This window comes from Labrus bergylta, chromosome 9 (genome assembly GCF_963930695.1).
Source record: "Labrus bergylta chromosome 9, fLabBer1.1, whole genome shotgun sequence".
NCBI classification, from domain to species: domain Eukaryota; kingdom Metazoa; phylum Chordata; class Actinopteri; order Labriformes; family Labridae; genus Labrus; species Labrus bergylta.
The window spans coordinates 8,864,826-9,129,628 of record NC_089203.1 but is presented as its reverse complement, the minus strand read 5'-3'; the positions used below and the strand labels follow the sequence as shown (position 1 = coordinate 9,129,628).

The 264,803-nt window shown below is 40.4% G+C and overlaps 8 protein-coding genes, 1 long non-coding RNA gene and 4 other non-coding genes across 22 annotated transcripts; 11 read left to right on the top strand and 2 right to left on the bottom strand.

Moving 5' to 3' along the window:
* Positions 1–2,337: 2,337 nt before the first annotated feature.
* Positions 2,338–21,049, bottom strand: LOC109984295 (plastin-3). The gene is made up of 16 exons (XM_020634390.3): positions 20,929–21,049; positions 13,622–13,690; positions 12,525–12,676; positions 12,038–12,167; positions 11,811–11,943; positions 11,530–11,611; positions 9,952–10,117; positions 9,675–9,814; positions 9,179–9,274; positions 8,634–8,820; positions 8,438–8,516; positions 7,779–7,893; positions 7,470–7,603; positions 6,350–6,467; positions 4,970–5,094; positions 2,338–4,303 (listed from the first exon to the last, which is right to left on the bottom strand). Exons 2-16 carry the CDS (start codon positions 13,680–13,682, stop codon positions 4,171–4,173), a joined length of 1,851 nt encoding a protein of 616 aa, XP_020490046.2. The 5' UTR covers positions 13,683–13,690; positions 20,929–21,049; the 3' UTR covers positions 2,338–4,170.
* A 5,416-nt stretch (positions 21,050–26,465) lies between these two features.
* Positions 26,466–37,220, bottom strand: ptcd3 (pentatricopeptide repeat domain 3). The gene is made up of 23 exons (XM_020634381.3): positions 37,117–37,220; positions 36,627–36,679; positions 35,213–35,252; positions 35,047–35,092; positions 34,884–34,952; positions 34,398–34,502; positions 34,144–34,267; positions 33,940–34,043; positions 33,673–33,834; positions 33,494–33,554; positions 32,323–32,405; positions 31,607–31,751; positions 31,431–31,481; positions 31,241–31,327; positions 30,519–30,547; positions 30,297–30,400; positions 30,017–30,095; positions 28,849–28,939; positions 28,548–28,633; positions 28,275–28,420; positions 28,087–28,128; positions 27,463–27,621; positions 26,466–26,620 (listed from the first exon to the last, which is right to left on the bottom strand). The coding sequence occupies exons 1-23, from the start codon at positions 37,203–37,205 to the stop codon at positions 26,575–26,577; spliced, it is 2,001 nt and encodes a 666-aa protein (XP_020490037.2). The 5' UTR covers positions 37,206–37,220; the 3' UTR covers positions 26,466–26,574.
* A 245-nt stretch (positions 37,221–37,465) lies between these two features.
* On the top strand, positions 37,466–66,517 carry polr1a (RNA polymerase I subunit A). The gene is made up of 37 exons (XM_020634382.3): positions 37,466–37,642; positions 40,499–40,607; positions 40,759–40,854; positions 41,696–41,845; positions 42,354–42,464; positions 42,926–43,011; positions 43,293–43,381; positions 43,563–43,643; positions 44,682–44,799; positions 44,993–45,134; positions 45,232–45,393; positions 45,499–45,621; positions 45,721–45,948; positions 46,067–46,174; positions 46,296–46,442; positions 46,646–46,837; positions 46,995–47,144; positions 49,335–49,518; positions 49,656–49,738; positions 50,891–51,049; positions 51,421–51,519; positions 52,893–53,045; positions 53,138–53,220; positions 54,044–54,209; positions 55,722–55,845; positions 55,991–56,091; positions 56,177–56,376; positions 57,467–57,634; positions 59,399–59,534; positions 60,314–60,468; positions 60,579–60,708; positions 60,857–60,958; positions 61,693–61,971; positions 63,818–64,018; positions 64,888–65,005; positions 65,115–65,279; positions 66,054–66,517. Exons 1-37 carry the CDS (start codon positions 37,566–37,568, stop codon positions 66,152–66,154), a joined length of 5,076 nt encoding a protein of 1,691 aa, XP_020490038.2. The 5' UTR covers positions 37,466–37,565; the 3' UTR covers positions 66,155–66,517.
* LOC114920331 (small nucleolar RNA SNORA5) lies at positions 47,981–48,117 on the top strand. The gene has a single exon (XR_003808656.2). It is a non-coding gene; the product is annotated as a small nucleolar RNA SNORA5 (small nucleolar RNA).
* On the top strand, positions 51,789–51,925 carry LOC114920329 (small nucleolar RNA SNORA5). Its single transcript, XR_003808654.2, has one exon. It is a non-coding gene; the product is annotated as a small nucleolar RNA SNORA5 (small nucleolar RNA).
* Positions 55,255–55,391, top strand: LOC114920332 (small nucleolar RNA SNORA5). The gene has a single exon (XR_003808657.2). It is a non-coding gene; the product is annotated as a small nucleolar RNA SNORA5 (small nucleolar RNA).
* Positions 58,613–58,749, top strand: LOC114920330 (small nucleolar RNA SNORA5). The gene has a single exon (XR_003808655.2). It is a non-coding gene; the product is annotated as a small nucleolar RNA SNORA5 (small nucleolar RNA).
* A 355-nt stretch (positions 66,518–66,872) lies between the features above and the next one.
* st3gal5 (ST3 beta-galactoside alpha-2,3-sialyltransferase 5) lies at positions 66,873–82,516 on the top strand. Of its 4 annotated transcripts, none has more exons than XM_020634368.3 (9): positions 66,874–67,017; positions 69,260–69,503; positions 69,766–69,882; positions 72,629–72,749; positions 74,696–74,905; positions 75,718–75,854; positions 76,695–76,881; positions 79,724–79,882; positions 80,609–82,516. In XM_020634368.3, the coding sequence occupies exons 3-9, from the start codon at positions 69,851–69,853 to the stop codon at positions 80,864–80,866; spliced, it is 1,104 nt and encodes a 367-aa protein (XP_020490024.2). In that variant the 5' UTR covers positions 66,874–67,017; positions 69,260–69,503; positions 69,766–69,850; the 3' UTR covers positions 80,867–82,516. The 4 variants fall into 4 exon arrangements, with proteins under 4 accessions (XP_020490023.2, XP_020490024.2, XP_020490025.2 ...); XM_020634369.3 differs by having other exon boundaries at positions 66,888–67,017; positions 69,264–69,503; XM_020634367.3 differs by lacking the exon at positions 69,260–69,503 and having other exon boundaries at positions 66,873–67,017.
* A 932-nt stretch (positions 82,517–83,448) lies between these two features.
* On the top strand, positions 83,449–100,573 carry LOC109984291 (long-chain-fatty-acid--CoA ligase 1). Of its 4 annotated transcripts, none has more exons than XM_020634385.3 (21): positions 83,449–83,543; positions 90,650–91,028; positions 91,627–91,741; positions 92,429–92,493; positions 94,316–94,417; positions 94,722–94,821; positions 95,551–95,726; positions 95,898–95,930; positions 96,044–96,095; positions 96,224–96,297; positions 97,051–97,128; positions 97,278–97,412; positions 97,632–97,766; positions 97,877–97,972; positions 98,235–98,307; positions 98,544–98,632; positions 98,720–98,836; positions 98,992–99,135; positions 99,313–99,417; positions 99,693–99,764; positions 99,880–100,573. In XM_020634385.3, exons 2-21 carry the CDS (start codon positions 90,834–90,836, stop codon positions 100,018–100,020), a joined length of 2,097 nt encoding a protein of 698 aa, XP_020490041.2. In that variant the 5' UTR covers positions 83,449–83,543; positions 90,650–90,833; the 3' UTR covers positions 100,021–100,573. The 4 variants fall into 4 exon arrangements, with proteins under 4 accessions (XP_020490041.2, XP_020490042.2, XP_029133291.2 ...); XM_020634386.3 differs by having other exon boundaries at positions 83,513–83,536; XM_029277458.2 differs by having other exon boundaries at positions 83,520–83,539.
* Positions 100,574–102,226: 1,653 nt separating this feature from the next.
* cenpu (centromere protein U) lies at positions 102,227–111,389 on the top strand. Of its 2 annotated transcripts, none has more exons than XM_065958394.1 (14): positions 102,227–102,327; positions 102,872–102,920; positions 103,142–103,229; positions 104,936–105,140; positions 105,261–105,464; positions 106,451–106,532; positions 106,634–106,717; positions 106,826–106,910; positions 108,219–108,345; positions 108,488–108,566; positions 109,242–109,289; positions 110,339–110,400; positions 110,680–110,836; positions 110,940–111,389. In XM_065958394.1, exons 1-14 carry the CDS (start codon positions 102,323–102,325, stop codon positions 111,051–111,053), a joined length of 1,389 nt encoding a protein of 462 aa, XP_065814466.1. In that variant the 5' UTR covers positions 102,227–102,322; the 3' UTR covers positions 111,054–111,389. The 2 variants fall into 2 exon arrangements, with proteins under 2 accessions (XP_065814466.1, XP_020490049.2); XM_020634393.3 differs by having other exon boundaries at positions 106,631–106,717.
* Positions 111,390–112,074: 685 nt separating this feature from the next.
* LOC109984305 (caspase-3) lies at positions 112,075–120,580 on the top strand. Its single transcript, XM_020634401.3, has 7 exons — positions 112,075–112,230; positions 114,857–114,937; positions 116,727–116,890; positions 117,485–117,613; positions 117,921–118,096; positions 119,252–119,372; positions 119,502–120,580. The coding sequence occupies exons 2-7, from the start codon at positions 114,861–114,863 to the stop codon at positions 119,729–119,731; spliced, it is 897 nt and encodes a 298-aa protein (XP_020490057.2). The 5' UTR covers positions 112,075–112,230; positions 114,857–114,860; the 3' UTR covers positions 119,732–120,580.
* A 732-nt stretch (positions 120,581–121,312) lies between these two features.
* Positions 121,313–139,977, top strand: irf2b (interferon regulatory factor 2b). 3 transcript variants are annotated; one of them, XM_020634370.3, is made up of 9 exons: positions 121,313–121,484; positions 128,010–128,102; positions 128,196–128,295; positions 128,852–129,028; positions 129,158–129,204; positions 130,661–130,775; positions 131,820–131,972; positions 134,234–134,271; positions 135,978–139,977. In XM_020634370.3, exons 1-9 carry the CDS (start codon positions 121,458–121,460, stop codon positions 136,236–136,238), a joined length of 1,011 nt encoding a protein of 336 aa, XP_020490026.1. In that variant the 5' UTR covers positions 121,313–121,457; the 3' UTR covers positions 136,239–139,977. The 3 variants fall into 3 exon arrangements, with proteins under 3 accessions (XP_020490026.1, XP_020490027.1, XP_020490028.1); XM_020634371.3 differs by lacking the exon at positions 121,313–121,484 and adding an exon at positions 123,851–124,066; XM_020634372.3 differs by lacking the exon at positions 121,313–121,484 and adding an exon at positions 124,122–124,156.
* Positions 139,978–143,801: 3,824 nt separating this feature from the next.
* Positions 143,802–243,693, top strand: LOC114920325 (uncharacterized). The gene is made up of 4 exons (XR_003808651.2): positions 143,802–144,108; positions 144,184–144,956; positions 220,993–221,110; positions 243,335–243,693. It is a non-coding gene; the product is annotated as an uncharacterized lncRNA (long non-coding RNA).
* The last annotated feature ends 21,110 nt before the right edge of the window (positions 243,694–264,803 follow it).

Sequence of the window (264,803 nt, the reverse complement as noted above, 5' to 3'; positions counted from 1 at the left end):
CATTTCTCAGGAGGCCAGGGACAAGCCTTTAAATAAATGCTAATAAATAAATAAAATAAAATAAGTTTCTCTGGTGGATGTACGGGCATCATTAGCTAATGTGACAATATATTGACTTCACAAGTTGGTCAACTGGTTAGAAGAAGATTTACTTCATTGAAATTTCAGTTTTTACACTCTGTAGTCATGAACACACACATAGGCTGAAGTATATATATACAGACATGCACACAAACAGGATCCTATGAACATGCACTAAGGGAGAAATGTCAGAGTGATGGAGTGGCCCACAGTGGGCGCTCCTGAGCTGATGGTGGGGAGGTGTTTTTTTGTGCCTTGCTCAAGGGCACCTTGGCAGTGCTCAGGAGGTGATCTGGCACCTCTCCAGCTACCAGATCAACTTCCATGCTTGGTCTGTACTGGGACTTGAACTGGTGACCCCTCTAGTTCCCAACCCAAGTCCCTACAGACTGAGCTACTGCCGCCCCAGTAGCTTTGGGTTACCGTTGCGTTCACAGTTTTGCCCTCTAATAACTACTAAATTATGACAACAACTTCTGGGCATTTTAATTCGCAGTGGTGAGAGTTGAGCTGAGCCAGCCTGTGAGCTGTGACTCGACGTAGACGGAGCAAACTATGAGCCTAAATCCTCAAAGAGAAGATGTTCTGGGGTGGATTGTTAAGCAGAATCCATTTTGCTCAGGTGAGACATACAGGTGAATTTTTGTAACATCACCTTTACAAATCTGAGGTTAATTGAGGTCCTTTTTTTTTCGCTTAATCATATTTTTGTATTCCTTTTGGATTTTTCTATTTAAAGTTGATTTCATATTTTCAGATTTAATCTTCTCTCTGATTGTTAACGCTTTGTTTTAGAGATTTTTTTAAATCTTCTATTTAAATGTTTCTTTTTCTCTTCATTTTGATAATTTTGATGTGTGTGAACCACTTTGAATTGCCTTGTTGCTGAAATGTGCGACGCAAATAAACTTGACTTGACTCATATAAGGTTCATGGGAAATGCATTGACCATGAATAGTTCATCACAGTTGTAGTTGTCTTGATCATTTCCCTTCTGTCGCTATATTAGCCTGATGTGAACATATCTGCTACTTTGCCTGTCACAGGAAAAATGAAAATATATAAATGAAAGTTTAAGGAATCTTCTTTCCTATCCATATTTTGTGAAAAGTGTTTCTCCTGTCATGTAATGATGATGATTAATATTTCAAACATGGCTGAAGATGGAACAACACTGATGAGAAAAATAAGAGAAGTTCATAGTTAGTGATTCTCCTTTACATACATCATGTGTCTTCTTTTATATGCTTCTATGTTGTTGTTTTATGTTGTTTGTTTCTGTTGGTTGAATGTTAGGATTGTCATGTTTTACATTTTGTGTGTTTGTTGTATGTGGACTCCAGGAAGAGTAGCTGCTGTTTGTCCCTGTAATCAAAAATATTTTCTTCTACTGTAGTGTATATATTTGTTTCTTACATAAAATATTTACAATAATATACAATATTTATAAACAATATATTCTGCACTCTCGCTAGATACTTTTTTTTACTGTGCAATACACATATGTATTACCTGCTGTAAATATTACACACATTGCACATTTCACCTGAATTCAAGTTGTTTGTAGCTGTGGATGCCTGAATGTGTGCACCTTAAGGTGCGTTTTAATGATTTAGTTGTACAATTGTTTAATGACAAGATTGGCATTCTATTCTATTCTATCCTGTTGGATAGGACAACTGAAGAGAGAAAGGAGGAGAGCGTGCAGGATGACATGCATCCAAGTGTCATATGCTAAGCCATCCTGCCCCCCACCATTTAATTTTTCAAGCACAGAAAAAGAGCGAAAACCAGCAATAAAAATCTCGTCAAATAGATGGAAAAATTATTTTTATTGAACATTACTGATGTGATTGTACATATCATTGAGTTTGCTGTCAATTAAAACAATCCCTTTTCCTCACAGTGGACTTCAAATGTTCTTAGCAGGGAAACATCAGGGGGTGAAAACATAAAATGTGCAGTATTAAGACTTTAAAAAGAATTCAGCTGAATTAGCTATGGCTGTTTCTATCAGGTTAACCATCTTTTTCAAGTTTGGTGTGTTCAGCTTTCAATGAAACCATATCGAAAAGATACCGCTGCAGAAACTTTTAAAGTGTAATCATCATCATTGTTCTTTAAATGGAAGCTTTGACTTCAGATCACTTTAGGGTGCGTTAAGGATTTCTTTTGATTCAAATTCTGTACAAATGAAGTTGACTTGACATTAGTGGTCTGAAATATTTCCAGGTGTTAAAATAAATGAGACACGGAGAGATTTTTATGCGGTTTATTTAAGTGTCTAATACCAGAGAGTTGAGTTATGATAGTTGACAGGGACATGCTTCAGGTTTTCTGCACAAATCAAGTCTTTCTTAGGAGTAAAAGAAATCCTCAGAAAGGGGGAAAAAACATTTTGTGATTAAAAGACCTTTGAAATGAAACTGCACATCTGATCGATTAATGGATAAATAGGAATCTCTCAGATATGAATGGATTCATGTCAGATTTATGGAGTACATGCATGATTTAAGACAATGAAGAATTACCAGTTTTATGAGCTAATGTTAATAATAAGACATTTCCATTTGATGGTGTTGATGCTGCTGAGTCAGTTTTACGGGATGTTTGCCACCTTGAAAGTCCTTCGAGATGATCCACTACATATACTCAAACATATCCCTTATGTTATATCCTCAATAATTTTCCTCATAATAGTCCCTTAACATCTCATTATGATTCCTTTCTGATGAGCACAAATGCACAAGTTAATCAACTAAAAAGATTGGAAAATTAAGGTATTTAGTTAAATGGTTTCAAGTACAAAGCCATAAAATGCCTTTGACGTAGCACAGCTTTGGTCATATATTTAAGAAAGGCGTAAAGGTATTCGTGAAGATAATCGTTTTATTGCTTAAGGGAAATAAGCACTCATACAGTACACAGGTGGGCACAGGTAGGATAGAGCAGACATGAGTGTATCATCAGGAAGAGAGCTTTAGGGAAGCCTGAGGGGATAATGTGAGAACACAGAGGCAAGACTTCAGAAATATTGGACCAAATACTAGAAAAAATAACTTAAATGTTTGTAAAGAACTGTAAATGTCACCACGTAAAGGTTTTGTTTGATATTAAAGGTCACATACATTCTCCTTTTTCAACGAGTTTAAATAAGTCTCAGAGCTCCCCCACAACATGTCTGTGAAGTTTCTTGTTATAGATCAACTCTGATGCTGTATTTGATTTTGTCTATAAACCCCTCCATTTTAGCCCTGCTCAGAACAGTCTGTTTCTGTGCCTGTAGCTTTAAATGTAAATGAGCTGTGTTTGACCACGCCCCTCTCTGGACAGGCTTGGGCTTTTCGCACCATGTCCTTTGGTTTACACTAAAAAGGCAGACTCAGAGGGCAAGAACAAACACCCAGTTGTGTCACCCACCTGGGGGAGGGGTTACTGCCCTTTGTGATGTCATGAAGGTAAAATCGACAAACGGCCTGTTTGAACACATTTTCCACACAAGTAAGAGAAGGCAAAACATTAAATGTCATAATTAGAGGGGTTTGTAGAAAAGCTAAATAACACATTTGAGTGTTACATAGCCATTGTAAAGTGTATTTTGCACAATATGTGACCTTTAAGGGGGCATTATTAAGTTTCTCCATTCAAAATAAACAGAATACACTTAGGGTCACAGGCAGGAAGAAGTCAATCCCAGAATGCACTGGGCAGACCCTGGACTATCTCTTAACCAGTATGGAGAGCTGAGGCTTTGTTGTTGTGACACTGTCATTCACTCAAGCTCAGAAGTTTCCTGATGTAAAACTGTAAAACCAAAAACCCCTGAGGTAAGACTTATGTCCCACTTCAATGCTAACTGTCTAATCGTCTGCAAAACACAAGCTCCATGAACTAAAGCTTGTGTATGTACCAACAAATGTTTATTGCCGTTTCTAAAAGTTAAATGTGTTATAGATGCAATAAAGCGACACTTCTGTGTATCCCGAACCAGAAAAGCTGCAACACAACTATGTTGTACAGCTATGTTCACTCTCTTCATGTGTCATCCAATCAAACGGGCAGGGGGAGAGGGGGGTGGGGGTGGGGGGGTTACGCTCGCTTCATGCCTCTCCCCATCAAGCAGGCGAAGATGGTCATCACCATTTTCTGGTTGATCTCCACCAAGTCTTCAGGGAGAGCGTAGACTTTTGCCCCAATCTTCCTCGCCATGGAAACAGCGTACCTGGAGAAGAACAGGGTCATCATTAGGGTGCCATTTAAAAGACACAAGAAATACCCCTTATCTTCTTCCTCCATTTGTCTGGTTTCCCTCCACTTTTGATTGGCCTCACCAGTTTCCCCTGTATCTTGTTTGTTACACCTGTTTTCAATCCCTCCTAGTCTATTTAGTGCCTGTGTGCTTTCTCGTCATATGTTAAACGTCCCTCGTGTTCAGTACTTTTTTAGGTTAAAGTTTTGTTAGACATTTAAGGATTCTTTTTTAGACTCCTGAACAAGTGAGCTTTTTTTTGCCTTTAGTTTCATTAAACCTTTTTTGAGTTCTGTATTTGAGATCTTTTCCTTTGTTGAAATATTCAGAACTTTGCCAGTAATAGCTGTAACCAATGTCAATATTAGAGCCCGACCATTATGTGATTTTTAAGACCAAAAACAGATACTGGGAGTGACTCTGGGAGGGAGGTGGTTATGTATATGGGGGCTAATTTTCAAAAATTTAAGCTTGAATTAAAAAATAATTTAGAAAAACGAATGATAATTAAAATAATATTATCAGCAGTTAAACTTTAAGTTAAAGTTTGCTATGAGACATTTTGAAACATCTAAATATATCTTTCAGTTTATTATCATCTTTGAGCATGTAGTAAGAGAGAAGTTTGTAGGTGATTACTTGGCATTGTCCAGTTTGTCTTCGTCTGACAGATTTTCTGTTTTAACCAGCTCGAAGTTCACACTCTTTGGCTGAATGGCATCGATCAAGTCGAGCACAGGCATGCTGGTACCGATGGATTTGTCCTGAGAGGAGACACAGACACAAACATTATACATGTATACAATGAGGCTGTTAACATTTTTAATACTTTAAATACTTTGACACTCAGTTTTAAATGATACAATCTCTGTTGTTCTTCTTAAAAGATAGAATCTAAAAGTAACACAGCTTTAAATTAAATTATAAATGTAGTCGATTTTCAACTCAAAACAAGATGTACATGTATTTGTCCAATTTCAATAAAGGCATAAAAAGCCCAAAAACAAACCTTAAAAAAGTTTATTAGTTTTTAAGGCACTACATGGCCTTCCACCATGTGCACCACATCTCAGAGATGCTTTTAGTTTATGAACCAGACAGCCCCTCAGATCCTCCTTACTATGTGATGTGCATCCTAGAATATCTTGGTTATGTATTTACTGTCTTGTTTATTACTGATGTCCTTAAACTGTGTTTCTCATCTTGCCCTCTTAGTGTCATTACTCAATGAGACCACACGAGGGTGTCAGCGTGCCAGCGCTCATCTTTGTCATGTACTGAATGGTTTTGTGGTCTCTGACATCCTCCGTCTGTTGATTGTAAATGTTTGTATGGTCTGGGTGGGATGAATCAAGTCTAACTACTCTTTGTGCAGTCTGAGGTAAATGAGCAAAAACTTGACTTGGATTAAGACATAATTAAAAATCATTTCAGTATTTCATCAAAATGTTCTTCTTTTAATACTCAAGTGTATCAATACTTTCAGAAGACCCCTGATAGACGTCAAACATTTATGACGGAGGATGGAATTTATTTTGATATAAGGAAAGGCTGACAATTTATAAAAGTATGATACAGCACTTGTGTTGTTGTACTCAAGATTGATCTGAAGGTCTGGATCTCGTCTTGGAAACGAAAGCATTTTTACTCTGTCTTGTCTCGGTCCCAGACTGGGTGGACTCCGGATTTTAAATACAGACCGGTCAAGACCACCACTGAGAGGCTATCCACAGCATTACTGTGAAAAGAAGGAAAGCATCCCTTTCTAAAACAACGTATAACTTTAATTCAATTGGACTTTTATCGCCTGGTTTCGTCCACAACCTTCCCGATGTTACAGTCATAGTGAGTGACACGCCCGCTGCACACAAGATGATGATTTTCAGTGACATTTATGGTCTTGGTCTTGTCTCGGAGCACTCTGGTCTCGGGTATGTCTTGGCCTCGGTTAGGGTGGTCTTCACCACAACACTGTATAGCACAAAGGAAGTGTTGTGTTTTGAACTCTATTAAACTCACCTTAAAGCTTCTGATTGAGGAACTCTTGCCGCTCTCAGACAGAGTTTTGTTGACCCAGGAAATGATCAGATCATCTCCTGCAGCATCTCCCAGGTCTTCAAGAATATTTAGAGTGTACCTGCATGCAGATTATAAGACAAGCATTAGGAATATAACCAATTCAATCTTTTGTATAAACAGTATGTATACATTAAACAGCCTATACTTCTTGTGAAAGTGACTTCAGCTTGAAATTCCTCTGGACACGACAATGTGTAGCTTTTTATCTAACATTTGGGAACAGCGCCCTCTTTCTGCAATCTGCTGTACACTAACTCAACTTTAAAGGACTGTGGCTAGATGCTGGGTGGATTCAAATTGTCCCTCCTATTCCCTTTCACTATCCACTTTACCTTAACCCCAGGGAAAACATCATGAGGTTAAGGAAAGATGTTAAGAGAATTCCTAAAGGACACTAGGCGACGTAATTATGAGACGGCGGAGGTTAATGACGTGGGTCTGACGCGGTGAAACTACAATGTTCTGAAAATGGACTACTAAAAGCCCATGTAACAAACATTCCCCTGTGCCTGCTTACCGGTGAAATAATCCTAATTACCACAATGAATTAAAATAAAAGGAATAAAGGTTACCAGGCTACTTCACTTTGATCGTTTTACAACATCAGCATTACGTTCACAGTTCACCTATTGGTTTAACATTGCTGAAAGTTGTTCAAGGTATATTATTGAGATGGTAACTTGCATGATCTGCGTCCCTTTTCGGTCATTGTTAGTTTTCTTTTTTATTAACAAAGTTTTATATGACAATTTCTCGAAGGAATCAACATCAAATAACAGCAAGGCATCTACACTAAACATACAAGAATATTTAAAAGCAATGTTCAGCTTCTTTACTAACACAAAATAAAAATAAAGAAAATAAATACAAAGGCAGTAACAAATTATAAAGTTAAAGTCGAATCAATAAATAAACCAAATGCAGATTGTCTCCGCGTTGCTCCTCCAACAGATCTCAGTCCGTACTGAAATATTTACAGTCTGTGGTCCTTACATGGTCATCGCTAGTTTTCGTGAACGATCTAATCAAGGTAATTTTTCTAATTTAGGGCCTACATTACCTCCTCATCAGCTGCCACACCAGCGCCAAAGTTAGAGTTGCATTTCCATCATAGAGATCCTGTCCAGCTATTCCCACCAGCGAGAAACCAGCCTCTTCCTTACCCAGCTTCACGGCATAGTTACAGTTCTCTATCTGTTGTGCACACAAACAGACAAAGTTAGAAGACTACACAGTGGGAAAAGTCAGGTTTTTTTTTTTTTTTTTTTTTAAACACACTGATAGCAGAGGTTTCTATCAGTCGAGTCCATCAGAAGTAACTAATCCCATTCATACACATTCAAATGTTAATGTTTTCTTTTTATTCTACCTTTTTTAAATGCCCCACTACAGGTTTGAATGGAGGTTGGTTGACTGCCTCCCAGTTCACTGGCACCTTGATCCTTTCATACAGCTGGAGAATAACCATGGCATCCTGCAGATCACTACAAAAACACACAAATTCAGACAGGTTTTTTCAAACAGAGAATCATGCACCAGTAAACATAACGACACTATTAGAGCTTTCACACTTAAAAGTAAACTGCTAAAAAAAGTCCTGATATTCCCAGGAGGAGCTGATTTTTTCCCTCGGGCTTCACTCAGACTTTCTCCTGACAGGGCCCAAGATTTCTTTCTGCAGCAAGTGCGAGTGAGCCAATGTGAGAACGCAGCAGGATATTCACCTTGAGCAACTGGGAAGGGAGAGTGACGTTTATTAACTGTGAGTGGAGTGCATAGAGCGTCTGCATGTGACCGCTATGGCCTCCAAACACGTAATGAATCAGCTGCATCATGTTTCCTGTATTACTGTATGTTTGCCTCCGCTCTTTTGCTGATATTGTGATTCCATTGACAGGGATAGTCTCCCACTGTGAGGAGCATGTGTGAACAGCCAGGTCGGGAGAATCTCTGGAGCGGTCCTCCTGAAATTATCTAGAGGTTTTCAGGAGTGCATATGTGAAAACCACTTTTGTGAGAGATACTGACCCGTAGATACGGTGAACAAATGGATTGACTCCAAGAGAGTTCATCCAGTTCCTGAAGGTTCTCTCCTCCCGGGTCTCACCTTCACAAAACAACACAATAACAGAGATTTAACCACTTAAGAAAAACATATTTCTTCACATATTATGGATGTAGTTTAAGTACGTCTAAAAAAGGGGGGAAATTCCTCTGTTCTTACTCTCCAGATTCCAGTCTTGGTTCTCTGGTTTGGTGAGAGCTGGGTGTTTGTTGAAGAGTGTGGCTACAAAGGCCATGTTCAGCTTCGAGTTTCCACCCACTACATCAGTAGCAGTTACGAACTGGCGGCAGCCGAGGCGGTCAGCCTGCTTGAGCATGCACTCTGCTCTCTTTGAGAGATCCTTCTCCTGATGGCACACAGGGACAAAAAATAAATAAAAAAAACATGTTGGTAGAAAAACAGGCTCTGCTGTGTTGGATAATACATTCTCTGACAACAACAAAAATATCCCTCATTGATTTCAGTGGAACTACTCGTGTGAAAAGTGTTATAACCAAAGTTGAAGAGCCTAAGTATTTTAAACACTTGTATCATTAGTGGGACCAACAGCTGGTTTAAATACAAAACATATCTACGGTGTAATGTCTTTCTAAGAGAATTCTAATGAAATAGAAAATTAAAAAGACCAGAGGAATCAAGCAAGTGCATGAAACTAAAATGTATAGCTGCATATTACAGGTGTAACTATTGATAAATCAACATACGTAAAGACCAGTCATGTCGATCTCAACCCGTGGAGCATCCTCTTTGCTTCCATCTGGTGCAATCTGCTCGAGCAGGTGGAAGTACGCCTTGGAGTCCTGCACAGACAGAGAGAGAGAGAGAGAGAGAGAGAGAGAGAGAGAGAGAGAGAGAGAGAGAGAGAGAGAGAGAGAGAGAGAGAGAGAGAGAGAGAGAGAGAGAGAGAGAGAGAGAGAGAGAGAGAGAGAGAGAGAGACCACAATGATGACTACACTGCATCAGAAATGTCAAGTTCATTCTCCAACAGATTGATTTAAAGCTATTACATCAGGGGTTAAATATGTAGTTAATAAATCATACTGAATACAGTAGATACTGTAAATGACACTTCAAATGAACAAGCAAAGAGCACTCTGCTAACTAACAGAGACATGATCTTTTAATCCAAGTAAGGGGTTAGAAGTGAATTTGTTTCGCAGTGGTTTTAGAGTGAAAGGCATCACACTCCCATTTTCTCACCTTAACATCTCCAGAAAAGTTTGTTAAGGTCATGCCCACTTTCTTCAGATGGAAATTTGCCCAACGCAGCAGCAGCTCCTCAGGACTGAGCTTCATCAAGTCCTCCAGAGTCTCCCCTTCCTCCAACAACGCTGCTAAAGCTGAAGACAGAAGCACGAGCCAGAGTCCAGTTTGTGAGCACAGAACTGAGATTTCTTCTGTCATGTGTTTGATGAAACCACCTAACATGCTATGGTTTTCTGCTCTGTGTGTCAGGTGAGATTCGGTTGGTTCATACCTTCATTACGGCTCAGCTCGATATCCGCAAACAGTCCGATCTTAATGATCTGCCAGAGGAGGCCGAGCACCAGGTGAGGTTTTCCCTCCTTCAGATCTTGAGCTCCAATATTAACAACTTGGCAGCCGATGGCCGAAGCTGAATTCAGGGCCAAGTTCAGATTCTCCTGTTGAGGGACAATAAGGTAGGACGTGCAAGAAGAAATCATTAAGTTAAGTTTTCAAATTCTTGACAAAGGCTAATATGGCCAAATTCATGCACTATAATGGTTATATGTATCTGAGATCAGGGCTTCTTCATGTTTACATTTCTTTTCAGACTAATTGTGAGACACTTCAGACTATATTTTACATCAGAGAACAACAGGCGAGTAGTTGTTCAAAATCTGTAAACATGTGGGTCCAATTTGACCTTTGTTAGATGCTAAAGCTAACCGAGCTTTATATTTGAAGCAAGCCTTGAACACTTGCACCCAGCTTTTGTGGGTGTTAAGTCCATGCTCCTAACAGAAAGCTGTACTATGTTCTACATCTGTGATTATGTCAACTCACACTAGAGGAAAAAACAACAGGACATGGGGAGTGACAAAACACATGTAAATACATATGACATAAAATAAATAAATATGTGACAATTTTTGCTTTTAAATGGACTATCACAAGATGAGACAGCAGGCCCCTAGGATATGATTTAAATCAATGTCTACACATTCAATCAGTACTGTTAGCGCTAGCCTCCTGGCTAACAGGAGCTTCTGTCAGCCTTTGGAGCCGACTGAAATAAGTTTGTTAACATAATCTTGTTGGGGTCAAATGTCCTGCTCCCTCTTTTTTTCCCCCGCTTTCTCTTCCGGCATCCTCACTGTGCAGCTCCTGGAGTGGCTACACTGATTCCCACATAACTGGCGTAACGGTTCACGTCGGAAACATTTAAAAAAAAAAAAAAAGAGGCTCATATCACTTTAAGAGGAGGGGGTTTACACTTTGAAAAAGGCTACATTTTAGTGACGCAACAATACGCAAATAAAATGTGCTTTTGAGGTTGTCGTGAGTATTTAGGTGTAAAATTAAATATGTGGTCATCGTCGCTTGAACCGCCAATGGCCCTCAACACCCTCTCTTGTGCAGCAGCTTCTTCTCACGCTGATCGTTACATCATCACGTGAAGAGCCTTAATTAGTGATTGGATGCGCCTGGGGAGGTCACCACATGTAGAGAAACTGAACATGCATGTCTCACTTTGCACTGAATAATGTCAGAGATGGATTGAAATGTCAGCATAACTAGTTTTTTTTCTCTTCAGCCTGACTATTATTCAGTAATATTCTTCATGTAGTGTTTGTGGAACAATTTTCTCCTCAGTGTTACACCTTAGGAGATCTCATAAGGGCTAAGACTCTTTGTGAATAACTTTCACCGTCACTAGATCAAGGATCTAGTCCTAACTTTGAGGGGAAATTCTTAATTCCACTATATTTCACTGGGGAAATGTTAAATCACTCTACTCATGGCATATTGAACTGTTTTACTAGTTCACTTCCTCTCAACTACCTGCTAATTTAACCAGCAGCTTTCTAACCTGAGTGGTGAAAGCCGTGAGTTTCTTCTTATTGATGGTTCTCTCGTCGATGGTGTCAGGAACTGAGAGGTTGATGAGTTTGCTGCAAAAAACATGAGACAAATATATCAGCACAATAAATGAATTCAAGGCTTTAAAAACAGACCGAAACAATCGAGCTGAAGACGAAAGTATAGATGTATAAAGAATATATGAATGATACATTAACTGGTAAAAATACTTCTTATACACTTTGCTGTTACGTTGAAGAGCTTCTTCTGATTTGTGCTGTAAGCGTTTACCAAAGTACGATGCCGTCGGCCACTGCTGTGAACAGAGCTTTAGTGTTGGGGTCGATAGGCAGGATGTTTTGACAGTCTGGATCCTTCTCCAGAGAAGAGCTGATGTAGTTTGCGAAGGCATAGCGCTCCTGCTCTGAAGAACAGAGTCGAGTCACATCGTCAGATTCCTTCGGTCATGAATATAACCACAGCTGATCCTGATTTAGTGCCAGTAGAGCTTTACTAACCAGATATTGAATGTTGGGTTCCTTCACTGGAGATCTCACTTGTGCCCCCGATGGCGACAATGCCTTCTTTCTTGTTGAGAGCTTTTCTGAATTCCTTGGCCTTGGAGTCGTTCTTCAAATCCTTGAAGATCTGAAAGTGCATAAAGTTAATTGTAAATTTGTAAATTGAGCTATTACATTTTTTGGTTTAACAGGTCATAGGTTAGGTTAGGCGTCAGCACAGCACAGGGCAAATGGGCCTAGTGTGAGTGCACCCTTACTCACCAAATGAGTTAGTTTAAAAATCAAGAAGTTTCACTGATGGTACACTAACATTCAATTATTCTTAATAACCTAGTCAGTGAGTAAACCAGCTAATTTGGACATTGAACATCAGTCAGCAATTAAGTTGTGACAGTACTCAGAACACATTAAATGGATAGTAAGTAAACTGTTAGTAAAGTTGTGAACTAGTGAAGTTGTTAGTTAGTCAGTTAGTGTTACCTACAGTCGTGAACTCTTCAAGGTCGATGTGGCTGTCGTTGTTTTTGTCCAGCTTCTGGATGAGTTCTCGGATCTGGTATCCGGGCATAGAACAGCCCACCTCACTGAACAGATTTCCGAGTTCAGAGGCGCAGATGTACCCATTACCATCCAAATCTAGAGATGTGTTGTGGAAGCGAGCGAGAGAGGGGGAGAAGGGTTAGCTGAAAGGTCAAATTAAAGCAATGATATAGCCCCCCCCTAGAAATCGGATTGGCTAACCCTGGTGCTATCCAAGAAATCCTAAACTGTGATTGGCTATTTACCCTGTCACAAGAAGGACTGATGTTAAAACAAAGGTATTTTTTGTAGTTTTCTTAACACATCAATGTAGCATTTTTTGGTACTTTAAATTGTAAGTGTGCAGGAGTTTGCATGCTAATTTTTAAGCACTTCAAATTGTGACTTTAACAGAAATCTTCTTTATGTGTCATGAATGTAAGCTAATGTTGCCATTATCTTGTTCTATAAAAGTAGATATGATTGGTGACGTAAGAAAGGATAAATGATATTTATTTGCGTTTGTGCCGCACCTCACACTTCAGGCCACCTCTGAATAACTCAGTGCCCCAGTTGGGCCAACCCAGTCAAAAAAGCCTAGACCCGCACCTGTTTATAGGAATAACTTTGCTCATATTGGGCTCAGCTTTGTCAAGTCTGCAAAAATTAAATCAAAAGTCAAGTTGCTTCAGGTTGTCCAATAAATTTACTAGGAGGAGTTCCTGCAACAACATTGTGGGAAGTCTAGGATCTAGTATTTTTGCTTATTTTCCAATACTGCCATCAGATCAGCAACAAGACCATTGAGCATGATTTTCAATTATCTCTGAGCAATAGCTGAAATACTGGATTTATCAAAGGCTTCATTTATTTCATAGATCACAAGAAAAACATCTGTCTGTCAGATGGTTCACACACGTACACTCTCTCACACACACACACACTGTAGCAGTCACCGTGCATATGAACATGTGTCGGTCAGCTGCTTCGCTGCACTTCAAACATGACGTTCATTTATAATTTTCTGAAATGTGTCTTAAATCTCAGCTCATTCTTACTCACCCACTTTCTGGAATCCCTCCCTGATCTCCTCCATCTCCTCGGCGCTGACGATCGTTGACATTCTGAATTCTATGAGACACAACAAAAGGAAACAAATGAAAATGCTGCTTTAAAAGGTACTGTTAAGCAATTACAGAAATCAGATATCTTTCTATTTTTAATGTTTAGGTGACTTCACAATTACTTAAATTATTAGAAGTGATCAAGTTTTTAAAAGTACTACATGTATCATTTTTAACAATGATAATGAACCATCAAATAACCTTTACCACAATTGATGGTAATAAATGGTAAATGGACTTGAGCTTGCATAACACTTTTCTAATCTGAGACCACTCAAGGCACTTTTACACCGCATGTCACATCTACACATTCACACACTGATGGTGGAGGTTTCTATATAAAGTGACCATCTGAAATAACTAATCCCATTCATACATATTCATACACCGCAGATGAAGCAGAAGGAGCAACTTCGGGTTGCGTGTCTTACCCATGGACACATATGACATGTGGCTGCAGGAGCTGGGGATTGAACCCCAAGCCTTCCGATTGAGAGATAACAGACTCTACCACACATAGCCACAGATAAAAGGCTTTAACTTTATAAAGTAAGTAAAACTTGTAATATTTAATATTTTTTTAAACACAAGTTACGCATCGCTTTCCCTACAAAATACTGCATAAACACCAAGCACAAAACAACAAACACAGAAGGTTTACACACCTACAGGACTAAAAAATATGTGCACATTTTAAAAGGACTAAGGAATGAGCCCTGAGGTACTTCATATAAATGTGATGGACACAGCCACACAATAAAAGGTTGCACAACTCAGCACAATACTCACATGTTTTTATTTGCATTTAAAAGAATAACACAGGCTAGTTGTTTGGTTTGGCATTTGTTTATTATAACTTTAAGTACACACAGTGGATTAATTTTGTCATTGTTTGTTTACTAAGTAAAGTAATAATAATTAATTGATCTTTTCTTTTGAGTTACCTGGCTCATGTGCTCTATTTCCTGGTTTGAAAAAGGGTGAGGCTGAGGGTGGAGCTTGGCTTTGTGGAAGAGGATCATACCAAGTGCTCAGACAGCATGGGGAGATCTGGGTTCCTTGGTGTTAACTTTTAGTTATTATGAGTGTAGGCCTCCCCTGTGTGTTGGTTTTGGTTTGGTCAGCTGGTTTAAATATCCCCCTCAGTTCTCGTTTTGTTAGGTCTGTTAGTTGAGTTCAAATCCTGTTCAGTAACAACAAATTGTCACAGTGATGCTATTTTGACCACTTTTGTGTCATGAAGTTACACTATTTAGTGGAAACTGTGTTTATTTCTAACATTTCTAACTATTTACCAAACATAACTCCACCTTAAATTGCCCTTCTGTGCTGTAATTGGCTTGTATATGCATGCTTTGATTTTCTGGTACCTGTTGCCAGATGGTTTCCTGTATTTATCCAAAGTGCAAATATCTGACAACATTAACCATGTAATGGTGAAGTTAACAACAATTTTCTACAATTCGTTTAGCAGAAGCTTTTATCCAAATCGATGAAAATCAGCACAGACGAGAAGTCTGGTTATAGTCTTAGGACCCTGTTGTGAAGGTCGGATCAGACAACTTTCATTGTCAGAGCGTACTGGGCAGGAAGGAGTATAGACCTGGATGACATAGGGAAGGAGGAGCTGTTCTTTATCGCTGTTTGTTAAGCGAGCAGCAGAGTTTTAAAGTTGATATTGAGAAGTAACTGGGAGCCAGTGTAAGGAGATAAACAGCAGAGTGACATTCTCTTTTTGGGGAGGTTGAAGACCAGTTTGATCATCAGGTTCAGGCACCAAAACAACTTGCTTAAGTTGAATAAGATTGTGAATTACGTTAATATATTAAGGAAGCATTGACTTCTGGTTTCACATTTTACATGATGAGAGATCTTCAGGTTGGAGGTCTTGTATTTGACCTGCTTGCTTTCCTAATCACTCAAACCAAAATATTACAAACAAATCACATAGCAGGAGTGTTGAATTTAGTGGGGCTCCATTAAAGAAAAACGACACATGCAACAAAAAAAGGTTTGTTACCTTAAGCTAACATTATCCAACATCAAAACCCCATATTAAACTGAGAAGTGTCTTACTGCCTACAAAAGTATGTATTCATTCATCCATGTAAAAACTTTAAAAGTATCTGTGACATTTTAGACATATACATAATTTCTTGAAAGTTTCTAGTTTAGTTTGAAAATCTTTTTTTTAAGTTCAGCACCCGTCTTACCACAGCAAAGCTGCACATATTTTGATCCTTATTCATAACTTCAGCATCTACGTGTTCGACACAGATTTGTAACATTGTATGGCCTGAGGCTCTTAAAGCCTGGTCCATGAGATACAAAAGTACAGGATGTTCAGTAATTCTCTGTTAAATGTCTGGTCAGCCTGGAGCCAATCTAAAATGTTCTGTCAGCACAGCTCAGTTCACTGACGCAGGAAACTAAATATCTTGATCTAAATGGTAAATGGACTGAGCTTGTATAGCACTTTTCTAGTCTTCTGACTACTCAAAGCACTTTTACACCGTAGGTCACACCTACACATTCACACCCTGATGGTGGAGACTGCTATGTAACGTGACCTTGTCTTGCCCAAGGACGTATCGAACATGTGGCTGCAGGAGCTGGACATCAAACCTGGTTGAGAGACGACCGACTCCACTAACAGAGCCACAGCCGCCTTGTGATGATAGCAACAATCTATCACAGAGCCTTTTAGTCTGACAACAAACAAGCCTGGAGACCCTTACATAACATCTCCAATGTTTTTGTGTATTTCCCTCTGGTACTATATGATAATGGGTTTTTGTTTTTGGCTGTTTATATCATTCACTTGCATAAACAATATAAATCATCCATCCATTATCAATACTGTTTTACCTGTCCAGGGTTGCGGGGGGGCTGGAGCCGATCCCAGCTGTCATTGGTCGAGAGGAAGGGTACACCCTGGACTTTTTGCCAGTCAGTCACATGGGCTGACATAAAGAGACAACCACCAATTTAGAGTCACCAATTACCCACGAGGAGAACATGCAAACTCCACACAGAGAGGCTCCTGTCCGATGGGGATTGAAACCAGGAACCTCCTCACTGTGAGGCAACAGCGCTATAACCACTGCACCAAAGTTCTGTACAGCCCAATAAAGATTCAACATTGCAAAACATTTGATCTGGTCTTTAGTTTGAAATATACAGCAGGGCAAACTATTCATACAGATGTATTACTGTCTTCTTGACCCTCAGGGCTTCCATAGACATCTCTCTAAATAGTCAGTGATTTTCTGCTTTAGTATTTTCACGACATTGGTCTCATCTTTCTACACTTTAGGTCAATTTTGGTTTGTCAGATTGACTGAAGACATTCTGTATTTTAGAAAAAAATTGGATTTAGGGAAAGCTTATTGTTTAAATCCACCAAATACTTGAATGAGGAAGTCATCGGTTTTAGCATGCAGATCAGTTTAATGACAGATAAATCCTCTTATGTCTGGAGTTAGGATGATGCTTTTAGGCGCAAACAGCAGAACGCTAAGCTAGGCAGCTTAATGTATCACACCAGATAACGTTATAGAAAATATTGGCCTAGATACACAGTTCCAGTAATAAGAGGTTGAGAGGATTCGTCTGTGCTGTGCATGATTTAGTCCGGAAGCTTTCTGAGAGCTCTAACGTCTCAAGATATGGCAACTTGATGTATTATACCAACAGATAATTGATCCTATTCTAGGAAGCTGAAGCCATTCGGACTAATCTTAGCTCTTACCATCATATAGAAAGAGAGAGCTCCTGTCTTGGCCGCTGAAACTGACAAAATCCCCTTTTTCCCCTAATAAGCCATCTAGTAAAATCAGATTCAATCAGGAGAACCAAATTCTCATCAAATCAGATCCAAGGAGATTAAAGATGCTTTTCATTCTTTAACCTGTGACCCGTTTTAACTCTCAGCTGTGCCATGATCGAGTTACAGCATAGTCATAAACAAATAGGCTACTCTTTGGCACCAGCATGCAAACAAACAGGTAGCACGAACAGCCAGACACGGATATACAGGTACATGAAGACAACCACAGGGACACTAATGGATCCAAACAGACACATTTGTTTGAGAAAATGAGGCATGACATACTGATCTGTTTTATGTGTTTCTATTGAGACGCCTTTCTTATAACACAAAACAGACTTAAATACACAGTTAAGACATTATCATCCTCATGATTACCACTTATAAAGGTACAAACCCCCCAAAATCTTTAGTTTTCAGGAAACTACAGGGCCCGACCGGTATGAATATGCTGCTTATTAGTCGTTATTGATTGCTCATTAGTACCTTAGTCACTTGACTTATGACTTCCGGGGCGCGGCCTGCTGCTCTCCATTTGTTTGTCTGTTTGAATTGTTTCTTAACTTTCCATCTTCCTGTCAGGTACATTCACCTGAGCTGAGGATTTACAAATAAACTCTCTAATATTGTGTCATCAGCAGGCAAAATAGTGGTCAAACCACAAAAACCTCTGTCTGACCTATTTACTGATAAGACGATAAAGAATCTTACAACATGACAACCATGGAATGAACTTTTTTACTACTTTTTTACTTCTACCTCATAAGGGTCACACTCAGCAAAGCATTTTAAGATCATCATTTATGTTCAACAACTTCCTTGTCTGAAACTTACTTTCAATTAGCAGTAATTAGGAGGGAAAACTCCTCTCAGTTAATCGCCTAATAATGACTAATAAGTAGCCAGCATGCTACTGATTAGCATGCTAACAAGCGACATGGTGAATATTGCGACCTTAATTTAAAGTGTTACCAAATATTTTTTATACCACCGTCAATTTCATAGGCACGTGGAGGAAGCTTTTTGTCAATGACATAAAGAAATGATAAAAAAGAACGTGCTTCTGAACGGCATTGGAATTTTTAAAAAGCTTTTAAAACAGCAACAGGAGTATATTCATATAGAACAGGAATTACACATCGATAGAAGAATTCAATGGTTGAACATAGACATGTGTGTGTGTGTGTGTGTGTGTGTGTGTGTGTGTGTGTGTGTGTGTGTCTGTTTGTGTTTCTTGATAAAGGCAGACTGACACAGGAGGAGTGATGGAGGGCAGACGGACTTATTCATTTACCCGGGATGGTGTTCATATCTTTTATAGATAAAGTATTTACAGTCAAAGGGCCATGACATTGTTGCAGGGGCGTCCAAAATTCTTGTGGGGCTAAGTTAGAGGGGGGTCTAGTTGTCCTTTAGCTGAATGATTATCATTCATGATCATTATTTCTCGACCAGTCCGGTAGTCTGAGGAAACCTCAGTTTGATTGTGAAATATTCCTAATTGCTGATTTTTTCCGATCTCTTCCATACTTAACATATTATTTATCATTGCTACATATATACAATAATATTTTTTTAATACTAAGATATGAGAAAAATCCTGTTCGATGAGGCCCCCCCACCCCTCCCAGTTTGAATGGGTGTGACGCCTCTGAGTCATGTTTTCATCATGTTAAGATCGCTATACTCTGGACAGGTGTATGGTCACTGATGAATGACGTCAGAAAAATGAATCAGTGTCAAAATGAAAGAGTTATTCTTTCTGTAGCCTAACTAATGAATTAATCAAATGAACACTGCCCTATTTTCTTTTGTGAATTTTGAATTTGAATATGAATTTTATTATTGTGTCATGCATTAGCATGCCCAGCCCACAAGGGCTTACAAGACACCAATATAAACACACAAACAGACAAATAGATGCCAAACAATACTAACAATATAAACCATCCTGGCGTTTCCTCCAGGCTTTAGTGACAAAAGAGGCCAACTTATAAACATTGAAAGTAAACATTCCATCCTGACATCGTCATTACTCCAAAACACTTGAGGGTCTCGAGCAAACATTTCATCAAAAAGAGGTACTCTCAGGTCCTCATAAAAGGGACAATACAAAAGAAAATGAGATTCACTCTCCACTTCTCCTAAATCACAAAGTTCACAAATTCTCTGTTCCTCTGGGATATTTTTAAATCTGCCAACTTCAAGTGCCAAGGGAAGGATTCCTGTCCTTAATTGAGCAACCAAAGATCTTTGATTTCTTGGTAAGTTTGCTTTAACATATAATTCGGTTCATAATTATGCTTTATTTGGACATATGTTTGTAATTTAGGTTTTAACAATATTTCATTTAACCATTTTTTATTGAATAAAACAAGTATGTGTTAAGACATGATTGCAAATACATTGTTTAATAACTATATTTTTACAGAACTGTTGGATAAAGGAAAGAAAAGTATTTTACTGCCACCAGGTGTCACTGCTCAAAGGAGAATAGACCTTGATTTTGATTTTGAGGGTTTTTACTTTGGTGTGTCCATTTTACAAATCTCTTTCAGGAGAGGTTGAGTCAAAGTCTGTTTAAGCCTTCATAATGAATATTAAACAATAGCAGAAAAAAACGTCATAAAATTATGTCTTTATTGCATTACAATAAATTTGTCAGTTAAGGAAATGCAAGGTTAAAAATGAACAAATATTGTTTATCCTCTCGCCAATCAGGGTTAGCTTTAGGGGTCAACCCAATTCAACCCTAACATCCAATTGAAACGCAGTCCCTCCTGCCTGGAATGGCTGGATACTGACAATAACACTGACTTTGTCTGAATGCCTTTGTTCTCCAGATTTAGATTCTGAGGATTCATTCATACAGCAATTCACGTGCAGAAAACTGAAGAGGTGTGTCCAGAACCTGGACCCCCGCGCGCACGCATACACGCGCGCGTGACGAGGCAATTAATTGTACCATTCATCCCGACACACACATGGCTGCTGTTCCCCTTTCATCACCATTGTTATTAAATGTGTCTGTCCATTGAGAAACAAAGCCAGCCCTCATACATGTGCTTGTATCGAACATTAAACGTAAACGAGACTTGATTTAGAACAGAGTGAGAATATAAGATACTTTATACTGTAGACTAATATGAAAAATAAATCTATTGTCTAATGGTACAAACAATCACTAAAAACTGTGCTCTCAATGCCCAAATCCAGAGTAAATGCCACTGTTTGCATAATTTTGTTGACCCATTTCTCTACAAATACCCTTAGTAGGGCTGTATAAATGTTTTATTTGCTGTATGGAGGAACAGCAGATGTGCCGCAGTGAATAATAAATTTCTTTTCTTTGGTTCAGTTTAACGCATGTCTGTCTCCCCTGAGAAAACGCCCCATACACTCCTTCTTCCTCTTACCTGAAGTCCGCTGGTGCAATTCAGTAAAATCTCCCGGGGAAAATAAATGAACCCCTGTGTCGGCCTCTCACTACACCTCTGTCCCGTTTTCTTCAGCAGACACCGCCCGGTAAGAAGAACCACCCCGCCCCTCTGCGCCACCCCTTCCCTAAACCAACCCTCCTCCGTCTTCCTCCCATCAGCAGCAGTCATGTCTGACTCACTGACCACTTAAGCTGGCAAGATAACATGAACATAATGAACAATACATGCTGCACAAATAAAGCGAGTGATTTAAAACATTTACTACAAATGCTCTTGTTTGAGCCTATTGTTATGATAATGATAACCAATCAGAATGCAGAAAAATATTCTATCCAAATAGCTTCATTTTATTGTTTGCAAATGTTGAGACAATTAGAAAATGGAGAATTTCAACAGAAAATGTCATATGACTTTACTATTTTTTGCAATCAAAAAATAGGGGGGGGGGTGTACCTGAATAAAACAAATGTCTATATTTTCATCCAGCCTATATGGCTACTTCCTGGCCAAGGTCCTGCCCTTTGCATAGCCTAAATAAAAAAGAGGGGATGCAGTTTGAAGACACATGACTCCGTTTTTTTTTAAACAATTGAGGTATTAGTACGGGATAAATATAGAACAATCATGGCAAATAAGCAGTTCAGCACATAGTTGTAGGCCTAGATCACATAAATGATCAGATGTGAGAAGTCAACCTCGACATGATCTGCTGACATACTGTGTACGCTTTAGTGACTCAATTCTATATATCAGCTTTTCCAAATCTTTGTATACCAAAGCCCCCTAAATTTCCCAGAATTAGACCACAGACAGACTCTCATTTTGACAGTATTTAATCCCAGTATCCTCCATTTGGTCTTTACATTAGATTAGATGACAGAACATCTGAATACATGACATACTCCTTCATCTGTCATATTCTTACTTATGGATGGACTGAAGCCAAAATACACTTCTGATGATCTAACTATGGAAACCATCCGTCTATATAACCTGTTAATTTGAAAATGTTTACTATTGTGAAAACGTGCTTCATCAGTGAGTGTGACTGTGCATGAGCTGTCAGAGCTCTGATACCAGTCTCTACATGCAGGAATTCCTCCTGTGTCCCTCCTCCTCGTCTCATTCCTCCTCTTCTCAGACTTTTCCTTCCCATTCCTACCCCCTTTTACTCACTCCTCTCTTTTACATATCCCTCTTTCTCTAGGGTGATGTGCTGAATCTTGTCCGGATAAATTCCTTCTCTGTGGCAGAAACCCAGGAAACAAATCTTTCCAGAAGGCCTTGACTTCTCTGTTTGACACCCACTTTTTCAGACACACAGCACCAGGTTTCTTATTTAGCGGTTGTGTCTTGCACCAACTTGTTCAATGTCTTCTGATTTTTTGTTACTTTTCACAATACTGAAATTGTAACATTAGTCATCAGCCGTGATGTTTCTGGGAATAAAAGAGTGTTATCATTACATATAAGGAGCATAAATAGAAACATGTAACCTACACTTATGACCAAATCAACGTTTCTTAAAAGGCCTTGTAATAATTGTAACACACTGAGCCACAGTGGTCGGTCGTCTCTCAACCGGAAGCTCAGGAGTTCAATCCCTAGCACCTGCAGCCACAAGTCCAATGTCTCCTTGGAAAAGACACTTAAGCCCAAATTGCATCATCCCAGATGATACAGCAAAAGGCAACCAGTCACGCTTACATTCACACCTACGGTCAATTAAGAGTCAACAGTTAACCTAACCAGCATGTCTTTGGACCTTGGGATGAAGCTGGAGTACCCGGAGAGAACCCATGCATGCGAAGGGAGAACAAGCATGCTAACTACTGTCAGATGGGGATTCAAACCAAGAACCTTCTCACTATGAAGCAACAGCCCTAACCACTGCACCACTGTGCAGCCCATGCCTATCTTATATTCAAGACAAAAGGGTATCAGTATATTCAAGTTCTGTGAGTACAAGTTTCAAGATATCACAAACAAATAGTTGAATAACTAAGTCAAATGAAGTCCAATGTAAAAGTGAAAAAAAAAGCTTTAGTTGATGATTTGTGATCCCATGTGAACACAGAAACAGAAGGACCTTGGATTTAGTGGTTAACCATGCAGGCCTGGAAGCTGACTGGCTCATGTGATAACACTGATGTGTCAACAAGCCCAATAAACTCCTCAGTGACTTCAATTCACCATTGTTGGCTCCCCTCTCTCCTTCTCAGTAATGTGTGTGTGTGTGTGTGTGTGTGTGTGTGTGTGTGTGAGAGAGAGAAAGAGAGAGAGAGAGAGAGAGAGAGAGAGAGAGAGAGAGAGAGAGAGACATGGACAGGACAGACTGAGAGAGTGAGACCGACACACAGTGAAAGACTGACCATTGTGCGTTTAGCAGGATGCGGTGAATGTTTTAAACACATGTTTATATGACTCACACACACACAGACACATACACACACACACACACACAAACAGAACAGAGCACTGACACAGTTTATAATTCTTTGGAACAGCATAAGTGTTTGAAATGGGTTAATTATTCAGAAACATCACACAATAATTAGTCTTTTATGATCCATGATGAAAATTTCCAAATTGTATTTACTCCAAATGACACGACTCCACTTCCACAGGAGGTTTGTGGCAGCAGACCTGAGAGTGCCAGTGGGAGTGTTCCGGTGGTGGAGTTGAGACAGGTAGGAGGAAGCCAGGTTGTGGAGGGCTTTGTAGTTGATAATAAGGACTTTAAAGTGGATATGCTAGGGAATGGGGAGCCAGTGGAGACTCTCCACTGGGGGTGATCTCGGGTGAGGGAGTGTGTGAGAAGACGAACAGCAGAATTCTGGATATATTGTAGTTTCTTGGGTGTTTTGGATGATGAACTGTAGATAAGACTGTTGCAGTAGTCCACCAGGGGGCACTGACTTATGCAATGGTGGCATGATGTTTGTGGAAATGCAAATTAACTTTCTATCCTACTAGAATGTACTAGTATGTAACACAATTAGGATACAAATCTTCTTAGCTTGATTTTTTAGGGACTCAAAAACAAAGATGTCCAAGGTCAACATTTAAAATACTTGTAAACATGCAAACAGTAACATGCAAACTCTTGTGAGCTGTCTTACATGCAGAAATACATTTATTGGCATTTAAATCCATTGCAAGTTAGACAGTGTTTTTTTATGGAAAGAGCAAAGTATTTGTTTACAACTGAAAGAATTACCATTAGCCTGTTCAAAACAACCAGAATAGTTGATATGTACTTAAGTTCCGCCTCTTATTAGGAAATTTGCTCATCATAGATTTGGATTTTGGGGTGGCAAATCAGATTTCAAGGGGGGCCCATACCACCTCTGGCTGCCCTTCTGTACACGCCCCTGCTTACTGACTATGTTTTTGAAAGCGGTTAGTTGGACTGAAAGCTCCAGTTTGAAATTATGAGTGACTTGACCCAAAGCACAAGAATTTGATCTTTCCAGTGTGTGGGATTGGCAGTGCTGACTGCGATAGCTAGCTGTCCATCACCCTGAACTATAGCTGTGGATAGATATCCTCTGCTTGTCCTGGGTTATCTTTTTGTCCTCAGAGACCTCTGTTGAAATTGTGAGAGCTAAGCAGTTCTAAAGTTAACAGTTTCATTAATGCCCCACATTCCTCCCACCTCCTACCACTGGCACTTGTTTATCGTCTTACCTCATCCTCCCTCCATTTCCTCTGGAGGAAGTCGTTTTTTCACTGCAGAGAGAAAAATATCTAACCATAAAAATCCAGCATACAAACCTTATGCCAAATAAGACATTGAAAGAAACGAGTCAGAACTATTAAAGGCGTTCGAGGATGTACCATCACATCCTGTGTTTGTGAACAGGTTTGACCTCCACTCTGGTACAGCACATTCATGTTGGAGAGAGGAGTGGGAGAAATGGAATGCTTGTCCTCCACTGTTGATGTTTTTTTGCAATCTTTCAGAACACAAGTGACGTCTTTGCCTTTCATCCAGGCAAATCAAGCTCCCTCATTGTTATAGATCACCTCACACTCCTCACATAACTCTACATTCCGGGGCGTTTTGAAATCCTGAACAGTATCTGTGGCATTTATCATCAGAGGGAAGGCTGCATATCATCTCCCAAATCACACTGTCTATTAGAAAGCCATGACTTTGTTTATAAAAAATCTGAGTACTACAACAGATTTAGATAATATCATCCTTATTAGAAAAGAATGACATTCATGAAGTTCATAAAAAACCCTTACTTTCTCAGTTGCTGCATGTAATGGGTCTATGGGTGTATGAGGAAAGGTGTGCAAAGGCTTAAAGCTCAGCAGTAAGTGTGTGCATTAAGTAAGAAAGGCAACACGTTTGTATAACTTTGTGTGTCGGTGTGAGTGTCCTCAGGCAGGTCCTTCAGAAAACAATGCACTCCCTCTATAGACCACACCCATCTAAAAGCCCCCCCCCCAACCCTGCGCACGTTGGCCCATTTGACCTTATTTGGTCGTGTCTGCAGCTCAGCTGATGATTGGTTGAGGAGCAGAAACATGGTGATGTAGACACTCACCTGTGCAGGTTTGCACCATCTCACAAGGGCGCAGCCGATGAAAACAACAGACAGGAAATAGGAACAAAAAGTTACAACCATAGATGTTGGAGATCAATCATATTTCTACAGATTTAACTGTTTGTTAGAATGATGTTGAAATATAGAGATAGCTTACCACTGTAATATTCATACACTGTGTGTGACAAAATACAAATCAGAAACAATTAGAAGAAAGTGGACCATGGTCATTTGGCTGGACCTTCATAAGAACTCTAATTATAAACACATTTCCTCTTTATGCATTGACCTAAGTGGGACTTTTGTATAAAAATGTCATTAGAATTGATGCAATGCCTCATTATGTATCCTAATGAAACATTTTTCCAGATCTCAGGCACCCAACTTTGACCAGACATGCTGACCATAAAATCCCAGTTCTGCAAAAGCACACATAATATAAGAACAAATAACACCATGTGTGTACCTGTGTTTCTTCTGTAGCTAGGTCTGTAAACAATACAAAACTAATGACTCAAGACAATTTAAAAGGGAAATACATGCAGGAAGTAGCTTATCAGTCATTTGAGGAAGTCAGACCGTATCACCTAGAAAAACATGTATTTGCGTCTTCTCCGCCTAAGCCACAAGCTTTATGGTCATGCAGACAATACTTCATGACCATAAACACCTCAGTGGTTATAATGGTACATTTCATTCATGCAGCAATTATCACATTTTTTTATGGGTTTTATGATGCACTTCTCTTTTTCGTGTGGTTTTGGGCTTCATTGTGGTTATGAACAGCTTGGTTTCCACAAAAGGAGATCTGACATAATCATGTGGTGTATAAATAGAAGAAAGCAAACATTAACTTTTGACATATCGTAGTATAATTAGTGCTCAATTGAACTATTCCAACAACACAGAGAAAGAGCACCCTCTGGCTTACACACAACACAAAGCATGAGAAGGTGAGGTTAAGATTTTATTTATGTGACAAATATGTTTATTACACAGACACAGTACACTTTCTACTCATGCATCATGGATTGGTATCACAGCGGTTTAACTATCTCCTCCTTCACTCTAAGGACTCTCCTGCTGACTCCAGGTCCAAAAGTATGGCTCTACAAGGAACAGAAAAACAAGAGTAAGAGGTTAATATACCTGACACATTGCCTTAAACAAACGTCACACTTGAACCTTTCCTCAGATCTCAGCAGGGTAAATTGACTAAAAACTAAACATCCTAATCACTTGAGTCTTTTCTCTGTGTTTAAAAAGGACAGGACACTACAAGGAGCTGTAATAAAACTTGTTTTCAAGCTCCAAATAAAACGGCTCACTTTCATTTTCTTTTCTCCTTTGGTAAACTGTTAATCTGTTATCTCCAAAAATGGGATTCTGGTGAGTCCTGAGGAGTGCCTCAGAGCTTTTTGCAGTGTGCTTACACTGCACCAAGGCTTAAGGGTCAGTTCTTTTGTTTGTCCTTTTCATGCCCAGAATAAAAGTTTTTTTTACTGAATGCCGGTCAATCCCTCCCATTTTCACTACCATCAATTTTCACGTGCCACACCAAACAGTAAGTTGCAAACAACATGTTGCTTTGTCTTTCTGAGGATGATTTGTTGTTCATTTGGTGCATAAAGGGATGGAAAGTACGATCGTGAGTCTGTGTACTGTGTTTTATTTTGAAATTGACAGGACGCTCTGTGCGTTTCCTTGTCTGACTTCTTGTCCAGTTTGTTCTTTTCTGTCCAGCTTGACGCATGCTGGCACTGATGGAGTATGTGGAAATTGGGGGTATAGTTTATATGTTTCCTGTCTTTTCTTAATGATGATGTTCTATCAATGTTCTAGTCCATTGGGTCTGGGTCGGAGGTTTTTCTCCAAGACGACATGATGGTAAATGATTGTCCCACCTCAAAACATGTCCCATGCTCTCCTTAGATCATTCTCAGCTGCTCACCTTTGTTCCTCCGTCAGATCAAACTCAGACAGTGTTCGCTTTGCGAGTGTGGGTGTTGCAGACAGACAGAAGGCTGCAGACAGCTGAACCAGCGCCACGGCCCTATTCGTGGAGCCCTCACTGTGACACGCTGACAGGAATTCCTCCAACAGGCCCGTTCTGAAGAATCAAACATCAGGAAACACACAGTTACAGGCAGCTTGATTAAAATGAGCATTCATGCTGAATTTAAGATTCATTCTGCTGCAACTATAGCATCAAGAGGCACCGTCCCATTTGTGAAAATGTGACCGAATGTGCTTTTATTTTCTAGCACCAGGGACATGATAACTGTTAAGTTTTGAAGACTCTTGTCAGGACAGGTTGGAGTAGCTGGAGCCAAAAAAAACATCAACAATTTAACTTTTACTACTTGTAATAACCAGTTAGAGAATCTAGGTCATGGGATATTCCTCCAGATGGTGTCCACTTTAAGTGATATTTGGATTCCTTTGTGTGTTAAATTGTTAACATGTCAAAAAGCAGAGCTCCTTAGTCACTTTAAGTCCTATAATGTGATAAATGTTAAATATTTAATCCAGGAAACTGATCAATTTCTTTTGTTTGTAGGTTGGGCAGACTTACGCTGGAACTCTGTTCTTGGATTTGAAGAGCTGCAGCATCTCCCTGCAGAACAAAACAGAGAGGAGGAGAATTCAGATGCATTACATTTAAACGTCATTTGGCAGTGAGCACTCGTGGAGTCGGACTGCAGTAAAAGCTCTCCTGTTAATGGACTGGCAGACACACAGATGTAGGACTGTCTCTCGTACCAGGCCTGTTGGGTCTTGTTGGCTCGCAGCAGCAGGGAGGTGATGTTTGAGAGAGAGGAGGGGCTCCACTCCAGGCTTTTGTTTCCTCTATCTCCAGCAAACACACTTTTTACATCCAGAGCACACGCTGCATAAGACTCCTGAACCTGCAGACGCACACAAACGCACACATACTGTAAACTCCATCTATGCTTTACCATCTCCAAATGGCAGTGAGCTGATTAAATTCCCTGAGGATTGTGATAGCAAGCATCATGCACAGTCTTTACTGACCTCAGGACTGTGTGTGTCTCTGGCCATCAGGTTGAGCAGCTCCTCCACAAGATCAGATTTATTATCATGACCCAGAGAGCGGATATCTGCAAAAACAGAGGGGGGGGGAGTACAACACTCTTCAGTGTCTGTGTTTGAGGAAAAAGCTCTGACATTTTCCCAGTGTGATCATTATGAGATATACTGTAGCTTATGTTGCATTTGTTTTCAGAGTTGATCTACATTTTGTATTGATTGTGATTCACCACACAGGACATGTACTGCTGTCATTAGATTCTTATCACACTATCTATAAACTCACCTTTCCATATAACAGGCAGCAAGTCCAGACGGCTGTCAGTGTCCAGAGCCTGCATCAAGTCCCTAAATCCCTGAGTGTTCGGGTAATACACCTACAAACACAGGACGTAAAAGGAAAGTGAATTTTTTTTTTTTCAGAAATTTAAAGTTCACCATCATTTGGGGAGAATTATTGACTGAAAAATCTAAAATGTTAGAGCAAGATTGTGCAATCTATTGCAAGGGAACTAAGAGAATCATTGTGAAAAATCATTACAGTCCAAGAGATAACTTATATATATATATATATATATATATATATATTTTTTTTTTTTTTTTAAAGAGCTAAATGAAAGGAGCAATATGTAACTCTGACACCTAGTGTTTAAAATGGGTACTGCAGTCCAAGTTCACTGCAACACCTGTTGGCTTGCCCTGATAACTGGTCTTGTATCTGGAAAACCGAGGGGTGTCCAAAACGGCCATGTGGGGTTGCCTCAAAACTCTTACTTCTCCCATTGGCTCGAGGTGAATTCTCTGGATAATATCCTGCTGAGTTCTCACATCAGCTCACTCAGACTTGCTGCGTAAAAAATACTAGGGGGCTGACAGGAGAAACTCCGGGTGACGTCCAGGTGAAAGATTTGGCTGTTTGCGTTCACACATACTGCTCCAATCAGGACTTTTTCAGGAGTTTTCTGCAAGTGTGAAAGCCCTTTAAGGGAATATCTGTCTACCAGAAAATGACCCTCGATGAAGTGTTCTTTATTACAGCATGATGTTACTGAGAGTAAAGCAAAGGTATGCTTGAGGGCGTAACTTCCGTGTGATGGAAAGGTCTCCACCATGGTGACCTGAAAAATACCTTGTTTAGTGTTGAGAGCTGTACGGAAAGACACTTTTTGATGATGACTCTTTTAGGTATGCACTTTGCTGATCAAGCTAGCCCTCACTCCCCTCCATCTCTATCACATGCTTGTTTAAAAGATTTGTTGCTCCATAGAGAAAAAACAAAACAAGAAGTCGATGGCCATTAAGCCAAACTTTAACAGTAAGAGGTTGCTATGTTCACTTCTTATATGCAGTCGATGAATAGACGCTCCACTTTTCTACAATGTCTGTTATTGCTTCATTATTAGAAGATGTCTCAGTACTAGCTTTATTGATTTATGATATCAGACAGCACTGACCGAGGGAACGAGCTGTCTGTACCACTTCATCACCACGTCGACGTGCTCCATCATACACAGCAGACTGAAGAAGCTACCACTGTGGAGGAGAGCAAATAACTCCAGTTAAAAAGAGCAAAACATGTTGTATTTCATCCACATAATCAAATCAAAGCACCAGATTTCAGAAGTCAGTTCAAGTTGAGGCTCATCAACAAAACGCTCAACATTCCCCCATGATTTCAGAATTGTTTTCAGCCACCTCGCATGTGTTTTTAGCTTGCGTTATGTCTGTACTTACTAGAAATAACTTCTGTAGGGATCTCGCAAGAGCCTCCAGTTATCACCCACTTCCAGCAGACTCTGGACCTTATAAGCCAGCTCCAGATCTTTGATTTCCACACACTGTAACAGGAAGAGAGAAAAACACATGTAAACCTGCTCCAAATTCACTATGAAACATTCTAAATACAATTATCCTGTGATAAATATTTATAGCAAACAAGTCTCTTAAAACACTTACTATTCTCATTGCATTTGAGAAGAAATGAGCTAGAAGGGGAAAAAAAAGACGAAGTCAGTGTTAAAAGCCAAATCTCATTGGATCACTTTGTTATTCTGAAAATAATAATACTGATTTAGTGAAAAGTGTCTTTTTATTGATTGGCAGGTTATACAATGAATTAAAAAAGACCCTTTTAAAAAGACTAATGTGGATGGTACCCTGCTCAAGCACGTTAGCGCCCCAAAGTCCAGCTTGTATGACTATGTGAGTGTTTCCTTGGCCATTGCCATTTGGAAGAGGTTTGCTTCGGCACGATACAGTTGCTCATTCACGAGCACAAGCAGGGGAATGCAACCAGGACATTACGTATAATCGATCCCTGTTTTGCATAGTCAAGAAATCCATATTTTCAAAAAAATAAGAGGGTCGTCTCTGACAAAATGACTAAAAATAAGCCACGAAGTTAATAAAGTTGCAGTCATGTTCTCTGCGTTGTTTGTACGTGGTTAGAGAAAACAATCAGGGGCACATTGTGCTGCAGCAATTTACAGGATAACTGGACCTAGTGTGAAAGCGCCCTAAGAGCTTTCTAAAAGTTTTCTAAAAGTTGTAGTGGGAGCCAAACAATGAGATAACAGCATTGCTACATCACACCACGCACTGTTTTCTGCTTGACTTGTTCAGTTTTCATATCAGCAAACATATTCGTGGCACCGTAAAACACATAAAGCACAACATACTGTCATCAGGGTCCCGGCAGGTGAAGCTGGTCCCTGCCAGCTCTGACATCACTTCCTGGAAAATGTCACTGTTGGCCGGGCGAGAGGCTAGAGCGAAAAGAAAACCACTTAACACAGCTCCGAATACAAACAGCAGCAAACACCACACCTGTACTGATCTAATGTGATATGACACTAAAAGGCTGTGTACCTCCTTTGAAAAAGACTGCAAGGATGTGGTCAAAGGAGGCCAGGCTGGGGGCTGAAGACACAAAAACACACCCAGGGGTTTTAAACAGAACAATATCATCATCCACAAACTTGACAGTCGTGTCAGTCAATGTCAACAGTCATGTGCGTGTGAAGATGTGTGTGTGTGTGTTTCACCTATGCCCAAAGCTTTCATCTCATTTAGAGTGTGTATTGATTGTGTTTTGGCCAAAAAGCCACATCGTCTCAGAGCTTTGAGAACACTGTTGAAGGTCAGCAGGTTGGGCTGAACTTTCTGTTGACTCATCTGGTTCAAGAGCTCCTGCAGAAGAAGAAAGAACCACAGTCAACCAACCAACATTTATGAAAAACTATTTTCCTCTGTCGCCCCCCAGCGGTGGAAGGAACTATCAAACTCTGTTCGAGTCCCTTTGCGCCTTTAAGAAAAAGCTAAAGACGCAGCTGTGACCTTCATGATATTAAGGTTTTATTAAATCAATTATTTTGATTTATATATTCAAGCAAATAAAAAAGTAACGATCATTCATAATGCTGTCCTCATGGCTTATCAGCCATCTTTTTCACATTTGTTACCAATGTAGATAAAACCCCAAAGTGTTCTACAATAATCAAATCATTTCTTTAACAGTCTGTTCAGTTCTCTATTCATTGTGTGATTAAATCTTCTATTTTATTTTGTGCATATTGGGGCCCATAAACATGAAAAGAAGGATACTGAAGTTAAAATATGACATTTTAAAATCAAACATTGTACAGCATCGATAACTCATTCCTGAAAACATGAAAAGGTTTCTTTTTATGATTAAATGAATCACTACGTTCTTCAGAACTGATCTAAAGTACAATGAGCGAAACATTGAAAGCGGGCTTACAATGATGACATCCCATCTCTCGTTGTATTTATCTCGGACCTCTGGAGCTGCTGAGATCAGGGCGTTGAAGATGTGGACGTCGGCTGCAGAGAGAAAGAGGGCTGATAAGTCATTGGCTCCCACTACACTCACACACATATCAACAAGAATGCTTAAAGAGCCAGTTGTATAAAGATGGGTTGTTACACTCTGGCAACCTCTTGTGATAATATAAAGTTAACAATGAGTTTGAGAGCAACATAAAAGTTAAATCACAAAAGGCACAATGTTAATAAAATGTAAAATACAATGATTTACTGCTCTGCTTTGTCACAGCATCAGTCTCTCTGTCTTTTGATTCTGTACCGCACAATCTTTGTGACTTAAAATTAATTTTGAATCCTGATCAAATGAAGCTCATGATGATTACTAAATCAAAGGAAAAGCCACTAATCCTGCCTTCTAGTATCCCGTCTCAGGTTGATGTGATTGAGTTTCATATTCAGCAACTTGTACAGAAGTTAAAGCTGCAGTTGGGTGCTTATTTTAAAAATAAGTCTTGTATGTGCATAATAATCTTCTTAATGCCTTAAAGGTCACATATTATGCAAAATGCACTTTACCAATGGTTTTTTAACACTAATGTGTCCCTAGTCTGTCTACAAACCCCCCAATTATGAGAAAAGTCCATCCTCGCCGTCTTTAGCCTGCTCCACTTTTCAGAAAATGTGTGCTCAAACAGGCCGTTTGGAGATTTTCCTTTCATGACATCACAAAGGGGCAGTGACCCCTCCCCCAGGTGGGTGACACTCCCACAGCTAGGTGTTTGTTCTGCCCTCTGAGTCTGCCTTTCCAACATAAACAATTGAGCATGGAGCAAGAAAGCCCAAGTCGCATACTTTTTCAGAGAGGGGGCGTGGTCAGACACAGCTCATTTACATTTAAAGGTACAGACACAGAAACAGCCTGAAATAGAGGGGTGTATAGGATTGATCAAATACGGGATCAGAGTAGATTTATAAGAAGAAACTTCACAGACATGTTTTGGGGAGATCTGAGACTTAGGAGCCAAAGACATTAATAATGATCACATTCATTATTATTCTTTATTATTACTATAACTTGTGAAATAGGGTCTGCATCCTATAACTAATGAGCTATTTATTTTTCCCAGTTGTGTGTTTGACCTCACCTGTGAGTCTGTTGTTCAGCATGTCTGTGTATGCACTGAAGGCCTTTGTGTAGGCTCCATGCTGAGGAGAGACAAACAAAGGTGTGAATAAATGGTCAAACGAAGGACACGTCTTTTTTTTAACTGCAATTCATAAACAATGCAAGAAGCATCCAGCTGTTGTGCTGCGTCATTCGTACCTTCACCATGCCTCTGATCAGAGCAGAGTAACACTGTGTGTCTCTCTCTGGCAGAAGGTTAAAGAGTCTCTCTGCATTGTTGTTTTCTCTCCAGATTGACTTCAGGATGTTTGACGCTCGACGGGCCCCGGCTTTATTTCTCTTAGCGTCCTCTGCCCCCTCCTAAAAAAAACACACAAAGACATAAAAAGTTAAAAAAACACACGGCATATGTTAAAGCTGATAGATGATGAAGGTCTACCTGCGGCCCTCTTTTGTGTGACTCACCACGTCCTCCGTCTCTGGTCCTTCGTCCTCGACAGGATCTTTGTCACAGTAAAGACAGATCAGGTCTAACAGGTCATGGGTCGTTTCCATGGACACCGACACGCCTGAATAAAATTTAACAAAAAAGAGACTCGACTGATGAAGCAGGATCAGAGAAAAGTCCTGAACTACGATCCTTGTGCTTGTTTGTGAGTGAGCTCTCACCAGCTTGCAGGATTTGATCGTACATGTCCACAGCAGCCTTAACTTTCCTCAGGTTGATTCGTTCCTTTAGAGCTTCCTCACTCACTTCCTCCAGACGCAGTGACACAGTCTCTGGCATCAGACACTACAATCACGTGCAATGAAAAGTTTGGTTTGCAAGAAGAGTAAAGCTGCAATTGATTTCAACGTGACTGTATATTCTCCAGATTCCTGTACAGCCTTGCTCAGTATATTTTGTGTGTGGGTTTTCTTACTGGTATGTGTGGTTCTGCAAAGTCTTTGGTGAAGAACTTGGGATTACTGTTGACAAAGTATTTGGCTGCAGATCTGCCGGACTCCTGAGCGAGAGTGTACAGCCTCTGAAATATGGGAGAAACAATAATGTGTCAGTTATGAGTTATCCCACAGAGAAGCAAACACTAACATAACTATAAATTAACACTGTTTTGAACAATACAAAACAAAGGGCCACACAAAGCACACAACTCTTTGCCATCAGCAAACAGAGTGAGCATAAATTAAAACATCTTCAAATCAGCGGTGTCATGTTGGCAGAAATATTCCTTGGAACAACTGAATTTGAGCCTTTTATTGGCTGATACTGACTACATGCACACATGACATGTGCATCCTTTGACATGCTGAATAACAGGCATGTTTAGTTTCAGGGTAGAAATAGTGAACAGAATGAATGAATAGATAAGCAGCTAAGGGTTATGTTTTAATTGTTGTCTTCTTACAAGCTCTGGGGCGGTCCTGGGAGTGAGGTAAGGATCATCCTGGAACTGATAGGAGTAGGCTGTTGGATCCTGGAATGAGAAAAGAAAAGATGGAGGCACATCCGCATCGACAAATCCAAATGTAAACTGATGATGAGATGAAAAGATGTGAAGAAGCTCTCACCCTGCTGACAGTTGCAGCCAGAGCCTCCAGAACTGCCTCCTTGCTCCTGTTCAATAGGAAATCATTTTACTGTCTCTTTTATGCAAACTTCATCAACTTAATCAAAGTTTTACATGCACTGCATGCAACTTCAGGACTCATTGTTACAGTGCTAATGTACACCTACCATGTTTTCTTCCTGGGGATGACAATAGTGTCTGTGGATTCTATAAAATTTAGAGAAAGAAAGTGTGAATATAAGATTAAAGGTAACATATTATGCAAAATACACTTTACCATGTGTTTCTAACATTAATATGTGTCCCTAATCCGCCTACAAACCCCCCAATTATGAGAAAAGTCCATCCTCTCCGTCTTTTGCCTGCTCCACTTTTCAGAAAATGTGTGCTCAAACAGGCCGTTTGGAGATTTTCCCTTCATGACATCACAAAGGGCAGTAACTCCTCCCCCAGGTGGGTGACACCCCCACAGCAAGGTGTTTCTTCTACCCTCTGAGTCTGCCTTCTCACCATAAACAATAGGACATGGAGCGAGAAAGACCAAGTACACCCGAGTCCTTCCAGAGAGGGGGCGTGGTCAGACACAGCTCATTTACATTTAAAGCTACAGAAACAGCCTGTTCTGAGCAGGGCTGAGATAGAGGGGTTTATAGACATGATCAAATACAGAATCAGAGTGGGTTTATAACAAGAGACCAAACAGACATGTTTTGGGGAGCAGAATATTTGACCTTTAACACTCACATACTGTACATTTGAGATGACATGTTGCATCTGATGTCAAACACATCTGCAGCTTTAAGTATCTAACAGCAGGGGTATAGTTTTCCCCAAAAAGTAATCAGATTTCCAAAGACGCCAAAATAAATCAAATCATCTGAAGCAGTGGTTCTCAAGTGGTGGGTCGGGACCCAAAAGTGTGCCGTGGACTGGTATTAGTAGGTTGTTAATGTGTGCCTTGAAGAAAATGGTGACAAGAAGTTAATAAGGGGCTTATAAAACTGTTTCTTTGTTGTGTCACATGTTTTGTAATGTCTGAGGTCCAAACTGCACAATTTCTAATTAAATTACTCTGATTTGTTGAAAATGATCAGAAATGGTAATTGGACTTGAGTTTATATAGCACTTTGCGAGTCTTCTGACTACTCAAAGCGCTTTTACACCACATGTCACACCTACATGTTCACACACTGATGGTGGTGAGCGTTATGTAGTATCATTCATCAGAAGTAACTAATCCATTCATACACTGCCACTGAAGCAGCGGGAGCAGTGCAGGGTTAAGTGTCTTGCCCAAGGACACATCGGACATGTTGCCCAGCTGGGGATTGAACCCTTGACCTTCCGGTTGAGAGGCGACAACTCTACCAACTGAGCCACAGCCGCCCGAAATGTGGGTTTCAGTTATTGATAAAGGATCTAGTTATTTATGCTAAGAAATACAACTTTAAATCTGCTTGTCAATCTTTCATTTTTGTCAAACACTTTTATTTTAAAGGCGAAGAAGGTTCAAATTTCTTCTTTGAACATCTGGATACTGTTAGGCTTCCCTCCTACTTAAAGTGTCTACTCCATAATTACCTGTAATAGTTTCTGCAGCGTGTTGTCGCAGAGCTGAAGTCCAACCAAAAGTCCTGGAAATAAAGATGTTATGTGATTAGCACAGCTCAATTTAACCCAACAGAATAGCTTTACTGTCTGCAACTTACTGCTGCCAATTTTCGTTTAGTATCTTTTAGCCTCAAGTGTGCGATTTCCTCTTTTTTGTCCTAGAAATGTAATTTGATTTCTAGTTATTGCTGCAGCTTCAACAACACATGGTGGTATTCTGCTGTGTTATTCTGTGTCTATACAGGCATATTTATGAGTTCAGATGTTTTTAGTCTGTCTCAGTATCACACATTGTATCACATTACAGCCTAACATTGTGTGGATAACTTTGGGTTTACATGACCTCCTGTCAAATGATGCTCCCTGCAGCTCTGAGACTCATGCCTGTATAAAAACAACATAAAAGCGAACATAATAACACGCAGGTGTAAAAAACACACGTGTCTTAAACATGTCTTACCTGTTAACCCACAGCTGGTCCAGGTTATTGAGCAAAAATCGGCTGTTTCTTTGGATATAATGCCCTACATGCCTACCGGGGGTCGCCATGTTGTTGAACACTGAGGCTCATGGGAGGGAGAAACCATTAGCGCACAGAAAACAGGGGGAGAATATAATTCTTTCTTTTGCTTTTTTAAGAAATACAACACTTTAATCACACTTTGCAGCATAAACATCTCACATTCAAAAACATTTATTTTAAATATATGACATTCATGTAGATTTTGTTTTTAAAATATCTACCCATCGTTATTTCGCCCCCCCCCCCCCACTTCCCCTGTAATCCTGAACATGATTTGATGGTCCCACGTGTGACACAGGAGCAACTTCGGTGTGCATGTGGTTCAACTTTAACGCCATGAATTTATTAAGATAAACATCGTAAACAAGCCTTCGTAATCCTCCAACATGTTGTTTGGAAAAGATGTGCCATGGCGGCATTTGGAGGGCATGTCGTTTGGCATGTACTCTGCCGAGGAGATAAGGTGAGAGAGAAATGTCTCGTTAGCTTTCGCCTCAAATGCTAAGCACGAGTTATAAACAAGCTGCCTACCACTGCTGTTTACTGTAACTAACTCCTTATAGTTTTACTCAGAGTGTCTGTACATAATAATATCTCTTATGTGTTGCTGAACCGTGATTGACTTGTAGCAGCAGTCTGTTTATTCTAGTCAAGCTTTACAATCCAAAGAGGTAACTTGGCAAAACAAAGAGACATATCCTGAGATATAATCAAAAGTATTTCACTCAGGATCTAGGATGCTCACTTGTCTGACACCAGAGACATAAAGATAACATTTGCATAATTTAAAATACTGTACAAAATACTGTACAAAATACTGTACTCTCATGATGTAAATCTACGAGCAATTCGCTTCACTTGATATATGTAAAAATTACTACTTAAATATTGACTAGTCTGTATTGACTAGTCTGCAATGACTAGCCTGTATTGACTAGTCTGTATTGACTAGTCTGTATTGACTAGTCTGCAATGACTAGCCTGTATTGACTAGCCTGTATTGACTAGTCTGTATTGACTAGTCTGCAATGACTAGCCTGTATTGACTAGTCTGTATTGACTAGTCTGTATTGACTAGTCTGTATTGACTAGTCTGCAATGACTAGCCTGTATTGACTAGCCTGTATTGACTAGTCTGTATTGACTAGTCTGTATTGACTAGTCTGCAATGACTAGCCTGTATTGACTAGTCTGTATTGACTAGTCTGTATTGACTAGTCTGTATTGACTAGTCTGCAATGACTAGCCTGTATTGACTAGTCTGCAATGACTAGCCTGTATTGACTAGTCTGTATTGACTAGTCTGTATTGACTAGTCTGTATTGACTAGTCTGCAATGACTAGCCTGTATTGACTAGCCTGTATTGACTAGTCTGTATTGACTAGTCTGCAATGACTAGTCTGTATTGACTAGTTTGTATTGACTAGTATGTATTGACTAGTCTGTATTGACTAGTTTGTATTGACTAGTCTGCAATGACTAGTCTGTATTGACTAGTTTGTATTGACTAGTCTGCAATGACTAGTTTGTATTGACTAGCCTGTATTGACTAGTCTGTATTGACTAGTCTGCAATGACTAGCCTGTATTGACTAGTCTGTATTGACTAGTCTGTATTGACTAGTCTGCAATGACTAGCCTGTATTGACTAGTTTGTATTGACTAGTCTGTATTGACTAGTCTGCAATGACTAGTCTGTATTGACTAGTTTGTATTGACTAGTCTGCAATGACTAGTCTGTATTGACTAGTCTGTATTGACTAGTCTGCAATGACTAGTCTGTATTGACTAGTTTGTATTGACTAGTCTGCAATGACTAGTCTGTATTGACTAGTCTGTATTGACTAGTCTGTATTGACTAGTCTGCAATGACTAGCCTGTATTGACTAGTCTGTATTGACTAGTCTGTATTGACTAGTCTGCAGTGACTAGTCTGTATTGACTAGTTTGTATTGACTAGTCTGCAATGACTAGTATGTATTGACTAGTCTGTATTGACTAGTCTGTATTGACTAGTCTGCAATGACTAGTATGTATTGACTAGTCTGTATTGACTAGTCTGTATTGACTAGTTTGTATTGACTAGTCTGCAATGACTAGTATGTATTGACTAGTCTGTATTGACTAGTCTGCAATGACTAGCCTGTATTGACTAGCCTGTATTGACTAGTCTGTATTGACTAGTTTGTATTGACTAGTCTGCAATGACTAGTCTGTATTGACTAGTTTGTATTGACTAGTCTGTATTGACTAGTCTGTATTGACTAGTTTGTATTGACTAGTCTGCAATGACTAGTCTGTATTGACTAGTCTGTATTGACTAGTTTGTATTGACTAGTCTGTATTGACTAGTTTGTATTGACTAGTCTGCAATGACTAGTATGTATTGACTAGTCTGCAATGACTAGTCTGTATTGACTAGTCTGTATTGACTAGTTTGTATTGACTAGTCTGTATTGACTAGTTTGTATTGACTAGTCTGCAATGACTAGTATGTATTGACTAGTCTGCAATGACTAGTTTGTATTGACTAGTTTGTATTGACTAGTCTGCAATGACTAGTATGTATTGACTAGTCTGCAATGACTAGTCTGTATTGACTAGTTTGTATTGACTAGTCTGCAATGACTAGTATGTATTGACTAGCCTGCATTGACTAGTCACATTTTAGAAGCAGTTAAATCCTAATCACAATTATTTTTGAATGATACTGAAAACATCAATCATGATTACTCATTGATTTTAAACCACCTGCACCAAATGCATTCATCAAACTTACACATGCTGAACACTGAATAATGAAAATGATATACAACAACAAACACTTTGAACCAATTACCTCAAACGATAAAAACCTACGGACAGAACGAGTGCAACATTGCAGCACAATAGTCGTTTATTCTCTATAAAATAACTTTTTAAGATAATTGTTTTTGTTGTGTCACATGTTTTGTACCGTCTGCACAGTTTTTCATTGTTTTTAAAATGAAGAGGTTGATGGTGGGTTTTGAGAATCACTGTCGATGCTGCTCGTCGATCTTTCAAAACTTTCAACTGGGTCAAATACTTTTATTTTAAAGGCGAATAACGTACAAATTTCTTCATCGAATAACTGCATACTGATCATTTAATCTCTGCTCTCGAGCTCAACCGTTAAGATTTCCTCCTACTTAAAGTGTATACTACATAATTACCTGACATTTACAACAATTATAATTACCTCTTGGAAACCAAAATACGTAATTGGAATTGAAACTTAATTAATAGCCCGTCCCTAGTTAGTATGCTAATCCTTTTTTCCTCCTCATCTCTTGTCCAGGAAGTTGAGCGTGAAGACGATCACTAGTTCCAGGTTCCTGGATGCTGTGGGGAACGTGGCCCCTAACAGCCTGTACGATCTGGCCCTCGGCCCAGTAGACAGCAAAGAGGTACATCTGAGATAACATTACATATAATCTTTGTGATCTAAAGTAGAGTAAGGATACATCTAAAATGATTCTGTTCTCGACTTGTAACTGTACATTTTACTCAGTATTTGCTGAGTTGTACTTATTTCCTTTTTGTGATTGTATTCATCAGGTGTGTTCAACATGCTGCCAGGACTTCAACAACTGTCCAGGACACTTCGGACATGTCGAGCTACCTCTTCCTGTGTACAACCCGCTGTTGTTTGATGTAAGCATGGCCACAAATACACCACATTATGTCAGTTTATTTTAGGGCTGGGAGGGTTGAAGGGGGAGGGGCTAGCCAGTTAGGGCACGATCACACTAGCGAAGTTTTCCCGTACAGTGCTTCAGCACGATTGTCCCCCCTCCCCATTCCCCCGCTGGCCTGCTCCCACACTGCTCCAGGACTAACCGGGCCTGAGGACGGCTACCTCTTGTACATAACATCATAATACAAAACATGCATGGCTTTACAGAATTATGAAGCATGCTCAGTTAACAGGATGGGTGGACTGGAAAATAAAAAAGATGTGCGGTCGAGTCCGCGTCCTCACATCGGAGAACAACACAGAGAACATGACAGCTATTTTATTGACTTTATGGCTTTTTTTGAGTCATTTTAGTCAGATATACAGCCATAAAACTCCAAGTTTTCTGGATAATGAAGGCTGTCAACAATGTGTACCTGTGATTGTGCTCATGCATGAGCTGTACCATGTTGAAGCACACTTCTTCCAAGCATGCCAGGGCCAAAGAAGTGTACCGATCAGAGCACTCACACTAGTCAAACAAACTGGACTTTAGGGGTGAAGCGTGCTTGGGCATGGTACGGATTGCCTCGTGTGAGTGCTCCCTTAGTGGCTAAGTTGAACACATACATTTTGCCCATTATCACAGTTTTTTTTTGTTGTTGCTATAATTATTATAAGTGATAATTACCTATGTGACGTGGATTTGAGGGGTTGTCACGGATACGACAAAGTCTTGCAAATCGTCACTGACTGAATCTTTCTGCTTGAATCCATTTTGATGTGTATTTATCAGTTTCCCTTCATCTCCTTCACTAGAAACTCTACCTGTTGATTCGTGGTTCCTGTCTCTCGTGTCACATGTTGACCTGCACCCGAGCTGCCATCCACCTGCTGCTGCAGCAGCTCAAGTTGTTGGACCATGGAGCCATGCAGGAGGTCTACCGAATAGAACAAGTTCTCAACCAGGTGGGTTCACACTCTCTGTGGTAACAAGAGTAAGATAGAGCATGTGTTTTTACAAAGTGAACTACTACACCTGCTCCATCTGAAAAGGGTCATTGCATAAAAAAAAATTGGGGGGGGGGGCGGGGTTGTGAATTTGGTTGATAGATTTATATTTAGTGTGACTATATTATTGAGTCTGACCCATTTGTAGTTTACTCTTCTCAATATGTCAGCTCCATGGTGGGTTTGTAACAACTTTAGATGTTTAATGTAGACAGTTTAATGTTTAATCATGTTTATTTACGTGTGTGTGTGTGTGTGTGTGTGTGTGTGTGTGTGTGTGTGTGTGTGTGTGTGTGTGTGTGTGTGTGTGTGTGTGTGTGTGTGTGTGTGTGTGTGTGTGTGTGTGTGTGTGTGTGTGTGTGTGTGTGTGTGTGTGTGTGTGTGTGTGTGTGTGTGTGTGTGTGTGTGTGTGTGTGTGTGTGTGTGTGTGTGTGTGTGTGTGTGTGTGTGTGTGTGTGTGTGTTAGCATCTGGAGGAGAATCCGAAGGCAACTGGAGACGAGATTGAGCAGGTACTCAGAGATTTTACGGACAAGATCGTTGGAGGCTCTGCTGGAGGCTCCAATAACTTAAAACCGGTGAGTACAAAGAGATGGAAGTCAACTATGAACATGAACACACACACACACACAAAATTCACTCCAACGTCTCATGCAATATTTTCACATCACAAGATTTTCCATAAACTACGACCTCATGACCTGATACTATGTGTAATAATATATGGAACCTAATTTGTGAAATATTATGTTCTACTGTATGTTCACTGTGTGTGCATGATTTTTTTGAATGTTCAGACTACATTTGTAACAACTGCAGCTCTGTTTTTGGCTACTCGTCTATTTTGATTGATATTGATTTATTTATTGTCCACTGTGTGCTCTTTGCTGCTGTAAAAACGTACATTTCTCCATTGTGGGATGATTAGAGGTTTCATCTCATCTTGAAATATAGAAACCATGTCGTGATGCATGCTATTTTCATCTGGACCTTGTTTTAGGCAAACTAACCTGATTTTGTGTTTGTGTGTTTTTTTCAGATTAAACATCTTGTTGAAAAGAAGAGCAGTCTGATAAATGACTTCTGGAGGGTCCATATGAAAACCAGGAAGTGCCCTTACTGCAGGTAACAGGATACAAATGATATTGCAGTGTATATTTATAGTATGGGGTTTTAAAGCAGGCACACAGGAGAACATGTGCAATTTTCCACTCCATTCATGTCATAATATACTGAAAAAGAAATTAACCCTACTGATGCAAACCGTTATGAACCAATAAAAATCAGAGCAGGAGGTAAACTAGTGATGAAATGTAGGAGGTATAAATATTTAGTTCTTGATTGCTCAGTGGGTGATTTAAAAAGCCTCTTTAAATGCCTTGATGATGTTCCCCATGTGTGTGTAGGACTGGAAAGTTTACCTTGCGGCGGGAACACAACAGTAAGCTGATTGTTACAATGCCATCAGGACCAAAGACCGCTGGCAAAACTGACGGTAAGTGTTATTTATATTTCAAAATCAGCATTCTGTTGACCTCTAAATGACGTGTGTATTAATGTAGGTGGAAGTGGTGAGAATCCCCTAACCCTGTATTTACATGATTCCTGGTTGTGCATTCTGCTTGTCATACACAGCAAACAGGTGATACCTGCTCTTTCTCTTTGTCTCTGTGCAGAGGATCTAATGGCTGGGAAGAGAGTCTACCTGACGGCTAGTACTGCGAGAGAACACACCAACAAACTGTGGGAGAAAGAAGGTAGGGACATTAAAAACAACCTCCCGCTACCATGTGCCTCCGGGCCATCCATCCCTCGCTCACGGCTCAAGCTCAAAGGTGAGCGTGCCTTTGCAGTCAAAGCGCCTACACTGTGGGAAAGTTGAAAATGGCGCTGGCGTTGTCAGCCCTTGGTCTTTTAGTGGAAAAAGAAAAGAAGAGGCGACAAATAAGGAGAAACCACACTAATGGGTAAAAGCATGGATACTACAGCGGCATGCTCAAGGGGCTTTCCTGAACCTGTGTCGAGAGCTGGAGATAAATCAAGCCTCTGAACAGCCAATCAGAGAGCGTCCTCTCACCGACCGCCAGTTCAACATGCTGAATCAGCCGAAAAAAGGCAGACAGGTAGTGACGGAGCCGGACACACCGCAAAAACTAGGTAGATGACCGCTCACAGACGATCCAACTAGGGCCGACGTCCGGGGATCTCCTTGGTGTGTCAGGGACTTAAGTTAGCGTTTGAGTCCTCTGGTCTTGAATAGACCGTTTTTGTCAGGTTTCCTTGATCGCAGGACCCAAAGTTTCTCCTGCCAGACCCCTAGTATTTTTTATCCACAGCAGCAGATTATTATCCACATCAGTCACCTCGGAGAGCCAGTAGGAGAGGGTGGTGACATTTATATACTGTGACTGCTGCACGGTGCATAGAGTGTATACACGCAACCACTACGATCTCCTTGCACGTAATTAAACGGCTGCTGATATATTGTGTCAATATCAAAAGTGCCAATTTCAAGAGACATTGAGATTTTTATGTCGTGGTGAAAGGCCTTGTGTTTTCATGTAGTCCCTCCCTCTTTCCTATGAAGATGACTTCACAGGGACAAGCTTGGAGGAACGCTTGGAGGGAATTCCTCCACAATTTGTTTCAATTATCCAATCAAGCTCAAAGATGGAACGGAAAAGTTGTTGATGTTCAAAGGTCAAAGTTTTTGTAAAAATCACCTCCCGCCCACTCTTTAAACATGTAAATGTAATCTAAAAGTCCTTCTTCACCATCTCTCCTCTGCCTTACAGGTTACTTCTTGAAGTGTCTCTTCTCTGGGCTGGAGGAGGGGATGGTATCTCAGGAGGGGGGGCAAACTTCCTATACAGACCTCTTCTTTCTCGAGCTACTGGTAGTCCCACCAGCCAGGTAACGCGTGAACAAACACTCTTACATAGAACACCTGTGTGCAACTCACAGAGTGCCCCGCAGCAGCATAAAGCCTGCAAATATACAAAGTTTATATTGCAGCCATTGTTTTGTATGATGATGACGCCTCATAGCAGACGTACTGATGTCAGCAGAAGTTTTTAGACCGTAACGCTCCTCCTCTCTCTCTCAGGTACCGTCCCATCAATCGGCTGGGCGACCAGATGTTTACAAACGGTCAGACGGTCAACATGCAGGCCACCATGAAGGACTGCGAGATCATAAGGAAACTTCTGGCTCTCATAGCACAGGAGACAACTACTCAGGAGGAAGAGGTACGAAGCAGAGCACTCCAAAGGTTTATATTTCTGTGCTGCACTCAGCCATGTGGTGATTGTGACCGAGCGTGCACACTTTTCGTTTTTTTTAAAGGCTCCAGAACAAACAGACCAGACGTTTCTGACTGGTATTCCCGGAGTGACGTTAACAGATAAACTCTACAACATCTGGATCCGCCTACAGACCCACGTCAACATCGTGTTCGACAGCGACATGGACAAAATGATAACAGAGAAATACCCCGGAATCAGACAGGTATCCTGTACACACATGATCAGGAAACGTAATAAGAATGTATTTCTTTTGGTTCACTTGTGAAGACATAAGTGCTGATTTATTGACCCTTCCTCTTCCTGCCAGATCTTGGAAAAGAAGGATGGGTTGTTCCGGAAACACATGATGGGAAAACGAGTGGACTTCGCTGCTCGTTCGGTCATCTGTCCAGACATGTACATAGGGACGAATGAAATCGGAATACCGATGGTACATCTGACTGGTTGTTGTTGAACAATCTTTATTAAACTTACACCTGATGTTTAAGTTTGGTCTCAAAGGACTCCTCTTCTCCTGATGTTTGTCCAGGTGTTTGCCACCAAGCTGACCTACCCTCAGCCTGTCACCCCATGGAACGTGAAGGAGCTCCGTCAGGCCATTATCAACGGGCCTAACGTCCACCCCGGTGCTTGCATGGTGATAAATGAGGATGGCAGAAGAACAATCCTATCAGCCAGCAGTCTTGCACAGAGGGAGGCTGTTGCTAAGCAACTGCTGACACCCTGCCCTGGTCCCCAAAAGATGCCCATGAAGATTGTAAGTCAGATTTTGATGTTGTTATTGTATTAATTTAAAGACTTGGACGTTTGTACACTGTGCAGTATGGATGCACACGTCACTGCCACACAACTTTTCTTGTCCTTACTTTGTCCAGGTGAATCGTCACATAAAGAACGGAGATGTTCTTTTGTTAAACAGACAACCGACTCTGCACAGACCCTCCATTCAAGCCCACTGTGCACGCATCTTACCGGGAGAAAAGGTCAGATCTTATTGGTCCAGGCTATACTGATCAATTACAGAAGCAAGTTTTAAAAAAAACGTGCAACAAAAATGAATCCCATATAACACAAACTGTTCGTGATATGAATCTGATGTTACAGGTACTACGGCTCCACTATGCCAACTGTAAGGCGTACAACGCTGACTTTGATGGAGATGAAATGAACGCACACTTCCCTCAGAGCGAGCTGGGCCGAGCCGAGGCCTACACCTTAGTCAGCACTGACCAGCAGTACCTCGTCCCCAAGGTGAGCACTCGCATGCCGCTTATACTCAGAAGAATATACATCAGTCCTGAACTATAAGTCCGTTATAAAGCTACAAAACCCTGTTTGCGTGTTGTTGTTTTGAATTAATGGAAACAGTAAGGGGGGAGCGGGGGGAGGATCACATGTACTCATTCTTATAAACACACCCAGAGCAGCACTAAAGTTTATTTTTCTGTCATAAGGATGGAAAACCTTTAGCGGGGCTGATCCAGGACCACATGGTATCAGGTACAAGGATGACAATCCGAGGCTGCTTCTTCACCAGAGTCCAGTACACTGAGCTGGTGTACAGAGGACTGACTGACAAACCAGGCAGAGTCAAACTGCTGCCTCCGGCCATCCTCAAACCACAGCCGCTGTGGACGGGGAAGCAGGTAATTGACTATGTGACCTCCATTCCCGCTTTGCACTTTTACATATTTAAAGCTGATATAAACATCAAAAGCAATGATGAGTCATGTTTAGTAATTCGTTTGAGTGACTCTGCAACCTCAGTTGAGTCATTTTGTGCACATTTTGTGTTTCTTGCAGGTTGTGTCTACGCTGCTGTTGAACGTCATCCCACAGAATGCCGTGCCTCTCAATCTGGTCGGCAAATCCAAAATCCCCAGCAAAGCCTGGATTCAAGTCCCACCCCGAGCCGCCCCAGGATACAAACCTGACAGCATGTGTGACTCACAGGTACACACACACACACACACACACACACACACACACACACACACACACACACACACACACACACACACACACACACACACACACACACACACACACACACACACGCAGGGGAAATCTTGTTAATGCAAATCAAATAATTTTACTTTGTCAAACTGGAACATGTCTATGGATCAGCAGGGGTGTGATGCTTTCTGATTCATTCTGAATTCTGGATTTTCAGACATGAAGGTCAATCTCAGATCTGTAAAGACACATATTAAAACATATAATATGAAACATAATATGTTGTCCAATGCCATTCACATCGCTGGCACAGGGTTTAAAGGTCACATATTCAGCAAAATACACTTTACCCTGTGTTTCTAACACTCATGTGTCCCTAGTCTGTCTACAAACCCCCCAATTCTGATGAAAGTCCATCCTCTCCGCCTTTTGCCTGCTCCACTTTTCAGAAAATGTGTGCTCAAACAGGCTGTTTAAAAATGTTCCATTCATGATATCACAAAGGGCAGTAACCCCTCCCCCAGGTGGGTGACACTCCCACAGCTAGGTGTTTGTTCTGCCCTCTGAGTCTGTCTTTTTAGTGTTAACAAAAGAGCGTAGTGCAAGAATACCCAAACCACCCAAGCCCTTCCAGAGAGGGGGCGTGGTCAGACACAGCTCATTTACATTTAAAGCTACAGACACAGAAACAGCCTGTTCTGAGCAGGGCTGAAATAGAGGGGTTTATAGACATGATCAAATACAACTTTAAACAGCGGTTAAGATCGTGACAGAGCCTCAGCTACATGACGACTAGTTCACAGTCTACAGTAGATTAGTGTTTAGAAACAAACTGCAGCCTTGTCAAATTCAGTGCTTCCTCTTCAGTGGATGCCACTGGCCAAAACGGCTGCCACAGTGAAGGTGTAGTTCATGGGCCCCGTGGTGCTCTAACATCGCCACAGGGGATAAAAATGTACTACACACAAGCATTAGCAGGAGAGCTGAACTAGTGAACAGAAGTGATATCCTGCAGCTGCTGAGACTTGAACACAAATGTTTCAGCAGCGGTTGTTTGAGTTACAGCTCGCCCCGTTGTTTATTTGAATGTGTCAGTAATAAATCTAATAAATAACACTTTCATATGATCCCACTTTGGCAGATGAAGATATTGATAACATTTCTACAGCATGTGTTAGTGACATACACATAGTACTGAATCTCTGAGCCTATCATTTGAACCATGCAGTAGCCTACATTTCCTCTCAACAGTAACCACCGTGGTGTTTTCATGAAGCACGTATACCACGTACACGAGATCAAACCGTGACTCTGGGTTTCCGTGTTTTGTTAACACTAAAATTTAAATAAAAATAAAATAAAAATGTTTTTAAAGATTTATTTATGGGAGTTTTGTGCCTTTAATGGAGAGATAGGACAGTGGATAGAGTTAGAAATCAAGGAGAGAGAGTGGGGAATGACATGCGGGAAAGGAGCCACAGGCCGGACTCGAACCCGGGCCGCCCGCACAGAAGACCACATCCCGAGGAGCAGAGTGGATTTTTAACAACAAACTTCAAAGACATGTTTTGGGGAGCTCTGAGACTTATTTAAAGAGCCCATATTTTGCCCTTTTTCCGGTTCATATATTTAATCTATGTACCTACTTTTGTACGTTCACAATAGCTAAAGTTTGAAAACAGTGTCTGTTTTCATGTGCTGCTCCTCCTTGCTCCCTCTACGCTCTGAGTCCGTCAGCTGCACTCTGTTGAGCCCACACTGTTAGACCCCACGTGGGCCAAGTCTGCTCTGATTGGTCTGCCGATCCGCTCTGTCGTTATTGGTCAGTTGCTCAGCACGCGTCTCTGAAATTTCAACATGAGCTGCAGGGCTTGCCACAGCGAGCCAATGTGCTTAGATCAGTGATCTCACACTGACAAGACGTCACACTGACAATTTTTTATCGAGGGGGGCTAGAACCGAGCATTTCATGCAGCTAATGCTACAGCTAACAGGAGGACGTAGGAGAAGCCGCGTTTCCGCAGACTTTGAATTTCTGCACATAGATGTGCCTAAACATGCACAGGACACTTGGAAAACACACCAGAAAAAAACAGAAAAAGCATAATATGGGACCTTTAAATTCGCCTTTATAACAGAGACCAATTTTTCGATTTTATTAAACTTGACTTTGTCTTTGTTTTCCAGGTGGTGATCCGTCACGGGGAGCTGCTGGTGGGGGTCCTGGACAAAGCTCACTACGGCTCCTCAGCCTACGGCCTGGTGCACTGCTGTTACGAGCTGTACGGAGGACAGACCAGCGGCAAACTGCTCAGCTGCCTGGCTCGACTCTTCACCGCCTACCTGCAGCTTTACAGAGGCTTCACTCTGGGTAAGAACATCACGTACAGTAGAGAAAACGCAAAGACTTTTATTTTGACATCTGACAAACAGACATTAGTTTATATTGTTTTGGGGGGTTTTTTGTGAGTGGGATGTCTCAAACCTTGTTTTGATGTTTGTGTGAAGGTGTTGAAGACATTTTAGTGAAGCCAGGTGCCAACAAGAAGAGGACGAAAATCATCCAAGAATCGCTGAAGATCGGCACCAAAGTAAGTAACCTGTCCGATCATGTTTTTATCATTGATGTGGTCTGTTTAATAAATCAAATAGTTAATATATTTATCAAGTGTAATCTATGAGGAGAAGGTTGCTCTAACCATTGATTGCTATGTGCCACAGTGTTTTTATTGAAACTGCCACTGGGGGGCGCCAGAGGCTGACCTATTTTTGGATAGCACCGAAAACTGATCATAACTGATATTTTTGCCACATGGGGAGAACTAGAAACAATTCTAGGAAACATCATGGAAAAATTATCAACTGACCATTTGAAGTCACAAACAGAATCTTATTTTCACATCAAGTCATAACAAAGACACAATAATAATAATAATAATAATGATAATAATAATGATAATAATGATAATAATGATAATAATAATAATAATAATGATAATAATAATAATATGGTTCATCATCCAAAACGCTCAAGAAACTGCAAGATATCCAGAGTTCTGCTGCTCGTCTTCTCACACACTCCCTCATCCGTGATCAGAACTGACCCGGCTTTCAGAACCTCCACTGGCTCTCCTAGCCCAGCTTATCTACTTTAAACTCCTCATTATCACCTACAAAGCTCTCCATAACCTGGCTCCCCCCTACCTGTCTGAGCTCACATGTGAGAACAGCTTTAGTTTGACACCTACCCTCTGGCTGAGGCTAAAAGCATTAAATCTGGGCTGCTTTTACTTACCCACATGTCAGTATGGATGCACACGTCACTGCCACACAACATGCGTTTACATTTATTCCAACATAGGCTAAGTGTCTTTAATTTATTATATTAAATTAATTATTTGGAGGCAACAGGGAAATCTAGATCAAATGAAACATTAAACACCCCCATATAGCTGGAAGGGATTGATCGTCGACTGGCAGGCGACTGAGGCTCTTTCAAACCAACGGGCTCACCCCTAAAATGACTCTATAGAAATGATGAATCTTATCTCTGATGGACTTGTTTGCTTTTCCAGGTCATAAAAAGTCATCAGTTTTCATTTCAGTATGTTTCATATCCAGCTACAAACCTTCTCACTGCAGCCTCAACTATGACTCATAACTGTCTGTATATATCAACCTGGTGAAAAGGGTTAGATGTGTTCTCATGTGTTCAACTAAATGTTTTCCTTCCTGTCTCTTAGGCCCTACAGGCAGCCTTCAACCTGCCGCCAAATGTGGATCAAGCTGAGGCTCGGAGCCGCTGGCAGGATGCTCACCTCAACCCAGACCAGAGAGACTTCAGCATGGCTGATCACAAGTTCAAGGAAGTGGCTAACCAAGTGAACAACGACATAAACAAGGTATCCTACCACAACCGCAGGAGGTAACACAATTAGTGGCACTACTGAAAGCTGGTTCAACAAACAATGATGAACGTGGTCTCTGAAGAAACCTTCATATACATTTCTTCTGCAACATGCAATAAAGACTGTGTTGGTTTTATATGTGTTACACTGCAACACAGTAAGTCATATACACACCTACTGTGTGTACATTTTGACTTAGGGTTGGACTTCATGGTTTCTGAGGAGCTAAAGTCACTGTTCTTTACCCAGAAATGTAACCGAGTGCTTTTGTAATATACTTACAAAGAAGGATATTATGCCAGTCATTATTTTTTTTTATGATAACAGTGATCATGAGGATGAAAATGTTTCTTTTGTGTCCACAGGTGTGCATGCCCATCGGACTCCACACTTCTTTCCCAGACAACAACCTACAGCTGATGGTCCAATCAGGAGCCAAGGGGTCTACTGTAAACACCATGCAGGTAACACACACATGCACATTTTAAAGACTGCTCACTAATACGCTACGGCAACTTGGATGCATATCATGAGCAGAATTTCTAAACAAGACATTAACGGGAAAACCATGACAGTTTCAACCAAAGTACAGTGTTGAGTAAAAGAAGACATGCTGTTTGTTTCAGATACAGAAACCTGACTTCACCTTAAACAGGAGTTAAGATCGTGACAGAGCCTCTGCTACATGACGACTAGTTCACAGTCTACAGTAGATTAGTGTTTAGAAACAAACTGCAGCCTTGTCAAATTCAGTGCTTCCTCCTCAGTGGATGCCACTGGCCAAAACGGCTGCCACAGTGAAGGTGTAGTTCATGGGCCCCGTGGTGCTCTAACATCGCCACAGGGGATAAAAATGTACTACACACAAGCATTAGCAGGAGAGCTGAACTAGTGAACAGAAGTGATATCCTGCAGCTGCTGAGACTTGAACACAAATGTTTGAGCAGCTTTTTTGCCTTTAAGTATCTTCTGTTGTTGATCACGGAGTCTTTGAAGGGTTTGAGGTTCACATAAATACACGATTGATTTCATTTTGTTATTGTGTCATGCATAAACAATATGCCCAGCCCAAAACAGGCTTACAAGACACCATTATTAATACAAAAAGACCAAAGACCAAGGGAGCACAAGGCAGTCTGTGTCAGGCACACTTCACCACTAAAGTCCAGTTCGTTTGACTAGTGTGAGTGCTCCGGTCCATGCTCAAGCACGGTACACTTCCTTGGCCCTGGCATGCTTAGAGGTGTGCTTCAGCACGGTACACTTTATGCACGGGCACAAGCACGGGTACTAAAAGTGGACAGCCTTCATTATGGAGAAATCCCGCTTTATTGTCATTAAGTTGTACATACAACAGTAGTGCAAGCAAAATCGTTAGGGACCCTTCCACAAGCTGTCTGACTAAAATGACTTAAAATAAGCCTCTGAGTTACTAAAGTAGCTGCCCTGTTCTCCCTGTTGTTCTCCCATGAGAGGATGCAGACTCGAGCGCGTGTCCCTTAGCACGCATCGTGATGACGTAAAGCCATTTGTGTTGTATTACTTATTATGTATAAGAGGTAACCGCGCTCAGGCCCGGTTAGTCCTGGAGCAGTGTGAGTGCAGGCCAGCGGGGGAATGGGGCCTAGTGTGAGTGTACCCCATAAGCAGACACTTTGTAATAATGAAACTAACCAAACAAACCGTCCTGACGCGTCTTCCAGACTTTAGAGACAAAAGTAGACGACTTGGAAACATTGAACTCAAACAACCTCTCCATCCTGTCAAAGGTGGTCTTAACTCATCATAAGAAGGACAATACAAAATGAAATGAGATGTGTGTGTGTGTGTGTTTTAGATTTCATGTCTACTGGGGCAGATTGAGTTGGAGGGTCGTAGGCCTCCACTGATGCCCTCTGGGAAGTCCTTGCCATGCTTCCAGCCATATGACCCTTCACCTGGTGCAGGGGGCTTCGTTTCTGGAAGGTTCCTCACGGGCATCAAACCACAGGTACTTTGAGAAAACTCTGCTTGTGTTGAAACTATTACAATAATTAAATCAGAAATTCTCATTTGTATATTTTTTTTCTCCTCTGTTTTCAGGAGTTTTTCTTCCATTGTATGGCCGGCAGAGAGGGTCTGGTCGACACAGCTGTGAAAACCTCCAGATCAGGATACTTGCAGAGGTAACGTAAAGCTCCCGTTTCAGTGGCTCAGGCAAGGCGGCGTTCTTTAAATAGTCGTGTTTGGCAGAAGCACACCATAGTCCAAACTGAAGATAGGACTCTGAAAACGTCACAGACAGTGGGACTCGGGTGTTACACCCATTGTAGACAGTCATGACTCACAGAGTTATTTTCAGAGGATATATTTGATTTCTATTATATTTAAGTGTGAAAAATCACATATAAAGCCTTTAAGGTGAAAGTTATGAAGTTAGCATACAGACCCACAGCCAGCGAGTCGTTCTGCCCACCTTATATATACACCATTGTTTTCTTCAGATGCAAGATTATGGAGGGAGAAAAGATGTTAAAAAGTAACATTCTGGTCTGTGTTGCTATGTATCCCAGCACAGCTTGCACTACGCAATGAATGGTCATGAATTTCCAATCGCGTCATGTGTCTTGCAGTGGGTGATGGTGGCGGCTGCACTCGTGGTAATGAAGGCATGTTTGTCAGCATTTTATACTTGCATATTGGTCGCACTTGTATATAAGACGCAGCTCACTTTTTAGATCAAAATATAAGTATTAAAAGTGAGTCTTATACTCTGGAATTTACAGTAAATAAAAAAGAGGGAAATGGAAAGGTAGGGATGCAACGATTATGGATTTTGAAATCCTGATTATAGTCTGAGAATAATCCAGACTATTTTGCATTAATTTCACAACATTACTATAAAATGGTATAAAATGACATGAACATTCTTACTTAATTGTGTGCTGAGCGCATTTTCAGCTCCTTCCACTTATCCTGCCCCTCTTCTTCTCACACTCTCCTCTGCAGATGTGTCATAAAGCATCTGGAGGGTTTGGTAGTGCAGTATGATCTGACGGTCAGGGACAGTGATGGATCTGTGGTCCAGTTCCTGTACGGTGAAGACGGCTTGGACATCCCCAAGACTCCGTTCCTGCAGCCGAAACAGTTCCCGTTCCTAGAGGACAACTATGAGGTGAAGCTGAGCACAAGACCAGCACAGTGCTGCTCTCATAAATAATGAAATGTGCAAATCTAAAGCTGATTGAAATAACACAATAATAATACAATAATTCAAATAACAAACAGAAAATCAGATGTTCTCAAAACATCACTTAAACCATGTTAAGTGGAGAACTTATTGATTTGATAAGTGCTCCTAAATTCTTTTTCTCTTAGCATCTAACAAGTGTAGCTTACCAAACAGGAATTTAAACAAAGGTTAAACGTTCACCTGCATGCTATATTGGAGCGGATCCAAGGCTGAGCAAACACAGACTGAACTGCTCTGCATCTTGTTCACACATCCTGAAACAAATGCAATAGTGTGTTTTCAGTTTAGGTAGCACAATCCAGAGCTTTAGCGAGCTTTTACTCTTCAGTTAACCCGAAATATGTTTGAATGAACCAATCCCTTCTTCATCTAGTGTCTCACACAATACACACAGTGAAGCGGCGTTGATATACAATTCTTCAGTTCAGCTCAACAGCGTAATGAAAGCTACCCCCTGCCCTCACTATGCTCGCCCGTCCTTTGAAGTTTGACATCATGGAGGCCTAAAAGTTGAGCTCTTCATCTATATATTTGAATGCTGAATGATCCTGGCTCCTGAACTGAAGAACAGGTGTTTTCTGTCTCTGCAGAAACATGCCAAGGCTGAGGTCTTAAACACACAGTGTGTAAAGATGCTAAAGGAAACCAAGTGACAAAGTGTTATTGTACATCAATTTCTTTTGAATTACTATTTCATATATTCATTAAGATAAGTTTATTAAATCAGTTTTAAGGTGTACCAGCCCTGATGTGTGATGAAGTTACCTTTAAAGGTCATAAGTAAATGAAGGTTCCTGTTTGCATGATACCCATGACTGTACACACAATTGTCCCTTGATAACTTTTATACTAGAAAGCGGTGTCTAAAGCAGAACTAAATTTTAAACAGCGGTTAAGATCGTGACAGAGCCTCAGCTACATGACGACTAGTTCACAGTCTACAGTAGATTAGTGTTTAGAAACAAACTGCAGCCTTGTCAAATTCAGTGCTTCCTCCTCAGTGGATGCCACTGGCCAAAACGGCTGCCACAGTGAAGGTGTAGTTCATGGGCCCCGTGGTGCTCTAACATCGCCACAGGGGATAAAAATGTACTACACACAAGCATTAGCAGGAGAGCTGAACTAGTGAACAGAAGTGATATCCTGTGTGAAGCACAGTGTCTGTATTGATTTTCTTTTCTCGATCTTCACACATCAAGTCTAATGCCAAAATGCCATTGAACAAATCATCTCTGTGACATCTCTGTCACTTATGTGACTCTTTTATGTGTCACTTCCTGGTTTGAACACAGTTCGCTCTCTTCCTTAGAAACATAACAAGGCCGATCTTTCTGCGTTATTCAATGTCCATGTCTGGTGAGATGGAAAATGTTTAAAACAGCTGTCACCACACATCTTCCTTCAACAAGTCTTTCTTTCTTTACTTCCTGTTAGGTCATCAACGGGTCACAGGGCCTGGACAGTGTGTTGGCTCGTTTGGATCCTCAGACTGCCAGTCAGCACTTTGCAGCCATCCAGCGCTGGAAAGCAAAGAGAGAGACGGCATGTCCACGGAGAGGTAGATAACAAAGTCTGACATGGTAGATAAATAATCCTACGTCATAGCTGCCCACTGACTGTTGTCTGTTGTACGTCGTGCATGTGAAAGTCTGTCATTGCAGTGTTTATGGATCTTTATGTTTCTTTTTTTTTGTTTGTTTCAGGAGCATTCTTGCTGTTTTCACAGAAGAAGTTGGCCAAAGTGAAAGAGGCCGAGCCGACAGCAGAGCCAGATGTTAACGGCAGAAAAGCGACCACACAGCAGGTATTCCTCCTGCAAATAAGAGCTGAGAGTCTTTGAAGTGAACATGCCAAACCAAACATTAATTGAAACCCTGACCCTCATGCAGCTCATACAGCAGTGGAACTCTCTGGATGAATCCAGCAGATCCAAGTACAGCAGGAGGACCTCCCGCTGCCCCGAGCCCTCCCTGGGCGTGTTAAGGCCAGACGTCAGCTTCGGATCGGTATCTGAAAACTTTCACAACATCACGGACAAATACATGCAGAACAGAGACGGAGCAAGACAAGACAGCCTGGATGCCAACAGGTACTGAACAGAAAAAGAAATACAAATGCATGACATTCAAATATGTTAAAAATATACATTTTCTTCAGCTTTTAATCCACCTCTGTTGTGCTCCTGGTAAATGTATTCATATTCAACACACGTCAGTATTAATACCATCGAATGCTCTGAGCTAATTTTCCCCATTTGCTCTGCTTCCCTCTGATCGGGAAACAAACGATTTAAAATATAAAACATACAGTAAAAAGTAACGGAGCAGTGTCTGTCATACAGCGGCTGTTGTCGACAGAATGTTGTCATGGAGACAGGACGGGTTTGCAGCACTCTGTGGCTCGTGTGGTCTGATCAAACACAAGAGCCACTGTTGCTCAAATTGCTGAAAAAGTTCATGCAGTCAATCCTCGGCCCCTTGCTGCATGTCATCACTCACACTCTCCTACCAGCAGTTCCTGACTCTCTTCAGACGTGCTATCCAATAAAGGCAAAAAGGTCCAAAAAGAACTTAAAAAAAAAGAAAGGTGTCAAAATGAAGTGCCCACTGCCCATGCTGAGCCCTGCAGGTTTTTTTGTTTTTTGTTCCTACTTCAGCATTGATGTTGGATCACAGTGTGGTCATACCACTGAGTTCACAGTAAAAAGCATTTCTATAACAATAAAGAAAGCCAAGAAAAAATCAAGGGTAAGCGTTATTTATCAAGACAAAAGTACTAAAGCCACCCCCTTAAACACATGAATGCACACTGGCTCAGGTACGTCAGAGAGAAGTGCAGTCTTTAACTGGAAACCAGAGGTAACAGATGTCTATTCTTCTACTTTCACACAATTTGATTCATTGATTGCATTTAGGATCTGAACAGAATTACAACACGTTAAACACAGAATGTTCCTAAAATGAAATGCCGACTCTAGCTTTGCTCTGAATCTGTGTATTCACAAACAGCAACCAAATCCAAAGGACTGTGAAAGAAAAATGAAAATGAACTGTAGTTAAAAAGAAACGCTTCTTTCTTGTGTCTTTCTGTGTGTGTGTGTGTGTGTGTGTGTGTGTGTGTGTGTGTGTGTGTGTGTGTGTGTGCGTGGTGTGTGTGCGTGGTGTGTGTGGTGTCTGTAGCCTTCGCCAGCTGTTGTACTATAAGTGGCAGCGATCGCTGTGTGATCCCGGGGAAGCAGTGGGTCTGCTGGCAGCTCAGTCCATAGGCGAGCCCTCCACACAGATGACCCTCAACACCTTCCACTTTGCTGGCAGAGGAGAGATGAACGTCACTTTGGGAATACCTCGGTAATGTCATCTTACACTTAGCTCAGTACACACAAACACATGGTGGGATCACCCAGAACTACCATATGCGCTATTTCATGTTTTTCAGTACCAGAAAATGCAGAGAAACGACTGCACACTGTCTAAACTGCACAACTACAGTGGCAACATCTCAGTATTAAAATTATGACAAAACATAACGCCAGAGGCCTAGTGGTTACTTTTTGTGTCGCATGTTCAGAGGCTGTAGTTCTCGAGCCGGGTGGACCAGTTTTAGAATTTTGCATTTCTTTCCTTCTTCTTTCCTGCATGTGCTTCCCCTCTCTCTCTAGCTGATTTCTGACTCTATCCACTGTCCTGTCTCTCCAATAAAAAGCCCAAAAAAGACATCCTAAAAAAATGTTCAATTGAGACAGTGCTCTGTGTTTCTCATAGCAACTTTTAGTAAAAAAAAAAGACTGAAAATCTGCAGTCTCTTACAAGCTTCAAAACTTTTTTCATATATTTTGCAAAATACACATTGGCATGTTTTTTTGAACACCCAATTAGCGTGTTTGTAGACAGTCACCTTGCTTGTCCACAAACACCCCCCCCCCCAATTATGAGAAAAGACCACCCTTTCCACTTTTCAGGAAAAAAAAGTGGAGCATGAAGTTTCTCTTCATGACATCACAAAGGGCAGTAACTCCTGTGGGTGACACTCCCACAGCTAGGTGTTTGTTCTGTCCTCTGGGTCTGCCTTCTAAGAATCAACAATAGGTCATAGTGCAAGAATACCTAAACCATCAAAGCCCTTCCAGAGAGGGGGCGTGGTCAGACTCGGCTCATTTACATTTAAAGCTACAGACACAGAAACAGCCTGTTCTGAGCAGGGCTGAAATAGAGGGGTTTATAGACATGATCAAATACAACTTTTAACAGCGGTTAAGATCGTGACAGAGCCTCAGCTACATGACGACTATTTCACAGTCTACAGTAGATTAGTGTTTAGAAACAAACTGCAGCCTTGTCAAATTCAGTGCTTCCTCCTCAGTGGATGCCACTGGCCAAAACGGCTGCCACAGTGAAGGTGTAGTTCATGGGCCCCGTGGTGCTCTAACATCGCCACAGGGGATAAAAATGTACTACACACAAGCATTAGCAGGAGAGCTGAACTAGTGAACAGAAGTGATATCCTGCAGCTGCTGAGACTTGAACACAAATGTTTCAGCAGCGGTTGTTTGAGTTACAGCTCGCCCCGTTGTTGATTTGAATGTGTCAATAATAAATCTAATAAATAACACTTTCATATGATCCCACTTTGGCAGATGAAGATATTGATAACATTTCTACAGCATGTGTTAGTGACATACACATAGTACTGAATCTCTGAGCCTATCATTTGAACCATGCAGTAGCCTACATTTCCTCTCAACAGTAACCACCGTGGTGTTTTCATGAAGCACGTATACCAAGTAATAAGACACACTTATAAAGCATCAGGACACCCTGTGATCTCAACTAGCGAAGGTCGGGGGTTTGATCCCCAGCTCCTGCATGCTATGTTAAGAATCCATCTGTATTGACAAATCTCATTCATAGACGTCCACACGCCCCTGACGCAGCAGCGGGAGCAACTCAGGGTTAAGAGTCTTGCCCTAGCACACATGACATGTGGCTGCAGGAGCTGGGGATCGAACCCCCAACACTCAGGTTGAGAGACCACTGAGCCACAGTCCTCCAAGCCTTTCTCCCTTCTTTTCCTCCATGTCTCACTCTCTCTTCATTGGTCTGTTTGGTCTGCAGATTGAGAGAGATCCTGATGGTGGCCAGCTCCAACATTAAAACTCCCATGATGAGCGTTCCAGTGCTGAACAACAAGAAAGCCTTGAAGAGGGCCAAGACGCTACGAAAGCAGCTCACCAGAGTCTGTCTGTCTGAGGTAAACTCTATGTCCTCCATTATCTCTACTGGCTTGATTCTGCTCCCTCCTGCCTCTAACCCTTTCTGTGTGGCTTGTCGGTTGTTTCGTTCCTTGTTTCATCATGCTCGTACTTGTTTCCATCGTCCTGGTTTGAGCTATTCTTTTATTTCCTTATTAATGTTTGATGTAGCATTCCCCATGCTGACCTGGCTCTCAAGCTGATGTTTCAGACTTTTATTTGTTCCTTACTTTATGTTTTTAATGGAAACACTGTAAGAACTAAAAGAGAGTAATAAAGAAAATATTACTAAAGTGTATACCTACACAGTATATCAAATTAAACCTTTAAATGTTCTTATGTGTAAAATGATGACCTTAATATTGTTATTTAAAACCTAATGAGTGAATATGAAATAACCTTATTTATGCACACACACATACACACACATACATGTTAACATGACCGAATTGCGGTTCCAAGATGCAGCATCCTTGCTAGCCCACACACATTGTAAAACTTAACAAACTACAAAATGTGCCTTTTAAGTAACTTCTTTTTAATGTGCAGGTGAAACAAAATAAATGCCTCAAACACCGGGGTGCTTAATAAAAGACATTACCTTAATATTTAACGTTGTACTGCGTCCCTAGTCCTTTCAAAATTAGAGCGTCTGTCTTTCCGAGGTAACTAACAGGAAGTTATCACAAAACCTTAAGAAATACATTTCAAATTCAAATACACACTAACAACAGACTACTGGGTCATTTACATTTGACTTTGTCTGATGTGTGTGCAGGTGCTGCAGAAGGTGGATGTGGTCGAGACTCTGCAGATTGAGAACCATTTCAAATCGCGAAAGTTTAAAGTCACTTTCCACTTTCTGCCTCCTGAGCGTTACAGTGAAGATAAGCTGCTGTCCCCTGAACAAATTCTGCACTACATGGAAACCAGGTGCGTGTGTGCGTGTGTTAGTGTGTGTAAGTGTGTGCTGCTTCCTCCTCTTTTGCCAGAGTCCAATAAAATATATGTCCAGCTTCTAACTTACTTTTCTCCTTTTGTAGGTTTTTCCGTCTCCTCCTTGAAGCCATTAAGAAGCGTAGTGCCAAGCTGGCTTCCATCGCCGTGGAAACAAGGAAGGCCACCCTCAGAGATAAGGACCAGGATGGTGATGCAACAGCTGACACAGCAGGGGTCTGTTGTTGTTTTATTTATTGACCTAATCTCACTATAGAGTCCCTTACAGGACATGTTATTATCAGAGTTGTCACTCATCTTGGTGAACATTTGATCTACCATTAAAAAAAGACTGAACTTTCTTTATCGTGGGGACATTCTTTAGTTGGATGACGCGGAAGAGGAGAGAGAGATCGTGGATGACCAGGGGAACGAGGGAGATGCTGATGCTTCAGATGCCAAGAGAAAAGACAAACAGGAAGAGGAGGTAGGAAAATGAACAAAGCATTTTTTTTATTGAACACGTCGGAGGTTCGATCCCCAGGGTGTAACCCCGCCTCCTGCCCAGTGACTGCTGGGATTGGCTCCAAACGGGAAAAAGCAGTATAGGTAATGGATGATTGGATAAAGCAAGGCAGTGTGCAGGAGCCTTTCTCTTCGCCTTAGGGTTTATTTTGATGCCAGATTTGAAAAAATTGTAAAAAAAAAAAAAAAAAAAAAGGAGTTTCAATGTTTATAATACAATTCTAAGGCAAGGGCAACAGAAAAAAAACCCTCATGCTTAACTGCTCCAGACCTCTCCACAGATGTCGATGACGAGGTTGAATATGTTGTTGAATATGTTTTCTATACAAAATGTGAGATTGAATCATCCTCAGAATGTTTCATAAATGTACTCATTTGGAATATCTTGCATTTCTGTTTTCATGCATTATATTTCATTTGCTCATGCAATCACTGTTTGGTCTCACCCAAGATCGACAGAAAAGTAATCAGCTCATTGAACACTTGAATCCAAGAATGGAAGTTCTCTCTCTCTCTCTCTCTCTCTCTCTCTCTCTGTCTCTTTATCTCTCTCTCTCTCTCTCTCTCTCTCTCTCTCTCTCTCTCTCTCTCTCTCTCTCTCTCTCTAAACCATTTTAGTAAGACTCAACATGTAAAGGACAGGGCAGCTTTACAAATATAGATCCACTGATGTCGGTCTCTGCTTTCCGTCTGCAGGTAGACTACGACAGTGAGGAGGAGGTTGGAGGCGATGAAGGCGAGGATAAAGACGAACAGGAGGAGGACGAGAAGGAGGAGGAGAATGAAGAGAACACTCCTGAGGAGTCCCAGCCTCAGTCCGCAGGGGGGAGAGTGACGAGGAAGAAGAAGCGATCAAAAAGAGCAGAAGGAGAGGCAGAGGACAGTTTGAATGAGATGAGAGTGAACTCTGTGCTGCAGTCCAACCCAGCGATAGAGAGATACTGTTATGATATCCGGCATGAACTCTGGTGTGAGGTGAGAGGGCTTTGAGGTTTTACACCATCAGATTACAAAGATTTTCACGCATTGTGAAAGCTCTTGAGCTTTCATGTTTAGATTTCTGATGACACTTGGCTTGGCCGTGCTCTGTCGGGCTTCTGCAACGCCGCGAGGCCATTCAAATTCACAGACTGGGGCACAAACATATGTAATTTTGCAAAATCATTATGAATGTGGTAAACCCTAATGACAGCGGCGCTGTAGCGGAATCACACTAAAAAATGAAGTTGAGATTATCATGTACAAGCCTGCTCGATTAATCCCTTGGCTGATAAAGCCAATAGAGGCCTTTTTAATGCGCCCAGCCACCACCATCGGACTGTGTCGTCCCCACAACCACCGCCGTTCACGGCCTGCTCTTACCTCCACCAACATGACCTCAAAACATAGTTTATTTATTTATTATTATAATATCCATCCATTCATTTTATTCCACTCATCTGAGGAAGGGTCGTCGGGGCAGCAAGGACGGCAGTAATTCAACCCAGTCTTCCCTTTCCCCCCCAAGCATTTTCCAGCTCCACCTGGGGGATTCCACGGCATTCCCAGGCCAGACGAGGATATATAATCCCTCCAGCGAACTCTGGTTCTACCCCGGGATCTCCTTATATATTTTTTTTTTCATGTATTTCCTCTTTCCAGAGTCTCCAGAACATTAATGTGCTAAGAGGTTCAAGTATCATATTAATCGTGATTAGGATTTTTGCCATAATGGAGCAGCCTTACTCCATTGTTAACTATACTGTCATCACCGTTTGCAGAACACACAGCAGCAATTCACAGCTGAGCAGATAGAGGTCCCAGCAGTTCATCAATAATTACAATGAAAATATATTCCTCTGTAAATATATTTGTTCAAGTAAGCAGCCTAATGAGTGCCGGCACACAGTCAGATGCAGTGCTCAGATGTATATGGAGAAGTTAAATCCTTATGAAGGCTCTGCGCTCAGCGTCGTATCACGTATTAGGTGAACTGTGTTATTGTTTGCTCACGCCTCACATGGTCTCTGTATTCATTCACTCTATTGGTGCGACTCTCTTTGTTCATTCATTAACTGATGAAACCTGATATATGATGCTGTTTCTCAGGAGTTGTACAGCGATTTATGCACTTTGAACCTCAAAGCATAACTGCAAGCATAACTGCAGATCACGTGACACCAACAGACACCTCTCTTTGAACCCGAGAGATATAAAAAAGTGGATAGCATGAAGTTGCATCCTCATTTAGTAGAATATCAAGATTGTGTTTCCAGCGGAGAATCACTTTGGACTCTACATCGACGTAATTTAAAGCTTGTTCTCAGTTTATTTATATTTTTTATATAGTTTTGACCACCTGTCCACCCTGCAGCATGACTCTTTCATGTGAATGTAGACGTTTTAGCCCGCTTGAACTGCAGTTATTAGGTGTCTTTAAAGTATAAAGATAAAGATGAACTTTATTGATCCCCCATGGGGGAATTTTTTTTGTTACAACAGCTCCAGTAACAGGAATATAATTATCAAAAATAACAAAAAGTTAAAAATCAAACATATGTACATCAGTTAAATCAAGGGAGAAAAACATACAATAATAGAATAATACAAGATATGTACACTTCCACTTGTGCAAAGAGTGTGTAGCATTATAGATATGAGTCATGAGGTGGTGATGTTGTTAAACAGTCTGACTACAGATGGAATGAACGACCTGTGGTAGTCTTTCTCTGTCTCTGTCTTGCAGGGTGGGTGTCTCAGTCTGCTGCTCTATTTGAGTTTTTGTGAGGTTATCGTTTAGCCCTTTAAGACCTTCACTCAGCCTTTGTCTCTCTGTTCATAGGTTGACCTGGTGTTGCCAGTGAGCAAGGTGCACTTCGACCTGACCTCGGTCCTCTCAGCGCTGGCCCAGAACGCAGTCATTATGGAGACCAAAGGCCTGACGCGCTGCCTCCTGAGCGAAGTCACAACAAAGACGGGAGAGAAAGAGACGGTTCTCAACACGGAGGGCATCAACATGCACGAGTTGTTCAGGCACAGTGATGTATGTAGGCCAGACGTCTCGACTTCTGCTTCACGCTTTTAAACACGAGACTACAACATGGTCCAAGGGTCAAGGGAAAACTGCACACAGCACTCCCAAGAAATTCAAAACATTTAGCTAAATAATGGTGCAATTCAGGACAACTCAGAAGTAGAACTAATGAACATGGAAGAGAGTTGTATTGATATGTAAATCTAACAGCCAAACAGATACACCACTTCATTTAGTACTCCTTTATAGTAGCTGCATCCACAAAATTCATCAACATACATTGTGAGAAAAACCTCCTTCAAGAAATCATAAATAATAACGTGTTACCTTTGTTTCACAGAGTCGATGCTGTATAGAAACACAACATTTTCTTTATCCAGACCACACACAGAACTGACAGCTAGCCCACTATGAGGAGCTGTGAGGCTGAAATTAAGCCAAAAAAAAGTGTCACACATCCAGTCTTTGATAGGAGAATGATTGAAGCCTTGTTCACAACAAGCTGAAGTTTTCAGATTGAACAGCATGTGTGAACGCAGACAACCAAGCACAGACTGTATGCACGCGACCATTGTGATCTCTTTGCATGTATTTAACTGTTGAATGTTTTGTGTTTGTCAGTATGTTCTTGATATAGCATTGTATAGCGGACTCTGTTGTCTGTCGTTCTTTTAACATCACATCTTGCCCCGTCCCCGATAACATTTGACACAGATGATCTCCCTCTGAGGGATCGTTATAGATTATAATTAGACAGTTTGATTGCTGAAAAAGTGCCATGACTTCAAAGAGTTTGTTTTAATTTCTCAAATAATGTTCTTGTTTAAGAGCTTGCGTTGCATTCAACACAAATACTGAGACTGTTTTTTCGTCTTTAGATCTTAGACATCAACAGATTGTACTCCAACGAGGTCCATGCCATGGCTAAGACCTATGGGATAGAAGTGGCTCTGAAGGTCATCGAGAAGGAGATCAAAGATGTCTTCGCTGTCTACGGTACGCAAAAAAAAAAAAATCACAACCCCCCCCCCTTTAAAAAGAAAAAAAGCACCAAAAGGCTGTCAAGATTACTAATTCTATTCCGTGTCTGTATTTCTGTCTGTAGGTATCGAAGTGGACCCCAGACATTTGTCACTGGTCGCAGACTACATGTGTTTTGAAGGTGTCTACAAGCCATTAAACAGGCACGCCATTCAGTCCAACTCCTCCCCTCTGCAGCAGATGACCTTTGAGACCAGCTACAAATTCCTCAAACAGGCAACAATGTTGGGTGAGAAATGGATGATAGAAATGCTCTAAAACAAAATACACTATGCGAAGCGACATCTGTATTAAAGATGACTTTCTAGTTATTGTCTGCATGGCTTTTAAGCAGAGAGAAAGTCACTCTGAATGTACTTTATTGAAAATATTCCTTTTCAAGATTAATTTCAATAACATTACAAGACAATAGAAACAACCGTTTCTTTTTAGCAGAATGTTAAACTTAAAGCTAAACTTTTGAGGGACAAAAAATGACTAGTATAAATAAATAAATAAATGTTAGGAGAAATGCATACAATAATGTATAAATAGTTAAATAAATGCATCAATATAATATATAAATAAATATATTCATATATTTATTTATGTATTTCTGTGTCCATGTTGTACAAGGAAAAGTAAATATGTAAATTAGGATGTGTAAATGTAAAAATACTGAAATAAATTAATAGATCAATTAATGTGGGAATTATGCATTGATAAATATATAACTGTAGAAATACGCTAATAAATGAATAAATACATGTAAAAATATATAAATAGCCTTTTTCATTAACAAAATGTATTTATTATTTATTCATTGATGTATTGTTTTCAGCATTTATATATTTATTTTTATTGATGCATTTATTTAAATATTTATACATTATTGTATGCATTTGTCTCAACATTTATTCATTTATACTTTAGTCATTGTTTGTCCCTCATAAAACCTAGAGACACTCCTGTCTTTATCTTTCTGTCTTGGCTCATGGCTCCTTTTTCTCACTTCATTTTTCAGGCTCACATGACCAGCTGGTGTCCCCCTCAGCCTGTCTTGTGGTTGGAAAGGTCGTCAAAGGTGGAACTGGAATTTTTGAACTGAAGCAACCTCTCCAGTAGTCAGCTGTAATTACTGGTTGCTTTCCATCCTTAGAGTTTGGATATATGACATGGACTAATATAATGACGGAGCAGGAGTGTGACACACTTTCAACTTAATCCTGTGGATATGAAATTCTTTAAAACAGTAGTGGAATATATTTTGCTCCTGAATTTAAAAACTTTACAATTATTTTGACCGAATCTGTGTAAAATAAAGTTCACCCCACTTGAGATGAATGCAATCACCAAAGCAGTCATTGTATTACTTTATGAAGACTGTGGGAGTTTACAACACAAAGAATTATAGCAGCATAAAGCCTGGTAAACAACAAACACTGTTTGTCTTGTTTGTATTTTATAATAAAGTTAAAATTATGTTTACATATTTAATCTCTCTTTTTGTTCTGTCGAGTCTTTTTTTTTTAACCTAAAATCATGTTCTTTCAGTTTTAACATAGTTAAATAATGAATATTAAAAAATATAAATATAGACAAAAATAGATGTATATCTTTGATGTGATATATTATATATACTTTTTGTGGGAAACTGCTTAAAAGCTAAACCTATACCCGAACACATGCTGTTATATCTATGCTTCGCGTTTTCATGCTATATTATATTATTATCATTATGATATTTGTATATTTTCTGTGGTTTGCACACGGGTTGTTAATCTTTGGGGAAGGGGCTTTTATTACGAAAGAGCGGAAACGATGGGGGGGTTACTTCCGGCTACAGACTAACTGGTCATCATTTGGAGGCTGACATCGTGAAGACGTGAAGCTGGGATGAAGACCTACTGGATAAATACTTGATCTTCAAACATGTCTGCGGGACAGGCCATGACAAAGCTGTGGGAGCAGTGGAAGGGTAGATAAATGTGAGTAAATAAATACATTACGTGAAGTGTTGTGAGGGATGTAGTTTGGTGCAGAATGGCGTAAACGCGATCATTGATGTGGTCAACGTAGCCGCTAACTGTTTACGTTAACCACCTTGTCAGATGTAACCTTAAAGACAAACGGAAATACCCGGTAAATACCCGGTAAAGCTGTGTTTGTAATCACCGTAATGTTGTTCTTTTCTTAATGTTAATGTTGTTCTTTTGTGGCGGTCTGCTCGGGTAACGTTACTCCTCTAACAGACGTTAAAATGCGCATTTCTGAAGCTGTTTTATTATTATTATTATTATCTGTTTTATTATTATTGTTATTATTATCTGTTTTATTATTATTGTTATTATTATTATCTGTTTTATTATTATTATTATCTGTTTTATTATTATTATTATTATTATCTGTTTTTGTATTATTTATTATCTGTTTTATTTTAGAGTTTTCAGCAAACGATACAGTAATTATTTCGTAGACAAAACTTCAGCAAAGTGATCATTTTTGTTGGAAACTGATTAAAAGCTAAACCTATACCCACTACGACATTGAACGAACACATGTTGTTATATCTATGCTTATATCTATATATATAAGATATAAGAATATATCTATGCTTCGCGTTTTTATGCAACAATAATACAAATATTCTAAAAATGTAAATAAATGTCAATCACTAAACAGATATTTTTAGAAATTAGTATTTTTACATTTTAAACGTTTATTATATTTTACTATTTTGATTTGTTGACAGTTTTTCACTAGTAACATTTTAAATACCGGCATTAATATTTATAATAATAATAATAATTATTATTATTTAAAAGAAAAGTGCACTCATTAAAACAAAATTTACGGAGCCCCTGAAGTCCCAAAACGTTAGTTAGTTATCTTAGTTAGTTGTTCCCCAAGTGTGGGAGTCAAGATGCCTTTGATTTGTTTTTAAATTATTTTCCCCATTTTCATCAATATACAGAAAATAGTCAAATGCAAAATAAAACCACATCATAAAGTGAAGTGATATGTTAAAAATATTAAAAATGAAAGTAATGACAGTAATGTATGGTGTCTGCTGCTCTTTACACATGAACACACCTGTGTGTGTATTTATTAAGTTCTGTTTGTCCACTCAGTGCTAAAGTCTATACATGGACATTTTTTATATTCTGCTTCTAGTCAAATTCAAATGAACTTTACGGGAAAGTAGTTTGGGTTATGCTGTGACTTACGGAGATGTGAGCGTGTACCCTAAAGCATAAGCTGTAACGTGTTGTTGTTCCTGAAATATGTTCCTGTAAACTGCCAACTTAATGAGCTCAAAAGTAGTGTTCATGAAGTATATAAGAACCCACGACATGCCGTCGTATAAGAGAAATAACATAAGGCTATTTAGTCTGTTTAATAAAGGGATGAGGTATAGACCTGTTCTATTGGAAAGGTATCCTTATGACTTCTGTTGTGATCTGGCGAAATCTGTGAAAATAAAGTTTTGGTGCATTTATAAACATTATACAGGGAAATAAGTGTGGTTGAACTGGTCAGTAACTTGAAAATAAGAATCATGATAAAATCCTGATCATGATTTTGCCATAAAGAAATCGTGATATGATAGTTTTTTCGTATCGCCCACCATTCAGGCCGTTGTTTTCTTTTGTGTTCTTTCTTTAGTAGTAGCAGTGCTTCGATAAGCCTATTAGTGCGTGTGTGTGGCTGTGTGCTAAGTTTTATGCCATAACCAGCGTCAGAGACCGCTGGGTCCACGGTCTCTGGCAGCCTTACTTTGAGGGACGTGAGCTGAAAAGTTTGGGAACCCCTGATCTAAAGTCAATTTAGTAAGATGCTTTTAGCAATAACCAAATGACTTAAACGTACAATATGTACAATTTTTAAACTAAAATATCTGAATTTATAATAAATTGCCTCACCCTATGTTATAACTGTTTGAGTACTTACATTACCTCAAATATTTTATATTTTAACAGTTTTCAAAGCTAGAGAAATCCTTCATTTTTATAGTTCTAACGGGATGTGTCTTGTCATGGCAGCCGCCATGACAGATATGACATGTTTATTCGTTACCATGGAAACGCAGGATGTTACGTTAAAGACCGCTGCATTAGGAAGCTGGAATTACTACTGAAAACTGCCGTCCTGTTGCTGTATGTGCTGCTGTGTTAAAAACGTCATTTAAAATATAGTTTACATCGTCGGTAAACATATTCTCTTCCTCAGGAAGTTTTCCCCCGTTCATCTTCCCTATGGCAAACCTGGAGGGTTTTTTTCACCGGAAGGTGGTGTAGCAGAGAAAACTCCCATGATTCCTCGCCAGCCTCAACATCATCTTCTCTCATTGTATTGATTGAGAGCCCCCTGGTGGCAGAATCTACATTCTGTGCCTTTAACAAGTACACTTCAGTAATGTTCAATATGATCCCCATAACAGTTTGTCCTACCAGCAGTACTGCCAGCATAAAAGGTAATTAATGATGTCTGTGTGTATTTAAACTCGAAAATCTTCAAGAGCATTGCCCTCATTTACAATGACGTCAAGCAGATAAAAAAGATAAACAATGAAACCCCCCCCCCCCCCCCCCCCCAAAAAAAAACATGAAACATCTATTAGTTTCAACAACAATGTGTAATATTTGAACAAAATCTGAAACTAAGTACTATAATTCTGCTGTTTATGTAGTATGTAGAAGCCATCTTGTATTGTAAATGTATCTCTCTGTGTCTAGGACACCGTCCCTGAGAGCCAAGAGGTTTCACGCTTCAGCTGAGAAACTGCAGAAGTTTCCAGAATCCAGTGTGCATGAGAACAACATGAGACCTCTTAAACGCTGGGGCGCACATAGGTGATTTACATACACAGACACACACACACACACACACACACACACACACACACACACACACAAACCACAAAGACTCGTATCTGTTTTCCTTGAACCATGGTCGGTAAATAGGGAAATCTGACTTTCTCTGAGGGACTATTAACTTGCAAATTAACTTGCTCTTCAAGGGCAGTATCAACAAGTCGTCTGAAAGTACAACAGAGTAGAATGTTCACCCTCTGTCTGATCAAGGATATCAAAATCTAACATGTCAAAATCTAATCTAGCTTGTGGAGGTTGCACTCCGATGAGCAGGCTGTTTCCTCAAACAATAGGAAGAATGAGGACAGGCAGCCTGTGAATCACAAAGGGAGACTGTGTGGCTCACATTTCCTAAAGCATTGCCCCTAAAGATCTGCAACTGTATTCAAAATGTACTCGCTTTCTTAACCAGTCCGCCTTTTTTCATTTCAGGTGGGCAAAAACCTCTTTCCTTTTTTACTTCTTTAAACTTTGTGAGGTTATATTTTGAACACAACCTTCTGACTTTTGTGCGGCATGAAAAGATGTAGTGGTCCGCTCAGAAAAGTCCATACATGTACCCCACTCCGTCCTTTTCTTTTCCACTTTTCATTCACTTTGAGGAAAAACACCACGTAGTCAAAGAGAGGAGTTAATACAAGGATAGGAAAAGACAACCCCGGAATAACACTTGCAGTGTTTGCATATGTCTGGGTGGCTTTTAGCGTGTCGGTTGGTTTACACAATCCTCTTCAGAAAAGTGGATCCATTTTTATTGCACAAATACAACAACAATTATCTCATTACAATTTACATGATACTAAAAAGTCTTCACTGAACTTTCTGTTCAGTTAATGAAAGATACTGAACTTGAGTCCACCATGAACATGCGCTTGGCAACAGGAGCAAGATAAAGCTGGTCTTTCCTGTCTTATGATGAAGCTCGTTGCCACAGTTTGTAGATTCCATAGCTCTACATTCATCTTTCACACGGCTGATGTGCTTCGTCTCTTTCTCTTTGTAATGTCATAACCCGGCTCGTGGGTTGTGACAAAAACTGAAGGTGTCGGGTTTTACAAAAGAAAATGATTATTTTATTACAAAAAAACCCAAATTAAATCAACCCATAACAAGACAGATGAGGTGTGTTAAATCAGTATAATCAGTGGTGAATGTTTGGATGTGTGTAAAAGCATTATGATGTATGTGGTGTTGAAGAGTGCACTAACATAATACCTAAACTAAATGAATAATGGTGTCAGCTCAAAGCTTAGGCAAAGAAATGAAATAGCTGTTATATCATCAATCAGCACACTCATTATAAACGTTGTGGTTTGTTTTTGTGGGGGATGACATGTGGGAGAGGAGCCACAGGTCGGATTCAAACCCGGTCAGCATGGAAGACTATAGCGTCAGTATAATGGGGCGTTGGCACTAACCACTACGCTACCGGCGCCGCGTTTTGGTGCTACTTTGATCAAACACGGGGTTTCAACTTTCAGCAAATCATCTGGTATTGTTTTTATTTACGTTTTAAGTCCCACTCTTGGGGACGTTGGGGCTCCCTTACATCCCAGCTTTTTAGTTAGTGGGGTTGTAAAAAGAGAAGAGCTTATTTACAGGTTCAGCCCATGTTAATGAACTATACTTCTATCTGGTTTTCAGGCCTCTAACATTAAAGGGACACTCACCAAAGTGGCATTATCATATGATATATTTCATGATAAATGTCATTATTAATCAAAGTATAAAAAAATGTTTTATCATATTTTTTGCCACATTGTCTAAACTTAAGCCTGATGTCAAACACACCTCATGAACAAGCACATTCTTCTGATTTATAGATCCATCATTTTGTTGGGACAGCTTTGATTCTTTTTCCAAGGAAGGTTGACTACAGTGTCTCCTTGTTGATGCTTTAAATTGTTTTTTTTTTAATGGCTTTTTGAACCTTGCACTGTTTGTCACATACATCATACAAGTGTTAAATACAACTTGTCAGAGCCTCAGTCCACTAATCCAGACGCTTCCTTTTGGCTGATCTCAACCATTGTGATGCTGTCAGTAGATTCTACACTTCAGCTTTTCTCCTTTTTTTTTTTTTTAGATAATTTTAATTTGAAGATAAACTGTAAGCTCTTTCAAACGTGTTAGAGATTAGTACTACAAACTCTCAGCATGGTCGGTGAGAGGAGAGGCTCCTGTGTTAAGCTTGCAGGAGGCTCGGTCTTCCGCAGTGATGACTGTTTGTGGGGTAAATATTAATACAACATGCATACATATTTGCATTATCAGTGAAAAGAGTGGAAAAGGTTATTTCAACTACTACTAACAGGAAAGTAGAAAGTCACACGCACACACACGCCCACACACACCCCTACACCTCATTCAAAAAGGCAGAAATTAACATGTTTACAGCCTGGTTCAAAAAAACAGAAATAGGTCTGATTAGCTGTCTCTAACGGCACAAACTGCACTCCATCAACATGCACTCTTTGTAATTCATTCTCTGCTCATTGGAAATGACCCAGACGTTGTACTCTGGAGGAGGCACAGTAACATCCTTTTAATTGATCACTCACAGGCAGCCTCTCTGAATAATGTCTGGATAAGTGTTCTTAAACTGCTGAATATCGCTTTGTACACTTCACACGGTAGTTGTCCTTTCTTTCCTCTGTTTGTGTGTGTCTCTGTCTGTCTGTCTGTCTGTCTGTCTGTCTGTCTGTGTGTGTGTGTGTGTTTCTAGGTGGCTGTTGGTGTTGTGTGTGGTTTTAGGTTTCCTGTGTTTGGTGTTAGTCTATCTTCCGCTGATAGACACGGAAACAAGCAAACCTCTGGACTGGCATGTCAATCCTGCTCATAAAAAGGTGAGAACATATTATTGAACAGTTTTCTTTTGTAATGTTGTATCGTGAAATAAAATGTATATGAAATGTGTGAAATATAGACCCAGAAGGTTAGTAATAGAAAGATTATTATTTGTGGTGTTAGAAATGAGATGAGTGGTTTATTAAGAATCACTCCTCTGACAACAGGCTTCAAGGATGACGTCATCAAATAAAACTATTCTGCCAATATAATATCACTTCAGCTTTTCGCTGCCCTTGTGTGTGCAATGTGTAGGGATGAGATCAAAACAAAATCAGGGTTAGCACTTCAAGTTTGCAGGGTCCTTGCTCCCTGCTTCAGACTTTCACTGGAGATAATTGCAGACCAACTAAATCACGAGAAACACACAACCCAAGTAAGCAGCCCGGTATCGTCAGACAGCAGCAGCAGCTTTGTGCGCAGCAGCTTGTGCACTCTTTGAGTCAGATAAATGTTTACCGTCTTCTGTACCTGGTAGGGGTGCAAACGAGTACTCAGGTATTAAATAATAATCAGTTACAAAAAAATGTAATCGATAACCGTTTTGTAGTCCACATTTTTGTAAATGTTTCTTGATGCATTTTGGGTTCTTGGATAGGCCTAAATCAAAACAGAAAAAAAGGAGCACGAGCGCAAAAAGAAAGTAGATGACAAACAAAGCGCTGATAAAGGCTCTGTGCTGAAACGCGTCCGTTGTTGATCCGTACGCTGCTACCCTAACAAAAATATCCCTTTAATTAACCCCTTTATGAATTCACAATGAACAAAAAGTCCCAAACAAATGAAATATGCAATATGATCGATGAAAGTTCAGTTCAAATTGTCTTTTTAGTCCACAGAAAAAGAAGGACTTTCACTTTGCGATTACGGCTTTACTCCACCAAACCAAAGACGTTTGATCATCCAGGACAGAGCAGCATAAAGAGATGTTTTCCTATATTTTGGAATTTTAGATGATTATTCTTTTAATAACTACAAAATGGAACAACCTTATAGGGAGAAATAGAGTGTGTCATTACGCACAGAGGAGAAAGATGAAACAGTTCAGCTGTTCTATTGTAACTTCATTAACCAGAGTAAAGTGTGCTCTACACTGCAGACTGGAGTCTTTGTTAACACAATGTTTCTGTCAAAACAGCTTCAACGTGCGATGAGTGCGCACTGATGTCTGCACGTCCGCTCGCCACACTGCTCTAATTATAATAAAGTGTTAAAACGGTCATAAGATACGTCTGTGTGAATTTTTATTTGAGGTTTGCTGTCTGTTGAAGTAAGAAATGTCATATTTGAATGTTAATACAAAGGCCTCTTACTAACAATTATTAAAATCCCGAAGATTCAAATTAATCAATAGATACAGTTGGCATCGCGTCATAGTTGGGGGCGGGGCCTCCCGTGGGGGAAAAGAATCACAGAAAAAAAAAGAACTACAATACGATTACTCGAGTAGTCGCTTTTGCATTTCTGCACCCCTAGTACCTGGTTCCTGCTGCTTCCTGTTGGGTTGAAAGAGCTCACATACTGGAGTTGACAGTGTCCAAGTCAATCGATTTAATTGTTCAAATGAGCCAAGCGTAAAACATTTCCAATGATTTTCTTGTTGTCCAATAAGTTTTGAGGGAAGGATGCAGTTCAACCTTTTTGACTGAAATAATTTTTCACCCATGAAGCCCCATCACAAGATGAATTCAAAATGTGTAGCTTGATGACCTCATTTTAACAAATTATTAATGATGTGAGCGCTCCACAACTTGATTGTGACTTGATCAACAAAAATGATCTGTCATTCTGTCGTTGTTGTGAGCTAACTCAAGGGGGGGAATCTATGGATCATATAGCCAGTCCTGTACTGTACCATGCCCACGGTTAATGACAGATCTGAGAATCTAATTTCTGATGCATAATAACAACAAGTCCTGCTGCATCTGCTCTTCTTTTCCTGCAGCGGGTACATGAGTACGTTCAAGGAGTTCTGGAGGGTCAGTGTCGTCCCGGCAGCACCAGGCATGGCTTGTTAGCTCGTCTTCCTGCCACCAGCAGCGAGACCCAGCCTTTCTTGTGGAAAGACGTGTTGCTTGACGACGACCTCTTTGTGTATCCTCCGCCATTTGGATTTCAAGGATTTCGTGGCAAAGTAGAGGACCTGCTAAAGCAGGTGAATACAACTTCTTTCTTAAATTCTATCATATCTGTTTAATCATAGAAACATGTTGTCATTGTTTCTTGTGTAGCTATATCTATTAAATGGCATTTCTACAATTTCTAAATGATATTACTCATGTTGATATCAACTGTAGTTGTTAACAGTTATAATGCACTTGCACTTTAAAAATGACTCAACGCAGAGAGTTTCTTACATTTCAGAGTCAACAGGATTGAACTGTGAACATGCAGAAACATGCAGCTGCACCTGCGGTTGGAATGAAGTATAGACAGGGTTAGACCATGGCTTTATGTACTCCTGGTCATGTGACCATGTCATGGGGAAGTAGCAGTCCTACATTTGAGTCATTTCTTTTAGTCTTAGAAGTGAGCTGTATGAGGTTTTCTGACATGAGTGAGCGCTAACTATAATAACATTAAAGCTGGATTATTTGTTTCATTTCTTTAAATGATTTAGCCTCCTTGCTTGTGGGGGCAGCAAATGTAGGTCACTGGTGACTTACTAGGAGTGCAACAATTCTCAATATAATATTGAACCAGAGACTCCAAATCATCTCTTAATTATGTTAAAGTGTGTGTAGCGTCTACATCTGCAAAGACATGTGCTTTATCAAGTGTTTAATGAGTCGAGTATCTGACTTAAGTTTGAGCACATTTTGTTGAGAAAAGTCAAAGATTTAAAATGTGTAGATGATGCCTCTCTCTTTTGGGGTAAAACAAACCAGAAGTGCATCCTAATGATTCTGTAAGTACAGTACTTTACTGAGTATATACATTATGTTTCTGTTTCTTTTTTCTTCAAAGTTGCCAGACTCTGCCTCCGCAGTCCAGCCAGGAAACACATCAAATAAATGTTGTCGCTGTGTGGTCATGGGAAATGGAGGCATTCTCCGAGACCTGGCGCTCGGCCCACTGATCGACCGATTTGACGTTATTATCAGGTTAGAAACTCACATGTGATGATATGAGTGTATTAACCTTACACATGATAGTTCTCCACTTAAACCTAGATCAGAGGTGTCAAATTTTCGGCCCGCGAATCCGACCCGCCAGCAGGTTTCATCCAGGCTTTTAAAAAAAGTCACTGATATTTCCAGGAGGAGCTGTATGTGTGAATGCCAACAGACAAATTTTTCACTCAGACTACCGGAGTTTCTCCTGCCAGCCTCCTAGAATTTATTATCAGCAGGCTATCCTCCAGAGAAGAGCTAATGGGAGGAGGGAGTGACATTTATATCCTGTGACAGCTGGACTCTGTTGCTTCAACCGCTACTTCTGCATCATTCTTTTTACATTGCGTTTTTACATCAGGAGACCACCCCCCACCCCCTGTCTTGACAGGGATAGTTTCCCGATGTGAGGTGCATTATGTGAACGGCCAGGTCACATATATGCGAAAACGGCATGATGTGTACCAAAACCCAAACCGGATGGTACACTGAATCACACATTTTTAGTGAAGATTGAGGAGCCACAAACCAAATGAGTTAAATCAGTCCTTCCTCTTTCTCCCTCACTCATCCCCTCTCTCTCTTTTTTTTTACATGGTACTATGTTATAAGGATTTGTTTGCACAGAATTTCCGCTCACTTTGCCACTTATTAAAGGCTATTTGTTTCCTTTCTACTCCTGTACTGTTGTACATCTTCGTTCGTTTTTGTAGCTGTAACTTTCACCACATGACTTGAGCAAAGTGTATCTTGACTCAACACCAGAGTTTCATTTTGACTGTAGTGCTTCATTTCAGTCAATCACTGACTCCTTGTGTCTCCCTCCCGCAGGCTGAACAGTGGTCCTCTGGGAGAGTTCAGTGCTGACGTTGGAAATCGAACCAGCGTCAGGATGAGTTACCCGGAGGGCACGCCGCTCCAGTGGGTGGACGCAGACCCACACGCTCTGTTTGTAGCTGTGGTGTATAAGGGAGTGGACATCAGCTGGATCTCTGCAATGATCAACAAGCTGGCTGTGGTGAGACCGAAGACGTGTGTGCTGTGTCGATTTCATACAACTTCTTCCAAATATGACAGATTCAAATATAAAGCCATTTATTTCTACATGAATTCTGAATAACTGAACGCCGCCACATTTGCTGTGTATTACTTCAATTAAAAGCCCAGTCGTTAATTAGTTTCAACCTCTGAACTCCCCCTGACTCTTTGCCGGTCTTTTTAATTATTTAACTGATTTAACTGCAATGACGAGCCCAGATGAGCCCAGAAACTACCCCGCCCTTCCCTGAACCCCTTAACGGCATGCCCATCATGTGAGCATGAGAGTGCACCCTTGCTCATATCACACACTCAGTGTCATTTCTGCTTAAAGCCTCTCCTTTCCTGTTCCTGTTTTCGATCTAAAATTAAATCTGTTCTCTTTGAAGCATAACTGCGCGTCTACATATTTATCTCATTTAACTGTTATCAACCCTTTTGTGGTCGACTGTTCCCAGTGTATGAATTGGAGTTCATGTCGAGCTATTCGCATAAAAAGCTGCTGGAGGAAGCTGCGATTGAAACCTGTGCATGCGTTGTGGTGTGTGACTAAACCGCTCTGTTAAGAGTGCTGTAAGACGGCTCAGGCAGTTCACACGGAGCTAAATGACTTGAGCTGAAGAACATTTTACCAAACATGGACTCCTGTACTGAATGGACAGGTCATGTTTAAAGAAAGTGGATGCAAAGATATTGTTATCGAGCCCCACGTTACCTGGGTCAGAGTCTGAGAAATATCCCATGACCTAACAGTACATCTTGGACCCAAAGGTTGAGTCACTTTAGAATCTTACAGTAATGTTATCAACAGCCCAAAAAAGAACGATCTCACTTCTCTTTGTACATCCTACCTGGACAAATGTCTGTTTGAAGTCTGAGGTTGTTCTCCACTCTTTTATTGATAGTGTGATTATAGCATCATAAAGTGAACTCTGTTGCTTTGTCCGCTACTTTCACATTTATTTATTTTTTACATCACTTTTTACCTCAGAAGACCCTGCAATGCAGAACCAATTCACATACGCTCTGGGTTATTCTTATCAGTGGAAGAACTGCAGACAGACCACAGGAGGAACTGAAGTGGTTAGGTTACAGTACTTGGTATACCAGCTCCCTCTCCTTCATGCACTTGAAACTGCCTTTCGGTTCCCTCCCTTGTCTGGTCAACAATAATCGAACCAGAGCTTGAAGAAGGGGAGTAGGCTAACACGAATGATATTACGTTTTGCTTTGGAAAAGGGAACTTGGTGGGCTACTGTCAGCTCTTTTGTTGACATGACTTCAGTTCTTAGGCCATCCTGCTTTAGAAACAACACTTCCAGGGAACTTCAGAGAGTTGGTGTCAGCCCAGTTATGAGCAGCCTCAACTGAAAGACCTAGCAGGTACACAGATGTGAGCAGTGGAATTAAGCCCTTTAGGCTACCAATTTTGTTGTTCCCATCCATAAAGCCCGAGGACATCTACCTTTTATATTCCCATTCAGCCAGACAACAGGAAAACCTTTCCTTTTAGCCTTTAATGTCAAGCGTAAAACTTCCCTGTCCGTCCTTTCAACCGGTCTCTGTCACATTTTACCAAAGGCACGCGTGGGTAGCCTGAGGGGAGTAAATATTTAACTTAAGAGTAACATCACAGTTATATAATGCACATTATACCAAGTGGCAGAACAGGAAACACTGTGAGGCACGGGGTATATCTGTGAACTGTGAAACTCAGTGTTATGAAGCCTGCAGGAGAATACGTTTCTAAATTGAAGACACAGATTTCTTTGACTCTGAGGAAGACACAGTGTATTGAATTGGTAGTCCTTTGCACCAAATTGGCCGAAAGTGATTTGTGTGCTCCAGTATTTTCTTTGGTTCCTGTCAAGATCAGCATGTGACCGGCCCTCACGAGTACAGCCCATTTGGTGCCGCTCAGATTCACACACACACACAAGCCGTTTCATGCCCTGCGCAGCGCACAGCGACACACACAACAAGCTAACATGTTAGCTGTGTAGACGTGGGGTGCCCATTAGCAGAGGAGAAAAAGGTTCGACATACAGGAGAAGAAATGCACAACGTTCTCCTGCACTCGCTCCCTCCTCACCGCTCACTCACCTCTGCTCTGCCAGTCTGCTCGCTCACTCTCTCTCTCTCAAATTCAAATTCAAATTCAAATTCAAATGAGCTTTATTCACATGACAGATCAACAATCTATGTTGCCAAAGCAGTACAGAAAACATTTTGAACAGCAAATGATTAAGATATATCCAATAAACAAATACAACAAATATGAATAAAAGACAATAACAATAACATGAATTCTTTTTGCAGTGTATTTCTATGAAACATTAGGTGTATTTTGTCTCAGTTTGTGACAATCATGAACATATTTAGCAGCTCTCTCTCTCTCTCTCTCTCTCTCTCTCTCTCTCTCGCAGGCTGGGGGAGAGCAGCTTGTTAACAATTTGAATTAATATTCCTGTAATAATATTTGGTTAAGGAGAGAAACTTAAATAATAGAACCTCATTGTATTATCAAAAAGTCTGACCTGATGTGAGTCAGTAAATAAACATGCAAACACAAATAGCGAGTGATAATGAGTGATCATTTCTTCAGGAGTCAGGGAGAATTCAGCTGAACAGAGTGATGAATGCATTACCATTGCTCTTAAAAGAACATTTATTTTAGTTTTAAAGTGTTACAGTTTCAATTCCTGCTCTGCATGTTATTTATTTTGAATAATAAATTTTTTGAAGAGACATGCTTGTGCTTTATAGCTACATGAATCTTATTATTTGACATGATTTAAGCCTTTGTGTGCTCTGTGTTGCAGCCTCTGTGGGACTGGCTCTTTTTCTGGCAGAAGGTTCCAAGTCAGATCCCTGTTGAGCCCCACAGGTTCAGACTTCTAAACCCTCATGTCGTCAGAGAGACGGCGCTGCACCTTCTGAAATACCCTGCGCCCAGACCACGCCTGTGGGGCAGCGACCAGGTAAAAGACACTTCCTGTTCTGCCGCTTAGATCTGTCTGTCTGTCTGTGTGGTTCTTACTAACTATTATTATCAAACTAACTATTTCAGTCAGTATGCAGACGTTTATTGCACAACCAGCGTCTTAATTCAATCTAAGATCTGTTTTAAAGTCACAGACATCATAAACTCTTTTCCAGGTCTCACATCTCAACATTAGTGCAGCTTCTCTGGGTTTCTGAGAGCCCTTGACATGAAGATACAGCATTATTATTTATTTTATTTTTTTAAAAAAGTGGTTCCCCCTTGTGGTTGAATCTTGTTATTGCAATTCTCCCATTATCACACAATCTTTATTTGTTTAGCGCCAATTCATAACAAGTGTTATTTCGAGACACTTTACAAAAAGCAGGTAAAAGACCTTACTCTTAGCTATATTACATTAATCAAACTGTTATAAAAACTGTTGTAATTGTAAAACCTTAAACGTTCTGGTTTTTCCATGCTTTAATTTATCAGTAGTAATATTATGGATGTAAAGGCAGAAAGAGTGGCTGACAATGATAACATCATGACTTTGCTTGGGTCACTGATACAGGAGATTTGTTGCATGTGTTTAAAGAGCAATCTCATGTTTCTACATTGTCCTCATTTGTCCTTAATAACTAAACCACCAGATGTATGTTCTGTAAAATGAATTTAGTGTTTCATTTATCTTTTTTTTGTTCTTCTTTTTGTCCCCCCACAGAATGTGCCCACCATCGGTGTCTCTGCACTCACTCTAGCCAGTCTTCTGTGTGATGAGGTCAGCCTGGCAGGCTTTGGCTACAATCTGTCCCAGCAGGGGGCACCACTGCACTACTACGACCACCTGTCCATGAGTGCCATGCTGCAGCAGAAGATGCACAATGTGGGCAAGGAGACTGAAATCCTACAAAGCCTTGTCAAAGAGGGAACCATCACTGACCTGACCGGGGGGATTCACTGCTCCTTCTGCCCCAGCTGATCCCAAGCCTCTTTCCAATAAAGCACTTTCCTCTCTTGCTTTAAGTGCTTCAAAGAACAAACATCACACTCTTTGTGTTTACAGAGAAGTGGCAATATGAAAGAAATTAGACTTTAGACTTTTTTGGACTTACAAACACTTGGCATGAAAGAGGTGATGGAAAAAAAACAGTTGAGAGTTAAACTTTGCATGAAGGCCAAGAAAATGGAGCGCAATAAGTAATATTTGTCTCAAATGACACAAAAACATCAGGAGAGAACTTTAGGAAACGTGAATTTCTCCTGGGATTTTAGTGTCTTTCTGCAGCAGATTCATTCGTCAACAATAGACTTTTAAACTAACCAGTGAAATATAGGTACACCCATGGCATCTACAAGTTCTCATCCATTGGTTTGTGCAATACGGTTGTGAAGCTTAGAATTAGGCTTGATGACAGTCGCCTTCTTGTGATTTGTAAGCCAGGAGTGACCATATTTGAATAAGAGGTTGGAGCCTGGGAGGGTCGGTATCACCTAACACCAGATGGGGTGCTGATTTCAAGTAAAACAAACATTCAAGGGGTGTCTTTTGTACAGCTAAATGGTTAGCTATGTTTTTCCTGTTGCCATGCTAATGACTTGCCAATCGCTTTATGTTCTTATTTGTTTGGGACCGTATTTCACAATTACCTCTGCAGTGTTTCCATTCCGTTGGTTAATTTCTTTTAGTTGTATACAGTCGAGTTGACTGTAGTAATACATGTTTAACTTTCCTCCTGCTGTAGTTAGCACTGCGTCAAGTTCTACAGTACTTCCTCATCGTTATTATGATGGTAGTTCTTCATGGTTCAATGGTGAGTCATAGTTATCATCAAAACGTGGTTATAAAGACATTCTGTCCACTTTCAGACTGAGCGTCGGAGCCTCTGATCAGACGTTGGTATTAATGTTCACACTGGAAGATCTAAATCTACATCTAAGGAAACGGTGAAACAGAACTGGTACTTTTGTGACATAGATCTGTATTTATAAGCACATTTATTAATTTATTGTAAATCCGCTCAATTATTTTACAGCTATTGTTTACTTTTTGGTCTGTGATTTTTTTGGTTGAGTTATACATGAAGATTTACATTAATTCATATTTTTTATTTGTATTTTGTCAAATAAACTGCTCAAACTAAGTTTATTTATAGAAAAGAAAAGTTTTAATTAAATCATAACATTTTGTATTTTTGTAATGTCGTCATTGAAAACTGTGTCATGTCAGATGTAACTTTTACAACGTCATGCTTTTAATCTGCTATTTGAGTTCTTACAACATGTTCTTCCTTCATTTTGAGGGGTCGTGTTGTCAGTAGAAGTACTAAATTGCGTACATGGCTGATAACAGGACATGCTTATTATTAAAAAAGGTAGATCTATGGAATAAAAAAACAGTGAAATGCTCAATTTAATGTGAATTTTACCTACGAGGTTTGTTTAAACTGGACTCTGGTCTTTCTGAGTTACTAATATGTACCACTCCCATTATTACTGTAAGACATCACATGAAAATGTAAGTTTATGATGCTGCTCCCTTTGTTACGCTGATTTTGTATTTCACAAGTCGTAATTTATTGCTCTGTTTCCCCTAATTAAAATGTAAATAAATAAGAACAAGAAAACATTAGAGAGGATTATTGTTGTGTTTTGTTTTTCTATGTAATTATTCTTGAAGTATCCATTTAACATCTTTGAGTGGACTATGACAACCAGCATTTATCGACTTTATTAGCGTCCTAGGTATAACTTCATTAGAGGCGGCTTTGACTCAGTTGGTAGAGTCGGTCGTCTCTTAAGCGGAAGTTTGGTAGTTCGATCCCCGCAGCCACATGTCTGATGTGTTCTTGGGCAAAGAGAAAGGTACATTGGTTAAATCATGTAAGGTTGGCACAGTTGGTAGAGTCCGTCATCTCAAGGTCAGGGGTTCAATCCCCACCTGCAACCACATCTCCGATGTGTCCTTTGGCAAGACACTTAACCCCAAATTACTCCTGCAGCTTCGTCAGCGGAGTGTGAATATGTATGAATGAGATTAGTTACTTCTGATGGACACTTTACAGAGCAACCTCTACCATCAGTGTGTAAAGTGTGAAAGCACTTTGAGTAGTCTGATGACTAGAAAAGCCCTAAACAAGCTCAAGTCCATTTAACCATTTACTTGTCAACCAGCAGATGTCGCTGCAAATCTTTACATTAGAGTAGCGTAATGTTATTATGGATGAGAAGCTTATTCATTGTTTATGATTTGTAATTCCAGCCATGACCGTTAGATAATATATATAGATGATAGATACTTAGAGTAGAAAAGATAAGAATAGTCAGATAATATATAAGAAGGTCATCTAATGTAACAGTATTCAGGATTGCACACAGACCAGGACTCTCCTCATCCTAAAAATGTTTTAGTATGAAAGAAAAGAACAACTACACTTGTATTAAAAATTAACTAACTGAATATTCTTAACTCCTTTACTGTTTTTATGAATACGCTAAAGTGTCGATTATTACGAAGAAAAGCTTTGTTAATTCAAATCAATGCTTTTATTTTGAAACTTGTATCCGGAAGTGGATTTTTTTTTGTGTGTGTGTGTAACAGTATTTAGTGCGCGTGGTCCGAAGTGAGAAGCCGGTGAGCTCTTCTGAACAGGTGGTGTGTGAGTACTTACTTCAAGATGTTCCTAACGCTTTGTTTACTCAAAATGCAGCAAATAACAGTGTTTGGTAGTTTAAAGACCTCACGCTTTATAACAGAACATTCAGCAGTGATACAGTCACACAGCTTGTTTAAAGAGAGCTCACACACTGAACTCCATTCAACTATCTGACAGCTTCATGTTTTCATGGTTCATGACTTGAAGCATAAACGCGTTACTGCACAAAAACCGCAAAATGTTTCTCACGGGTTTGACCTTTGAACTCTGTTAACATTCACCCTTTACAGTAATCACTATGGCAACATTAAATGCCTGCTCACACTCCAGCTGAATTTGAATTCATCAGTGAGAGTTGTTTGAGCACTTTGTAATGAATCTGTAATTAACGCTGCTTTGTAGTGATGTAAGACTGTACTACAGTAAAAATGAATAGACTTAGAAATGAATATTGTTTTCCAAGTCACCTTGCTCCGCTTGAGGGTCGTAAGAGGTCGAAGTCTAACCTGTAGATTAACGAGGACATTTGCATACAGTTTCAATCTCCTGGCTGGTGTCATGTCTGAATCTGCTTCTTGGGAGATTGGTGTCCCGTAGGGGGGGGGGGGGGGGGGGGGGGGGGGGGGGGGGGGCATTATTTAATTGAAAATGACTGTAAAAGTTAATTTTGTGTTGTTGATGTGTGTGTCTGTATGTCTGTGGTGAAATCATTGTGTGCAGCAGAACTGTGGTCGACATGATAATCTATAAAAAACACTGAAGGTGATCTTAAGGCAGGTTGCAGGTTTTGAGGTGAAAGGTGACTTGTACCTGATTGGCTGACTTCCATGAACCCACAGTCCTTTTATTGGTTTCTTGGTATGCATCCCCCCCCCCCCCCCCTCTCACCCCCCCCCCCCCCCCCCCTCTCTTGGACAGCGGTCGTTATCATAGGTCGTTATGCACGCGTGTGCTCTGACATGGTGGGCGGAGCAGACCCCGGATCAACGTGCTTGTGAGGAAGTAGCCCACAACGTCAAGATCTTGCCCTTGCTTTCTACATGAAACACTTCCTGAGCATAATTTATTCAAGTGATCCTGAGTCAAAGAAATGTAACTTCATGTGATTTCATGTTGGAACCATTGTGTATAAGATATAGAAGACAGCCTGGCTTGTCTACATTTTATCACAATAATATACAGTTAATTATACAGTTAATTTACGAAGAACTACATCACAGATCAATATTAAACGGCACAATAATGGGAACTTTAGCATCTTTTAGCATGCCTAAAAAACAGTTGTGCATTCATTATGCAATTCCTCAATTGTGAATAATGTAAGACAAAATGAAAGAAGCTGTTGTTGATTTAAAGAATTATATATCATGCATGGTCAAGATTACTTTAATGATGGCTACATTTTAATACATGTAAACTCAGAGGTAAAGAAACATGTTTGCATATGAAAGGCAATTCAGACTTCAAAAGCTCGTACCACGCACAAAACATGTTTTCATAGATTGTTTTATCCAGTACAGTAACACCAGAGCTCAGAGTGTAATACTGACTAACTGAATCTATTGTCTCTGTTAAAGAAGACGCTTAAATCCAACATGAAACTTTCTTCATTCACTGTTTGAACAAACTTTACTGAAAAGAAAGGACCATTTACATTTGACGGACAATTTAAGCATAAAAAATGAGTTAAATGTATGAACAGTCAGCTTTGTTCAGGCCTCTGTTATTATCAGATAACAGTCTTTTTAAATGGTAATATTATCAACCTATATGTCGGGGGAAAAAATTTATAATAACATTTAGACTTATGGACCTTTTGTGGGACATACTTTGAAATGTGAACACGTTTTAAGCCCACTACTCAAGGATTTCTAAAAACTGTTAAGGCCAAATTTTTGTCCAACTACTTACCTAACTATGGATAGCACGTATAGTTCATCAAATCGAAACTGATGCGTACAGTGTGGGGACCATAACTAATGAGACATATTTATTTCTCTGTACAAGGCTGTAAAAATGTTAATTTATGATGTAAAAACAGATTTTATGAATGGGGTGTTTGTGACTTCCGGTGTTCCTCGAGCCAGCCTCAAGTGGACACTGGACCAACTGCAGGATTTTGCACTTCCGCATTGGCTTTACAGAAAGAGACAACTAAAAGTTAGAAATATGTCCCAAAGAAAGATATATAATAGATCATGCAAAAAAAAAAAAACAGAGCAAAATATATTTGAAGAAATAATACACAAGTGGTTAGTTATCGGTTTAGTTGCTTCACAGATAATTGTCCCGTTAACAGGAATGCATCTCCTCTATTCTGCCGCTTTATCTTTGATCAGCGTTTTATCTTACAGTGTCCAATCATCTCAGCCGACCACACAGGGGTCTTAGGTAATCAGGGGAAAGGTGAAGGGACTGAGATGATGATTGCACTCTGAAAAGTCACATGTTTTTTTTTTTTCCTTGATGAGTAAGATAGATTCTGCAGATGTGTAAGTCAAACAGTGCATGATGAGGAAGCGTAGTTTTGTGATGAGTTAATTCTACTATAACCGCTTCATATTTGACCGTCTGTTGTGACAGTGAAGTCACTTTGGTTTGTCTCTGCTCGTGTTTATGGATAAGTTCATTGATTGTTTGCAGCCAGTCTTTGAGTCTGTTCGAGCGTCTTGCAAAATCAAGCCAATCAGAGCCCTCCCTGAGTCCAGTCTGACCTTTGATTGGTAGATTGACCATAGGTTACATATCACCTTGTATCAGTGTTTGTGAGTGTCTTTTGTGCCAGTAGTGCATCAGTGTATGCATTGTGTTGAAGCAGAGCGTCGTGGGTTGCTGTAGCAGCAGACGTATCAACACACCCTCCCCCCCCCCCAGGGTCACGTTCGTCAGATGAATAGCTGAAAAAGAAAAGCAAGAAGTGTCTCACCTGTCTGCTGCTTGTTACAGGTGAGTGTTGAAGAAATTCAAAAGGATTAGATAAGTTCACTGGCATACAGAATTGGCTCTGCATTGGGTTTACTGGAGGTGGAGCAAACCCGGTAATCTTGTTTCTCTGGCTTTGAGGTTGGCAGTAACTTCTGAAGAATGTTAATAATAAACTCGCAGTTGTACTTTCATGCTCCCTGAGATTGAAGAAGGGTTTTGTTGCAATATCACCCAATCGAAAGGAATATCTCACAGACTGAAGATAGATTATTCTGAGTTCCCCCAGAATGAGATGCTAATAGCCTCACATTGCCTTCAAACCTTTGTCCATACACTGGTGTAGGCTTATTTGTGAAGGTCAAAGATGTCATGAATGTTCATTAATATGGTCATTGGTTCCACGTGACGTAGCGTGTTTTTCATTTGTTGCCTCAGAAAAGTTAATAAGAAACAAAAATTAGATTTTTGGGGGAGAGTCAACCTCTAAAGAACTTAAGGCAGGATATTTACTTTTATAAGAACGTTAAAAAAAACAGATAGCTTCACTTTAAGCTACCCTGGGGAGTTTTTTGCTGGTTTTGAAACAGACTTAAATTAATATCAAAGCCTCTTTATGGCCCACAAGAGCAAACAAGACCATCGGCTGCGAGGTTAATTATTTCTGTTGAGTTGTTTTTAATACCTGAAACGGCTGGTGTCATGAAGTATTGGCAGCATGCTGCGGAAACAGCCGTTTGTTGTTACATTTTCTACAGCAAAGATTCTTAATGGAAGAATGTGCAACATTTTATACATAAATACATCAGAAATCAAGTATCTCCTCTGTAAATGTCTCTCTGAGTCGTGACTGTCTACAATGAGTGAGAAGTGTGAGTCCTGCCAGCTGAAGTGTTGTTGGAGCTGTGTTTCCATCAAGTTTCCATGGAATAAAGCTGTTTTAGTCAAGGACTAGAGAAAAGAAGAATAGCCTACTCACTGCTTATTTTGATGTTGTGTAACTGTCTTTAGATCACGGTCATTCAGTGTCAATATATGTGCAATATGAAGCTATGAGTTAAAGTGTGCTAACATTAGCCTGCTAACACAACATTGCAGGCCACACAGGTAATTGCAGCTCAAGCGAAGAACAATTTTTGTCAGCCACTTGCGCTTAATGCTTAATTATAGGGCCTTCTAATTCATAACTCCGTCATGTGAGTGGAGAGGGGGTTGGAGGTGTGTCGCTGGAGGAGAGCGGAGGCTTCAGAATAGCGGAGGTGTGGCCAAACAGCAGTCTGTTTTGGTTTAATGCTGGTGCTGAAGGGCGACATCTACTGGACATTAAAGGTGCCTAGTCTTCCTTTGATGAATGATACATTTGAATGTTAAAAGATAGGCGGAAACTTAACACAAGTACAGGAGTCAGGCTAGTTCATCAAAGCGTTAATAGCAATGGCTTTGTCCAGAGGGGACGCCAACATCAACACAACCCGAAGGTTCCTCACAGGAGCTTTGAGCCTGCCTCAACGGCCTCTTTGCTTTTTTATGATTGAAAGTTAAGTTGAGATATAATTTTAAAAAAGGTGTCCAACATTGTTTGGTATCAAAACACTCCTTCAGCAACCAATGAGGCTGTGTCTGAAACCACACACTACACACTGCCTACTGCATACTCAAAATATATACTGTATACTAACCCGACCGTTACTATGCTGTTAGTAACAGCTCACGTGATGTACTTCAGTTCCCAGCCAGCATCAAGCCAAAGTTTGATACATGCATGTTATGCAGATGTTGTAAAACCAATGAGTAATCATGTTTTAATAATCGTGATCTCAGTATCAATAATGAACTTTTTCCATAATCAAGCGGCCCTAACCACAAGTCAGCGACCTCTCTTTATGTTGGAATATCATTTCTCACATGAACATTTTAACAAGAGTGTTAATGAGATTCTTAGAGGTCCCTTCATCCTTTTTACTTTGAAATATTTCTAATCAGTGGATAGAATGTTTCCCTTTGACCTGTTTGTTCATGATTGGCTGATTGATTTGACCTTTGACTCATTGTGTCTAACCAGAGGCATCAGCATAGCTGTCCCTGATGTAATTAGTGTTGTTCCACAGTTTGTATTGTTAACATCAAATCTGGGCCTAAGATCTTCTTTGTTATCTTCAGGCTTCAATTGGAGGTGGACTTGTTCCTGTTCTCTCCCCCACTGAGTATTTCTAATCTGTTTACTGTTAAACAGCCTGAGTAGTGTGTGTGTGTGTGTGTGTGTGTGTGTGTGTGTGTGTGTGTGTGTGTGTGTGTGTGTGTGTGTGTGTGTGTGTGTGTGTGTGTGTGTGTTCTTACAACTCCTTAGGTAGACACAGACACCATGGGAACCTGCCATACTAACCCGTACAGAGACAATGATTCAAATATACAGTGTAATTACACCATGAAATGAGTCACAGCCGAACAAGATAGCCTGTTATTATTCTACTGCCATATCAGCAGTGCAAAATGAGGTCATCGTAGTTGACCTTGAGTGAGCGACAGACTCAAGAAATTTAAAAGCCTTATGTCTTACTGAAGTATACTGATACTCTGAAATTCCTAGGTGTACATCATTTTTATGAAGGGCACTTAGAAATGAAAAAAAGCCATTAACTATATCAATCATTAATTATACATTGTGTCACCCAGGGGGTCTATTGCATTGCACCAACAGATAACAGGTTGTTGTGGCTATCTGCACCTGCAAACACATGTGAAGTGCTCAATGTAAAGCAGCCTAGATTCTCTCTTTACATCACGGTGGGAGAATGCATTTATTTTTGTTTTATTCAGTTGTGCTTTTTTTCTTTATCAGAGAGGCAGAGAGACAGAGGCAGGACATGTTGGGAGGAGAGAGTGTGTGGGGGAGGGGGGTGACATGCAGCAAACGTTTGAGGTTGGATTTGAACCCACGGCTGCTGGGATGAGAACTATAGCAAACATACATGAGACACGCAACATATCCACTAGGCTATCGGGCGCCCGAGGTGACAGAATTTAATGACATGAAACTACAACCTCTAATTTTGGTTTAATAAAAAAAACAATTGCTCGTATTGTGCATGAAAAAATTACTTACTTAGAATAAAGATCATTGAAGCCGTTTTTTGTTTTGTAAACAAGCATCTCATAATGAGAGGTTGGGTCCTACCTCCTCTCAAGTTTTCTACTGTTTAGTTTTTTTTAATTCTACATATTTCAGCATTTCATTTTCTTTTGCTCATCATTTTACAAGTGGTAAAACTCATTCTTCAACGCAATAGAGCCTTATTAGAGGAGATGAGTGTGTTTTTATTTTTACTCATGCATTTTCTTTTGATGACTTAAACTCGTGGAACGCCTTTCAGCACCCTAGAGATCGAGTTCTTCCTTCTCTTGCAGAGTTAAGGATGGCGAGCCAATTTGTGTTTTAAGTGATCTCAGTTGCTTTTTGAAGTGTTTGTTCTTGTTGTTTAGCTTGTTTTAAATGAGCTCGTAACCTCAAAGTTATTTGAAATGAGGGAAACCTTTCATGTCCTTTTGAGAATAAATTGATAACTGTCTCTATCTAATGTATATGTATTAGATAACAGCAGGGGATCCATGTATTTAGAAAGTGTGTCTCAGGAGAAAATTAATTGTCATCAGAGTGTGTACAGATATACGAGGTTTACATTTGTTCTTCTGAGTGAAATCTATTGATAGGCGTAATAGGGCTTGCAGCTAAATCTGTCACAAACACAGGCATTTCATCATAACATAGCTGACAGATGTATCTAGTCGAGTCTAATGGATCCCCTTGTATAGCATAAAGCATCACCTGCAGATTAAAAAAAGCTTTAGCCTAAGCTGCTTTCTGTGTTCAGTGCAAATGATCAAATAAAGCATTTGGCTGCTAAAATAAACTAACGTAAATCTAGTGAAATCTCAATTCCTTGGGAGTTGGGACGCTGTTCAAAATGTCAATAAAAACAGAGTAGAGGTCATATATATTCAAATATATCTGTAGTTATGAACAGAGTGGAAAGTAGCTACAATGTGGTAGACATAAATAAAAATTGTAGTTCAGTAAATTCTAAATAAACAGTTACAGGGCAGTGTTTGATTGAATATAAACATTTATATTGCAGTGGCTGAATACTTAAAAATGATTTAAATAAATGACATGTGTTATCTCTCTTTAGGTCCCCTCCTGGCCAGCCTCCGTCCACACACTCCATCCTTTAACACACGCTAACACTGCTGCCACCATTGTCAGAAACACCCTACCGGCACCATTCCAGCACAAAGTTACCACTCCATCCTCACGAGCGAACCAGTGTGCTCTCCACAAACACACACTCGCCCTTTGACCTCATCAGGAGCAATATGCTGAGCCAGGAGTTCCTGCAGAGGCTGAGGTTGCCAGACCTGGAGGATGTCAGCCAGTACATCAGCAGTGTCTCCGCCCCCATGTTAGTCAGCATGGGGGCAGTGGCAGCTGCAACAACCTACTACCTGGCCACACGACCCAAGCCCCTCCCACCAATCTGTGACCTTAACATGCAGTCAGTCGAGATTCCAGTAAGTTCCAGAGCAAAGTCTGTCTGTCAGCTTGTTTTATAACACAAAAGTGATGCCCTCATATAATGTCATAGTGGTCTTTAAATGATTATTAAGTAAACAGGATTAAAACAGGAGAGTTCTGTTGATTCAGACAGGGTCCAGTTTGTAATCATTTATTTTACATTCATTTGATCAGGCAGTCCCTTTGAGATTAAACATCTCTTATACAGGAGAGACCTGGCCAAGATAGCGGCCGTATGAAATGATGGAACACAATGAAAACTGACTTGAAGAACACAACATGATCATATATGACTCTAATTAAAAAGCTGTGTGGCCTCCAGTCAAGGAAAACTTTCATGTGTTCATTTATAGCTTGATTTAGAGAACAGCAGAAACTACACATGTGGAATAAATTGCAACGTCCAGGTGATGCATATCTATCTGAGTTTTAAGTTGAATTCATGTTTGATTTCTTGTTTTTTATCAAGTCCCTGAACCAAACAAACTGTAACTGTGTGTTAATAAGGTACTAGAGATGCTGAAAATGTTGCCGGTATTACTTTTGGATCAGTGGTAACTCACATATTCTACGTTTTTTTTGTCTTTGTATCAGGATGGAGAGTTTGCACGCCGGTCGGTTCTGATGAATGGAGACTCTCTCTTGACACATTACCACGATGATGCCAGAACCATGTATGAGTTTTTCCTCAGAGGGGCCCGAGTATCAAGTAAGTTACTAATGCTTTCGACCAAATACATTACGCTTTACTAGCTGTCATTGAGCTTCATGCTTTTTGCTTTGAAGCTCTTTGCATTTATTCCAATACAAATGTAAGTGTGGGGCTAAACAATGGAAATCATCATTTTGTTTTGAAGTCGTGAGAATATTCTGCATCTTTGTCATTAGTGTTTAAAGGGAGAATAAAAGAGACGAGCAGACCAATGTCTTCTGAGCCTGTTTTTTTTTTCCTAACAATATCACTTTTTGGGGTCATTTTTGCCTTTATTGGACATGAAAGCTGAAGAGGGACAGGAAATTTTGGGGGGAGAGAGAGTTGGGGTGACATGCAGTAAAGGGCCGAGGTCAGATTTGAACCTACGGTCGCTGTGACGAGGACATTAGCTTCTGTACATGGGGCGCACGGCAGAGCCACTAGGCTACTGGCGTCCCTATTTCCTAACAGTATAAACATTAGACTTTTGTCAGTTTGCACTTGTTACATCAGATCATCTTTCCAGCCAACATACACAATGTAGTTTTACACATTTGTGCCAAAAAAAGCATAGGTAGGTTTGGTATGTTTATGTTATAAGGGAGTGTGTTGTGATATCACTCTGTGTACTTTAAAGTGTTTGTGATAAATGTATTTCCTTCGTCTTCATCTGGCCTCATTTTGCTTCCTCTTTGTCCTAAGATAACGGCCCCTGTTTGGGCTCCAGGAAACCAAAGAAGCCCTATGAGTGGATGTCCTACAGCCAGGTAAGACTCTACATTAGAGAATTGCTTCATGATGCCTCAGAAGAAGGTTAATATGTGTTTTCGGACCAAACAGTTCTGGGGACTTTTTGAAGAGGAACTATCCACTAGGGAGTTCCCTGGGAACTACACACCATGGACACTTTTTCTATCTGCATTCGCACGGCCATGGTCACTTCTCTGAAGCAGGAGCTAAAAAGGTTCCTCTAAACGGGGTTCTAGAAACTAAAATAGTTCATAGTTCCTTATGCTGCACAAATGAAGCCACATTAAACATGCATAAAGAGCATAAAGCCTAAATGAAGAGCCACATTTAGACTGGGGGAAAATCTTATTCACTGTGCAGTTTTTACACTTCTTGCAGGAACAGGTAACTTTCAGGAAAAAATCAGTTGATGTGCAAAAACAACTTTTTGAGAATGTTTATAAATTACAATTAGATTTTGTGATATGTGAATACTCTTAAACATGTTGAGGAGTCTGGTTTTGGGTCTCGTTAGTCACATGTACAGCATGTTACAAAGAAGAGTTTACTCTCTTGAGGGACGATGGTGACACTGGCGGGCAAGTAGTGTAATTTCCCACCAGGTAACAATGTCTGCTACAGGAAGCCTAACATGATTCTGCTTCCAGGGCTAATCAGCAAACACAATCTATCTCATTTATACAACACATTTATAGCTGACAGTTAGCCCCTTAACTGTCCAGGAGAAAACAAGCCAAAGTCCAAAGCAGTTTCCTCTTTGTTTCTGAAATGTTGTCGACTCCTTTCTTTTGGCTCATCGTCATTTATTTTAAGTTCATTTTCCTCCTTGTGCAGGTTTGTTTGAAGTGTAGGCAGTATAGGCCAATGCTGGAAGAGTGTTTATTTCTGCAGGATTTTTCTTCCACTTTAATCACCTGAAGAGTCATATATACTGTATATATGATATTAATGCATATTGCATGTGCATCAGTATTTGCAGAACACGGCTAACGGGACTACCCACTCTCTGAAACAACCAAACAACAACAACCTTATGTTTCTGTCACAGTCTTTTCTAGATCCTGAAATCAAAACGTAGATGAGAGACTGAATTCGACTTTTCTCTTAGACCAGTTGAAGTCCAATAACCTGACATGGTGCACACATCATGTTAACATAAACAAATATGCCCAGCCCAAAACAGGCTTAAAAGACACCATTATTAATACACAGAGACTAAAGACCAAAAGTCGACACTTAATGATAATAATACCAACAAAACAAACCATCCTGACGTGTCTTCCAGGCTTTAGAGACAAACATGGCCGACTTATAAACACTGGGTGGTTTGGACTTTCTCGTTCCATGCCCTATTGTTTACGGTGAGAAGGCAGACTCATAGGGCAGAACAAACACCTAGCTGTGGGAGTGTCACCCACCTGGGGGAGGGGTTACTGCCCTTTGTGATGTCATGAAGGGAAAATCTCCAAAGGGCCTGTTGGAGCACACATTTTCTGAAAAGTGGAGCGGATGGGCTTTTCTCATAATTGGGGGGTTTATAGACAGACTAGGGACACATATTAGTGTTCGAAAAACATGGTGAAGTGTATTTTTTATAATATGTGACCTTTAAATCATTTAATGCCATTTAAGTGTTAACATATTGTTATTGTGATTGTTTGGTATTTGTGCAGTGTATAAATCAAAGAAATCGTTATATTCCTCATTTGTTGTGTGTGTGTGTGTGTGTGTGTGTGTGTGTGTGTGTGTGTGTGTGTGTGTGTGTGTGTGTGTGTGTGTGTGTGTGTGTGTGTGTGTGTGTGTGTGTGTGTGTGTGTGTGTGTGTGTGTGTGTGTGTAGGTAAGGGAGCGAACAGAGAATCTGGGTTCAGCATTTCTTCACAAAGGACACTCCAAGACCACCGACTCCAATGTTGGCATCTTCTCTCAGAACAGACCTGAGGTACAAACTTGTCCGCTATCTGTGGACATCACAGAACATTCAATAAGTCACATTCAAGCCATTTAAAAACATTTAACCCATAACTCAGTCGGTTAACTGTAGTCTAAAAAGTTAGCAATTATAGAGTGTAAAAGTAAGACTTTAAATACTTTACCCCCACAATATTTGTTTTTCTTTGGTTACTTAATTGAATAGCTGTTTGTATGTAGAAACTCAGGTAGATATATTGATATATATATGACCTAAGTACTGACATTAACAAGATTCTCCTTGAATGATTGAATGTCTGTGTGTTTCTGTGTAGTGGACCATCAGCGAGCTGGCTTGTTACACCTATTCTCTGGTGTCGGTCCCTCTGTATGACACACTGGGGACAGAAGCCATCACCTACATTATAGACAAAGGTAAATAAAGTGCAGCATTAGTACACAATTTACTAACAGTTTGTTTGGTTGGTTGTTGTTTGTTTTGGCTCAAGATCTGTAGGTGACCTGATTCGTCTACATTGTCATGACCCGACTCTTAGGGCCTGGCAATAACAAGGGAAACATACAGGTTGACTGAACAGTATAAAAGTTCATGACAATAAATACCAAAAGTCATAATCATTTACACAGAGAGTGAGCTGTGAGTGTGTGTGCGCCAAGTGGTACATAAGCAAACTACAACAAAACATGGTGCAACGAGGAGCTGGGGATGATGCGAGGCTAAGAGAAAATATGTTTTTGCTAATGTTAGGATACTTTCTATAAATTCTCGTGTTGCACATCAACTTTTTGCTCAAATAAAGCCTATAACAGAGACGTTACACACATCTTCTTCATTGCATCCACGCTGTTTTTTTGCTGTTGTTACAACATTCCGACTTTCCAAACTGAAATCACATGAACACACTGAAGTCGGAAGAACGACTTCCCAACTCTGAAACTGGGACCATACGAGGAGCACATGAATGCAGCATTAGGTAGCCTACACCTGGGAGACTGGCCAGGAAGTCCCAGGTGTGGCGAAACACCGCCCACCAGCGAACCTGCAGGGAAACAAAACACACACAGAGAGAGAAGGGCACGACAACACCACACCCTGCTAGCAGGAGGGGGGTAACAACATGTGTTTGTATGTTTTTCCCGCAGCTTCCATCTCCACTGTTGTGTGTGACGTGGTGGATAAAGTGAACCTGGTACTGGACTGTGTGAAGGACAGGGAACACTCTGTGAAAACCATTGTAGTGATGGAGACGCCCAGTGCGGACCTGGTCAGCAGGGGGCAGCAGTCTGGGATCCACATCCTCAGCATGCAGGAGATGGAGGTCAGTACACCACTGTTCATCTCAGTCTTCCTTCTAGAATCATAATCACTTTATTTATCGAGCACTTTTAGAAAATCTTAGTGTTATTTTTAAGTATACTTTATTTGCTTTTTCACTTTATTTATTTCTTACTTTATTTCACCAAGACAATATGATTTTTTTGTTGCACAGGCTATCGGGAAGGAAAACCATCGCCAACCAGTGGTGAGTTAACACTGGCCTGTCAAATAACCTCTTAGCAGCCCATGCTTAAAATGACAATGGTGCTGTGTTGATGTTTGGCTTTGTTTTAATCATTGTTATTGTCATACCGTCAGCCTCCAAGACCAGAGGACATGGCTGTCATCTGCTTTACCAGCGGAACAACAGGTGACACACACACACACACACACTTCCAGAATTGCAGCCACAACATAATTTCTACAATATATTAACAAAGTGCTGTTGAATTCTAATCTAAAGTTTTTTATTTTTTTTTATTTTTTATTTACCTTCAGGAAACCCAAAGGGGGCGATGTTGACTCATGGGAATATAGTGTCCAACTGCTCGGCCTTCATGAAAGTGACAGAGGTGAGGCACTGATGGTGGGAAAGTAGTTCTGCCTCCTCCCTCACTTGTGTTTATAGATCAGACGGTGACGGATAACCAAGATAGCGACAACTAAAACTCACAAGCAAATGGTCGAGTGTGGTTATAAAAGATCGGTGGGGTGAAGTGGAGACCCCGCATCACATTTTATTAGAAAAAATACACAGTTTAAGCGTTAACAAGAAGAGGTAAAAGAGCAATTTATATGTAGCACCTGACACTTTACCAGAAGTAGCTAAACAAAGGGACCGGATAAAAACATGACACATCATATTCAGTGTCACAGGGACATAAATATCATGCCTTGAAGCAGCAGTCTGAATACAGCTATAGTGTCTTCAACAGAATTAGAAAGAAGTGGAGCAAAATAGAAACCTGAATAGTGAAACCCTAAATGAGGGTACACATAATGTTGGAAGGATGTAACAATGAAAGATAAAGCTTAATCTGTATTTGTTTTAAAGTTAAAGGGCTGCTATAAACTCTAATATGACCTCTTTGCCTCCAGTCTTGTGCTCAGACCACCACAGATGATGTCATGCTGTCCTTTCTGCCTCTGGCCCACATGTTTGAGAGGGTGGTGGAGGTACAAACATTGAAACTAAAAGCTCTCCCTTGTTTCTGTGTTTGTCTGTGTTGTGTCCACTTTCCCATGTGTCTGTATACCTGTGTGTTTGTATACCTGTGTGTCCGTTTGTCTGTGTGCTTGTATGCCTGTGTATGTGTGTATTATAGGTTCGCTGTCCATTGCATCCCAGTGATGTCCATATTTCCTTCCTGCCCTTGGCTCATATGTTTGAGAGAGTAGTACAGGTATTGTGTCTTCCACTAGTGCCCTCAGTGCCCCTTTGTAGAAGACAGAGCAATATTCTGAAAATAGCCTCTGTGTTAATGTCTTTGATTGCATACTGATGTTGACCTGTTAGTTGTCCTCGTCTGTTTCTTTCTCTTGATGCTGTCAGGGAGTCATGATAGTGCAAGGAGCCAGTATTGGCTTTTTCCAGGGCGATATCCGTTTGCTGTCAGATGACCTGAACACACTGAAACCTACCGTGTTCCCTGTGGTTCCCCGACTCCTCAACAGGATGTATGATAAGGTAGGTGGGCAGTGTGCATCTGAATGTCTTCTGCATTAACATATTTTAAAAGTGTCACTGCTTGCATGCAATGTCATGAGGAAATATTCAATGAGCCAAAAAAAAAAAAGATACTGCAATGCCATTTTTTCCCATATTATGCGGCCCTGATAAAAATTAGAGATAACAGCGACACTCGTCCTAATAATCATGGTGGGCCTTCGTGTGTGTCTTCTGCAGATCTTTGGGCAGGCCAACACCACCCTGAAGCGTTGGCTGCTGGAATTTGCTTACAGAAGGAAGGCGGCAGAGATAATGAAAGGTATCGTGAGGAGAGACAGTATCTGGGATCAACTCATATTCAGAAAAGTCCAGGTACGCAGAGCATCTACTCTTTATAAGCCATGTGTTTAATCATCGTTCTTGCATTCTGTTCTATGCATTGGAGTTGAATGAGTTAACTGTGAGTGTGCTGCCCTCTACAGGCCAGTCTCGGAGGCCGTGTGCGTCTCATGTTAACAGGAGCTGCTCCCATCTCTCCTGCTGTCCTCACCTTCCTCAGGGCTGCCGTTGGCTGTCAGGTAACTCCTACACTCAACTTTAATTAAGAATAATGTTTCACACGTTATCCAGTCCTTTTTATGACCTGTTTTGAGTTCTGCATGAAATTACTTTAAATTCTAGTGTTGTTATTGTGTAGAAATGTTGCTGTCAAATCTGCAATCATGACGTTTCTGTATCTCGGCTGCTCTGTTTCACGGTCGGTCTTAAGTTGCATAACCCCCTGGTGTCATGATCGCGCTGACAATAATTACGATAATCATTGTTTTGTTTTATTCTCAGTTCTATGAAGGCTATGGACAAACAGAGTGTACTGCTGGATGTACCATCACCCTGCCCGGAGACAGTACTGCAGGTAAGAAATAACAACAATGATACTCAACACTTCTCAATGACACCAAGATAATGGGATCACACTACACCAGTGTTTGTGTCACTGCCCAGGCTATATACAGTATGAACCTGTCTATATACAAGAACAACAACGCTAACCTTCACTGCATTCAACTTCCTTCTTGCTTTTCTGAATCACTTGAGGCATGTTGCACTCCCGTAGCTTTACAACAATTGAACATGACTTCTTACCGACAGGTCACGTTGGCGCTCCTCTGCCCTGTAACTCCATTAAACTGGTGGATGTGGCTGAGATGAACTACCTGGCATCGAACGGGGAAGGAGAGGTGAATAACACACACAACCCGATATGATTACAGATACTCTTTTCTCAAGGTAAATCACTCATAAATATGCGTGTGTTTTGTTTCCAGGTGTGTGTGAAGGGTCCTAACGTGTTCAAGGGCTATCTTAAGGACCCCGAGAAGACGGAGGAGACCATCGATGAAGATGGTTGGCTTCACACCGGAGATATTGGAAAATGGCTTCCTGTAGGTTAACTTAACAATGTTTGTGTGCATCCTCACTTTGCTCATTTTTTAACTTACATTTGACACTTTTAATGCATGTCTGTATTCATGTAAACCTGTTAATGCTTGGTAAGTACTCAGTTAAAAAGCCATCTTGTGTTTTTGTGTGAGAACAGAACGGCACACTGAAGATCGTGGACAGGAAGAAGCACATCTTCAAGCTTGCACAGGGGGAGTACATCGCTCCTGAAAAGGTCGAGAACATCTACACGAGGAGTGATGCAGTGGCACAGGTCTTTGTGCATGGTGACAGTCTGCAGGTGGGTGGAGGAACTCGTGTAGACTTGTTTTCTGTATGAGAACCATTTACAAAAACAGCAGGAACACCTAGTTACTTTTGGCTTCTTCTGACAAAGTCTCCATAACACAGTTGTTAAATAAGTTTAAATATCACTATTGTACTAACAGTGTCTTGTATGTGCTGTTTTTGTCTCCAGGCTTGCCTGGTAGCAGTGGTGGTTCCTGACCCTGACTTCCTCTCTGGCTGGACCAAGAGGACCCTAAAACTGGAGGGCAGCTACCAGGAACTTTGTGACAGAGCGGTAATACTTCTCTTTTGTTTCTCAGTTAACTCATATGAGTAAGCTCTGCTGTAGCTAAGGATTTTAAGAAAAGGTTATGTGGTAGATGGACAACTTTAATAAATTAAACAATTGAATATCTTTATTAAAACTTATATTTTTTGTATGTCAGTCAACTTCACAAATTTGTCTAACTAACCACTTAAGGGGCGTCTGAATTGACTGTTGAATTTTCCCATTGTTAATTATAAAACGCTGTGTCATCATTTTACTATCTCTGTTTTGTTTTGCTACAGGAAGTCAAGACGGCGATCTTGGAGGACTTGGTGCGACTCGGAAAGGAAGGAGGCCTCAAGTCCTTTGAGCAGGTATAACACGTACCGATAACTCAGCTAAGATTTGAACTCCCTTTCCACCACTAGGTAGCTCTTTAGTCTTCTTATAAGATGCTGTATTAACATCCTCTTATCATGTCTCCTATAGGTGAAGGCCATCTGCATCCACAACGAGCAGTTCTCAATCGAGAACGGCCTGCTCACTCCAACACTGAAGGCAAAGAGGAACGAACTGCGACAATACTTCAGATCCCAGATCGATGAGCTGTACGCAGGGATCAAAATGTAGAACGAGAGGAGAGCGACCAGAGAAGAAAGGAGAGCATGCACATGAGATCTACCTGAGATTGAGGGAAAGGGAAGATAAAGACAGAGAGGTTGAAGCTAAAGCACAAGAAGGGAAAAAGTGAAGTCCTTGAGGACCCAAAGGATTATCAGGAACAGTAACACAAGAATGGACAGGAATGGGGGATGATGTAGCTTTTAATGAAGTTCTGAAGTTGATTTTTGAGCATTTAGAACAAAACCAATGGACCATCAGATCTGTGGCATCTGAGTCCAGGCTAAATGTTATGCCTTAAAGAGGTGTGTCTATTGATGAATAAGTTTTCTCTTTGCTGCCTAAAGTACAAATTCTGTTATAAAGAGTTAATTCTAATCATTTGGAAATAATGTCTCCAAGAAGGGCTTTCAAAAGGGAATGTCAAAGTGCAGTTTGTAGCATCATATTTCTCAGGACTTCTGTGTCAGGTATCTCTTAAAGGCCACCTACACACACACACACACACACACACACACACACACACACACACACACACACACACACACACACACACACACACCTTTTAACCTAACAGGTGATGAGAGAAGAGTGGACCACCAATAGAGCTTCACTGAGGGATCAATTTGGATTAGCAGCCATATTGATGAACTGATCCAAACTCTAACATTTCAGTGTCTGTGATGAGATTTTATTATCATATTTCATGATTTTATTTCACTGTGTTTTATGAATTTGTTCTTAGGAAGTAGAAAAATCAACAATTGTAATCAGGAGTGTTGCTGAATCCTTAAATCATTCAATGAATAAGCTTTGATTTATTCAGGACTCTGGGAACAAGCAAAATGAGCCATAGTGGGGACGGTCTAAATGAAGCTATCTATACACGGGTCATTCAGGTACCGAGGAACATTCAGGAAATATGGATACTGTCAATGTTTTAATTTATTTATGATGTTAACGTGAAGGGAAGACATTTTTTTTGTGAAGGAATCAAAAATGTAAAGTTATTAGATAATAGAAGAGTGAGAATGTACAACTTGAAGGAAATCCTCTTGTGTGTTTTTGGTTTAAAATTCATGGCAGTACTTTTGACGATGGTGTTGCAATAATAGTTTTATGTCATTAAAACATTTTTGTAAATATTTTAATTAAAAACTATACTAAAAAAACAGTGTGATTAATTATCATTTCATCATGTAAAGTAGAAAACAGTTGAAAAATTCTAGCTACATTTTAGTGAGTCCTATTTTACCAAGGGAACTATTGATATTCATGAGGCCGTAACTTTTTTAATTAATATATATAGTTTATATTTAATTCATTAAAGGAACTCGACTAATAAATTAATGAAAAAGTTACTCATGCTAAGGTTGAAACCGCTAAACATTTTGTATACATTGTTTTAATTTATACTTTTCCTCTTGAAGTAGAGGAACAATAAGAACATTTATTTTCTACTCATCCATACATTTCAGAGCTAAAAATTTTATTAAATGGGTTTTTTTAACAAGACAGATATAGACGTAAACTGCTTTTTTTTTTAAGAATGTCCTGAAACTGTTGTCTGTGTTGTATTTTGGTATTCCCCAACTTTGAAGAAGTTCTGGCCAAAATGATCAAATTAATAATCTGTTTTGTTTTTATCTGTAAGAATATTTTGTTTAGTCTTTGGAAAATAGTACTAAGAAAAACCTTTGTGTGTACTTGATACATCTTTGATTAAAATCCTTAATTCTAAATTCACATTCAGTAACAAGATCAAGTACATTAATTCAATGAACTACTCAGTAGACTGTTTAAAATCTATACATGGACTAAAACTGTATTTTTTCCTACACTTTTTATATAATCAAATAAATGTGATACATATTGTACATTCATCCGTGTACATGATTTCAATAGATATTGCCTCATTATATACAGATACAGCTGTCTGTTGTGAATAAAGGTGGAGGAAAAACTGGAAGAAAAATAGTATGGCTGGATGGTATAACCCTCACGCTCGCCGTAGGACCGGGATAGAGCTTTTCTAACACGGGGTTGACGCTTTTCCAACATTTTCAGCACATCCATTTTTCTAAGTTTACTATATCGCTATTATTTCAGTTTCGACCTATGTCGTGATTGTGTGTATCTAATAAAATAAAAACAAACTCATTATATGTTTTTAACTTCGATGTTGTAACATAATAGTACCGCCACCTCCCCCCGTGTGTCTAAAATGGTACAGTCTGAAACTTGAAGCATTTTGCGGGAAGCTGCTTCAGTTGTTTACAGTCTATGGTTTGTTTACGAACAAGCTCCGAAAATGAGGTGAGAAATACAAGATACAGATTTATAAACAGCCCAGTAATGTCGAAAAAACTGGTAATGTCTATAATGAAATTAGTTTGGTAGTTTCAATGTGGTAGTAGTGCTCTTTACAGTCCTTGGTACAGAAGTGAAGGAGGTTTGGGTTGAGGTCTCGAGCTGCTCGATTATAGACAAAATCATAATCAGGATTATTATTTAATTGGTACTGAGACGGCTAATTTTTCATCATTGTTAAGAAAGTGCTTTAGAAATGAATGTCAATATAAATATCTTTAAACCAAAATGAATAAATCATATAGATCCAGCCACAGCCGGGAAGTCAACAAGCAGCGTCAGTATGTGACCATCGATCATGTTCCCTCACTGCATCGATGGTCCACATCCACATCGGGATCCAGCATAGAAATTACTCATTTCAACACCCTACTTTATAGATTCGTGGTCAACATCAAACAAAGGCTTGAGGCTGCAGCTTCTGTGTCAAGAAGACCCAAACCAACATAGAAACAGAATCCTTTGATTGTTGTCCTGTTTGTCTCCACAGTGCCAAAAAGGGCAGAAGAGCCAAAGCGCCGAAAAAAGATGAGCATCAAGTGAGTGTGTAAATGCTCCCTGCATCATTTTCACTGCTCATCCAATCAAAATGTAGTGCACTAAGATCTGAAGAACACTAGTGTGAGGAATGCATTTTTAAAATAGATGACAAATAGTCATTTTTATGAAGCAGGCATGAGGGTGTTTCATTCTGATATCTGTGTCTGAAAATGTGTTGCCTTAAAAACAAAAAAGATTGATATATTCTGTTCAATCTCAGAGAGGTTCAGCTATGGATGATATGGACTCTCCTAACCTGTCTGCCATTGAGAGAGCCAGCTTCATGCAGGGACTGGAGCCAAATTTTGGTGAGTCTGACATAGACTATAGCCGTTTTCACATATGCACTCCGGATAATATCTAGATATTTACAGGAGGACTTCTCTGGAGATTCTCCCGACCTAGTCGTTCACATATGCTCCTCACAGCGGGGGACTTTCCCTGTCAGAGAGGGAGGGGGGGGAAAACAACGCGAAAGTAGCGAACTAAGCAACAGAGTCTGTTACACAACGCTATAATGAGAATATTTGCCTTTATATCAATGCTATGTGTAATCCAATAGAATGACAACATCCACAAAAGAGAGGAGAACAACATACTGACCAACAGAAAACATAATGCAGACCTTTAATTACGTAATTAAGTAATTAAGTTTTGAAGCTTCGGTTCGGTACATTTTCGTTACAGTAAAAGGACCTGATGCAACACTTTTCTTTTCTTTATTAGGAACATTTAGAATTTCCCTTTTACACATTGGGCTAAGTGCAGCATCGACAGTACAGACTTGTATACCTGCTCAGGTCACTTTTTAATAACATTTTAAATTAAACATACAAAAAATACAAAAAATAAAAGACATGAATGAAATGAAGTATTTTAGAATGAAATGAAGTAATTAATATAGCCTATATATATATAAACCTAATCACATCTGGGACAGTATAGTTTCATTGCAGAACTATTAATATTTCCCTCTGTCGATATAAGAACTTTAACGGCATTTGTTATGGCTTTGGCCCGTTCAGAATTACTAGCAAGAGGTTTTCTGTTGTGGATGGAGGGTGTTCATTCTATCAAGCTGCAGGTTATGCTCCCACACAGACGTGTCTCCCCTTTCACGTAGCAGCGCTGCTGGAGCGGGATCATCGCTGAAACGAAACTTAAGATTAGGTCCGTAAAAAGAACTCCATCCTGGTTATATGCAACTGTCCAAACTGACAGGACTCGAGGAACTAGTAATGTGCCCAGTTTATGTTTGAACTTTTTCACAAGTTACTAAACTAAAAGTTGTGTCCCATATCCGCGGCCACAACGGTCCGGTCCGAGTACGTGTACCTTTACACCCCTAGTGCACAGAGACCGTAGTGATCGCGTGCAGACACTTTATGCACCGTGCAGCAGTGACGTCACTCTCCCTACCATTGGCTCGAGCTGAATTCTCCAGGAGGATGCTGCTGCGTTTTCACATCAGCCCACTCAGACTTTCTGCGGAAAACATACTCCCGATTATCTCCAGAGTGGTTGAGGAAATTTCCCTAAGTGTGACGAGGATTTATGTGAATGAAGTTGATGCTGAAACCAGCTAGTCGCCTGTTGACTCATATTTTAAAAAGCAGTGTAGTCGCCCCCTGCTGTCCATTACAAAGAGTACAGTTTCTTGACTCTGTCATTGGCTTCACTCTCAAACCCCAATGACTCAACGTCCACTTCTAATACACAATGGAAAGTCTTAACATGCCAGCACTTCTAAACTGTGCGTTTGAATGGAGGAAAGAGTTTTTGCTAATAATTATTAAATCAATAAAGTTCTTGGAAACTATTACAAGTGGACCAGTCGTGCATGGAGCTGTTTATTTTTCGATCTCGTCTGATTCTTGGGTTACAGTTTTCACAAAGCAAGTTCAGTCTGACTTGTTTCACTGCATAATCTGTATGAAGCACATTTCACAGCTACAACTCTCTTCATGTATTACTCCTACATTCTGTTCTGATGTCTCTCTGAACATCAAACTAGGTAACCCTCTGCACAGTACGGCCGTGGAGGAGGATTTAAATGTCTCTGGGGGACAGAAGGAAGAAGGGAGGAAAGGCGGTCCTAAGACGTCAAAGACTTTTGTTAAGCATCGTGGAGCTGCCGTGAAGAGGAAGGAAACGGAGAGGGATGACGAGGAAGAGGAGAAGAAGAAGAGGAGTAGGAGAAGTACTGCAGGAAATGTCATGTAAGAGCAAATAAATGTTGTTTCCTACTTTTGTGTTTTCCAATTGAAAGGAGTTAATCATGTGAAAGCAGAGGAGAGCTGGTCTCTGTTAACTACAGCCACTCTTTCTGTGTCTCACAGGCCGGAGACTGAAGCAGAAACAAAGAAAAAGAGGGCAACACCTCAGAGAAAAAGACAACACTTAGATGCAGAGAGGAAGGAATCTGATACAGACGACAAATTCCAGAAAAGCAACTCAACCACGCCAACTGTGGACAGCGCCAGACGTCAGGTTGGGAAGAAGCCCGCCAAGAGGAAGAGTGCAGTTCAGATGTCTGCCACAAGGTGAGGTCACGTCAATGAGTTACTTTAAATACAATATTATCCTTCTCGTTTCTCTTCTTTGCTGCTACGTCCATGTCCATCCTATTCACTGGTTTGAATTGCGTCTAATTGCTGAATTGTATCCACTCCTAAACTCACCTGTGTGCTGTTGTTGACTGATGGAAACACACCAGCTCCCCGTCTATAAACGCCTTGAGTCAACCAATACAAACTAAAACATCAAACCAGTCAGAGGACGGGGTCTCTGCAGACACAGTCACCACCACACATGTATGGAGTCCCAGAACTCATGATTGAGCTGCAATACTTTTGTACAAGTCTTTTGCACATGGAGAGCTCAGCTTACTGAGATCAAATTCCTTGTACATGTGAGAAAACCTGGCCAATAAATCTGATTCTGACTCTGGTTTGTTTCAGTCTAAGGTGGTAAGGTTCAGGGTGAAGGCTTTTTGTCTGTAAAGACATGGTCCAGTAGGCATGGAAACCCATTGCCTTTATCTAAACCAAGCAGCAACCTCCGGTCTTGAAAAATGAAGCCAATGCAGGAAGTGCAAAATCCTGCAGTTCGCATAGTGTCCACTTGAGGCTGGTTCAAGAAACCCCAGAAGTCACATACACACCACAGCCAAAAAAGCCTGTTTTTACAGCAGAAATAAATGTTTACAGCCTGGTATAAAAAAAAAACGAACAGGGCTGATTTGTTATTGTCATCATGGGCACACAGTTCACGTGGGGTGAATTTTTTTTACAACACATCGTTGATTTTGACAATATTTCCTGAGTGTGGCAGAGTGTAGTGAAGTCTGTTCGTAGGACAGCTTGAAGAACTTGGCACATAATAGCCTGGCTCTTGTAACCCAGTTATTACTTTACACCCTGTCTGTCCTCTTTCTGCTTGTTTGTCCTTCTTGTATAATGATGTATCGAACTGTCTGCTTCTCCTCTCTTCCCATCAACATATTCATCCGTCTCTCTGTCCCAACAAGGAAGGTGAAAAACCAGCAGGTGACGGTCAATAAGAGAAAGAGTAAATCAGGAAGTGGAGAGTCTAGTGACCCTCAGTCACAGGTGAGAATGTCGATGATAACATCTCAAGCTTTGTTAGTATTAAACCTAATTGGACTAGTTATGTTGAGACGACGTGTTGCTGCATTATTTGTTTCAAGGAGGAGTCTGACACGGACACCGCCCGGCAAACACGCAAGACCATCTTGTCCTCTGATGAAGAAGTGGTGGACGAGGACACCAGCTGGGTATGAACTCACGTCAGCAGGCTGCTGCAGCAAAAAGCACAGAACTCATACGTATGGGACTCAAAATGTGGCTCACGTTTTCATCTTTTCTTAATGTCATTTCTTTAGAACCCGAGTCAAAAGAAGACCAAGGCAAATAGTTTGCGTGGAACCAGAAAGTCTTCACCTGGTAAATCCAGAACGTCTTCATCAGGTAAGAGCAGAGAGCGCAAGAGGTTAGTGTCATTGTGGACTTCTGGCCAAGAAGAAAGTTACAGGGGAGGAAATATCCCATCGTTTAATGTGTGAAGGGCTATTGGGAGAGTGCTTGAGGTTTTCAATTTTTTTTGTACACATAAAAAAAAAAAAAACAGGATATAATGAGTTAAACTGTTAACACCGTGTTCTGACAGCGAGCGTTAGATATCCTGTCACATCACGCACAATTGCACGCTCGCTGTCCACACTGCATCCGTTAAATATTTCAGATCTTTGCTCTGTGAATTTCAGTTTCCCTTTGCAAACAGTATGACTTTTAGTGTTTTTGTACTGAAGGTGGACAAACAGATGTGTGGTGCTTTTTACGAGCTCATGACTCAAATCACAACACTCAGAGGCTCGTCAGTAAACGGCTCGCGGTGACATGTGTCAACAACACCAGAGAAGTTTCCTCGTCTCGAGGGTTCTATGCAAGCGTCAGGGAGGAAACTAGAAACAGGGTGTCGGGGTAAAAACAGCTGCTTTGTGCTGCCTAATTGCGTCGCGTGCTGTTAGGAGAGGCTGACACAGGGGTTCCCAAACTTTGCCATGCCAAGGACCCCCATATAGCACCAACCTCTGTTGGAAAACCCTTTAGCAAATTTGCACAAGTTCCTTTTATGTTACGATTGCACATATTAAACTTTAAATAAACCGCTTCTTAATATATTTTCATTTAATTTCATCCAATTCATTCGATGTATGTTTTTGTAAACAGCCTTTTATAGATTCAACAATAATCAACAGTTATATTAAGAGTTACATATTGTCTTACAATTTTTCTCCCTCGTTAATCATTCATCACATAACATTTTTGGTTTTAGTTTTTTGTTTTACCATATGGAAAGATTGTCATAGAAAAAGAAAACACATTTAGATTTCTAGTAATCAATAACAAATAATAAGAAAATCTAAGAAAAAAATTGTAGAAGATTTTTATTTTTGTTCCGGTTTCCCCCCACTCTTCCCTCCAAGTTTCTGTGTTCTTGTTTATTCATCGCAATTTTTATTGTCATTGCAATATTAAACAAAGTTTTCACACATGGCATATTCCTCATACTGTGCAGACCTAATAAAGTCCAAAAATACTCTACATTGGCCCTGCAATGTACAGTAGAGCTGAAGTATTATAACATGATTCTGGGGTTTGGATATGTAAGGGATTCAGGGCTGGTTTAATAATTTGTTGTGAACAACTTCTTAAAAAAATACACTTTGTTTTTTTTCTTCTGTTCACAAACAAACCGTGATTGTCTACCTGAAGGCAGTGCATCAGCAGAAGCAGACAAGGCGGACACAGAGACACAGAGGAGTAAGAAACAGAGCGGTCAGACAGGAACGGAGCTGGAGGTTGTGCTGGACACCTTCAGACATTTCTGTGACCAGTACAGGTAAAACAAGACGTCTCTTCCTGCCTGTAGCCTGTTATTCAATCCTTCATATCCTGTGTCATGACTTATTTCATGATAGTTTAGATAGTTTTAGTCAATGTTTGTCATTAATGGTGTTTTGTGTTCGTTCTTTGTTTTTCAGAGAGTCTGTGGAGTCTAAAGCAGTCAAACAATCCATTGATTCGTTCTCAACGAATGTCAAACAGCAGCTCATGGAAAAGGTCAGACATCTCCTTCATTCTCACACTGACAAATATCATGACTGTGTAGTTTCTGTTGATGTTCAGAGTTTTACACATAGTTTTGTTCACAAGAAAGGAACATCTATGATGCAGTATGTACTTTGAACTTCAGTCAGAGAAGAATCTGGCCCCAGCTGTAGAGTCTCTTACAGTATAACCACCTGATTTCTGAACTGTTTTATAATTTGTTCTGCACATAGAAAGTCATGGAAGCATTGTAGAAGGAAAATGGCGCTTTACTTTGAAGCTCTTTTGATTCATATGAGATATTATCTTGGGTCTAATGTTTGCAAGAGTAAAATAAAAAGTAGTCTTTGATCTTAAAGCTAAAGCAAGATTTGCTATTTCAGAAGCATTTTTCCTTATTGTGTCGCTAAACTGACTGAGGAGATTCCTGCACTTCTCTCAGCCTGTGGACTTTTTTGAGGTATCTCCTCTGACATTGTTTTTAAATTTCCTCCAGTACCCACACACCCAAGAGTCACTTTTTGTTATTGACCTTGGGTGGTTGTATCGACCATGTCAACAGTGAATTAGAACGAACTTACACCGCAACATATCCAACAAACAAGACACCACTGATGAAGAAGAACATCAGGATAAATCTTTGAGAAGGAAACATTGATGTCCGCCGTTGTTCTTTTTCATTTCCAGATCTCTGCTAACAAGGAGCTCAGAGTTCTTAAAAGAGAAAACGTCAAGGTAACTATCACAACCAGCTTTATTTCCAAGTCTATAAGGCTTTTAAATAGTGGCTTATAAAACAGGACAGGCACTGGACTATAATTAGTCTTTTGCACTGGTATTTTAAGAACCTGATGTTATTTATATTCTTCATTATTTTCTGGATGTGATTTAATAATGTTCATTAACTTTTGCTGCTTTGCCAAAGTGCTCATGATGGATTAAGCCGGGTCTTTGTAACATAACAATGAGTAAGATCTTTTTACCTGCTCTTTTGTAATATTAAAAGACAAAGAGAAAGGTCTTTTACCTGCTTTTTAGTAAAGTGTCTTGAGTTAGCACTTGTTATGAGTTGCTGCTATACAAATAAAGATTGATTGATTGTCTGATGTTTGAGGTGAATGATGTTGATTGATTGTTGTTTTTTTATGGCTGCAGCGTGGGGAAAAGAGCCCTAAGACATATTTCTCACCTAGGGCTTTCACACTTGCAGAAAACTCCAGAAAAAATCCTGATATTTGCTGTATTATTAATTTTGGCATAACTTGTGTGAAGATATCGGGAAAAGAAAACCAATACCACTGTTCTGCTCGTGCTTTATGTGAGACATTAAAGTTCATCTTTATCTCTTTACCCATGCTATAAGCATCGCTCTAAGCATGTAGAGGCCATAGAACCACTTTAATCCTAACTTCAGTGTCCACACTAGTAATGGAAGAACTGGGAGTCGTTCATGGTGCCCACAGGAGTCCTACTGACTTTTCTGATAGCACCACGGTTAAGTTGACATTTGAGGATGTGGGTGAATCGGCCCCAAGAATATCAGAAAAGCAAATATGAGATTGCTGTCACCACAAACTATGGTGTTGATCATTGTTGACTTAAGAGAAAAGCAACTAAAATGTCATCTTACTAGCATTGCCATTTTGAACATCTTGCGCATGCTGATGTTACCATTCAGTCAAAGAACCACTGTGTCGCGGTAAAGCGTCATAGAGCTGCTAGCGTGACTCATACAAAAGCTCTTCTTCCAACTGGTGTGTGTGTGTTATGTGTGTGTGTTTCAGGTGGGTTCTTTGATCTGTAAAAAGACACAGAGACTGTTGGATGCCAAACATGAGACGATGAGGTGAGCAGCAGTACTGTGGCCCAAACACACTTTTTCATTTTCATAAACTAATTTGACTACAAGTGTAACTTCCATGTGTATACGTCGACAAAGTCGCCTTTTAAATAACACAAGTCTTTCAAACAACAGAAAGATTACCAGCATGATGCATAATCACATCCATAACCAACTGTGTTTTCAGAGTTTAAAAAACTCCATTAAACTAAAATAATAAAACTTTGTGTAGTCATGGTTACTCCCAATTAGTCACAATATCCTTTTCTTGGTGTGTTTTGTCAGGGCGGAGAGGAAGGTGTTTCTTCTGAAGAAGGAGAAAGCGGAACTAAAACTCCGATTATCTGATCTGAGACGAGGCCAAGCGTTCCTGCAGGACCTCAGAGAGCTCAACAGACAATACCTGGTCTGCAGACACAAACACCCCAAAAAGAAAGAGACGGTATACACACACACACAGATACACACAACACTCATACACACATTTGCTGTCCAATTATTGTCATGATACCAAATGTCCTCCATCCTCTCCTCCTCCCGTCCAGTACGGGGCTTCCAGCTTGCCGGCTCTGCAGTTGGAGAACCAAACTACAAGGCAGCAGAGCGTCACCCTAAAGAAAAACATACCAGTAATCAACTGGGAAAAAGACAGAAGATGAATGGGAAATAATACGCCAAACCACACATCCACTGTCATAAAGATGTAAACCAGTCAAAGACGTTCAACAAACTTTTAAAAAAAGGAAGCATAAAAAGTGTTAACAGTGATTACTGCAACATGAAAGGCTGAATTTGAGACCTCTGGTTTAGGTCGCTTTGTACATTTTCACAGAATGAGTCATGCTTAAGGATGTCGAGGCCATAGAACCATGCTCTGATAGCAGTGAAAAGATGTTTGCATTGTATTTGTTAAGAATTGCCAGGCCCCCCAATGGACACGCTCCATTTTGGGAATGACTGTGATACTGTGTGTATAATAAATTCAAAAAAATCAATGTTTTTGTGTGTGTGTGTTTCTTGCAATAAGAATGCACAAAAAATATAATGGTATAAGGTTGATGTTAAGCCCTCTATGACTTTTTGTTTGTTTGTTTACTTTCACTTTATTTAGAGGCAGATGTGGCTCATTGGTAGAGAGAAGGGGGTTCGATCCCCAGCTGCTGCGGCCACATGCCGACATGTCCTTAGGCAAGACACTTAACCCCAAGTTGCTCCCGCTGCTTCGTCTGCAGTGTGTGAATGTGTATGAATGGGACTAGCTAACACTGATGGACACTGAACAGCGCAGCCATCAGTGTGTGAATGTGTATGAAACACAAGTATGACCTGCGGTGTAAAAGCGCTTTGAGTAGTCAGAAGAGTAGAAAAGCGCTATACAAGCTCAAATCCGTTTACCATTTATTTATACTTGACTAGTCATTACATCCAAATACGAAGACAAAACATGACAGAAGAATAACATGAGTGCTTTGGATCCTCTAGGACTTCTGTACAGTCATTTTCACTGACAGGTTGTTCCTTATTCAATTGTTCAAGAAGTTTCCTCACGCATGTACTGACACGCTGGGGAGCGAGTTGACTGCAGAGCTTTTTAATATATCTTTTTATAGGGCCTTGGCTGTCTTATCTCAGTTTTCCAAGCCAATCAAATGGAAGTTAAGCGTGACGCGTTGCGGTTTCTCCCGCCCATCAGGAAGCAGCGGTCATGATTGGCGGAAAGTTCTCGCCCTGAACTTTGAACATTTTACTAACTCATGCAGAGAAGTAGTAAAGACGGAAGGACTACTGATAACGAAAGCTGTATCTAGCCTTCGAACAACACCTGCAGACGAATAGGTATGTGTATCTAAAAGTTATTATTGTTAATAGTTTGTCCTCTGTGTGTTGTACATTAATGACACGACCTACTTCAGGTAACACCTGATTAACCAGTTTTCAGATGTAGGTCAGCTGATTCTTAGTCAGGTGTCATATCTAACTAATTAGTTAGAAATAACATGTAACTAATATATAACATATATAAATAACATAACTAATATGTTATTTCAGGGGCTACGAAAAGTGTTTTGAATTCGTTGTCATTTGAGACATTTTAGTTGGGATAATGATAACAAGCTTTGAATGAATCCTCTCTAAATATTTAACGATTCGTTTTATCCTCACATGTTAAGTTTGAAATCTAATTCACGAGTATTTGTTTATTTGTGATTACACAGCTTTAAACAGCGACTAATAGTTATTAGAAACTCACTGACCTTCATTTGTTGATGGGACTTGAATAATTTCCTGCTGTGTCTGAGGAGTTTCACTATGAGCCACGTCCAAACTTCATGACGTCACTTATAGGGTGCCCATTGTAAAAACGTTGTTATATATATTTTCAATATTTAGTTAATATCCTTCACAATAATTAAATTAAATAAGTTTAAGAGTTGAAGAAATATTTAATAATAAATCTAAATGTAAAATCTAAATGTAAATATTATATCTAAATGTTATATCTAAATGTTAAATCTAAATCTAAATGTTAAATCTAAATCTAAATGTTATATCTATATCTAAATGTTAAATCTAAATGTTAAATGTTAAATTTATATCTAAATGTTAAATGTTAAATCTAAATCTAAATGTTAAATGTTAAATGTTAAATCTAAATCTATATCTAAATGTTAAATGTTAAATCTAAATCTATATCTAAATGTTAAATGTTAAATCTAAATCTATATCTAAATGTTAAATGTTAAATCTAAATCTAAATGTTAAATGTTCAATCTAAATGTTAAATGTTCAATCTAAATGTTAAATGTTAAATCTAAATCTATATCTAAATGTGTCGCCAAGTGTAAAGCTAAATATTTATAAAATATGCAAATCATGTAATTCCACGCCCCTTGACTTAGCCTCAGACCAGCGCACGGCCACGGCCACACCCCTGACCTCGGATCAGTAGGTGAAACCAGGGAAGACCCAAGCATGGCTGCTTCCCTCACAGCAGGAGAAATCGAGCGGGCGGTTTTGGCCGGTGTGCGGGCTGCTCTCCAACGAGCTCAACCATTACCATCCACATTTTACAAGGATATTAACTAAATATTGAAAATATATCTAAAAGATATATATAACAACGTTTTTACAATCGGCACCCCATAGTCACTCTGATGGATGTTAGACACTCATACTGGATTAGATAAATTCTGCTAATATTTTTTAAATAAATATAAATGATACACTATGGGGGTTTATTTTCCATGAAAGTACTATGAAACTATGAGTCATTGAGTGTCTCATTAGGGGATTTTTGTTGATCCTACTTGTTTCTAATCTGACGCAGCATGCTCATTTACTCAGCATTTATGAACTAAGATTACCTTTGAGTTTAAAACCTGCACACCTGCAGACCAACAAAAACAGTTCACGCTCTGGTCTCTGTGGTTAATCAAAACATCAGCTGCTCAAAACACAAAAGAATGACTGGTTTCACACGATTAACAACATACCTCACTGTCAAAAAGCTTTCATTGGAATAACTATCTCAGTGTCGTGTCAGTCAAATTTATGCCCAAGATATCAAATGTGCTGTTGTAACTTGTGAATGTTTTGAGGACCAGCACAGTCCAGATATAAATAAAGAAAAGGTTTCCAAAAAAGTTAAAGGCAGACCAACACAAAAAACACATCCCAGAACAACAACAACAAAATTAAGAGGAGCAAAAGCCTTTTGAAAATGAGTGTGGGTGATCCTGGAAAACACTAATGCTTTAACGATAATTGGTTAAATTATTAAGAGTTTCAGCGACGACCAGCTTTTAATTTTTAATAATAGTAAATTGTACTGATGCTATAAAGGTCACATATTATCTTAATTTTCAATAAGTTTAAATAAGTCTCAGAGCTCTACAAAACATGTCTGTGAAGTTTCTATCTGCTCCTGTATCTTACCATGTTTATAAACCCTTCTATTTCAGCCCTGCTCAGAACAGGCTGTTTTTGTGTCTGTAGCTTTAAATGCAAATGAGCTGTTTCTGACCACGCCCCTCTCTGGAAGGGGATGTGGCTCAGGCTATCTCGCTCCATGCCCTACTGTTTACGATGAGAAGGCAGACTCATAGGGCAGAACAAACACCTAGCTGTGGGAGTGTCACCCACATAGGGGAGGGTTTACTGCCCTTTGTGATGTCATGAAGGGAAAATCTCCAAACGGCCTGTTTGAGCACACTTTTTCTGAAAAGTGGAGCAGGCAAAAGACTGAGAGGATGGACTTTTCTCATAATTGGGGGGTTTGTAGACAGACTAGGGACACATATTAGTGTTAGAAACACATAGTAAAGTGTCTTTTTGCATAATATGTGACCTTTAAAGATAATGAACACCTGGGAAGCAGAGGACAAATACAGATGCAAATCAAGTAGCATGTTTTTATACTGATGTTTATCTTTCATTCTTTCTTATCCATCAATATCTGTAGAAACATGGCCGAACCTCGTAGCAATGGTGACAGGAAGGGAGGTGAAGACAAGCCGGACGCCATCAATTTTTTTGCAAAGAGGTATGTTTTGCACACAATGATGAGTCTCTGACTGCCCATATGTACCTACGTCTGCACACTCTCTACATGACAAAACAGGCAGTTTTTTTTACAATATAAGATGTAATGTGTTTTGTAATGGATCGTTGTTTTTAGAGATGGGACAGATCTGATCTAATATCAGTATCAGGTTCAGGTTCAGTATTGACGTCATTCACATATCAGATATCGGACTGACGGCGCTGATCAACATCACCGATCAAGAAAGATCGATTGGCACTTGAAACAGTCTCGCTTTGATGACATTCAGACTGAACTGTGTGGGGAAAGGGAAGCAACATGAAAACCAGATGGTGTTAAATTCAAGTTATTTATTACAAAACAAAGTAAAGTTGTGATGCATAACAAAAAGTGAGGCAAACCTAACGGGGCCAACGAGTGCTGCTCTAATCAATAACTGAGTAAAACAGAAGGTGTCTTAATTAGGTTTCACATACTTAGTCTAACTGGTGGAAAGAAATGAAAATCAAACCCCAACTAACCAACCAAACAGCATATGATCAGCACCCCTAACCTAGTGTTTCTAAACAAAGACAAAAGCTAATGTGAGTGTGTGTGTGTGCCTTTTTGTCTATTCTCCAGTTTGCTGCAATGTAGGCTATGAACCATTTGTAAGCCTTATTTCTATAAAGCAGATTGTTTAACTTGTATAAGATATATAAAAGGTTGGAACTGACCCTACTCTCTGATTTATTGATTCCATGCGGCTAATGTTAGCTGCTTTCTTTAGCATGTTAATTGTTACAGGACAAACTTTACATCGGACAGTCAAGGCCAAGTCTATTTAAAGAGCTTTGAAAACATACAGGGATTGTACCAAAGTGTAATATTAAGCATAAAAATCTGACTTAAAAGAAAATAAACATATAGAGTAAAAACACCAATCACAAGATTATCACATGACAAGAATCGTTGACGGGAAAATGTGTACATACAGGCACAAACACTTGCACACAGCATTAGTTAAGAAGTGAACCTCAGCTTTCTCAGTCAACATGCACGCAGCGACAGACATCAGAAATACACATATATAGACACACACAGAAGCTTTCATCAAACAAGTAAAGATACAGCTCAAGTAAGGAGTCAACTGTAAGAGAAGGCCAGGGATTAAAAGTGAGTCTTGTGGTTTTTTTAAAGCAGTTCCAGAGAATCTGTTGATCTTGTATGTCACTGCAGGTAACTCCACAGATTCAATGCGGCTACAGAGAAGGCCCTGTCTCTGAAAAGTTTTCGATGTGCTCGTGGGATGGTTAGAAGTCCTTGATCTGATGATCTGATGGAGAGAGCTAGCTGTACTGTATGGTGATAAGAGTTCAGTAATGTAGCTTTGAGCACGGCCATGAAGGGCTTCAAATACTAACAAGATCACTCTGTATGGGATTCTTTACAGAACGGGGAGTCAGTGCAAGGATGCTAATAAAGGTGTAATGTAATACCTTTTTTTTTTTTTAAATCTGCAAAGCTGCTGCATTTTGAACAGTGTATAAAGACCTGGTTAATACCCAAATATAGTGAGCTGCAGGAGTCGAGTATGAAGGCTATCAAGGCATTGATGACTCTTTGTTAACCAGGAATAGCCTGATCTCAGGTTTGATCTTGAGTATGTTTCAAAAAGTAACAGTTAAACCTTGTGTAAGAGGGTGCAAACTGTGGAGTTAAGTTCAAGTTAAGACATCACTGAGCCGCCATTAAAGAGAACAGAAAGGAAAATTTCAGCTGCTTTTTGTTGTGTCTTTTCATTCTTCAGAGTGGATCCAGAGCCTGCAGGAAGTGCAAAGACTTCAGAGGAAACAGACCCTGTTCCGGTCGCCAGCAGCACTAAAGCAGCAGACCCTTTCCGCTACAAGATGGACTACCCCTGCATGGGAACCTGTCTTATCATCAACAACAAGAACTTCGACCGCAGCACAAGTAAACACACCCACTCAATAAGTCTCACACCCTGGCCTGAGGCATACACCAGCCTGCTGCTAATCCAATCATAATGATAAAACTGATCACAATGCATGTGGTCATATGACTTATTCAAACATGTTATTGTTCTGGCTCATTGTCATGGCTCTTTCAGATACCAACAAGAGCGGAGTCATTGTTAATAATGGTAATAACACCTGTGCTGTTTCAACCATCACAAATGAAATGTGCTGCCTGTGACGGACGTACTTGTTCTTTATCGATGCGTGTGTCTGTTAGAATTAAGATCCAATAGTAGCTATACCATGACATTAAAAGTCAATGAGAATTTAAATTCAAGTGTTGCCGGCAGTCTAGTGTTGAGTGCTCGTGCTCCATGTGCAGAGGTTAACTTTAGCTAAATCTGTTTATTTTGGGTTCTTACCGCTGTAATAAGCAAAGCCACAATTATTCAGCTGAGGTATGACTTTCAAGATGCAGTAAAACTACCATTTCACAGAGACTCATGGCGTCCTTTCTGCGGGCTACATTGAACGTTTATTGAATCTCTCTCTCTCTCTCTCTCTCCTTCTCTGTTGTTTGTGTGTCTAGATATGGCTGCTCGTAATGGAACAGATGTAGATGGTGCTACTGCTCTAAAGACCTTCGCTGATCTGGGTTACAAGGTCAAATTTTTAAACGATCAGAGCGTGGCTCAGATGAAACAACTGATGATTAGCGGTACTAAAACTTCATTTATATTCATTCAAGGTTACATCTGTGCCTCTGCACTTGTTTACAATGCAGCCCAATGTATGTTCTCTGTTATCACTACTCTTACTACTCCCACTGCTAATAGATTTCACTGAGTTTTGGGAACCGTTAAGAAGTCAACCTGTCTAACTTTTTGAAGTCTCTGTACTTTGCAAACTTACCCAACAGTAGAAGTGAGAAGTGATTTGACTGTTTTGTGTGTGTGTGTGTGTGTGTGTGTGTGTGTGTGTGTGTGTGTGTGTGTGTGTGTGTGTGTGTGTGTGTGTGTGTCTAGTATCCCAGGAGGACCACAGCAAAAGTGCATCATTTGTGTGTGTGTTGCTAAGTCATGGAGAAGAGGGCGGGATTTACGGCACCGATGCCTTTGAAAAGTTTGAAAACTTCACAAAATACTTTAAAGGAGATCGCTGCAAGAGTCTGGTGGGGAAACCAAAGCTCTTCTTCATCCAGGTTGGTCAAATGTTCCTTAAACGCCACACACAATGCACATGTTGTGATTAAAAACAAGCCTGTTCATCTTCTGTCTGAGGTAACATTAGCAGATTTTTTTTACAGCCTGTTCTGTACTATTTAAATTTTGAAAATATCTGGGATTCTATTGGCTTGTATTTCTAACAACAAAACAAGGTGTGGAGTACGCACATCCAAAGAAAAAACGTTCACAGGTGCTGGAAAAGGAATTTATCGATCTATCTCCATCTATTGCTCTATTATAGACTATATGTAATTAAATTGAGAGGTTTATGGTCATAATGTTTTATTGTTTCATGTTTCAAGACAGATTGAAATAGCAGACAAATTACAGGCAAATGAAAAAAGTGTTTTTTTTTTTTTTTAAAGAGAGACCAGAACTTTTTGAAACTTTTTTTTTGTGCCTCTGACTCATACAACGCCTCACTGTTTATGTTATACAGCTACAGTGTTAAACTGTAAGAAGATATGGTCCTCTAAATCTCTTCACATTAACTAGTGCTTAACAATAAAGATGTTACCTGATGCGTTTCACAAGCCTTAAATGTAATGTTGGATCGCCCTCTAGTGGACAGAATGTAAAACAACCACACGCTGCATCTGCCTGGCTCTTCATAAACCTGCGTACTCTGTGAAGAAACAAAAAGAAAGTTAACGACAGGCCAAATTTTAGTATAAATAAAATTGGAACAATACGAAATGAGTTGTGCTATAAGAGAAATATCAACAGTTTCAATACAATACTTTTCCAAATGAGGTGGGAGAGGCACTGAGCACTATTTTCAAAATGCTGCAAAAGGCTACACTTATAAATGCTTATTTTGTCATGTAAAGTTTGTTACATGATGTATACATTTTTAAGAGGGACTCTCACCAGCTAAATCTTTTGCGATTTTCCCATTTTAGACCAACCATTGAATTCTAAAAGTTGGGAACTTTATGTGCAAAAGTCAAAACTCTGGGCTCACTCTGGGCTCGCTCTGGCTCAAAACAGACATGTGACTAATAAACACTTACAATCAACCAAGAATTAACTTGTGCAAGTCAAGAGAACGACTACTACTGGTTGTTTATTGTAGCTCTTTAACCACATGCCATGTCTATAGCGTCACAGCTGACTTCCTGTCCTTTCAGGCGTGCCGTGGTTCAGACCTGGATAGTGGAGCCACGGTTGAGACAGACAGTGTAGCAGTGGAAAAAACAGAGAGGATTCCTGTGGAGGCAGATTTCCTGTATGCTTATTCAACTGCTCCAGGTAACAGAAATGCTTTTTTGTCCTTTAAAAAACAGAATAATAATTATCAAGTGACTGAATAATCCTGTTTTAATGAAAGGTAATCCACCTTCCTGTGTGTGAGTGTTAACCCTGTGTATTGTCTTGCAGGTTACTACTCCTGGAGAAACACATCCAACGGTTCATGGTTCATGCAGGCGTTGTGTGAGATGTTGCACCAGTACAGTCGAGAGCTGGAGCTGATGCAGATAATGACCAGAGTCAACCGCAAGGTCGCGACACACTTTGAGTCTGCCTCCAACCTCCCTGGATTTAGTGGCAAGAAACAGATCCCCTGTATCGTCTCAATGTTGACCAAAGACTTCTACTTTCCTGCTTAGATTAAAATAAGTATCTCCTACCCACATGTTAGTTCATCCATATATTTTATAATTCATATATAATTCATATAATCAATGAATATATAATTCATGTAAGAGAGGATGGCGTGTATTTAAATGTGACGGCAGGGAGAAGCGACATGCATTGTCAGCATTAAGAGGAAAGGGAATGTGTCAGCAGGGGTTATGTTGAGTCCAAAGTTAGAATAAAAGAAGTGAACATAGCCTCTTACTTTGAAAAGGGAAGTGTCTTAAACTTGAATTCTTTCAGTGAAGGGAGACTCCTCTAGTTGTAAATAATAAAAATAAAGAAAGTTAAATGAGAAATTGCCCCACTACTCACTCGATGAATTACTTCAATCGACATTTCCCGAACGAGTTTGTGTTTTCAATCACTAGTCTTCTTCTAAACAGTGTGACGATCACTTTGCAAAAGAATGTCTCCTTTAATGTTAAAAAAAAGACAATAAAGCAGAGCATGCTTTTGGAAGAATTTATAATTGCCAAGTCACTGAAGCAGAAAGAGGCATAGCTTGTCCAAATAGGGTCACTCCGAGAAACCAAGACAGCAACTACTAAAACTCCCAAACTCTATAAATCCAAGCAGCAGTCAGCTGCCCGATAAGTGATGTCTTGGTAGTGAAGTCCACGTTTTATGCAACTCTATGCTTGAGGCTGTTTCTATATTTATATCTTTTTTAATTATTGGGTCTTTTATCAAAATCTGAACTTGTCCTTTGAAATATCAAATGGGTGATTGGACAGTTTTTTCGGGTCATTTCACACATGAACATCATGTAAAGTGCTGGTTTACCAGTTTGATTGCAATAAATGCACAAGTCACAAATATATGTTTCTCTGTTTTTTACTATTGATCATATGATGTTATAGTAAAGACTGCAAACAGTTTTAATAAGTCTCAGAGCTCATGCCCTATTGTTTATGGTGAAAAAGCAGACTCAGAGGGCAGAACAAACACCTAGCTGTGGGAGTGTCACCCACCTGGGGGAGGAGTTACTGCCCTTTGTGATGTCAGAAGTAGGACTAGTGTTAAAAACAACTATTAGGTAAAAAAAAAAACTTTCCAAAGGTTCCGAGTATTTTTTACAATTCAATGTCTATTTTATAATACAGGTGCATATGAAATATATGCACTGTCTTACTTGCAATTAATCAACTAGCAATATGTACGGACCAAACAAATTGCCAATTAATGTATTTTTGCAATTTTACTTCTGCAGGAGTTTGCATGAAAGTACTTTAAATTCTGATTCTAAATCCCTGAGGGAAATTCTGGTTGCTTCTCACATACAGAGGCCCAAAATACACACATGCACAAACAGCTGTGGACATTAGTGGAGAGGTGTCAGAGTGGGGCTGCTACACACTGCTGTGCTGCTATGCAGGGAGTGCGCCAGAGCTGTTGGGTGCAAAGGCAACGAGGCTGATATTGAGCATGTCTTGTACTTTGCTTTGAAATACTGTCAGTCTCATGTGAATGATTAACAGTTTATCAGGAGTGTTTTGTTAAGTTATTTGCAGCATTCACACATTTAACCACTAGAGGAAGCTAGAGAATCATTAGGCGTAGGCCAAGTTGTGATGGCCTTTTAATGAATCAGCAGTTTCACTGTTCCAGGAACTAAAATGCTCAATACATTTAACCCTTTGTGAACATATTCAGCCACTTCCGTAACTGTTTAAAAAGTAAAGGTTTTGTTTGTCCATGGCTACTGTTTGTGAATACAATCTGGTGAGTTAAGCTGTCACTCTTTTTTCTACATGTATAATGATGTCATGAGCAGTTCATATTCCTTCATGTTTGGTGAGACTGCTTTTGTTTTGGGTTGATCCGCTCTCCTCCAACAGTATCAGAGTTCTTGATAAGTTTATCAGACCTCTCCCTACTGTTGGCTGCAGCGTGCACGAGTGTGTGTCAGAAAGAGATGGCCCTGACTCCATGCAGATGGTCCAGGATTGTGGTCTGACCTGATGTGACTGTTCAAAGTTAACTCCTGGCACAATTTTTATGTTTTTAGTTCCCTGAAATCAAATACCAGTGCTATTCCAACATCCTACTTTCTGTTCCTATATTGTTCAAGAGGCAATACAATACTTTATTTACATTAAATACTATTTAATGGAAATAGAAAGGGGCCGCAACAGGGTGGACGTTTGCAGAAAATTTAACTTAAAAAACAAAACAAAAAAACAGTATCGTTTCCGCGTCTGAAAATGGATGCACAGTCTGCATCTTAGAGTTGACACAGGAACAATGGCCTAAAAAAGTGTGAGGGGCCCTTCAATTTATTGCTGCAGCTTTTTGTGCAAGCTGAAGTTTGTACTGATGCAGGTGGCATAGAGACAGTTTATATCTGTGATGTAGGCTAATTGACATTTGTTCGTGCGTTATAAACAGAAACAACAGTTTAACATTAAATTGACTATGTTTCGTTTTTGAATCCCATACCCCAAGAATTTCAGTTTCACGCTTGAAATGCGTTGCAGCGCATCACTTTTCTCGTAACTGCAGGTGGGCTGCTGTTCAGTTACTGGGTTAAGTTTCTGGTTTCGTTTCCAGCACCAAACGCACAGAAAGTGGGGTGTAGGGGGAGGGATGGAGGGAGGGAGGGGAGGGGGGGGGGGGCTGTGGAGGAAGTGAAAATGAAATCGACCTCATAGATCGTCTATATTCGAGAGAGACGCTTAACAGTTTTTTCACGTCACCGATTGTAGTTTGTAAGTAATTCAATCAACCTGTCATTTCCTTCTGTTTCATTTCAAAATGTAATCAGTTGTTAACAGGTAACATATCAACCATGTTTGTTCCTTAGTTTTAGCTTATTTTTTTATAGTCATTGGAATAAAGATTCCATAATATGACAGAAAAGAAATAAAAAGAATCAGATTCTGACTCTGGAAAAGGAAACCTCTCTTCGTGTTTCCTAAGGTTTAGGGATTTAGGGATAAGTGATTTTATTGAATTGGCCAAAAACTAATTGATCATTGTTGCACAACCAGTCTTGTACTAAAATTGCAAGGGGGGGTTCAATTTAATTAGGTCTGAATAAGGCTGAATCTATACAGCCTAATGTAAAACATAAATAGGCAACTAGCTTTTGGTTTAACGAAGCCTGCTTTTAGGTTGATAACTAACAACTGTGTGGGATCTACAGATGGAAAATTAACGATAGCGAGCTTAAATTTTACGTGGACAGTTCTGGTTACTACATCTTTCTCTCGTTGACTCTGACTCGTTGATCTTTGACTCTGTTTCTGCTTTTTAAATCCAGCCTTAAGACACATACCGACTTGGCCTTTTTAGCTGACAGATATTCTTATGAGAGCTCCGTTGTGCATACTTTAACTCTCCTGTCTTATTGTTTTTACCTTAATTTGTCTTTGACTCTTTCAGCCATGGTTCTGTTTGTCTGATTTTTTTTTCTGTTTCTGTGTGTGCAATTGAACCACTGATCAGTATCTACAACAGAAGAACCAAACTATAAGGACAACACATAGCCTCAGACAGCACACACTCACTCTGCCATCTCTACAACCGTCTCCCCTCAGGCCACAGATACAGACCTCTCACTTTCCGGACTAATCGGGCCATGTCAAGCTTTGGTCCCACATCTATCAGGCTCATGAACAAATGATCTATTTCTTATTTATTTTAAGACCACTCATTTAACCACTTCTAACAATTATTAATGACCTATTTATCATGCTTTTAATAGAGCCACTTGTATGTGTCTGTTTCTGCTGTTGTTTTTGTGTCTAGCTGTATGCACACTGATGCTCTTTTCCTAACGGATAAAGTAATTTGAATTTGAATTGAATTGTCTATTGCTTCTGTAAACCACTGTGTGCTCCTCTCTTAAAAAGTGCTCTACCAGTAAAGTGTTATTATTAAATGTGCCATGCTGTTACCTTTTAATTCAACTTTTGTTGTGAAATGTATTTCTTTATTTAGTGGTACTCAGAAATAATCAGAGTGAGTCCTCTTAATGTAGTTTTTAGTGGTACTCAGAAATAATCAGAGTGAGTCCTCTTCGTGTAGTGTTTTTTTTGTCTTCTGGGAGCGCGCACGCGGCCAAATGACTTCCGCGACGCGGCTCGAGCTCGATCCAAAGCGGGAGCACGAGAGCAGGAGGGGGATTTCCAGCTCGAGCCCCCACTTCCCCGAGCTTGTTTTGCTTTCGGTCTGGACACAGAAACAGAAATAAAGGACGGCCTCACTTTCCATTTATTCGGGTTTTAAAACCTCAAATACATTAATTTGTGCGTGACTGTGGCAGCAGGACTGTGAAGCTTCAGGACAGCCACACTGAGCAGGTAACATTTTGATTTCCGCATTTAAACGCTGTTGACTTGACGCCACACAGACTTCCTACAGGACGACATGACGGATCCCGAGCTCGCCCTGTAAGTGAAAGTAGTACTGTAGTTTTTACTCCGCGTTTGTTGACAAGCTTTGGTATTTATTTTCACTTTTGACTCGGTTGTGTTTTTGCTCGGCAGACAAACACACCGCTGTTCACTACTTCACATGAACCCCTCTGCTAAATCAAACTTTTAGACCAAACAAATCTCTCTGCAACATAATGACAACATATGGCTGAATCTAATCTCTTGATAAGATAGTACAACTCACTGTGGACCTTTTTATTTACTGAAGCTCTAAACACTCTGCAAATGCAGCCTAACTCTCGTGTTATGAGGAGAAAGAGACTTGACTGGTGAACAATTGTTAATGTTGCATTCAATTCCCCCTCCATGTGTTAGTAAATCAAAGTTCCGTAAGGTGAGTGATTGAACTGTGTCCTGTTTTTCAACTTAGTGACGTGTTTAGTAAACCTTTAAGACATTTAATAAGGAGTATGCAGAGTAGGACACATGGTCTTGGTTACACATTCACAATGATATAAGACTTGGTGAGTTGTAAATGACAGAATGTGAAAAAACACATGGGTTGCAAACATTGTTGTTGTTATTGAAATTATTCTTACATTCATTTTATTGTATTCATCATCTTGCTTATATTACGGTTAACAGTCTGACTAATGGTGCATTTTATCTGTCCTGATTTATCCAAACGAACATAACAAAAGTCCCTCATTGTGCAATCCCTAACAACTCACTTTGCCTCCTTGTGTTCTAACTAGTAGGGCCTGACTGATGTGGTATTTTTGGGGCAGATACAGATATCTATACTGGGGAAAAATGAAAAATGTGATGCCGATATATCTGTCTTGGATCTATGAAATCTGTAGAGCTAGATAGATAAACATTTACACAATTATTGCGTTGATCCCTCCAATGCAGGTATCAAACACTTGTGAAGAAGATATAAGATGATCACTCAACTGGAAAGTGCATGTACGTGCGTCACCTCTCGACACTCTGCAGAGTGATAGTGCTTGTTGTAATCCATAGTGTACACTCTGCTGGAGACAGATAACTGCTAGTGTACTACAATGAAACTCAAATCAAAAGCTTTTTGACTGGTGAATACATTTAGTAACATTGGCGCATGTCAGCGATAGAATAGCCGATACTGATAGTCACTGGATATGCTAATAATCAGCCGATTTTATCAGCATGCCGATAAATCAGTCGGACTCTAAGAACTAGTCGTGTAAGTCTGAAACTTTATTGACTAGATTGCTTTTTTAACACATATTCATTTATTCAGATTTCTTTTAGAGCACTGTGACGCTGAAATGGAAAACAACACATCCCTGTTCGGCCAAGAGAAAACAACAATTGAAATGAAGTCATAAAATACAAATAAATACAAATGTTTGACAGAGTTTAAACAACAGGATGTTTAAATAGAAAACACTTACAAATTGTGTGGTCTCACGGTCACATGAGGAGTTGACTTTTCAATATAAAATCACATTTACAGCTGGTTAAACAAACGGGTGACTTGATGAAAGGCTTTTGAACAATCTGATATTTGACCCACAAATGGAAAATCTCCTCCCTTTCTTTTAGCGCGTCATAGTATCTGTGATCCAGTCTTTAAATGCTGGATGGGAACATTAATCTTCATGCTACAAGTTGAGTTTAAATTGTCTCTTTGGTAGAATGCTTTTTATTTATTTTCACCCTTAAACTCATTACTTTTCTATGATGCAACAATGCAAACTACAACATGCTAACTTAGTTCAGAGCATATTTTTAATTGTACTGCAGTCCAGCTGTGTGCCGTGTTTCACTGAGCTGTGAACCAGATGCTGCTGGAAGTTTCAACTCTGTGCCTCATGAGGGAGAATATTTAGTATTAGCTGTGATGTGCTGAGCCATGTCACCCTGTTTGACCTGTTAGGGAGCTCGTTCTCGCCCCGGGTGGCAGCGTGTTTTTGGCTGCCTGTCGCGTTTGTGGGGAGTGTCAGGCCACCAGACTTTGATCATTTCAGACCCGGCTCTTAAATCAAATAGCTTGGAGTGGGTAAACATTGCTCTCGCTTTGTTTTTATTTATTTCATTTTTTTGTTGAGCTTTTTGATTCTTATCAACAGGACAGTGGATAGAGTAGGACACCAGGGAGAGAGAGAGAGAGAGAGGGTGGGGAATGACTTGCAGGAAAGGAGCCACAGGCCGGTCTTGAACCCGGGCCACCTGCTTGGAGGATTGCAGACCATATATTTTCCCATTCCTTTCCTTAGTGCGCCCTCTTGTCGTGACCTTTTGATATGTTTAATGAGACACAGAAGCTCCATAATGGGCTGTGCAGAGGCGCACACGACGGCTGATACAGACATAATTTGTCAGTTGTATTTTTACGAGCCCTTTTCTTTACAACATAAATTAAACTGTAAACTTGTTGGAGACTTTTATCTTTACGACCCAGGACAAAATGGACTCTGCTGTCTGCTCGGTTTTTTCTCATAAGAAGGACTGTGTGGGAGATCACCTTTCTCTCACACAGGCAGTCAGACAAGACCACATATCGTTATGTTTTCACATGTGGTTATTTGTATTATACGACTTCAATATAATGCTTCTAAAATGGGCCTACTACAAGGACCTCCAGGGGCACATTTGGAGAACTGCATGTTATTCTGAATGATATGAGCCATGCATATTTCCTTAATAATTCCTGAAGTTCATAAAAAATACAAATGTATGTTTAAAAAAACAGGTTTTATTTTTTCATATTTTTACTATAATCATTGACTCAGTTCTTCTTCTTTTTTAAGGTTTATTTTTATGCCTTTATTTTAGAGATAGGACTGTGGATAGAGTCAGAAATTGGGGAGAGAGATAGAGTGGGTAATGACAGGAGGGAAAGGAATCACAGGCCGAATTTGAACCCAGGCCACCGGCTTGGAGGACCACAGCCTCCTTGGGGTGCGCGCACTAGCCACTACGCTACTGGAGCCCTGTAAAAACAAAACAAACATGATCACATAAAGTTTTTTTTTCTTTTCTTGTTTCCCTTTTCTGAGGCAAGTTTTGATTCTGAATCACTGATGTGATTGTATTTCAGTTTGAATAGTTTCAGCTACACGGCTGAAAATGCAAAAAGAGAAAGAAAAATGAAACACAAATTCAAAATTGAGTCTTTAAGGGGGGCACTCACACTAGGCCCAGTTGTCCCATACCATGCTGAAGCACGATTCTCCCCCCTCCCCATTCCCCCGCTGGCCTGCACTCACACTGATCCAGGACTAACGTTACCTCTGTACATAATGTCACAATACAACACATGAATGGCATTACGTAATTATGAAGCGTTCTTAGTTTACACGACAGACGCACTAAAAAGAAAAGCAAAACAAAATGGGATGCATGATCAAGGCCGCGTCTGCACATCAGTGAACAACACAGAGAATATGACAGCTACTTCACTAACTTTGTGGCTTATTTTGAGTCTTTTTAGTCAGAAACAGCCACAGCACCCCAGGATTACTATATAATGAGGGCGGGATCAATTCTTCTTCATGTTCAAGTCGTGTGTCTGTGCTTGTGCTCGTGCATGAGCAACTGTACCGTGCCGAAGCAGACCTCTTCCATCTGTGCCAGGGCCAAGGAAGTGTACTGTGCTTGAGCTCACGCTAGTCAAACGAACTGGACTTTGAGGGTGCCTAGACGGTACAGATTGCCTAGTGCACCCTAAAACACCCTAAGAATTTACAGTGTATGTATGGTTCTTCTCTTTAATGTCGACTTTTTAGCTGTACCACTAACACTTAGCAGTGGTCACACCTCAAACACAGAATATGTTGCTATCTCTAATATGTTTGTGTCAATGCGTGTATGCTCACAGGACAAGATGCCAGTGGAAAGAATGAGGATGCGACCTTGGCTGGAGGAACAGATTGAATCCTGTCAAATACCAGGGCTGAAATGGGTTAACAAAGTAAGTGTTAGGTGGTGCCTACACACGCACACACTCAGATACTTTTTTAATAGTTCAAGAGCTGACAAAATGTGACTATCTTTATATCTCTAGGAAAAGAGAATCTTTCAGATTCCTTGGATGCACGCTGCACGTCACGGCTGGGACCTGCAGAAAGACGCCCCACTCTTCATGAAATGGGCCATACATACTGGTAATTCAAAGAAACCTCAGTTATTCTCCATTTCAATGTGTTTAATGTTCCTGCCTACAACACACAACCCCAATTTTATTCAAAATGTTAATGATTTTGATTTGCCTTTTATTTTAAGGAGGAAATAATCACATTGAAGGAGGGCCCTTTTCATTAAGACATTGATTTAGCAGTGCTTTAAAAACAAACCAACAGCTGCATCAAAAAGTAGAACTTCTTCTCTCCAGCAGGTCGCCGTGTGTGTAGGAGAATAGCTCATGCCAACTCATGTGTAAACAAAGCATTTCCACTCACTGTTTGTCTTCTTGGTATAGAAGTCATTACCATTGCAATTAAATGACCTTTACCAATGTTGGTTTCGTGTGTCTCATACAGTTAACACAAATGCTTTCCCAACATAGCAGGTTTTTGTGATATTTGTCTAATCTCTATCAGAATAGTGTGCAAATGTTAGCAGAATAATGTGCAATGAAAATCATATCTGGAAAGGGATTACTTGTGACACAGGCTATCTGAAGTCCCTCTTATGTGATTTTCTGGTGTTGTTATCGTGTAGGTAAATTCCAGCAAGGCATAGATCGCCCTGATCCAAAGACATGGAAGGCTAATTTCCGCTGTGCCATGAACAGCCTGCCAGACATCGAGGAGGTGAAGGACAAAAGCATCAAAAAGGGAACCAATGCCTTCAGAGTCTACAAGATGCTCTCCTCGTCAGAAAGAAGCATGAAGAAAGGTGAGTGCTGCTGATCTTTGGCTAGGTGACAGTATGGACTGATCCATTTATAATTCCATATTTACCCTTCAAAGACTCTCAAGTCAAAGTGTGGCCATTCCTGAAAGATGTGTGTTTCTGTCCATGCAGGAAAGAAGAAGGCAGACAAGGAGGGGAAAGTCAAGGGAAATAAAGAGGTATAAAAAACATTTAAAAGCCTTTTCACACATTCAGGAGAGGGTTTGGCTCGTTAGGACACTTCACATCAAACTCTATGAAAGTGTGTTATTACATGTAGATTGTTGAAAATGCAATCAACACCACATTCCTCTCACCATAAATGGCGGTACTGCTGCATGATGCATGATAATAACGTCATTAAAGAAGGACCTGTTTATGATTTGAGGCCATGCAGTAAACTGTCCTCCCTGCTAGTTTGGTAGCATACGACACATCTCATGATTCATTTCACAGAAGAGTACTCCTGGAAGTCTATCTCAGTACTGACCGGGCAATTTGCCAAATTATCCAACATGAGCAACACAGTCTGGCTTGTTTGCCGCCGCATGAAAGAGACATTTGCCAGATGGCAGGCGCAGTTACCAAGCCAGCCTCAACTATTTGATTTAGTCTCTCAGAGCTATGCTACTACGTCAACTTGTTGGAGTTGTTTCCACTATCAACAAAAAAGAATACAAAATAAACCGACTTAAATAAGCTTATGGAGATAGTTTGTCAGTTTGAGTGAACAATTCATGTCCACATGTTAATACACCTGCTCAAATACAATATTTACTAGCACACAACCATAAACTCACTGTGTAACTTTAAAGTAGTAAAATGTAACTCTGTAACAGGGGGTCATTGATCCACATTCTCATTTCTCATTCCATATCATCATATCAAAGAAAGACAATATTTGTCTTTCTTAGGAATAACAATTTATTCCATGATAGGTCATCGTTTTCCCCCCTCATTAAGTCTGCATTAATGTGACCTTATAACAATATTACACATGTCCAATAGCAGCAGGCAAACACACTGACGGCCCAGTGTGTGTCCAGGCCGGACCACAGACAAACAAACAACGTCTTTTAATTTACCATTTGAAGAATTACTGAACGCTTCTGAACACAATAATCCACCAAAAATGAGTCCTCACGCTTTAAATCCAGTGAAAGATTAAATCCAAACACTTTACATCCATAACGATCAACAAAACTGTTCACTGATTCACTGATTCACTGACCTTTTGATGACACTAGCAGGTCTGACTAGTGTCACTCAATAGTGACGTCACAGTTGCACGCGTTCCAACCTGGATGTTCAGACTGAGGTTGCACTGCAAAAGATCTGTTCTATATATTTTAGATTTGAAAAGATCAGATTCCATGTGACTGTTTACATTGACAAAAATCAGATGGGAGTCACATAGGAGCAATACAAATCTGATTCAGGTTACATACCTGCAGCGTTATTGCAGCCTAAGGTAGATGTTTATGCTCTGTATGCTCTATTGTTGTTTATCACAGTGTGAAACACACACAGATCTTCCCCTTTCCTTTTTTAAAGAACACATAACCTCTTTACATCTAATATTGATAATAAAATGATTGTCTTTCTCTTTCCACTCCCTGACCGTCTCACCATCAGGCAGCATCTCCATCTCCAGACAGGACTCACTGTGATGCGGGAGCTATTGACTACTCCAAACAGGAGACGATAAAGCAGGAAGTCTTTGAGCCAACAATAACAGATTGTGCCTCAGGTATTCTGTAGTTTTCTGTTTAGATATTCTAAAACTTTTTCTAGTCAAATCTGGCTGCAGGTCTGTGTTTGAAAATAATTGTATTACCCTGTTATTGTGAAAAAGTTGACCCCGATTAATATATTGTAAGGTTTCTGGCCGTCAAATAATTAATGCATTCATGAAAACGGTGGTATATTGTTCCGTAAATAAACCTTGTCCAGTGCTCTTTTGATTAAAGTAATCCTATATAAAAGTTAAAGAGTGACCAGCGGAGTGGTCAGAGAGCTCACAAGCTAGGGGTCTGCAGGCTTAGAGCTCAACTACCGTACTGTAGCTAGTCAGAGTGCAAACTCTACAAAGTGAAAACAGACAGAACTAAAATAGCGACACAGCTGCACATAAACTGCATGTGGTAGACTTCGCAGGAAGTGCTCTCTGAGAGTCCTTCAAAAACAGGGTGCGTCTTGTATACCGGTGCGTCTTGTATACCGGATTTTACGGTAATCGTAATCAGTATAAACACTTTTAAGGTTAAAATATCAGTATGTTCCCTACTCCCGTCTTAGGTGTATGCAGGGAATCAGGAGGGGCAGTCACCAAGCTGTCCATTTGTTGTTTTTTTTATTTTTTATTTTTATAAGGCCTTATTTATTTAGTGTTCATTGTTTAAAACTTTTGTGCAGAAAGCTCAGAGAAAAAATGATTCGGTGATAACAACTGTTATTGTGTTGAGATAAGTGTCTCCCTGATTCTCATCAGCAGAGCTTTGTCGGCTGATTGAAGAGTTTTTGAGGTGCTGAAAAAAGGAACAAATAGTTTTTTTTATGTAGCTGACAAAATTCTGAGCAGGGTACCAGGAAGTGTTTGGATGCCACGGTTAAAGCAGATGTACTTTTATTAACTTTCAATAACATTGCTTTGTTTATTAAATAGGGTTATGAAGGGTGGAGTAATGAGAATTAATAGTGACTTTTTATCCTACAGACTTGATTGGAAATGTATCTAGATTCATCAATACATAATTGAATGCCATCATGACTTCTCCTGTCCGTCCATTCACAGCCATTCACAGTTCAGTAGACGACCACGTGATCACTAGCGAGCAGCTGCCGTTCGTCTGCCAGACCATTGAAGTGACCACTGAGAACGAAGAGCAGACTGTTAGCTCCTCCCACTCGTATCCACTTCAAATCTCTCCTGTGTCATCATGCTGCGGTGAGACCACACACACACACACACACACACACACACACACACACACACACACACACACACACACACACACACACACACACACACACACACACACACACACACACACACACACACACACACACACACAACTTTTATGACAAGGAGCCTAAATAGGTTAGTTACGTGGGACTGCGCTTCTAAAAGCAGCGGCTGTCAGAGTTGAAACCACATCTTTGACCACAGTTACAAAAGGCAAACTTTCACCTAAAGTGGTTAACACAAAAGTCAAGGATCAACTCTGCAGGGCATAGTTAGGGCGGCTTGTGACAGCTTAATATGGCTGTCAAATCATTTCTTATCTTTATCAAATTAAAGTGTCTGCATCTCCTCTATCAATATCCCCAGAGTTTGTTTCCTTGAAAACATTTTCCATTCCTCTGACCATTACATTTTTAAAGTTGTCCATTCAGGCGTCTCTGCACCTTTAGTGTGAGAGCAACTTGGAAGTGTGTAAAAAGTCCAGTTAGCAACGTTAACACCATCAGTAGTTTGGTTACGTCTGTCATTGCACTAATCTCATGTAAACTCAAGTCACAGCGTTGCTCAATGACACCAAATTTTGCCAATCTCTGTTTTTCTCGTCTACACATACACACCTTCAACGGAGTTCTGAAAATCTGGAAGGAGTTTTCAAAAAAGGTTTTCAGTGACCTATAATTCAGTTTGTGTACAAAAGATCAAAACACACAGAAAAGGCTTGGTGTAAAAAATACCTGCCTACATGTTGACTCGGCCTGAGTTTCAAGTTGCTCGTACGACTTTAATCAATTTGAATTTGAATTAAAGTTCACGGCTAGGAGTGTGAACCACAAATCGATGACTGTAAATACTCGACCTATTTACGCCTCCGCATCCAGAAGAAGCTGTGACGGGATTCTTTATGTCTTATATTTTAGGTCCATCCAAATTATTGTGAAGACAAAATCTCAGGGACGACTGTAAGAGATACATTAAAATATGACAAAAACATCCACTTCATGGACGAACCAATGTGCATTAGTGAAGCTGGTACCTCAGAAACACAAAGAGGAAAATATGTTGTTACAGTAAAATGTTCCACTTGGCATCAAACTTGAACTGATAAAGGTTCGGTCAAAGTCACTTTGTTCTTTCGTAACTTGTTTTATAAAATAATTATGAATAAATTATTCACGAACAACTCCAAATTTAAAAAAAGTGCCCAGTAGAATAAAAAGTGGATGCTTCTCTTTAACAAGTGGTCAGGTCATCTTCACTGAGACATCCTTACGTCCTGCTAAGCCCCTTTTCTGCATATTACTGCCTCACCAGTATTCAGGATCGCCTGGAGGTGATTCCTTTTTAACTTCACAAACCTGCACTTGGTGTTCAAAGGTCTCTCTCTGTTAGAGAGCGGGAGAGAGATAAGGAGAGGTGTGAGTTTGATGGGACCTCTCCTGCTAACATAGGCCTACGTACCACGTCGATTTAATTTTAGCAAATGTGTTTTTCAGTATGATTACATTGTCAGAATCAGAAATACTTACCAGGGGGAAATTCGGTTGTTTCCGTTGCTCTAAGACACTTTACAGAAGTAGGAAATACAGAAATAATTTAAGAATGTCAAAATAAAATAGAATAGAGATAATAAAATAACCAATAAGTACCAGGTGGGACTGGAATGATGTGTACAAGCGCAGTGACTTAAAGATCGAACATAAAACAATATTTACAGTTACTAATATGTATACTGTATAAAAAGGTTACCACATCCTGACAGTTACATTTTCACTGAACGCCTTCTATTGGAATGAATGGATGCATACTTTGACTTGACTGGTTGGCAGAGCTGTTCTTCTAGTCATCTAGTCAAATCAGCCCCTCTGTGTGTATCCGTCTGCTCTATAACAGGTCATTCAGGCAGAGTTGGCTCTACCAGTTTACTGTACTAATCATACCATCTTTGTTTTTCTGTTGGCGAGGCGAGGAGTCAGCGTTCAAGTTGAATCCTTCATCAGCCAGTTTTCCCCTCCTTCTCAATATATGCATTAAATAATGTGCAGGTGTTTGATTTGTGTTACTTTGAGCATATGTTTTATCTCTTCAGACATTTAGAACTCTTCCTCTTTCTCCTGATCTCCCCAGAATTCTTCCTCTATGATTAAATGATGACAAAGCAAAACTTCCACTTCCTGAATAATACTTCTAAATGCTGGTTTATGTATATATATGTAAAATTGCTTTGTGTCTGTGTATTTCTGCAGGCAGCGACACGGACAGCGACACAGAAGACACCAAAGAGGTGAGCTGTAAACTGCAGAGGAGAGAGTGATGAATGAATGATTAACCGCTCTGATCTTCAGATGAACAGGTTTTGACCTGACTGCTGAAACAGGGTGTGTGTGTGTGTGTGTGTGTGTGTGTGTGTGTGTGTGTGTGTGTGTGTGTGTGTGTGTGTGTGTGTGTGTGTGTGTGTGTGTGTGTGTGTGTGTGTGTGTGTGTGTGTGTGTGTGTGTGTGTGTGTGTGTGTGTGTGTGTGTGTGTGTGTGTGTGTGTGTGTGTGTGTGTGTGTGTGTGTGTGTGTGTGTGTGTGTGTGTGTGTGTGTGTGTGTGTGTGTGTGTGTGTGTGTGTGTGTGTGTGTGTGTGTGTGTTCTGTGTGCATGTGTTCCTTCCTGTAATGTTGCGAGACACTGAGAAAAGGGAGGGCCTTGTGTCAGGAACTGAGGCTGTCAAACATTAACAATTTGATCTGATCTTGGCCTTTGTGTTCAATGTGGGTACAATGTTCTACACACACACACACCACACACACCACACACACATACACTATCTCCTTTCAGTAGTAAAAGTAAAGTTTGTTTATCTGTTTTTTTCTGCTCTTACTCAAATCTATTCCTTATTATTGTGGTTAAGAATAAAAAAAAAAACAATCATTCATCTGCTGTTACATACAATGGGCGGCCTTAACATGAATGAACAATGAATGTAACGATACCAACAATAATATCATGGTAACAAGTCCACACTATGATATTTATGCGATATTACAAGTATAAGACTTGGAAAAAAGTGCCATTTGTTAAACAACGATTTGACATAGAAAGTGGTTCAAATGACCTCAAAGTCCCTTTTTATAAAACAAAGCAATATTTAAGAGTTTTTGTCTGTTGAAGGTCTAGCACACAAACGTTGCCAATAAATGTTTGTTACCCACAGTGATGCAGGAGTTTACCTCAAAGTTTTTGATGGACACATTGCTCTCCTTATGAAATGGATGTGCGAAAGTATTTTCTGTTTTTAATATAAAACAAACCAGAGGCACCAACTAAACCCTGTAAACAAAACAAGTCATAGTCATACAGAATAACTTCTAATATCTTTACTCCCTGACCATCCAGCTAGTGTGATATGTCCATTGTGAAGGTCAGGGAGTGTGTCCGTAAAATCTGGAATATAAGCCGCACTGGTATATAAGATGCAGTCTTGTTTTGTGGGGTGTCCCAGAGTGAAAAAGGTTTAAAATGTACATTTCTGTTTAGCAAAGTCCACAACGGGCAATTTCTGTGCAGCTGTGTCGCTCTTTTAGTAACATCTGTTTTCCATTTGTTTGCACTGTATGTTGGTCACAGCCAACTCTTTAGATGAAAAATAAGAATTAAAAGTGTGTATCATACACAAGATTTTACTGTAATCGTTTAATCTCAATTGTCTTGTTTTCATGATCGTGGGAAGCCAAATTCCAAATTGAAATTGAATCTCAATGAAATGCCCAGCACTACTATTTACAGTATTCTGCAAGTCTGATACTGCATCATAACCCCTCCTCATGGAGCCAAATCCCAGTTTTTATATAACCCTAATACTTCCAGCATTAAAATGACAGTTAACACAGATCAACAACGTACATACATCAGGATTAGTCCACCATCTCTTTCTAGCTGTGACTGTGTTTCTGCTTGTGCAGCAATCTGACTTTTGTTTTATTCTTTTTTTTCCCCCCTCCAAAGGGTGTCAGTGCTGTCTGGCGACGGGACTACAGCACATCAGTTCTCAGGGTTCCTTCATATCCCCTCCCCAGCATGGCAACCTTTGTCAGTGGAAGCAAGCCAAACTTCAGGGTCACCAGCACTCGAGACCCATCCCCACTTATCAGCTACCACACAGACGGCTGGATGCCAGCCTACAGCCAAAACTCTGAGACAAGCAGCCACACCCATGAGATGCGTGCAAGTGTCATCATGAAAACCTCTGACATCACATCCTCCTGACCTCTGACTTCAGACCACATGTATCATCACTGTTTCCAGGGCATAGGGATGAAAGAAATTGTTTGAGTTCTCCATCAGGGCTGTGAGGAGCCCAAAGAGGCCGAGCTTCAAAACCTTTGATATGATCATAGAGTCTGATGGGCCAGAATCCTCCCACCTTCCCTTTTTAATTGGAGACGCTCGCTCTTTGTTGACTTAATTGGTGAGCATTTAAGTCCTTATTTATTGTTTCAGCATCTTTATGGATGTAAGGGTAAGTGTGATGTAAATCTAGCATGAATAAATAGATTATATATGCGCCCCCTGTACTACATGTGGTAGATCGTTGGTGCTAACACTTGAGCTCATGAATGAAGTTTCCTATTTTTATCTAGAGAAAGAAAACCATCATTTTACAACTTCTAAATGATTCCCCCTCCTCATAGTGAGGTTAAACCAAAACTGCTCTCACTGCATATACAATGTAACAATACCAAAAGCACCACCTCACCTGTAATTATGATATGAAATCATAATTGAATAGTCTGTGAATGTCACACATTGCTGGAGTCAGCATGAGCTGTGTTGTCAGGGTTGGTGGCAGATTTGTTTGCTTGTCCACTGATTTGGACCTTGTAGCCTTTTTCCTCATCATCACCTGAAGAGTCACAATCAAACGTTTAGCTGACACGTACGAAACGAGTTCACGCTATTCATTTTTTAAAAGTGAAGCAGTCACTAACTGTCAATCACATAGATATTTATCTCCTCACATCATAAATCTTCTTCATAGAGTTTCCAGATTTTAAACGCGTAGTTTGAAGTTTATTCTTCATGAAGTGTTACGCATAACAACACGCCAACCGAAATCATGTGAGCTCAAGTGTTAGCTGCGTTAGGCTCATGAATTGAACAAAGGTCATTTACCCTGAGAAGCCATCCTTTCTCATATCAGAGCATTAAGTGTAAACTTGAATGAGAGGTTTGAGAGGACGTTGATCGAGAAATCAAAGGCTGGGTATTAAGACAGAGCTAGACAATCATTCGGGAGCCCTGGTTGACCCTGCAGTGGAAAGCAGTTGTGTGTGTTTGTTCTGTATCTGTCTGTTTGTCTGGAGACCTCAGGATAAAGCACCCGCCTACACAGACAGACAAACAGACAGTGAGATAGACTGACTCACTGACTGCCAGACTGTGAACAATGTTTTCATGTCTTCTCCTCTCTTCTGCCTACTGGTGTTAATAATGTACATAAGTCATATGTCAGTATGCCTGCAAGCCGCTTCAGCACCTTACGGACCACACACACGTGTGTGTCAATAAGTGTGTGTGTGTCAATAAGTGTGTGTGTGTGTATGTGTGTGTGAGAGAGAGAGAGAGAGGCAGAGAAAAAGCCTTATTGAAGATATGTGCCTTTGATGAAGTGCAGTTGGATCAAACTGTCTATGCTTTACTCTGCTAGTGATGTGCCGCTAGCTTTCTGTAGCAGCGGACAGTGTTGATGTGGGGAGCATGGAGGGCCATCATTGGTTTAATCTGCACATTCAAAGAGAGTGTCTTTCTATGACAATAAGAAAAGGGAACTGTTGGCTTCAGATACATCCCAGAGGAAGGTGTCATCAGCAGCAGACGCGTCACTTTGTTGTTTTTAGATCACACTTGTTTTTAAAGTTTAGCTCTACAGTTCCCATCCCCACTTGACTTCAGTGAGCGGATGAAGCAGCGCAAGTCTGCCGTCTGTTTCGTCTCCATTCTTCCCAGCTGTAAGGACAGTAGCCTTGCGTGCTTGTATTTCAGAAGAAATACCCTTGATAAAGTGTCATTTTAACAACATGCTTTGTAAGTGACCAAATATCAGAGTCTTGTTATAGAGGCCAAAGTCGCAAAAACTGCAACATAGGACATTTCACCTAGCTGCCATTGGGGAGCATTACAACGAGTTAGTGAATCATTAACATCAATAAAATGTGAGAGAACACACATTCATATCATCATCTTTATGATGTAGCAATGATCTGTGTCGCTGTTTACGTCCTGGTTGGTTAGATTATGAATGATTTTGACATTTGGCTCCAGGTTTGAATCATGAATTATCATACTGACATCAAACTTGATTTAAACACCTAATATTGTTATGGCACGAAAAACACGAGAAAACATGCTGAGTTGAAGAAGAACATGATTTTCTTGTTTAATTTACTCTTCATTATGGGCATGTGTGAGTGTTGAGTTGTTACTTAGAGTAATGCTTTATCTTCTCTTATGAACAGCTTTTGTTTCAGACATAACTAACTGTGCTAAGGATCTCTGTGAGCCCCCCGACCTGAAACAAACTGCGCTTATGGTTTTAAGTTTAGATGTAGAATGAAATTTGCCCTTAAAGTACCCAAATATGAAATCATTTCTAGGTATATTTTTGGGCTTTTGGGGCCTTTATTCAAAGACAGGACAGTGGATAGGGTCTGAAATCGGGGAGAGAGAGAAAGATAGTGGGGGAATGACATTTGGGAAAGGAGCCACAGGTTGGATTCTAACCTGGCCGCCTGCTTGGAGTATCACAGCATTGAACATGGGGTGCATATTAACCACAAGGCTACCGGCGCTCCAGAATATGAAATCCCTCTGAGATTCCCTGCTTGCACCATTATGAACTTTGTTGAAAGCATCAGAAAACTCAGCAGTTAGCAGGCTAAAGCACAGCTCTCACTCCTAGCCTGCATGTAGCAGAGCTCCAGTGGGAACAGCTCTAAAGGTTCCTATAGGAAAAATAAAAAAAGGAACCCTCTCTGATTGTGAACCAAAGCACTAGAGATATTTACACTGGATGCACATTACTATCATGGTGAATATAAGATTTCCACCGAATCAAAGGGGGTTTGTGCGGATGTGTTTTTAATGTGCCTTTTTTCTTTGTTAGAAACTTGCATTGCAAACCGAAAGACTTCTTCTTCTTCTTCTTCTTCTTCTTCTTGAGTTGTTACCCTTCATGAAAGTTCTCAATAGGCCACAATATTTACAGCAATGTCCGCAAAAACATAAATCCTGCCGTTTTTTAACCATGTGTTTGTCCTTGTGAGTCTTTTTATCCTCATTAATGTCACCGCGATCAAAACATCTCTGAGAACCATTTTGAAAGAATAAAACATTTACATAAATCTGGTTGCAATGAACAAATGAGATGAAGATTTTTAAATGTTTCTGTGGCTTATTAATTCTATGAGTGTTGCTCTACATTTAAAGCAGTGTGATCCATATTAGGCCTTTGCAACAGTCGGCGTACAGGTTGAAAAGGCACACCTTTTTTTTTCCCCACACCTTTTTCACACCTTAAAAGCAGAATCAATCATGACCTTCAGTCATTAACATCAGTTTTATTCAGGTCAAAAACCCAGCCATGTTATTTTCTTTTAACAAGAACCAACTGAAGTGCTCTTATCCGTTGACACATTTTGTGCTGCATTATGTGTTTTAAAGGGACGTCACTGCAGCCAGAAGTCCAGTTTTAATGGTATGAAGGTGTGACAGTGTTGTCCAGCGTTGACTTTATTTGTCAGAGCCTCTCGTGCTCGTTCATTTGTCTCTTATCTTAACGCTCTGCTTGTACCATGAAAGACGTTTTTACCATGCAACTAAAAGCAAAACGAGAACTGCTCAGCTACATGCAATGTGTCACCACTGTTTCCCGTCTGTACGTTATGAAGAGTCCATGTCAATCAACATGTTATTCTAAATAAATAAAGAGTGTTTTTTTTTTTTTGTATTTCTTCTAATGTGTTTCACTTGTTTTTATGACACATACTGTAGAGGGGGAAATGTGCAGCGCTGACACCACTCATAAAGGTCAGAGTTCAGTTTTATGACTGGGAGAAGACAAAGACTTGTTGCTGTTCCTTACCGGAGAGAAACGGGTACAGAGCTCAGGGTAGATAAGAAACGAGATATGGTGATGCGATGTGCAGACCTGTGAGTACATGTAATACCTTTTGATATGGAGATTATGTACTGAAGGGAAAACACTGTTTAAGTGCCTTTTCCTTTCTGTTAGAGCAGTTTCACGGTGTGCACTCAATCCGAGCAACAACAGCCCCAACTGCTGTTTCAGTTTCAGTTGATGTTCTCAGTTCTTATTCTTCTTCCTGTTTTTGTCTCAAAGGCCCCCGATGGCAGTCCAGTTGCCTTGACAACTATGAACCACATGCCATTAGTCATAGTACACAGTGCGTCTTTTAAGTACATGTGCTTTCTTTTGCTCTTTTTGACAGGAGCCTTTGTTTGCAGCTCTTTCTCTCCCATCTGTTTCCTGTTCTAAATTATGACCCACCAACAACAAGCGTCACCTCACTTAAGGTTCCCCTCTTACCACAAATCCCTCAAATACGATGAGAAACAAAGGAAATATCCTCTTAAAATGTCTGAGTATAAGTTGTCATTGAGTCATCGTCAGAGAGTTTAAATGAAAACATGTTTCATTCAAAAAGTCGACATTTGTAAACTGTAAGGTTTCTATTGTGTCGAGGTGAACTTTGGTCCACACAGACAAGGAAGAGAGTTTGCAGAGATGTACCACCAGTGCCATCTAGTGTTTAAAAGTAGAACTGCAGCTTTAATTTTGACCGGGCTATATTTAAGAATCTCATTCGTCTGTGTTTCAGGATTATCCTCTGAATCGTTCCTCTGCATGGTTTTGTCAGTGTGACATCATGGTAATATGTATTATGGGGATATACAATGTGTTTCAACTCATAAAGCACGGGTTTTTCCACATTTCAATCCTTGCATTGGCAAAGGCCGAGACAGGTATCGAAGACATTTTAGATTTTTTTATTGCAGCCTCATTGTTGACCAAATGAAACATTAATTAATGTTTTTGTCATCGCAGCCGTAAAAAAAATGAATGTAGGATCTTTGAAAGAGGTTAGTTGAGACCCTCTTCTGTAAGTGCTCATTCTTATTCTCTGATAAGAATTTTAATCCCACCTCTCCACACACTCAGCTCCAGTCTCAAATAAAGATAGACTTCTGCTCGTCCAAGGATTACCACGACGAGGGCTGGAGTACAGCGTCGATGTTCAGTCTGGGCCATGAAGTCCACTTGGTGGTCGGGGGTCTTTTACCGCCTGTAATTATGATACATTGGGTAAAAGTGAGTTACTGTTATTACGGCGCTTGGAAAATAAAATCACACATTTTCTATATCGCTTCTTCATTAGCTAGTCATGGTTAGAAGTTGAATATGCTAATGTTTTGGTGACAGTAGCTCGGTCTGTAGGGACTTTGGTTGGGAAGCGGAGGGTCACTGGTTCCAAAACCGGTGTGGACCTAGGCTGGAAAATTGGTCTGATAGCTGGAGGTGCCGTTTCAGTTCCTGACTCTTGCCGAGGTGCACTTGAGCAAGACACTGAAACCCCAACTGCTCAGGCACTCTTCCATGTGCAGACCCTCACGCTAACATCTCTTCATTAGTGCATGTTGTGTGTGTATTTCATCCTATGTGTGTGTAGCATGTCTCAATAATGGAGTGAAAAACTCATTTCTCCCCCTGGGATTAATAAAGGATATCCTCTTCTTCTTACAGTGTTTGTCTCTGATAAACACATTATATACTGTATACATATTCCTCAAATCAACACATGTAAGCCAAGTTAATGTGTATGCCAACTGAAAGTAAAACCAAGTTTTGATAAAGGAAGAATGTAAACTGTGTAACAGTTTACACATAAATACATCAGAAATCAAGTATCTCCTCTGTGAATGTCTCTGTGAGTCATGACTGTCTACAATGAGTGGGAAGCCCCAGCTGTACTGTTCTTGGAGCCGTGTTTACATGAACTAGAGAGAAGAAGAATAACATACTCACTGCTTATTTGGATGTCAGGCTAGTGTGTTTAGATCACGGTCATTCTGTGTCAGTTTAGGTTCAATGTGAAGCTATGAGTTAACCGAGTGTGCTAACATTAGCCTGCTAACAACCATGCAGGCCACAGGTTATTGCAGCTCCAGAAAATGACAATCTGTCCGCCACTTGCTCTAAATGGTGCTTAATTATGTTGCGTTCTAATTGATAACTCCTTCGTGTGAATGCAAGTGGAGGTGTGCCGCTGGAGGAGAGCGGAGGCCTCAGAATAGTGGATGTGTGGCCAAACAGCAGTTTGTTTTCATGCTGGCTGGTTTGTTTCACCCTAAAAGCAAAGGAGGCCGAGCATTTGCTGTTCAGGCTCCACGGCTATGGAACGACCTTCCTGAGGATCTCAGACTTGCAACATCAGTATCTTCTTTTAAATCCCCTTGAAAGACTTTTTTTTTTTTTATCAAAAGGCTTTCTTGTTATTTTTATGGTGATATTTAATTTTATTTGTTTATTGACTCCTTTCGTCAGCACTTGCTTTAGTTTATATTTTACTCTCTATAGCCGTTTGCACACATGCACCCCTGAAAAGACAATTTCAGGAGGAGTGCTCCAGAGATTCTGCTGATCTGGCTGTTCTCATATGCTCCTCACAGTGGGAGACTATCCCTGTCAGAAGGGAGGGGGGGGGGGTCTCCTGAGGTAAGACATGACAGGAGAAAAACTAAATAGTAGTAGAGGACGGAGCAACATGTACTATGCTATAATAAGAATATTTGCCCCTCTCCCATTGGCTTGAGCTGAAATCTCCTGATAATATCCTGCTGCGTTCTCACATCAGTTCACTCAGACTTGCTGCGGAAAAAATACTAGTGGTCTGGCAGGAGAAACTCTGGGTGAAGTACGACTGAAAAATTTGGTTGTTTGTGTTCACATATTCAGCTCCTCCGGGAAATATCCTGAGTTTTTTAGGAGTTTTCTGCAAGTGTGAAAGCCTTATGTCTTCTTGTTTATTGCTACATTGTTGTTTTTCTTTTGAGGTTTTATTTAGACTTTATTTTTGTGTATTGTTGGGATTTGTACGTTATTTAAAGCACTTTGTAGTGTTGGTGTTTGATACGTGCTTTGTAAACAAACGTTATGATTTCTAATGGGTAAAAGAGAGAATAACTAATAGAAACACAATGTGAAACAGTTGCATAAAGTTAAAAGGCCTGTTGGAAAAGATTGTGTGATGATTGTTAATATTTCAATACAAGGAGTTAGGAAGATGGTGGTGGTGGAAAATAAAAAATTCTTGTAATAAGTTCTGACTATAGCGATGTGATTGTTGCAAATCCTTTCATTGGGATAACGATGTAACTGCACCTACTTATGAGGCCCTAACTTATGTTTTAATTTTGTTCTTTTTAAGGAGGATAATTATGATTCCAAAGTGGTGGAGAATCTCAAGTGCCTTGTGTCCCACCTGCGTCAGCTCCTGGACCTGCACAAGAAATACGACAGCAGACTTTCACTTTCAGTCTTTAAGAAGGTGCAGTGTCTTTTATGAAAAACACATTTTATGATATACAAGTGTAGAATTAGGGCCACGTTAAAAAAAAAAAAAAGAAAATCTAAAATTTAGAGATTAAACTCATAAATTTACGAGAATAAAGTCGTAAATTTACAAGATTAAACTCGGCCCTAATCCTCTGTCGTACAAGTGTATATATAATCCACAGCAAGAAAACAAGGGCTAAAATATTGATAAAATAAAACCAAACGTATTTGGTACCACTTACAAGTTTTATTTATTTTAAGACAGAGATAATGCTTTGTGGTAGTGTATCCATGAATGAAACTGTATTGGAATATATCTTTACTGCCTCGTCTGTCTTATACTTTTATCACTGATGTTTTTCCGACTGCATTTTAAGCTGTAATCATTCTAATTGAACTGACTTTGACAGGGAAGTGTACGGAGTGTGGAGTTCTTCATGTTGGACAAAGAGCCGGTGAGAGACAGGGGGCCTTGGGAGAAATCTTGCACGAGAATCGAGATGGGTGTGTAGGAATCATTGTGAATAGGTAGTCAGTTTTTGGAATAATTGTCATTTTAATAGTTGCTATTCTGCCTAGGATGGATAGTTGGAGGTTCATCCAGCGGTGGAGATGACACATGGAGATCGTCATTTACCGGACTGAAAATAAGACTGATCAACTGCCTGAGGGACACCTTGATCCCTAAATAATATATGTGTCTTGTGCATAAAGGGATTGTGTGGGCGGTGAGGACGAGGAGCCCGGGGACGGCTCAAGCTGGAGTGGACTGGTGGTGTCTGTGCTCTCACTGTTTGCCTATGGACACAGACATGGAGTCCGTTTTCTGCCCTAATGTTTCTGGTAGGAAGGCAGCCTCAGAGGGCAGAACAAACATCTGGCTGTGGGAGTGTCACCCACCTGGGGGAGGAGTTACTGCCCTGTGTGATGTCATGAAGGGAAAATCTCCAAACGGCCTGTTTGAGCACACATTTTCTGAAAAGTGGAGAAGGCATAAGATTCTCCGTCTTTGGATGGACTTTTCTCATACTTGGGGGATCTGTAGACAGGCTAGTGACACATATTAGTGTTAGAAAACCATTATAAAGTTTATTTTGCATCATATGTGACATTTCTTCTTTGAATATGCCCTTCAGGTGGGGAATACACTAAATATCCTTTTTACCTTCTTTTAATATTTGTGTGACAGATGCAGCCTTCAGGATGATGCATGCTGTAACAATCTCCCCACATGAAGTCACAACGTGAAAGACTGAGACCAAACATCCAGGATTTTCTCCAGACCAGATCAGATGTACTGGTGAGCAGAGGACGGACTGGAAAGCAGGGGCCTCCTTGATTCATTTGAAATAGTAAGTGATCCTCTCAGTGGTGCTACATACATTCAATCAGACATGCTGATGACTCTTGCACTACTGATTGAACCAGGTTGTGAATCTGCTGTGTGCTTAACATGAGCTGCCTTGTTAAAGTCAGACTTCAAAACCAAGTTGTTTTATGTAGCCGCCTTGTGTATGAGTTAGTATTACATGACAACATAAACAGAGGTCTCCTGCAAGTGTTTTAGTGAAAATAAATTCTAGTCACTGGGTTGGGATTTCATGCTTACCCAGCTTCACACTCAATGCAGATAAGAGTATTGTGAAGCAGCTTCCTCTCTGCACTCTCACACTCAATTGCACACATGCTTTTTCTCTGGACCATGTCTCAGGTGAGGAATCTACTTAAGATGAGAGACTTTTTTGCTGTTGTATATTTATTTTCTGGCCTCAACTTCACCTCAACTTGCGTGTCAGAAAAGTTCCTATTCTTTTCCCATCTCTGTGCCATTATTTAGCATAAAGAATCAGCTGACTAATTTACACACTTCAGTATCCATGAGGTGCATTGCATTGATGGTTAAATGACGCATGATCAATGTGCCCACATTTCCAGTTGCGTCGTGATTTCTTAAGGCAACATGTTTATCTCTTTAGGTGAGGTTTTGAGATAAGCCCTCTGGGTTTCTACCTCACCAACACGTGTTTTTTTTTCATTTTTATTTGCTTTTTTCTGTCTGACTTTACATTCAACAATGTGCAAAAAATAAACTAAACTTAGCATTTCGTGTAGGTGTGCATGCACATGGTTTTCTAAATCTGAATTATTTTGGATGCACACACACTCACTATGTTTCTACATACTGTTTTTTAAATTACCACTCAGCCAGATGTTGAACTTCCCCCACTGGTGTTAACGGAAAACTAGTGATGGGAAAAGCAGTTCTTTTCAGTGTACTGAATCATTAGAATCAGTTCAGTAAAAACATTTGTACAAAAGATTCGTTCACCGAATCGTTCAGTGCTTAACCAGAGCTCTGACCGCGAATCAGAACTCAATGAGTTGAGCTGTCCCTCAACACTCGTAATATAGTTACTTCTAATCAAGAATAATGTCTGATAAAAAGTTGAAAATGGCACTGGCGTTGCCAGCCCTTGGTCTTTTATTAGTGGACCAAAAATAGAAGAAGTGCTTCCGTATTTCTTCTCGTGCACTGGCTCTCCTGTTTCGCTTAGCTGAACAGCCAATCAGAGAGATTCCTACCCCCAACTGCGCTGGCGACAGCTCACGGCGAGTCAACATTTGGAATCAGCCAAAAAAAAGACCAACTGAGGCCAACGGGTAGCGACGGAGCTGGACACACCACAAAAACTATGGGCCACGACTGCTCACCGACGGCCGACGGTCTCCTTGGTGTATCCTGGCCTTTAAGAGAATAGTTAAGAAGTCTCCTGGCCTGACCAGGAACTTTGGATGCCACATTACCGTTAGCACTTATAAGGTCATTGGGGTGTTTTAATCAGAGGTGGCACTAGAACGCTGATCCTTGTTTGAGTATACATTCAGACACCACAGAGGTCTGCTTGGAAATGCTGAATGAACTCAGGAATCTTGAATTGAGTCACTTTTCTTGACGATCTTGTGCGTGAGATTGTACATCTCCATGAACACATCATCATGAATTCTTTAGACATCTGACTTTGTGTTTCCAGAAACCACTTCAGAAACACATGTTTTTAAGTCTGCTATAAAAGAGTTGACTCAGTCCCTTGTGATAACAACTCTCCCCCTCTCTGCATATACTGCTGGTCTGAATTATATATCACAGGTTTCATGTTTCAATCTTCCTCTTTGTTGCAGAGATATAAAAAAAATACCAGACAATTGGACAGCACCTGTGTTTTTGAATTGTAATCTGTTATCACAACTTGCACTTAATCTGTAAACTGATTATCACATTTTAATTGTTGTTGCTCTGAACTTATTGTTTTTAAACTGTTTCTTAATCATGTAATTTTTATTCTGACGTGTGCTGCTGCCCTCATGGCCAGGTCACCCTTGTGAAACAGATCTTGATCTCAATGAGTCAATTACCTGGTTTTTTATTTTTAACCTGGGTATTTCACGCTCACTCCAATTTTTTAACAAATTTTGGGTTGAGCTGAGCCGCAGGTCGGACTTGAGCCCAGGCCAACCGCTTGGAGGACTACATCCTCTACACACGGCACGCGACCTAACTGCGAGGCCATCTGAAACCCTCCCTTTTCATTTTCTACAATTCTACAATTCACTAAGCAGACGCTTTTATCCAAAGCGATGCACATCAGAGAGTGAGTACAACACAAGCAGGGATCTAGAGTTGAGGAAGTGCAAGTCTGATCGGACACACAGGTGCTGACAGGAAGTGAACAGAGGCAAAGAAAAACATCGGCAGCTGTTCTTGAGAGTTGTAATCAGCATCAAAACCATCCTACATATCGTCAACTTCATTATCATCATTATGTGCAAAGGCGTTCATAAAGAGCTGGGTCTTTCGCTTTTCCTTAAAGGTGCAAAGGTACTCTGCAGATCGAATGTAGTTTTGTAGGTCTTTCACCACCGGGGGGCGACAGAGGAGAAGACAGCTGTGATGTTACGCTATTGCGTAGCTGACGTGGCTATCACAATCCAGCTTACACGCCGCCTACCAAACAAGGGTACGGTTTGCTGTGGAGACGCAAACAGGATAAGGGTTTACCGAACAAAACCGTACCAAACTGTACTGAACCATACCGGACCACTTGGTGGAAACAGGGCTTTAGAGACTTAGGGCCCTGTTGCGAAATTTGGATCAGACGTGGCAGATCGTAGAGGGCAGGAGGAAGTGTAGACCTGGATGATAGAGTTACAGTGTTAAAGTTTGAAGGGTTAACGTATCGTCTGTGTCTGAAACTGAACACTCAGGGTTTCCCGAAACTCAGAGTTAACTAACTTTTTGCTTTTTGCAACACCCCACAGGACCTTCTTTCTGGACTTAAAGCTTTGCAGTAAAAAAAAAAAAAAACATGCCTTTGTTCCTTTTACTATACAGTATGTGCTGAGACACCAATAGTCTTGTCTGTATAGCAACAGAAGTCTCAGCATCCACATGTGTCTAAATATAAAACATTCTTTTGTGACAAATCAAAGCTGATTTCCCAAAGCCTGCAGGAATAACATAAAGTAAGAATATGTGTTTTATTTATTATTGAGAACACAGAAATGCAAGTATGAAGACTGAATAGAAAAATCCTTGAGGGAGACTCCGTTGTGGGCCCTGCAGGGGGAATGCAAAGTTTCAGAGGAGACAACAACAGTGTCTGCATGCTCGCTGCTACTTCTTTGCTCTTGCGTCTTTCACTTGTTTCCTCTCTTAGCGCTTACATTTCCATCCATCGTTCTCACAGGAATAGGTTAAGGTGAGCTCTCTTCTGACTTCAGATGTCTGGATATATAGATATATATATATATAAGCTCAGCTGCTGGGGTGACAGCGTGCTAGAGACGGCACTGACGGAAGCAGGAGAAGATGCGGGGTAAGAGGAAAAGGAGGACGTTTGAGAAGTTTAGGAGGGATGACTTGAGGTCAAATGAGTCACTCAGAAGGTAGAAATGTAATCATTTCTTTAATCTGCTTCACACTCTGAGACTTGTCATGGTTCAGATTCAGATGGGTGTGCAGTGGAGGAGTTTTCAATAAATATGCAGGCACAACAGAGATATTTTTTGAATGCATTTTTTCCCCGACACTGTGTTTACAGGAGATCAGTCAAAATCCAAAGTGAAAGTTTTGAAAATAAAGAGCTACAGATGTACAGTATATGGACATGCATGCAGGAGAGAGGTTTATATTATGTTTCAAATGTTTCAGCATTTGTAGCCGGGAGAGGAGGGAAGTTATCTCTTTAGTCTGCTCCCTGTTGGTTTGAATTTGCCCGCAAGCCTATTTGATTCACCTGCAGGTGATAAATATCTTGGAACTTGGTTTTATGCATCACCTGCAGGAAGCAGGCTGTAGACTGGACTCCTCTTACCTGTTTTCCCAGAAAGGATTCTACAAAAAAACAGGTACAGTGCTTCCTCCTGATATGACACTGTATTATAGAAAAAATGTTTGAATTCCAGCAGAAACACATTTTAGTAAGAGCTGGTAGAGCAGAGTTTGTCTGGCTGTATAGTATGAAACTGAAATTGAAAAGCAACACAGGCACATTCAGTGAGCCATCAGCAGGAAGTGAAAAACTGTTAAAGGTAGAATATGTGTAATATCTACAGGATTAATGATAAAATGACCTCACTATATGATCAGACATTAAGGAAACATGCTATGTTGAAGTGCTGGTTTCTCTGACAACAATGCAGCAGCCAGTAGTTCTCCTTCTAAGTTTATATTCTGGTCCTGAATGCTCTGTTTTTATTTTGATCAGAGAAGGTAGGCGGTTTTAAGGCCCACGCACATGGCCGTTTTTGGTTAGCCAGGCAAACAGCAAACCAACAGGTGTTGCAGCGATGGAAGAGAGCAAGAGAACTGGTTCAGAGAGAACTGATTCTACCAGACATAAAAAGCCTCTGCATGTTTCTAATAAGCTCCACGAGCAGAAACGTGCTCAAACTAGGATCAATGTTGGAGATGCTTTTGAAAAATCGAGAGAAGTTTTAATGCAGAAAGGTTTACAGACCGATGCAGAGCTGGTTAAACACTAAAGCTTCAGCCAGCCCTTCAACATAGCATGTTTCCTTAATGTCTGATAATAAAATCATTTTACGATTTATTTCAGTAGATATCTTACACATCCTTTAAAACATGAAAACAAACCAGGACTGATTCTGCTGGAGAGTGCTTTTTCAGGTGTTTCCTGTTTCCATTAATTGAACAGGTGCTGTTGGTTGTTGTTTATGTTCTTCAACAATAAAACTAGAGAGAACAGGTACAAAGGGAGTAGTAAACGGTATATTTTGTACCAAGAGAGCTTCATACTGCTGGGGAGTTTTTTTCTTCTTCTTTGATACACTTTATAATTTATGTAACTACACCTCCTGTCTCATGTTGCATTCTTGTTCCACTGCCTGTTTCTTCCAACAGTTAAATGGCATTGTGACAGAAAGTGCACCCTGCTGTACTGCTCATGACCAGCAGATGGCACTGTAACACCATTTATCACCTCAGTCCCGCTTTCTCTCTCATCTCCCTCTCCCATAAACTCTATCATTTAAGAGAGACATTCTGTTTGTATTCTTTTGGCAAACCCTCAAAGTGGTGCAGTTAACAAAACATCAACTTAGCGTGTGTTTACGGGTTAGAAACTTAAAAAAACGGCAGATTCCTGACCCATGATTTCTTCTTAGTCTTGGCAAGTGACATCACTAATTCATTATATACTTTCCAATGTATTAACAATATTTCCTCACTTTCCTTTCCTCTATTCCCCGTTCTGGCTCAACAGTTAATTAGATACTAGAACATAGAAACTTTTAAGGAGGTCAAAAAAATGGATTTATTTAATCAGAGAAGTTCAAAAGTTCAGCACAAATGTAGACTGGTGCATAAAACATGTGAATCCCAGATTCCACTTCCCGTGCTGAATGGGAGATCATTCATTCCTAATGATAAGATGATGCTGCTCATTTCTGCTACCGTTGCCCTGCAGTGAAGGAGTCGCACTGGAATATTCCCGCACAGAGTTAAAGATGTGTCAATGTCAGCTGTTAACCCCTCACAATGACTGCAGCTGCACACTGGGATGTGTTGCAATGAGCCAGCAAGATATGGCTTTGCATACACAAACTTAACTCACAACACACAAGCACAATTGCACAAATTGGAAAGTAACCAGGTTTTGTGAGTCATCAGCAAAGCGCCTTAGAGAAACCTTACTGAGGGAGAGAGAGAGAGAGAGAGAGAGAGGGAGACAGATGGGTGAGGAGGAGAAAGGGGGAGAAAGAGGGGGGCGAAAAAGGGGAGAGACACGGAGCGAAGGGAGAAAACAGACGGAGAGGTAGAAAGTGTCACGGAGGGGCGAGTTAAAGGACATTAATGATGCGTCGGTGTGAAGTGGCTGTGAATCTCTACACTCTCCCTCTCTCTCTCTCTCTACTCGTTACCATGGTTGCTGCTGCTGACTTCCTGATGGCAGGTCGAAGATAATGAAGTCAGGTGTGAGTGTGTGTGTGTGGATGTGTGTGTTGTAAGGAGGGACTTCACTCTGTTGGCATGTGTGTGTATTTCTTATATGTACATCCTGCAGTGAAGTAGAGTGACTCTTGTGCACGAGCGTGTGGATTTGTGTTGTGTATGACTCTGTGTCCTCCTCTGTTCTTCTTCCACTTTATTTTCCCCTGGCACACACAAACACACACACTAACACACACAGATACAAACACACACACAAACGCTTGCAATACCTGTGTTAAAGGCTATATGCAAATGTATATAAAAAAAACCATGACTGAGAAAAGTTGACAAAGATTACCAAACACGCGGAGACTCACAAAGAGAAAATTCACTTTTGCACTCAACGCATGGACACTTGCAGACGTAAGTACTAATAAGTAGAGCACTGAATTGATGGCCGTATGAATAAATGTCAGTTACCTTGGCAACCGCAGCCTGTGAAATAAGACACGAAGAAAGCATGGGATGAGAGGAAAGAGAGGAAAAGGGAGAGATGAGGAAGAAATGATTTTTTTTTAATACACAAGGAATTGCATACAAGAGAAAAAAGATGAGAAGTATGTTGTTTTATTGTAGTCTGGGTGATTCAGCTCTTTAAAAAGCGACGCATAGATCAGTGATACTTGTGTCAACAACTTGTGTATAAGTTTCACCCCCCTTGACTTTCTGCAGTTGGCGCTTTTCTCTTTCATCGTTCAAACTGAATCTTACAAGAGATGAATTAGAGAATGTCAAACATACAGGGCTTTCACAAAAAAACTACTAAAAAACTCCTGGTATTTGCTGGAGGATCTGTATGTGTGAACACAAACAGACAAATGTTTCACTCAGACTTCACCTGGAGTTTCACCCGTCAGACCCCTTGTGTTTTTCCACAGCAAGTCCGAGTGAGCTGACGTGAGAACGCAGCAGGATACTATCAGGAGAATTCAACTTGAGCCAGTGGGAGGGGGGGAGTGATGTTTATACCAGCTGCATTATGTTTTCTCTTCATCAATATGTTGTTCTCCGCTCTTTTGTTAATAGTGTTATTCTGTTGAACTACACATTGCATTGATATGAAGGCAAATATTCTCATTATAGCGTCGTATATAGAGGACTCATGCTTTGTCTGCTACTTATGCATCGTTTTCTTTTTTTATGTCACTTCTTACCTCAGGCCCCCTCCCCCCTGTCTGCCAGGGATAGACTCCCGCTGTGAGGAACATAATGTGAACAGCCAGGTCAGGAGAATATCCGGAGCACTTCTCCTGAAAGGATCTAGATATTTTAAAGAGTGTAAATGTGAAAAACGACTACAGAGAGAATGAAAGGAGTTCCTCCAACAATGAATGTGAATGCCTGCTCAGATTCAGCAGGTACTCTGAGGAAGTACATTTACATTATATATTAAAATAAATTAATTATATATTTATATATTGGGATTTGATGTATGGGTGCTCCTCTTATTAACATGTGTCGTGTTTATAGCCAAAGGTTTTTGCTACTTCCTTGATCAGAGGTTTGTGAGTGAAGAAGTGGAGTCAGAAGTAGAGGTTTCACTAGTCTGTGAGTCTAAGAACTAAACAAGATAAATAAATGTGGTTGCTTTGAAGTGTTAAATGTTCAGCCAAGGTACACCAAAGATTTGTATTTTTCTATTTTGAATATATTAAAGGAATCTTTTTCTTTGAGGTGGGAAGGAAGAACCATTAGAGAAGCAAAGAATATTGATATATCTAACACAGTGGTTCTGGGATGAATATCTGCCGTGAGTCCAACTCAGTTTTTGAATAAATTGGACTTTCTTCAAATTGGAGATTTTATCAAATGACCAATTTGAAGCAGAAAGTCAAGTGATAGCTGGTTGATTCATTCACCAGCATCTCAGTGTTTTCACTGTTCATGTTGTCATGTGTCTCTCTAACTATGACTGTCCCCACTGCACTGCAATGATGAAAGGATCATTTAATCAGGTACACTTCAGCACTTTGAAGCATCTCATGCTCAGGGCGCTCCTCTCTACTTGATGCATCATCATGCATCACCATCACTCTTAAGTAGTTAGCATTTAAATCAATCAAATGGACGTCCAGAATTTTTGTCAATTAAAAAACTTTTTTTGCTGGTTTACTGAAAAAATACAGACATGCAGGTGCTCACCTTCTATCCTGAGCCATTGTTACACATGCACTTCTGAACGTTTTCTAGAGAATGTCTGAAATCCTCCTGATCTGGTGGTGTGTGACATGATGTAAAAAGAATGATAAGGAGTCCTCGATACGACGCTATAATGAGAATATTTTATATCAGTGCTATGTGTAATTTAACAGAATACATTTCAACAAAAGAGTGGAGAAGAACATAACAGAAAGAGAGAACAGAAAACATAATGCAGCAGTTTATTTGCTCTTTTCAAGATTCTGCCCCCCCCCTGGAACTCCCTCCTGCCACACATCTGTAATATTGACTCTCTCACCATCTTTAATTCTCATCTCAAAACACATCTTTTTAAACTGGCATACTCAGTCTGATCATTCTCCATCCGGTCTCATGAATCCTCTACATCCTGTAAATGTTTCTCTTTAATGTTTATTTTATCGATGTATTGTTACTTTGTCGATTTTAACTCTGCTATGTAAGGTGACCTTGAGTGTTTTGAAAGGCCCCCTTAAATAAAATGTATTATTAATGAATGGGGATGAATTTTCCCATGGTGAGGTGGGGTGCACCAAGTGATGGTGACGGCGCGTGTGTCTGCAATTTATTTTGGCATATCGGTTGCACCCCTGTACAAATCGAGCCAACTTTTTGGATGAAAAAACAGATATTTAAAGTGTGTCTTACACATCTCTTGACTTCAAATAACTTGTCTTACCAAAAAATAAAAATAAAAAGCACTAAATACCAAGTTCACATCACATAAATTATGAAGTGCTACAGCATATTCAAAACATTTCAGGTACTAAATTTCAGTCGGAAGTGTGTGTGTGTGTGTGTGTGTGTGTGTGTGTGTGTGTGTGTGTGTGTGTGTGTGTGTGTGTGTGTGTGTGTGTGTGTGTGTGTGTGTGTGTGTGTGTGTGTGTGTGTGTGTGTGTGTGTGTGTGTGTGTGTGTGTGTGTGTGTGTGTGTGTGTGTGTGGGTGGTTCTCCATTGTGCTTGTATGGCTGTGTGTGTCTGCAGCTGCATCGTGTCATTATGACCTAGACTGTTGTTTACCACCTGTCCATCCATCATCTCCACTCTCTCTCTCTCTCTCTCTCTCTCTCTCCCTCTGTGTCCTTACAGCATGTGACAGCCCCACTGCCTTCCTCCTCCGTCCCCTCCTCTTTTGTGCTCCTCTCCTTTTTTCTCAGCTCTCATTTCCTCTATCCCAGCTCCACCTGCAGTCTCCCATTTAGAGCCCTTAAATTAATTGCTTTATATTTGCCCCTGTTGTGAATGGTTGCCTGTCTCTTGATGTTAGCCCTGTGAATGACTGACGACCCGTCAATGGGTGTTTTCCCATTTCTCACCCAGTGACAGCTGGGGCCAGCCCTGCCGCCACCCTTCAGAGGATACCTGCAATAGATGCTGGAAGGACTTTTTCATTATTTCATAAAATCATTTGAGGGAAATATTATTGTCACATCAGACCACTTTCCACATTTCAAATATGAGGACTTTCTTATCCTGATACCCTGTAACATTATTTCAATACACCACAGACATGACATCAATTGTTGATAAACTCTTTGTGGTTTGACTCATTAATAACGATTAGTCCCATTCTGCACAGACACTGCAGTGTCTCTCTAGGCCTGCACCGACATCAGGAAACCCTGTGTTCAAATATAGTTTTGGACAGGACGGCTGCCATCAATTACACTAATGCCACTGAGCTGAAGAGGCTCCTTTTCCATTCAGTGCTCCGAGTGTTCAGCCAACAGCATCTGGCACATTACACACCCAGCTGTGTGTGTGTGTGTGTGTGTGTGTGTGTGTGTGTGTGTGTGTGCGTGTGTGTGTGTGTGTGTGTGTGTGTGTGTGTGTGTGTGTGTGTGTGTGTTTTCAGAAGTCTGTACGCTCAAGGCAGTAAACCCAGTGGCCTCGTTAACTCGCATACCGTCTTACTGGCACAGGTTGTAATGGCTGAGGTGTGTGTGTGTGAATACAGATCATGACCTGTTTTTGTTGGGTCATAAAGTGTTTGTTATGACTTTTACACTCAAATGATTTTTATTTCATCGTCCTGTCCTGCACCATGAAGCAGACTCATAACACCAGAATGTGTTTTTTTTTTTTTTTTTTACACTGGCCTGTGTTCAGCTCCTCTAAATACTCACAATAGTCGAATAGTGGAAATGCTTGTGTCAGCTTTGTGAAGAAAAACTTTTCGATGTTTCAATTGTGTCATTCAAAAAGTGAATACCACTTCAACAATGCTGGATTGAAGAAATTGAATATCACATAAATAAAGTGAACGTCTACAGCAGGGATCATCGACTACATTTGTACAAGGGCCAGCTTTTTTCTTGACAGACACTGTGGGGGCCGGACTTTAAAATATGCTAGCACATAAGCCTGACATCTGTCAAGCCTGATGTGCAGAGGTTTGTGCTGGAGGGGAAATGTAATTTTCTCCATTAACCTAAGGCGAGTATTTCAGTCTTATGATTTTATTTTGATGTTATTGTAGACTAATCACAGGACTTGCGGTCTGCAAAGGTTCACTCTAGGCTTGGTATGCACCTCCTCAGAAAATGGCTTCTGCGTAGGTACGGCGTAGGTGGCTGCAGTCGTGGCGTTGCAGTGCTTGAAAGCGTTGTACTTACAGGAGCCAAAGAAAATACTGGAGCACACAAGTAGGCTACCTGATTGAACATGGCTATGTGTGTGAGTTGTCCGCCTGCTTACTTACAATTATACGACATCTTTGGGTGTTTGCATGAGGAGTTGAAGAAGGAGGACGAACTCTTCCTGCAGCTGTCTTCCATTGCTACTGCCCAGGCTAAACCTTTAATGCTCCGTGCAAAGAAGAAGCTTTAGGGGGCGGGATCACCCTGATAGTTAATACATTTAAATTATGGCCCATTGATTTGATCATGTGTATTCCATTGCAACAGGAGGTTTCTGGCGCACTGTATCCTTGGCTGAGGATGAGTTTAGACGCAGTTGCAGACGAGAGTTAAGTTGATCAGGATAAACACCACAGCAATGATTAACAACTCCATTGTTGTCGATCAGTGATTGAATGTTCAAAGGTACAATTCCATGAATGTCAGATTTAAACGAGCATAAAAAACACACACTTTAAAACGCTCAAAAACTTTCAAAACAAAGAACAAAGGACGCTGAAAACCAACTGCCCGCTCGCTGCATGAGCGTGCACGCCCTTAAACAGAGCTTTTGCCTTTAAATATCAATGATAACAGTACACATCCACAGCACCAACTAACAGTGGAAGAGAACATACTGGCGAGCAGAAAACTGTATGAAGCAGCTTCACTACACGCAGCACCAGTCGCTTGATACAGACGTCAACAAGCCCTCTCTCTGTCAGGCGTTGGATTTCCTGAATATTACCTGCTGCGTTCATGTATCATCATCATTAACTAGGAGGCTGTTGGAGTCTTTTCAGAAGGGAAGAGTCCATGTTAAGTCACTGTAAAAAAATCCTTCAGATTGAGATAAAGATCTGGGACATTTTCAACTTTCATGTGCACGTCTGGAAACACAATTAGGAGCTTTTTCTCCCTAGGATGTTTTTTTTCCCCTCAGTAACAATTGTGTCAGTTTTCTAACTATTTGTTTCCTCTAGCTCTAAAAAGCCACGGAACAGATACACAGGTGGTTTTTATTAGCATTCAAATGTGATCAGTATGACTGCCTGATATTTATTTAGTTTATGAAAAGATCATTTTTCCACCACAAAAAGTGAAACAAAACATTTTCTAAATGAAGAGCAACTTTTTGAGCAGCACCATTTTTTATCTCCGCTGTCCTAATGTTTTGCTAATGTTCATGGTTATTCATGGTTATTCATTATTCATTATTCATTGCAGTCGTATGTTGGTGTTTTGTCACTCACGGCTCAGTTCTCGTGGGAAATAAAAAGGAATAACCTTTCATTAACGCTGAAATCTAAACTCCATCTTTGGAATCCCACAGAGACTGAAAGGTGAGTCATAGCATCTCGCTGGGGAGTCACTGAGTCACTCGCTCGGTAATGATCCTGCCCTCGACTCTTGTCACACTGTCACACAACCAATTCACCAGGAGGTCCCCAGAACAGTTTAGGGACCCCCCCCCCGCCTTTCCCCCAGCAGACAAGGATGAGGAGTCCTCTGACAGGTTTAGACAGGCAGGTAAACAGCTGGATAATGGCAGTGATAGCTGATTTAGTCTTTGAAATGATGCCATTCAGCAACACACACTTTGCATCCACACGCATTCAGAAACCTCTTAATTTGGATGTTGAGAAAATGTGCATCCTCTCCTGAATTCTTATCTCCTTCACTCTTTCTTCTTTGCCTTTTTTTCCTTCCTCTATCTCCCAGAATGCTTTGCCCTGTAAGCTCTTTCTCTAATAAGCCCTTATCACTAATATGGATATCAGCATATTTGACGGTGAGCTACTTATACAAGATAACTGGCAGATTTGCTTCAAAGACCTCATTCAGGTGGTAATAATCACAGAGGATAAATCTGTCTACATATTCATCTTTCAGCCAGGATTCTGCACCGATTTAGCCCCACGTTTTATAACCTTGTTAGAAATCTATTAAAAAAAAAAAAGGATCAGTCTTGATCTAACCTTTATTAAAATATCGCTCTGACTAAGAGTACTGTTACTTTGACTTTTATTATCCTGCACCTTGCCTTAAAAAAGAACACTTTGTGCTCATAGTTATGTGATCTCCCTGCTGTATGACACTAATTACATGGAGTCCAAGAGATTTATTTCAAACAACATGTCATGCGTAAAATACATCAAAAGACAGGGGTGGTATCTTTTTCTGAACAAAAGGGACTAAAGGAAAAGGTTATGTTGAATTAGAGATTTCAAATAAAGCAAGGCAGAGAATTGGACTGGATGAAAGCAGCTCTTCCTGCCTCTAGAAATCAACCCCATCCTGAGAACTCCACTCCAAATCAACAGATATTAACGGTCCTGCTGCTCATCTCACTTTAATGTAGAACAAGTGTCTATCATATTATGTACTGTTATAACCAATGGAACTGTAATGCAGTACACACTGTGGGTAAATTTGATCATTTTTTAATTATTTCTTTCTTAGAATTAATCATGTGACAACATATGATTTCTTTTTTGTATTCCTCTACCAAATATTGTTTTTAAAGGTCACATATTACGCAAAATGCACTTGACTGGAACAATTGAAAACCAGACTCAGTTGCAGAAGAAAGTCCAGGACACAAAAAGCAGGTTGTCAGAAAAAGCTATTTTCTTGAATATTTGTAGGACATACATAAGAAGGCAGTCAGTGAGGGCAGTAAAATCCAACATGGCTAAATCCACAAAATCCAAAAGTCAAAGGTCAAAACCAGGCAAGCAAACACAAGGTAAATAAGGCTGCAAAGAATGAAACATCCTCTCCGTCTTTTCCCTGCTTCACTTCTCAGAAAATGTGTGCTCAAACAGGCTGTTTGGAGATTTTTACTTCATGACATCACAAAGGGCAGTAACCCCTCCCCCAGGTGGGTGACACTCCCACAGCTAGGTGTTTGTTCTGCCCTCTGAGTCTGCCTTCTCACCTTAAATAATAGGGCATGGAGCAAGAAAGCCCGAGCCACCCAAGCTCTCCCAGAGAGGGGCGTAGTCAGACACAGCTCATTTGCATTTAAAGCTACAGACACAGAAACAGCCTGTTCTGAGCAGGGCTGAAATAGAGGGGTTTATAGATCAAATACAGGATCAGAGTGGATAATTGTGTTGTTATCAGTGATTAGACTTGATTAGAAGAGAGAACTCCCATGATTCCCCCCAGCCTCAACATCATCTATTGTTTTTGCAGTATTGATTGAGAGCTCCCTGGTAGTGGAATTGACATACTGTGCCTTTAAATCTTCATATCCCCAGTCTTTTATATTATTTCTATTGTTTGTGTGATGGTTTTGTGTGGTACAGCTTACTGTAAAAGGAGCTGCCCCTCGAGGAAAATAAAGAAATCCAAGATCACTCTTGATGGCATGTAATTGCCCTTTACCTCAGTGTCTATAGGTCAACATAGGTCATCTATAGGTGAAAACATTACTGGTGCATAATCGTGACTATTGCAATGTTAGATTTAGACTTCTTTGTGTGCTAATGCAGGTGGCAAATAAGTAGCCTAGAAAGGAGCAGATGACAAACAATGTAATATTTTTCAGGCTTTTGGAAATACAAAGTAAAGCTGCTGAAATCAGCACAAACACGCAGTCTGATAATGCAAGAGCTGCTTTATTAATGTTATAGCAGCAGCCAGACTTATGTCCATGGTTTAAACTCTTTGCAAAGTAATGAGCTCTGGGACGAACCGACCATCACAGCTGTCTAAATATAAACACAATCATGAGGATTCTCCAGACGCTGCCTGTGTGTCCTCTTCCAGCACTGAGCCCTCCTTCAGTTTCTGTGCTGGATAAACATGAGTGACAGGATTACCATGAATAACAAGCAAGTGGACCTGAAGTTGAAGGCCACTCTGCAAGAGTTTGTATAATGGGAAGACACTAGATAAACTTTAAAGCAGGTTGCATGCCGGTTTTTTGCTTTATTTTCATTTGATTCATTATAGTGACTGATATGTATGATCTTGCTGTCGCATATTTGTTATTACTATCTTCATCTCTTTTGCATTGCTGTTCTGAAAATTGTTAATTTGACTTTGTCATGCATTCTGAACTACTTCAAATTAGTTAAAAATAGTATTGCACAGGCTGCACGGTGCAGTGCTTAGCGCTCTTCGATTGCATGTTCTCCCTCTGCATGTTTTCTTGGTACTCTGGCTTCCACCCACCTTTCAAAGACATGCTCGTTAGGTTAATCGGTGACTCTAAATTCCATGTAGGTGTGAATGTGAATGTCTGTCTCTTTATGTCAGCCCTATGACTCACTGGTGAACAGTTCAGGGTGTACCACGCCTCTCGCCCAATGACAGCTGAAATCAGCTCCAGCCTCCCCGCAACCCCGAACGGAAAAAGAGGTATAGATAATGGATGGATAGTGTTGTACATTGTTGACCATTATTTAGCCTGTTGGCTGATCCATGAAATACATGTTGATCAGAATTTTATGGTGGTGTTAAAAAAAAAGAATAAATCACACAATTCATTTAGCAGACGCTTTTATCCAAAGCGACGTAAATCAGAGAGTAAGTACAACACTAATCCATTCATACACTGCCACTGAAGCAGAGGGAATAGTATGTCTTGCCCAAGTACACATCAGACATGTTGCTCAGCTGGGGATCAAACCCTTGACCTTCCGGTTGAGAGGTGATGACTCTACCAACTGAGCCGCAGCCGCTCCACGCTCTTTATCTTTGTTACCTCGACATTGAAGGTGGCATGCAAATGGTTATGAGGACTGTGAAATATACTCCATTTCTTAATTTTTTTCCCTGCATCAAATATGGCTGCCACTGATAGGCCTTTCTGATATAAACTACAAACACACAAACAAAGCAGCCAGCCAGACACTTGGCACACTCCTCCACAAGCGGCTGCTCTTTCAGTGATACAAGTCACTGACGCTCCAAAAAGCATTTTGGCTCTACATTTGTAAACCGTCTAGTTCTTTTCTCATTGTTGACAGGAAAATCTCTTTTGTTGAAACACCAAACAGGGATCTGAGGCGCGTCAAATATTGACAAAGACAAAGAAAGAAGAGATGGAGAGCATCAGTCATCTGACACGAGGCACAGGATTACAGACAGGGAAGCCATCTGTGTGTGTGTGTGTGTGTGTGTGTGTGTGTGTGTGTGTGTGTGTGTGTGTGTGTGTGTGTGTGTGTGTGTGTGTGTGTGTGTGTGTGAGAGAGAAAAACACTTTAAAAACACTTTAGTATAGAGAATGATAATGGTAAACACACAGCTCTATCTCAGATGTGACACAGCTTGCAGCAGCTTGTAGGATGATTGTTGATAATTATAGTGGACCTGAGAAGGATTCACTTTCTTTTGAGGCAGACCGCTCTCAGTAAACGAGGGGAGGAGTATTTTATTTTGCGCAGGCCGATGAGCTGAGTACCACAGACAGGTTAAAGTTTTGTGCTGCGACTATTTACACGTCCGCAGGCTTTAGAAAACTCACTCTGGATTGCTCTATATTCAATGTCAGGATTATGTTGTTTGGATTTCACACTTCAGCATCATGATGTAAATACAAGTTCAAGAAGTTATAAAGTTTGAAGCTGAAATAATGTTTTTTTTTTCAAAGCTAGGCACAATTGAAAAAAAAAAATATTGTTCTATTTAAAGGAGCAATATATACAGTAACTCTGACACTTAGTGTTTAAAATAGTTACTGCAGTCCAAATTCAAAACATTGGAGAGAGCTGTCCCCCCCCCCCCCCCCCCCCGCCCCCCTCCTCCCCAGAGTCATTTTGCGCGCTAGTTGCCATGTCTTGGACGCTGAAGCTTCAGTGTTTAGCCAGCTCTGCATTAGTCTTGAAACCTTCTGACCTCTCTCCATTTTTCAGAAGCGTCTCCAATATTTAAGCTTTCTTTGCTGTTTCTTTTTCTGTGCAGTTAGCTGCCTGCTAACGGCTTAGCAAATGAGGCTGTGCCAGTAACTACTGTACATATTAAAAGCAATTGCTGTGACTGATGGTGTTGTCTGCATTTGCAGGCCATAGACAGTTATCAGTATTACTTTCAGTATGTTTCATAACCATCAGCACACTCCAGAGGGCTCCAAACAGACCAGTTTCACTTTATGTAAAGTAGGTTTCTCATTTAGTATACTGCTGTAAGATATCGTCTCTGTGGCTAGTAATGGGAGCAATGTAAAATATACATTTTAATACTGCATCGTATATATTTTAAGTAGAGCACCAGGGAAATGAATGGTCTCCATAGAGTCCCAGCATAAACCAAAGTAAAGGTCTGTTTTGCTGAGTGCAAAACAAGGTGAGATTGGAAATACATTTTGTGCTGAAGGCAATAATATCTCCATTAGATTTAAAGGGCTGATTTATTGGCTGGGCAGTGCTCTGGTCCTATTGCAGTTGCAAATCAGGCAAGTGAGGAGCAGCATGGATGCTTAGTCTTCTGTCCCAAAGCCATAGTTGGCTAGTGCACGGGAAGTGTGTGTGTGTGTGTGATTGAAAGAGTGTGTGTCCCTGTGTATGGAGAGGAGGAAGTAAAAATGGCCAATGTTCTGTCCCAGCGGTGTTTCTGAAAACTTTCAACTAGAGGCTTTAGCCTTATTCAGACTACAGAACGATATCTACGTCCCTGTGACGTCTGTCCTTTATTATGAATGTAACGGAGGCATAATGTGGTGTCAGTGATCCCAACTCCGTACCGCTGTGGTACAACAGTGGCGTTACAAGGGCGAGATGGGATTAGCGGGATGGGATTGGCAGAGGCAGAGGGGGAGAACAGGGCTGTGTGTGTATGCATGTCTGAGTTTGTGTGTGAAGCTTCCACTGTTTCTCTACACACCCGGCTTCTGCAATGCCATATGGAATTCACAAACGTGGACACCAATATAACGATGTTAGGGAATCAATATGAATGTACAAAGAAGTGATGACAGAGGAGCTTCATTACGGCTCTGCTGCAGGATGGTACTCTGAATGCAGGTTAGACTATATGATGTTCCATGTTCTACTTGCTTAGATTGTTTAGCTCACTGGTAGAGTTGGTCTTCTCTCAACAACCTGGAGTCGATGTCCGATGTGTCCTTGGGCAAGACACCTAACCGCAAGTTGCTCCAGCTTCTTTGTTTGAATGTGTATGAATTGGATTAGGTTTTTTTTGATGGTCACTTTACAAAGCGGCCTCTGCCATCGGTGTGTGAATGTGTAGGTGTGACCTGCGGTTTGTTTAGCGCTTTGAGTCAGAAGACTAGAAAAGCGGTAAACAACCTCAAGTCTATTTACCATTCCATTTTACTTAGATGCTGGTCATCGGCTCTGAGTACTTGGTTTATTCCAAGAGAGAGAAACATATATTAAGTTTAAGTTCATAAGAGTCACAGTTAGATAATAATAACACAATTTACTTCCACCTCGGATTAGAGTCATTTCATTCTTTTAACTTATCAAAATCATTGGGGTTTCCCTCATTTACAATGATGTCAAGATACAAACAAAACAAAAAATAGCAAAAATAAAACAACAAAGACGGGATGATTCTCAGTAAAAACAATCACACATTGTGGTAAGAAACATTCTGTGTTGGTAACTTGAGGTCAGAGGTCAGAAAGGGTGTGTGTTAACTTGTTTTGTGAGACTGCTTTTTGCGCCGAGCTCCTTCATCTCTGAACCAGCACTTGGAGACTTTTTTTTACTTCTTTGCTCACACAAATCTTTTACATTTCCTTTGAAGACAATGCCTTTGCATTGTGTACATAGACTGAGTGTTCAATTAACTTAGCGTTTGAAATTGTTCCTAAAAACTGAATATGATTAATGTAATAGAATTACTTCATTGATCATTTCCCGTGAAAATTTCACCGCCAGCTCCCCTGAATATTTATAAAGTTAAAGTTACTGTCATAGATTTGCATTTCCCCTTTAGACACAGAAAATAGATGAAACACAACCTTTACAGTATTCAACATTTACATTTCCTTGATTTTATTACTGTGTTTTTTATCTGTAAGTCTGCAGGCTCGACTCAACCTCAGTGACAGGCCTGGATTTGAAAGCAAGAGTAAGAGTACTGATGTTTCAAAATTGAATTTCCTTCTCTAAATATTCCCGATGCTTGTTCTGCAGAGGCCTGTAGATGAATACATGTGCACACTTTCCAAATCTAAACTTTAAGATTTGCAGATGCTATGTGTCAAGCTGATAGTTCAGTTTCTGTTGGAAAGAAGCTCCAAAAGAGATGAAAACATGTAAAACATGCAAGTGTTTAATAAATTGGGAGCTTCAGAGCCTAAGGGTGGATGTTGGTGGGTGAAATAGATTTGCAATGCACCGTGAACAGTAGAGGCAGCAGCACAGCTAACCTGTGAGAGGTCTCGCTGCAGGCAAGCAGAGTGAGAGTGAGAAGTGCACTTATAGCACAAGTACATCATCTGTATAAGAGAGGTGTGTTAGATACTGAATGTGCTGCTGCAGTGTGTGTGTGTGTGTGTGTGTGTGTGTGTAACTATTACTTTGATGTATCTTTAAGCCTGACACACACATATGAATTTCAATGGAATCAATTCAGATTTGATGAGTTGAAGGTATTTGTACCTTTGAATACAACACAGAACATGCAGCTCAGCGAGCACTGTCGTCTCCTGCTTTCATTAGAAGAAGCCAGTTTTTGTCACTGAAGGTGTGTAGTGCCGTAGTGTGTGTTTGTGTGTTTCAGACTTAACGCTTTGAGGAGCTCCAGGTAATGATCGCTTCACTCGGCTCTCGCCACAGGAAACACACAGGATCTCTGACGTTAGCTCTGGGTGTGTGGGTCACCGCGACGCTGCTGAGAGAACAAGGCCGTCAGGGGAAAACACCTTCTGCTAACTATCCAAGGTTGAGTTTGGTGTGTGTGTGTGTGTTTAGTAAGAAAAGAAAGATGTGGGAAGATGGACTGATGTGAGGTAGAACATTTAATGTTGATAAGGCAGAGCTGAGGCTTTGAGCATTAGCGCTATTAGCATTCATTTGAAGTTGTATTTTATGAAGTCAAGCGTGCATTCTGCTGTTAGCTCTGTTTTTTGCTCTCCATCAACCTGTGAGAAAAATATCCGGCTCTTCAGCTGCTAAATGTTCCATTATGTTAACACTCTTACCTTGTGACTTACTCAGTCCGCCTGCATGGTGAGATTTACGGGTCTTTCTGCGAGCCAGATTATTTGCCACAGCTCAGCAATAACAGATCTCTTTGGTGGTTCCTGTTGGGTGTTTATAAATGATTCAAATTATGTTTGTCATAAAAAATATCAAAACATTATGTATTAAGGGGGCGTATTTAAATCATAAACCCATTCTGTCAGAAATACAATTGGAATTCAATGTGCTATAAAACAAAAAGTAAGTCATTTGAGCATCAGCAACGTTGTTAGAAAATTTTAGGTTGTATTTATTCCCAAAGAAACACTGCAACATTTCTCCAGAAGGCTGCATGGGACCTCTTTTTTCAGGGTTTATTTTTGGGCTTTTAGTGCCTTTATTTGAGAGACGGGAGAGTGGATAGAGTCAGAAATCAGGCAGAGAGAGAGAGAGAGAGAGAGTGGCAAATGCATTGCGCGAAAGAAGCAACAGGCCGGATTCAAACCCAGGCCGCCGCCCCTGAGGACTGCAACCTCTGTACATGGAGCGTGCGCACTAACCACTAGGCCACTGGCGCGCCACATGTGACCTCTTTAACCATATCACTTATGTCTGTAGGGCAGATTGGCATTTAGAAAGACCACTTTCTCTCCTGCTTTGGAGAAGATTTGTTCTGATGACACTTATGATGAAGAAGTAAAAGTATGGACTCCAAGCCAACACTGTGACAAGTCAGAGGTAGGCTATGCCTCGGTCTTCCACACAATCCGCGAGTCTGTAGCCTTTACAATAAGAGGCTCCTCAAGATAGGACCAGGAAGGGAGTCCTTCTTGCAGTGTATGCTGTTTATCCTTCATCAAACAATCTCGAGTAATTAGTGCTGTCACACCGTAGAAGCTAATTAGGCTACATTTAATGTTCATCAGAGTCATTAAGCAGCAGCGTTTCTGTTCTGCAGAAACACTTGTTATTTGGCTCTAAACTTTCTCGACAGCGATACAACTTCCCCCGCTCTTTCCCCTTCACTGCCTCCATGCTCAGATTAGGTTTGATCCATCTGAAAGTTAAAGGACAATCAGGGGTTCATCCATGTGTGCGGGAGCATTGAGGCACTGCGTGGATCTGTGGTAGGCTACATGTCTTAGGGGGATTAAACCCACAGAACAATCGGAGACTTGTTTTCTCTGTGGCTTAATACTACAAGACAGGACACGATAAAACCATTGAACAACATGTGGCAGACAAACAAAAACAAGGCAGGCGGGAGCAACTATTAATCGCTCTGAGGGGCAGCATCCTGCTCTGCACATTCATTCTCTAGTTTTTTTCTGCTGGTATGATGATACAAAAAGAACAGTGTGGGAATCTTTAGAAAGAATGTGATATTATGAGAGTCAGAAATGTATTAAATCTTTCTATTCTGAAATGTCTTATCCAGCCAAGACTGTACAAATCTTTAAAAGCCTGTTTCCTTGAAAAATTATGCAACATCCTGGCATCAGCTTCGATTTTAATTAAAAAATAAAGAAGACTCTCAAATACACACATCATTTTTAAAAGTTTAAACGACGGATCATTCATAATAATCCATGAGACAGCACAAAACATGAATCTGCTAAATCTTACTCTCTGTTGTTCTCAATTAACAGATTTGAGGTTCGAAGAACAATCATCTTTTTCCTTCTGTCTGCTGCAGTGCAAATGGTCTGTACTTTTCGACTATTTTTATTCTATTCAGTCTTCAACTATGTGTCCCCTCACTCTCAATATTGCTCCCTGCACCTATCTCAGAATATTCTACTTCTTTCTCCTTACCAGGGGTGTGTCTAGACTTTTTTTGACTGGGGTGGCACAACTGGGGCACCGACTTCTGCAGGGAAGGCCAGTAGTGTCATGTGTGCACAAACACAAACAAAAATAAAAATTGAATTATAAAGGGTAAATAATTGATAACTACTTAATATAATGTCAACGTATATATATATATATATATATATATATATATATATATATATAGCCTTATTCTATTATGACTCAATAAGGAGATGTATGTCCAAAGACACCATTCTTCTTTAAAGTTCTTTAAAAAATTGCATACAAACTCCTGCACAGACAAACATGCAGAAGATCATTAATTTTCAACGTTTTGGTACCGACACATTGCCAACTAGTTCAGAAGGACAGCATGCATTACTTTCCATATGCACTGGTCTTATAAAATGTATCTGTAAAGTATTTATTTTCAATTTAAAGTACAAACAAAAGAAAATGTGTTACATCGCTATTTATGAAAAACTACTACTACTACTACTACTACTACATTTTGCATAAAAGCCCTAATAGTCAGTTCACGTCCTGCCTCTGACAGGGCAAATAGCCAATTACAGTGTAGGACTTTTGGGGTGGCAACTGTGGTGGCCAATCAGATTTCAAGGAGGGGGCCCATGCCACCTCTGGACACCCCTCTTGACAAGCCTCTGCTCCCTACTAGACTCCACTCTGAGATGGGTACATGCATCTTAAAACTAATGAATGTCAACCACCTTTTATCTGAAGCTGTCAGCTGATTGACAGTTAGCAGAGTGTAATGTTATGCAGAAGCAACATTAAAACTCTCATCTCTAACAGAGATGGATAGTGACAATGCAGAAAGCTGATAAACCAAATGGATGGAAACTTTGATTGATGAGCCAGCAGGGCAATTTTCATATTTGTCTCTTATTCCACATTCTGTACAGGAGTGAAAGGACTCAAGCAGGATATTCTTAAAGGGAAAGACCTAAATTCAACAAGAGTGTATCCCAACATCTGCTGGATGTTTTTGTTTCATGTCAGTTCAGCACCTCCTGGTTGTAACTGTACTTTTACATTTACATCATACATTTTGGAGGACACATTAACTTGGGCCCCAAGACTTGTTTCTTTCTTCTAAACAACCTTTAGAGGAAAATCTTTCCTCTGATGAAATAACACTGTTATTAATATGTTTTCACTGAGCATTCATGATCATTCCTGATGTTGCTGCTATATTAAAATGGCATTTTTGCATATCCTACAGTTCATGGAGTAAAATACCTCTGTGCTTATTTTAAAGTCAGCTACTGTACCACACACTTACTAGAACAGTGCTGACACAGCAGAGACTCAGGTCAGAGAAATGTCCTCTGCACCTCTGCGACAATATCAAACCCCATTTATTATTAAGTATATCTTACACATGTTGGTGCCAGTGTATAAAGTGTGTGTGCTCGTTTGTAATTTCAACCTGTGCAGCTTTGGGAGGAGGAAAAATTAGGAAAAAGAATTGTGTTAGAGTTGCAAGTGTAAAAATTTGGGTTTAGAGATCCATAATCCTGTTAGCACAACACATATCCCATTAAGGTAAGCGCTAAATCCTGTGAGTGTAATAAGCAAACTCTCTTTCATTTAATGTGGAGGTTGCCTCCCAGCAGTGTGTGTGGAGAAGCTCAGGTCTATTAAGCACCAAAAACTGAACAGGGATGGCTAAAGCTAAATTTTTAATGGACTAGAAGAAATACCAGGAACATTTCTAAAGTTCACGTGTGCAGTTTATTGTTCAGTTGTTATGCTGTTCGGTCTCTCACGGGCCGTGGCCTTTCAATTTGAAACTGCAACTACCTGGTGTGATGGCACTTTGTGAACATGCTGCAGCAGAATGAAATTGACTTGGAAGATTAATTTTAAGAGAGACAGAGAGACACATTTATCCATGCTGATCTGCAGCAGCTTGCCTCAAACCACCTCGGCCTGCTTTAAATGGGCGACTGTGGCTCTGTTGGTAGAGTCGGTCGTCTCTCAACTGGAAGGTTGGGGGTTTGACCCCAGCTCCTGCAGCTACATGTCCGATGTGTCCTTGGGCAAGACACTAAACCCCAAGTTGCTCCCGTTGCTTCATCAGCGGAGTGTGAATGTGTATGAATGTTACATCTGAAGGAAACTTTATCCATCACTCTGCCATCAGTGTGTGAATGTGTAGGTGTGACCTGCGGTGTAAAAGCACTTTGAGTTGCTATACAAGCTCAAGTCCATTTAACATTTCATTGTAACTATCCAACATCGGAAACAATAAGCAGTATAACAAGCAACCTACACTGTTGTACTAATGAGAATCAAACAAATAGCAGTGAAGAAAAGCATGGGCGTTTCATATATGCCTGCAAACTATGGATGACGGCATCTGATGCATCTACATGCAGACGTCATCATTCATCATTAATGGCTGGGCAGCAAAATTTGATTAAAAACAGACACACCTTTTCCAACATATGAGAGGTAACAAATATATTGTAATAAATTCAAGTTTCACCCCACTCTGTAACAAAGAGAAATCTGTATACACCAGTCACTACCAAGTGTTATAAATAATATTTATTTAAGAAAAACATGTAGTTTTGTAATATTTCAATAAGCACAAATAGAAATTAAATAAATGAAGACTGAATTATTACCGTCAGTATTTTATAGTTTGGGAGGTCAGTATAAATATCAATCACGTACACTGTGTAAGCATAGCGGGCAGGAGCACAACATATTTCTCAACTGACTGTTCCTACTTTACAGAGCACTGACAGGCGCTTGATTACAATCAGTAATACAATTACATTAACTGACAGTTGCTGTGGGCCTCTCATTGCACGGTCAGTATTTACGCCATTGTCAGCAGGATAAGTGCAGCACTCTCTAGGGTTACATCTCTGCGATCCTAACCCTCACTTGCTCATTATTCTGTCTTTGCTTAAAAGTCCTTTAAAAGCAATTCTTAGGGGAAAAGTGACCTGAAAATATTGCAAATTCTGACAGTATATAGAGGGTGGTACATAAGCTTGTGTATAACAAGTGTTACTAACTCTTGCCTGGTCTCATTAGTGTCACAAGTATAGTCAGACAGTCCTGTGTCCCAGCCTGGAGCTCTTACTTGGCCATGGCAAAGTGACGACTCAGCATGACATTTCACTAATACCTTTCCCTTCTCATACAGCTTAACAATGCTTCTGATACTAATACCCTTCTCATGCAGAAGGGCAATGCTGTTAACATAAGGCTTCCAGCGCCGCGAGCCTGAATGTCTCTGAAAGAGGAGAAGAGAAAGGGATCACTTATCATCAATTATCTCATTCCCTATCACACCGAACCCTTGATGCTGCTGCTCCTGATGATTATATGTGAATGTAAGGAGACTGAGGAGTTCCAGGGAGGAGTACATTTTGCTTGGTCTGTCAGGTCTGTCCACCTGCAGCAATCTGTAGGCATGGATGCACAGGGTGAAATGCTGCTCATATCTTAGCTGGGCTCACGTAGTTGTATGAAAAGTAAACGGACAACACTTATTCGTTCAAGGACACAAACTGTGACTGTAACTGTGAGATATAGGGGCGGCTGTGGTTCAGTTGTAGATCCTCTCAAGCTGATTTCACATATGCACTTCTGAAATGATCTAGATAACTTCAGGAGGACTGCTTCTGAAATTCTCCTGACCTGGCTGTTCACATATGCAGCTCACAGAGGGAGACTTTCCCTGTCGGGCGGGAGGATCTCCTGTGGCGAGACATGATATACAAAAAAACAACGCAAAAGTGGTGGACAAAGGAATAGGAGACTATAATGAGAATATTTGCCTTTATATTAATGCTTCATGGAGTTCAGTGGAATCAAAATGTCAACAAAAGGGCAGAGAAGAACGTACTGACGAACAGAGAACATAATGCAGCCGTTTAATCACGTGCCAGAGATCGTAGCGGTTGCGTGCATACACTCTAGGGTTGTGCACCGTTCACACAATATAAACGTCACCACCCCCTCCCATTGAGGATTAGTGATGAAAGTCCAGAGTCAGAACCAAAACTCAGCAACAGAATGTGACGGTAATGCACCAACGTGATAGATGCCAATTGCGGTAAAACAAGAAGTTGTCAGTTCATACATCTACCTACCCATGTTCTTGTCTGTTATTCTCCTGTTTGCAAGATTATTTTAGTTGGACATTCAATGAAGTAAGATTTTGTTTTAGCCTTTATGTTAATTAAACTCTCGAGTTTCATCAAGTTCTAGGTGATGCCACCATTGACATTTTTCTACAAAACAATTGTCTTCAAAATACTATTAAAACTTACATTCGGCATGACTCCGTAATTTTTTTTTAACTGAATGCGGGCCGCTTTGGCTTAGTTGTTATAGTCAGTCATCTCTCAACTGGATGGTGGGGGTTCAATCTCCAGCTCCTGCAGCCACATGTCCGATGTGTACTTGGGCAAGACACTTAACCCCAAGTTGCTCCCGCTGCTTTGTCAGCGGCGTATGAATGTCCATGAATTATTACTGTTGGACACTTTTCATAGCAGCCTCTTCCATCAGTGTGTGAATGTGTAGGTGTGACCTGTGGGGTAATAACGCTTTGAGTAGTCAGAAGACTAGAAAAGCGCTAAACAAGTCCATTTACCTTTAAAATTCAATTAGAATGTAGGCAGTAGTGATAAGGCAAAACAGCATGAGCAGCCCCAAACCCTGAATGTAGCCCCGGGTTCTTATTCAGCTCCTGGAAACACCTGGCAGTACATGAAGCTGTGTGTCCAGTGGAGGTGCCACTGCCTGCTGATATATAAACTTATGAAACACTATGTCGAAACCAGGGACTGAGCCTCTGTTTGTAATGTGGTCTGTCCCTATGGTACACACTCAAGTTGCTATGCTGTTTTTCCGCACGGCATGCCAACACTCACACACACCAGACACTGACCATGCGACGTCTCCTCACTGCACCTTCTCACTGTGTTTCAAAGTATCCAGCTGAATCATCCTGGACCTACAGAAGCATTGTTGTTTACAGGAGTAAATGATTGGATTGTCTGCGTGTAGCTGCGCCCAAATCCCATTTCAGTCCAACCGGCTGGAGTGCATGAGTGCACCGCTCCCTCAGACTCCTCTCTGATGTCACTGCCAGAAGCTCAGTCTTGACTCTGAGCAATTGGAGAGAAATCTGTTTAATAGACTCTCCACAGATCTTTTAGCGCACTGGGAGAACCAAAAGCAATTCTCCTCTTGGGGGGATGTGGATGTATTACAGAGCAATTCATTCCCTCAAACTGCAGAAGGTGCTTCAGGAGAGAATGAACCGAAATGGAGAGAGGAGATTGCTCTAACATTCACATTACATGAGAAATGCCTCTGCTTCTTCAAGGGCTGGGGAAAAAGATAGATCTCAAATGAATGGTTTCACAATTCAGTGTCCAGTTTGACAAAAAAATCCAATCTAAACCTGCCCTGAACTCAACACTTTCTCCACATCTCCCTATATGCCCTTACATACTTTTCTTCAGTATATTATTAGGCCTCTAAATATAGGGCAGCCGTGTACGAGCTGTAGGAGGAGGATGTGGAGAAATAAATGACTTGAATACCAAGAGTACAAATCTTCCCTGATACCAAGACATGCCACATCTTAAACTTGTTGAAGGCACTGAAAGGTTTGGGGGGTGGGGGGAAGCTTTGGGCTGAGCAATAATAAAGATGGACGCATTTCCATACATTACTGGTTCGATCCCCAACTGGGCAACATGTCCGATGTGCAAGACACTGCTCCCATCCCATTCATACATCGCCGCTGCTTCGCTGGCGATGTATGAATGGGATTAGTTACTTCTGATGGATGATACTACATAGCGACTACTACCATCAGTGTGTGAATGGGTAGGTGTGACATGTGGTGTAAAAGTGCCTTGAGTAGTCTGAAGACTAGAAAAACGCTATATAAGCTCAAGTCCATTGACCATTGACTTACTGCACAGTACATTCTCATGTTATTTTCATTTCTTTTCGTTTAGTACACGTATTTATGATGTTAATTTAGAGGTACAGTACACTGTGTTGGATCAAGTATATTTCAATGTACTTTCAGTATTATCTTTACAAGAGAGACTGTTATTAGTGTGACAGTATAGAGTGACTCGTGCAGTGTTAGCATGTCGTAGTTGTTGTTATCACAGAGTGAACACTGTGCTAAACTGTCTAGCTGTATCGGTGTCCATTGGAGTTGAATAAAGAAGATCTGTTCAAGATCACAAAACAAGTATTTAAAACAGTGCAGTTTGGACCAGGGGTCTCTGTATTGTCGGTCAGATGGTCAGAGCTCAAACTCAGAGTGGTGGATGTGTGTTGGATGAGACATATCTCTGCACATGCCTGAGAACAGACAGCTCATATATTGATATATACTCGAGGGAGAGGTCGTCTGCACCGGATGAAAAAGCCTGGGTTTGAACTGTGTAGAGAGAAAAGACCATACCACGTTAAAATCCCTGATCTAAGGATACTTTCCAACACGTGTTAACACCTGGTAACTGAAAGACATGATCTCATTATCGACTCAACAGAGCACTCGGGTAAGGTGCACAAGGTTCTTCATTCAAGTATAAACTGTAACAATAGCACTGTTTAAAAGCTCCAGAAATTGGGCCGAAGATAAGACACAGCCCCCCCACTGTTTGCAGGGTGCTTATCAATGAGGTGATGTCTCTGTGTTCAGATAAATAACTAGTAAGACAACGGAACACGTCTAGTACAGCCCACAGCTTAACACACGCTAACTTGGTTGATGTACAGATGGGTGACGACACTCAGGCTACCGTCCATTAATATTTACAATCTGTAACTTATGCTCATTACGAATACCATAAAAATAAAAAATCAATAAAATAATGGACTTTAAACGCCAGGGCAGCAACTCAAGTTTTATTTCAGAGCAGTTCTGCTCTTCATTGAAAATAAACGTTAATTAGAAAAAAGATTGGGAGGGGCAGATTTACACTGAAGCCATTCTCTGCATTCTTATAACTTCCTGTTTACCACATGATTTTAATTCTCCTCACAGCACAAAAATGATTTTCAACTCAAAGGTTGAGGACAACAGAAAGAGAAACAAAAATAGCTGGAAAGAGAGGATTGTTGTTTCATTAAATTAGCTTGAACTGATTCGACTTGGCTGCAAAGTAACAAAATCGATGACCGCCTCAGTGATTGAGCCAACCAAATGACATATCAATTAGAACAGCAAAAGGCAAAAAAAAAAAAAAAACTGGCTCCAGGGTACAGACTCCACATGGATGCTCAAGCAAACCATTTGATAATTGGAGCACAGATGGTGTGTAACAGAGCTACGAGTCCATCAAGCAGCCAGGGAGGACAGCTCCCTCCACTGAGGAACAAATTTAGTCTGCAGACAGATCTACTGGAGTTTAATTTGGCAGCTCAGAGGGGAAATCTGAACTTGTAGTCAGCCAAAAGAGCTAAGATCTGTCATTAGTAAAGCTCAACAAGTCACATTATGTTCCAAAACATACTTTTTAACACAGAAAGTCTCTTTCTGCAAATCAAGTCAGCTGCTCATTAAATTCTATGAAAAGCCCAAGTGGAAAGGAACTTTTTCAACTTGGTGGTGGTCAACAAATCATGAAAACAATGCTGGAGAGTTTGAGGGCATTTTCCCATTAGGTTTCGTACCGTGCCTGTGCATGATTGATTCCTACTTTCCTCTCCCCTCTCCCCCGCTGGTCTGGGCTCCATATGTACACAGTCCGATACAGCAGGTGACAGAATGCACAGTTGGTTGGCAAATCTGCCCAAGAAGCAAAAAGAAGAAGAAGAAGAAGAAGAAGCAACTATGGCAACCCATTCCGGACCACAGTGAGTCCATCCTGCTAACTGTGGATGTTTTTGTTATTTCAGAGACGCCAACAACGACCCTCTTCCTATTTTCACATGTTCCAATCCAGCTCAGAGGACGAAACAGATTTTGTAGATCATTTATCACTAATAACCTTATAATATTGAATCTGTGGGCAAGGGTCTGGATTCAAGTGTCAGAGGTCCTCTGGTAATATGTTTATAGGCCGAGTTGACCAGTCACGGATCAGCAGGCTTTGGTTTATACAGGACAAACAGTCCTCTCGGAGTGCAAAAGCCAACCCTCATCAACGGTAATCTGATGACAATTGATTGATCTCCATGAACAGATATCTGCAAGTTAAAATCTGTTATAAAACAAAATCTTCAACTTTTTCAACGTTTTCTTGACATTGTGTTTAAAAAGCCAGGGTTAAGATTTCCCAAGTTCCTTGAATGCATCAGAAATGATCAATCTGACCTCTATTTAACATTTCCTCCAAATAATGTGAGTCATTTCTCCTTTTGTTTCTGTTAATTCTTGCCCTAATTCCCACCTGTGTGATTGTCTGCCTGATTGGTTTCACCTGTGTGTCATTAGCCTCCCCTCCCCACTATGTTAAGACCTTTGGGTTGCTCTCTCAGATGCTTTGCCAATTCTTTGACTTTGGCTTTGTTTCCTGCCCCTTTGTTAGATTTGCCCCCATGGTTTTATCCCCGTTTTCTGTTTCAACTCTGTGAGTTACACACGGGTCTCCTGACATTACTCGATTGCTTTTTGCAACTGTTCCGGTAGCACTGACATGCTGGCTTCACCTCTGATAGATGGTCTTCCCACACAGAGTAAACAGCACCTCTTTGCTGCTTATTTAACACACTCTGTACCATTACACCAGCAGTAGTGGAGTTGGGCTTGGCCTTAATGCACCTGCGTTGTGCACTTTAAATCTAAGCTGCAGCTTTTTCAAATAAAGCCCTCAGAGTGTATGAGTTAACTTAACATGCTCACTTGCTGACAATGACAACACAATGATATTTTAATGATGGCATGCAAACATTCTGATGATTATTTAAAAAAAAAAAATTGGTGGAGTTTTCAAACCAAATTTAAAGGTCACATATTATGCCCAATACACTTCACCATGTTTTTCTCACACTAACAGGTGTCCCTAGCCTGTCCACAAACACCCTGATTATAAGAAAAGTCAATCCTCTCCAAACACATATTTTGTTGTGACATCACAAAGGGCAGTAACCCCTCCCCGAGGTGGATGACACTCCCACAGCTAGGTGTTGGTTCTGCCCTCTGAGTCTGCCTTCTCACCGTAAACAATAGGGCATGGAGCGGGAAAGCCAAAACCACCAAAGCCCTTCCAGAGGGGAGTGGTCGAACACTTTAACGCTACAGACACAGAAACAGCCTGTTCTGAGCAGGGCTGAAATAGAGGGGTTTATATGCATGATCAAATACAGGATCAGAGTGGATTTATAACGAGAAACTTCACAGACATGTTTTGGGGAGCATTGAGGACTTATTTAAACTGGTTGAAAAGGAGGAGAATATGTGACCTTTAAGGACTAATCTAATGTTGGCCTGATGAACTTTTCATCTGGCTCCAGTGAACTGATGTTTAGACATGTCAGCACAATTATCAACCTGTAGGTGACACAACAACAAAACGTCAAGGGATAAAAACAATTAGAAAGATACATTGTTGTAAAATCATCTATTTTCTTTGTTAAGTTTGTTAAAATCAACATTTACCTGCTGGCGGTACAGGATCAGGTGGGGCTTACTAAAGGCAGTTAGATGAATCTATTGAGGAACGTGTCCAATTGTATAAAACATATCAAACAGCAAGCAAATCCAAGTACATTGAGTACTGGGTGCTGGACAAAAAACATATCCAAAGCTAAAGAAAGACAAAGTAATGTGCCACAAAATGTAATGTCATGTAAACATCAAACTCACAGCGAATGGAAAAGTACATAGAAATACATTATAGAGCCCTTAACTGCTGTGTTCAATCATATTCATCTAACTGTTTTGTTTTTTTTTTAACATTTTTTGTGGTTTCACATTGTTGCTTCTTTCTGTATCATCTTCAGGAGAACACCAAAGTTACTGCACATAATTCAAAAGTAATAAGAACTAGAATAATTTTCTCATTTGGGCTTCCGTTTTTCTCCAAAGGTTGACACAAAAACATCATATTCTTCTTTGATGAGCTCCATAAAACACATGAACAGCCTTTAAATGCATAAAGCAAAGTACCACATTGCGATTTAGTACATCACTGACTTTCTTTCTTCCCTCATGCTTTCAGCCCTTTCAGTCATTGGTTTAAAATATATAATTCTCCCTGGATTCCTCCGGGGGAAGAGATGGTTTACAGCGGACTAGGAGGTCAGCTAGAGAACTGCGTGCTGGGATACTGTGTTGTGCTCAAGGATGCCCAGCCTGGAGGAAAGTGTATTTGACCCAACTCCCTTGTATTAGTTTGATGTCTTTCATTAATTATCTGCCCTTTGATTTCCTGTGTGTTTTGTTGTCTGGGCAGATTGGGTTACACCTCTTAGTAGAAAACACTCTATAAATACACTCGCCTTGAGTTGACTTGAAAGACGGACTGTTCCAGTACACAGTGGAGCTGATGTCTGCAGACCATTGATGATCAATCGTACCTGGGGACACTAGTTGCCATGGAAACTCTATCCTCATTATTAAGGATCGGCAAAGGTTAATGTGGAGACATTCTAAAGAGAACTGAAGAAAGCGACCAGAGTATTGAGACGAACAATGTTAAAGAAAAAGATAAATGAGTGAGTGATCGTACGATCTTAAAACAAAGTGTAAAGAAACATCCAAACTAAAGCAAACATTTTTTACTAGTGTGACGGTACCTGTGCATCACGCCAGAGGGTCAGCTTATCCTCTGATGTAATGGCTAATGAAAGGGTTCACTCATCACCATCGCCTGACTCCTTTTGTGAATAATTGAAGAGGTAACTTCTCAAAACAAGGGACACAAAAAGGACAAAAAAACCCTGAGGAAACCAACTATTAAATGGCCTTTAACAAAGTGATATTTCAAATGTCATATAATCTTAGCTGTGCTTAAAAATGAAGTGTTGTTGGTCTGCTCTTCAGCCTCAAACTCTGGGGTTTTGTGGACACTTGAAACAGATGGTGTTTGGTCATCTGAGGTGGAGGCTGGAGTGTTTGAGGTGGAAGCTGTATCTACACTCCCCAACAAATGTACGGGGTGCTAAGCTTATGGTCGCAGGCTAAGCGGAGAGAAGCAGAGATGAGCAGCCAGACTGAATAGTGGTGCATGTTCAGGAGAGTTGTTTGCACATGCATAACTCTGCCTTCAGTTGGGTTGCCAGGTCTTATGACTCGTCATATCCTGAAGAAGCTGAATAATACCCCTTTGTTTGGTATCAATATGAAATAGGGGAAAAATCTGAAAATTACCAATTGGGTATACAGCAGGAGAACGAGTCAATAATGGGAAAATCTGGAGGGTTGGCAGGTCTGAGCTACTCCACGTAATGTCAAAGTCTTCAACTCGTCCACTTGCTGTCTAAAGCCGTTTTCACATATGCACTCCGGATAATATCTAGATATTTACAGGACGACTTCCCAGGAGATTCTCCCGACCTAGTCGTTCACATATGCTCCTCACAGCGGGGGACTTTCCCTGTCAGAGGGGAGGGGGCTCGGGGGATTTCCCAAGGTAAGACGTGACGTAAATAAACAACGCGGAAGTAGCGGCCGAAGCAACAGAGTCCACTACACAACGCTATAATGAGAATATTTGCCTTTATATCAATGCTTTGTGTAATACAATGGAATGACAACATCCACAAAAGAGAGGAGAACAACATACTGACCAACAGAAAACATAATGCAGACCTTTAATTACGTGCATGGAGATCGTAGTGGTCACGTGCAGACACTTTAGGCAGTCACTGTATGTAAACCTCATTCTCTTCCCGTTGGCTCGAGTTGAAATCTCCGGAGTATATTCGGCCGCATTCAGACATCGGCTCACTCGGATTTTCTGCGGATAAAATACTACGGGTCTGGCGGGAGAAACTCTGCGCGAAAAATGCGGCTGTTTGCATTCACACATAGCCTAAAGAACCTCCAGGTAGCCAAATCTCCGGAGTTTTTCAGGAGATTTCCCTATGTGAAAAGGGTTTAATTCTCTGGACAAACCAGAACTGCTCAGCTCACCATCAGATCATTTGAACATACGACTTGATACGACTCATTACAGATCTTTGAGATCACACTGGGAGATCATTACTAATCATTACTCCATATACATATAAAGGCCTATATTTATCTCATGAAACCATATGCATAGTAGACCTAATAGTTGGTTTTAACATAATTCCAGCTTCTGACAGGGCAAATAGCCAATCACTGATTAGGACTTTTTGGGTTGCCACCTCGGGTGACCAAACAGATGGGGAGCCCATGCCACCCCTGGCCACCCATCTGGCCACGCCCCTGTAGTAGGCTAACCTTTACGAAAACGCTTACACAAATTTAACTAAATGCGATAATTGCACCTTGTATAGCCTACTTGTTTTTCTCTTTGTAGTATACAACTTCAGGAGCAAGTAGTGGTATCACAGCCCAACAAGGCCGGTCACTAAACGTATCTTTACACTGCTAACTTTGGAATAGGGTCAAATCTATCCTGGCCAAAAAAATCTGCAAGAGTGGAATAAAACCTAAGGAGCGATAAACACAGAGCCAAACCTCTGCTCTGAAAATCAGCTCAAGCAGAACCAGATGTATCCAAGCAGAATGAACGGAGACGTAAATGACACTCAAAACAAACAAAAACATTCCCTCACCTTTCTGCAAGAGTTGCCTTGTAATCATTGGGGCGAGTGATCCAGAAGGGGTTTTCTGTTTTCTTAGGACGTGTAAGAACACATACAATTGAATATCAAGGTGAGAATTATCATATTGCTTTTGCCCCAATCATTTCAGATCTCAGCTGTCAGCTGGGCTCAGATCTGCTTTTCTTTACCCTCTTTAAGAGAATACAGACAATGAAACTTAATATATATTGATTCAGCAAACCTGTTTCAATTTGCAATTAACAGCAGATTCTTGAGCTCCCGTGTTTAATTACCAGTCTTAAACTGTTTTATTTGTTGTACTGCAAAGTGCTAACACAGGCATGAAAACACAAAAACAAAACCCTTGTACTTTAGGGATAAGCTTTGGCATCGGTGGTGAGCTTTCTGTTCCTGTTTATTTTCATCTAATACTCCCTAATTTGTGTCTGCCAGATAGCACTTCTTAACAGCTGAAAAGACATAGCGCACTTTGTCTGCTTCAAACTGAGTGGGTGTAATACAACACTGTATGAAAATAATTGGAGTAAGCCACATTGCTCGCATTTCAGTTTGGCCCCTTTTCACACCAAAACAAACTCTTGAATAAAATGCAAATAAGAAGCACATTTGTTTTCACTAATAGAAGTTTGATAACTTTCTGCATCCATCTCAAAGACAGTGCAAGTTATGAGAGCAGGAAGACAAACAAAAAAGAACAGATGCACACAAGAACAGCTGCGTATGGCCAATCACATTTACTGTCATCTCTCAGTTGCGCAACAGGATCGGTCTCAGCTGATTTCCTTAACATCATTAAGCACTTTATGCAATGAGTTCATTACACAAAGCACTCAAGCAAAGCCTGTCTAAGTTGTGTAAATTGTGTCAAACTGTGTGTGCAGACTTGAAACGTCTACGAGTGCTTTTTGGTGTGTGAGTGTGTTTGCTTATTCAGCATGATACAATCAGACAGAATTAAAAACAAGGAGACAGATAATGGGCCTTTTAATTTACAAAATGATCTGACCGTCCGTGTGTGTGTGTGTGTGTGTGTGTGTGTGTGTGTGTGTGTGTGTGTGTGTGTGTGTGTGTGTGTGTGTGTGTGTGTGTGTGTGTGTGTGTGTGTGTTGGTTTTTGCGTGCACATGAATCCTCCTGTGATTGTTGTAAATGGGTAGCAGGGGGGTCATTATAATGTAGAAAACATCTGCGTTGTTGCTCTTTTCTTTTTTCTTAATGTCCAATTATAATAATCACTGTAGACAAAAGGAGACACACAGACGCACATACACACACACTCATCCAGCAGGATGCACATTAGTTACAGCTCCAATTAAAGTTACTGAGAGATGCAACAGCAACACAGGAACTTCTTTATGTGGCACTTCCCATCTGTTTTCCTCGCCCCAATCACTACTTAAATACATCCATAATGTTTACTGTGAGGATTTGAGAGATATGAATTGAAGCCCAAATATTATGGTGAAATTATCTCTTTCCACTCGTTAATATGATAATGAGAGTTTATTTATTCATATTCCAGGAACGCTGATAAACACAGGATGCCTGCACACTCCTGCAAAATATCCCCACTACCTGCACGTAAATGTCTCTCTGAGTCACGACTGTCTAGTCCTGAGTCCCTCCTTTTGTCAGTGCTGTGTTTACATCATGTTTATGGACGAGACGGCTTTGTGTATAAAGCTGTTTTAGTCTATGACAAGAGAAAAGAAGAATAACACAGCCTACTCACTGCATATTTTGAAGCGTTTTTAGATCACAGTCATTCTTTGTTAATTCATGTGCAATATGAAGCCATCAGTTAACCAAAATGTGCTAACGTTAGCCTGCTAACAAAACAATGCAAACCACAGGTAATTGCAGCTCCAGCAAAGGACAATTTGTCCGCCACTTGCCCTTAATGGTGCTTAATTATGGTGAGTTCTAATTGATAACTCCTTTGTGTGAACGTGAGTGGAGCGGGGTTGGAGGTGTGTTGCTGAAGGAGAGCGGAGGCTTCAGAATAGTGGAGGTGTGGCCAAACAGCAGTTTGTTTTGGTTTCATACTGGTGCTCAAGGGCGACATCTACTGGATCAACAAGTCGCACACTCTTCCTTTAAATAAATGTTCAATTAAAAAAAGTTTTCCTTTTTATTTAGAAGTTTAGTTTGAGTTATTTGATCCTCTAAAAAGAAGTCTAATACCATGATTGACAGCTCTTTCTGATTGCAGTGCTGTGTGCACAGAGTGGAGGAGGAACAGCATGAGGAAATATAACAAATGAAAACACTACACTCATCTGACTTTAAATAACCGTGAGTGTCTGCTTCAAAACAACATAAGAAATCTGTACTGCTTTGGACATTACAGACCTGAGGGATCTTGGCCGTTTTATTGGGTAAATGAAATGTGTGTTATAAGACACGAAAGGGGCGGGACATTAATATTGGAGTCCCACCAGCTGGTGCTCCCGACCCACTCTGGCTAAAAATAATGTCACCAAAGCAGAATGTTTTGTTGGGGCATTTTGGTTTCACTTTTGTACAAGAAGTGTCATCAATCTTCATGTAATCGATGGTCAGTCAACTGAGAATTCAGAATGTTAACAATTCTGAATCTGGCTATGATCTGTGAAAGTTTTAAATTGCAATTATTATTATTATCTGAATGCTGGTTACAAGAAAACTCTGCATGATGACTATAGTATGATGATAAAGATTAGAGAAGAAAACCTTAGTTTAGGTATGATGAAGCTAATGGACATAGTGGAATAAACAGACAGGTTGACAATAAACTGCACGCTTTGGAAACAGGATGTTCAGAGGTCACCTTCCTTTAAAGTTTTGTTTAGAGCGGGTTTGCCCTCTGATGATTAAAATATGTGTTTATTGACTAAATACTCATTGTGGATACATTATCATCAGACATATATACAAGTACTATTTTTTCTCTTAATGGATAAGTTCTACACAGGACAATAACATATATGCTTTATTTAAGCTTCTGTGAAGGGGTGCCAGTAGCCTAGTGGTTAGGGTGCGCGCCCCATGAATGGAGGCTGGAGTCTCTCCCTCTCTGGATTTCTGTCCTGTCTATCTAATGAAGGCAAAAAGAAAGAAAAAAAGGCTTCTGTGAGGACCATCAGGGTGTCTGGCTCCTGATTTTTTGGACTTTATGTAATCAAATTAGATTAAAAACTAAATAAGACCTGTAATCTGTCTTCATGAGGTTCTCTGTGCCCATCGAGGGTCTCCAGGTTTACATAAATAAATCCACAAAAAAATCAAGTGCACAAAGGGTGGTAATGGGGATAATAACCTGAGATGAGAGGAAACTGCTGCCTCTGTAATAGCTGCAATTTGAAAGTGAACGAAGTGAATGAGAACACAGAAACCTGAGTACAATGCCTTCTTTATTCAGCATGATTTGCTGGTAATGAAAATAAAGTCATTGTTCAGCTCTATTTCACAGCTCGACCATCAGTGCAGCCCACCGTCATACATTCATACACAATTCAAAATTATCATGTGAGCACATGTTCTCATACAGACGGAGCCATTCTGATTTGTTTCCATCTGCGGTGCTCAGTAAATATAACTGCTGTTTTAACTCTGGTGCACCTTCCAGGCGTTATTTCTCATTCAAAGCGTCATTCTGTGTATATTTATGGTCTTTGAGTCCTCATGCTCATTTCTCAAACAGACTTATTGAACCACAGAAGCTTAATATTCCAATCAGGCTCTCGAGAGACTGATAGACCCTTCATCCAACTCTCATTTGTGTTTTCATAACATTATCATGAAAATCACATCAGGATGTGATGAGACAGTAATTATCATCTCCATCGTCTTCATCATCATCATCATCCCCATCATCGTCAATGCCATCTTCATGCTCCTCTTTATCTTCATCATCCTTATCCTCAACATCTTCAGTGTTTTTTACTTTATCTGCTTCATCATAATCGCTATCTTCATCATTGTCCTCTTCATCTTCTTTATCCTCATCATCCTCTTTATTTTCATAGTTGTCTTCTTCATTATCATCATCTTCATCATCATTGTTTAACCAGTTCTGGGCAGCACATAAGCTTCAAAGCTCTGAGAGCTGTTGCATGTTAATAATGTAAAAAACTAAATGCATGTTCAATGAATGTGTTATCCAGTTTTTTTTCCTTTCCAAACTTTCAGGCATTCTTGAAATGCACAAAAGTGACATTATTTGAGGACTTTTATCAACTTCACACAGATTCTCTGTAGCCATAAAAGGCTTCAGACAACAGAGGGAATATAACACTGCAGTGCTGAAACTGTCACCAACATTATGTTTGATGCTTTTCTATTTGTCTAGTTTCTTTCCATTCTCTTCTGCAGGAGCCCAAATCTGCCCATGGCCATAGTTTTTTACCTTATCTGATCAGAAGAAAAAGCACTTTCAGGCATATAGAAGTCTCATTTCTAATGAATTTAATCTCACAGGTGCACAATGATGTTGAGACATTTCAAAAGGTTTTTCCACCTCTATTGGGACGGAAATATTTTAGGTGGGAGCCATTTTTTTCTCGTTCAAACCTGTCATACTGGGGGCAAACTATTAGCTCTGAAGCCATAAAAGATTAAAACAATTATTCCTAATCAGCTTTGAACAGACTTCTAAACCTGATCAGAGTCGGACACAGTCAGCTAATGCGCTGAGAAGCTGATAACCAGCTGTCTAGAAAACTCTGTATTTCCCACAGGGGATGATGAGTTAATTGCAGAGAGTTTTTTCCCCTCAAATTCACAAGTTTAGAAAAAAAACAAAAACAAGGGATGCAAAACACTCTGGCAGCGTTCATATCAGCTGGAAAACCCCTCAAGCTTAGCACATACATAGAGAGTAAACTTGACAGTGGCAGCAAAGATGTTCCTCCGCTGCTGAGGCTTCTTACTAAATCCTCCTTATTTCTTGTCTGAAAGTGCATTACGGGTCAGTGTGCAAAGCTTTCTCATGTAAGGCAATCCTGTCAAAATGTCTCTGCGAGTGCTGGAGGCCTGGAAACACTGGGGGGAAAAAAGGATGTTATCATTTTCACATACAGAGTTAAGTGTAGTATGAAATGATACACTGTGAATGCACATGATACCGATGACCGCTTAAGTGAAAACATTACAACCCCCTATCTCCTGCTGCTTTTTTCAAATGGCATTTCTTGTATAGGTGTCTGAGCAATGAAACATGCAGAGGAGCTGAACTCCAACAATTTAACATTATGGAGCAACTAGATGACAATATTTAAACATGTCAACTATAAAATCTGCCAGGGGCGGCTGTGGCCCAATATGGCCACTGCCTTAGTTGAGCTTCAAAACTTCACTCCAGAAACCAATGAATGACTACGTCCATGTTGTATACAATCTATGGGTGGGTTAGGGTCTCAAGGTTGAGAATAAACTTCGAAACCCATGGCTCCAAATGTTTATCCATTATCAACATATATGTTGGGATGATGCCACTGCATGAATTCAATCATTTGATACAGATGAATAATTAGACACATCAACATTACATTAAAAGGCTGAGTGTGATGTTTAACATTGCTCTTAGTGAGTAAGTTTCATTATGTAACCTTGAGGAGGGAATGAACCTCCACTAAACACAGCCCATCACCGCCCTAACAGCCTGTGGATTAGAGTCAAGCTCTTCTCCTCGGAGCTGGTTAATACTTGTTTCAGCACGGTGAATTTCAGTCCATACCTATCTCATTGTACAGATGGCTAGCTGGCAGAGAGAGAGAGAGAGAGAGAGATAACAGAAGAAGAAAGGAGGATCGAGGCAAAGAGACTTTGAACCGTGGATGATGAGCTTTTTAAAAGACACGCAGACGGACAAAGAGAGACAGACAGTTTGCCAGCCTGCCAGCCAGCCAGCCAGAGCCACGAGGGGCAGATGGACCGTCTGATTGCAGCCTGCAACTGGTCACTGATAGCAATGAGAGAGGATGAAAGAGTGAAGCACAGAGAGAAAAGTGATAGTGGGGATAAAAACATGAGAGTGTGGGAACCAAAAGCATGAGTGCAGACAGTGGAGAGGATGAGAGAGGAGAGAGAGAGAGAGAGAAAGAGAGAGAGGGAGGGTTTGTTTGAAAGATGTTGGAGAAAAGAGACAAAGAGAGAAAAAAGATAAATACAATAAGCCTCTCTGTCTGAGTTAGATTTTCTCTAACATTTAGGGTATAGTCCTGTGGCTATGTGTGCATCTTTGAACGTGTGTTTGTGTGTGTGCAGGATGTGTACGGGGTGATCCGTCTCTGCGGCAGAGAGAAAGGCTAAAAGAGAGTAAAACAAACAAACCTTTCAGAGTTAAAGATCAATCATTGCATTTTCTGATCAATTGATTTTCCATACAACGAAAATGGAGATTTATCATTTGTTCTGATGGTTTTGATTAAGACATCAGATCATTGGCTTCAGTGCATTAGACTTGGAGACCTAAAATAGACATTCAGAAACATTTTAAAAACACATTTTGAACTGTTTTGTATGAGGCCAGATGTGTCTTCTTGCTTAATAATAGCCAAGAAACATCATCTTTATAATAAGTTCCACTAGTCCTGAATGAACTATCAAAGTTGCTGGATATTTGGTCTGATGTGGTGAGGGTTCACTGGCGTGCATCTGCAGGTTTGCCTTGTAGTCAATAGACACTCAGATGAATCTGGATGTATCTGAGTTTGATCGGTCCAGCGTGAGTAAATATTTTAGGAAACCTGCAGCCAGTACGAAAAAGTTCTGTATTGATTTGTTTTTGATTCTCAGATATCCAATTGTTCAGAAACTCAATACCTTGTCTGTCTGTTGCCCAGTTTGCTACATCATGGTGCAGATTCTTCTTGGAATTACGTTCATACCACCCTAAGCACTCGTGGACTCAGGCACTGCCACGCCATTCAGGTCCTTGAGGGTTCAGTGATTAGGGTTGGGATCAAGTCATTATATACCTTTATATCATCTATGATAGTCACCTTTCTACTCCTCCCTCGTCTTGTTTCTTCTCTCCATCTCTGTTTTCATTTCATTCTACTTTTATTCCTTACAATCCTTTTGTTGTTGCTTCTCTAAATTCTGTCACTGCTCTTTTCTCATTCAACATCTTTCCCTCTCTGCCCTCCTCATAAATGCTATTTCTTTCCCCTTTTCCCCAATGTATTTCTCTTTGAGTCTTGGTCTCCCTCTCTCCATCCCTCCTTTTCTCTATCATGCTACATTTGTTAGAAATAAATGACTTTGTAAGAGGGGCTTGACAGTCATTTTCCACATTTGCCCTCTCCCCCTTTTTCCCCCCAGAAGAGGCATTTGATCAAACAATACCAGTCCAATCCAATAAGTTGGTATCCTGAGCCAACCGTGTGTGTGTAAAGCCGGCATTCTGCTGAGCAGTATTGGCATCCACAGGGACTCCCTGGGTCTTCAATTTCTCATAGAGAGAGGGAAAAAAAACAGGGCAACAGAGAGAGAGAGAGAGAGAGAGAGAGAGAGAGAGAGTGTGAGGGGAGAGAAAGACATTCTGAAAGAGAGAAAAGATAGTGAAGCAAATTGAAGCAGAAAGTGTCAAATCTTCTCTCGGAATTAACAGAGAAAGCTGACTGTGATTGGCTGTGTCGCTAAGAAGCTCTGCTCCCTCGTCTGAGCCCATTGAAATGGGGAGTGATTCACAGGCTTTGTTCTGTGCAGCTGTACACAAGCTTGAAGGGGATGCAAGCCGTTCTCTTTCCACTTTAGTACCAGCTGAAGTTACTCACATGCTCCACAGGGGGGCAATGGTGTCAAAGCCATGTTCATGTGAGACAGACGAGGCTAAAAGGCTACTGTGTGTTCCAGTCAACGTAAGTTAAAAAAAAAAAGGAGTCAGCGGGAGACACAGTAAATCTAAATATAGAGCCTGCACGCTCACTCAGTGGATGGCCACTAATTAGTTTTTTGAAAAGTAATTAGGCTCAAATGCCAGACAAGAGGGTCCGAACATGCACCCTGATTGTTCAGCTGCTACCTGCGTGCCCTGGAGCAAAGCCCGGTACACACTGGCTCGGCTGTAAATTAAAATGTATGTTATGAAAGCATTGTTTCGTTGTTTTTTTTCCCTCTCTCTATATGACATGTATATTACAAACACCGGCTTGCTTCATGCCATTAAAAGCAGGCTAGTTGTTCCACAGAAAGAGACCCTTTGCACTGCTGACATTTTGAATTGTCATCGCAGGAAAAACACAGGTGTGAGTAATAACATTAATTAGAGCTCCATTCCACGTAAGAGTCCATTAAGCCGAGCCAGTGAGCCAGCATAAGTGACAGAGGGACCCTGAAACTGGCACATCCAAAATCATTAATTAACTGAAAACAGAAAATGTAAAATAAAAAATAAAAAAAATTAAAAAACATTTGCATTTGAAAGGACAATCTCTCTCACAGAGTCCATTAAAGCTTTCAGTCATATCCAGGTTTGTGTCTGCACAGAGACCTCTGATGAAGTCATTCTCACTGACTGTATCAGATGAAGCACACAGCGGGGACTCCTCACAGATTAGTATCAGAGTCACAAATGGCTCAAACCTTTTTATCTATTGATCATTTACTGCAAGACAGCAGAAAAAACACACGAGACACCTGCATTTGTATGAAAAGAAACAAACACGCACAGTATTAGACACCTAGAAGAAACGGAGACAGACAGAGTTGCTTTGGCAACATAGATTGAATATCTGTCATACCAATAAAGCTCATTTGAATTGAATTGAGAGAGAGAGAGAGTAAGAGAGAGAGAGAGAGAGAGAGCATTAAGAAAAAGAGACGTAGTATTTTAAATAACTTCCTGAGGGTTAAGGCAATGAGAAGGGTGGGTTGGTATGAAGGGTGGAGATAGGAGGGGGGTACATACTGTCATAACTATGATTATCACTTAAATGATCATCATCACAACCATCATCAACCCGCCACATGATATCAATGGCCATGCTTAATTGTATCTTTGCAATAACAGTAAAGGCAGGGGGAATGCAGCCCAACCCTCTGGCAGCTTAACCAGAATTCGGGCGCCATAAGAGAGCTTCCCCTCGAGTCAGCAATGTGAGTCCAGCAGGGTCAGAGTACCACCTCTTACACACACACACACACACACACACACACACACACACACACACACACACACACACACACACACACACACACACACACACACACACACACACACACACACACACACACACACACACACACACACACACACACTTTTCAGATTGTATTTGTTTATCTCGTCATTTTTTTTTATCTAGAGTTATTTAAGATCTCTTTTGAAGGGGGGGGGGGGGTGAGCTAATCCCTTTATCACCATCTCTTAGACCCTGAGGAGGGGGCCTGTTCATCAGGAGTCTCTTGCCATTTTGATTTGATGATGTATTGATTTAGTAGAGAATATATGCTGAACCAGTGGTGTTTCCCACCTAACAGCAAGCCAGGGGAGCGCCTTGAATTAGGTCTATGAAGCCAGTGAGGGGGGGGCAGAGCACAGGCCTGTTCATACTTGGACTGTGAGTTAATGAATAAAATAAATAAACAACCGATGACAGCACTAATGATAATGGCACTGGCTCTGAGTAGAATTTGAACCCAGGCCGTCCGCTTAGAGGACTATATAGCCTCTGTACATGCACACGCACTAACCACTAGGCTACCGGCACCCCTACATAACTTATTTTAAATGTAAAACCATCAACATGATAATGAAAAGCGTATTAAAGACCCAAACCAAATAAGAGCTAATTTCTTACCACTAGACAGTTTAATTACTCACTGATTCGTCTGTCCTCTCGCCCTACTGCTCCTATTATACACTAATTATTGTATTGTATTGGGTGATCATGCTCTCTAACACTGACCATGCACTACCAATTTCTTTTCTTTTTACTCTCTCCTGGCAGTTGAATCGCTGATGAGTGTATTTTTCCTCAGCCAGCCCTGCGGTCTGTATCTTTGGCACTTGGTGCAAATTGTAAATCAATGGGGAAACCCGGGCAGCAGGTTTCATTTCCACTGCTGTTTGAGGTGATGGAGGTGAGGTAAGACTGTCTTTTTGATCATGGAGAGGTGGGAGTGAGATATAAACACATACACACACACACACACACACACACACACACACTGACACATAATCTCTCAAAACACATTTGTATCAATGTACATCTTCTCTGTGAGATCTGAGCTCTCTGAGGGAGATTTAAGTCAAGAAGTTGCTTACTCAGACGGCCTATCAGATGAATTTAAAGGTGGGACGAGCAAGCGCTTTGCATTAAATGCTCACCCACTGCAATCCTAATATCCCTTCCAAATCCCAGAGACTCCTTTACCACCTGTGAAAACACACATTTATGAGCGTTTTACTGGGAACGTTTCCAGTAATATACCCCTCTTCAGCAGGGAACCAGTGGAATCAGTTGGGAATGTTTCCCACATAACGCTGATGATTTTCCTGAAGGTGCTGAAGGAAGATTTCAGGTGAATAGTTATTTGGAGGAATATGTTGCATGGTTTAACATGTTTTCCATTCATTTTATTTAGCTCTTTCCTTTAGGCTGTTTTTTTTAAATCACATGATGTTCCAACAATCTTTAAAGAGGAAGCTGTGGAAAGGATCAGAAACGTGCTCAAAAACACATGTTGTCCACATCATGTTTTCAGTAAAAAAAGACGCTTTAATTTCTGGGTTATGGCTCAAATTATAATTAAAAATTCTGCAACATTTTGTTCATTCGCAAAGATGGAGAGAAAAGATAAATATCCAAAGGTAAAAACTCTGTCACTGTAACAATGGTGCTCATGAATTGGCTCGTGATGTGGCATGCATCAGGATTATCACAGCAGTTATGATAAGGGTTGTAATAGCATACATCGCCCTTTTTGTAATCAGACTTTCCAAGAGCGGCAGCTTCAGCAGTATATGTGTTCATACATGATGCAAACTTAGGCCCCATGTCCACCTTACATTTCTTTCTGAGTGCCAGCGTGTTTTTCTGATTGTTTTCAATGAGTAGAGAGCGTTAGCAGCAACATGCGGCTACCCAGAGAAAAAACACAGTGGCCAACGTTTTTTTCCCCGCGTCTTGTACCCACATCCTCTTTGCTCCGTGTCTGCTCAGCGCACAAACGCTTCATGCAAGAGCTCCCAAGCACACAGCCAAGCGCTTTTCTGCCCGAAAAAAAACACTAGTTGGACACGGGGCCTTAAAGAAAGGAGAAGTTGTGTTTCTGTCCATCTAACATCTTTATGTTACATTAAAAACTGTGTGGCACTGTGTGACTGTGTGAATCAAGCCTAGTCCCCCTCCAGTTAAATCATTATCTCACATTTCCTTTTCTCTAAGCTGTCTTATCCCGGCTCTCTGAGGATGTAAAGACCTCCGCTCTGCTGTGTGTGTGTGTTTGGCTGCATTCAGAGTTCTTTCTGTTTCTGTGTGGTAACTTTTATTTGAGGATCTCTTTTGTGCATTTTGTTTGTGAGCGTGTCTGTATGGTTGTGTTTCCAGAGACAGCATGTGTGTTATCTTCACCGCCCCCACACACAAGATAAAGTCCCACTGAGTTAAAGCTATGAATTAAACATGTGCTCTCGTGTTTATCTCTGTGTGCATGTGTGTGTGTGTTCTAAATTCATAGTGCTCGCAGTACTTTAAGTCTTTATCACAGCTGACATATGCATTCTCTTTGCTTTAAAAGGTGGGCTGTGAATCACTAAATACACTTACTGCCCTTCCTCAATCTGTCTGGTGTGTACGGCTGTGTGTGTGTGTGTGTGTGTGTGTGTGTGTGTGTGTGTGTGTGTGGTCCATTCAGCCAGCCAGTAAGTCAGTTAGTTTTCGTATGATTTAAGTGTTTGAGGGTACTAAAATGTTTTTGTCCCCCTTTCAAGTGGGACATTTCCGGTAAAGGGTTGGATGCCCCGTCTCGTCACCAAACATTTCACCTAAATGAGGCTGTTACCCTCACTCTCTTCTACGTTTTTTTTTATATACTCTGCAGTTTAATTCTACAATTCATTTAGCAGACGCTTTTATCCAAAGTGAAGAACATCAGAGAGTAAGAACACAAGCAAGGATCTAGAGAGGAGGAAACAATGTCAGTAAGTGTAAACGGACGTCTTTAAATCTGATCAGACACACAGGAGCTGACAGGAAGTGCTCAGTAAACAACAACAACATCAACAGCTGTTCTTGAGAGTCCTAATCAGCATCAAAATCATCCTAAATATCATCATCATCCCCATCAATCAAAATGAGAAATTATTCTCAAATCAAAGCAATGTCTGTTTATCTTCCAGCTTATAGAACTAGAAAATGTGTGTTGTGCAAAATAAATTAACCAAACTTGACCACCTCTGTAAACATTTTCTCAATGAGTTTATGGCCTCAACCGCTAGTTTAAAGCTTTCATCAATATAACAAATCTTGGCAGCTGGTTACAAAAAGATATGAGTGAAAATCTGAGGATCATTTTGGCAGAAGGACTAAAAATGTGAATTAAGTGATGACGACTGGTCAAAATCCTGTCAGGAACGTGAAAGTTTACTCAAGATAAAATAATACATAGGTTTCATTTTACTCGTTCTAAACGCCATAGGATGGGCATGCTGGCCAATCATTTATTGGAAATGACAGACAGAAACAGGAACATTTTGACATGTACTTTGGGAATGCAAAGTTGAAAACCCATTTTGGGACAAAGTTGAGGAACACATAGAGAAGGGTGTGACAAACAGAATTGACAAAAGTATAAAAATGAGTGATACATGTGGGGCTCCTAACGGCAGCCCGATTGATTCTTGGATTATGGTTGTCATGGGGATCTTTTTGAAAGTTGTGATACCTTGCAGCATTAGGAGGAGCACAGGGTTTTACCGACTGTTTTAGTGTGGGCGATGGATTCTCCGTGATTGATCGCTCAGAAATGACCTTGTTCTGTAATCCTGCTGCCTTTTTCAATGAGCGGAGATTTAGTTCATCCATCCAATAACAGAGTAGGCCCACCATGTGTTTACTGTTAATTGACGATTTCACTATACTTGATGTCACTGTTGTTATATTACACAAGCTGTAGATTCAGCGTGTTGCTGTGATACTCTGTCATATTCAAAAGACATTTTCGTCGCTGTTTGAGGATTAACGGTAGTTTATGGACGTTATTTTCAGCCATTAGTCTGATTCAGTGAAAAGGTCATGATAGATAGATAGATAGATACTTTATTGATCCCGAGGGAAATCCAAATACCCCATATCTGCAACACAAATGTTTCATTAGTTTGTACGTTATACTCTACTTGTTAAGATGAACCTTATGTTTCTGTGGTGCAACCAAAACAGTGACACAACTTAAGTTGGAACGTATCTAGTTTCAACGTAGGGTTTAGTGTGGACTTCACTCCATAACTAACACTTGGTGTTAGAGCTGGTGGTCCTCGCCAGGCTGGTTCCAGCTGATCACAGATGATGCTGGGAAGCAATCCATTGGCTTGACACACAAAAAGGCACAAATTGTTATTCCTTCTAGGACGTTGTTTATGTTAATTACACTAATGAATAAATGAATACAGTTAAGATTAAACACTTTTACACCTGGCCTGCAGAATGTTCTGGGGCACAGCAATCTGTAGCAGCTCCAGGGCTGTCTCATTTTATTTACTGCTCTCACACTGGAGTTTCTTTAAAGATGTTTAATTATCACGGTTAATTATCATAAACACAATCTGTGCATTTGTTCCAATGCACCGATACTGTCCCTCCTTCTCCATCTATATGTGTGTGTGTGTGTGTGTGTGTGTGTGTGTGTGTGTGGCAGAGAGAATCCAAACGGCTGCTGTTTTCCCTGGGGTTGAACCAACAGATGGGTGAACAGACACACACACACACACACACACACACACACACCACAGTAAATGACTGCCCCTGTGGCACTGTTGAGTGCCTAAATACCGATGTTGCTTTGCCTCCCGGTGCCACTCTGCAAGGTCATTGGAAAACACCATATTACTCTCTCTCCCTCCTAGAGCTTGATTTATTCTGTGCTGTGCAGCAAAGCAGACAGCAGCAACTATTGGTCTGCATTGTAGCATCACACCAAAGTTCATGAAGACACTTCAGTTTTGAGCTAAGGTAGTCTACTACAGCTTTGTGCTATAGTATACACCTGCAGCTCAAAGACTCACATGGTGACTGCTCTATTTGTGTAAAGGCATATCATGCCTCTTTCTGGTCTGCCTTAAAGTAATTTAAGTTAAATGAACTGTTGCATTATGTTTTCTTTCAGCCTCCACTCTTTTCTTAATCTCTTCAATCACAGCCACCACTGTTGATTTTCACAAAGAACTAAGATATTAGACACAGTGGCTTAGAAACCCTCACACCCACAGGCAGCAGATCATCATATTTTATGGCTGAATCATGTTTATGGTCGTCATAATTGCGATGTGTTTTGCAGTTGTGATGATCAATCATAAGACCTAAAACACATACGTCTGTCTCTATGCAATCTTCTCACTTGAACACACAGTTGTGCATGTAGATCAGGGCTATTCAACTCTATTGAGTCAGAAACATTTTCAGAACGCTAAGGACCCGGGGGCCGGACAAGCAAGCCCACCACAGCAGTAACACAAGCCTGTGATAGGCTGCGAGCACAGTACCAAAGATGTTCTATTAAACAGGAGCGCTGTGCTGTTTTTAAAAATTTACTGCGGCAACAATGACTATCATTCACAAGTTTCCCCTATGGAGGCTTTAATGTGCCAAAATGAAATATATAAATATATAATGAATTAAATGTGTCATCAATTATTTAATATTGGAAATAAATCAACAAATATATAAATAAATATATAATTATTTAATTAATTAAATGCATGTTATTAAATAATTATTTAATTGTGTTATTCAATATTTAAAATTGGTAATATATAAATAAATAATTTATGAAATACATAAATAATTAAATAAATGTTTAAATAATTATTTAAAATGTTCATTCATTCTATGTAAAAACACATCTATTTATTCCACTATTTATTTAATTATTTCATGTTTCCTGCTCCAGCAGTGCATCATGAAATAATTGTATCTGTCATCCTCTCCCATCAAACTCAGTGGGTGGGATTAACGCTGATCGAGTCACAAAGCATTGCTTTGGTCTGCAGGGTTGCCAGACTAGGTGGTTTCCTGCCAAACAAACAAACAAACAAACATGGCAGCAATCACAGAGGATCTGCATGAGCTGGTAGCCCACACCGGACATGATGCTCTAGAACGGCAGTGGGTATGTCAAAAGCCGGGCGCCCTGGTCCGTGTGTTTGTTGCGGCCCAGTATGGGAGAAGCACTGGAGAACTTCTTCTAAGTTTGCGAACACTCTTCGGTCAATATCTTGGTCAGACAGAGTGGAAATAACTCCAAGAACTTTAATAAATCCCTCTGCTTTGCTAGCCACATGTTCAGGGTCCGAAATTCCAGCGTCAACATTCTCTGCCAAGTCTAAAATATCTGTTATCAACTCACGGGAGAGCTCATGCAGATCCTCTGTGATTGCTGCCATGTTTGTTTGTTTGTTTGTTTGGCAGGAAACCGCCTAGTCTGGCAACCCTGCAGACCAAAGCAATGCTTTGTGACTCGATCAGCGTTAATCCCACCCACTGAGTTTAATGGGAGAGGATGACAGATACAATTATTTCATGATGCACTGCTGGAGCAGGAAACATGAAATAATTAAATAAATAGTGGAATAAATAGATGTGTTTTTACATAGAATGAATGAACATTTTAAATATTTATTTATGTATTTCATAAATTATGATTTGATTGTTTAATGTGTACACAAACAATGCATTCATCTAGTGTCATTTTTTACATGTTTTATATCACAAACAGGTATTTCAGGAGCAAAAGATATGGCAATGTTATTTTGTTCCAATATTGTGCAACTCTAGTCTACAGTAAATGCTCCACTGTCTAGCCTACTTAGTCTGTGTAGATTCAATACAGACAGAGGAGGCTTAACACAGGCAAGGACCATATCCCAAGAGCCATGCATACCTGTGATACACGAGTGCTGCAAACAGTAAAACTGGCAAAATCTCTGTTTTCATCTAAAATGTATAATTGGGTAAACTGAACATTTATTCTTTCATTTTGGTGAAACACGCACACACGCAGACACACACACGCACACACACCCACACACACTTCTACACTAAAGGACCAGGTGGCATGTCAGGTTGCAAACTGAACCATTCTCCATTCTCTCACGTGGTTACCATGGGGACACACCACCACAACACACACAAATACACAGTCCACACACAGCTGTGTGTCTGTGATTGCAGCGTTTACTCCATAAATATATATATATATATATATATATACATATATATATGGACACATGTCTCAGCAATACCATAGTTGGGGCAGCAGGTTACATTGCACACTGACATGCTGCAGAATGTGTTTTGATTTCTTTTAATGTGAGGCTAAATGACTATACACTAATTTACTCTCAACAAACCACCAAAATGATCTCCTACAAACCTAAAGCTTCAAACTTCAGTTAAAATACTAAAGATTTCAGTCCTGGTTGCTCCAGCAATCATGTAATCAGCCACGTGTGCCTTCACAAATATAACAGTACCCCACCAGGTCACATTTTTACAAATATATAAGCATATGCTCTTCTAGTGCATTATCTTTTCATAAAACGTGGTTGTCTAATACAAAAGCACACCACAATCAGATATGAATTTGCACAGTGATAGTTTCCACCCAGCAGAGAACAGTCAAGTTTGATAAACAGCTAAAAAGATGGAGATGCAGTCTGTCACCTTTGTCTCTTATTTTTAAACTTACTGTGGTTTATTGACCTGTTTTTTTTTTTTTTTTTATGACGATGAAAAGATTTAAAGCAACAGTTATCTTATTGAAGGTTGATTTATGAGAAACCAGTGATAACAGAAGTTACTCGCACTTTCTTTTGTTTCCGGGGGCTACTCTTTTATCATAAATCATTTTTGGTGTTCCATTTGCTGATTTGTTTGAGTTTACTTTCTTCTTCATTTATGGATATATCAAACAAACTAGTTAAGATGTTCTCATCTCACAACATCAGGATGTGTTTCTTCATTGGCTGTAGATTTGTTGTCTAAGGCTGCACTCACACTTGGTAATCCATACCCCTAAAGTCCATTTGTTTGACTAGTGTGGGTGCTATCTGTCATCATAAATAGCAGATAATAGGATAACAAGCTTTTTCATTCTTTAGTATTGGATTTAAAGTTTATTAAAAAAAAGATGATTGGTATATGGATTGTGAGGCCCACTGAGCTTTAAAGATTCTGAGAGTGAGCTTTGTGATCTGTTGTTTGTGTCACAGCTTTACTGTATGAATTCAGGCACTTGTTTTTAGAGAGAAAGCTGAAAGAACCCTCTTCACAGTACCTGCCCAGTACCAAACAGGAGACAGACACAGTCAGAGAGTATCTCGGAGAACATAGAGAAGCATTTTGCTGCTACAGAGGCACATTTTTCCCTCAGGAGTTAATAGTACGGAAACAGATGTCTGCTGGGCATACAGTCATCTGTTCCCAGCTCTACCATGGAACCAAAGCGGTTCAATTGTTGTGTTATCAATTGATGTTCGCAGAAAGTACAATACAGGAGTTATGTGCCATGATTGATTGTATCAGTCAAGGTAAATACAAGTGTCTCTGTAAGCTGCTTTTTAATTGGTTTTGGGAACAATGGAAGTCCAAGGCTTCCAGCAAGACGCTGGTCCGAGTCCAAGTTAAACAGATGGAGGCTGAGAAAGGTAGAAAATATGACTGAATACAGGCTTTCATTGAGTGTAAAAAAAAAAGGAAAACATTACAATAGTTTTTTTTAAATATCAACTGGTACCTTCATTTTAAACTGTGTTTTTTCACTTTCAATTAATGTAGTTTTTGCAATAAACATCTTTACTCTGCTTAAATCTTTGTGGAGATGTTCACAGACTACAGCAGGCAGGGTGTGAGATGACGTTATTATTGTTTAGTTAGCTGCAGAAATGGTGAGAGTGAACGTAGAAAAGTCGAACCGACCGTTTGACCGGATTACGTGTTTCTGACTCAGTCCGTACGAATGTTGAAATATCAGAAAGAGTTATGCAATTGTTGAATTTGTTTTTATCATATATGTTCTTTTTCATTCATTAACATTTCATCCATTTATCATTTAATTCATCCATTTTCTTGTTCCTTTATTATCATTTAATCCATTTGTCCTCATGTCATATAGTCATTACTACTTTTTTTTTTTTTGGCTTTTACATTTCCAGTCAATCCTGCACACACTCGTGGTGCCTATGCACCTGTGAGGTCAGGATAAGTGTGCCGTACTTTGAGCAAAACCACATATGAGCTTGTGGGTGTATAGCGTTTCTGCGAATCTGCCTTGTTCACGGTCTTCAAGCTAAAACCACATATGAACTTGGTATCACCTGTGTCGCCTTTATGCATTGTCATTAAAACCACACATGAACTTGGTATCAACTGTGGATGTATCACGTTTCTGCGAATCTGCATGGTTGAGGTTTTACAGAATCTTGGAAAAAAGAGACAGTCTGGCTGTAAAAATGCGGTGGAAAAGCTGATCGAGGCTCCTTTTTACTCCACGTCACTCTGACTTTTAAATCCCGGTTTTGGGACTTAGTCTCTGAGACCAAGATCTTTAAAAACCTCAAGTGTTTACACTCTCGGGTTTAGACTTTTGTCTTTGTATTTTGCTTTTACTTTTTCCTTTTTTATATTTTTCATTTTTTGTATTTGCATTTGGAATAGCTTTTGAAGCTTTTTCAATAAATTTTCTGAAACTTTTTGAAATTCACACCACATAGACCAAAGTCTCTCTTAAGGACCCGCGTGAACCTCTGGGAGGTAAGCATGAGCAGTCACACCACGGCACACTTCTACTGACTTTTACTTCACACCTCATACACACCTAGCATCCGAGTGAAGAGAGTTGCAGTTAATCCCTCTCCGGAGGTGCGAGGCTAATCTAGGGTCCTGAATCAAGGATTATACATGAATCTAATTATTCTAGAAATGAATGTTAGGCAGATAATCCTAGGGCTATGCGGTTATATAAGTCTTCTCTTCTCGAAAGGGTGTTAGCGGAGTAGCACATAGCTCCAGGTACTAGGAAAGAGTAGACTAGCGGCTGGTAGGGAGCGAGCCCTCACAGTTCTAGGAAAGAGTAGACGAGTTAACTAATGGGTGGTGAGCTTCCGTTAGCTATAGTAAAGTTATTCACCCATTTATGCATGTCCAGGACATGTTACAGAATAAACTGTGTGCTGTTGCACAAAAAGTAAAAAGGTGTGCATGGTGGCTGGCGCTCCAGTGTGTGTGTGTGTGTGCGTGTGTGTGCGTGTGTGTGCGTGTGTGTGTGCGCGTGTGTGCGTGCGCGTTTGTGCAGCACTGTAGGCTTGTTGGTGTGTCTTAGCCAAAGACTGTAAATATTACGGTCTCAGCGATGTTCACAGTCATGACAACAGAGAGAGAAGAAGGGAAAAGTAGCTGAAGTTACATAAAACAAGCGTGCCTGCACTCTCTTGCACTCTCTCTCTTTCACCCGCTCTTGCTCTCTCTCGTGCACGCAGCAATATTATGAATAAATGAAAAATTCAGATAAAACAGGTCGGAAATATACTTATTTAATAACAAAAGAAAACTACCACAATACGTGAGGGGACTAAACCGTGGCTAGACAGATTTGTGATGGGGGTATAGTGCCGCCCTAACCCCGGTGTAGCGCTGTGCTTGTACAGAGTGATTTAACAGGTGTGTGTGTGTGTGTGTGTGTGTGTGTGTGTGTGTGTGTGTGTGTGTGTGTGTGTGTGTGTGTGTGTGTGTGTGTGTGTGTGTGTGTGTGTGTGTGTGTGTGTGTGTGTGTGTGTGTGTGTGTCTTCTGTCTTTTTTATACCTCCAGGTTCAGAGAGCAGAGAAGATCACAGTCTGTCTGAAACGTCACAGGAACATTTTCACACACTTCACATTCAGAGAGGTTCTGATTCATGGAGTGTCAGAGTCCCTTGAATATGAGTTTTACATTTGCTTTGAGGATGAGGAAGTCCTGTTTACCTCTGTACGTGGGGTGAAAAGTGGAGTTCAGTCTGTATTTGGAGCTGTGATGTGTTTTTAGAAACTGTCAGAAAGCTTATTTTCCACCTCTACATGGCATGAAGGAGGTGAAATGTTTAGAAAGCTCTCAGACTCTTGGAATAAATGATAGCACAGTGTGTGCCTGAATCTCATTTCTTCAACATCCTATACAGAGGCGGGAAGAAGGTTTCCATTACAATTAAACAGAAAAGAGAGAATTGATGCAGAAAAGGTTAGATTCTAGCTCAATTTCCTCTGTAAATATCCATTGTGCAGATACCCATCCCACCCATCCAGCCCTACCTCACTGACACACTGGGGCTCCAATACATGTTCCCCAATTCAATCAAGACTAAATTAAAATGAAACAATCTGAGGAGATGAGATTTCATCTGCCTGGGGTCTTTACAGTGGCCCCGATGCGAAGCGTGCGGTGAGGCCTGCGCTTTGGGAGCGAGCTGCATGCTGGGGCCCTGCACAGTCCCCCCCCCCCCCCTCCGTGTCTTTCTCTAATTAATAATATGTGTAACCAGGGAATGAACAAACTGAGACAGGGAGGGAAACGGAAAAGTAATAGCTTGTGTGTTTAGGGATTGACAGAAAAGGAGGGGGAATGGTGGAAAAGATGGAAGGAGAATGTCCTTATCTTTTTTATTGTCTCACATTGCAGCAAACTAAGTATATATGCACACATAATGTTTCTTTTGTTTTGTTCTCTCTTCTGTATGTTGTACATCACACAAACAAAAAGTTTCTTAAAGGACCTTAATTGGACAATCATGTCAGCTAACTTTACAAATGGAATATCCTTCTGTTGAAAACACGTAAGCTATGTTTCTAATCCAGCAGTTACCGCAGGTATTTTTAGCATCACTCTTTGATACAAATACAGACTCCTCTGGCTTCATAATGCAGTACTAAAGGCCTTTAAACTGTAATCCACTGACACATGGAAAACATCACTGCAGCTACATCTACTTCTCAGTTGAGGCCATTGTGGCTCAGTTGGTAGAGTTGGCCGTCTCCCAACCAGAGGGTCGTGGGTTTGATTCCCAGCTCCTGCAGCCATATGTCTGATGTGGTCTTGAGCAAGACTCTAAACCCCAAGTTGCTCCTGCTGCTTTTGTCAGCGGCTTATGGATGTCCATGAATGTGCTTTGAGTAGTCAGAAGACTAGAAAAGTCCATTTATCATCAACACATACTTCTAATATGCAGTCGATGTTTCACCATGAAAAACAAATTCTAAATGGCATCTTTTTCCTTGGTGCCAAAAAAATAATTTAACAAATATTTGGACCTCTTCAACCTTTATGAGAAGTTTCACAATCAAGGGAACATATCAATGCAACACAAATAATCAGGTATCCATGAGTCAATACCTGAGATCAGCTGGTAGAAAAATCTGTCCTTCCAAATATCAATACTTTTTATATTTCTTTTATGCAGACACACTTGGGCTGAAAAGAATCAGGGGAAAGACAGAACGTTTGGTTCTCGAAGCATGAACAGAAAAATTACTTTTGTTTGGAAACAGAGAGATGGATGACAACAGATTGCTGTGGCGCTTTTTGTTGTATGCCTGACAGCAGAGCTTAACAACTTTATTCCTAAGAGACAGAAAATATATCGACTGTTTGAACCAGAGAAGCAAGATTTGGGAGAACTGTTTTACTGTGTTTTACTAAGATTGGACATTTCTGCAGGCCATTCCTATTCATGAGATGGTAACGAAAGGCTTGAAAAGCACATTGGTCAGCAGGAAGATGCTGAACAGTGTCTGAACTTTATATCTGTAACAAACCCAAAGTATCTGGCTAACCTTTTGAACAATGCAGTTAACAAACAAAGAAAGCTTTAGGCCCCGTGTCCACCTAGTGTTTTTTCTTAAGCACCAGCGTCTTTTTTCAATTGTTTTCAATGGGTAGAGAGAGTTTGCAGCAGCATGCGACCACCTGGAGAAAAAGAGAAGGTAACGATTCTACCAACTGAGCCACAGCCGCCCTTCATTCAATAACTGTTGTTTTGATGTTTTGTGCTGCGTTGCTCACAGGCCATTGGGAGACTCAATTAGGAAACAATAGAATCAAATTTATTTTGTCGCTGATGCTTGCGTCACATGCTGTAAGGACACTGTGGGTGGCGTGCAGCTGATAAATCTTTCAATGACATACCTTATAGAGCAGGGGGCAAAAGTACTGGCAAGAAAGGTCAGTTCCTTCTTCTTCTTCCATCAATCCTTTATCCATCTCTTTCCGCCGGTCCAATCCAACTTGTATTCCTGAGAGCAAATTGGTACACGTTCGGCAGTGTTTTTTTAACTGAGCTATGATCTGTGCCTCTCGATTCAATGTTTACCAGTTCACATAGTTAGCTGCTGTTAACTTTGGTTTGTGTTATTGAAAGTCATGCTAACTTGTAAAGAGGCAGAACTTAAGCTGCTTTTGGAAATTGGGCTTTAGGTTGCTGTCGTCCTGGACTGTTTTACATGTAACTCATGGTACATCCAAGGGTGCTGACAAAATCTATTAATACTGAGACAGTGTTGCTGATGGTCTTCAGGTGCTCGTCTCTCTGCCTCTTTAACTCCATTTGGAATATCTGGCCACAGTCTGAGCAGGAGATGCATTGAGATGCCATTTAAATCAGTGGACTAGAAAGTGATGGATCCTGATTTCCTCTGTGCCCGTCCTCTATGTTTCCCCATGAATGTTAACAGGATGAAAGCTTTCAAATTATTATGACAAGTTGAGCTTTCAGGAACAGACTGTTTCCCAGTCGATTAACCAAGGAAGAGGGTTTGCCAACCTCCTCATGTCTTTTGCAAGTCCCCTTGATTTAGTGAATGCTCCAAAGGTACTGAAAGATAAGAAATCCCTTGAAAAGACAGATTGCAGGTGCAGAGCCCAGCTAGGGTAAATGAGAGCAGAGTGCTGCAGCTGAGGTATCAGCCTGTAAGTCCAAGGTTGATGGATTGAAATCCTCCTCTGCCAATGCACACTTCTTTGTTTTTAAAGACTTAAAAAAAATAAAAAAATAAATGCTAGCATTTTTATTCTTAAACCTTGTTATTTCTCATATTTTCAAGGGGCTAATTGCCTCTGACATTAAAGTCTGGGAGGGACGCTTACACGCTGTCATGATGTCATACTGCTCTATTCTAAATTGAAAGTCCTATCAATTCTGAATACTTTACAATCTTTGTAATTTCACCACTTCTTGATAAATGAGCAACTTTTTACACAATTGTTTGAGCAATCTTATAACTTTAAGAAGGTTATCACCAAACATTTTAAGAATGCTTTCAGAGAACGCTGTCCTCGAACATTCTGGGAACTCAAAGAACATTCCCGGTAACATCCTCAGAACGTTTTTACAACAAAAACAAAGCTGGTGCGGATGTAACTGGATTTGTTCATCAAAATGGAGATGAATACTGGAGAGCAGAAAATAATATGAAGCAGCTTCATTACGTGTGTCTAGATCACGCTGAAGTCTATACTGCTCTCATCAAGTATATTGCAACATGCTGGATTAGGATACAGTCTAGTACCTCCAGGTGTTGTGAGTATCTTGCCCTCTGTCTCTGCATTTGAAAAAGGAACTATTGTAGTAAAAAAGAGAGAAGTGAAAGTGATCTAAATGATCTACAACATATTAATTCAAAAAACCACATCATGTTCTCTAAACTAAGTCACTTAAAAGCTTTAGTAAAGTGGACTGTTAGGCTCATAATAAGCCTTTTTCAGCAAACTAATTCCCAATAGTTTTAAGTAGAAATCACAGTTGCCAGTCTTGTTTTCGTCGCGTTAAGCTCCAGTCAATTTTGAAAGATGCTAATTGTGCACTAATCATGTGTAATTGGCCACTGGAGAGAATGGAGAACGCAGAGGGATATAACCACCTGTTGAAGGACTGCTGAACAGTGAACAGTATCAGTGGACACTTCAGACGATGGTGTTACCAAACAGGGGATTTCACTCGCCATAAATGTTTTTTTTCAAAGGGCACAGATTTATGGGATGAATGCCTTGAACACAATTGAACAACATGGACTCAATGAAGCACAGGATTTAAGCAGTTTTTTAGTGCGACTAAATATTACATCTTGTTTCTTTCTTTATTGTAAAGTGGGCGGTCAACTGGACCCATAGGAAGAGTTGAGTCAATATGTCCCTTCACACTCCCCCCTTCCCGTTAAGTTGGAGAGCAGCTTCACTATTGAGTTCCACTGTATCTGTTACATTCAGCTTATTATATTCAGTAAGCCATAGTGGAAAGACCTTGATCACTTTATTTAATTGACATAAATGAGTACTTTTCTTGTTAATCTCGTACGTATGTTTTGGTCTATATGCTCTGTATCTGTAAATGTACTTTTTGATACACTCTGTGGATGAAAGATGTCGGGTTGTTTTGATGCACGCTAAAGTTTTAGTTGAGTCTGTGACCTGGGATAATGTTTATTGTGTGAGGACGCTTCTTCTTCTTTGGATTTTATCGGCAGCTGGCATCCAAGAAGTTGCGATACTGTCCTCGGATTTAACCATCCCTCAGATTTCTAAATCTCTTCTTTCTAGTCCCTCTCTCTCCATTTCTGACATCATGCTATGTTTAAATACTTTCTACATTTAATAAGAACATATTCAATTGTTTCTGCTTGATAGCATACCTCACAAAGACCAGATGGATGTTTTCCAATGATGCTCTTCTGTTGCTCCCCCTGTATTTTACTATATCCATTTTGTTCTGAATTGAATATAAATGTCTTCCCTTTGTCTCACTGCTACAATATTTTTGCCGTTTCTGGTTGGTTTTACTCCATCACTTTTTCCCTTCTCACTCAGACAGTTTGATTTTAATATCAATACTCTCTTTATTAACAGCTTCCTTTGCCAACCTGTCCACCTTTTCATTTCCTTCAATGCCTGTATGTGCTGGAACCCACATGAATGCCACATCTGACCCCTGTCTAACCACCCCAGAATGTGTAAATATTATTTCATACAGTAAATCTCGGCGACTGCAAGGTGTGTGAGGAAGCTCCCACTGGTCACTCACTGAGTTTGGGGAGGTAATCATCTCAGTGCAGTGTCAGGTAGTGATGTTACGTTTGACACCGAGGCTTTGAAGCGTGTGTCGAGTAGGAGGGGCATTTCTAGCCGAGGCCCCGTATCGAGGCTCGTGTCATTTTCAGAGAAAGCGCGTCATCGATGACAAACAAGGCCTCACCTCGAGTAGAACTACGTCATTGATTTGTTTGTGTTTCGGGTTGTGGATGAAAGGAAGCGAAACCCACTTGTCATGTCTCCTCGTGAGTTTGCCCTCACTGAAGCACATTCACTTTCACTGCCCAGTTACACGAGCACTCTGTCCCCAGTTAGCCTACAGAAGCACTTTCAATCAAACTTTACACACATGTTGTCCCTCTTTCTTTCAATCTTCCTTTTTTCCTGGATTTGTAGTTAACATAGGCCCTCAAACTTGTTGAACAATAGATTTATATGTTTAATAGGCTATATCGTGATAGGAAATCATAAAAAAACAAGATCACCAAAAAATATGATTATATTAACTAAGGTATGTTGTACATCACACAAACAATAAGTTTCTTGGACAATCATGTCAGCTAACTTTACAAATGGAATATCCTTCTGTTGAAAACACGTAAGCTATGTTTCTAAACCAGCAGTTACCGCAGGTATTTTTAGCATCACCGTTTAATCCAAATACAGACTCCTCTGGCTCCATAATGCAGTACTAAAGGTTTGATTCCCAGCTCCTGCAGCCATATGTCTGATGAGGTCTTGAGCAAGACTCTAAACCCCAAGTTGCTCCTGCTGGTATGTTATAAAGTAATATAACGCAAATCCTTATTGGTTACCGCAGTAGTACAATTTGCTATAACATGTCGGTAATGCAATGGCATGTGATGTGATCAATAATAATTTGGCTGCTCTATATTGTTTTGACCAGTAGGTGTCACTAGTGTACACTGTGTTAAATGAGGCCTATTTGCGATACAATTGGCTGGAAAGCCTCATTGCTTCACGAAGGGTGCGTTCGAATTGTCCCTCCTATCTCCTTTCACTATCGACTTTACCTTAACCCCGGAAGCATTTAAATGGCGGCCATGATAAGAGCCGTTCGAATTCTCTAAAAGTTAAGGAAAGGTGGGTCAATGCTTCCTTTATAACCTCCTGGACCATCCTTTACCAAAGGAGATGAGATTTGACGCCCCACAATTCCTTGCGGCCGCAACATTTAAAGAGAGTCGCGCATCCGACTGTTCACGAACATTAACGATGATCGTAAAGTGACACAGATCATGTAAGAGATAAAAGATAAGAGACATTTTTATCAGATGATGTTTTATTCAACATATTTCATTCTCTTAAGAATGCTGTGCAGTTGTACATTTGTATGCTTAAAACATTATGTATAGGTTATATCTTGCAGAAATGTAACAATTAATTTCATACAATCATATTTACTTTGATGTTGATTTATGAGTGGACAGGAAGCTGATGGTTTCACTTTTGTTACTTGTAACCTGGTAGTCTATATTTCTTTTATTTCAATCCCAATTTTGTGGTGATTAGGATTATTTCACCAGTAAGAAGGCACAGGGGAAAGTTTTTTAGATGCGCTTTTTGTAGTCCATTTTCGGAACATTGTAGTTTCAACACGGCAGACTCACGTCATTAACCTCCGCCGGCCCGTCGCATTTAATGACGTCGCCTAGTTGAAAATGTGGTCGGATTGTCAGAGCAACGAGATCGCCTTTCCCTCAGTCCTTTATGAATTCTCCTAACATCTTTTCTTGACCTCATGACGTTTTCGCGGGGTTAAGGTAAAGTGGATAGTGAAAGGAGATAGGAGGGACAATTCGAACGCACCCAAAGCCTCATTTCGCCATCACTAGTGTCAGGTGTGTGTGTGTGTGACTGATTGGCCCTGATTTGGCCCAGGTGTGTTGAGCTTATATATTCCCTTGAGTTGCAGCACTTTGTGTTAACTCATTATCTCACCATCAGAGATTGTGAAAGGTTCTCTTGGTGGTCCATGTGTGTTTTAGAAGAGTGTGATTCTGCATATGCCCCACTAGCCTTAGGTTCAATTTCCAGCAGCTCTGAAAGTATAATTTATTGGTGCTGGGAATTTGTGATCTTGCCTATTTGTTTCTGTTTAAACACAAGCCTGGTGGCCTTAGTGTCTCAGTAGAGTTTTGTTGTTCTTCCCTGGTGGTTTGGTTTCTCCTCATCTCACAGATCCCTCTGGGGATAACTTGAAGATACACGGGGTCTGCAATTTCGTCCCACTACCCCATTTCCGTTCATATTGCGATGATTGGTGTTTAACACACCTTTGTCAACGCTGCGCTAACCTGAGGAAGCTGCAGGCTAAGTGACCACAAGAAGAGGCAGCAAAAGTTTATTGGATTTGAATTCAGGTGTTTATTATCAAATTGTACACCTCCCTTCTTTTAGAAAAAGCAGTCACTTTAAGTTTACAATCACTTCAGTTTTTTTTCCCTTCTTTTCACCTCTGGTGATTAATTTATCACCTCCTGAGCACGGTGGTCACAGGTGACTGACACTGGAATTTAATTAAAGGTCCCATATGATGCTTTTTCTGGTTATATATGCACTTTAGTGTGTTTTCAAGTGTACTGTGCATGTTTAGGCACATCTATGTGCAGAAATTCAAAGTCTGTGGAAACGCGGCTTCTTCTACCTCCTCCTGTTAGCTGTAGCATTAGCTGCATGTAATGCTCAGTTCTAGCCCCCCTCGATAAAAATGTGTCAGTCCGACGTCATTGTCAGTGTGAGATCACTGATCTAAGCCCATTGGCTCGTTGTGGCAAGCCCTGCAGATGATGTTGCACGCCCGTTAACTTCTGCAGCACGCCCACGATATGCTGTAGTCTGCGGTAGTCTGCAGTAGCACAGTAGTGCTAAGGTGCTAATGTTTTTGCTGTCCTCAGACGGAGCCAGTGGCTGCATTCCCAATATGGTAAAAGAGGCGGGACATTTCCGAGAACCATGCTGAGCGACTGACCAATTACGGCAGAGCCGACCGATCAGATCAGACTTGGCACACATGGGGACTCTGAACGTGGGCACTTCAGAGCCTTAGAGAGAGAGTCAGAAGCGAGCCGGTGCATGGAGCGGCAGTACATGAAAACAGACACTTTTTTAGAAATATAGCTATTGTGAACATACTTTAGTAGGTACATAGATTAATATACAAACCCCAAAAAGGGCAGAATATGGGCTCTTTAAGGCAAGCAGGGCAAAACCATGATATCTCAATTAGTGGGAAGCTTGCCTGTCTGCCTTTTGAATCACAATGCTCAGATGGATTGCACACTCCATTTTAATTCAACAGTTCTGTGTTTGTATTAATGCACGTTCAAACATGTCAGTCGAAGCCATTATTTAGGGCATTAATGCTTTTCTTCTGGAGTCTGAACTCTGAGGTCATAGAAAATACAACTGAGTGTGAGACGGATGCAGACGTCATTAAAAAAAACCCCTCTTGGATATGAAAGAATGGTATTGATGTTGATAGGGATTTCACTTGTAGCATATCTGTCTCCTGGCAAAGTGTTACTTTAAAACAAATGTCATGTAAGTTTCTTTGTCTTTCACTAACATGATCACAAACTCTGAGTTCCCCTCCTTTTATTTTCCGCCCTTTTTATTTTTGTAGCTATTTGAGTCAAACCTGGAATCAGGATGAACATATTTTCTAATATGATAGTAACTAACCAACAGAGGCTTGCACATTACCGCACCTAATAAGATTTAGACCTTTATTGTTGGATGTAAAAGGCAAAGGACTATAACCAAACAGTTGTCTGACTAAAAACAATCCAACGATCAATTATCTCTACTGCTTACCCTGTTTGGGGTTGTAGAGTCTGGAGATGATTACAGCTGTCATTGGATGAGAAGAGGGGGTTCACTCTGAACTGCTGAATGGTCAGTCCCAGGGCTGACGTATAGAGACCATCAACCCAGTCACACTCACATTCACACTTTAGGTCTCACTTCCATTTCTGCTTACTCTAACAGTGATGACAGAGCCCACATTTCTTACCAACCTCCAATCTGAAACATTATTAGTCATATTATGAGCAAAACTAACTTAGTTTTGTACCAGTTTGTCTCAGCAACAAAAGAGGTCTAGACAACTGAAATTTCTTCTGTTGGTGGGGACCTGTTTGTGATATAAACGAGTCCTTCCTTCCTGAAATGCTGAAAAGTTGAGTCATGTTGAGGTTAGACTGTTTATACAGGGAAAAGAACTGTTCCTTTGCTTTAGGGTTAGGACTGTTTTGATTGTGAAACACTGCAGCCTGCAGGAGATCTGTAAAAGCAGCTCTTTAGTGCCTGCACTGATCACATTAGAAATTCGGATCCATCTGATGTGCATCTGTTTGATGTCATTAAAAAAAAGCTAACCTTCCCTCTGTGGAGACTCGCGGTCAAAGCCTAATAACAATGAATGAAGCTACAAGTGTAAATACAAAGCAAATGGATCTGAGGCGTCAGAGTTTCATGTGAGAAACCATTCAAACAGGAAACTGCTCTAGAATGGACGCATGCCTTCTTTTAATCAACTCAACCAACTTTACAATTACAATCAAAAGATTCCTTCTGGCGCGTTGACTAAGATTCTAAAGCAACATGCAGAGAGCTCTGCATGCAGCAGTCCATCCAAGCTTTGCCTGCTCTGCTCAGTTGACTTTAATCAGAGCATACTGTAGATCGGCTAGCATAGATCTAAGCAGGCACAAATCCTTTTATGTTATTGCTTTTAGTTCTCTAAGTCTGTTAGATTGCACGCCTACCCTGCAGCTGCTCCAAGACCTTCAGTCCCCACCCCCCCCACCCCCGTTTGACTCTCCCTACATAATAATACTGTTAAATGTATTTTCTGCAAGTTAAATCTTTAACATGAAGTAAAGCTAGTAATCATCCTTCTGTCATTGTTGGCCAATTACATCTCTAAACTCACAGGAAGCAGACTACAGATTACTGAATTGCTCTTCGCAGATTAAAGAAGTGACTGTACTACTTTCCTTGAGACTCCCTCTTAAGAAAGAGAAGTTATTTGCTACACATGCTACATATTCATAATGTAAAATGTGGTTTAGAGGGGTTTGTCAGTGTACGTTTTTCTATATATGAAATCAAACATATCCTCACTTGCTCTGTAAAGCCCTTGATTAGCCTCTGTGACAGATAGACACAAGCTTAATGCAACCTCTGTTGACACATGAACAAACAAATCAGTATTGAACTGTCGAGGTGCATTAATTATGTTTTTCTATTGGTTAAAACAGCAACAGCCTTGGCAACAACATTGAATGACACATGCAGACAATTCAGTGATAGAACCTGGTATATAGTTTTGGTATTGCCATCTGTTAAAACTGGGACATATTAGTGCCGGTCAAATCAGGATGTTTGGCAGAAAAAATGTGGCGGTAACAATTTCGTTTTTTGCATTCAAACATGCAGCTCACTGACAAAACTTCAGTTTTGTGTGAGTGTGAAAGCACCAAGACTGAGTTTGATAATGCACCGTACCTTTGTGTGTGTGTCTGTGTTTACACACACACAAAGGCTATGACTAACTTCCGTGCTAATGAGGTTGGACTTTCCTAACAACTGGTTTTTCTTCATCTGCCACGTACAAAAAAGGAGCAACAGAAATCTTCACTCCATCCTCAACTCATCAAAGGATGAGGGATTAAGGAGGAAGTTAAAAATAGCCCACATGAAGAGAGAGGACTTTTTAGTTGTGGGCTGATAGCTAAAATGTGCTCCCCCTCTCCCCTCACTTTATCCCCCTTCATCCTACACTCATTTCTTTTTAAGCTCCAGGCATTTTGTCCAAACGCTGCAGAAGCCTTGAAGGTCCGATTCGTGTTTTATTACTGTATTTGGAGTCAGTCCTATAATCCGCTGACTCTGTCAAATTTAGCATCATAATCTTATTATATTGCTTCAGCTGCCAACGAAATGCACACACGATGGTTCGTTCAGTGCCAGTCATCTTCTATCTAGTTTAGCTCTGTTATCCTGTACTGTAAATACACTGGATTAAAAAAAACACATTTAAAACTATCAGAGACCAAATGACTATATATACATGTATGAAGAGAATAAAAGATGACAGAACATCTTCTCGGAGGCATTACTCTGTCAAATCAAAAACACAAAGCCATAACACACACTCTGCTCCGAGAGCTCCATGAATCTGTCTAACACATGTAATATAACAATACCAACCAATCGTTAAAACCTCTTAGAGCATGCAATCTGGTTTTGTAAAATTTCATATTGTTGTATACTATTTAAGTTTGTGTTATTTTTTACATAATTAATTTTTAGATCATCCTGCCCAGTTGGGGCGGCAGAAGCTCAGTCTGTAGGGACTCTGGTTGGGAATCAGAAGGTCCCCGGATCAAGTCCCGGTGCAGACTAAGCCTGGAAAATTGTTCTGGGAGCTTGATACGTGTTGTGTATGTGTATTTGTGTTTTCTCTCCGGTGTACTCCACTATACCCACACACTCCATGCATGTGTCTTGAAGTTGAGCAAAACTTCAGCTTACTCCTTTTGAAGAAAGAGTGTGTTTTTGAACGAAGCCTTACTGTTCTCGCTGTATGTTGCCTGTTAGTTTTGACTTTTATTTAAGATTAGATTGCCTTCTATTCTGTTTGTTCTGTGAAAGAAGCTTGTTTTGAGTTGTACCTTTTTCTTGAACCCTTATGCAAACCACTCCCACCAACTAGCTAAGGACCTATTACGTCTCAATAACATGAGTGTAATATTGAAATTTTCCTCATGGGAACAATAAAGTATCTTCTTGTAGTGTTACTATCAGAAGTAATCCATGGGATTTTTTTGTTTGACCACTAGCAACCTGTGCAGCATGACTTTCTATGATGTAGATGTTGTAACAAATGAATGCACAGGGTAAAAGCTGACCCGTTGAGGTGTGATAGTTGCAATTCACACTTCATCCATAAACCGTGTTTAGTTCATTGTTACTTCACTCTCATGTTTCAGCTTCACTGTGCAGAATGATGTCTGCACACAGTTTGATGCTGGAAGCATTATTCTTTTTTTTTTTTTTTTTACATTTATCTGCACTAAAAGCATCCAAACCATTTGGGAGATCACAAATGGTTTAGAAGCCAATCCCTGTCCAGTGTGTAACATACAAAAGTGTAGAGGATTGAAGCCTCCGGTGCACAAACACCATAAATGAACTTTTGGTGGAGTTGGGCACATCTCCAGGTAAACTTTTTATCTAAACCTTTTGAATAGAAAATATTTTGATATTCAAAGAAGCTGAATTTTAAGATATCTACTCAATTAAATAATGACCATACTTTATCATCAGACATCAAGGAGACATGTTACGTTGAAGAACTGGTTTCTCTGACAACAAAGCAGCAGTCAGTATGTCCTCCTTTTGAGTTTAGGTTCTGATCCTGAATGGTCTGAATTTGATTGGACCGGAGAAGGTAGGTGGTTTTAGGGCACCCCCACACGGCCGTTTTGGACAAGTAAAGAAATGATTGATCAAAGGGAAGAACATTCTATGATTATGATTTAAGTCAAGTCCAGTTGGTCCACATGGTATGTAACTGCATTGTACATCGTATTGTTTTACATTGACTAAAAGGAGGAGGAGCTAGAAGAAGCTTTCGAAACAATTGGTACAAGTCCCTTCCATGGCTGGATTACTCGCTTACTGTTTCCGCTGTTGACATTTCTCCCTTCCAGATGCCCCCAAGAGTGTTTTTCCTACAAAGAGGGTTATCACAGGCCACATTTAATGAAAGTGGTTTCTGTTCACATGCCAAATCAGAAAACCATGTTAATGCGATGTGCGCATGGACAGAGTACAAAAAAATGAGCGGCAAAAATACCTCAACGTTAGCAAAAATAGATGAGCAAAATAGAAAGCAGGTGATTGAAAATCAAAATTACATAAAAGCACGAGCTGAGATTCTGATCTTAGCTGCCACAGAAAATATTGCCAAGTGGGGAAAATGGCGGTTCCAATGGCTCAGACAATGAAGGTGTTTGGCTATGTTAAATATGCTTGGCAACCATGACCCTGAGATTTAGAAAAAGACTTGAAGAGCACGCTAAAAATGCAACCAACACCAGTAAAACCATTCAGAATGAAATGCTGTCATGTTTGGCAGGAATGACGAAATAATTCTACAAGTTAAAAAGAGCACACAGTTTTCTGTTATTGTTGATGAAACTAAAGCAAATCTCTTTTGTTCACAGATATTACCATAGCGGTGTAGTTCATGAGAGTTCAAGGAGGCAGATCATTTAGATGCTGCTGCTTTAACCCAAAAGATAATTAGCCGTTTTGAAAAACACGGGTTGGAGTACAAGGAAAAACCTTGTAGGTCAGGGATACGTGGTCCAAATTAAAAAGCCATTATTACAGCGAAAATTAAAATGTTTCAAAACTGGTATCAAGAACTCATTTCTGTAGTGGTACACACAAAAAAAAAATGTGAGGGTTTTTATTTTTCAAGCACAACAGTCAAACATAAATGTGCATAATAAGAGGGCCATTTTTTAATTGACTGACATGCTGACTTGTAGCTGTTTCATGGAGACTTAAGACCTGCCTCAGCGCTACCTCTTTTTGTCTCTAGACTAATCAAAAGTTATGTTTGGGATAGCATTTCCAAAATGGGGGAGGCTGTGGCTCAGTTGGTAGAGAGGGTTGTCTCCAAACCGGAAGATTTGGGGTTTCAATCCCCAGCTCCTGCAGCCACATTCACAATGACACTTAACCCCAAGTTGCTCCTGCTGCTTCATTGGCGGTCTGTGAATGTGTATGAGTGGGATTAGTTACTTATGATGGTAGATGGGACCTGCCATGTAAAAGCGCTTTGAGTAGTCACAAGACTAGAAAAGCAATATACAAGCTCAAGTCTATTTACCATTTACCAAAATGGCAACAGCCATTGATAGGCTTCAAACCACTTCTTCAGAAAACACTGGGTGACATCACTGAGACTGTGTCCATTTTTCATACAGTCTATGCTTACAATAAAAGAGTAGAATTAAATGAAAGGTGGCAAAGAATTACTAAATCACAATAAGTAGGCAGAAATCCAGTATAAGCCTAACACCTCAGAGAATAGGTCCAGTTGGAAGTGTCTGCAGTGAGGACAGCTGCAGTACTACTGCTATCACGATCTACTGGACCTCTAAGTGAGGGTGAAACAACCGAGACCAACTATAGGCTTAGTATGAATGAAAGTTAGTCCAGAAAGTCAAGCAGACTGTGGGGAACCATAAGTATTGATGTATGGTTTATCTTATTCTCAGAGAGATGAGCAAGATGCTTTGAGAGAATGGTTTCGGAATTAAATGATCCCTCACTCAAGCAAATCCACACTCATAACCTCCAAGGTGTGTCGTGTCTCTCACACAGCAGATCTGTCCTCTCTGAGTTGTTACTGTGGCTACTGAAGGGTAGAAACTGCTACGATAACGGGGAAAGAATCTGTTTCTTATAAATTAAAAACACAAAGCACACACATGCAGTGAAACACACTCACACTGTGTACATGTTGATCAACAAATACAGAGACACACCTTCCACCTTCATTAGCTGCTGAAGTTAAAGTCAGCGTGAAGGTGAGAGAGATGAATTATATGTGTGGGGTTTTCTTTTGCGTGTGTCTCTGTGTATTGTTGTCAGCCTTCAGAGTTTTCATCTCTCAGTTGTCATCTGCATCTCATTCTCCCAGAATCCTTTAAGAGGCTTTCACACCAATCACTCCCTCTCTGTCTGAGCGTCTGCGTGTCAATCTCTCTCTGCCATTCTGCTCGTCACCTCAGGAAAACACAAATGTGCAGACTGATGGAGAGGAGCTTTTCTTTGCATGAACACCCCGCATGCTCTTCCCCTACTTTGGAGGTTGCTCAGCTTGATGTTTCAAGGTGGCTGTAAGAAACAAATAAGAAAACAGGGAAAGAAAGAACTTCCCCTTCCTCTGTCTTTTACTCTTGACAAATTTGTTTCTGCAAGACATAAACAGGACAGGTCACCACCTACACATCTGCCATTTGGTGGACACTTTCTATCTAAAGCACCTTACATGGCCTCCAGTTACATTGTTTACCTGTTAAAAAACGAAAAAAAACAGAATAACCCTGCAGAGTCGATGGCAGCCGGTCGTTGTAATGAGGCAACAGTGACAGCAAACGCAAGAGGAAAGGACTTGTTGTTATTTGCTTTGTCTGTGTTTCAGTGACATGTTGCAGGTGGATTCTGCCTTCAATTATTTGCTGCTGTATGGAACCACTGTCTGTGTGGGGTCGAGTTGTTAGGAGGTTAAGTTCCACCTTGAGCTCTGCCACAAAGTTTATAATGCTAAGTCTGAATGATATAGAAATAGAAGAAGACATCATCATGCTTGAGCACTAATGTAAACTAATGGAGCATAAATGTGAAAATCTTCTAAATTTATATGCAATTTCATTTTAGTTCCTAGTATCATTTACCATCCAATATGCTGGATCCTGCAATGGAAACTGACAGCTTCTTTTTTCCATCCATTATCTATACTGCTTTTCCTGTTCTGTGTTGCGGGGGGCTGTAGCTAATCCCAGCTGCCACTGGGCGAGAGGCGGGGTACACCCTGGACCAGGGGTGGGCAACTGGCGGCCCAGGGGCCACATGCAGCCCCCATCAACCCTCAATGTGGCCCTCAGGTCAATTTTTACATATCAATGAATTGGAAACATGAAGAAAATGTGACAGAATCTGCCATGAAATCATGAAAACCAGAAATACATCCATAATAATATTTGATCACTAGCATATGTTGAGTTACATTTGAGACATAATTGATTCATAATTGATCGTTTTTGTATACTACAATTTGGCCCTTTGGCAGGGAGAATTAATTGAATGTGGCCCTTGCCGTGACCAAAGTTGCCCATCCCTGCACTGGACTGTTCACCAGTCAATTACAGGTCTGACATAAAGAGACAGACAACCAGCCACAGTCACACCTACAGGTAATATAGAGTCACCAAATAACCTAACAGTATGTCTTTGTACCATGGGAGGAAGCCAGAGAACCAACACATGCACAGGAAGAACATGCAGACTCTACACAGAGAGGCTCCTGTCTCACAGGGATCCAACCAGAATCCTCCTTGCTGTGAGGCGACAGCCCCAACCACCGCCCCACTGTGCAGCCTACACATCAGGTTCCCCACATATATTTGAAAGATCATCGATCAACTCTTTTATACAATTATAGTCTATATGGTTCGTTATTTGAACCAGGCTGTGAACATATTTATTTCTGCTGTAAAAACAGACACTTTTGAATGGGTGTGTATGTGACTTCAGGGGCCTCTGCAGACAGCCTCAATGTGGACCCCTCGACAAAACTGCTGTTTTTGCACTTCCGCATTAGTTTCAATTTTCAATACCCGAGGTTGCTGCTTAATCATGCCCCTCATGGCTATTGTATTGCAGTTCAAGCTCAGTTGCTTATTTACCTTATTTCCTTTTTTCATGTAAAACAGGAGAAACATATTTTTCACAAAAGATGATAGTTTAATCAATTGTAAGACTCATTTTTATTGTGTTGATAAATCCTGACCTGTCCTTAATGGACCCCAGATCAGCCTCACAGAGGAAAGTTTAAAAGGCCATTTATATTATTTCCCCCCCAAAACAAACAGCTTTAATTTTCATGTCTGCCAGAGGAGCACACTATTAGAGGGAAACTCCATGCAGTTCAACGTGGCTCCACAGTGATGGATTGATCTGCAGTGTATGAGGCAGATATGTCTGTTTTTACGTTTGCTTGTGTGAGCCTCAGGGTGAGGACGACTGCCTGTGATCAGTCTTTATGATGTTGGTTATGGCTGTTAACTTTATGACCCCATAGAGGACAAACAGCCCATCTTATCACTCTCTCTCTTTCTCACACACAAACACACAGACTTTCTATCACACACTGACTCGTCTCTCGGTGTGTGTTTCTGGGACAAACAGGACATTATGTTGACTGATCTGAGGGGACATCAGCTCCGAGAAATGACTATTGATCTGAAGGATGAGACACTTCCCTGTAAGGGATTCCTGAGCAGTTTAACTTAAAGCTCTTGGCTCAAAAATGTCAATTAGCAATATAGTCATGGGACACATTATGTTTCCAATAATTTCTCAGGACCCACATGATCCTCATTCCACTTTCAAAAACCACAAAAAAAACCATCACAAGTATCACTTTAGTTTGATACACCTTTATTCTGTGAATAAAATAAGAAGTTGCGATTCTGTCGAACTACACAGCATTGATATGAAGGCAAACTATATTAATTATAGAATTGAATTGGCATTTAATGGAGTGTCCGTTTAGTTGCCGTTTAATGTCTTTCTAGACGGTAAGTGAGAATATAATGCCCCCCCCCCCCAAAAAAAAACAAAATCTGAAAACCTATCTGCTGTTTTAAGATCTGAGACTTAGCTAGATCAATATCTCTGGTGGACAGTGACTCATGGCAGCTTCCATCAGAGTAAAACTTTCTTTCTAAGGCTCTGTTAGACTTACCTGGAGCTGTTAATACCACCTGAACAAAAGGTTTCGCTCAGCTTTGAATAAGTAATATTCTGACAATTAATGAAAGGCTCTCTTTCCAGGATATCAGCGAGCTAAGAGGTCGTGAAGTTTCAGGTTATTGACTTTGCTGAAGAAAAGCTGCTTTTATTTCTCTTTTCACACCAGTTTGATTCCACTGACCCTCATTGCCAAAGGGCTTGGATTAGTGGGGTGCTGGCATTTTATCAAACAGGATTTTACATCAGCGGTGTGCAGACGCAGCCTGACACTGACTCAGACAGGAGAAGCTTCATACCAAGGATTTCGTTATCTTCTTTGTCATCTTGTGTCTCATTGTTTACCCAACTTTTAATCTCTCTCTGGCTCACAGCTGCTATCTCGGTTTGTTTCTGCATTGAGCATAGAGTGGCAACTCTAAAACTTTAACCTCTGCAGATTATTGGAATATTGTAATTCCTTTTTACTATACAAATAATACAACCGCTAAAATACATTTATTTAGCCTTCTTTTACTTGATTTCATTAAATTCAAAAGCTATACACTGTAAAAACTGACATCAAGTCAGTTGTACTTAAATCTTTAAGTTAACACAACTTTTGATCACAATTCAATTCCTGTGAAATTATCTAGTTAAGTCAAAATGGTTTTTCAATTTCTTTTGACTTGAAATCAAAAATACTTTATCAAAAGTTGAATCCACCTAAAATATTGAGTTAAATGAATTCATCAATTTAAATTGAATATATATTTCTATTTTAGTCTTCAATCAGTTTAGTTTATATTTTTAGTGATTTTGTGGAAACTTTCAACTTCCTTTCAAATAACAATTAAAAAAGGTATCATGTCTACAGGTTATTCATTTTATCATAGAAACCAACCAACTTCAGTTCTTCCTTTAATAGCAGATCAGATCAAATAGCACATCTAAACATTCACAAATGTTTTGACTTCAAATACTGTGCTGGCTTGTTGGTTAAAACCATTTCCATCCAAGAATGTGCAAAAAACAGTTTACCATTCATCGTCACTTTTCTCAGCATTCTCAGATGTAATAAACTTATTAAATCAATAACTTACACATTTAATGAGGTGATCTTACTATGGTAAAACAAACACTAGAAAAGATCTGAGACAACGTCCAAATATTTCTTGGCATCTTTCAGAAAACTCTCGACCTCAGTGTAGTGCCTACACAGCTTTATGAAGAAGTCTTTTTCTCAGTCCATGGACCCTTGAAGGAGCGGTGGTCACCACCAATATTCATTTATGACTTTAAATGTACACTGCACTTCCTTTTGTTAGTCAATGTTAATTGCATGCAGCAGACCCATAAGCATAGCTACCATATGCAAATAGTCCTTCATGCCATGCTGAATGATTTGATCCTCCAGGACTCATCTTCTATCACCAGGAGGATGACAACGTTTGTGTCCTTTGTTAAGCCGTCCTCAGTGTCTGTAGACTTACAAAAGACAGAATAAATAGATATAGCTGTAAAATGTTTGCAATACTCTGAGAAACACTTTTAGCCAGCAGAGCCAAGTTGGTGTGATGTATATTAATGATGAAACACTAGGAGGGTGTGCTGGGTCTGAAATGTATTATCCAAAAAGAACAAAACAAAAACATGACACGAGTATGTTTGATTTGTTGTGAACTGTGAGTCTAATCTACTCAAACTATCTATATTGTATTCTTCAAGTTTACAAATATTTCCATACACATAAGCAGCTAATCATGTTAGTCTTGTAAATCTCAGCTGAATTTGATGCATTATTAGCTCTATGGTAACACTGAGGGGAGTTTACAGTCAGCTGAATCAGCGCATAGAAAACTTATCATTGTGACAAAGTGGGTGAGAAGCTCTTCTCTTATTCATCACTTGTTACTTAAATAATTTGTTATCAAATCACATTATTAATTACAGTTGTGCATTTAGCTTTAACTTATTTTTTGCTTGTGTAACATTGCAGCACTTACTGTCCAGGGTTTGTTTGTGTTAGCATGAAGTGTAAGATTAAGATTAACTTTACTGATCCCGCAAGGGGAAATTTCTGTTATTACACTCTGTAGTCATGCAACACACACATGCACAAACAGGATCATATGGACATGCACTAATGGAGGGATGTCAGGGTGACGGAGCTGCCCACAGCGGGCGCTCCTGAGCTGATGGTGGGGAGGGGGTTTAGTGCCTTGCTCAATGGCACCTCAGCAGTGCTCGGGAAGTGATCTGGCACCTCTCCAGTTACCAGACCAACTTCCATATTTGGTCCGCACTGGGACTTGAACCCGGCGACCCTCCAGTTCCCAACCGTCAATTCACATCAAAAGTATAAATCAACTTAAAGCAAACACACAGTCTTGATTTAGTTCAGTCATTTTTATTATGTTTCTGGAAGTACAAAATATCATTGTTTGTCTCTGATCCATACTTACCTCTGTTTGTTCAGTTCCCCATGTGGTCCCATGCAGCTAAAAGGGGCTAGCACAGCACTTCCTGAGTATTTATCAGATTGATGACGTCATCGCTGATATCACTGGGGCAGACCATCTGAAGGGGTTTTATTTCTTAGAAATGTTTTCTTTCTAATCTCTTCTTTCATGTTTAAGTTACTGGTAGAATGTCATTTCAATATTTAAATCTAATTTAGTTGAGTAAATGATCTGAGGATAAGTTAGATTTATTTGCTTTAAGAGAAAAATGTAAACCCACTATTTGAGTTGTGCTGCACCCAGTGGCGGCCATTTTGTTAATGGGGTCGTCTATAAAGCCAGGAGACATTTGTTCTTTGCATGAGGAGAGGTGAGGACGTGTTCTGACTGGATCCTGCAGATATGAAGACATTACCCCGATGTTGGCTTCTCTTCAATGGCTCTTTAAAACTGCATTTTAGTACAGCACTTGGATTGAAAGCATTATTATTATGATTAAATTAAACAATGCTTTAGGATAAAAAAACACAATGTGATACACATGTATGTAAATACAGGTGTCTAGTCTTTAACTTAAATATCACATATTATGCAAAATAGACTTTACCATGATTTTGTCCCCAGTCTATCTACAACCCCCAGTTATTAGAAGTAAATCCACTTCTTTTGCCTGCTCCACAGGGGTTACTTCCGTCAGCTCCTGGACGTGCACAAGAAATACAATTTGCAGACTTTCACTTTCAGTCTTTGAGAAGGTGTGTCTTTTATGAAAAACACATTTTACGGTATACAAGTGTATAAGAGATTCAAACACGTATCTGAAATTCACAGCAAGAAAACAAGGGCTGAAATATTGATAAAATAAAAACTTGAGTGATGTTATAGGTGAAGTCATGATGATCAGTAAAGTACTCATGGTGTAATGTTTAACGTTATAAAGCAAATGGACTGTTAAAAACAAACAAAAAGAAACTGTAAACAAGTTTAGTTTCGGCGACATTTTATCCCCAATTAACTTTCTTTACGTTACTTTAACTAATGTCATAAGCGCCACTGTGGGGATATATTTCTTTATCCATATTTAGTACCGCTTTTAGTTTACAAGTTTTATTTTAAGACGGAGACATAATGCTTTATCGTGGTTGACAGGGAAGTGTACGGAGTGTGGAGTTCTTCATGTTGGAAAAAGAGCCGGCTCCAGAGCTGATCGCCGCCAGTGGAGAGCAGTTTCCTGTCTCGTGATGAGCTTCTTCTACAGTATATCAAGGTAAAACAACAACACTGCTGGAACATCAACCCTTGTGCCCTCCTCAAATGTATTTATATTTTTCTGCTTTGAAGTAAATCAACTTCCGACTTGCTCAAAACTACCAAACAGTCAATTATTTTCAGGATTGTAACCCTTTAAATGCAAGGTTATTAGATTGTGATTAGAGATATGTGAAAGACTAGCAACAAATTTGATTTGATGCATTAGTCTTTTTTATTTAACCTCTGGACACCTTCGTGGCCGAAATGTACACACAAAGTCTGCAATAAAATCATCAATATTTGCTTTTGTATTTTGCTGTTTTTCTGCTCCTTTTATGGCTTTTGACGGTAGAAAAGAGGGAAAGATCCGCCCCGGTTTCAGGGAGGCTGATGAGAGACCGGGTGACCGGGAGCTCTCGCGCAAGATTTGAGATGGGTGCTATTTCAACCCATAGCTGCCCCTCCCTTCCTCTTGTATGTTACTAGTCTCCCTCTGTCTCTCTCTTATTATTGTTTTTTGGTCCAAGACAGTGAACGCGGTGGACATTTATGTTGTTGACAGAGTGTGTGGGTAGTTGTTCCTGGCTGAATTCAAGGTTTTGGCATAGAGACTTAACTTCTTGGTGTATACAGCTTAAATCATATATTTTGTTCTGTATTCTCTCTACAAACTCCATTTAATTTTTCTTTTTCTAAAATCGGAATACAATTTCTACCGACCTGGACCCACTGGAGATATGTTTTGACGACTTTTTTGACCACTGTTCCAAAAGACTCTGCATCATGAGCACGACCACTTCACTCACCAAGAAATCCGGGGAATTTAGTCACTCTCCAGATTATAAAAGAGCACGTTCAGACTCACTGCCCAGCACAGATACATCTCCATCTCCACCCACATCCCCGAAACCCTCTTGCTGAAACGAGGTAAGAGAAATACTCCTCTCAATTGAAAATAGAGCCCACCATTTTTAAGTTAATATGAATCACTTTTCAAAGTTGGAAAATGTTCAGTTAGTTTAGGTGACATAACATATAATATTGAGTTAACACAACATTTTCATAGACTTGAAGTAAAACTAACTTAGAATTTTATGTTGTCATGACTTTTTGTTTTTACAGTGTAGAGCAGGGGTGCCCAACCTTTTTTGAACCAAGATCTACTTTTAAAGTTGCCAGTCTGCCGAGATCTACCAGTCCACATAGTGAGCCATAGCCTTTACCAACAGCCTACAAACGCATTTAATACTCAAACAACAAACAGAAAATAATATCAGATATAATAAATGAGAGTTCTGTAAAAAATAATGAATATCGACATACTTTTTTAAAAACTCTTATTTTAGGGTAGGCTACATTTTAGTATTACGTTTGTATTTATATCACATATGTTTTTCCCTTAATTTTGTTAACAACAAACAACTTTAATCTGTGTGGAGATGTTCACAGACTACAGCAGGCTGCTGTGAGATGATGTTGCTTTTGTTAAATTAGCTGCAGACACGGTGAGAGTGAACGGAGTAAAGTCGAACCGACTGTTTGACCGGGTCACGTGTGTTCCCACCTCGGTCCGTACGGATCACGGATCAACTGTGTGCTGTAGCACTAAAAGTAAAAAGTAAAAAGGTTCGCGTGGTGGCTGGCGCTCCAGTGCAAGTGTGTGCGTGTGCGTGTGCGTGTGTGTGTAGCTGCAGCTTCATCAAATGCGCTTAATACTCGTAGCATAGTTTCTATATATGACTTTTTGGTAAAACATTTACCCCCCCGGTTTTACCTGCACGTCATTGCGCATGCCTGCACTCTCTCTCTTGCGCGCACTCTCTCTCTATCTCCGCCGCTCGCTCTCTCATGCACGCAGCAATTTCATGAATAAATGAAAAATTAAATACACACAGGTCGGAAGTATACTTGGGCTCCCAACACAGGTATCGTGTGTGGGAAAAACTGCAATGAGATGAAATTGAAATCACTTTTCTATTTTACAATTGTATTTTATATTGACTAAACATCTCGCGATCGACTGAGAATCAGTCAGCGATCTACCTGTCGATCGCGATCGACTGTTTGGGCACCCCTGGTGTTCTCAGCGGGGTTAGCTAAATAATCTTGGGTGTTTGCAATCAAATCGAAGAATACATCTTTGGGGTATTATGGTAAATACTTATTCTTTAATATCCCATAAAGAAAGGGTAGCATCCCATTGGATAAGTTTCAATGATGGCCCTAGGCTGGCCTGATCACATCTCATCTGAGGGCAGCCCCAACCCTCCCCATTTGTCCTCTCACCTCTCCCAACTAGCAGGGTGTCACAAGTTATTGTAAAGCAGGTGTGGTTGGTCTTGTTTGTGGAAATGAACACATTTTTCTTTAATTCAACTAAATATCACAAAAAACAATTGAAACAACGTGAAGGACTCATGTCCTGAGAACAGCAGCCATTATACACCTGGAAACTCCTCCAAAAGATAAGTCAGACTAGCGTCTCCTTTGCCATTGTTGTTGACAAAGCTGGTATCAGAAGTCCGGCCCCTTCTTGACTTTGATTGGTCTGTGATGCAGCAGTGACATTGACGAGTATCCCACTGTTCCAAAAGTTGAACTATCTTCAACTGAGAGCGCTGGGAGCACAGCGACAAAAACACTGATGACGCCAAGGACGTTTAGCCCTCAGAAAGATGAGCACTGAAAATTCTGAACTACAATGATTTTATATAAAAGAAATGGCCGCTGCATGCGCAAAAACAGCTGTCTGTGTACACAGGCCCTAATACAGCAGTCAGTTCGGTACTTAAAAAGGGAAAACTAGAAATATGCAGGTGTAACTATTTTTAGTAAGACAAATAGCCATCTGTAAACATTAACTGTAACTTTGTTGCCTGTCTCATGATGTTGATGGCTGTCTTTGCATAAAATTCTCTAAGATAGTAAATCTGTTCTTTGAGAAACTTTACTGAAACAACTTAAGTGTTGTGCAAGAAATACATGAAATGGAGAGTTTATTGTTATTTATTCCGTGGTATAGCAACAAATACATCCACAATAGAAAGCAGCTCTTTCCAGCTGAAATATGCTGCTTCTTTTTCTCTTTGTCTGCAATCAATAGGATCCCCATGAGAGCTGTTTGAAATAAGCAAAGCTGTCTCAGGCAAAGTTATTGAATAAAATAGGAAAAGTACAATGTCATCTTCACTTCTTTGCCTGAAATATAGACATTATTTTGGGGTGTAGAATTGGGTCTTTTGGATAATAGTGGTGGGATGAATTTTAAAGAGTGCAGCCTCCCCAACAAATGATTTTCATAACTTCATGGAACAATGAAGAATCTTTACATTTGCATCATGTTTAGCAAACACTGGAAAATCTATGATGATTTTAAGGGGATGATTGTTGATGGCATGTGTTATTTTTTAGGCTTTAATAAATGTGCCTCTTAGTTGCATATGTCTGTGTTAGTGTGTATGTTTCTACATGCATTATAGACAGCCCACATCAGGGTGAGTGCGCATGAGAAAGAGCTTTGTGTCAGTCTCTGAGCTTGAGTTTTTGGCAGGCACCTCTCTCAAGCAGGAATCTCCCTCAGGTGAAGCAGGCGTGTGAGGAGGCAGCAGTGAGCATTTTGGCATGCAGATCAGCTTCATGCTGAAAAAACAAAAAAACCCTAAGCTTGCAGTCATAGTCCTCTGCCCCGTAAACATCTATAATTCACTCGGCAAACTGATATTTCCTCAGCAGTAGTAGTGCTGCTGTGTGTCCATATCTCAGTTCTGGGTGCAGCATCCTTCAGAGGGCACGTCAAACGTTGACCCATTTCTAAAGGCTCCTTCCAAAGCGGACCACAAATGTATCCCCCTACCCAGGCAAAATATGATCCATCTGGTGCATCATTCGTTGCCAGACATTTCCAGAGATTCATTGCAAGCCATTTCAAACAAAGCTGGTGGACTTTCTAGTGCCCAAATAAAAAATGTAAATAAGTCTTAAATCAGTAATCTTTAAAATAACCAGTTAAGTAACGTGACATTGACAGTGATAGCTAGTTTGGTTGCAGCTGTCAATGTTCCTAGGCATCTTAAGCAGTTCTTATGAACGAAAAAGGGCAAAAACAGCTAGTGATGCACACAGGACATCCTCTGTAGACCACACCATCTCACTTCAGTTTGGCCTGAATGGTCTACGATTCATTTAGCGGACGCTTTTATCCAAAGTGATTTACATCAGAGAGTAAGTACAACACAAGCAAGGATCTGAATGATTCTTCTACATTCAAGTCACTAATCAAAAGGCACCTCTTTAAACAAGCTTTTAATGTATGATTGTGATGTGTGTTCTGTTTTCTGTAGCTGTACCTTTATGTTGTTGTCGTTACAATTTGTGTGTATGTTGCAATGTCTGTTAGTCTGTCCTTACTGTGCTGTTCTTTCTGTCTTCATCATCATTAAGTTAGTAGGTATTCATGAAAGAGCTGGGTCTTTAGCTTTTTCTTAAAGGTTCAAAGGGGCTCTGCAGATCGAATGGAGTTTGGAAAGTTCGTTCCACCACCGGGGGGCGACAGAGGAGAAGAGTCTAGTGAGCGTCTTAGGGCTCTGTTGTGAAGGTTGGTTGTCTGGAAAAGCAGAGGAGCATGTGTTGTTAACTGGCCTATGCATGCCCACATAAGGATCTTACTCCTTTAAACAAAAGGGTGCACCATTCGTACTGCATCATAGACCAGGCTTCATCTCACCAAGCAGCAGGCTTTTTGGTTCAAAGGCTGGTGCATAAGTACATTTGCTATTTCTTAGTGTAAGACAGAACTCCGTGAGTTGTAACACATCAATAGGCCTATCAAAGGTGTGACCTGCTGTGTAAAAGCACTTCGAGTATAGTCTAGTAGCAACACTAGAAAAGCACTAAACGAGCTCAAGTCCATTTACTATAAACAACAGCCGGCAGATGACCGTCCATACCAGCAGGTAGCAGTGTGAGTTAGTGTTTGCTGACCATTGTCAAACAAACACCTATGTTCAGATGCTACAGTATTACAGCAAATTCCAATTTCTTGATGTATTCTCTTATAACAGTGTGTGAGGGCCAGTATTGAGACCAAAACAGCTTTTCAATTGATCAACATATAGAGAAATGTGAACGTTTGATTCTCAGGTAAAAAGCCAATAAAAGACAGTTTGAGAGTGTGCTGTCACTTCACCCACACACCACATCCTGATCCCACTTTTCACTCTGTGGGCTTGGCTCCAAAGTAACATTTCAGGAGAAAAAGCCAAAGCTGCGGAATTCCAGCAGTGTCAGCGCTCGGGGACGCTCTTGGCACATGAGCAATTCAGAACACAACGGGGTACGTCACCACCTTCCTCTCTGGTCCAGAGAGTGAGTGTTTGAGCAGGCAGAAGCTGATTAGTGACTGCTGGCAGCGCTGCAGCAGTGTGGCTGTTTGTAACCTTGCCCAGAGACCGCCCACCAGCCTGCAACTGGCCACTCTGTGTGTTCCTCCTTGGCAAAAAAAACCCCACCCAGCTCTCTGTCACTTAAAGGTTCTACATTTGGACAGCTGTTTCAGCGAATAAAAGTCCATATTGAAAAAGACATATCTGATTAATGTTCATCTTTTACACCACTTTTTTGGTCTAAGAAAAAAAACAACATCTGCATGCAATTACAAGTCAAAGTGACTTCTCTGTTTTAATAAATATATTTTTCTTCGACCTGTGTCAGCCTCAGCTGCGAATAATTCAACGTGGAGCGGAGCATTATGGCGTTGACCGCTTTTATGGCAGAATTTATGACTGCTACAGAAGTGGAGGACTACGAGCGACTTCCCACATTCATCGAGCATGATACTATAGGCTGTTATCCTAGGTGGTGCAAGATCGTCCTAAATGGCATCTCACCTGTGGGAGATTTTTTAAAAGAAGTGAGAAATGACTCAACATTAATTACACATTTAGAAAGCAAGGGGCAAAACTATTTCAAGGATGTTCTTAAAAGTGTTAAAGGCCACATATTATGCAAAACACACTTCACCATGTTTTTCTTAGTCTTATATGTGTTCCTAGTCTCTCTACAAACCCCCCAATGATTAGAAAAGTTTATCCACTAAAGTCTTTTGCCTGCTCCACTTATCAGAAAATGTGTGCTCAAACAGGCCGTTTGGAGATTTTTTTTGTACAACGTAAAAACCATGGTTACAGTTTATGGATATCCTTTTGCTATAAATATTGATGTTCCACTCCCTTAATTCACAAAACCAAAATGTTACAAGTTCATTTTTTATTGTTTTCCCCTTGTTCATCCACTGTACTTTAAAGGAGATGTTTCCAACGAGCAGAGGTGTCCATACTTATGTATGTATTTGTCTGAGTGTTTGTATGTGTATGTTCAGTCAAGGCTGGAACACATAAACAATATTTCATTTGAAGACCAATGAGTCACTCTGCACTTCTTTGAAAGGTTGACCTTTCTTACAAGGTCAGCATGTACCAACAACACATTTCAACCTACCATGTTGTAACAGTTTATGTAAGACTGAACTCAGTGTCCACCCCGTCAAACAATGACATTTGTATAACATACAAGAAAAAAGGCTAAATGGTGGCGGTCAGAGAGATGGAGAGAGGTGTTTTTTCTCAGGCTACTCTGTGGATAATAGCCTGTTTCAACATGGCTGTACTTCCTTTGATATTTGCTTAAGCGGGGTACACACTACAAGATAATTTTTGGGCCTGATTCTCTCTTGCGACCAGAGTCAGCAAAGGCCTGATTATCTAATGGTTCCCAATGTTGTCAGATGTTCCTGTGTGAGGTGTATTAAGAGTTATTTTAAACTCCCCGATCTGCTCGGACGACGATCGGGGCCGCCCCGATTTGAAATCGTAAACATTAAACTAAATATTAAACATACAGAAATCCTGTTTTGTGGGGAGAACACGGAGGACAGCCGAGCACGGACTCTTCGAATTGTCACGTGGAATAGAACAATAACCAATAGGGAAGCATGGTGACTGAAGCAGGAAGCACAACAAACATTACCATGGCGACAACAGCAAACGTGAAGCATAAAGCTTGATAGATGTCATAAATTTAGGACCAACTTGCTGATCTGTGGCAACAACACAAGTGTTTGTAAAACATGTCAATCAAACCACAATCCAACTGACAAGGACAGAAGTTGGACCAAAATGTTTACCGTAACATTTAGCTTGACCATCATGTTTGTTTACTCCTCTGTCACGTTTGGCGGCGCGAGATTACACGTATTGATAGTCAAGACTCTGGTTGTTGGTGAATTAATCGGTTAGTATGTGGTGTGCTGAGTTGGTTTTCTAGTTGCACACCACACACTATAAGAACTGAATGATTGAATCTGTCATGATTTCTTGTCATGTGTGGGCTCTCTCAATTCTTCAAAAATGCTTTAAAAAATTGTTTAGTGTGTGCCAGGCCATAGAAGACAATGATCAGTCTAATGCAAAACAAGACAATCCAATTTTTTGTTCTTTTTAAAAATCTTGTTGTTTGTAACACACTTGGTGAATTCACTGTTCAGGGCTTTTACATACACACACTGATGGTGGTGGCTGCTTTACTCATTTGTGCAAGGTAAGGAATGATCCCAGCCTAAAATATTCTGAGTCTGTTTCAATGGAAATATAATTTCAGATTAACCAAGCAAGCACCTTTTTATCTTAAATGCCTTCCACAGATGAAGGCTGCATTAAATCTGTGGGGAAAGGTAGCAAAATGACCTGGACTTGGAACAATGCTGTATATAAATACAAGTCAAGTTCAAGGGTGTACTTGAAGGTTAAATCAACAGGTTTTAAATCACCTTGGTAAATTTTTCCGTACAGAGGTACCTTGTACATCACATCTGCAGTCTCTAAGCCTATTTTTTATGGAAAAGCGAAGGGAAGAAATCAAGCAGGAGAGAAATCCAGTGAAGTGTATGAGCTGGGATCTAGCAGCAGGAAACACGCAGCTCCTCTTATCTCCTCTTCCAGTCCAGTGAAGGATCAGAAACCAGGACGAGGTAATGTTAAAGTAAAGGACTTAGAGCAGAGGATACAGCAGCAGGTTGCTGACTGAATGAAAGGTTTAAGATTGTAGAAGAATATAAGAACCTTAGAATCAGGATGTGGAGACATGCAGATGGATAGAGAGACAGTCAGGGAAAAGGGAGAGAGAGGGAATAAAAGAGGGAGCGCTTGCTCGTCTTCTTATCACTTTCCTTCAAATCCACTTTTAAATCAGAGAGAAAGAGAGAGCGTGTGAGAGAGATCCAGGCAGGGATGGAGCAGTAGGTAGCAGGCTGAAGCCCTTATCTCCTGCGTCTGTGCCAACAGATGGCATTGTAAAGCTGTCATCACTTTAGCGCTAATAGAAAAACCTGATCCCATCATGCCACAGAGAAATATAGAGACTTTCTTTCTAAATTTTCCTGTCTCCTCTCTTTCCTCCCTCTTTGGTTTAAGCCCACGCCATCAAATTAAATCATATTGTTACATCCTTCCCTAATCATATTACATCCTAGTTTCATATCCTAGAGCTCCCTCAGTTGAATGGCTGCTAGTAAGGAAGAGTTCTGCTATTCATTGTGCACTTAAAGGATATTATCTGCTGCTCACTATACCGAACACGTACACCTCGTATCTCGGCCTGGAAGGCTATTGTGTCATGTGTAAGAGTTTAGTTCAGAATTACATTTCCATTTGGTTGGATAAGCTACTGAAAATAATCCCATTTTATCTTTTTCAAGCTGACCTGTGTTGAATAGATATCACCGTGGACTGCAAGTCTTTAGTATAGACCGCTATTCATTTGCATGTGTGTGTGTGTGTGTGTGTGTGTGTGTGTGACAGTTGTACTCACTTTTGTCGTTTTCACATATGCACTCCTGAAAATATCTTGGTAAATTCAGGACGACTGCTCCGGATAGTCTCCTGACCTGGCTGTTCACATATGCTCCTCACAGCGGGAGACTATCCCTGTCAGACTGGAGGGTGTGAGGGGGTCTCTCGAGGTAAGACGTGATGTAAAAAAAGATGCGGAAGTATACAGCGAACAAAGCAACATATCATTTTTTTTTGTTGTTGCATAAATCATCTCCTCATGATGCTTGCCACCTCTGGTACAGAGGTTAAACAGATCATGCGATTCTCCCCCCGTAGTATAATGGCCTATGTCAAGAGTGTGACTTAGGCCGTTTTATTTTGCCTAAGTCAGAAGTCAATGTGACTTAGGCAATTTTACAAGCTTTTCAAGAAGAACGACAACATACAACTTTATCACTGAAGTTATTTCCATGATTCAGGGCTCGTCCCCCCCTCCTCAGAATTACAGTATGTTTAGTTAGTGTGTTAGCTATGCTTAATTGTTGACAGAGTTGAATGTTTAAAATTGCTTAAGTCAAAAAGGCATGTTAAAAATTTTGCCAAAGTCATTTGTTACTCTTATGTTACATAATTGACAGAAATTGTTATTAGTATGTCAATAGCCATCTATTGTAATAACCTTTTTGAGTGAAATAATTTATTAATATCATATATTCAATATTTGGATCAGTTTTTTGTGTTTTCTGAAAAACTTGAAAAAATGACTTAGGCCATTATTTTAGGAAGGCGACGATATACTATAGTCCACTATATGACGCTATAATGAGAATATTTGCCTTCATATCGATGCTACGTGTAGTTCAACAGAATAACAATGTCAACGAAAGAGCAGAGAAGAACGTACTGATGAACAGAAAACATAATGCAGCCGACAACAAAGTGAAAGCTCATCAAAGTCCTTTCACCGTCCGAAACTACACAGTTAGGATGAGTAGAGGTGTACTGCTGTACGTGAAGTATACTTGTAGCTGACAATATACTTCAATATGTTGCACACTGGTACACAAAAAGGGACTTCCAGTCGGCATGGGTTTTATAATAACTATTTTTACTTCTTTCTCTGGAAATACAGTTACACAAGCACATCAATTCAGTGTGGCTGCATGTAAATCTTTATTATTATGTATTTACTTCCCTTTGTCCCATAGTCTGTTCAGCATTCTCTTACACTCTTTTGAGTGTTGTGGCAGTGCCAAAACCTGAGCAACATCCACATTGTTCTTCTCTTTGGGCTTTTAAGGACTGGTTTAACTGTAGCAGATGTTCTCATAACTTACTTAAGATATGTTCGAAGAATATGAACTGGGCTTTCCCAACTTCTTCTTTATAAATGATCATGTATGTAGTTGTGTCTTTAGTATTGGGAATCAAGACTTGCTCAGAAACGTCTGATTCATGGACAGTACTTGCTTGCCTTCTCCATGAACTTATCAGCCTTTTCTGTGCTGTCATATTGGCATTTTCTCTTCACTAAAAGACCTTTCATGGCAGTGTTTGATGTTTGAAAATTCTCAAGTGGCCTCAATGGAGGAGGATTTAGTAGTCTATAGTTTGAGATGTGTAATATGCTGTCTCTTACATTCTATGTGGGATTGTAAGAATCGGGGACATAGTCCTCATCTGACATCAGGTCCTCACTTCACATTTGTTCTTCAGAACATTTTAAAAAAAAGGAGCAAAATTCTTCATTTGATCTTTAAAAGTAAATTACACGACCATAAGATAATTTCACAAATATACTCACCAATGGTAAGGCTTGAAGGTTCGTCTCAAGGACTGTTCATTCGCATGAGTATGTCACCACTGTTGAAGTAAAAAAGAAATCCAACTCAGACCAAGGACAAGCAGCAGCCATTTAAAAACCCATGAATAGCTTGAAGTCTATATAACATTCCTATACTTCTATAGTGTTATAAACAATTTGACTCTTTCATTTCAACTCTCTCTCTCTCTCCATGATTAATCTTGATTGATCTTACTGTAAGAATGACGTCAAAGAACCCAGTTTGTGTAAAAAACGCTTCATGGGTGAATATGTTGCTTTTTCACAACCAAGTAAAGTATCTCTAGTTGTAGGCAAATTTGTTCCCTGTGTCCTGCGTTACAAATAAGCACAGGTGGGGCTTTCCATCCAATTCAAAGTTGCGGTTAGGGTTCACATGGTAATCCTTGACATCTCCCCAGAGATCCATCTTCTGTGGTAGCATCAATCCAGAATGAACTTGCATACAGTGATAATTGTAATCAGTGTCGGCTGCTGCATTATCCTCCAGGGGGAGGGCAATTTCTCACAGATGGACTGGAATGTACATCTTAGGCCATTAGTCTGATGCTAGCACATAATGAAAGATGGGACACAAAGTACACAAACCGGATCCAAAAGCTAAACATGGGTAGAGTAAAATCAGGCAGGTATTTATCCAATCCCGTTTGGTACACAGGAAATCCAATCACACAGGCAAACAGATCCAGAGGAGCAGGGTAAAAAAAACAGCAGTAATCATACACGGGTAACTCACAAGGAAAAACCCTTTGACAAGATAACACGAAGGACAACACAACTGAGTGTTCTACCGAGTAGAATAACATGAGGGGAGGACACGTGGAGTGAATACACACATACACACACATCTGCTAGTTTAAAAGCATGTAGTAGGAAAAGCACACACTACACAGTAACGGTGTGGTGTGTTCTCAGTGTTTAAAAAATGTGACCTTATAATTAACACACACACACCATCTGTACTCCTTCCATTGTGTTGGGTTATCTCAATGTGTTACAATAAAGCAGTTGTGATGAAGGCGTCACAGGACCGCACTGGGAGACTGCTAGAAGCGACATAATAGTTTATGGCAAGTGGTTTGTGTCTGTGTTTGTGTTATCTTTCTCATTCTGCCTTTCTCCCATTCCTCATTCTACCCCGCAACCCCTCTCCCTTTGTCTCCTCCCCCTCTGCTCTCCTTCGGAACAAGATAAGTTTGTTGAAAAGTCTTTGTTGTTGCAGACCACTGCCCATTGTCTCCCGTGAGTAACTTTATATCCACTGTGATGGATTCAGCGAGGGCCTGCAAAGATGTATTAGTTAATTAACTTAATGGCTTGTGTGTGAATAGATGGCCTGAGTGAGCAAGTGTAAAGTGTGTGTACTGTGTACAGTATGTGTGCACATGCACAAGTGTGTATGTCAGGGGGGGGGATTTGTGTGCTTAAGTGCACTGAGTGTGCATTTATGTGTGTGTTGTCCAGCGATTTTGAGCAACATAAAAAAAGGCTCATTAGCTCAAAACCAAGAAGACAAATTGAAACCAATGGTCTCATCATTTCTCAGTTTATAATTAACGATGCTGAGTGCTTCCAACCGAAGCGCTAATCCCATCACTTTACCTTTTTTTTTTTTTTTTTTTTACAATTCCACCTTACGCACACTATTGAACAGGGAGCATATAATCACAGGTGGCTGTTGTCTGACTATTGTTCCACATTATGAGTATGAAAAAAAATGAGTTTGTAAAGAGGGAAGACCCATATTCATGAAAATCTGTAGTTCTGTCCAGAACATTTGCCATTTCAGTGTACTCCCACATCCTCTGATTATTTGCATTCTCAGCTCTATAGGTTTTAGCCCCGGCCAATGATGTGTGGCTAAATGGATTCAGAAGAATAAAGGAGCCTCTGGGCAAAAACAGTGTGGAAAATCATGGAACGGCTAACACAACACTTGCCATCTGTAACACATCTACTGTTAATAAAAGTTATCTACGAGTAACTTTAGTTCTGGGAAACAGCCGTCCAATCATTTCCAGCTCCTGCATCAACTCTTTGTACAGTTTGTTGCATTGTCTGTTTTTTGGAGGGGAAAGTTAGGAAGAAGTCAGAACATAAGGGCAGCTTGGACAAACATTGGATGTCTTGGGGAAAAAGCTGACTGAATACAGAAACAAATAATGAATGAGGCACAGCTGGTGAGGCAGGCACCAGGTCAGAAGGACTGACGAGGTAATGAGCCGCAGGTGTGCAGGGATTACTCCAGGCACCTGGTGGACAGGTGAGGAATGGTTCTTTGTAAACAAACTATTAACAGGGGCTCTACAACATTCATGTGTGGGTTCCCCATAATGGAAGCCACTTGAAACGAGTAGAAAAGTGGACTATAAAACATTGAAAGCCATCTTTGTCTGTAAATCTTTGGTGGAGGATGGAAGACTGCTCATTGCAACAAATGTACTGTTTTAAATGTGACTTAAACAAGATGCAGTTCCAGTTTTCTTGATGAGTTTTAAGGCTGGCTAAAGAAAAAAATCGAGGAACAGAGTCAAAACATAAGCGACACAGCAAGCATTCTGTGAGTCTTTTGAGTGGTAGTGACTCCAATTACTTCAACTTACATAATATGAAGTATTCAATGGGCTAACATGTAGGGAAGTGTGGTATCTTCAATGACTTTGGGGAGACGGCCTTCTTCATTGCTAAGATATTTATTGAACATACAGTTAAGTAGACAATGAGTACTGAGGTCTGCAGAGTCCAGAACTGAATAATACACACGACACATGCATTATCTTAAATATAACCAAATCCCAACTTCCTGTTTAAACGTGCATGATATCTGATACTCACATTAAAAATCTACATTTTTGGTTTTACCCGATTACCTGATTACTTCATACATATGTAGCTCTTGGGAAAGTTCAGCCAGGAAGACTGTATTCTGCATGCTGGTTTCATTGTTTACTTAACAATGAAATGGTCACATCTGTCCAATAGAACTGCTCTACTACCTCATCGTTGGCCTATCATATTGCTGCTGTCTTTTTAAAATATGGCTTTCTCTTCCACTAGTTCAATCATACCATCGTGATGTGCGACCCTCCACGTCCTCCTCACCACCAAGCCTTCGCGGTTTCATCACATTTATCATCCCATCAGCCTCTGATCACTACATTAGCCATCGTCCAGTCAACACCCAGTTATCGCATACGGCCAGACGACATCATCATCAAACGCCTCCACTACTGTTGTAGTGCTCATATCGGTTTTGGTTTCAAGGTCAGTCTTGAGGCCACCTTTCATTTTCACTTGGTCTTGTCTCTGTCTTGGACCGAGCGGACTGTGGGTTTTAAATCAAGACCGGTCAAGACCTTCAATTTAAGGTTATTTTTTCAACTTCTATTCATATTTAGTAATTATTTTTGTCCCAGGTTACGGCCTAAGCGAGTGACATGCCCAATGCACACAAGTTGATTTTTCAGTGATATTTATGGTCTTGGTCTTGACTCAGTCTGGATCCCTTAATGTCTTGGTCTGATCTCGGTTTGGAGCACTCTGGTCTCGGGTACGACTTGGTCTCGATTAGTATGATCTTGACCACAACACTTGCCTCCTCCACCACCAGTGTCTGGACTCCACGGGGGGATAGAACTCGTTGCTGCTCAGGGCAGACATCTTCGATCACCCTGTCTCCCTGTCAAGTTCACGCATCATCACATATGTAAAATAAATATTTATCTTTGATTCATTTACTTGTCTCTCCTGATATAAGTAATGGGTATACAACAACAGGCTGAATCCGTCCGGACAACTTAATGACTTTGTTTTTGCCAAAAAGACTTTCTTTGGAAGGAAAACCTCCGTTCACTGAGTCCGAGGTCGTCCTGCCCTGTACTCAGTGAACTCAGCATCACCACACGTTCTCATTATGCTCCTTAATACACATTGTAGAATACACATTGTAACTGTAACATGCCTGTGTATGTAAATGCATTATTGTTCACGTCATCATATAACTTAATATCATGACCAAACATATGTTCTTACTTTATACTTTAATGTCTGGAAACATGAAGATAATAAACTACAGAAGCTGAAACAGGACACACACACACACTAATATTTGTGATAAAAAGGTTCTTCATTGTTGCTATAGCAGTGAAGGGGATTCCCTTTGCAAGTGAAGAGTTGTGATTAATGAGCTGTGAGTCATGCAGGTTGTGAAGGACTGACAGTCATTCTGCCCTCTTCACAGCTGTGAGTAATACAGCCCTATCTCCCTTTCTATTCATCCTTCAAGTGCTGCGTTTATGCGTGTGTCTGGCATGTCACATTTAAATTCCTTTCTAATCCTATTATACTTTGTTTTTCTTCACTTGTATTTAGGGGGTCTAAATGGAACGGCATCAGGATTAACACACACACACAGTTAGACATGCATGTACACACAGCGCTGTGCTCCCCCTGATGATAATCGTCTCACCTCTGTAACGCCTCTTTTACTACCTCCAAAGACGGTACAGGGTTGGGGGGGTCACTTCATCCCCACATTATGCCTCTGCCACATTCAGATTAAAGGCGAAAAGTCACAGGGGTGTAAATATCGTTGTGAGGGCACTCACTCTTTCGGCTCTGTGAGAGTGGTGACAGAATCAACTCACTGCAGTCAGGTGTGTGTGTCACTGATTGGGACTTTATTTAGACCAGGTGTGGGGAGTTTTTATACCCTGGCAGTTTTCAAAACCGCATACTACATACTACTATCTAAATCAGTATGCAGTATATACTGTATACTGCACACTGAGTTAAACAGTAGTATGTAGTATGACTGCCAGTCGTCAGTTATTTTGCAGTATGCTTGGCCCCGGTTAAGCTGGTTTTACTCAGCTGTTAATAATATGTAGTAATAGATCATGCCAAGGACCCTGTAATTGCAGCTGCTGGTCCAGCTGTGGCACATGCACTGTACAGTCTACAAAGCAGGAAAATCTGAGGTGGTAAGACTTATAAATATATGAACATGTCATATTTGTTATTGGTGCATGCTCATAATGTGGCAAGATATTCAGTCACCACCACCGACGAGTTCAAACAGCTGCGCTCCGTCATTTTGATCTCTGACCTGACACTTTGCATTGTGGGAAACAGTATGCGAGGTAGACTGGTCCGATGCATACTGTACAATTTTCCCGAATCAGTATGACATCCTGGTATTTTTGGCATACTGCAGATCTCGTAGTTGTTCACATACTGCATACTGCATACTGCATACTGCATTTTGGCCAAATCAGTATGTACTAGTAGTATAGTATGCGGTTTCGAAAACAGCCCGAGTCTCCAGTGCTCTGCCTGTTTCCAAGAGTATAACTTGGGGTGCTGGATAGTTTTGTTGCGACGCCAGCTTTTTGGGTTATCAAAGGTCTCCCAGGCAGCCTTTGCCTTTTGTTGCATGTTTTCTGGGTCTCCTGGACAATTTTGGTTTTGGGTCAGCTGTTTGGCAGCAGTGGTTTAGTTAATCATTTTCAGTGCATTATTTCATTCAGGAAGCCTGTTGTGGCTCTATACAGTTTTGTTGTTTTTCTCCCCCTTTCAAATCTATCGCTATTGCGATTTTGTGGTTATCCACATATAATAACTTTGAGACCCCTGATTCTTGAGGTGGAGTTTACCTGTAAGTTTTGATGCACGCGTTACCCTCCTTTACAGCTGTCTTATAAAATAGATGTGCAAAGTAAACAATTTCAAACTTTAGGTTGATGACAACAAAAGGAGATTTGCCGGTTCAGTGAGATGATTCCAAATGTCCCCAATACCACTGAGCTTATTTTCTTGAAACTAGCACCGTGTTCCAACACTAATGTAGAAAAAAGACCCTCTGTTTCGTCAATATCAAGACAATGACACCCAGAGCAAGAAAGTTCTTCTTCTATTCATCCACATCAAGAGAAACATAGTTACTCAGTGCACAGATTAAAGTTACGTAACATGATTTTTTCAACTTCGTCTTTCTACCCTTCCTAAAGGTTTTAGCAGTTACCTTCCTTTCCTCAATTGTGTGTGCGTGTGTGTGTGTGTGTGTGTGTGTGTGTGTGTGTGTGTGCGTGTGTGTGCGTGTGTGTGCGTGTGCGTGCATACATCAAATAGTTGTTTTTGTTAAAGCACCAGTTCTTCAGGTTTCCCTTTGAGTGGCAGGCCACTGACTTTGAATGTGGAATAATGAGACGTATTCATTTGAATGCACTCTGGTGACTTAAAAGAAGACTTGAAAGGAAGTCGTGCTGAGTGTCTGCGTGGGCTCTCAGGAAGGTGTGTTTGTGTGTGCCTGTGTGGGAGGAGAGGTGGCCTGTCATTAACTGAGGATTCTACTCAATGTCCAACCTGAGCAACTCGAAAGACAATGAGATAGAGAGGGTGGGAATGAAATAAAGAGTGGAGGTGTGTGTAGAGGAGTGGGCGGAGGGAAAAGCCTTTTGAGGGATAGGAAGACTAATGCGGAGGTTGAGATAAACATAAGAGAGGTGAGAAAGAAAAGAGTGGAAGTGCACCTCAGTTCACATAAAGGATATGAGTCCCTCTGCTTAGTGGCTATAAGGACACATATACAGTGTACAATTGTTATTAAGGAGGTCACGGTGATCACAGGTGTTTACTGATCTGTGGACGGAATGAATCATTTCAAATGCACCGTAAACAAGGTCTGTCGTAATATGAATCTTTGACCAAGCCTTGTTTTTACCAAGTTCTTATTATGGCCCGAGCACCAACCTCGGAGCGAGGACCCTATTGTATCTGCAGGACTTTTCCATGGTTTTCTTTGCACAAATGAATCGCTAATTTGGGGCCCCAAATTTTTGCACCCAGATCAGGAGTGCGTGAAATTTACGTATGATAGTGTTTCCGTACAAGTGCGTGGAAAATGGCTCAACAGCGCCCCCTTTTAGATTTTTCGGAAGAGGATTTTGGCCTACATACATGCAATTTTTTTTACATGTTGAGCAAGCCAAGACCTACAAAAAAGTCAGTGGAAGTCATCTTGTAATGTCAACAGGAAGTCCGCTATGATTTTTTTAATGTAAAAAAAGGTGTAATTTTTACAGTTTACATGATAAATACATATGTAGCTTTGGTCCACCAGCATATTCCACTCATATGCCACTCATGTGTCCCGGTATATTCCTCTCATATGTGGCATATGCCAATCATGTGCCGCGGCATATGCCACTCCTATACCATCAGTGTGGCATATGCCATATGCGGAGAGTCAAAGGGCCAATGAAGAGCGGCTTTAGGTTCACAAGGTTAGTGGGCTCAAAAACATGTTTGCACTTTAACGGTGGCTTGTGGTTATTAGTTATTTGAGGTGTTTTATCCAGAGCTCATTGACTTTAATTCATAAATACAAATATAAAGGTTCACTTAAGACACATTATAGAACTGTATATTTCCCCATCGTTCACTGGTGGTCTGCATGAACACAGATCATGACTTCTTTTTGTTTCTTCTCTGTATATTCGAATATCCACCTCTGTGATTTCTGCCTCCACTTCGGAGTGACTGAAGATGCGACGGGCTGTGAAATAACACCTCAATCTTTCTCTACGCTTCATGTCTTGTTTTTCTCTTCGCTCATATCCTCCTCCCTGCACACGATAACCACAGTGAGTGTGTGGGAACCAGTCTGCAATTACAACACGGAAATGTATTAATTTATTGAACTGTAAAATCAATTGTTACAGCACTTGGAGGGAAAAAAAAAAAAAACAAGCAACTGCTATTATGTTGATGTCTAGCCGAAAGGGATTTTAGGCTCTGGGAACACTGATAAAGCATCGATCTCTTTCCTTTTCACTTCTCAGTTCATTTCTTTTCCTTTTAAGGGCTCCCCTCATTCTTCTGTCTCTGCTCATGTCCGCCTGTCATGCTGTCAGTCTGGCTTGTTGTCTTTTTTGATCGTTTAGATTATATATTGTAGTGTTTTAAATGTACATGTAAAAATTAATTGCAATGTAAAACTGTACTAAACCTATGTTATATCTATTTTTTGTTGAGTACTTGCATTACCCCCAATATTTCCAACAGTTATCAAAGCCAGGGAAATCAGTAATTTAATAGTTGTACAGAGACTTGAACTGCAACTGAAAGCTGCTGTACTGTTGCTGTACATGCTGCTGTGATAAAACCATCATGTAAATTAAACTGGGATATATATAAAGCAAATATAATTACAGGCCAATACATTGATCTGAGTTCCCATCAGTTGTAATCCATCCATTCATTATCTTTCACTTATCCGGGGCCGGGTCGTGGTGGCAGCAGGCTAAGACAATTGGCCCATACTTTCCATCTCCCCATCAACTATTTCCAGCTCCTCCTCTGGTATTCGGAGGCGTTCCCTGGCCAGACAGGATATATAATACCTCCAACAAGCTCTGGGTCTACGTCCTGGGTCTCCTCCCAGTTGGACGTGCCCAGAAGACCTCCCGGGGGAAGCGACCAGGAGGCATCCTGAACAGATGCCCAGTTGTAATCTTCTTTCTTCATATCCATACGTTTCTATCAGTGAGGGGTTGATGGTCCCTTTTAAGGTATTTAGAAGTCACGCTTTAAGGTAACTGCAAGTTTTTCCAGGTTCGAATACTTCCTTGGACAACAAACTTACATAAGCAGCAAAGCCAAACTTTCTCTATAGAAATGATGCTATGAAAATATCTTTAGGTGAGTTGATTGTGAAAGCCTCTGAGGCCCACTTTATACCAGAAAAAAAAATCATACACATCAGGGAACACCAGGTGACAAAGGTGAGACCAACGTGGTCTACAGGCTGTGTTTGTGTGTCTGCTGAGTTGCATTCATGCTGAATAGTGATGTGTGAGTTTGATAAGGTGAGCAGGGCAGCCAATCGTTTCCGTCCCGCAAAGGAGGCAAATGGGAAAACAGTGATGCGTAGCAGACATACCCCCTGGAGACTGAGCTCACATTGTTCTTATTTTCATGTCACCAGCAGAAACAAAAGTGTTGGCTGAGCTGTCAACTGATGGCAGGAGTCACTAAAAGAGGAAATATAGAGCGGAAGAAATGTCTCGCCTTAAAGCCGCGTTGGGGGTTTGGGGAGAAAAGTAAGCAGAATGATGTGCGCCTGGCAGAATCATCCCCAATTATCTGTGTGGAAGCTCGGTCCCACTCCTGTGTGTCTGGCACAGGTAGGAGAATAACAGGCAGACAACACAGTGCAGGGGACTTCTGAACAGAGGTCAGACAGATTTCAGAACCGATAATTTATGGTCAGGAGCATCATATATTAAACAAAATCTGGTTAAAATTACATTTCTGAAAGCAAATTTGATGTAATACTTTTATACAGTTATAATAATGTTGCTAATACAAATCATAAAAATTATAAGAATAATTATCATAATGCAGATCGATGGGTGTCCTGGTCACAGCCCTGCTGAAGCAATAATCCTGCGTACACCAGGAGTGTTCAGATTGACCTTAAAGGTCACATATTATGCAAAATACACTTCACCCTGTTTATCTAACACAACTATGTGTTCCTAACCTGTAAACAAACCCCCCAATTATGAGAAAAGTCCATCCTTTCCGTCTTCTGCCTTCTCCACTTTTCCAAAAAATAGTTGCTCAAACAGGCCGTTTGGAGATTTTCCCTTCATGACATCACAAAGCGCAGTAAGCCCTCCCCTAGGTGGGTGACACTCCCACAACTAGGTGTTTGTTGTGCCCTCTGAGCCTGCCTTCTCCGCGGAAACAATAGGGCATGGAAGGAGAAAGCCTGAGCCACCCAAATTCCTTCCAGAGAGGGGCGTGGTCAGACACAGCTCATTTGCACCCCTATCCCACAACTAAATCCCACATCCAAAAACTAAGATAAAAACAGGTACTGAGGAAACGCTATCATTAATTCTAAATGAGGAAACACAGGGGGTTAAAAATGCAATACAACTAGATGAAATGAGATTCAGTTAAAAGCTCTACTAAAAGGGCAGGTCTCAAGTTTGCTTTTATAAATGTTATTTAAAGCTACAGACTCAGAAACAGCCTGTTCTGAGCAGGGCTGAAATAGAGGGGTTTATAGGCATGATCAAATACAGGATCAGATTGGATTTTAACAAGACATTTCATAGAACTTTAATGTAGAGACCTGGACTGACTGTGACTGTCACTAATACCAGAATAAAGTGTGTTGAAGTAATTGAGTCTTGAGGTAATGGACGCATAAATAAACCTTTTCTAAATCTGAAAAGGAGAGAAAGAGTCTAACATTAGTAAACAGTCATGGATTATAACAACAAGACAGCACTACTTTTAAGACCTTAGTAGTAAAAGAGACACTTGAGTCAAAGCACATCTTGTAGTTAAGTGCTGAGTTTTTCTGTGCAAGAATAGATTTTGATTAGAAATTGTAAGTGTATTAAACAAATCAAACTGAAGGTGTAGGGAGTGCACATGATTTATTTCACTTCACCCTCCCTCTTCCAGCCTTTACCTCCCTCTCTGTGTCGCCCCTTCCAATCTCTCCCTATAATCCTGCCTGTTGTGTATGACCACCGAGTCTAGTGCTAATGAGCTATTGTGTTTTTGACACTCATCTCAGAGCAGCACGGCTATGGGAAAGAACATTATAGCTCGGCTAAGTTTGAACCTCCCGATGTCAAACTTTGGAGAGACACTTTAAAGCCTGACTCCGATGGAGGAGTAGGCGGCGTATTCTCTGGCTCAGACGGAGAGATTATGGAGACTTCATTTGAATTTCCTGTGCTTAATTCAAACTCTTGGGATACAAGTACACATTTTTATGAAATGTTTCTACTTCTCCATCATCACTTAATTTTGGTCTCATTTTATAATTTTCTGTGTGTCGACATAAAGTATTATATGATAACTGGAAACCTATTTTTCAGGATATCATATAATTTTTTGTATCCCCTGAGAGAATCCCTGTTTGCTTTATGGTAATGTTAAATGGACTTGAGTTTATATAGCACTTTTCTAGTCTTCCAACTACTGAAAGCGCTTTTACACCACATGTCACACCCACCCACACACTGATGGTAGTGGTTGCTATGTAGTATCATCCATCAAAAGTAACTAATGCCATTCATACACCGCCTCGAAAGCAGCGGGAGCAGTGCAAGGTTGAGTGTCTTGCCCAAGGACATGTTGCCCAGCTGGGGATCGAACCCAGCCGCCTGTTTATTGGTTGATAAATAAGTTATGGCCTTGGATAAGAAGTTTTAACACTGCACTACGGTATAAAATAATAAGTGTGAAATAAATTAAAATAGGTAATAAACATTTTTTAAGAAGGTGACAGTAGAAAAACTGCATTCTGGCACAATTCTTTAAGTTGCCTTGTGATGGCAGTTTTAGATTTCCCTGAATATTTTAATGTCTTTTTTGATTATATGTGCAAATAAAGGCCTGTGTCCTCTGATAGCATTTATTTTTACCAGCTCCAGCTGATTTATGGCGTTAACTCTTTAAGTAATAAACCAACCAGATTCTGCCATGACTCAACCAATCATCCTGCTGATGTCACATTTGAAAACCTGTTCTCTTTCTTCCACAGTCAGTTTGTCATTTCAGTGCGATCACTGCGACCCTCCTCCGTTCCAGTCACCTAGATTCCAGCTCAGCAGAGTTCAGATCCAACCTCAGAAACCCACTCCTCATCACATCCTGCATTCTTCTATGACCACCACCACCAGTGACTAGACTCCATTGGGGGGTTTCCTATCCTGCTGTCGGCCTCGCTACCCCTCTGAGCGCATGCAGTCATCATGATGGAGTCTAACTGCCAAAAACACTGCCCATTTATTTTTAAACTATTAAATGAATAATATAAACTCTTAATTGAGTCTCTCCTGATTGAAATGTCTGTTTCACTGCTGAGCCTCCACTGGTACCCGCCTTTTCAAGTTAGGAAGCGTATCATTCTGAATAAAGTATTGTTACTCCATCCCTTTGCCTCACAAGGTGATTTTAAATAATATTTGTTTTTATTTATTTTCAAAGATTACCTTCTCAGCTCTGTGATAAATCTTGTTGACCTTCTTCATCATTGTATCCATAAATGATGCAGATAACAGAAATATAAAAACACAATGTAGAATTTTTGTTGCACACGTTGAACTCCAGATAGTCTTCAGTTCAAAATGAAGGTTTCTCGTTTATGACTAATTCAGATCTGCAAGAAAGACATCTCTATCCGATCGCCTCTCCTACATTTGATCGTAAACATATCAAACATATTGTCTCTAGAGAGACTTTCCGATTGTTTTTGCTCTCATTCTGGATTTCTGTTCTGTTTCTTTCCTCTGTTCTGTCTTTTATCTGCCCCTTTGTTCCAGCTTTTTGCTCTTTTTGCTCTCCTCTGTCTTGCCCCCCCCCCCCCTTTCCAAAGCTTACTCGTCCCCATCGGGACACTCTCGCAGTTGCATTTTTGAAGCATCACACAGATATACAGCATAAGGGCACTGCGATGATCAAAGAAAATAATGTGTGTGTGTGTGTGTGTGTGTGTGTGTGTGTGTGTGTGTGTGTGTGTGTGTGTGTGTGTGTGTGTGTGTGTGTGTGTGTGTGTGTGTGTGTGTGTGTGTGTGGGGGGGGGCTTAAGAGAAGAAGAAAGGGACAGAGAAGATTGACATGGGGAAGGATGTGAGAGACAGATACTATAATGAGAAGGGAAAAAGGAGACAACATTGCTTACAAACAAGGACTAGACAGGAAGTTAAAATTGGAGAAAACATTCTGCATGTTTTGAGAACCTGGATGCAAAAATAGAGTGAAAAGAAAAGCGATTATGGAAAGGAGAAACTTTAGGGCCCTGGTAAAGAGGAAGATCATAGGGTTTAAGAATGAACGGGAAAGAGAGAACAGACCCCGAGGAGGGATCTACATCCTCTTTATCTCCTGTTCCCAGGGTTCAGGAGGACTCTCAATGAAGACTCAGAAGCTGCAGGACTTAAAGGAAGAATGTGCAATATTTGACACATAAATATCAGAAATCAAGTTTATCCTCTGTAAATGTCTCTCATTCAGTCATGACTGACTCTGATGACAGAGTCATGACTGTCTACAATGAGGGAGAAGCGTGAGTCCCGCCAGCTGTATTGTTGTCTGAGCTGTGTTTACATCATGTTTACACGGACGGCACGAGCTTGTGTATAAAGCTGTTGTAGTCAACGACTACAGAAAAGAAGAATAACACAGCCTACTCACTTCTTATTTGGATGTGAAGCTACGAGCTAACTAAAGCATGCTAACATGTTGTTGTTCTCTTGCCTGGTCTTTGCGGTTCATTGTTAGCAACAAGTCCTTTGTCACTCTTGTGATAATTTTAGCCTTTTTTTTGCTGGTGAGCATTATTAAGAGCAGAACAAGCGTCATTACATTATGGTGTCTTTGTACAAACACATACACCAACAACAAAAAAATAAATGTGTTATTGGTAACACTTTACAATAAGGGTACATTAATTAACATTAGTTAAGGCATTATTAAGCCTTAACTAATGGTTACTAACAGTTATCTTATGTGTCTAGTACTAATTTATTAAGGGTGTTCATGTTAACTACGGTATTAATTAATACATTATTTAATCCTTATTAAGGATGCTATAAATATTAGTTAATGCAGTAATAAGCCTTAATTAACGGTAAATTCATACAATAATGAACATTAAGAAACCCTTAACAGATGTCTCTTGTTAACATTAATTAAGGGTTTACCTGTTAGTTAAGCCTATTAACTGGGTGACCTTTAACATACCACCAATAACGGGTTAACATAACAGAACCAATGGTTTTCTGTCCCTTTCACCAGCTGGTATCTGCTTTTTAATAAACCCCAATATAAGCTGGCAGGGATATAAAATGCTCAATGCAGGCTGTGTCATGTGATCTGACAAAAAAAAAAGAGCGTTTGTTGGCCTGAGAGATGACCAGGAGAAGACTTATCAGACAAACAAAAACAGAAAAACATGAACACACAGAGGCCAGCTGGGAAAGTATTGATGAATTCATGGGACGATTATCTCTGATACTCACTGATCAAGAGCGCTGTGTGAAAATCCACAGCTCACTATCTAGCCAGAAGGATGGAAAAAGAAAAAAAAAGGATTCACTGGTGTGATCATTTGAAGATATATTTGAAGTTGAGTGTGAAATGTTTAGTCATCATCATCCTCTGGGAACCCAAATGTGTTTTGCCGAACTCGTTATCTCATCACTATGGCTTCAAACAGTCACATAAGAGCAAAGTTTACACATTTTCTGAGCTTTCAGTTCAGTTACCCTAAAGCATCAAAGCATCAAAACTTCTTAATTTTAAAACAATTGTTCTCAGTGATGCTCCATGTTCCTTACCCCCAACTTCCACATACTCTGTGAGCGCCACAGTCCGTCAGAGTCGCGCACTACACCTCAATGATGGTGTTTCCACAGCGGGTGCCGGTGGGGTAGTAGCAGAGAGAATCACACCCATGATTTTGTTAGTGTACTGATTGAGAGCCCCCTGCTGGCAGAGTGTATATACTGTGCGTTTAAAGCAACTCAACATTGACAACATTTACTTCCACCGTGTTCTCTAAATTGTCAATATGTATGCACACCTGCTGTAGTCATACTGTTCAGGAAAAATAAAAACTTGCAATGATACCAACAGTAGCATAATTTTCAATTTCAACAACTTTACACTCGCACTTGTAGATTTGTGGATGAGAGCCGGGGTCTTACATATGTGACACTCGAGTTAGAAGTGCTGCCAGATGAGATTAACTCTGAGAGCAGAGGATTTCTGAGGGCCTATGAGTGAACGCAATTCAGTTTTGAGAAGGTGACACGTGGGCCTTCTTGACAAAATGAGTCTACAGTGGTGAGAGGTTGCTTTGTTGTGACTGGAGTAGGCCAGTCAAAGGTTATTGGAGCTGAAGAATAGCAGGACAGTTGAGAAGACCATACACCCCAAAGCTGCTCTGGGACTGCACCATGACCTGTTTAGTTCAGAGAGCGAATTCAAGATGATATCATAATTCTCCATGGAAAAAAAGTCATTGTGTTGTAGCAACAGTGCTGCTCCTTATTAGCTTCCACATATAGAGGTGAGCAAAGGCCAGAAGAAAAACAGAAAACAACATCGTTTTCCTGTTGTTTTAGATAGAAAACCTGATGTCATTTTCTTCTCTTCCTTATTAAGTAACAGTCCTTTACTGTTGGATTAGATCGGCTCTATATTATTCTCATTATCTCTCTGTTGTCCCTTAATAGGCAGACCTGTATAGTAAATAGTAAATGGACTTGAGCTTGTTAAACCCTTTTTCTAGTCTTCTGCCTCCTCAAAGCTCTTTTACACTGCATGTCACACCTACACATTCACACACTGATGACAGAGGTTCACTGACTAATCCCATTCACACACAGCAGGAGCAATACAAGGTTAAGTGTCTTGCCCAAGGACACAATGGACGTGTTGCTGCAGGAGCAGGTCGTCGACCGACTCTACCAACTGAGCCACAGCCGCCCCCTTAGTATTGCTCCAACTTTATTTGAGTGTAGCCTCAGGGCACGGTCACACTGGCCATCTGTACCGTGCCCAAGCACGCTTCAACGCTAAAGTCCAGTTCGTTTGACCAGTGTGACCGCTCCGTATCGCGCTCAGGCACGGTACACTTCCTTGTCTTTGGCACACTTTGGAGAGGTGTGCTTCAGCACGGTACACTTCATGCACGAGCACAAGCACACACAACGCTGACAGCCTTCATTATGGAGAAATCCACAGTTTCATGTCTGTATCTGACTAAAATGACACAATATAAGACACAAAGTAGCTGTCACGTTCTCTGTGTTGTTCTAAGATGTGCGGGCGTCCGTGCGCGAGTCCGTGTGTGAGTCCGCGTGGACACCCGCACATCGGAGAACAATTAATTAATTTATTGCTGTGTCTGATTAAAATGGCTTAAAATAAGCTGTGAAGTGAGTAAAGTAGCTGTCATGCTCTGTGTTTTTCTCTGATGTGCGGCTGCGGACTCGCCTGTGGACTCGGCCACGCGTCTATTTTATTTTTTAATTTATTTATGGCTGTGTCTGATTAAAATGGCTTAAAATAAGCTGTAAAGTCAGTAAAGTAGCTGTCATGCTCTGTGTTTTTCTCTGATGAGCAGACGCGGACTCGACTGCGCGTCTCTCTCTCTCTCTCTCTCTCTCTCTCTCTCTCTTTCGTCCGCCTGTTTGTAAACTGAGCAAGCTTCATAATAACATAAATCGTGCATGTGTTGTACTACGACGTTATGTACAAGAGGTAATCGTGCTTAGGCACGGATAGTCCTGTGTAGTGTGACCGTGGGCCGCGGCGGCCAGCAGGGGAATGGCGCTGCGGCAATCGTGCTTGGGTACAGCACGCAGTAGTGGAGCGAGTGTGGGGGCAGAAGGTGCGGCTGCCCCGGGCCCACTGTTGTCTCAAGGGGCCCACTTTGAGCCAAATTTAACATGCATTTTGTTATTTAGTTGAATTTTCTAATAAAGTTAGTTTGACGAGGTCTGAGTCTCTCTTTTCTTTTGCCGCAATCAAGACACACAATGTATTTTGTAGAGCAGAGAGGGGCCCTCTCAACATCGGCAGCAAACAGCACCAGCAGGGTGCTGTGGCCTGTTTGTAATGTCATTGATTTCACCTCTTAGCATCCCCTTTGCTGGGCCCCTGCTGCTTTTAAAAACCTAGTCGTCTGTCTGCTTTATTTCTGTTTCCCTTGCAGTTTTTCGTAACATTAAAAGTGTAAAAAACTAAATAAAAAATGTTTTCTCATTGACAACTCAACCCTCAACAACTCAACCTGGCAAGTCTCCTCCCGTTGCTAGCTCCACTAACGTAAACGCTACTAGCCAAGCAAATAAACATGTTAGAGAGGAGCACCCAGCTAGCTGCAGGAAAGCAACAGTGCTGATGAAAACTTAATTGGTAAGTTGTTTCATCATTATTTGTGATTACGCTTAGATGCTGGTCTTTTGTTTGTGGGTGACTTCTGCTTGGTTATCGTACTGTATGAACGGCAGGCCATTGCTGTCACACTGTTTACAAAGTTTGTTGTCGTGCGTGGGTTGATAATGTGTGGTTTTATTGTATTGTCTGTGTGGCTGGATGAGCGTCCAACTTCACTGAATGTTAAACTGTAGTTGCCTTCTATCTTTGGTTTCCCGTCCGGCTAATGAAGTCTGCTTTACTTGTTTAATCGGTGGAATATGCGCACAGACATATCAGCACTTGTTCTGCTTAAACATCAGCAGGTCACTCACTGATAAGTCCCTGTCACTGTAATAGCACTCTTTGTAATCTGCAGCGGCATTTCTCTTCGTCCCGCCCCGTCTTGTATCTCCATACAGCTGATATTATACCATAAATGCTATACTATATTACTATATAGGCTACAGCATATGCTATATAGCCTATAGACAGTTTAAGGGCCCACTAATGGTCCCTGCCCCCTCTGCAATGAGCCATAGGCTCCGCGCCCCTGACAGCACGGTACGGATGGCCAGTTTGACCGCGCCCTCAGTTAAGTGCTTTGTCTGATACGTATGCAGAGACGGGAGCATTCACTAGAGTGGCAGCCAAACGGCGCTGTAGTTGACGGACCTGCGACGAACCGCGGCGCACACATACTATGTTGAAATCTGAAGTTAGTCAACACTGTGCGGGATGGAACAGACAGAGGTCTGCACTGCTTCAGTCAATGGGATGCTAACATTGTTTTAAATCATATCATTTGACACCTCAGACTAAAAAGTTATTTTTTAATGGCTTTTGGGTAAATGTGCTTGATATTTACCATACACATCTTTGTGTACTCATATTCTAGGCTCCATTAGACTGTAGGATCTATGGATGCTGCACAGGCTGCTTCAATCTGACAGCTAACAGAGTGTAGATGACACACAGGGCAGGTGTGTCATCTTTGTGTGTACCTTGCTGTGAGACCCCTATTGTGCTTGTGGCCGATGTTTTTACTGACTCTGACAGGATGAAATTGTTGTGGTAGTATGAGACGCCAGCTGTGACTCATCCAATTGTCCCTGTAACACTGTGGTCGCCTGAACTTGTTTGCCTCCATGTGGTGTGGTCATGTTGCCGCCTCAAGCTGCGAACCATCATGGCCACGAGTACCACACTCCAATATGAATGTTCACAGGAGAACTGGGAACACTGACACAGAGATCTCTTTACACAAAACCAGCACAATATTTAAACAATAAAATGAAAAAACTCATCATTACATGAGGGATGTGCACTGCAGGGAGCACAGCCTGGAAATAACCAGTTTAATCTAGCTGAGTCTGCATTGTTAGTTATGGTCACAGCTTTGGAATGACATTGTGGTGCCAATTAGTTTTTACTATTGGTTTGATTGGTTTAATTTGATTACTATTGGTTTAGTTTGATAAAACACGGAATGGGCAATATTTCCCTCCAATCATAAACAACATGAGGGGTCATGACCTAAAAAAAATGAGGGGTTTTGGGCAGATAAGATCAGCTGTCCCTTGAATTGGTTAATTTGAGGTTTTGTCTGCTTGTTCTTGCTTGCTGGAATATAATCAGTGGTGGACAGAGTACTCAACTTCATTACTTAAGTCTCGATACTTCTGGTCAAAATATGATTTAATAAAAGAGAAAGTTGCTCAATCACATTATTACTTCAGTTAAAGTTCTGGATTATTTACTTTTAAACATACTTCACTATTCAAACTAGAAAAATCTCAAAACCTTGTATTTCCACAATACAATTCCTCCCTTCATTATCATATGTTTCTACTCGTGGAGCCTATTGGATATTGGATGCAGAGGCTTTTAAGTTCAGGTAAATTAATTAATATCTGAACCATCGCTTGCCCGCTACAATCACTGCAACACCTGCTGGTTTGCCGTTTGTCTGGAAAACCAACGGGCATCTAAATCGGCCATGAGGGATTGCCCCTAAACCGTCTTAAATTCTCTGTTTTGAACAAATACAGACCATCCAGGACCAGAAACAAAACTTGGAGATGAACATATTGGATGCTGCATTGTTATTAGATGAGACAGCACTTCAACATAGCATGTTTCCTTAACTATTTAACTGCAATGACTTCTGTATTACGTTAAATACTTTCTGATTCTATGCTTTAATTATTGAAGTGCTGTGGAGTGATCTGGGATTTAACAATACCAAATATTTTTTAAGGACAAGACAGATTACAACACAGTGACTCTCTTATATATTTCCCAGTGCTTTCTTTTTTGGGTCTGAAACTTCACTGCTGTCACACCAAAGTTTCCCTGTTAGGGTTTAATAAAGTACATCAAATCAAGGAAGATGGACTTTGGAGGTAAATGTTTTTTTTACATCATGAGGTAAACCGAAAAATGAAGGATTGCTGTGCCCTTTGGTTTGAGTGGATTACAATTCTCTACACATCAATTGAAGGAAACCTTGGGGAAGTCAAAGGTCAAATACATATCCACTCCTTGTATTAAAGATGACTAAGCAGCCACAATAAAATGTCAAATAATCTCTTCAGAAACAGGTAAAAAGTTGGTGTTTCCTGCAAGACATATAAAAACAAGTGAAGAATAAATAACTTGTGAAAGCTATGAGCTGAGGTCGATCATCCTTTCTGATCACATAAAACAATAAAGCTCACAATCGTACGAACCTGTGATCAGACTGTTGGTTACTACAGGCTGTATCTTCACCAACCAATACACAATTAACAGCCTCAAATCCCTCATCTGCTCATGTTTCCTGGGCTCCATCTTTCTCTGGTGTACTCAATGCTGCCCTGTGGTGATATTACATGCACGTCTTTCATGTGTAACCTTCATCTCTCTATCTACACACACATGAAGCAGAGCGTGATGATGTCCTCTGAAATGTAAAACTGAACTGTGGCCTGTGGGGAGAGCTGACCTCTGCCTCTGAACCCGTACATGAAATTTTCAAGATTATGAAGCAAAAAGATTGTGTGTATGTCTGTGTGTGCAGTAGACAGTAAGGTGTGTTGGTTCGCTGGAGCAGCAGGCCAAATGTATTCTCACTTCCTCCGGCGAGCGGGCACACACCAGCATCGTTTCCTGCTGTGTGTGTTTGTGTGTACGGACCAGTGCAGATGTCGGCTGTGTGTTTGAATCAGACACAGCACAGTGCCTCCTAACACCGCTGAAAATCCCCTCTCACAGCCCACTGACCACCACAGACTGTTTGGATGTAAAGATCCGAGCAACAGAGGAAAAGCAGATGTCTATACTTTTAAATTTAGAGTCTCTTAATAACATAATGATGACACATGGCCTGCCCACAACGTTTGGCTGGATGAAAAAGATGTGCTGAAGTGCAATTCACAAACTCTACACAAGACTGAAGGATGAATGATTGAATGAATAAATCTCAGTGATTTTAAATTCAACTCATTTCTTAAGACTGTTTGTATCAGAATTTAAAAGAGAGGGGGAAAGGTCTGTTTATTTACCAAACACACATTTACTGTATGAACTCCTGGAATGGTGAAATCAGACTTAAATTAAAGACATGCTGTGCTAATGATTACTTTAACATCCCCCTGGAAACCACAAATCCTCTCCCAACAGGCATGTTTTCTAAACCAGGGTCTCCCAAAGCGGGGGTCGGGACCCCCTGGGGGTTGCAAGACACTAAGAGGGGGGTCGCAAGATTCCTTCCAAAAACATATATATGAACATTGATTAAAAATAAAATATTTTACCCATTATTGTGAAAAATATATACACAAAAAGTAGACCAACAGATGAAAAATGTTCATCTCGCTGCCATTCACTGCCACTCTAGTCAATGATTGTGTTTCCACAGCAAGCGCGGTGGTCCGTCTCCTGAGCGTGCCAGCAACGCCACTACGCTTTCAAATACGCTGGGAGTCTATTTTCGACGGAGGACGTTGCAGACATGCGTTAAACTGAACAGAATAGAACAACTCGGACAGGAAGTCAGACAAGGAAATGCACAGAGTGTCCTGTCAATTTCAAAATAAAACACAATATACAGATTTACAAATATATTTTTCATTAGTTTATTAACATTACGTCAAATGTGCACTGTGATTCACATCTTAAAATTGCTAAGTTTAATGTATATGACAGGCTGATTTTAAGAAGGCATCAAAGTTTAATTTTCCATGGAAGCAGTGAGACAATGAAGTCTAAGGAACTATTTTCTCTGCAGACTAAATATTCTACAGTTCACAATGGTAAATGTGCTTGAACTTGCCAAATGCTATACTGGTCTTCTGACTGCTCAAAGTGCCGGTGGCAGAAGCTGCTAAGTCAAGACTGTTCCATCATATACACTGTAAACATTAATGGATGAAGCCAGAGTGACATCACCCATCTGTTACAGCAGGGGGCCTTGGAGCCTCATCAACAGCCTCCATGCTGGGAATGCTGTCTCACCCTAATTTTAAGTTAACATAATGACAGGCTGAGAGCTGAGGCGGGTTTTAAGCCTCCTGACAAACTGTTTTTGTTTTTTTTAAATGCGGTGTGTATGTGACAAACCACAGGATTTTGCACATCCACATTGGCTTCATTTTTCAACACCGGAGATTGGCGCTTGGTCCATCAGCATGAACTAATCCCATTCATGCCCATTCACATGCTGCTGGTGAGCAGCAGGGTGCGAAAACCGACTCTACCACTGACCTACAGCCATCCTAAATAGAATACTTTAAATTGATAAAAACATTTCCAGGTCAAAGTTTTGTGTCATTGTTCATTAGCAAGTAGCTGTTCAACGAGCAGGATAGTGCACGAGAAGTGGTTAATATAGCGGAGAAATGTCTTTGGGGTTCCATTCCAACAGACTCAAAGAGCATTATCCCTCATGCTTTATTATTGGGTTAAATATTTAATAGTATTTCATACAAATTCTTAATTTTCTTGTACATTTTTGCTCAAGACATTAATCTAAAAGGGTTAAAAAGATGCTCTATAGAGGTGCTGATAGGAAGATTTCTTCAGTTTGTCCTTTCTTTGTCTCCAGTCTTTGTGCATAAGAGATGAATGGCGTTGGAAATGTCTTCTTCAGCATGGCTCGTGCAAAGGGCCAGTGCCACTCCATGTAATTATAACACACACACACACACACACACACACACACACACACACACACACACACACACACTGCCCGATTTCCCCTGTCACAGCCCCCGCCAGACCAAGGCCAATTAAGCTGGCACTCTTTTTTTGGCCTTAACTAAACTTCCACACAGATGTGAACACACTCTTATTCAAACACAACACAACCACACACACACACACACACACACACACACACACACACACACTCTCTCTCTTCCTCTCTATCTCTGCATCACTCTCCCTGACAGCGGCAGATGGACATGTGTGTGGCTGATACGGAGAGGTAGTCTCACTCCCTCCACTGAAAGGGCTCAATGAAGATTGATGGCACCACTTAACACACACAAACACACACACACACACACACACACACACACACACACACACACACACACACACACACACACACACACTTGGATTAAAAGTCCGGTTCTGGAGAACTCTTTGGAGAGCGTGTGTTTTCCAGGTCTGCAGAACATAGAAAACTTCAACGACATTTGTCCAGAACATGATTGGATGACGTCCTACTCAAACTTTTTTCTGTCCCTGATTCACCTTTTGTAGAGTTCATGCTTTTTTTACCCATTGTTCACAGCTCGGCTTGACCCAGTGTGCTATTGGGTGTGAAAATCAACACAGCCATAATGATTGATGTAAATACATAACAGGTATTTACATTACCCTGCTTACAAGCAATGTAGAGAGCATGTATGGTTAATACTTCAATTTACCTCCGTAAGAACAGACTTGTGAATAAACCCAGGGTTTGTTTTTGTGATAAAATGTTATGACGAAAACTTTTAAAATCTAAATAAGTCAAGTTTAAATTATGTAATATATCCAGAGTGCTTTACAGACAAGCATAATAAATCACAGACAAACATTGTAGCATTGAATACAAATTCTTTTTAAAAATCAAATATTTGATTTGTTTATGCTCACTTCAAAGGCCAAGGTTTTGAGCTGTGCTTTGAATGCATTCAATGAGTTGTGTGTACAAAAGATGTTTCTCATTTACAAAAATAAATGACATGAAGTTTGCCATCACTGTTGATGTTTATTTCTTTAAACTTTATTTGAAATTGAACACGTTCATGACAGTGTCATGACATGGGTTTTTTTTTTGCACTCAATGCATGCATAGGGGGGACCGCATATGGTTGTAACACTTTGACTGAATATTTGAGCAGGAGTTCTCAAACTTTCATACAAAGTGCCCACATGTTTTTCAAACTGGTAACAGAACCAGGTCAAACCCCTACAAGATCACATCGACCTTTTAAGTTGATGTAAAAAAAAACCACATGATGTTCCTTTCTTACAGCCTGCACCACTATCGTGTCAGTTCACATGCCGGGGGAATTATTAGCAAGAGGAAGTGAATGGGCCTAAGGAGAAGTTGACAGCAAGCTAAAGTCGGAGAGCAGTGAGAAAAAATTAGATAAGCTGGCCTAGAATAAGTTGTTCCATGTGTTTATGCTGCAACTAATGGAAATGTGGAGGATGAACTCCAGCCAGCAGAGAGTCGCGCTGACCTCCGATGGGTGGACTTCAGCTGCCACTGAGTGAGCTCCTTTTGTATTTAATGCTAATGCAGCGTATACGACACAGGTATACAGTCATTCAAGTTAACATATTTCAGAATGGCTGTATTGTATCGTATGTTGTGGTAATGTATTGTATCGTATTGTGACTACCCTACGATTCCTTCTCCTAGTTCAAACCACTATGACTACTGTTTCCTCAGAATATTATAGAGAGGGTATGACCTCTATAACTCAGAAAGTTCAATCCATCCATTATCTAAACCGCTTTTTCCGTTCGGGGTCATGGGGCTGGAGCCGATCCCAGCTGTCATTGGGCGAGAGGCGTGGTACACCCGGGACAATACGCCAGTCAGTCACAGGGCTGAGATAAAGAGACAGACAACCAGCCACACTCACATTCACACCTACGGGCAATTTATGAGTCACCAATTAAACTAACAAGAATCCGGAGTACCTGGAGAGAACCCACGCATGCAATGGGGGGAACATTCTGGCTCCTGTCCGATGGGGATTCGAACCAGCTGTGAGCAACAGCGCTAACCACTGCACCACCGTGCAGTCCTCTCAGAAACTTGATGGGAATAAGTAATTAGAGCCAGCAGATTGATGTGAACAGAGACACAGGTGTTCTCAGTACAGATTGGTGCTGATTGTGTAAGATTTAATCACTGCTCCTCACTTTGGTTGTGTTGTTGCAGATGGAGGAGAGACACACCTGAGCTGATGACTTTGCATTCTAACCAGGATTAAATGAACAAAAAAGGCAAAATCTCAAACTCCCTAAACTTCAGGATTGGATCTAGCCAAGTGAAAAACACACTTTTCATGGTCTTAAAACTGAACCCTGGTTCTTCAATAAACCCTACCTTGATTTCGAGGGATGTTATAAACAGTAGTAACGGGCTGCTCTGACCAAGCATAATCATTGGTTATTTATTTAAGTCTGAGGGACGTTTTCACGGCTAACCTGTTTGGTTTCCATTAAAACAAACTGTTTGTCAAGTTAGTGCAGTTTGTTTGTACTAGTGTGAAAGCTTTCAAACAAACAAACAAACAGAGACTGCTTGAAAAGACGGGTCTTGATCTACTATTCTTCTGGCGAGGTTTTTTAAGAACATGAACCGACCTCGATCCAACCTAACTGCAGTAAGCAACCACCTCGTATATTTAATCTATGTACCTACTTTTGTACGTTCACAATTAGCTAAAGTTTGAAAAAAGTGTCTGTTTTCATGTACTGCTCCTCCTTGCTCCCTCTACGCTCTGAGTCTGTCAGCTGCACTCTGTTGAGCCCACACTGTTAGACCCCACGTGGGCCAAGTCTGATCTGATTGGTCTGCCGATCCGCTCTGTCGTTATTGGTCAGTTGCTCAGCATACGTCTCGGAATTTCAACATGAGCTGCAGGGCTTGCCACAACGAGCCAATGGGCTTAGATCACTGATATCACACTGACAATGACGCCGCACTGACAAATGTTTATCGAGGGGGGCTAGAACCGAGCGTTACATGCAGCTAATGCTACAGCTAACAGGAGGACGTAGTAGAAGCTGCGTTTCCGCGGACTTAGATGTGCCTAAACATGCACAGGACACTTCGAAAACACATTAAAGAGCATATAAAACCAGAAAAAGCATAATATGGGACCTTTAAAGACCACAGACATGCCTGACCGATCTTCAGAAATAATATAGAGAGTGATCGGGTCATAGTTCATGTGTCTTCTCCTGAACCGTCTTGGTAGGCGCCTTCAGCAACTCCAGTACATCATTTTCAAACTGTATCGTTTGCCTATACAGTGAGAAATGCAAACAATATAAAAACTGATGACCAGTTCCAACATCAATCCGTGTGTGACTGTCTGTCTTGAAATTTGAAAGGTTCTTTGGAGCAGCCACAGCCAGACAGGAGTAGAACAATTAGAAGAGCCACATTAATTCCTTTGAAAGATGCTCAGTGGCACATGAAGCCAAAAAAGTCAGACTGGGCCCATATACTGCCTCCTTTACTCATAGAGCAGGTGCATTGTGGGTGCAGTCCGGTGGCTCTCATGCACGATGATAATGTTTACAAAATATCTCTGAATAGGGCTGTCTTAGCATTTCACAAATTTTAGGACCACATGAATTTAAAAAGTTTTAATTCATTGTTCTTATTGGGAAGTTGAAAAAAAAACCTGTCTCTTTCCCATTGTGAAGAAAAGGCTTATGGGAAAAGCCCATATTTTTGTGCCCAATGGCATCAGGTGAAGCTGCAATACCAGGTTCGGCCACCATGTAAAATTGGCTTCAACATTTGATTCACTTCCTGGGGGCTTTTTGTGAACATGGACCAAACTTGAGATTATTATGCAAAAAAGAAAAAAAAACAAGTTCATGATTCAGACCAGAGAAAATGCACTCTAGGTGTGAAAACGCACAGATATTCAGTCTAAAACTCAGATAAAAATAACAAAATATATCCTCTGCCTGGAGAGTTGGCATATTGGATAAGCAATGTTTTCTGTTTTCATTCAAATATGTTTTTGCAAACTCCATCTGCTTCTATCAAACACACAGTCGGATTTTTTTCCCAAACAATTTGTTTCTTCTTTTTTGGCTTATATTGGCAATTTAGCGTCGAAGACTTACTTCCAATATGCTTTTGTTTGTTTTAGGTCCTAAATGGCCAAAACACAAAACAACTCTTGTCTCTAAACTGTATGTTTTCAGACTGAAAAGTACAGAAAACCCAAACACAGTAGAGAGAAGAGCCGCTGCAGACAAATGACCTGAACCTCACCCTAAAAGTGACACCACTTGTCCCAGCCTGCCAAGCCACCAGACGCCACTCCTACTCCTCTGATGTGACAGAATGAAGTCACAGTGTGCATTCCTCAGTCCTCTCCTCTTTGTGCCTATGTTTGAGACAGGAAGAGAGTCAAACATAAAGGGACAACTGTTTAACAAAAGGGCACTATAAGCTGTGGAGCCTGTCCCTATCTTTATGAAGTAATCTGTTCAGGAGAACCAGAAAGAAGCTCAAGCTGCGATCAGAGCACATCTGTGTGCATGTGTGTCACCCAGTCCATGGCTTTGAAAAGTCTCTCCCAGTCAAATGGCAATAAAAAAACCAAAAGAAAAAAATACAGGCAAAATCACTCAGGAGAAATAAAGACAGTCTTTGGAAGAAAGACAGTGAGATGTACGCAGGTAAAGAGACGCCGTCTTCTAACACCAGCCGTAATATCATCAGGATATCTCATTTATTGTTAAGATAAAGTCTGATGTTTCAGTCGACGTTCCCCTGATGGAAGGAAAACCGGTGGCTAAATCAAATGAACATCTTCACTGACTTTCTGTCCCCACAAGAACAAAACAAGGTGCTGAATTGCAAACAGGACCAAAGCAACAGAGCAAATCAATGCCGCCAGGCCCTCAAGTGTGAATGTGTGTGTATATGTGTGGGTGTGTGTAGTTAAAAGCACTCGCACCATTTGTTTGTTTCCAAGGAGCCTGCAGACTCCAAATGAAGAGACAAATAGGCAGAGGAAGAAAGAGATAAAAAGAGTTTACGTGAGGTCCTGGTTCAAATTGGACAAACTAAAAGACTGCTGGCTCTCTCGATAATTATTCTGTCCATACACACAGCCAGCAGACAGAGAAGCTTGACCATGCAAGACTGCAAGATTTGAATAATGGCAACTATAGCTATCGGTAAAACACTGGCATTAAGGTGAAACATCTTTGAAAAGTTGTCAGAGCACTACATCAGGCGGTCGCTGCTGGTGACCGTGGAAGCTGTCTTTGCTTTTATTTCCCTTTTATTTCCATGCGTCACAGCCAGGAACCTTTTTTTTGAAGTTGCTTCCATCACGTCTGTGTCTACAGTTTGTCTCTAATTGTTCTCGACAGACTGAGGCAACGAAAAGATCAAAGAGGTGAGTGGGAGATAGAATGTCTCGATTTTCATCCTTTTATGCAGCCTTTTATGTACACAAACTAAACAGTGACTTACAGTATAAAGGCTACTTTATGCCTCCTCGAGAGTGATAGCTGTGAATGGGGGCCCTAGGTCAACAATCTGTCCATCTCTCTTTCTGATTCTTTTCAGTTAGATATTGTTTCACACCTGGACACAAAAAGAGGCTCCCAGGCATTCATAGGTTTTATAATAACTATGACTACATTCTCTGGAAATATAGAAACATATCTGCGGCTGTGCCCCAGTGGTAGAGGCAGTCGTCTCAGTTTTTGTTTGCCTTTTTGTTTAAATAAATAAACTTCTCAAAAAAAGTTTGGAAAGGTTATTTCGGTCACTCATTTTGCCCCTTTAATAATACTAATTGGTGTTGTATTTTATATCGTTGGAAAGCCTGATTAGTCACGATTCATTTTACACTGTCAGGGACCTCAGTGGCGTGTGGATGATCCATACGAGGCCACAACAGCTTGGCCCCTCCTCCTCATGCTGGTCACATTTTGCTGTGGGATGGCATCCCATTCCTCAAACAGGAGTTGTTGAAGGTCAACCAACCCAAGCTGATCCCACAAGTGCTGCCAATAGGGTGCCAATCAGGTGTCAGTCATACACCTGTAACTGTCACACACCTGGCAGGACTTGAAGCTCAAAACAGGAGTGAATACCAACAGAAGAACATTGAAGGGGATTTTGGCACATTTTTTCAGATCGCTACTCACACGTTTAGCTGTGTTGCTCATTCCATGAATGCATGATTCTTACAAGTTATACCTCGTTGTAAAGGTGACTAATCAGGCTTTCCAACGATATATAATTCAACACCAATTAATATTATTAAAGGGGCAAAATAAGTGACCAAATTAACATTTCCAAACTTGTTTGAGGAATTTAGTTTAAGTTTGCTTCTGCACTTGGGTCCAGTTCCCTGTTCTTACAAACCGTGACACATAGTGTTGTATTCTAGACCAGTGGTTCTCAAACTATGGTACGCATACCACCGGTGGTACGCGGGCTCCCTGTGGTAGTACGCAAAGAAATCTCCATAATATAAAAAAAAAAAAAAAAAACGTTCAGCATAAAACGCCATTTTTTTTTTTTGTCGTACTCTTATCTTATCTGTCTTGTATCTATTAAGTTGTATTTATATCAAATGTGTGTTCCATTATAAATGTATCTAGTTTTTGCAACAAACAACTTTAATCTTTTTAATTTATGCTCGCCCGCGCACAGACATAAACACCAGGAGTACGCCTCGCGTTTTGAAAAGTTCCACTCGATATTCTGTTATTTATAGGAATTCAGTACTGAATGAACAGAAAGCAGCTGTAGGCCTACATTAACAGATATTCTGTTATTTGTTGGAGTTCAGCACAGAATCGGTGGCAAGCAGCTGTACATTAACATTTTTAAAACGGAGCCAGGAGATGTAATGTTTATGTTTTATGCATGTGATGTTTAGTTTGGTAATGTTCTTTTTGGCCCACAAGGGGGCCCTCTGGGTTCATGCTGAGAAATATGTTGGAAAACGAAGAAGAATAACGAGGCTATGAGAGCCGTTACAGATGAATGGGATGCTACCTGAAAGCTAACTAAAGAACCTTAAAATCATACTCTGCTGTGTGGAATCTTATTCAGCAACTTTACAGGAGATGCTTCTGTTGTGATGCATTAACAAGCGTGTATGGACAGTCGCTCACGCTCTCTCTCTCTCTTGCTCTGAAGCTGATGTGATTCTGCTCTATTTTGTTGTCTTAACTGTGCGCAGGAGTTGAGAAGGACTTTTGTTGAATGCAGAGCCTTATAGTACAGAGGCTCTGGTTGCACGGAGCCTGCACTCTCTCACTCGCTCACTCTCTCACGTGCTCTCTCTCTCTCCCCCGCTCTCTCTTTCTCTCTCTCTCGCACGCACGCAGCAATTTTATGAATAAATGAAAAATTAAATAAGAACAGGCTGGAAATATACTTGGGCCCAGGTATCGTCTTTGTGTAGGAAACACTGGAGACTAAATATTCTCAAACAGGTTGTTGGTATAAAGTTGTCATTTTTATTGTTCTGCACTTTTTTTGATTTGGGCAAATGTCAGAGTTGTGTGGAGTTTAAGTGCCAGTTCTAGCGCCAGCCCTTAGTAGTCCTATAGTGTGGCTGCCAACAGTCAATAATAAATAATATTCTTTTTATGAATATACTGTATTTGCCTCCTGTGTAAAATGTATGTAGAAAATAGGCCTACTGTGTATTTTAACGTCTACCATAATGGTGGTACTTGGAGAGCCAAATATTTTCGGAGGTGGTACACAGTCTAAAAAGTTTGAGAACCACTGGTCGAGACCACACTACCCGAGACCAAGACAAGACCAAGAGATTTAGGGATCGACCTTAACCCTGGGAAGGTTTCCTTCTCATATCAGTAATGACTTGGAAAACCAGCATTTCAGTAGTGGTCTTGACTGGTCTTGGTTTAAAATCCAGAGACCAGACCGAGTAATAATGCTTTTGATTCCGAGATCAGACCAAGACCTTCAAAAATTGGCCGTGACACAGGTCTTGACACAAAAACACCGATTTCGAGTACTACAACTACACATTCAACGATAATCAAGAAAGAATAGTTTAGCCACTAATTTCTGAGCGTACAACATCCATCTTTTATTATCTTTATTATAGTGTTTAAACTGTTAATAATAATAGTGACATATATTGTACTTGGTGTACTACTGTGTTGAACTTCAGTCAACTTCAGTGGCAGCAATCGGAGTTCAGGGGTTCTGTCAACAATAGTAACAGCGAGCTCTACCAATCATAGATGTCACTGTGACACTCTAGGATAGTGGGTAGTGTAGTTATTTTCCCCGAAATTGCAAAAAAACCCACACATTTTTTAAAACAAACTTGTGTCTTCTATGGAAGTGTTTACCATCTTTTCACACTCAGGTAGTCCGTGGTAAGTCAAACTTGGATGGTTATGACTTAATGCCTAATTAAATCCGCTAAGGAGAAAATGAATCTGATTTTTTTCTTCCTTAACCACAATGTTGAGCTCTACATCTTAGGAGGATATGTCTTTCATATTAGCTCTAATGAGGGACGGATGAGATTCTGATTGCAGGAGTCACACAACCTGGCTGAGGTCATTCTAGATATCTAATAAAATATTGTCCTGTCAGGTTTATCGACACATGGTGTATTCTCAACATAACAATTTTAAACTGATCAATACTCAAGGTTGAGAATGAGTTTCAGTAAACATGAACTGATTCAAATCGGAAACTTAAAGCAGTAAATATTTGGGTGCTGTCTCCTTTCAAAAACTAACAAGCTTGTTATTTCTTTCTGAAGGAAGCTCAAGTTTTTGGAATCATCTGTAAATCCACGACAAGTAGCAATCTGCTGATGAAGTGTCATTGAAAGTTTAAGAACTATTGATTGATTTTGATGGATTTTGAGCAGCAAATATATGTTGTGACATAATACAGCAACAAACCCTCTTTCCTTGCAAAACAAGGTCACATTCTCTCATTTAGTCTGGCTTTGGAACATATTACAATGTCTTCATCAATCGTGAGCTTCTTTAACCTTTCTCAAACTCAGAGGCTATAACTACTTTATACATAATTCAAAGGTTTCTACTCAGTGTTGGCTTAAATACACAGGACACTGTACCGGCATGATGCAGAATTTATTCTCACAATTTTCAGACTTCTTGAGTCTCTATGTTTTACAGCCAATAAAGCCTGAGTGCAAAAGTCTGTTTCTGGCTGAGCTGAGAGTTTTGCTTCTTGCTCGTTGAATAGCATGAGGATATTTCACTTGTAAGTCCTTTAAATCTTGTTGGACCTACAGATCACTTCTGGTGACACAAATTAATTTCAACGCTTGTGTTTCGCCCGTTCACGCCTAATGCTGTATTTGTAGTAAAATCAGTGGAATGATTGTAAATTGTTAAAGGTCACATGTTATCCTCCTTCTCAACAAGATTATTTAAGTCTCAGAGCTCCACAAAACATGTCTGTGAACTTTCTCATTATAAATCCACTCTGATCCTGTATTTGCTGTTTCTGTGTCTGTAGCTTTAAATGCAAATGAGCTGTGTCTGACCACGCCCCTCTCTGGAAGGGATTTAGGTGGCTTTAGCTTTCTTACACCATGTCCTTTTTGTTAACAGTGAGAAGGCAGACTCAGAGTGCAGAACAAACACCTAGCTGTGGGAGTGTCACCCACCTGGAGGAGGGGTTACTGCCCTTTGTGACGTCATGAAGGGATACTCTCCAAACGACCTGTTTGAGCACACATTTACTGAATAGAGGAGCAGGCAAAAGACGGAGAGGATGGACCTTTTTCATAATTGGGGGGTTAGTAGACGGAGCAGGGACACATATGTGTTAGAAAACATGGTGTAGTGTATTTTGCATAATATGACCTTAAAAGGTCTTTTTTGCAAGTCATGCCATTGCCTCTAAGCAAAATCTCTTCCCAGCCAGGTGCATAACCCCCCCCAACAAAAAAACAGCCTTTAAATTAATCTTGTGGTTGTACAACATTTTGCAAGATGATTTCAGCTAGATGATTCCATTTAGCTTCTGACTTTTCCGTGTTGACAAAACTACCAAAGTTGTTTTATTTGCACTGAATTGGACAATACACTTAGCAAATATCATTCATTATCTAATGACAATAATATACATACTCATGCCTGAGTTGCTGGGTTTTGTCCTTCAATTAGTTTCCAAATAAAAAGTGATTGACACATTGTCTTCATTAACTGCCCAATTACACTCTTAAAAATGTCAAACCTGCTCCCCCCTCCATTTGTACAAATCTCCTCTTCATGACCATTATCCGATGTATCAAAGTGTAGTCGAGTGCATTTCATTGTTATCCCAGTTTGCATAAAATTTGGCCAATAATAGCTGACATTTAAAAACAATCACGGATTAAACAATGCCAATCAACTTCTTTTCCGTTGAAGCTCTGACAGTATTATGGAAATCTTCTCTTCAACTGTAGAAAACACATTTATGGAATTGTAAGTTCAAGAGTTTGCTGAGAATTCCCCTGATGGCTGAACGGAAAACACGACTCGGTGACAGCGGGAGAATAGTAAGTGCTTTCATTTCCAACCCTTCTTTGTTCATTTAGCACCAGGATGCCTATGTCTTTATTCGATCTCTGCCCTGTCACAGCCGGTCCTCACAGCATCTGTCAGCGCTGGGTTCATCATTGGGTTTGAGCTGAAAGGAGAACCTCATAGAAAATAAAGTTTCTCTAACTCATGCTGCAGATACTTTGAAATATGAACGGGTAAAAACATTTAGAGAGGTAAGAAGTACATTCAGGCTTGCTAGTTTAAGAGACAACAACATTTGATGTGTCATTCTATCAACATGAAACATGAAA

What these genes read in the sequence shown, in the direction of transcription:
- LOC109984305 (XM_020634401.3), top strand. Translation starts at nt 114,861, where the DNA reads ATGGCCGAACCTCGTAGCAATGGTGACAGGAAGGGAGGTGAAGACAAG. An exon ending in GAACTTCGACCGCAGCACAA is followed by an intron (nt 116,891 to 117,484) that starts GTAAACACACCC and finishes TTGTGTGTCTAG; the next exon opens with ATATGGCTGCTCGTAATGGA. An exon ending in CAAAGCTCTTCTTCATCCAG is followed by an intron (nt 118,097 to 119,251) that starts GTTGGTCAAATG and finishes CTGTCCTTTCAG; the next exon opens with GCGTGCCGTGGTTCAGACCT.
- cenpu (XM_020634393.3), top strand. An exon ending in CGAAAAAAGATGAGCATCAA is followed by an intron (nt 102,921 to 103,141) that starts GTGAGTGTGTAA and finishes GTTCAATCTCAG; the next exon opens with AGAGGTTCAGCTATGGATGA. An exon ending in TGGACGAGGACACCAGCTGG is followed by an intron (nt 106,718 to 106,825) that starts GTATGAACTCAC and finishes TCATTTCTTTAG; the next exon opens with AACCCGAGTCAAAAGAAGAC.
- ptcd3 (XM_020634381.3), bottom strand. Translation starts at nt 37,205, where the DNA reads ATGGCGACCCCCGGTAGGCATGTAGGGCATTATATCCAAAGAAACAGC. An exon ending in ATCCCCAGGAAGAAAACATG is followed by an intron (nt 35,093 to 35,212) that starts GTAGGTGTACAT and finishes CCTATTGAACAG; the next exon opens with GAGCAAGGAGGCAGTTCTGG. An exon ending in GATGAAAGCTTTGGGCATAG is followed by an intron (nt 31,482 to 31,606) that starts GTGAAACACACA and finishes TTGTGTCTTCAG; the next exon opens with CCCCCAGCCTGGCCTCCTTT.
- LOC109984295 (XM_020634390.3), bottom strand. Translation starts at nt 13,682, where the DNA reads ATGTCAACGATCGTCAGCGCCGAGGAGATGGAGGAGATCAGGGAGGGA. An exon ending in TTTGTTCACCGTATCTACGG is followed by an intron (nt 7,894 to 8,437) that starts GTCAGTATCTCT and finishes GTGTTTTTGTAG; the next exon opens with TGATCTGCAGGATGCCATGG. An exon ending in TAGTGGGGCATTTAAAAAAG is followed by an intron (nt 7,604 to 7,778) that starts GTAGAATAAAAA and finishes TGTGCACAACAG; the next exon opens with ATAGAGAACTGTAACTATGC.
- irf2b (XM_020634370.3), top strand. Translation starts at nt 121,458, where the DNA reads ATGGCTACTGTTTGTGAATACAATCTG. An exon ending in GAAATGGGCCATACATACTG is followed by an intron (nt 128,296 to 128,851) that starts GTAATTCAAAGA and finishes GTTATCGTGTAG; the next exon opens with GTAAATTCCAGCAAGGCATA. An exon ending in AATAACAGATTGTGCCTCAG is followed by an intron (nt 130,776 to 131,819) that starts GTATTCTGTAGT and finishes GTCCATTCACAG; the next exon opens with CCATTCACAGTTCAGTAGAC.
- LOC109984291 (XM_020634385.3), top strand. Translation starts at nt 90,834, where the DNA reads ATGCTGAGCCAGGAGTTCCTGCAGAGGCTGAGGTTGCCAGACCTGGAG. An exon ending in CTTTACCAGCGGAACAACAG is followed by an intron (nt 96,096 to 96,223) that starts GTGACACACACA and finishes ATTTACCTTCAG; the next exon opens with GAAACCCAAAGGGGGCGATG. An exon ending in TGCATGGTGACAGTCTGCAG is followed by an intron (nt 99,136 to 99,312) that starts GTGGGTGGAGGA and finishes TTTTGTCTCCAG; the next exon opens with GCTTGCCTGGTAGCAGTGGT.
- st3gal5 (XM_020634367.3), top strand. An exon ending in AAACGCTGGGGCGCACATAG is followed by an intron (nt 69,883 to 72,628) that starts GTGATTTACATA and finishes GTGTGTTTCTAG; the next exon opens with GTGGCTGTTGGTGTTGTGTG. An exon ending in TAGAGGACCTGCTAAAGCAG is followed by an intron (nt 74,906 to 75,717) that starts GTGAATACAACT and finishes TTTTCTTCAAAG; the next exon opens with TTGCCAGACTCTGCCTCCGC.
- polr1a (XM_020634382.3), top strand. Translation starts at nt 37,566, where the DNA reads ATGTTGTTTGGAAAAGATGTGCCATGGCGGCATTTGGAGGGCATGTCG. An exon ending in TGAACAACGACATAAACAAG is followed by an intron (nt 51,050 to 51,420) that starts GTATCCTACCAC and finishes TTGTGTCCACAG; the next exon opens with GTGTGCATGCCCATCGGACT. An exon ending in TCACGGGCATCAAACCACAG is followed by an intron (nt 53,046 to 53,137) that starts GTACTTTGAGAA and finishes CTCTGTTTTCAG; the next exon opens with GAGTTTTTCTTCCATTGTAT.